The following is a 243793-nucleotide window of genomic DNA, read 5'->3' on the forward strand; positions in this document are numbered from 1 at the left end:
CTCATCTCTTATTAACAGTCAAAAATAATTTTCTGGCCCTACCGATATCCTCTGCCACTGTGTCAGTTTTATAGAAAAAGGCTTAACACCCTCTCATACTCAATTAGATTTAGAAGCTCTATTGAACCTCTCCAGATAAACAGATAGGCAGCTCTTCTTATTCTTTCTATCTCTGACACCCATAACCACATGGAACCGCTATACTGCTAAGGAGATGCCAAATATTAACAGTGTCCTGGACTATGCAAGGCCTGTGCAAGACCCAGTTAATTTCAGGTGCCATGGAGATTGCTGTCCTAATTGGAATTATTTGCCAATCCAGTAAGTTTCAGTGCATCATCTTGTCTTTGGCATCTGATAATAAACTGCCTTGTTCCACCCTTCCCTGTTTGTCAGCATGGAGGTATAGGATGTGTGATCCAGAAAGAAAGCTGCTTGAACGCTGTCTTCTTATGTTTAAATAAAGGAGACTGATGGAACAATTAGGTTTTCCACACAGTCTTCCACACTGAGAAACTAAAATCAAGAACTTGGAGAGCACAAGACCCAGTTTATTCAGTATAGTTCCAAGGTTCACTAGCAAAGTAGGACTTCAGTACTATTATTGCCATTATTTATAAATTCACACATTCATTGAGGGAGATAAGCTGGTGCTTGAACAGTTTTAGGACTTCTGGGTTTACTTTCTCTTCCAATCTGAAGGATCATAAATAATTAGATTGCACATTCCAAAAACTGTATTGCACGTTCACAGTATGAACTATTGGATCAGGGTGAGATGCTATGGAAGCAGAATCCATTTGCAATTTCCCATGTAACCTGTAGAAAAGATGCATACACATACATATACAGTATATGTTTGGCTAACTATAGAACATATGTTTTCAATTTTACTTTCCACCATACATGAAAATTTCTTAAGCAGTCTATAATAAATGGATACATGCTTTGGAGTGTTCCTTTGTCTTCATATTAGGGGGCACCTTAAGCAGTAAATTTGATGCTGGCATATTCATGTCAGCAACACTCACTGTCGATAATCTTTCTGGTGACTTCTGCAGAATGCCTCACAAATTAGATAAATGGTCTGTAAGGAGGACAATGATGCTCTAAACTTACCATGACCTCTTTCCCTTGCAGTTTATTATCAAATGCAAAGGACTGTAAATTTGATCATTTACCCCATCCTTGATTTTGACTGTTTCTTAATGAGAATATATTGTGGAATCACAGTGTTTCATTTACTCAGATTTTATAGGCCAGTCATTTATTAATGGCCAGTTTGTAACAAAAACACTCTTCACAGAAAAATAGGGAAGAGAGAAGAATAACAGTAACTCTACATTTGTATTTCTTGCTTTTTAAGAATTTTCTTTTTGATTTGTGCAGTTATATATTAGATAGGAGAAGCTATCATAAGTATCATAACTAAATGGATGGATGAGTACACTATTTATTGTCTGCTTTTATAATTGATATTTTAAATAATTCCATAATTCTTAACAAAAACCCTTCAGGCATCATGAAAGTAGTATAGTCTCAAGTATCTCCTTTTAAATCACAAATTACTCCTCCTGAGCCCCTGGAGAATTTGTGATAGTTATCAGACATTGTTGAATCAGATTAATCAAGTGTCTGTCTTGATAGAAGGCAGCTGTCAAGCTCCCTGGATCAAGAACCAGAAGAAAATCTCAGCCTTCTAACTTTGCATGCTTTAATTTGCCTCTTAGGTTTAGATGAGTTTGGTCACGTGAGATAGTATTGCTAGATAAAAACCTATCTTGCAAACTAGAAACTAGAACAAAGTCCTATTGAATAGTTAGTTGTCCTCTGCCAGTGTGAAGGTGCTGGCCAAGAAAGTTTAAATCCATCCCTTTTCTAGCTTTTCTCCCATTTCAATGGACTCTGCCCTTAGTTTCAAGACCTTGAAATCAAGCAGTTATTAGTTGCTGACATAACTGACATTTTGCCTTGCAAATTGCTGGTTTTCTATCTGCTTACAGCAGCATCCTGGATTCTACATGAAACAAAACAATAATTATAAATTATTCTAAATCATGTATTTTCTGTAACCTCAGGGGTGCCTAAATCTGTCAGTGTGACACTAAAAATGAATTAAGTAGCAATTAGTTTATATCCTGCTGTTCAATTGATTAAAAAAGAGATAAAGAATATAATTATTAGTTTTTGTATTTTGGTAATGTTATGTTTAATTTTTATTTGATTAATAGCAAAACTTTATTGTTAATTTTGTCACACACAATAGCAGAATTATCATGAGGCATACTTTTAAAAAAGAGGAATCTTGGTTGATTCAAGAAAAATAAATATACTGAAAGAAATATATTTATGTTATACAGCATATTAAATATAAAAATAAAATGCATCCAACCCCTATTTCCGGAAGATAAATAAGATTTAACAAGAATAAAACAAAATATTTTATCCTACCTTTCCCCCAAAATATTTAAAAGAACTTTCTCTAACCACCTCACTCTGAGTCCTACCACACCTTTGTGGAATCAACTGACTCCATGGGTGTTCTTATTGGCCTTTAATGTACAGAACATTTAGGTCAAGTTGATGAGGAATTCTGGGAACTGAAGTCCATACATCTTAATGTTGTTGAGGTTCAGAAATCGTATTTATAATTGATGGCCCACCTGATTTCCTGATTTCTCTTATCTTAGCTCAGGATCCAACCACCTTTTGTCAGTTGTGGTTGTTATGGCAGCAGTGAGAAATAAGAATTCAACAAAAGGTCAGTAGAGAATATAATTGGGTTTGTGAGGTAGCGTATGAGACAGACACAGAGAGAAATATTTCTGTTAGCTAAGTGACCAATATCAATATGTATTAGTTCTTCTCCATGCTATATGGCTGTGGTTATAAGAATAAAATGAGAAGAGACCCTTGATTTATCAGAAAAAAAATACAATATAAACAAATTACAATCTCTGCATTAGGCAATGCACAACTTGCTACATTGGAACTGGCTCTCTTAAGTATCCTGTTTTTAGAAAATGAAGATACAGTGACTCTGTTTCTATATGAACCATTATTCGTATTTTATTTTGGAAGATATTTCTACCTCTTGAAAGAAAGAGAGAACAACGAATCAACGAACACCTAGAGGCAAACAAAGTCATTACTAAAAGCCAACATGGGTTTGTCAAAAATAGATCATGCCAGACAAATCTTATTGCATTCTTTGACCAAGTGACAAAATTAGTGGATCAGAGGAATGCTGTGGACATAATTTACTTGGACTTCAGTAAGGCATTTGATAAAGTAGATCACAACCTACTACTTGACAAGATAGAAAAATGTGGGGTAGACAGAACCACCACCAGATGGATCCGTAGCTGGCTGACCGGCCGTACTCAGCGAGTGGTCCTCAATGGAACTGCATCTATATGGAGGGAAGTGTGTAGTGGGGTGCCCCAGGGCTCTGTTCTGGGCCCAGTACTCTTCAACATCTTCATCAACGATTTGGATGAAGGGATAGATGGGGAACTCATCAAATTTGCAGACGACACCAAGCTGGCAGGAATAGCCAACACTCCAGAAGACAGGCTTCAGATACAGAAGGATCTGGACAGACTTGAACACTGGGCACTAACTAACAAAATGAAATTCAATGGTGAAAAAAGCAAGGTTCTACATTTAGGCAAGAAAAACCAAATGCACAAGTACAGCATAGTGGCACCATGCTCAATAGTAGTAACTGTGAGAGGGACCTCGGAGTCCTAGTAGACAATCACTTAAATATGAGCCAGCAGTGTGCTGCAGCTGCCAAAAAGGCCAACACAGTGCTAGGCTGCATTAACAGAGGGATAGAATCAAGATCACGTGAAGTATTAATACCACTCTTCAATGCCTTGGTAAGGCCACACTTGGAATACTGCATCCAGTTTTGGTCACCACGATGTAAAAAAGATGTTGAGACTCTAGAAAGAGTACAGAGAAGAGCAACAAAGATGATTAGGGGACTGGAGGCTAAAACATATAAGGAACGGTTGCGAGAATTGGGTATGTCTAGTTTAACGAAGAGAAGGACAAGGGGGGACATGATAGCAGTATTCCAATATCTCAGGGGCTGCCATAAAGAAGAGGGAATTAAGCTATTTTCCAAAGCACCTGAAGGCAGGACAAGAAGCAACGGGTGGAAACTCATCAAGGAGAGAAGCAACCTAGAACTAAGGAGAAACTTCCTGACAGTGAGAACAATTAATCAGTGGAACAGCTTGCCTCCAGAAGCAGTAAATGCTCCAACACTGGAAGTTTTTAAGAAGAGACTGGACAGCCATTTGTCCGAAATGGTGTAGGGTTTCCTGCCCGAGCAGGGGGTTGGACTAGATGACCTCCAAGGTCCCTTCCAACTTTACTACTATTATTATTATTATTATTATTGGCAACTTGTGTTCTCGATCCTCTGAAACCGCTTGTTTTATCTTTTTAATGCTTTTGCAACAATGATAGAAAAACCAGAAAAAACACAAAAATAAAAATACATACATTGTCAAACAAAAAAAAACATACACATAAAAAGTCTTTTTTTAAAGTAAAATTTAATTTTCATCATCTATCAATTAGTCCAAAATCAATAGCCTCATTCCATCTATTTTTTTCATATCATCTTTTTATCAATTTTTAAAGTTGGGTTTCTCCATTAAGATGATGGGAAAAACATGATGTTCTTAAATGTCTGTGTGAATTAAATCTTGATGTGCAATTCTACTCAGAAGTAAGTCTCATTCAATTCAAATAGTATTTACTTTCTATTGGGCCAGAATATAATTGCAAACTTACTTTTCCTTCCCTCTATACCAATAGTTCTCAACCTTTTTAATGCCGCGACCCCCAACTGGTCGTAAGTCGAGGACTACTCAACCGGTCGTAAGTCGAGGACTACTCAACTGGTGCAGCAACATTTGCAGAATGGGGCTTTTGGCGGGCTCAGCAGGGCAGAGACAGCCTGGACAATTCCTATTGGCTTTTGAAAGCCAATAGAGTTAGACTCTATTCAAGAGAGTCTATTCTATTGGCTTTCAAAAGCCAATAGAATAAAAGGGAGTAGCACAGCTAAGGAAAAGGGGGGGGAAATGGCGGACTGCGTTGTTTGGTGACCCCCGTGAAATGGTCGTTCGACCCCAAATGGGGTCCCGATCCACAGGTTGAGAACCACTGCTCTATACTGAAACTAATTGGGCAGGTCAGAACTTATAGATCATACTCTTGACATCAAAAGGTCCTGGGTTCAGTTTGTGACATTGAAGTAGTATGACTGGGGGGGGGGGATTCTATTTAAAATCCTGGAGCACTACTGCCCATTACTGGCCAGAACCAAGCTCTGTAATGTACTGGTTAGATTTCCTATAATAATACTCACGTGTTGGACAATGTATCTGAATACAGATTACAGCTCATGAAATCTTGTGCCAAAATGTATTGCCTAAGTCTCATAATTTCATAAGTTTTTCATTACTGTGCATGGGTACTTATTCCTCTACACCAGACGTTGTCTTACAGATTTTCTTGGCATGGTAAAAAATATGTCAAGGATTGTTTTTAATTGACTGCCTGGATAATTTTGTCTCAATGAGGAATAGTCATGTAGCCATCTCTGTTCCTGCAGAAGTTCTTTTATATAAGCCCACTTCCAAGAAACTCAATTTTTAAATATTGCTAAAGAGAGTGCTTTTTAAAAAAAAAAAAAAAAAAACCCTTCAGATGTTTTTGAAGTTCATCCATCAGTCGTCTTATCTCAGGCATGTCACCAAAAGACTCTTTGCCACTGAAACTTAATCTGTACCACATGTGATAGTACATAGGTGTCTACAGGGCATGTCTGCAATAATCTAAGCAACTGTGTTAAGTCTATCCCACTCTAATTTCATTCAGTCAAGGTGACCTGCTTGTTCTTTTGCCATTTTGGTGACAGGTTCTGAATATATGATGAATATATGACTTGCAAGGTGATTACAAAATCCACAAAGTCTCCTATCAGGCTAATATAATTGTACAGTAGCCTAGTTAGTTTCATTGATTAGGTATCCACAGTAATAAGCTAGTAGGTAACAGTGTGCAATTCTTGTCACACTTATATATAACTTCTGTGAAGATCATTGGAAGGCACTCCTGTATACTTTTTACCATTTTTTTTCTTTATTCCCCCCCCCCATTTTTTGCCCTTTTTGCTCTTTTCATTGTTTGCTCTTCTTTTCTTTTTCCTTTCTTACTAACTAATTAGTATGTGTTAGATTTTACCTTCTTCTTTAAAAGTTTCAATAAAAATTATACTGAAGGAGATACGGATAATAGGAATTTACAACAAGGACCTCTCAGCAAAGGAACTAATTGAAGCCACAACCATAAGTATTTTAAAACTATTTTTAATAGTGAACTACATTCACTCATTACTGCATAAACCTGGACAGTAAAACTGGTCTCTGCTTGATTTTTCACTCTCTTAAGGCCTATCCAAGCAAATACTATCATTATTCAGTGACTTCATTATCTTTTTTCCTGGAAGCAGTATTCCAAACTGGCAGGAGTAGCCAACACCCCAGAAAACAAACTCAGGATCCAAAAAGATCTTGACAAACTTGAACAATGGGTCCTATCCAACAAAATGAGTTTCAATGTGGAGAAAAGCAAAGTTTTACATTTAGGCAGGAAAAAAAATCAAAGGTGCAAGTACAGCTTAGGCAAGACCTGGCTTAAAAACAGTAAGTGTGAGACGGACCTTGGAGTCCTAGTGCACGATCAGTTGACTATCAGCCAGCAGTGTGCAGCAGCCGCCAAAAAAGCTAATACAATCCTGGATTGTATAAACAGAGGCATAGAATCAAGGTACATGAAGTATTAGTGCAGCTTTATAAAACCCTAGTAATACTGCAGCCAATTTTGGTCACCATATTACAAAAAAGATGTTAAGAGTTTGGAAAAAATTCAGAGAAGAGCAACTAAGATGATTAAAGATCTGGAGACTAAAACATATGAGGAACAGCTGCAGCACTTGGGTTTGGCTAGTCTAAAGAAAAGAAGAAATAGGGGTAACATGATATCAGTATTCCAGTATTTGAGGGGCTGCCACCAAGAAGAGAGGGTCAAGTTATTCATCAAAGCACCAGAGGGCAGGACAAGAAACAATGGTTGGAAACTGATCAGAGAGAGAAGCAACTGGAATTAAGGAGAAACTTCCTGACAGTAAGGACAATTAACCAATGGAGCAGCTTGCCTCCAGAAATCATGGGAGCTCCATCACTGGCAATTTTTAAGAAGAGGCTAGACATTCACTTGTCTGAGAATGTATAGGTTTTCCTGCTTGAGCAGGGCTGGACTAGAAGACCTCCAAGGTCCCTTCTGGCTTCTATTCTATTCTATTCTATTCTATTCTATTCTATTCTATTCTATTCTATTCTGTAAATGATAGCATGCACTTTATACACTTTCAAATACAGTCATGCACAAAACATCTGCAGAGAGTCATTGAGAACCTTCCTAATACTGACACCCAGACGTTTTCTCATTTTGAAATAGATTTGTCACACAAACAAGACAGAAATTGCTTCCACCTCCCAAAGAGATACCATTGGGCAAAGACATTGCATGCATACATTGTGCTTCAAAGCCCTACAGCAATGACTTATCAAAATTGCTTAAGAAAGAAAAATGTTAATGCTAAAAAGCAGAAAAATATTAAATACATTGAAAACAATCATATTTATTGTCTCATTTTTTTATTTTATTTAAATTTAAATTCAATTTTAGATTATTTTTACCAAAAAAGCAGAATATTTGTAGCTCAGGGTTGAAATCAGGCATCCTTGGTGCTCTCTGAGCTTGCTTGTTTTATTACTGAAACTAATAGGGTTGGGAAGGTTTTGAAGAAATCAGAAAATAGACAAGAAGCTTTAAGGTAAGAGAAAAAGCTCTCCAGGACTATGTACTTTCCATCTCCACTATCATGTCAGGTGCCAATGAAACAAGAAAGCAAAAGAGTCATTTCAGCTACTGAGTTCAACCCTCAGTGCTACATTCCACCAGCTGCTGCTTAAACTGTAAGTTTTGGGAGAATCCACCAGGAAAGTAGCAAGGCCCTGATTGGATCTCCATTATATTTATAGGGTATTATACTCTATTTAAACCCCATTCCAACTCTGATCGGGTTGCTGGAACGTGCTACATTCCACCAGCTGCTGCTTAAACTGTAAGTTTTGGGAGAATCCACCAGGAAAGTAGCAAGGCCCTGATTGGATCTCCATTATATTTATAGGGTATTATACTCTATTTAAACCCCATTCCAACTCTGATCGGGTTGCTGGAACGTGCTACATTCCACCAGCTGCTGCTTAAACTGTAAGTTTTGGGAGAATCCACCAGGAAAGTAGCAAGGCCCTGATTGGATCTCCATTATATTTATAGTGTATTATACTCTATTTAAACCCCATTCCAACTCGGTCGGGCTGCTGGAACGTGCTACATTCCACCAGCTGCTGCTTAAACTGTAAGTTTTGGGAGAATCCACCAGGAAAGTAGCGGCCCGCGCGCCTAACGGCGCGCGAATTATATAATTATATAACTAAAAATCACAAACAGTAGCAGTACATTCAGGGCAAGTGTGTCTGACATCCCCTGTATCTAAGATGTCCGGCTTAGTTCAGTGCAACACCTGCTTTGCAGCCGTCCTTCGCAGTACCCTTTTCAAACTTGGAAACTGTCCTATCTGTAAACAAATCACTAGCCTACAAGGACAGATCATTTACCTAGGGTCTGTAATCCGTGCTCTTCGGGCAGAAATTAGGTGTCCAGTTCAGCCCCTCTACTCTAGTAAGCCTCCCTGCTATCAGCCCCCTTTACCACAAAGATCCTGCAGGAAAAGGGCAGTGTGGACAACCGTGGGATCTGGCAGGGTGAGAGCTGTGAACCATAAACACAAAGCTTTCGCTGTGTCCCTGCACAACAGCTACAGTGCTCTTGCTGACCTTAATAGGGACATTAAGGAGACTGGTAAAGGTATTTGTGAAGATAACTCAAATAAGCAGGGGATTGTGGTCCGAGATGAAGAACTAGATTTTGACAGGGAGAAGTGTGAATCAGGTATTGCACATCAGTCATGCAAGAATAGAAAGGCTCCCAAAAAGAGAAGCTACCTTCTGGTAGGTGATTCAATTATAAGGGATGTAAATTTAGGAAAGGACACAGAGGCTTTGAAAGAGGTCAGGTGTCTTCCAGGTGCTACTGCCAGTAGGGACAAGAAGCGTATTTCTAAAATAATCAAGAATGGCAGCAAGGACTGTGATGTGGAGGCTATTGTACACCTTGGCACTAATGATCTGTCCCAAAAAGATGTACTCTCTGTGCAGAATGATTTCCAGAGCTTGGGGAAGGAACTTAGCAGAATAGGCTGTAGGCTTACTTTCTCAGAGGTTTTACCAGTGTATAAGGAGCAAAACGGAAAAGGCCAGCGCATAGCACAATTCAATATGTGGCTAAAGGAATGGTGTAAAGGGGAAGGCTTTGGATATATTAGTCACGATGTCAGTAGCTGGTCCAATCAAAAGATGTACAAAAGAGATGGTTTGCATCCATCAAAAAAAGGGACTGAGTTACTCGGCTATAAATTCACAGATTTTCTGGAGGGAAATTTAAACTAAACAGCGGGGACAGGGAGTTAATTGATACGGAACAACCCTGTCCCCGGCAATTTAAAAACTATAGGGCTATCAGTGCATGTAGCACAGATGTGTGTGTGGACAAGAATACCAACCTTGCTACCAATCAAAATGAAGCCTCTAATAGCGAGTGCCATATAAAGTGCACTAACCAAATAGGTGGTAAGACAATAGGGGAACTCAGGCACCACACAGGTTATGTAGAAAGGAAACACAGGGCCACCCACAAAGGACTCAAATGTTTATACACCAATGCACAAAGTATGAACAGCAAACAGGGTGAACTAGAAATTCAGGTTAATGAGGGCAGATACGATATTGTTGCCATTACGGAAACATGGTGGGATGAAACTCACACATGGAACACACAGCTAGAGGGATTTAAATTATTTAAAAGAAACAGACCAAATAAAAGAGGAGGTGGAGTTGCTCTCTATATAAGAAATAACTACATCTTCACAGAAATAGAGTACAACAATGATAAAAACTGTCTTGAATGCATTTGGGTCAATATAAAAGGGGGGGGGAATGACATTGCCATAGGTGTATACTACAGGCCACCCAACCAAACAGAGGAAATAGATGAACTTTTTGCTAGTCAGCTAACTAAGGTATGTAGGAAGCACATCACAATAGTAATGGGGGACTTTAACTACCCTGACATCAACTGGGAGACAAACTCCGCACCAAGTGGAAGATCAAACAGGTTCCTGGCAAACCTAGCAGACAACTTTGTCTCCCAAAAAGTAGAGAAGGGAACTAGGGGATTAGCCATTTTGGATCTAATTCTCACTAACAGAGATGAAATGATAGACGGTGTTGGAGCCATAGGAACCCTGGGAGGAAGTGATCATGCAATATTAGAATTCAACATTATAGAAGCACAACAATAGAACACAGTCAAACTAGAGTCTTGGACTTCAAGAGAGCTAATTTCAATAAACTTAGAGAGGGCTTGGGAAGGATTCCATGGATGAGAATCCTCAAGGGGAAAACAACTCAAGAAGCTTGGGAAATTTTGAAAAATGAGATAATAAAAGCACAGTCTAGCACAATACCAACAAAGAGGAAAAAAACAGCTCTCAAAAGAAACCAGCATGGCTGCATAAAGAACTCTCTGACAAATTGAAAGATAAAAAGGACAAGTATAGAAAGTGGAAAGAGGGGAACATAACTAAGTCAGAATATCAGCAAATAGCCCGAGCCTGCAAAGATGAAGTGAAGAAAGCCAAGGCTCAAAATGAACTAAGGCTTGCGACCAAAGTCAAAAATAACAAAAAAGCTTCTTTCAACATGTAAAAAACAAGAAAAAAGTGAAGGAAATGATTGGTCCATTAGTGGGTGGAAGTGGCAAGAAGGTGACAAGCAACAGGGAGAAAGCAGAACTATTTAACTCATTTTTTGCATCTGTCTTTACACAAAGGGAAAAAACAGACCAACCTATCAAAAATAGTGCCACAAAAAACAAAACAGAAACACAAGTTAAGATAGGCAAGAAAATCGTTAGTGAGCACCTGTCCAGCCTAGATGAGTTCAAATCGCCAGGACCAGACGGATTACACCCCAGAGTTCTCAAGGAACTGGCAGATGTGATATCGGAGCCACTGAACTATATTTTTCAAAGATCCTGGAACACAGGGGAACTACCAGAGGACTGGAAAAGAGCTGATGTAGTTCCCATCCTCAAAAAAGGAAAAAAAATGGATCCAGGAAATTACAGACCTATCAGCCTGACCTCAATACCTGGGAAGATCCTGGAAAAGATAATCAAACAACGAATCAACGAACACCTAGAGGCAAACAAAGTCATTACTAAAAGCCAACATGGGTTTGTCAAAAATAGATCATGCCAGACAAATCTTATTGCATTCTTTGACCAAGTGACAAAATTAGTGGATCAGAGGAATGCTGTGGACATAATTTACTTGGACTTCAGTAAGGCATTTGATAAAGTAGATCACAACCTACTACTTGACAAGATAGAAAAATGTGGGGTAGACAGAACCACCACCAGATGGATCCGTAGCTGGCTGACCGGCCGTACTCAGCGAGTGGTCCTCAATGGAACTGCATCTATATGGAGGGAAGTGTGTAGTGGGGTGCCCCAGGGCTCTGTTCTGGGCCCAGTACTCTTCAACATCTTCATCAACGATTTGGATGAAGGGATAGATGGGGAACTCATCAAATTTGCAGACGACACCAAGCTGGCAGGAATAGCCAACACTCCAGAAGACAGGCTTAGATACAGAAGGATCTGGACAGACTTGAACACTGGGCACTAACTAACAAAATGAAATTCAATGGTGAAAAAAAGCAAGGTTCTACATTTAGGCAAGAAAAACCAAATGCACAAGTACAGCATAGGTGGCACCATGCTCAATAGTAGTAACTGTGAGAGGGACCTCGGAGTCCTAGTAGACAATCACTTAAATATGAGCCAGCAGTGTGCTGCAGCTGCCAAAAAGGCCAACACAGTGCTAGGCTGCATTAACAGAGGGATAGAATCAAGATCACGTGAAGTATTAATACCACTCTTCAATGCCTTGGTAAGGCCACACTTGGAATACTGCATCCAGTTTTGGTCACCACGATGTAAAAAAGATGTTGAGACTCTAGAAAGAGTACAGAGAAGAGCAACAAAGATGATTAGGGGACTGGAGGCTAAAACATATAAGGAACGGTTGCGAGAATTGGGTATGTCTAGTTTAACGAAGAGAAGGACAAGGGGGGACATGATAGCAGTATTCCAATATCTCAGGGGCTGCCATAAAGAAGAGGGAATTAAGCTATTTTCCAAAGCACCTGAAGGCAGGACAAGAAGCAACGGGTGGAAACTAATCAAGGAGAGAAGCAACCTAGAACTAAGGAGAAACTTCCTGACAGTGAGAACAATTAATCAGTGGAACAGCTTGCCTCCAGAAGCAGTAAATGCTCCAACACTGGAAGTTTTTAAGAAGAGACTGGACAGCCATTTGTCCGAAATGGTGTAGGGTTTCCTGCCCGAGCAGGGGGTTGGACTAGATGACCTCCAAGGTCCCTTCCAACTTTACTACTATTACTATTACTATTACTATTACTCATGTTTGGGATAAGAATTCCCAAATAATGTTGAGGCCCAGGTTATAAGTTACTACAGACTACATGGCTGAAAGTTTGTCTTGATCATGATGCTTGGAAAATGACAGTTTATTGCATTCATATGCCAACTTAATTTAACACCTACATGAATATTCTGTTTTTAATTCAAGAAGCTACTGTGGATTCTTTCCAATACCTTTGATCTTTAGAACAGTGTTTCTCAACCTTGACAATTTTAAGGCATGTGGACTTCAACTCCCAGAATTCCACAGCCAGCATTGCTGGCTGTGGAATTCTGGGAGTTGAAGTCCACATGCCTTAAAATTGTCAAGGTTGAGAAACACTGCTTTAGAACAATCATATAAGTTGAAATTCAGTGATTAGGACAAGGTAACTCAGTCAGTTCCCAGAAGTCTTGGGATCTGAACAATGGACTTCCAGTTTATTTCTCAATACACAATGAGGTGATGCGTCTGCTGAACAACATAAATACATTTTGAAAAATGTAAATCTTAAACGGTGATATACAGAAATTGCACGTATTATTTTATGCATATTTAAACCAATGTGGCACGCTTGCTTTGCTCTGTTTTAGTACTTATACTTATGATTCATATAAGGCTATGCTCATGATCACTCTTGATTTTTGAATAGCGTGAGGCCAGAATAAAAGGAATGTTCTTGGTGCTCTCTGAGCTTGTTTGTTTTCTTGCAGATGTTCATTACCTAAACTAGGTAACATCATCAGTGCTAGTCTGATGCTAGCACACATAGTAGGGGAGATGGAAAGTACATAGTCCTGGAGAGCTTTTTCTCTTGCCTTCAAGCTTCTTGTCTGTTTTCTGATAAGGCATTTCCTCAAAACCTTCTCAACCCTGAAGCAGCAGGTCTGCATTTTTTCAGAGGTCAACAACCCAAAGAATTTAAATTTAAATGACCCCGGCAACTGATGCTTTATTCGTTGCAGAGGGCCATCCATAAGAGGTATGGTTCAGAATCCACTTGGTTGCTGCATTAAGGATGGATTATACTTAAAACCACAACCTGATATAAGAAATGCAACAGATAATGGATTTGGTTTCTGAAATGTTCAAATCACCTCATGGAATTATTTTTTAGTTGAACACACACATATCTCTTCTTCAAGCAGATTTTGTAACTCTGATGAAATTCAGCCTAGCATTAGAGGAATGTATTTTTTTTTTCTGCCTCAGAACTACTTGTACTAAGAGTTTTCAGTCATATGATTGAGAGTATTTGTGACATTAATGGCTTTGCTGAGGTGCATAGCAATTCAATTTATGTTAGGGCAAATTGTCTCAACTGCAAAGGCAATAATACCGCCTGCTGTCTTATTCAGAGCAAAGACCTTACAATAGTAATTGGATCAGCTTGTAGTCAGCACTTATAACTTCATTCTGCAGCAGTACCCCAATATCTCCTTTCAGGGCATACCTCACCCATATGTACGATGGGATGGGCCCAAAAATTTTGAAGGGATAGGAATTCAATTTAAGTGTTCCAGCCCTGATTGGTCAAGCACATAATCAGCTGCCCATTCCTGAGAATAGCTCTGTAGTGAGTTACAGTTGGATGTAGACGTGTCTTGGTATTTTGTGCCTACTTCAATGAAGTCCTCTTTAAACTTGTATTTTGTTTAATGTATAAGTAACAATTGTTTTTAGATCGTGTGAAAGTTTAACTTCCTTGAACAAAATGTTCCCTGCCTGCCATTCCATTGCTGACAATCAGCAATCAGAGCAAAGAAACAGAGAGTGAAAAAAACAAACAAACAGAAAGACTGGGGAACAATCTCTGCTCTTCATCTTTTCATCCAGAGACCACTTAGTTCTAGGTGATAAGGACTGTTGTATGGTCAAAGTAATTTGCTCTTGTTTCTTTTCTTTATTTTTTATTACCTACTTTCAAAGTGTATTTCCCACTTCAAAGCAACTATCATCCCAGATCATAAAAATACAAAATTAAACCCAATTTGCATTAGAGAAAGTAAAAATATTAAATCCACAAAATGCTAATAAAGACGGAGAAAGCATACCTCCTTAATAGTAAATATTATTGCTTTTTATCATTTTAAAATATTTTAGTATTTTTGATTATATTTTTTAATTGTAAATCACTGACTGACTCTGGGTGACCTACAACTGAATATAGAAATTGAATAAACAAATAATAAAGTTAGAGTCCTCAATGAAATAAATATTAGATTCAAGTGATTTAAATTACTTTATTAAAGACACTCCTTAATAAAGAATCTACATCTGGTAATAGTTAGTATCAGGACAAAGTAAGGAAATAACATTCCACTTCCAGATAATGTTGGCCCATATCTCAGATGAACCCTGGAATTTGATAACATCTGCAGAGCCACACACTGCTCCTACATGCTATAAAGTAAGCATTTCCAGCAAAAATGATCTGCCAAAATTCAGGGAGGCCATCCGCCCCCCCCCAAATTAAAATAATGAATAGAAAGACACTTGGGAGAAATCATAACTCAGGTATATTGGCTTCAAAGTACAGAGTTTAGCATTCATACTGGTTTTAACGTTAAAAATAGTTTACTTAGACAAACTCTATTTGTTAGGGAGTCCATAGGGATCTGGTGGCAGTGATATCATGTGTTTCGTGTCTCAGTTGCACAAATGATGCAAAGTATGGTTCAGGTGTACAATAATGTCATGCGCATGTTATATCAATTACCCTTCTTCTCATGCTTATGAATGAGGGCCAAGTAACTTGTGGCTTGACTATATTCAAGCACTACAACTTTGCTCCAGAAATAAGAACAAAACACTTCATTAATCTAGCACAGACATGAAAAACGGACCAGGTTCTCTAAGATTTAGGACTTCCTGAATATTTTGAGTCTCTAAAATCAATGCTACAACCAAAAATACAGACTTAATTCTACACTGTGGCAAACTGCAAAATTTCCAAATCAAGATGACTTGTACCTTGTACATAAAGGTACCTGAATTTTGAAACACCTCCTTCTATTGAAATCCTCCATGTAGAATGAGGAGAATATTGAACATTCAGAACTGACTGCCCACTTTGCAGAAGGGCATGGAAGACTGAAGTAATTGGTGAAATCTGCTCAAACTCTGTGCCTTGACATGTCGGTGAAAGTCTTTTCCACTAAGCGAAGGCCAGCAATGGAGTCATTTCAGTCTTTCACACAGCAGCAAATGATAAATATTCTGCACATTCTTCAGTTTAGATCAGTGTTTCTCAAATGCGGCAACTTTAAGATGTATGAGCTTCAACTTCCAGAATTCTTCAGCCAGTCATGGCGGTCAGGGAAATTCTGGAAACTGAAATCCACATATCTTAAAGTTGCCAAGTTTGAGAAACACTGGTTTAAACTTATCAGATATTTTTTTAAGGACTCCTGATATTTTCAAATATTGTCATCACTTGAGTTGTTGTGCGATGATAACTATATAATGGATTCTTCGTAATGCTAAAACTGAGCATAGACTTAGATTTTTATTTTTTACTTTTAATGTACCAACATAAACTAATTTGGCAATCTTATCAATGGCATAAATTATTAACACTTTTATTATATAATTAAAATCATCTTTATTTTAATGTATATTTTAAACAGCTGACAGTAGTGATGTGAATTCTGAATTTTTCTGTTATTTGCTTTTATTACGTACCATCTATGAAACTTTTAGCATAATATCTGAACAAGATGAAAGTGTGTAATTCATATGACAAAATTGATTTTGGGATTACAACAGCAAGTATGGTAAATTATATTTCTATTTCTACAAATACATTTGTAAATAACGATATTAGTATAAAATGAGAAAATATATTTTCATATGTTATTTAGTTAGTTGGAGACATAATAGAATGGATTAGGGACAAAGATTTTATGAGAAATGAAGATCATCTATTAACTCCACTCCAATTTGCAGGTAAAATAGAAAGAAGATTCTCCTGTCAATAACGTTTTAAGAACTTCTTGGTTAAAGACATAAGAGGAAGAGATCTATAGAAGTGCCATTTGGGGAAATAGGGATAATTAATAAAGGAAATGATAAGCCATAAAACTAGTATTTTAATAGATGATACTTGGATTGCAATCAAATTTAAAAAAACACTGTTAAACAAAAGCATATAAAATATGGTTCAGATTCCGATCTCTGAAAAAAAATTGATTTTCTTATTACAAATGATATTCTGCTTCAAAGATATTCAGGTTTTAGTGCATAGAACAAGGAACGTGGAATTGGAATGATTCCATATAGCACTGGAATTATGTATATAATTCCAAATCCCTAATTTGCCTCCTGCTAGTCCCAGGTAGTGGCAGATTTTTTCCTAAAGTGCAAAGAAAAAATATTTGCTGTGAATATTTGCACCAGGATGGGCATTCAGCCAGTAAATGCTCAGTTCCATCCAGTCACCCTAACTGAGCTGCATTCTCTGTAATGTTATCCTAGCTAAGTAGTAGCAATAGAAAAAACTTATTATTAACCCTAACTCTAACCCTAATCTCTAGTTTGTCTTGTGCATTACAGCACTGCTAATAGAAAGGCTTTTACTGTCTGAAATGGAGACTATACTAGGATTGGAGACTATACTTGAATCTAGCAATACGGATCCTGTTGGGGGAATTAAAGCTACAACAACAGCAACAAACATTTTCAGTAAACAAGTGTTATTCAATAACTGCCTGGTCATATTACAATTATCACAATTCTGTTGGGTTGAGAAGTCCTTCTCATTAATGAAGTTATTTCTTAGCTTTTGGGATTCAAGCAAAACCTGCCTATCTCCAATTAGAGAACTCATACAAATCCTTTTTGTTTTGTTTTTTTATTAATTTGACTATAAGACGCAGTACAAGTTTTGACTTTGTAGTAATCAAATAAGTTTTGAGCCATGGAACTCTTGGATATAGTTATCAAAATAGTTGACCTCATGTAATATGGGAATACACATGACAATCAAATGGTATTTTTTCTTCTGATTTCACAGACCTCTTGAAATTTAAAAACTAGAGTATTTAATTCTGCTATTTTCAATTGACACAAAATGGGAAATATGTAGGTCTTTGCATGAACTTACCAAGCATCAAACTGAGATATGACTTCTCAATTTGAGCAACAAGTTTGCTCAGTTTCTTATACTTCCTTATATGCTCAGTGTTTGCTTCGTCCTGGATTAGGAGTGACTTAGTGCCAACCACCCAGATTTTTGGACCTTAAACTGTCCAGCCAGCATGACAAATGGCAAGGGAGGATATATATAGTAGTCAAAAAGGTGTAATAAGTACCAGGTAGGTTGGAGCAGCTCTAAAGTGTCATTTTTATTTAAGAGCTAAGACAGGAAGATCAGACAAATATGAGAAAACTGGTGTGCAGCAAGAATAGAAACAAAGGGAAATGAAAACAGTAACTAGTGCTACAAATATCAGCTAACATGCATGAATTCACATTTGCTTGGGCAACTCAATATCTAGAAGCTATGCAATCAGGAGATAAGAAGAAGGAAGCTGGGGTTAAACCACAGAGAAGTGAGAACTGTGGGGTTATCAGCCACACGTCTCTTAAATTCCAGCTACATGAAAACAAAAGGCTACTATGAAAGTTATTAATATAAGATCATGTTATAAAACCAGTCTTTCACACAAACAATCAGCAGCTAAGCAACTTAATTCCCACTGCAGAGAAATGTAAACTGAGGCAAACAACAGTTGGTTCCTAAATACAGAGAAGGGTGATTCATACATGTAAAGATCAATCCTTTGTATACAGCTTTTCTGATCAAACACACAAAGTGCATTATACCAACAAAACAAAACAAAGGCAAACAACTTTACATTCCCACTATTATTTGTGATGTTGACAGTGCAATTATTCTGAATATGTGAAATAGATCTAACTGAACCAGGAAGCTGTCTTTAAACAGCCAAAGTGTACAACTGGAGTATAATATTTCTGTACAATGGCTTAGCTGATTTGGCATCCCACTTCCAATCTAAGAAGTACAATGGTATGTGTACAAATAAAGAAAGCATTAAAATTCTACAAGGATAACTGATGTATTTAAACAAGCAATTTTCAGTCTTTACCCATTTTGGCTGTTAAACCTTTCAGTCTCTGAGAATAATTATGTGTAATCTTTTAGAAATTCAAATATAGTTTTATATACACTTTATGTCTATCATATCAGGGCTGCTAGATGGTAGCAAAGTGATGCATAGAAACCTCTTTTCTCCCATCTAGAGGTCATCCAGTTGTTTTCCATTTATTATTACGAATTCACTCTGTTCGTATGTTTAATTTAAACACTTCCAAAACCATATGATTCATGGCAATTTATAACCCCCCCCAAAAAAGAGAAGCCATTAAGAAAATCAAAAGCAAGGCTTGAAAAACATGAACTCAATATTTCTCTATGATGATTTTGTTTTTAAGAAAGGCACTTACAATCTCAATCTGACTCAATTAACTATTTACAAGATAGAAAGGATGCACTATGTTACCATAGAGCTGTTGCTGGAAGTCATGATTTATGACAATAAAAACAACAGCTGGGGTTGTTCAACAAATCAGAGTATATATCTTGATTTAGTATAATACATGAGGACCCAGATTGTTGGGGGCAATGTAAATATATATATATACATTGCTTACTGGTGTACACCGCTTAGAGAGTGCTTGCACTTAAAGCGGTATATAAGTCTCATAAATAAATAAATAAACTCAGCTGTAATCAGCTCTATTTGCATAGAGCACTAGCAGCACAATAAAACTATGAGCTGCAAAAATCTAAATGACTACCAGAAAAGAACAAAGAGAGTTTTCTAAATTCCTGCCATCCACACCCCTAAGCACCAGATAAAGTCTTACATCTGTAAAGGATATTTCCCACTTCATTCTTTGTTCTCATTTGGCACAGGTGCTTTAGAACTGGATATTAGGTGGAATATACACTTGTAAGCAGCAGCTAATGTAGAGTCATACTGATAAATAAAGACTGACATAATGTCTTCAAATGTTCAATTTAATGTTTCAATTTAACATTCAACATTCAATTTAGAGTTTCAGAATTAAAGCAGGATACAGTAATCTGGTCCATTGTTAAGATGAGATTGTGTAAGGAATAACTTCTACATTGTTGTGTGAGAAAAGAACAGTGAAGACTATTAAACGTGGATAAGAAAAATTGCATTTGCTAGAATAGTGGCCCTCATGGTTTCACTCTGCCCTTCCATGCAAACCCATAAAATTATTTCCACAATTGAAATTCTCATCCTATCTTTATTGTGATTCTTGCCAAAGGATATCTACTGTTTTCCCCAACTTCTTTTTTTAAAAAATGTGTTATTTGTTCTTTGGCTATTGAATCCAGCTAGTCTTCCTCACAACCTGTACTATCAAGCCAATATTCCAAAAGCAAAATATGATTCCTCCAATATCTGGACCTTTCTGTTTTAGTTACATAATAATCCAGTAGAACTGCATCTATCTTTAGCAAAAAGATGCACTGACTCATCACCCGGGCATTCTGATCATGAACCATCTGGGAGTGTTTTAGTAAGTTTGTTCTTCCGCATGATACACGATCCTGCTCTGTTTGTGGCACAAAGGAACTAACCAGTTAAGGGAGATTCAGAACAATAGAATCATTAGCTGTCTGGTATCAATGGAAACTGATCATACAAACCTGGATTCCAACCACTGGCAATAACATGCTCAGCTTTCAGATATCGAAGAGGTGCTGAATTAAATCTGAAACATTACAGAGACATCTTTGTCATTGGCATTTCAATTAAGATTATCTCCAGCATAATTATAACATGGATAAATAGCATTTCTACTAATTCAATTTTCTGGTTACTTTAACTAAAATTCTAGCAAGACCATTTGGGTTTAATGTTATAAAGATTCGTGTTGTAGTCTTACACTCAATGGTAAATGCTATGCTTTGTGCTATCTTCATTCTGCAAATCCCACACTCCTCCCCATGCAAATACTGAATGAGTAGAATGTGCAATTTAATAGGAAGTATAATTGCTGGGCCATATAGCCCATTGGAAAGTATGAACTGCAAAAGTCTGATCCTTAGACAGAAACATTTTAAAAATCTATTACTTTCTGTATAGTGGAAATACTATATTACCTTCCTAACCAAGGGGAAATTGGAATGAGATTGTTTTTATATTACTATTGATAATGGAGCAAACTCAGTTCTCAATGTTACTATAACCAGTCTTGATTGTGGTAGTGCTTCTATGTGATTATCAGTTGTATTTTACTGGAACTTCAGCACACGAAGGTTTTTTTTTCTTTAAATGTAAAACAGGAGTTATACTACAAAACAGTCAGCAATATTGTCACTATTAAAGCAAAAATAGAGAAAGTGTGGCCCTTCAGATGTTGCTAAATCGCAATCCAACCATCACCGCCATTGATGTATGAGAGAGAGAGAGAGAGAGAGAGAGAGAGAGAGAGCGCCATGGGATAACCACCACCATCCCGCATTTGAAATGTTCAAAAGTTAGGATCTGGGAACAAAGACACTGCAAACACATTTGTAATAGGTAAATTGCAGAGGAAAAACAAAGGTCTTGCTCTTTTGATAGGCAAAGAAGCTTCTACTGCTGAACAATGTGCATGACAAGATGCACTTGCCAGAAGGCTTTTTTTATATATACACAACTATTAAAGTCTTTCCAAAACAATCTTGTCCTGCTTTACAAAAAGTTGTCCTAATTTAAACTGGTTTAATTGTACTCCCCAAAGTCTTTGTAAGAACTGCACTTTAGTAAATGCACGGAGATTTTTTGGGAGATCCAACAGAGAAATCAATACTCTATCTTGCTTGGAGGAAATCCAGCAGTTTTTATTGGATTTTCTCCTATTTATGTTACTGAAGATTATTAAAAGTAGAAAATCTAACCGCAAGATTACCAAAGCATATACTATGGAAATTTGGTTTAATGAAGTCTATTTCATCAGATGCCTATAAATCCTGGAAGATTATAAGACTATTCGCATTAATGTTGATAAGAGACGAAAGAAGAGAAATAGATTACTTCCACAGAGTTATCACGTCTGCTCCCAAACTTTCAAATATACTTTGAAGATGATCAGAGATGTCCTCACTTCTGTCAATTCAGAAATGCTAAGAACAGCTCAAGCAAGCCTGTTTCAATCTTCCACGGATTCTGCATCAAGACCAGAAGAAAAGCCTGAACCCCTCCTCCACATGCATGGAAAGCTTGTCATTTGTTTTTTTTTTTTAATCAATTAATTTTTATTGAAGATTTTTTTTTCAAACTAAAAACAATACAAATTTAAAGAAAAGGGAAAATAAAGAGAAAAAAGAAAAATATATAAAGAAATAGCTTCTGATCTTCTTTACAACAATTATAAAGGCATTTATATATTTTATCTTCTATCTCTTGGATATTGGATCTTGCAATTTCTCTTTTCTTGGATCTTGCAAATCCAGCAATCTTTATTGGATTTTAGCTTGTTCTCGAGTTTAGGTTGAAGATTATTAAAAATAGATATTTTTTTTGCATCATGACTCCCTTCTTTCCATATTCTACCTCTTCTAATTATCAAACCTATAAATCATAAGTTCAGTTTTCCCATTTTCAGGGTTACCAGTCATTAAACCAGTCAGAGTTTCTTCTTCTCTCTGAAACTCTGCAACACTCACTGCAGTTATCATGTATAGTAACAATTTTTCCATAAGTGATTTGTCTGTCTATTAGTCCCAGCAACAAAAACTTTCACTTGAATATTAACCTTTAAGATTCTTAATATCCTTACATGCAGTGGTGGGATTCAGATATGTGAACAACCGGTTCTCTGTGTGGATGCCGCTTCCGGAAGTCCATTCTGGGCCTGGACAACAAAAAATTAGCTACCGGTTCTGCCGAAGTGGTGCAAACTGGCTGAATCCCATCACTGCTTACATGTATTTGAACCCCAAATTTTCTACTTTTAAAGCACAATACCGTATATGCTGGCGTATTAGGCGACCCGGCGTATAAGATGACCCCCGTCTCCATAGCCGGGCCGCATTCCTAGAATGTCATCTTATACGCCGGAAACTACCAGTATTTCCGGCGTATAAGACGACTCGGCGTATAAGACGACCCCCGTCTTTGGCGCCGATTTCAGCGCTCGCGGAAGTCGTCTTATATGCCGGCATTTACGGTATATATTATATAACAATAGCACTTAGACTTGTATACTGCAATACTGCATTTTAACCACTGCACTGCACCACTGCTCTATTACTATATTACTTATAGTATATAAGTAGAGTAGTTACCAGTGTTACCTGTCCCAACTCTCACATTCTTACTCATCTACGCATATGCAAAAATCAATTGATTAATAAAAAAAATCCCCACAGCTCATATATCTGGAATTGAAAAACTATTAAGCCACCTTTCCCCTTACAGCACCACTAGCTGCTGCAGTCAAACAGCTCAGAGAAAGGTGAAGTTTGCAAATGAGGACCTGCCCTTGTATTTGACAAAACAAATATGCTTCACAGTACTTCCAAATACATTGCAGCTGAACACAAAAGAAACCAATTTGCCTGCTGAACACTGAGGACATTTTAGGATCACAAGGGCAGCTGATCCCCAAATATCTTTTTTTTGTATTTAATAGTTGCTTGACATATTTTGTATGGACCGTGAAAAAACCTGAGTTTTGCTCACTCTGTAAAGTAGCCTTAAATCGTCTAATGAGTATATTGGAATCCTAGAGAAATTGATCTTCGCCATTGCATTTTTCCAAGGTGGGCCACTTTGAGATGAAGTAGGGCTCCAGCAATGGGCTCTACAAAGTAGATATGGCACTATGGCAAATAGTGTATTATTCCCATGCTTGTTTTTAATCAAATCCATTTTCAGGATGAAGACACATTGGAGAAAAGCGAGTATTAGGATTGTTTGAACACTATGATTGTGTACAATCACCATCCACAGGAAAAGGACCAATTCTTCCAATTTTTACATTGAGATTGGGGTATCTTTTAGGATGGCTAGTCGCTACTATACTGCATCTGTCCCAATGACAAAAGGAACACAAAAAATAGTATAATCTACAGACCTTGCCAGAATGAAATATCCAACAGTCAATGTGTGTATTGCTTATATAAATGATATGGATCACAGTACCAGAATGAAAAGGTCAAGGCTGTGAGTTCCCACATACAATTTCTCTCCAATGTTTTAAAAGAACATTTAGTGGCTTTGGTAGGCAAGAGATATTGGAAATGAGTGACTAATATGAAAACAAGTCGGTGAATCTGTGGCAAAGCATGTGAAAAAAATGCAAAGCAGATAACCCAACAAAAATGAGGCCAGACATTGTACCATGCAGGAAATCCGTGAAACAGAACTAATGCAATATAGGAAACACGAGCCTCTGAGTCATTTTGATGTTCCAAGTGTACTTCCAAAGAATAAAGAGTCTTTAAAAATGTTGCTCCCCCTCTCATTAGCGTACACACACTGACAGATGTTCATGTACATGATGTGTGAGTTCAGGTATTTTTCTTCTAAACCGTGGTGAGTTCACTTAGTGTCTACAAACTGAGCTTGCTTTAAAATGATGCCAATGGGATTATTTGTTTTTAGTTTTTTAAATGTGACATTTTACTTTTTATTTTTATTTACTATGTTTACTGTACAAATTGGCTATAAACGTGATTAAATCAATATAAATTATAGTATGTTGAGTCTAACATAAATAATAAATTGTTAAGGAGTCTAGATATATGCTGCCAGTTGTGAGGCAAACATAGTGAGGTGAGTAGTCCTTGAAACCAATCTAGTTGGTGGTTACTCCATGGACAGGAGTCTCAACAATGCCCCTGGATCCAGATGGAACCCAATGGGAAGTTGGTAAGAGATCAACAGATTAAATGTGGAGGAACGTCAATTCAGGACTAACATCCTGCTGCTATTTTTATTCCTGTTTTCCTGGAATGGGCAATACAGTAGAGAAGACAGTACCTTGTGCCATGTTTTTTCTTGATTGGACTACTCTGACTCATTTTATTTGACTGGAAGGCTATTTTTGACCTGATTTGAAAACTACCCATTTTTTACCTGACTTGAAGACTACCCACAAATTAAACTGTTCCAAAATGCAACTGCCATTTGATAATACCCCAGATCCATTATTGTGATAGTACATCATTATTACATAAGCTATCTGGCTACCAGTATGTTTTCAGATTCAATGCAAAGTGCTTTATCATCTAGCATATGTACATTATTTGAGGCCTGGATCTTCAAGACCTCCTGTTTCATTCTGAATAACCAATCATTCAAACAGGAGATTTTCTATTGATGTAGCTAGTGGATGGGGATACCAAAGCAAGCATATTCTCCTACAGAGTTTGCCTAAGCCTTAAGGTGTCAAATAAGTTACCCCAAGAATTGTGAATGTCCTTTTCCTTCATAATCTTCAGGAAAGGTGATGTAATCTGAAGGATGGCATCTTCTGTACTTGCTTGTTTATTTTACTAGCACATGTATAGTGTTACTATGGGTATTTATTCTTTTGTATGCAGGGAATCCTTGACTTACAACTGTTCGTTTAGTGACCGTTCAAAGTTACAATGGCACTGAAAAAAGTGACATGACCATTTTTCAGACTAATGACCATTGCATCATCCCTGTGGTCATGTGATCAAAATTCAGTCGCTTGGCAACTGACTCACATTTATGATAGTTGCAGTGACCTAGAGTCATGTTATCACCTTTTGCGACCTGACAAGCAAAGTCAGTGGGGAAGCCAGATTCATTTAATAAATGTGTTACTAATTCAACAACTGCAGTGATTCAATTAACAACTGTGGCAAGAAAGACCATAAGATGGGACAAAACTCACTTAACAAATGTCTCACTTAGCAACAGAAATTGTGGGCTCAATTGTGGCCGTAAGTCGAGGACTACCTGTACTATTTAGAATCAGTTGTGATTGAAGTGGTGCAGAAATTTCATAAACAAATAATATTGTGGTTTTGCCATTGATTCATGGCTAAATAAATCATCCCATTCACGCTATCCTTTCATCCATCCCAAACCAGTTTTCATCAACTTCCTAAACCTCTAATATATATGGTATCTTGCCTGCAGCAGGGGAAGTTCAGCTCTTTATTCAGTTGCTGACATTCAAAAATGGCAGATTTAAAACAAGGACTAACTGTGCAATAATTCTCTGAAAAAGGAAGGTTGCAGAGATCCAAAACAGATTATATCCAACTTCTATTGCTCCTCAGGAATGCTAACACCTGAACAGATCCCATAGCAATGATGTTGTCTACAATAACATTAAAATAATCAGAAAAACAAATCCTTAGCAGGTGTATCATGAAGTATAATTGCAATTCTGATGATATTAGGTCAGCAATTTGCTCTTATTTTGCAAACAGAAGTGATTTGAGAGATGATAAAATTTGTTCTTTCTTTCTTTCTTTCTTTTTTTTTTTTTTTTGGAGTATTATATGAACTGGCTCAGTCAACAATTCCTTTCTTGTTTTATGGAAGGACTTTAAATGCTGAAATAAGGGCCAGTCGCCCTAGGCAGCCTTTCCAGGCAAATAGAACACACAACCAGATGAGCTTATACTACTTTATTGCAAGACTACATTCACAGAATTTTGCAAGTCTGAAAGTACAAATAATCCATCATCTCTTCTACAGTCTGAGAAGTTAGGGAGTGTCCTTTCTGACTCTTTCTTTGCCCATTATGCAACTGCCCATTATGTAGCTGCTCTAACCCTAAGCCTAACTGTAACCCTAAACAGCTCTTTCTTTGCCCATTATGCAGTTGCTCTCTCATCTGACCTTTCCCTAGGGAACATCTATTTCCCCCCCCCACCTCATCTCATTATATCATGTGCACTCATTTACTTTGGCATTGCTCATGTTTATTTAATGCAGTAAAGCAGCAATCCCCAACTTTTCCACCTTGGAAGCCCAGCCTGGGGGGAGATTGTGAGCGGCAGGGCATGTGCGCGCAGCTCCATTGGTGTGAGCAGCAGGTGCTCGCGCTCCCCAGTCATGCAAATGGAGCGGAGGGCATTTGTGCTCACACACAAAGCTCTATTCCTGCAAGTAAAGCATGCTCATGCGTGAAGTTCCATTCACGTGAAGCACTCTCTGCTTAAGCATCCTCCATTTACGTGAGTGAAGTTTCACACATGAGCCCAAGGGTCCATTGCTTGCACAAGTGGTTTCAAACAGGCCGCAGCCCAGTAATGAGCCACAGCCCGGGGCTTGGGGACCCATGCACTAAGGTAATTTTTACCCATCCTAGTGTCTTTCAAATAGCATGGCCATGCTGGCAGGTTTTGTAGGTTTTGTGCTCCAATAAATCTAAAAAACATTTCATGCAGCATATAATCAACTTATGGAAATACAAGGTGATGGGGGATGCTTGGAGGGAACTAGGAATGTTGAGCATGATGCTTATATTTGGCTAAATAGATTTATTTGATTGGTTGGTTGGTTGACTGATAGTCTACTGAACTCCCAAATGATTTTGGAAACTTACAACTAAAAACGAAGTTATTAAAATAAATATTGTATAGGACAACCACAAGAACAAAATGCAAAACTAATACCAATATAAAATTAAAACCGAAACAAAGCAGAATTGTGGGTCCACAATCATTCTGTTCCCCAAGTGTTTATTTATTTATGTATTTATTTATCCAATTTGTATAGACATCCATCGCAGTCAAATATTTTGTCTTTTTATCATTGTGCTGAACTTAAAATTTGGTTAGAAAAGTACAATCTCTCAACACTCCTTTTAAAGCTAAGCTGAATATTGAAACAAGGAGCCTCTTTTCTCTAGTGCCACACAATGGAGAATTTGTGAAGAAAGGTTAAAGTTAGATTTTCCAGAAGTAATGGTCATGCAATGATAATAAAAAAAATTACCCTTCTTTCTTGAAGAACAAAGTGAGAAGTTCTATTTGTTTTTTTTTAATTAGTTTTAATTAAACATCTTGCCATTTTTGAACAAAGCCCGGGGAAGTCAGAACTGAACTGGATTATTGGGGATTATCATTGCTATTGATGGTTTTCAGACTGTCTCCAGAGATATCTCTGTAAAAGTTAATTCATGCATGGAAATGATCTGGAGCTTTGATATTTATTCATAATTCAACACTGACTTTTTTTTTCAGAAAAGTGCATCTTGGCAGCAGCCTGTGTCCTTGCAAAACATACCTGTCAGCCATCTCAAGGTATGATAAACTATTGAGCAGAAGTGTCTGATTAATAAAAATAGCTCAAATTTTGGCAGAGCATTAGCTTTCCTAAGATTATCTTTACCAATTCAAAATATCTATTGATCTTACAGCTTGTTTTCAGCTAGGTAATATAATAATAATGTTTAATAACTTGGGCTTCTTTTATTTGGAGAGTAGCAGAAGTATTTATTGATTTGATGGCTGGCTATTTGGCTCTTGCCCATTCTGACAGGCACACGGAACAGGCATCAGATAGGGCCTGCAAAACTCAGAGCTCCTGCTTCATTACTGTGCACTTTTTATACCTATTTAAATATAAAGTGAATAGTGAATTTCTGTCTCCATTTCCAGTCAATTACACATGTAAGAAAACAAGAAATGATTCATAAATGATTCTCATTATTTGTAAACTTTTTTTAGGGGAGAAATCCACAATATTTTTTGAGAGGAGAGATGAAGGTCATAAAAGAGATAGTAGTGAAACAAAGAGATGGGGTTAGATCACTGTGGAGGGGGTTCTGTATTTAAGAGCAAGGGTTTTTATTTTATTTTAATGGTGTTAAATCCCTAAATAGGGCCTAAAATTGTATGTTTTATGTTCCCTACCTCATAAAATTGGAAACAGTGTTGCCAGTTTTGTTTTAATCAGAGCTGAAATTCAACTATGCCAGTGATGGCGAACCTTTTAGAGACCGAGTGCCCAAACTGCAACCCAAAACCCATTTATGCATCGTCGGGTGCTGGGTGGGTGTGGCCTATTGGGTGGGCGTGGCTGCAGTGGTAACAGCAGACTGGGTGGGACTAAAAAGTTTAATCAATCAATTCCAACTTTGCAAGATTTTTTTTTCCCGTGAGAAGTTGAAATTGACTGATTGATTGAACCTTTTTTTTTTGTACATGGCGGCAGAGGCCTAAAGCGAAAATGTTTTATAAAACCCAGCTGAAGGCCTAGGACTGGGGCAACGGCATGCGTGCCCTCAGAAAGGGCTCTGAGTGCCGCCTCTGGCACCCGTGCCATAGGTTTTCCACCACTGAACTATGCAATCAGCGCAGAGCTCAAAGCAGCAGGTCGCCCACTCATGGCCTTCAGAAGATACTGGAGGTGGAACCTAGAATTTTCTGCTTGCAAAGCAAAAGCTCTCCAAGAAATGAACTAGATTTACCATTGGTCAAGGTACCAGCAGCATATTGTGATGACGATTATAAGAGAGGCCTACAACAAAATCTTTAAGTCAGTTACTTTGTCCCATTTTTCTTTGTTTCTGGGCCTCTCAGCTATGCATGAGTTGATTGGATAAGGGGCCGATTTTTGATTTATTTTTGCAAACTTAAAATTCTAAACATTAGTAACTTCTATTTGTTTCTCAGTGGCACTCATTTTGGCAATATTTATCACTTGTGCCCCCCCCCCCCGTTTAGAATTACACATAGATAAAGGGGTTTAAAAGCACTTGAACAAAATCACAGTTGTGTAAACATTCTTCTTGATCTGCTTTGTGCTTATAAAAAAGGAAATGTTTCATGGGTGTGAGATTCCTTGGTTATAATGCCTTTAACTAAATGTTTTTAGTCCTTTCAATGACAGCCTCTGTCACCATTTCTCATTCTTGGCAAGTTGGGAATTGAAGTCCGCACATCTTCAAGTTGCCATCGTGTTGGTGGGAGAGTGCATAGAAATGCCTGTCAGACTTGAAAACCTGTAGTGATAACCTTTTCTCCTCGTTAAGTGGGCAAGGGAATGATCTGTGGCTGTACTGATTGCACTTAATAGCAATTAATTTCTGATTTCTTTGGGGTTTAGCCATTCAGGAGAATAGTAACAAATAGTAATTATATATCCTAAGAACAAAGTTTTAGAACACAAATCACGAGTTATTAATAAAGAATTCCCATCCTCTTTTCAGTCAAATTTCCCAGCAATTTTGGAAGGCAAATAACATGACAGTTAAATGGCGACCAAATTGTTATAGATTTATTGTGTAGGTAGGGCTTTATTCAAAGGCCCACAGGGAGGTCAAAATCTACAGGACAGTGATTGCAAAGAAAAAAAGCCTCACCCCATCACATCCTCCTACAAAAATGGCAGGGCTCCTTTTGTGACATTTCACTTACCATCTTGCAAATTTGATCCCCCAACCCTTACAGATGCCAATGGCTTTATTTCAATACTTTATTTCAATACTTTTGAATGTGAGCTGTCTTGAATAAACACACACAGCAGATGCCAGTTCTCCAAACCCAGCAGCTGGTTTGCTAATTAATGGATGGAAATAATATACTATTTTGAAAACAGTACATTGATTACCTGTATTTTCTGGACTTGGCTCAAAGCAAGTCCAAAATAGCTCATGCATACCTATCTGACAAACATAAACTTGCCTGTATAGTAAAGTCTGTAAGAGAAATCTTCTAAATAAACCCATGCTTGCAGCCTTTCATGTATCAAAAGTGCTTTTGATTGCTTTCAAACTTTGGAATATATTCTTTTTGGTGTAGCAGTTGGTTTCTTTCTCTTTTTCAAAAGGGGTAAAATAGATTGTTTATTGCAGAGTGTACATTTGTATCATATTTATTGGTGAACTAATATCTGGGAATATCATGCAAGCCGATGAGTGTGTGTTGATGTTTTGCTAGCCACACTATGGCGCTGTAACATAGGTTGATTTCTGAATGTCTGGGATGTTCTAGATACGCTTCTGAATCTTATCCATGGCATCAACAACATCTTCAGGAGTAGATGCAAGAAGATTTATTCTGGTACTTTCTAGTTAAATTTTATAATGCCATTAAAAAAAATAAAGGAGATAGGTAAATGTATTGAAGACCAGAACTTATAAGAAGGTGGGTTTCTGTCTCCATGTGGATGGAAATGGGAAATGCGTGTTTTGTTTGGCTTTACTCTTGAAATCCATGAAGCCATCAGAACATGCTTGGAAACTCAGTCAGTAAAGACTCTAGAAAGAGTGCAGAAAAGAGCAACAAAGATGATTAGGGGACTAGAAGCTAAAACGTATAAAGAATTGTTGCTAGAATTGGGTGTGTCTAGTTTAATGAAAAGAAGGACTAGGGGTGACATGATAGCAGTGTTCCAATATCTAAGGGGCTGCCATAAAGAAGAGGGAGTCAACCTATTCTCCCAAGCACCTGAAGGCAGGACAAGAAGCAATGAATGGAAACTAATCAAGGAGCTATAGCTGCAACTTGGAACTAAAGAGAAATTTTCTGACAGAACAATTCATCCGTAGAATGACTTGTCTCCAGAAGTTGTGGGTGCTCCAACACTAGAGGTTTTAAAGAAGAAATTGGACATGGTATAGGGTTTCCTGCCTGAGCAGGGGGTTGGACTAGAAGACCTCCAAGGTCTCTTCCAACTCTGTTGTTCTGTTATTAACTTTCCTTTCTTTGTTTAAGAGGTATAGGAAAAAGATCTATTCTGCAACATGCTTGGCATTCACAGTTGGAGAGAAACAGTTCTGAGAAATAACATATGTAAAAAAATAAATCAAGGAAATTGATATATATTCAAAAAAATCTTTCTGCCACACAAATTATCTGAACTGCAATGTCTCTTGCTCCCCTGCAAACCTCTTTCTCCCTCCCTGTGGGAACCTGGACAATACTCCATCACAACTGTAAAGTAAATCTAGAAGAAATTTTAGAGAAGTTTTGTTATTCTGTTCAGACTTCAAGGAAGTATGTTTTATCTGTTTTTATGGATTTTCCTGTTTTGTCAGCTGTCCAGTGTCAATTGGAGTTAGGCAGCTAATAAATTTGAATAATGGAATCCTTGGTGCTCTTGGACCATGCTCGATTGCTTGCAGACCTTTATTACCCATCCAGGTGACATCTTCTGTGCCAGAATGCAGTGAAGTTTGCTTTCTTACTTATTGAGTAAGTAAATTCAAATAAATAAATAAATTCTCATTTTAAATGTTATCTTAAGAAGATCACAAATCATCATTTGTAAAACAGGTCAAATGTGTGGTTTTATAATATCGCATATTCAGTGCCATCCATTCTCTCTGAAAAAAATGAGACTTGATCCTCTGAGAGATGAAATATAAACAATATCAGGCACCTACATAAAAAAAAAGAAATTTTAATTTTCACAGCCTGCCAAGGCAATCCATCTTTACCAGATACATGGAATATGGCTTAGAAAGAGAAAGATTTGAGGAAAAAAAAACATTGCGAGCCTCATAGGAATGGAATTGTTTATTCCCAGTTTGTTCTTAAAATGCAATTGTGGCACTGCTCTATTTGTTCCTGCCTTATTAACATATTCATCAACCATCACTCTGGAAGGCTTCAAGTACTCTAGGAAAAAGAGCTTTTGTATAATCTGGCTTCGTGCAGAACTGTAGTATTTGCCAATACAGGAAATTAAGATATAAAATTAGTCTCAAAATTTCTACTGTGAGTACCGTAGTTATCTCAATTTATTATTGCCTACTTCCTGCTTTTGCTCAACCCCCCCATTCTCATCCCTGCCACAAGGTGGTAAGATTTGGGAAGCTATAGCTGCAGTCTTAGAAACAGAAATGCTATGTCTACTGCTTTTGACAGCACACCTTGGAATAGATATCTCTAGTGAAGTGTCTGCATCTTGTTTGCTAAGTCAAAAAGTCAACTATCTTGCAGCTTTGTTACAAATAAAACTACTAGAGAGAGTCATCTGCACATTTGTTCATATTTATTATTTGAAACCCAAGATATACATAATATACAGCTACTTTTAGAAGGGAGCAAAGAATCTTCATTTATACATGAATATCTACAAAAAATGAACCAAGCCATCCTTTTATATATATGTTTGAATCAAGCCATCCTGTCTTTTATATATATAACATATACATATAAACACTGTATATACTGTATATATATATATGCATTACTGTGTGTGTAGGTACACACACACACACACACACACACACACACACACACACACACATATATATATATATATATATATATATATATATATAGAGAGAGAGAGAGAGAGAGAGAGAGAGAGAGAGAGAGAGAGAGAGAGAGAGAGAATTATAGAGTAATGCAAATGGATTTAGACATAGTTGCACTATCAGCACACCAACTTGATAAGTAAAATCCTTCCATTGGGAAAAAAGCAGATAGTCAGATATGGCAAAAGTGTTCCATCCTTTTTTCTTTTTCTTTTTTTTGTAACACGATATACGGGGTTTTTTAGCACCCCCTACTGTTGTTCATAATAGGCTAGGTTTCATTCAAAGGATTAGGACTAAAATACAGCATAAGCAACAGAGAATTATGTGTATTATTAAACAGAACTGCATCAAATAAAGAGAAATCTCTTTATCTTTGTTTTTAAAACTAATAGATGTATTGTTAGTATATATTATCAGCAGGGTGTGACTTCTGATTCAGAAGATAGTTTTGATGCTCGTCATTGAACACCAACCTAATAGTATTTGCATACATTTTTGACTCAAGTCAATGAATTTGCAAACAAGTTGTTTTTACGGAAAAGGGAGCATTTTTTTCCAAGCAAGCCATTGTCATTCTGAAGACAAAAGAAAGCAATTTAGAGGATTGTCATTTGTCTGTTTTTTGGGCATCTTGTTGCTAAGAGGAACAATTACTATCATGACTTGTAGCAACATCAAGTGATTAGTTGCAGGAATGTTTTAATCGCAGTGGTATTTAACACCAAAGTCATCATCCTACATTACTTTCCGGTAGTATCAGTTAAACTTGCCATTAAGTGCAAATGTGAAACTAAATGCTGTGTCATCATGTGAATCAGATTTGTGCATTCTTCAGAACCCTCATGCTCCTTACCAACAGATATACAAGCCTGCATTCTCAGGTTAAGGAGCACTTATTGCATTATTGAACACTTTGGAAGGCAACATCCTCAGATGTCAATCACCATGTCTCTAAGAAAGCAACCAGCTACAGAGATCCGTGTGTTTTGCCAATAACTTGCTGTTGAGAATTGAGAATTTATGACAACTGTGTGCAATCCAGTGCTGACTTAAACAACCAAGATAGGTTCAGACATATTCTACATTTGGTCCTGCTTCTCTCCTCTTCATGCAAGTAGCAATTTTTTTAAAAAAAAAAAGCCACAACAATGCAGTTAATGGCAACATCTTGTAGCATGCAAGCCAGGAATTACAGAAATTGAGTTTTGAAAGTCTTTTATGGCCAATTGTAGCCTTCAGGCTTTGACATTCAAGATCAGAGAAGAATAGAATGAAAGCAAAACATTCAAATGTGAGTTCACTTTTAACGAACAAGATGGGATTATCTAGCTCACGGGTGTCAAACTCCCCGCATCACGTGATGTGTCGTGACATATCACAACTTTTTTTTTGCATTGCTGGGGTGGGCATGGCCTCTGCAGTTTGACACCCCTGATCTAGATGGTAAAGAAAATGTGAGTGAAATTAAAAACATACAAGGAGTAAGACATTTAATCCAAATTTGTGAGGAGACTTCCTTTTCAAAACATGTTTTATCAGCTAATAGATTTGGCTTCCAAGCTGATTTATATCTGTATGTTGGTTTACATTTGAAGATGAACATGGCTGCTTGTTTTACTTTACCATATTTCATTCTATCTTCCATTAACAGAACAAAATAGCATCTCTCAAAGCCAGATAAGTAATAAAATATTTTTTTTTCCTTTCAGGTTCACCACTGATTGCTCCCTCAATTAGGACAGCCCAGCAATTTTGCAAAATAATAAACAAATTATCCTATTCTTTGTGGCTCAAGTAGGACCCCCTTTTTTGAATAGCAAAAAACTCTGTAACACCCATCAATTTGGTAATGACAGTTTAGAACAGTGTTTCTCAACACTGCCATTTTAAAACATAGGGACTTCAACTCCCAGAATTCCCAAGCCAACTGGGAGAATTCTAGGAGTTGAAGTCCACATATCTTACAGTTGCTAATGTTAAGAAATACACTAGTTTTGTAGATGATCATTTTATAATCAGAAAATATGCATTTAGAATCATATTACCAAAGATTTGGGGTCTGGGAATGAAATAATATTGTTAGTTTCTATTTATGAAAATTATATGTTTTATTTGAACCAAGCAAAACAATGACAATGTGCTCATTCATGCTGGCTGAATCCATAAAGTGAGATAATAAAATAAAATAATAAAATAATAAAGAATGAGATAATAAAAGCCCAGTCCAGCACAATACCAACAAAGAGGAAAAATAACAGCTCTCAAAAGAAACCAGCATGGCTGCATAAAGAACTTTCTGATAAATTGATAGATAAAAAAGACAAGTATAGAAAGTGGAAAGAGGGGCACATAACTAAGTCAGAATATCAACAAATAGCCGAGCCTGCAAAGATGAAGTGAGGAACGCTAAGCTTAAAATGAATTAAGGCTTGCGACCAAAGTCAAAAATAACAAAAAAAGCTTCTTTCAACATGTAAAAAACAAGAAAAAAGTGAAGGAAATGATTGGTCCATTAGTGGGGGAAAGTGGCAAGAAGGTGACAAGCAAAAGGGAGAAAGCAGAACTATTTAACTCGTTTTTTGCATCTGTCTTTACACAAAGGGAAAAAACAGACCAACCTACCAAAAATAGTGCCATAAAAAACAGAATAGAAATGCAAGTTAAGATAGGCAAGAAAATGGTAAGTGATGACTTTGATGAGTCTTTGATGACTCGCTTCTTCAAGCCTCTTGGAATGATTCCAAGTAACTATACACAGTACAGGCAGCTGGTGTTTCTCACGCTACCACATGTGCAATTAGGCAAGATCTTCTAGGGTCGTATCTGCACAGCGCCAGTTCATCCTGCAAAGTAGCAACAGTAGCTGCTCCCGCAGGTATCCACATTCTTCAGCATGTAGATACTATCGAGTTGTAGTTGAGGTCTCCTAGCAGCAGCTTTAGGATCTTACATCTGCTGGGGTGAGGTATGGCCTATTGACCTGCAAAGGAGTAATGTAGTTATCACGCATGTTGCAGCAATTGGATATTCTATTGGTTCTACAGCTGCATTCCCGCCAGGATTCCATCTTTCGCAGTGGGTAGGCACCAGCCACTCATATAGGGCTCTCTCGCTTGAAGTCTAGACACAGAAATGCCAAAGCACCTGTCCAGCCTAGACGAATTCAAATCACCAGGACCAGATGGATTATACCCCAGGGTTCTCGAGGAACTGGCAGATGTGATCTCAGAACCATTGAACTATATTTTTCAAAGATCCTGGAGCACTGGGGAACTACGGAGGACTGGAAAAGAGCTGATGTAGTTCCCATCTTCAAAAAAGGAAAAAAAATGGACCCAGGAAATTACAGACCTATCAGCCTGATCTCAATACTTGGGAAGATTCTGGAAAAGATAATCAAACAACGAATCAGCGAACACCTAGAGGCAAACAAAGTCATTACTAAAAGCCAGCATGGCTTTGTCAAAAACAGATCATGCCAGACAAATCTTATTGCATTCTTTGACCAAGTGACAAAATTAGTGGATCAGAGGAATGCTGTGGATATAATTTACTTGGACTTAAGTAAGGCATTTGATAAAGTAGATCACAACCTACTACTTGATAAGATAGAAAAATATGGGTTAGACAGAATCACTATCAGATGGATCCGTAGCTGACTGACCGGCCATACTCAGCGTGTGGTCTTCAATGGAACCGCATATACATGGAGGGAAGTGTGTACTGGGGTGCCCCAGGCTCTGTTCTGGGCCCAGAATAACTTCATCAACGATTTGGATGAGGGGATAGATGGAGAAATCATCAAATTTGCAGACTACACCAAGATGGCAGGAATAGCCAACACTCCAGAAGACAGGCTTAGGATACAGGAGGATCTGGACAGACTTGAACACTGGGCACTATCTAACAAAATGAAATTCAATGGTGAAAAAAGTAAGGTTCTACATTTAGGCAAGAAAAACCAAATGTATAGGTATAGTATAAGGGGTACCTTGCTCAATAGTAGTAACTATGAGAGGGACCTCGGAGTCCTAGTGGACAATCACTTAAATATAAGCCAGCAGTGTGCTGCAGCTGCCAAAAAGGCCAACACAGTGCTGGGCTGCATTAACAGAGGGATAGAATCAAGATCACGTGAAGTATTAATACCACTTTACAATGCCTTGGTAAGGCCACACTTGGAATACTGCATCCAGTTTTGGTCACCACAATGTAAAAAAGATGTTGAGACTTTAGAAAGAGTACAGAGAAGAGCAACAAAGATGATTAGGGGACTGGAGGCTAAAGCATATAAGGAAAGGCTGCTGGAATTGGGTATGTCTAGTTTAATGAAGAGAAGGACGAGGGAGGACATGATAGCAGTATTCCAATATCTCAGGGCTGCCACAAAGAGGGAGTCAAGCTATTTTCCAAGGCTCCTGAAAGCAGGATAAGAAGCAACGGATGGAAACTAATCAAGAAGAGAAGCAACCTAGAACTAAAGAGAAACTTCCTGACAGTTAGAACAATTAACCAGTGGAATAACCTGCCTCCAGAAGCGGTGAATGCTCCAACACTGGAAGTTCTTAAGAAGAGATTGGACAGCCATTTGTATGAAATGGTATAGGGCTTCCTACCTGAGCAGGGGGTTGGACTAAATGACCTCCAAGGTCCCTTCCAACTTTATTATTATTATTACTATTATTATTATTATTATTAAAACTGGCCAAGCTTAGAATAGCCAAAGATTGCCTGAGTAATTTCCAAACTTTCTTTTTTCCCATTGCTATCTAGTTTTCATACTGCTTGTTTATTTTTCTCATTCCGTGAGCTAAAATAGTTAAAAATAAACATTAGTAAAAAGCAGATCATTAGATATTAATAATTAAACTCTCTTCAACTTAGTTATTGTTGTTTCAAAGGTTTGCTGCATCGATCCATGAGTGTCTAATCATCCTGAATATAAAGAATATAAAGAAAGTCACTTTAGTTTACTTATTTAATACTGCTAATAGCATTAACAAATTGTTTGTCCTAGCCATGAGCCGAGGTGGCACAGCAGTTAGAGTGCAGTACTGCAGGCCACTTTAGTTGACTGTGTTCAGCAGGTCAGCAGGTTCAAATCTCACCGGCTCAAGGTTGACTCAGCCTTCCATCCTTCCGGGGTAGGTAAAATGAGGACCCAGATTATTGGGGGCAATGTAAATACATATATACATTGCTTATTGGTGTACACCGTTTAGAGAGTGCTTGCACTTAAAGCGGTATATAAGTCTCATAAATAAATAAATAAATAAATAAATATGAGCAGTTTTTTTTAATTTCTACTGCAATGAATAATCTAAAAACTAAATATCAGTGGCATTGTTCTTGGATGGGAGACAATGAGAAAATACTAATTTAGAATGGAAAATTAATACATTTTTAAAATCCCAGAAAGAAGTAATAGCAAATTCATATTATTGCCAATAAAACAGACATGTCCATAGAAATTACCAAAAATTGAGCTTCATTCAAGGGGAATTTGGCTTTAATATACTAGCCTGGAAGATCAATTCAAACTTGACACTTGTTCACGATTCAAAGCAAATACAGTCATAAAAAAACCCTGTCATTGTAGCAGATTCAACATCCAGAGAAAACTTTGTTTTCATTAAACCTCCCTAATTAAGTCCTTTGATCTTAATCTAGCAAAAATATGTTTGAAGAAAGAGGATTATTTCTGAAGATGAAATCAACCAGGCTTCTAAAGCATAAGATTGATTAGATTTCATGATCCTATAAACGTCTTCAAAATAAACCCTCAAGAACATAGTTATCAATATTTTTTACCATTGTGATAAAACCTGGAAACTGAATGACAGCAAGTTTCTGGGAGAAAAGAGATGGGAAAGAAAGCCAAAGGAAATTTTGAAAAGAAAAGGTAAAGAAAAGATGGCATTAGGTTTAAGGAAAAAAATTTCCCTGCTTTCAGCTTGCTTGCGTATTCTTTGGCTTAGGTGCTAACCAAAAAGGTATTTGATACACATTTTGAAATGGGTTAGGTGAGTGTATAAATACAAGGCTTACTAAGCCAAGACAAAGGTGATCTGATGCAACGTGTATATTAAGATACATTTCTAACATTTAGAAGATAACCATGCTCATGCTGAGGATATGTCAGGCTTATTTCTAACTGCGTTTTTAGAAAAGCTAATTTATTTGGATTGACCGTTACTGCAGTACATTTTGCATTTCACAAAGTAATCCTTTTCATACTCAAACAAGGTTTATCTTCAAACATCTATATTATTCAAGAATAATATAGTTTGAATGCAATTTAAACATTCATCAGTATAATTACAAACATGGTCCTAGTTCATAGGCTAAAGTTTTGAAGGTCAGCAATATACTGGTCTGAAAATGAATATAGTTCTGTCATACACATGTGAGAAACTCTGCTTTTGCAAATACTTTGACATGCAATTTCAGTCCTTAAACTCAGTATTTTGTGATTAACTAGGCCAGTGGTTCTCAACCTGTGGGTCGGGACTCCATTTGGGGTCGAACGACCATTTCACGGGGGTCGCCAAACAACACAAGTGTGCCATTTTTTTCCCCTTTTCCTTAGCTGTGCTACTCCCTTTTATTCTATTGGCTTTTGAAAGCCAATAGAATAGACTCTCTTGAATAGAGTCTAATTCTATTGGCTTTCAAAAGCCAATAGGAATTGTCCAGGCTGTTTCTGCTCTGCTGAGCCCGCCAAAAGTCCCATTCTGCAAACGGTGCTGCACCAGTTGAGTAGTCCTCGACTTACGACCGGTTGAGTAGTCCTCGACTTACGACCGGTTGGGGGTCGCGGCATTAAAAAGGTTGAGGGCATTTTCTTTTATTATTTTAGTCCTAATTTGTTAAACATGAAGTAAAAACAGTATGCAGAAAAATACCCAGCAATAAGTTCAGTTGTATTGAACAGATGTTATTTCCTCAGCAAGAAAACACAGGATTGTAATCTAAAAATTATTCTGTACAGCAATATCCACAACCCTAGATATAATGTACAATTAAACATTAAGAATCAGAAGACAAGCATCTTTGCTTGTTGTAATGTTGCAGCTATACATGTGTTGTATTTTTGGAAAAATATGAAAAGCCCAACTTTTAGAAAAATACAAACTCTAGAACTATGTACACGTTTATACAAGAAATTTGTTTAACCTTGGATACTGGTTGTTATTGTTTTCCCCAAAGCATGTCTTAAAATCTCTGTACTTGAGAAAAGGAATAGAGTCATCACATGCAACTATGTAAACAGTGCTAAAAGAGTTTTGTACTTTGGAATAAACAATCACAAGGAATACTGCAACTCAAAACGGTTGCTATCTCCCTCTCATATATAGGCAAGAGGAAATAAAATAGAACGGATCACAGGAAAGATTATTTTATTGATAAAATGAAAAACTTTTGATTAACTTTCTGATTATCTTATTTTAAATGTAATCACACGAGATTCAAGTGTTTGGTAATAGTACATTTTTGGACAGAAACTAGTTTTAACCAAGCAAAAGGGGAAAAAATGTTCGAACAATGGATTAATTTAAAGTGCTGTCTTCCTAAAAGCGCAGCAGGGATAAAAAGAGGAAGGCTAGGTATTTGCTTAATATACCTAAAAATCTATTGCTTCCCTTTGGCCATTGAGAAAGAACAAAAGAGTGTTTGAGCTTCAACCTGTCGCACCTTGGAAGCATAGATACACACATGCTAGTGCTTGTCAAAGCAATAAAGCTTGTATCAGCTCACTTTCTCTTCTGCAAGGTTAATGCAGACGTCATTCACTACAACTCATCTTATTCTTAGCCAACTGCACGAACGGTCCCAAGTTGTGGGAGAAGAATGGAAGATGTTTTTATCATCATAATATCCTTGATTTTCTCTACCAACATTATTCATAGCCTTAATTATATTTAATGCTTTACACTTAGTACTGCAATAATTGCTCTCATCTCCAGTTTTAAGCCATGATACTTTATTCATTCTCCCATTATTCTTCCATTGCATCCCACTGGCAATCTTCTCTCAAGTGTGCCAGGATGAGCTGCCTTTGGGTGCTATGCAAAACTGGGTAAACAGGCAGAATATAAATATAACCTTTAAAAAAAGCCTCACAGAATAACCAACCAACATGGGCATTATGAATTCTGTAGTTGTTATTCCAACCAAAGCTATATAGATGAAGATAAAGAACAATTGTCATTATTTGTACAATTAGACTAATATTATTAAATAGTTATGTAGGTGATCTCAGTATCTTCAGTATCTGGGTATATTCTCCTTTCTTTCCTATCAATATGGTATGTTATCAGCCACTTGCACAGATATATGTAACATCACTTGTGCTTATGTGCAATAATTACCATGTCTATTATTTCCATTTTAATGAACACAGTCAATCCTCAAGATGTGAAGGCTTTATGATTCTATATTTTATTTTCCCATATATACAAAATCGGTTTTAACCTCTTATGTCTATACACTACAGAGTTTTCCAATGTTCTTTTTTTTAAAAAGGTGGTTTTTTTAAAAAACAAAAAAGACACTATTCACATTTGAGGACTCGAGGGATTTTAAAAAATGTTTTTGGTCAAGTTGCTAAAATACCTGACATATTTTTCAACTGTATATTGAAAGAATGTGTACTATGAAGCCCTTTCCCAATGCATGTTATAAATAACAAATCTAAATATATCCAAGAACGCATGTATATTTGAAGAAAAAAGTGTATGCCTTAGAAGGCACTGGGGTTAATATACATGCAACAGCCATTCTTTTTTCTCATCTACCTTCTGCAAAAAAACATCAACAACAAATGCACCAGTCTTATACAGCAGTCCATTTTTAAAAGTTGCTTCTTTAATTGCACAAAGCAGAGTGGTTGCATTCTCTCTAACAGAAGAAGCTGTAAGTGTTGATATGACTAATTTCAGTGATGGATAGAAGTAGGTTCAGAAAAGTTCAAAGTCTCCATTCCATTTAAACAAACCAGACACTTGGATCTGGTCAAAGTTATTCCCAATCAACTTTGTTTTGTTAAAACTTTGTTGGACTGACAACACATAGCTGGCCATCCAATTTTATATAATCATCAAAGTTGGAACATCTACTTTTCTGATCTTGGTCTCAGTTATGTCTGTGTAAGCCTCTGCTCTAATTCATGTTGCTGCTTAATTAACCGTTCTATTTCAGTTCCAAGAGTTTGCAGATTTTCCTTTGAAGAAAAAAAGAGACAAAATAATTGTTAGCAGAACATCCAATATTTAAATTCACATAGAGCTACCTACACATTCAGAATTTATTCAAACATATTATCTGAACCAGCACATATTCATAAGATACAAGATGCATTCATTTAGTTATGTATTTTTAATCAATGCAAAACTGCCTTATTTTGGAAATTGCAAATTCAGCCAGTACATTATTTATTTTTATGATGAATTACAGTTATATTTCAGCATTGCAAAAAAAAAATTGTGGAAAAAATCTGAAATGTTCCACAAGCTTCACAGTGATATTAAAGTGTTCAATCAAATTTGTTTAATTTATAAAACTGAGTCACAATAGGACATTGTTATTGTTTTTTAAACAAAGCCTGTAAATATTCCAAGACTTTAAACAAATCCAAATTCAACACCCAGTTAAAGCACATTTGAATTTGGAACAAGCTGATCAAGAACAATTAAAAAATAGATGAGAAATTTGTTCCATATTTCTGATTCAAGAATTCAATCTTTATTATTTAAACATTCCTTTTTTAAAAAGATGCACTCTCCTATTTAAATGTTTTTTTCATCATCACCAACAAAATAAAATTGTTCAGTCACCTTAACAGTACTATAAAATATACTCTAAAAAGCAAATTTAAAATGGCAACATCAAGCAAAAGAAAAACTGGTTAAAACTGATTTAATTTATTTGAGTTTTGTAGTCAAATCAAGGTTCTTACTTAATTCATATAAAGACTTATATGAAAAGGTTCAGCATCAATCGGAAATACCTTTTCATATGTTCCTTTGGAATTAATGAGTGGGATTCTGATACATATTTCAATTAGTTATAAACCAATTTCAATTAGTTATAAAGTAAGAAATATAATAGCTGGGGCCATAACCTTTTAAGCTAAAGCACTCATCTCCTCAGTACTGACATTTTTTTATTATTATTATTATTAGTCTTCTATATCACCACCTTGCCAAGGAAACCCTAGAAGGCTTACAGTTATACAATTAAAATACCACATAAATCATTAAAATAATAAATAAGAACTGGGCTCTGAAAACTTTAAAAATATATCGAGAAATTTTCATTTTCGAGCCAGGCTTTGAAATAGACATGAAAAGATTCATTTAAGTGCAGATTAGTCCTAAAAGGGATAGAGGTGATGAAATCTAATTTGTACTATCTGAATGGCTGATTAAGGAAATAGCCTAGTTTTGTCCTTGCTCTCTTTATGCTTTTAAAAACTTTCTCTTAGTTCTAACAGGAGTACAATTGCCCAAGCTTGCTGACATTGCTATGGGCATTACACATGAACAGAGAAGTTTTTGGCCAGTGGTTCAAGGGCAACATTGCCTTAGAATACCTGTTATCAGCAGGAATAATGGGCAAATTACAAATGCAGCGTTTTTCACATTTACAGTTAAAGTCTCCACAACAGAAAATCCTCTTTCTCCGATAAGAGTCCTTCTGTTCCTGAAGGCCAATTCCCATCTTACCTGTGCCCGCCCCCCCCCCCAAAGACACATCTGGGTTTAATGATGACTGGTTCTTTTGTTAAACATGTCATACAATAATTTAATTATATATTTATTTTATTTTGCTTAAAACAAGATTATACCCAAATTTAAAAACACTCCCCTAACTGTTCTGAAAACTACTCCCCAGTGTATTTAGAGTAGAAAGCCTAATTATAATCAGATTTCTTTTACTGTAGCTTTAGTCTTTTTTCTTAATGGAAATTGCTGTTCAAATGCACAGTTCATTTTGCTGCTCAGTCGCTATAGTATTCTTCACTACTCTGCAATTTTTAAAGCTGCCCTGAAATGGTTTACAATATTTTATAAAATGTATTGTGGGGTGTTATTTTAATGATCACCTTTAGGGTAATATTTTTCAATAAGGTATCTTCCAGGACTGCCTGAAGTTTCCTATTTATCTCCAGAGAGAGTTCCAATGTGAGTCCACTGTCTGCCGGGTGTGATGTATAGAGAGAGGCCATGATTCCACCACGCCGACTTAAATGTACTTTATTGAAATCTGATGCTTCAGATGAAAGTGTACCAGCTTCTTCCCGCAAAATGTAACTCTGGATTATTCTGCAAAAAAAAAAAAAAAAAGTAGAATAAGACAGTGTCATAGAAAAGTTTGGCCTGACTGGGCCTAGTGGGAAAGTTCTGATTCATTTGCATCAGTCTTACACCTTAACTAAGAAAATCCATTTATTAACACTTGACCCAGAGCGTGACTCTCGAAAATGTCAAGAATGGGGAGTCCTGTATTGTAATTCTGGAAGAATGGGCCAGGCTGCTTTTTATTTCTGTGCATCCACTGCTGATTAAAGACAAGGAGCTGCTCCTCTGGAATTCCATATACATACTTATGGAATTGCAACTCTCTAGCCTAAATGAGAAACAAGGATATGTTTAACAGGTCACAATGGCATACTTCGTGATGTATGGCTTACAAACCACACAGAATGGGTTTGCGGATAGTGCTAAGCCAAATCAAAGGAAACTACAGTAAGGTGGCTCAGGGCAATGCAAGAACCTAGTCACTGAACCTTACAGTCAAGTTCTGCACCACATGGAAGTGACTTTTGGACAGGCTGCACAATCCAATATGCCAAATGATTATCAGAAAGCTTTCTGGATATAGGATATATGTTAAAGTGTAATATGTGAACTGCCATAATATCATTCATTTCCCTTTTCTTTGTACAGCAATGTTGTATATTCAAATTACCCCTGCTCAACTATTTCTTGGGTCATTTCTTCTTTCCGAACTTGGACTAGACCATCATTATGCAATTGAAGAAAATCTGCAATTCTTTGGATCTTCACACTTGATATACAGTAGATGTAAATTCCAATAACTAAAAATAACTTTTTATGTATATCCTAGTTAGTAAATGGCAAGAAAAGAACTCCTTTTACGCGAAACTCTAAAAAAATGGTATCTTTTCCATCAAAAAAGTAAAAAAATAAGGAATAAGTTCATGCCTAAGTTATACTCCCAGGGTTACCATTTATGATATGTGATCAAATGTCTTATGTGATCAAATCTACAAAAAATCATTTAGTTGCTCCAGATGACAAGAGCTAGTTCATTGTTCTATTTGAAAATGACAAAATATCACCATGGAGCTAATTTTGTAAATTCTTAGAAACTTTACATTGGATATTGTTTTAAGGATCAGATCTTTGTACCATATAGGTTTCAATTAGCAGTTACAAAGCTGGAGAACTGTAATTATATATTCTGCCAGAGTGTACATTAAACATTTCATTGCAATTATGGGCAGCCACATAATTACTTCAGAGTATTGAATGGCAGTAGTTAACACAAATATTTTTATACAAACCTGAAGAGTTTCATCTCTAAAATAAGCCAGTGAAAGAACAGTGCAGGAATACATTTAAGCTAATGACTTTCTAGCAAGTAATTACTTTTGATTCAGTTTATGGTGGAGTATTTTCGGAATCAACTACTCACCTTTTTATACTGACTATATTGTATACATCAAAACATAAATATTATATTTCTATGGGGTAATCATCATTGCTATCTTCATGTAATTTCAGAGCAAGTTCTGTTTATTACTTTTTACTGAATTTGTATATAAAGTTGAGAAATGGAAATTTCCCCTTTTATTGAATACATGTCTTTTTCCTTTATTCAATAAACAGTGAAATGCCTGGGGCTATTTGGAAAAGGCTACCACTACTTGAACTTTTACTTTACAAATGTGCTATGGACAATTCTACAGTTTTACTATGTTTTTTTCTTTTCCTAGCTAATGAGAGGACATACTTGGTTTTTTTCCGGATTTCTTCCACTAGCTGTTTGATATGATCTTCCATGAACTCCATCTTCTCGTTTTTTCGAGCATGTGCTTTCTGCAGTCTTACTATCCGCTCAATCAAGATAGTTTTGTCCACCTCAGGAAAATGATCGACAACTACTGAAGAGCCAGTGTTTTCTGGTGAACGATCTTCATTGCTGCTCCGAGCATTAAGAGACCCTGCCAAACCAAGTACATCTTAATTGGATTGTCCAGTTCTAAGAAAAATCTCTCTCTTTCCCCCATCCCTTTGATTCTTTCTCCCAAGTGTGTATCTTCAGAATTAGGTCCAGGAAAAGTTTTGTCTCTGTTCAGAAACTAATAACATTCATGAAAGTCACATTTCTTTAAATGGAATTAATTTTTTGGTAAGAAAAAATAAACAAAAGAGTTGGAAAGTGGCAGCCATAAACACTTTGAACTTCGTGATTAATGTTTGATACTGTTAAGATCACATAGATTCTTGGAAAGTTCTACACCAAGAACTAATATATTATCTTCAGCTTGAAAGTACTATAGAAATAATAAATTTTAAAGCAACAGAATCAACAGGTAATCTATAAATTGAGTCTTCATTTGTGTATCTCCAGCTTTTCAGACAGCACTTTTAAATCACCAAAAACCCATTCAGAGGCATCTCTAAAGATTAAAAAAAAAACAATTAGAGATGGTAGGTCAAAATCTTCAAGGATTACTTAGGCATTCCACCATAGAACTACAACTGCAGTTCATGCAGAATTCACAAACCAAGCCATTTTTCAAAGACCTCCCTGACTCCATTTGTTCTGTTTGTGTGTTCATTTCGCAATAAAGAACATACGGCTCTCATTTTTTTTGTGGGACTCTTAGGCAGAACGACAAAAAGAAACAAAAGAAATTAAATGTCAGCAAAAAAAGAAAAAAGAAAAGAATCTTATGACATCCAGAAATTGCTTGGGCATGAAATTGCCTAAAGATAAATGAAGATGGTATTCTTAAAGGACTGCAAATATAGCAGAGTCAGTTTGTGCTACCCTTAAAATATCAGCAATGCTGTATCAGCAATTGCATATAAAGTAATAGGTGATCTTAGGAATGAAAGAACAGGGAAGCTGGCATAATACAGCTTTTGTTAGCTGAAAATTAGCTACGCTTAGAAAATTAATCACAACAATATATAGGTGAGTCAAGTATAGAAACAAACTTACTATGAACTTCATACATGTTATATACACAAGCAATTTTGAAATTATTTGCACTTATTTCCTTGACCTTGAACAAAGTATAGGCATTTGTGAATACATTCTTATAGCTATATGGTACACTATTTTTGTAAGTTTATCCCATGAGAGGTTAATGTGAAATTGTTCTGGACCTGGAAGACCACAGAATCGTTATGCTTTCAGAGAAAAGCCTCATAAGAAAATTCAACATGTACATACTCAAGTCCGACATAATCTGTAGGAAATTTTTAGCAACTGCTGGGGAAGAATGTATTCTCATGGCAGATTTTACAGCTGTAGCATATGTTATTAGCATCGCTTTGTTTCTTCACAAACCCAGCAAAGTAACTCACCTGATGAGCTGGAACGACTCCCCATGCTGCTGATTTCTTTATCACAATTGCCATTTTCAAGGTTATCCAATTTTCTTCGTGCTAATGAAACAAAACATAAGATCTTTGATGCAAAGCTGATGTTTTAATTCCTAGGTCAAATACACACCACAGAAGCCAATGTGTGAGAAATGTTAACCTTGCTGAAGTTGTTTGGTGAGGTCTTTAAGATTTGCAGCATGCTTTCGCTTCTGCGTCATGAGTTCATCTTTTAATTCCTCTGCCTTGGTGTTCAAATCTGCAAATGATTTCTGTTGAGATGCCAGTTCCATCTCCAGCATCTGGACCTTATTTCTGTGGAGCTCTTCTTCCTTCTTCAATTTATTCGCCTGCAAAATGACATATAATCAGCATTTCCTTTCCACAGTATTTCATATAATTTAAAATACTATTTTGTTTTGTTTTAAAATAAAAGAGTTTATTTTTGGTCTGCTGAATGATTTGTCTGGTTCATCCTATTCAATTTGTTTCAGGCCAATAGACTGTTCCTTTTTTTTAGCAACATGGATTTATCATGGAAAGCAGAAAATAAGCACAATTGTTATGTAGAAATGTAACCCTTATAGGGTGGTTCAGGAATGGTCTATAGAACAGAAAACATTAAAACTAAATTAAGCGACAGAACAGAATAAAATAAAACTCTTTTAAACCAATGTTGGTCAAAATCGATAAATACTACATAGTATAAAAATATATTTGCTGCTTGCTTGAGGTCATGTAAAGGGATAATCTGCCATGGGAAGAGATTCAAACCAAGGGTTACCCTGCCCTACCATATGCAAGTCATAAAGCATATCCTAAACCCTACAAGCAAAAGTTGCATTTTGCAGGATAGCTATTTATTCTCCATTGGCAGTTCATGGTTCCCTACATGCCCAAAGGAATTAAAGTTTATTGTTATGTTATTGCTTTACGTGAACAAACGGAAATGAAATGCAAGCAAGACATGATTCCTATTGGTAAAGAGAAAACTGAACTCTAGGATTAATGTGAAAACCATTTAAAATGGAACAAATTTGCCCAGGAGAAACCAAACGCAATTTTGGGAGAGCTCCTTGACCCACAGCAATCACAGGATTGCAGGTAGTGGTAACAGAGGAAAAATGAAATATTTCACTAGCACTTTGATTTACCAGTTCATCTCTTGCTTGATTAACAAGTTCCAGCTGATTCTGAGACTCTCTTTCCGTGAAGGTTAGCTTGTCAAGCTGCAACTGTAAGGAGTTGGTTTCTGACTGGAGTTGGGCATTCTTCGTGGTTAGCTTTTCGGTGAACATCAACAGCTCAGATTCTCTTTTCCGGCTGCCATCTATGTCCTTCTGGAAGTCATTAAGCAGCGTGTTCAGACTATCCACTTCTTCCTTCCAAGAGTTCATTTCTTGTTCATCTCTAAATCAAATGTATATTTTAAAGAGTAAAACATGGAGAGTAAACCAAGCAAGCAAAGCTCTCTTTCTGCTTTAGCTCAATTGGGCAAATACAAAATGTACAGCTGAAAACAAGTCACCAATACAGAGTACATGCAGCCTGACATTCCTTAGTACCCTTATCCCACCCTAATTTCTTTTGGTTAAAACAGACAATAAAAACAAACAAAAAATGTTTCAAACAATAGTAGACCAGTTAAACTGGTCTGGACCAAATCTTGGTATGTGAAGGCCTGTTCCAAATATAAGATATTTATTACCTACTTAAGGAAGTGGTTATAGAAAATTAGGACATGAGGTGATTCATAGCAATTAAATAGTTTTAACTTCTAAAGCAAAATGTGTTTAATGACAGGAGTCACTTCTAATATGAAGCAATTACACACCAGCCTCAAACTGCAAGCACCCCACCAATATATTTTGTGGAAATGGGTTTCAGTGTTAATTGGCAAGAAATGCTTATGTTACATATTGCAAATCCAAAAGGAAATTAGTGACACTGAAACATTACAGATAATTATCATTTATAAAACCTGTGAGTTATATGGTGGTTCTCCAATTAAACAATAGTTGCCTTTATTTGTTATGAAATACACAGAAAAGTTATGGTAAATTATCAATTTTATTAAAATATATACTATAAGAGAGAATAAAATTTATCTTTGCAAATGTTACTCAAAAGATCTCTTCTGATTTTAACTTTTTAAGAATGATTCATCATAAACTGATAAACACACACACAAAAACGAGAATGTTTATCATTCTTATTTCAAAATGAGATCATATCATTTCAAATAGCTGAACCAGCCAGAGTTCTTAGCCATAAATAAAGGCATATGTGTTTATAGAAATATAATAACAAAATCCTAAATAATTAAAGATATAATCATTTTTATATTTAGTATTAGCCTAACTGTAACATCTTTCTTCATTTTGAAATAACCATTACAAGAATTTAAACACAAACCTACAATGCATTGCAACAAACTTTTAGAAGTATTAAACAATAGCATTCTGACTTTAAAATACCCTGGTCTGAGTTCAAAACAATTCTTTCATATTCAAAACATAAATTGCTTCAAATATCATGCAGAATGGTTGAATCAGACCATTTTAAACATTAAAAAAGGTACTCAAAATTTGAAATATCTGGAGCACCTGTCTTAAACAGCAACAAAGTATTGCTTGGTATTTTGATGTACATAATTAAGTTAATTTTATTTTTAAAAACCACTATTTAAATTATATGGAGATTATTTTGTTGCACCAAACAGAATGTTTCAAATAAAAGGCTCCACATGTAAAATTATTTCATTGTTTAAAATAAAATAAAACGAAGAATTACAAATTTAACTTTTATACCTTTGATGTTGCTCCTGCAGCTGGTCTACAGTTTTCACTTTCTCTAGCAAATTATGAATCTCAGCCTTCTGTCGATTAATAAGTTCTCTGTATTTTGATAATTCATCTTCTGTTCTCAACCGTTCATCTTCTAAACACTTGACCTAATAAACAAAGCTAATTCGTAAATTTAAATAGCATTTTATATAATATGTTTCATTAGTTTTTCAGGGCATTAAAATATCTTGTTAGAACAGGCATGCTAGATAATATTCAGCCTACTTTCTCTTTCAGAATCATTTGTTGCTTTCTCTTCCAAGAGATCCCAGAACTATTTTGGAAATTTTCACTTTCATCTCACAAAATAAGTTACCTTGATAAATCTCAATTTGTCAAAATAAGCCAAATGTGAATTGTCAATTATAAGGTCCCTTATTTTAATTAACTATTAAAATACAGACATAAATTGCAATTAATCTAAATTAATTGTAGCTTTGAATCTTCTCATTTTTACAAGAGGAAAAATAGACTGCTATATGAGACCTGATCATTCTAGAAATGGAAAACTGAATTTTTGTGTGGTTTTAGCCTCCAAATTGGAGAAAATATTATTGGGTATTTTGAAGTATTTTGCATTTACATCTTTACAGCATAAACTTTTATTTAAAAATTTCATTTTTAGAAAGGGCTACTGAGTCTTCCACCCTTACCTCCTCACTCCTTGATTTTACAGAATTAACAAAATGAACAAAAATGAAGTGATAAAAGTTCAAATAGCAACAATTAGATCTAAATTAGCAGTTGGCGATTCTGTCAAGCTTTTGAACACTGAAATATTTCACAAAGCTATCCAACTTCTATTAAGATTTTGAAGACTCTGCTGTTCAGGAGAATCACATTTTTAACAGAAGAGCAGGAAATGAAGGTTGCCACAATAGGTTTAGACTTCAGCAATAAATGATAATTACGTATATGGAATGCATAAAATTAAATAGCTCATAAAACAGAATACCTTTTCAATAGCCTAGCACACAGGTCGGCAACCTGCGGCTCTGGAGCCGCATGCGGCTCTTTGAGCCTTCCCCTGTGGCTCCCAGCCTCCTCTACCTTTGCAGAGAGAGACAGAGACAGAGAGAGGCACTTGCGCTTCCCTGCTTCTCTCTCTCTCTCTCTCTCTCTCTCTCTCTCTCTCTCTCTCTCTCTGTGTGTGTGTGTGTGTGTGTGTGTGTAAAAGAGAATGCACTCACAGTGTTCTCCGAGGAGCTGAAAAGCCTACTGGGCGGAGCTCCTCCCTTTGCTGCATCTCTGCAGGAAGCAGGAAGCAGGAAGGGCAGGAGGGAGCTAGTAGCCCAGCTAGGCTGACTCAGGAATTCTGGGAGTTGAAGTCCATGAGTCATAAAAGAGACAAGGTTGACTACCCCTAGCTTGTTGGACAACAGCTTGAAGCTTGCCAGGTGAGCAGCAGATAGGAGGGGGGGGGAGAAAGAGAGAGAGAGAAAGGGAGAGAGAGAGGGAGGAAGAAAGAGAGGAAACAGAGAGAGAGAAAGAAAGAGAGCGGGGGAAGAGGAGTGGCAGACCAAGGGCAGATAGAGAGGGAGGGAGAGAGAGACAGAGAGAGAGAGAGACCCTTTTGACATCTAAAATGAAGATAACACTGCATATATCTTTTTTTACCTGTGTGTGTATGTGTATGTGTATGTATATACATACATACATACACACACACACACACACACACACAAACACAAACACACACACACCTATAATAAAGGTAAAAAAGGATATATGCAGTGTTATCTTCATTTTAGATATCAAAAGGGTTTTGCGGCTCCCAGTGTTTTGTTTTTGGTGGGAAATGGGGCCAAGTGGCTCTTTAAGTGTTTTGGGTTGCTATAATACTGACTTTGTAGGTGGACTTTGACTCACATTTATGATAATTCTTAAATTTAAGCTCAAAAAAGCTAAGCATTGACCTGAACTTATGGCTGTAGTGTAATTTCAGAAATAGCTTAATTTGCATAGAAAAATTAACTCTTCCTTCTTTTAGAGTTTCTTCTTTTAGAGTTCATAGTTTCATAAATGCTTTCAAGTCCTAATTTGCAGAAGCAAACACACTTAAAGGTTTAACTATTCAACATGTACATCTGCATTAGGCCCTTGCCTTGTGGGTTGCCTTTCAATTTGCTACTCTCCTAATTTTTATTTAATATCCAAATGATGATGCTGAGTTAGGTCATCTCTTGGCACACAGTTAAGTAACATCAATTCACTGAGGCCACTCAACAGTACATCTCTGCCCTGGGTTATCCAATTGATAGCATCAAGGCTCCTTCACAGTAATTTTAGGGCTCTTGACTCTGGAGCCTTTCCATCTCTGACTTTGGATGGGGTTGCTCTCCCACAGATCATCTGCAATTTAGGGCACTAAAAACCTTGGCTACACTGAAGTGTTTTGCTTTTCATGATTGTCTGTCTGTCTGTCTGTCTGTCTGTCTGTCTGTCTATCTGTCTGTCTGTCTATCTATCTATCTATCTATCTATCTATCTATCTATCTATCTATCTATCTATCTATCTATCACAAAACAGGCCATCATGCATAGATGCATACATGTATAATTTCAATAAATAAATAAATAAACTATATGTACACATTTTCTAGAAAAGTTAAAGAATCCTTGACATAACCATTCTTCTTGCAGCTAAAGGCAATTCCCTTTTCTTACCTTTGTCCTTAACGTTCGCAATTCATCCATGCCTTCCTTAAATGTTCGCTTCACATCTTCAAGCTCTTTTATCTTGGCATGATGGACCTTTGGAAGGGAAAAAAAAATCCCAAGAAATATCTCTGTTTAATTTGGAGGAATGACTTTCAGCTTTCTTCCTGTTAGATGTCATTTTTATCAGATCTCTTTTTGTCATAATCTAGCAGCTATATTTAATTTTCACAAAAAAGTAAAAACTGATGCAAGTAATACGTTTTACCTCTAGGTGATCAGATTTCTCTTGCAATTGTTTCTCCAGTTCTCCTTTGGTAAGTCGAAGTTTTAGGTCCAATTCATTGGATTTAATTTCTTCAGATTCCTAACAGCATTACAGTTTAAAGTTGAAAAAACATAGAAGATGAGCTTATGAAGCAGATTTAAATGCCTCTCCAGAACCCTACACCTATATAAATATTATCTCAACTATCTTGATGGTGTAATTTATACATTAAAATATCTATCATTGAGACCTATTCATTGCACAATTTATTTATCTCTCTTTCATTTACAGTAAACCTAAAAGTTGTTTGTTTTAGTAAGTCAGCTTTGGAAACAAATAGCTGCTTTCCATACCTGCAAGAAATAAGCAAGTAGTGAGACTGAAACACTCCCTCACATTCTAAACATGTGGGACTTTGTGGAATGGCTGAACTTGTTTTGCACATTGCACTGAAAGTGGGACAAATAGATGCAAATACATGACAGATATCTTGATCTATTAAATGTAAAGCTGCCTTGAACAATCAGTATTTCCAACAATAAATGAGCAAGTTTAGAGACAACTTCAGATGGTCAATCAAGAACATGTGTTTATTCTCTGTGTGAAGATGTCTGCCCTCCTGGAAATGTTAGCATGATTTTCATGTAAATTATATTAGCTCCTCTCAAGATCAGTTTGAATATTAATATTGATTAATACTGACTAATATTAAATCTAATAATACAAATAAGATAATGAAGGGTTTTTTTAAAGAATGCAATACTTTCTACAACTGAGTAACTACAGAAACTGGGCTTCTCTTAGGTCAGTGATGGCGAACCTTTTAGAGACCGAGTGCCGAAAAACTGGCCCTGCCCCCGCTTCACCCCCTGCCCCGCCCCTGCTCTGCCCCCATCCCCCACCCCATCTGCCCACAGGGCCACTCACCACCTCCAGGGCCTGCCGCAGATTGCTCAGGCAGCCCAGCAGCGCCATGGCAGTCATGCCCTCTGCCCGAGCCCTGCAGCATCAACTGTGCATGATTGGGTGTGAGGGCAGAGTCTTGTCTACGCTGCCTGGCTGCCATGTCCTTGGCTGCACTGTTCCGTGTGGGCCACGCTCAGGGGTGACTCTCCTTCAGGGGGGCTGCTGGAGAGGAGAGGGTCGCGGGGGGAGGTGAGGCTGGGGCAACGGCACGTGTGCCACAGAGAGGGCTCCGAGTGCCGCCTCTGGCACCCGTGCCATAGGTTCGCCACCACTGTCTTAGATGGTATATAAAATTGCCTATTTTAAGAAAATAATTTGATATTGAGAAAAGATGAACTAGTGATGCCACATGACATTGTTATAACTATTTGGCACAGGGATCAAGTCTATATTAGATTAAAATAACATGATATTTTGTATCATCCCATATAAACCGTGATATGTGTGTATCATAGGTCATTACTTTTTGTTTTAGACAGAAAATTACCTTTCTATATTGCAAGAAAACATTTATATGAAAGTAAAATTAGGTCATACCTGATACGTTTTTATTATTTCTTGGCAATTCTTTCGTATCTGCTCAGCTTCCTCCTTGGCTTGAGTTAACTTTGTTGTTGCGTCTTTAAGGCGATCTTTGGTTTCCTAGAAAATGATTTAATAATTACTTACTAGTAATTTAAATAAGAACATTGGTAGATTAAAATCCTCACAAAAATGATAGCATTCTATTTCAATTCATGGTGGAACAGAGAGCCCCAATGAGAAGCTCCCACCTATGGTAAATCCAAAGCCATGCATGTAGAATCTTTTTTATTTTCATTGTTATTATCTATCTCCCTGCCCAGAATGTTTAAAGTGACAAAGATAAAAAAATAACAATAAATGCATGGAAAGGATTAAATGAGTTAAAATTATTTTATTTTCAAGTATCTATATCTTATTTTAAAAGGGCCAAATAAAGACCTGAGAGCCTTCCAAAAAGTTGTGTCTCCATTCAATAACCTACAAATTAAAAATTTTAAATTTTATTTACAAATTAAATAAAGAATCTAGATAAGAAATTCCTAGACAAGCAAATGATCTTAAAACCCTTATAGGTCTCTTATAAAATTAGACATACTGACCTTGTGTAAATCCACTTCAGCCTTTAATTTGTTTTGAGCCCATTTTACTTTGATCACATAAGAATTGACTTCTTCTTTTAATTTTTCTATATCTCGTGACATTCTGGTGGTTTCATTTTCCTTTATAAAGGATAATTTTAGAATACTGATGTTAATTGAGTCTATATGGACTAATAAAAAGTTTAATTTATCATTTTGCAAACAAAAAATATAATCATAACGGATTAGAGCAGAGCATAAAATACCTAGATTTTCTTGATTTTTAAGAAATCTACTTGCCTGCATCTATTGAGCTAGTGACAATGGAATATTAATTCCTTAAAAGACCTGAATGTACAATGTGATATGACTGATATTGTAATATTAATCAAAGAATTGTAGAATTAGAAGTGACTAATTACTGCAGGAATGTCAATTAAAGCATTTTTGCAGATGACCATTTAGGCTTTGCTTGAACATAGTTAATAAAAACAATTTTGTTACCTCTTTCAAAACAGATAATATTGTCAAAGCTACAGATGTTAACATAAAATCTAATGGTATCACATCTGAATTTATTAAAGCACTTGTTATTTTTTCCCCTCACCTTGATTTTAGCTCCAGTGTGGTAACTCCTTTTTTTTCTATTTTAAGAAAAATAAATCTTACATTGAAAAAATATTGCAAAGGCAGAAGGGGGTCTTTATTTATGTAAATCAGCCTTTTGACCAATTAGGTTTTTATTTCTGTCATGAAGCACAACACTTTTAACCTCACATGTAAACATTCCTTTAAACATAATTTAGATTGCACATAATTCAAATTTCACCATTTGGGGGCAGCAAATTCTTTACTATGCTGAAAAACATGAAGTAAGTCCTTTTTCAACTTATCACTTTACAATACCATAGCATTCCTTGTTTCTTTGTTTTATAGTGAAATAGTGCTAATTCTGTAAAATATTAGTTACCTTAATAAAATTAGATGTTTATATGACATGACATATAAATAACAATAGAGTCTTACTGCCACAAGAATTGTGCAGGTAACTAGACTTAGCTCCGCCTTCCATAAATTAAGAAAAATTAAAATACTCGAGAAAGTAACACAGATAGAAATTCAGATTTTCGAATATTATTTATTTGCATAAATCAGGGGTTCTCAGCCTTGGCAACTTTAAGACTTGTGGACTTCAACTCCCAGAATTCCTCAGCCAGCTTTGCTGGCTGAGGAATTCTGGGAGTTGAAGTCCACAAGTCTTAAAGTTGCCAAGGTTGAGAACCCCTGGCATAAATGAAGATAAGCAATATAATATAATGAATGTATGCTTGAAGATTGTGGGTATCTCTTTTTATATCCGGCTGGCAGGTTCCTGTAATGAACTTTTCTGCTCTTCTACCGAGATTGTTTTAATGGCAGGCAGGCAGGCAGGCAGGTAGGTAGGTAGGTACTCTACGGCAAATAGGTGGGTAGGTAAGTAGGTAGGTAGGTGGGTGGTAAGTACTCTAGATGGACAGGTAGGTAAAGAACAGACATAAAGCCAGCATCTTGCAAGTTTAGGAAGGCTCAAATGGTGATAGCTTAATCCCATAGATTGCTTTAAAAATATCCCCATGGCTTGAATTCTGGATAATCAATAGTTCTGTGGGACCATATCAATCACAGGAATGAGTCTGTGTTTAGGCAAGGTCCTCCATTCATGGTAATTGTTTTCTTTAAGAGTCCCCCAAATAATCCAGTTCATCACAGATATATATAAAATAAATATGCTGAAACTTTTCTCCTCTGCTTCATTTTAATGTAACCCCTTTCTCCACTTTACTAAATGGTTATTATCATGTTTGCCTATTTTTGGTATTCGAGGTGACTACCAAAAAAATGTCAGTGCAAATAGCATACCTTGCTTTCAAATAGTTGGTGCAATCTTGCTTTTTCCTGGGAAAGCTGCTTGATTTTGTTAGTATGCTTTTCAATATCTTTGTTTGCGTCTCTCAGTTTTCTTTCAAGGATCTCCTTTTCCTTTCTGAGGTCCAAAGACTCTTTTTCTCCTCTAACATACTTCATGACCATAGTTTCCTTTTCTTGACGGGCTTCTTCACATTTCTTGTTTGCCTTAGAATACCAAATATTACAAAATTTACTTTAGACATGAGAGCAAATTTTTGTTTTCTTCTCCAAGGAAAGTAAAATAAAAATGAATTGAAGGACTATGAAATACATACCGTAGTTTCCTACAGAAAATTGAGAGGAACTTGTTCCTATTAACTTGGCTCCCAGTAAGTTAGAATAGATAACATAAACATGTGACTGGAATAAAACAGCTTATATTCTAAGCTAGGAAATTATAACCTGATTAATCACCTGATCTGTACGAAAGGCCATCTCTTTGTGCAGTTGCTGTATAGCGTTTTTTGCAGCAGCATCCTGAGATACAAGTTTATCTTTAATTGTTTTAGCTTCTTTCTGGAGATCTTCTATTCTGACTTCCAGCTATAAAGTGAAAACAAATGTCAGTAGGTATATGTACATGTAAATTACATAATATGTAAAACTTGAAGAAAAAGCTTTAAAAAACAGATACTTTAGAAGTCATAATTTCTGCAATTATATACCGTAAATGCCGGCGTATAAGACGACTTCTGCGAGCGCTGAAATCGGCGCCAAAGACGGGGGTCGTCTTATATGCCGAGTCGTCTTATACGCCGGAAATACTAGTAGTTTCTGGCGTATAAGACAACGTTCTAGGAATGCGGCCCGGCTATAAAGACGGGGGTCGTCTTATACGCCGGGTCGCCTTGTACGCCGGCATTTACGGTACCTTAGAAAAAAATTAAACATAAGAATAAGAACCCAACATGCCAATATGTATATAACAAATTCTGCAGTGATAACCTATTGTGTAATACATTATTTTTTTCAAAAAAATTAGTTGTGGAACAGTTTGCATATCCATTAGGAACTAGCCTGGAGTGGGTTCAGAAATTTCAGAACCATCAATTGGAAAGCAAAGAAAAATTAACAGGCAATATGGGAAGACAAAAATAAAGCATATAAATATTGTTTTAAATGTGGTCCAGCAAGGCTTGAAAATGAATTGTCACTTCCTTTCCTTTCTGAAAACCCTGCTCTGCAATTGAAAAAAGAAATTATTACAATTTAGTCCACCAGGAAAAAAAAAATATTGGTCTTAGACTGTGGAAAGAATAATCTGAAATCTAATTTCCTGAAGATCAATTTAAGGCTACATATAGAAATACACATTTCCTGAGGGACACTAAACTTGGATCGGCATAACACTCTTACCTGTCTAATTATATTTAGATATTGCTTTTCAGTTTCTGTTCTCTTCTTCAGCTCATCCTTTAAGTTGTCCTTTTCTGAACAAATGTCCAAAATTAGTTCCTGATGCTTCTTGTTTTCTTTAATCAATCTATCCATTAAAACAATTAAAATAATTGATGAGGCAATGTAAACAGTTGTAAACACGGCCCTTTTATCCTATTTGAAACTGCAACACAGACCAAGAGATTTATTTAACAATAAAATACAATGAAACTCCCTCAAGTTGAAACGGCCTAATAAAAGGACTGGTAAAGAAGACCTGGCCTCTACAAACAGAAACCATAGAGCCAACTGTAATCTTCAAGGAAGCATTCTGGTTGGTTGCATGAATAGGCATTTTTAAAAATGAAATTGCAGGGTATCCGTTTAATTGGAACATGTTGTATAGGTAATCTATTTCTCCTTCCTGGAGTTCTGGATTACCACAATTATTTTTGGTAATCTGAATAGGGTTGTTATGAACTTTTCTGTGCTGTAGGTGGTTGAGTACTCGATTAAAATGGGGTTGCTTTATGATGTACTTACAATTACCATTATTTTCTCTTTTATGAGTATGTCTAAGAAGGGTAGTATGTCACTGTTTCCTTCCTCTCTTGTGAATTCAATTCCATGCAAGAGAATTCTTAGAAGCTTGGCACTCTGACAAATTCACAATTAATAAGCATATAGAAATGAACTCCACTTATTTTTCAAAACAACAAAAGTTCAAAAGAAGGGCCAGATGGCCCAGAGCACATCCTCATTAACCAACTCCCAAGATAAGTAGGAATTAGCATCTAATCACCGCAACAAGGAGCAGACAATAGCTTGCCACCAATCAAAGAAAAAAAAAAATGTCACAGATCCTGCCCAAACACACACAGGGCTGATAGGATACCCTGTATCCCACTTTCCTATGCCAGAGTGCTGATGATGTTACCTAGTCTGATAACAAAACATCATGTAAGAAGAAAGCCATATTCAAAGAACATTAAGAACCCAGATGTTTCACTTGAATTGCTATCTTCACACCAAAGTTGCCTTTTAGATTCAACCATTTTTAAGGAAACAAACCAAAAAACATCCCCACTTCATACAAAATCTGGATGAACCAGTATATGCAGGGTTCTTCAAATTTGAACAATGTGCCACAGCTGTTACAAATATGTTTTATCCATGCATTACCTATATACTACTAAAATTCCTGTGCCTGTAACTTTCGAATGGGTGAAATGGTGCATCATAAGGCAACAAGTTTGAATCTGGATTCAAAATGGGTTAACTTATAGAATGTTTCCAATACTCCAGTGGGATTGAAATTTGGCAAATTTATGACCTCTTTATCACCATTGTGCCTTGGAATTACACTTTCCAGAATCCTGTAGGCTGTGTTGCACATAGGAAGATGGGAAGGCTATATCCTTGCTCTCTTTCCAGCCCCCTCTGGCCCCTGTGTCCAATCAACTGGCAACAAAGCCCAATAGATGAGCTGTAGTTGGTTGCTTTGAAACCAAGGCTGAAACATAACCTCTCTTTAACAGCAGCGGGTACCACAGGAAGGGCAAGGAAGTGACTTGGTTGCTTGCTGGTGAGATAGGGCTGGCTGAGGATGCCAGTGGCTAACAGATGAGTCCTCTTCCTCCTGGATGGATGAGGCCCTGGGGGCATACTAGATTAGGACCGGGGGGGGGAGGAGGGTGTGTGTAGTTTTCTTCATGGTCCATAGCTTCCTTTGTCCCCTCTCTGCCCAGCAAAGTGGCAGTTACCCAGGTCATCTCAGAAATGACAACAGTGATTTCTTACTCTCTGCCAGTTTCCCAAAGGTAATATCAATGGGGGAGCTAGTAGGAAGTCAAAAGTTCCTCACACTCCTACTATTTTTTGCCCACCAGTGGTCATTCTGTGTCTCTGTTTAAGTAAGGGAATATCTCTTGAGAGGATCATCCAACAGAGCTTGGGTTGTCTAGTAAACATATAAATTATGACAAACAAGTTAGCCTATGATTTAAAATATGCAGAAATTATTCCCACTGCTAAATTAGCTCCATCTCAAACAGTCTTGGCATTGCATTTCTCATTTGAAAATACTTTAGTTGTACTCATGCCACTTCCAAGATCAAATGTAAAATCAGGGTCAACAGCTCTGCCAAGTGCCAATACAGAAACACTGCGACAGAAAACACACCTCTCCTCCTTACAAGAATTCTGCATCTTTGAAAACTTGGAACATGAACTAAGTTGAGGTAAAATCTGATGCAAACTGAACAGGTCAGCAACAGGGATAAGAAGTCAAATGATGGGAAGAAAGTTTCACTATAATGTTCTACTTTTTTTCAAAAGACTTCTGTTTGGTATTAAATGCTAGAATAGGGGCAAATAATTATTCGGCTATTACACACTCTTATCTTGATTACTAGTCTCAGGCCTAGAAGTATTCTCTGTATCTTCTCTTGAGCAAGAGGCTTAAGTCTAAACCCATCTTTAATAGACTGATATCTTCTCTTCTTTGGTTAATACTAAAGTTTGTTTTCTTTTCCTATCTTCTTATAACTTTCAAGATCTATCTGCCCAATAAAAGTGCCACTAAAATGATGTGGCCACAATGTGGTTCATCTTCATAGAACTTCATCACTAGAAATGTCCACAGGAGATGTTAGGTTTCTCCACATACCTTTGTTTTTAGAATTACAGGTTGTTCTTGAAACAGCTAATATTAAAAGGCTATAAAATTATTAGGAGGAAGAAGGAAAATCAACAAGAGAAGATACAAAATAAAATAAAAAAAACAAGATGAAAATCTCAAATCTCAAAGAAACCAACCGAAAAATATTTCTCATGTTGTTACTACTCAGATTCATTGAACTGGGCACACAAAACAGGGCCATGCATAATAAGGATTAGGAAAGAATGCTGCCTAAATGTAAATTTTGCTTAATTTTAAAACATTCTAAATGAGCTTCATACACTGAATATATAGGTAGTCCTCTACTTACAACAGTTCATTTAGTAACCGTTCAAAGTTATAACAGCACTGGAAAAAGTGATTTATGACCATTTTTCACAGTTAAGACCTTTGCAGCATCCCTATAATCATGTGATCAAAATTCAGATGCTTGGCAACTGGTTCATATTTATGACCGCTGCTGTGACCCAAGGTAATATGATCAAGCTTTGTGACAGGCAAAGTCAACAGGGACACCAGATTCACTTAACAACCAGGTTACTAACATATCAAGTGCAGTGACTCACTTAACAACTGTGGCAAGAAAGATCATAAAATGGGGAAAAATTCATTTAACAAATGTCTCACTTAACAACAGAAATGTTGGGCTCCATTATGGTCATAAGTCGAGGACTACCTGTATTATGTAATGACCAGAAACTGTGGAATAAGTTAAATTCCAAAATTTATCTTTTATTAATATTCAGAAATAGAACTGTCCTTTGTGAATTTGTATTAACTTTTTAAAAGGCATTAGGGTAATACATCCTGTGTAGTGCTTTTCATTTACTGGCAGAGCTGGGACTCCATAACTGGACATATCCATACATGGTTAGTTAGAGTCAGATTTAAAAAAACGCACCTTCTGGTTTTCTTACATTTGGTTAACAAGCATATTACCAAGTCTCCTATGATAAACTGATTGGTTGAATTTTAAATTAAATAGCATATCAAAGCAAATGACACTTTGAAAGAGTTTCACTACTGCAAAGGGAACAAATTAAGCACTTTCCTTAATTTTCCTGGGTTATGTGCCTTCAAAACCAATAATCAGATCAAAACTTCAAAACATTTTACATTTAGGCAAGAAAAACCAAATGTACAGGTATAGTATAGAACAGCGGTTCTCAACCTTTTTATACGGCGACCCCCGGTCACACGGACATGCAGCCCCATGCGCAGCGCGCATGCGCGGCACCGCCCCGAGGGGGAAAAATGGCGGATCGCGTTGTTTGGCGACCCCCGTAAAATGGTCGTTCGACCCCAAATGGGGTCGCGACCCATAGATTGAGAACCGCTGGTATAGAAGGTACCTTGCTCAATAGTAGGAAAGGGATCTCGGAGTCCTAGTGGACAATCACCTAAATATGAGCCAGCAGTGTGCTGCAGCTGCCAAAAAGGCCAACACAGTGCTAGGCTGCATTAACAGAGGGATAGAATCAAGATCACGTGAAGTATTAATACCACTTTACAATGCCTTGGTAAGGCCACACTTGGAATACTGCATCCAATTTTGGTCACCACGATGTAAAAAAGATGTTGAGACTCTAGAAAGAGTACAGAGAAGAGTAACAAAGATGATTAGGGGACTGGAAGCTAAAACATATAAGGAACGGTTGCTGGAATTGGGTATGTCTAGTTTAATGAAGAGAAGGACGAGGGGGGACATGATAGCAGTATTCCAATATCTCAGGGGCTGCCACAAAGAAGAGGGAGTGAAGCTATTTTCCAAAGTGCCTGAAAGCAACGGATGGAAATAATCAAGGAGAGAAGCAATCTATAACTAAGGAGAAACTTCCGGACAGTTAGAACTATTAACCAGTGGAACAACCTGCCTCCAGAAGTGGTGAATGCTCCAACACTGGAAGTTTTTAAGAGGAGACTGGACAGCCATTTTCTGAAATGGTATAGGGTTTCCTGCCTGAGCAGGGGGTTGGACTAGATGGCCTCCAAGGTACCTTCTAACTTTATTATTATTATTATCATCATCATCATCATCATCATCATCACTATTATTATTATCTCAAACAGTAAAGTTGTACTCGGTTGGCTTTCAGGAAAAAAAAAACAACAACAGCCCACACTATTTTCCTGGAACTACTGGACAGCTTTTAGATGAAAATTGCGGAGTTACAGGTAATCCTTGACTTACAACAGTTTTACTTAGTGACAGTTTGAAATTCCAATGGCGCTGAAAAAAGTGACTTATGACTATTTTTTACATGACTGTTGCAGCAATCCCATGGTCACATGTTCAAAATTCGGATGCTTGGCAACTGGTTCATATTTATGACAGCTGCAGTGGGGGGCAGTCATGTGATCAGCTTTTGTGACCTTCTGACAAGCAAAGTCAATGGGGAACCCAGATTCACTTAACAATCATGTTACCAACTTAACAAATGCAATGGTTCACTTAACAACTGTGGCAAGAAAAGCCATAAAATGGGGCAAAACTCACTTAACGAATGTTTCACTTAGCACATAAATTTTGAGCTCCATTGTGGTCTTAACTAGAGGACTATTTATTTATTTATTTATTTATGAGACTTATATACCGCTTTAAGTGCAAGCACTCTCTAAGCGGTGTACACCAGTAAGCAATGTATATATATATTTACATTGCCCCCAACAATCTGGGTCCTCATTTTACCTACCCCGGAAGGATGGAAGGCTGAGTCAACCTTGAGCCGGTGAGATTTGAACCCCTGACCTGCTGAACACAGTCAGCTAAAGTGGCCTGCAGTACTGCACTCTAACTGTCTGGGTAGAAAAAGCTTGAAAGTCATACAACAAAACAGCACAACCTGGGCACCTAGAACAGCTACATTCATGGCAAAAATAACATGTTTGTAAATATATCCAAACTATTAGGCTAGAAGACAAAAAAAAAAAAAAAAAAGGGGAAGCAGGATCCTGTATAGCTTCTCAAAGGTTCACTATCCAGGTTGACTTTGGATTCTGCTAATTATATAAGTTTTTTGTTATAGAATGGCTAGTACATATTAAGTACATAAAAGTAAAAAGTTGAAGCTATAACGTTATTATGTTACTCTACTGGACTAAAAAGAATCCGTTTTTTCTTTTCTTCACCTTTACCCTATATCTCTTTTGTTCCCCTTTTGCCTTCCCCATTTTTGCACTATTTTTATTTATATTGTATACTTAGATAAATCTAATAAAAAACAATTTAAAAAGTTCATTCTCTGGCCTCTGCAGAGTGCTTCGGGTGAAAGTAGCAATATATTGATTAGTCCAAGAGCATTTATATTTAATCTATTTATATATCTACCACTCAGTATATGATTCAAGATAGCTACTCAAATCAAACCTATAAAAATAACTAAATCTTCTTGGATCCAATTACCTTGAAAAATTCATGAAGTATACATTACTAATCACAGGGGGATCGCAATACCCATTCAACCATGTCTAAAAAATGTACAACCAATAGATTATAGTTGACTTTGTACATGTTACTATGCAACAACAAATGCTCCATCAACTGACAAAAATTCTGATAGGCGGACTATATATTATGTTTGGTTGCTATGCTTTAGCAACTGTTGTGTTTACTGCTAGGTTTTTACAGTATCATTTCAACCTTTGGATAATGGTAATTTCATAGTTAAGAATTAGCTATGAAGCTAATTAAGCAACTCTCCTCTAACATAAAACAGAAGATACGACAATGATTTTGCAAAGGGCTTCAATTCATGTTAGACTAAATTCTTTCCAGTTACCCCTTTTATTGTAAGTTCATCTTCTATAGGTAATTATCCCTATCTAACTTTAATTCAAGGTTAATGTAAACATATATCCAATATCTATTTTTATGTATATGTTACACTAATTGTCATATCTGATGACAATGCATCTTAGCAGGGATGCTGCATAATTCTATGTTGTTTTAGACTACAATTTATTTCTTAACCAATTACTCAGCATCCCATTACAGCAAAAGAAATGCTTGACAATGGAAGGTTTTTCATTCTACTTTTAATGCAAAGTATCTCCTCACCCGCAAAAAGTACACTGAAAAATATGACTAACATAGACACTGGGCTGACATTGCCCAATTTTTGCAGATTAATAAGCATCTTGGCCCTCACATTCCCAAAGAGTTACCTTAAGGGACTCCTAAAACTCAAAGTTTCAAAAATATTTGTCCAACTATCAGTTGCAGTATGATCATATCATTATGGTTATCCAGACAAAACTTTAAATCTATTACAGACCACAAAAAGGTTTAAGCGGCAGTATGCAGCTATTCACACAGTACTCACTTCTTTATTATATGCTCTTGCTGTAAATATTTATCTTGAATGCATTTTTCAAATAGAGCCAATGTAGTCTTCGTATTGCACATTCCGTTTGAAAGTGTAGGATTTCTCAACAAATCTGTTGACAGGAGCTCAGATTCAATTTCTTCTAGCAAAGCATCCTGAGAGGAAGCATTCTCTAGATTTGAGATTAGGTTCTTAGTGTAATCTGTGTCATATGGGCTCTCTGAACAGACCCCGTAAGGTCTTTTCACATGATCCTGAAATAGGTCTGTCAAGGATTGATTTTTGTCCTCAGTTTTCAAAACCTGTTGTTCGCCTTGTCCACTGGGAAAGCAATCTGCTTCCTTGGATTCTTTTGTTTTTAACTCACAGCAATCTCCATTAAAATCTGGAGCAGGTTGTGCTTCAATTACATTTGCATCCTCATTTAAATCAATAGATGGTAAGGTGGGATCCAGTATTAACTCTTCACTTTCTATGCTTTTTTCACATCTTGTGTCTGCAATATGTACATCATCCTGAATATATAACTTTTTGTCAGCTTCTTCAACACTTGGTAAATTGGAAGATTCATTACTAGTCTCTGATAGGTTGACCATCCTTGGAGTATTGTGCTGTTCTGGTAAGTGCTCATCCATCTTTCCACCAAGGATCTAGAAATAAAATCATTCATACTGTCATATAGACAAACAAGAGGTATTATATACTATATTCTAGGAACATCATTTTGTTGGTTTTTAAATATTATGTCAGTACTTGAAAATTAGTTCCATTAATTGAAAAACGTGAAGATATTTTTCAATTTTTTAATCTTTTCATATCCCATAATCACACATCACTGACACAATCTAACCAGAAGAATGAAAAACAAATTATGTAAATCATTGGCCAGTTAAATAAATAACCCATATTACCTAGTCCTAGGCCAATCATAGTTGTTACCTTTTAATTTAAATATGATGCAAACCAGGAAGTAATCCTGAAAGCAATGGTGTTGAAAGCAGCATGACTATTTAGATACATGTCCAATTTACCTGACTGTTAATAAAACAATTTATTCTTGTCCAAAAGCCTGTTCAGCCTCTTCCTATCAACCTGTCCACTTCTGGTTAAGAATACATACATGGTTAGAGAAAATAATGAAAAAACCTATAGATTTTAAGCCAGAATTATTTTTGTTAGCCATAATTATAGGTAATTATAAAAAGAGTGTATATATTTAATTTTACATATATTAACTGCAGCAAGAATTGTATTTGCTCAATATTGGAAAAATGAAGATCTACCAGCGGAGGAAGTATTATTAAAAAAACCTTAGAGTGTGCAGAAATGGATAGATTGACATTTAAAATGAAAGAGAAAGAAGATTCAGTTTATTTTAAAACATGGGATACTTTTTATAATTGGCTACAAAAACGAGGTAGACAGAAAGGAACTTAATATGTATTAGCAGTGCTTTTTTTCTAAAAAAAAAAAAAAAAAAAAAAAAAAGGTGCCGGAACTCACACACATCATACAACCCGCCTTGTCTACCCTACAAGGTTCCATCCAAAAAAGGTGCCTGAACTCTGTTCTGGGCGTTCTATGAGAAAAAAAGCCTTGTGTATTATGTCTTTGATAATTTTGATTATCAAAATTTTGAATATATACCTATCCACTTCCTTTGCAATGTGGGATATGTGGATTTAGAATTGCTGCTTCAATTTCAGCAAAGGGATTTTGGTGAAGCTCTAGATAGGTCTGTTCAAAAAAGAGTTTCAAGGAAAACCCCAAAAGAATATGTTCTTCAACTTGTTCAGAACATTCAAACCTGCCGATGATCAAAATCAAGAGAAAGCTTTAACTCTATTCCAATATCAGATTTAACCAAGAAGAGTTTTGATTTGACTTTTACCTGGCACAATACAATATAAAGTAAGCCGAAGAGATAGTTATATCACAGAATAATATATAGTTCTTCCAATAATTAGTAGTATGAAACTTAGGTTTCTTTTTATCATTCCTTGGTTTGTATTGCACACGGTAACATTTCAAAGGATAAAAAAAATATTAGACTTATTCACTCTGAAAACTCAGAAAACCTTGTATGCATAATCTACATTTTGATGAGAAACACTATATTTTTATTATTAACAGTGAATGTGTAAAACAATACAAAGTGCTAGCATCCTATTATTTTATATGATTGTCTCCCAGAGCACATAAAATATATACAGTAAATATGAAATCTCTTTGAATACTCCACATCTGAGTACCAAGCACAGAAGGACTTCTTCCTCCCTTCCTATTTCACAATGTGTTGAAAAGTCTAAAGAAAAGTAAACAGGATCAATTACAGCCAGCTCATTAATGCTATGAACAAAACAGCATTGGCTGACAACACAAATTGCCTTGCCTTAGCTATAAGCATACAGGTAGAAGATTTATATTTCCCATTAGCATGAACACAAAATTGAACACAATATCTTCAGTAAAAAAAACTTATTTCCCAAGCCCAATGAAAAATCAAGTTATTCTGCTTTCATAATATATCACTGATAATCATCTTTTACAAACTGTTCCTGCTCTTAAAATAAAATGTAATGATTCCTAATAAAATGAGGAATCTTATAGTAGAAACATTCAATAAATTCACTGCAAAGTGACTATACCAAAAGTGTTGGACTCCAGTAAACATTATACATTATATTAATACATCTGGACAGCTCTCAGCTCTAGCTAGGGAAAGTTCCTGTAGGTTTAAACTCCTTTAAATTTTGTTCCATTTATTTACCTTAGATAGCACCATCAAAAGGTATTGGAAAAATACACAGAACTAACATTAAATGGCATCATCATCCCAAAATGTAGATTTGAAAAAAGTATATTTCTCAAATTTTACAGAAACATATTTAGTGCTACTCATTTTTTTTACACATGGAATAACTGAATTGGAAATATTTGAAAAATGAATAAATCTTAAAATACTGTAATCCAGATCTAAAAAAATTAAGAGATTTTATAGAAAAAGCTGAAAAAATGCATTTATTTGTAACAAAAATAATAAAATAAAACTAAACAAGCTGAGGCCATACTATATTATATTGTTAAACTGTCTGGGTTCATACAATTTAAAGTAAGTTGCTGAATGGTTCTACCATATAAAAATATATACATAATGAAGACTTCTTAACCAAGGAGTTTAAATTGGTCCAAAGGATTTGGAAAAGAGCTGTATAGTTCCAATCATGCAATAATTTCAAGTCTTTGATAATCTAGCTTCCTTCACAGGCTTGGAGGTGTGTAGGTTGTCCAGCCTCTGATAATTTTCTTCTGGTGTCTTGGGTTTCATTAATAGTACTATTAATAGTACTATGTACTATTTCTTTTTTTTTTCTTTTACCATTCCTACTTTTAAAGTTTATGGCACCCAGAGCTTCTAGAAGTCAAACAGCCTCTATATCAGTGGTTCTCAACCTGTGGGTCGGGACCCCATTTGGGGTCGAACAACCATTTCATGGGGGTCGCCAAACAAGGCTGTCCGCCATTTTTTCCCCCTTTTCTTTGGCCATGTCCCTGGCACCCAGTGATGTATAAGTGGTTGGGGGTCACCACAACATGAGGAACTGTATTGTGGGGTCGCGGCATTAGAAAGGTTGAGAACCACTGCTCTATATGCAGTAAAATAAGTGTCTGTATTCCGCAACAAGTTTGTTGCAAGGACTTACTCTTAGTTTATTGCACAAATACACACAATAAAAAGTCAGCTATACACAGTACAGGACTCTTTTCCAAACTGTAAGATTGCAATCTATTTATCTTTTGCCCTGGGTATTCTTACAGGAATTCTTTTATAACGAACAGAGTTATGTACTTTGACCAAGACTTAGTTACAGACCTTCAGTTACAATTACAGTAAATTGCTTACGTGTACTGGATTTTGACCATCCTTAAGATAATGAATAACAAAATGGATTAACACCTGGAACAACTATTACCTAGAGCAAGTAAATATTATATTTTATCTTTATGCAGAAATGACTATAATAAATAGATTCTTATTAATGGGGCAAGGAAGGACTTTGAATGTATGTAAAACTGAAATAATAAATATGAACTGTAGTATCACATATATTTAAAAAGTTGTAAACAATGACAATGAAAGGAAGATAAAATTATTCTATACAGCATGTAGTTTTTGGTGATAAGTGGCAAATAATTCCTTTACTGCATCATAAGAAGCTCAAAGCTATATCCATATACAACTCTGTGGTAGTTGTGAAAAATACCCCATCATTCCTCTTCGAGAATGGCAGATAGGCTTTTATGTGCAGAGTAGAGCATGGAAGTATTAGTGTGTAAAAACTTGACAAAAGTTTTTGCAACTACAGCAAATAAAAAACCACAAACCATTCTGAGTGATCCATGCTTTTATTCATGTTAGATCACATGGTTCTAACATATTCCAGTTGTGAGACTGAAAAGATCAGTCCTAACTTTGTGGGTACCTACAAAACTATATTTCCCTTATCCTTAGACTGAAAAGATCAGTCCCAACTTTGTGGGTACCTACAAAGCTATATTTCCCTTATCCTTAGAAGTTGGCATCGTAAGAGTATGCTAAGAAAGGTGTTCTGACCTGGATTTCATAATGAAGATTCTTCAAAATACATATAAAGATTTATTTTCCAATAACACTGAATAGCTATTTTGTGTCTGAGGAACAAGGCAGATGGAATCACTTCTCTTTGTATATATCACAGGGTTATATATTTATTTGACAGCATATTTTAAGCAGGAAAAGTTGATTCATTCATTTCCATCTCTGAAGTTAATTTCAAGGTCACCGAAAGATGATGACAGTCACTCCATCCACTCTGAAAAACTACAAAAGGGTAGCAAAAGCTGCAATCCAACTAAAGAGTATGTCAGAATCCTATCTGCTTCATATTTTAGAGTACTGCCACCCCTCTGTTCTCAAAGGTCTTTCATGCCAACTTCTATGAGAGCAGGTTTCCTTTTCGCTAAAGAATTCAGTCCATTTAACCAGTGGCCAATCAAGAAGGAGCATGATTCCATTCAGAAAAGCCAACATGAAGAGATGAAGCTCTTTGTACCCTCTGAAAGAGCATATTTTAAACAGGTACTCCTCACTAAAATTGCCAGCCTAACTGCTTGGCTATACAGTTGCCGGTCTTCATTTTTTAAAACCTCTTTCTACATCGATTGCAGTGATTAACATCAAACCTCTGTTAGATCAGATACATGAAAATAAAGCAAACATCTGCCATATCATGTCAGCTGTAAACAAGCATATTAATCTCTGATAAACTTCCTAAATAGAAACCAGCAACTATATCAGTGGTGCCGAACCTCTGGCACTCAGAGCCCTCTCTGTGGGCACGCGCGCTGTCACCCAGTCTTAGGCCTTCAGCTGGGTTTTATAAAACGTTTTCGCTTTAGACCTCAGCCACCGTGTGCAAAAAAAAAAAAAAAGGTAATTGAGTAATATGTGATTCTAATACAAATAAAATTATTTTCAGAAGCTTCTTACAGGTTTTCTAGAAACTTCTGGATTTCCAATCAAAGAATAATATAGCAAGTATGTGAGTGCACGCTGGGATTTAATTTCTATTTTTTTTTATTAAAATTTTTTTTTAAAGTTTTACAAAAAACAAAAAAAAAACAACAAAAAATAAAACAACCCTCGCCCAAACCCTCCCAAACCACCCCCCTCCACCCCCCCGAGCTTCCCAGAGCTGAATATAGGCTTAATTAAAATTTTAAAAATTCTAAAAAAAATTAATCAACTTATAAGATAATTAACAATAAAATATATATAACAATAAAAACATATACATTAAAAAGAATACTTAAAAAAGAAAGATTTTTTAAAATAGCCTGAGAAGACATAGGAATGCTTATCTAATTCAAAACAATAGTTACATGGCCACTGTACTTTGATACAGTTAAGATTTCACAACACATTATTATCGCAGTAGTTGTGACTTACAACCACAATTAGGACCAGTATTTCCATTGCTTGTTGGTTGTTAAGTTGTACCCAATTGTATGTTCTTTTTTGCCATGGTTGTTTACTGAATCACACAGTAGTTAAGCAAACCTGATTTCCCTTCTGCTGGGAAGTTGCAAATGGCAATTACATGACCTCGGGATGCTGAAACTATAGTAAATACATGCTGGTTGCAAAGCACCCAAATTTTGATAACATGTCCATGGGGATGATACAACAGACGTAAGTGCAATGACGGTTGCAAGTCAATTTTTTTCAATGCCATTAGAACTTTGAATGGTCATTAAACAAATGGATGTAAGCCAAGGACCACTTTCATGCATTTTATGTTATGTTACCCTTTATGATGGTTTAGAAGTACAAGTTTGGATGGGGAATGGGAATATATTCCATCAAGTCTCCGGTAGGTCACCATTAAAATAAATACACAAGCCTTCCCAACTATTCTAGTCAAAGGATTAAGTCTTTTAAAATTTTCACTTGGTGCCAAAACTCAAAAGTACACCCAACACTTCAACCATCACTCTCCTTCTCAAGGACCAGAAACTTAACCTGGGTTCAAAAGAAGTTGGTTGCACAGGAAAAGGTAATTCTAGATGATGCAAAATGCTTTTTTTCAATCAACCTACTGGGATATTAAGATCAGAATGCTCCTAAGGAAAATTATTTTTTGTACATTCTTTCATAGGAAAAGAAACTCTACTATTTATGGTGGTTTTTTTCCCTCTCATCTCTAGGTTGTTTCTGGGATTCGGGCAAGGCTATGAGGGGTCCTTGGTGCTTTCTGAGCTTGGTTGTTTTCTTGCAGATTTTTCATTACCCAAACTAGACAGCATCATCAGTAAGAGTAAGGAGTGGGGCTTGCTCTCAGTTTATATTTTAGTTGCTTGCTCTGTCAGTGTTGGTGGGAGTGGTCTTGGAGGTTCTTTGGCTGGGCTCTTCTTGATTGTTGATCTGATATTAATCTTGGAGTTAATCTATGCTATTCTGGATGTTGATTAGGAGAGGGAGCTATTTTGGTTTTTTTATTTCTTTTCTGGCTTGTTGATCGTCTCTTTTCCACAGTATGTAGATATTACTTATAACTATTTGTCTATTGATGGCTAATTTGTCAGAGTGCCAGGCTTTTAGAAATTCCCTAGTGTTTTTACACTTGGCTTGGTTTAGGATGGCTACAGTTTCCCAACTGAAAGTATGGTTAAGTCTGTCCATATGTTGTGAAATTAAAGAGTTTTGATTATGTCTTCTGACTGCTATGGGCAAGGCTACGGAGACAGCTTCTATATCTCTATAAAGGGATCACAATTCTGATTATAGTATCAGAGGAGTGTTCCTACCTTGTTCATGTTTAAACACGGTATTTATCTATACTCTTATTCAAATGCTTGTTATTTGAATAATAAATAAATGTACAGTCATTCCAGTTGGTTACCATCACCAAAATATTTAGTATACAGTGAGCGCTAATCAAATGGTGACCTTTTCACGTAGAGTATTATTTACATTGTTAGATATTACTGAGATCTGTCTCTTAAGAACATTAGATAGTGAGTGAATGAGCATGATGGGAGAAAGACAGAAATTTCAAAAATAAAATATTCTACCTACATCTGGGCAAAACACAAGAAAAAATCTTCTTGATCATAGATCTAGATTTTGCAACATCCCAAAAAGGGAATATGAATTAGAATGTCCATAGAAAATTCAACAAATGGCCAAATGTTCCATTTAAACCAGAAGCACTCAAACTATTAACAATTTAAAGTGTGTATCAAATTATTATGGGGTTTATCATGATAAGGTGGATCAATGTCCAATTTGCATGAACAAGCTAATAGCAGGAACAAGATATTCTGGTAGAGCTCCTACTTTGTTTGCAAGTAAACATGCAACGTTGCAGCCCTGCAGAATCTACTCCCATTCTCCTGGGAAACCAAGTTACTGGCTTGTCATGCAAAGAGAGGAAAACCCAAAACAAACTGTGCTAGGGCTCTGGCTTTTGTCTGGCTCTGAGCCTTATGTCTTCCATACCTCAGCTGGATGGTGGTCAAAACTGAACTACCGTATTGCAGGCAATAACAAAATCAGGATCTTCTGCAGCAGAAATTATGAAAATTCTGCAAGCACGTCCACCTATTCAAAATATTGTTTTAAAGTTCACTTACTGTAAATGTTCAAAGAAAATGTGTTAATATTATAAGATTACATCATTGTTGTATTTGAAATATGTATCAATAATTATTATTAGTGGTATATTTACATCTTGTCCATCCCTAATGGAAAGAAATCATTAGATGGGGGGGGGGGAGCGAATAGGAAAGGGAAACCACACAAATTCATTTATCACTTTATGGGTCAAGAAAATGCAACATTTGAAAACTCTAAGGACATCTCAGATAAACTTATTGTTTTTAAATTTTCTTTTGCACTTTAACATGTATTTTATGTTTTTCTAGTAATCTACATTTTATATCCTATTACTTTTTATGATTTAATATCACATCTTGTGCTATTTTAACCCAATTGTGAACTGTATTGTTTTTTAATAGAGAAGGCTATATATATAATTAAATCTTATAACATTGAAAATGTCTTTTCCTGTCTGTACCTTTCAGTCAAGAGATTTATAGCTCAAAATGGAAGTCTCCTTTGTTGCACATATTACATTACCATGTGAGAAGACAAGTGACCAATAAATCAAGATACAAATAAATAGGCAGAAAAACAGAGCTTATTGACAAAATAATTTGATACATCCAGTATATTTCTACTGTTATTCCTACACTGTTTCTTAACATTGAATTTTACTTTATCTGTCATTGCTTGGTGTTCTGCTGCTAAGGCAAAAATTGAAATAAACATTTAACCTGTCAAACTGATCTTATTCTCAGTCATGTAATATTGTAAAATTACTAAGCAGCAAAGTGAAAAAAAAAAAAAGGCCCTGAGCGGTTTAAAATTAAATCAATTCAGGACTTTCAGACTGCTAAGATCTGCAACCAGTATAATGACCTCCGTCATTAGCTAATTGTCACAACATTGCTTTACTGTTTCTTATACTGAATTCTCTGCAAATAGAATTCAATATACCTTATGTATAAAGGTAAAAGAGTTCCTCGCAACAATACCTCAAAATTTATGAATGGCAAATTGTGTTCTATTATGTGTCAAATAACTTGTAACTTGATTGGATCCATAATATACATAATAAAACAGAAAATATAGAGACATCAGCTTGGAATGGTAGCATAGAATAACTGATTCAGAACATCATGTATCCTTATACATTAAAAAAATACAACTTCTGTATATATAAACACATGCTGATTCTATCTATGAGGCTTTTTTTAAATGAATTGGTTATTGGGCTATGCTATTATTATGGATTAAATTGTGTGTGTGTGTATGTGTGTGTGTTTGTGTGTGTTTGTGCATGCGAAACACATAATTATGAGCTGTCCTAAGTATCTTTTCTGTCCAAATAATTAGGAAATGTCATTTAAGACAAATATTACATTTGCTCTGAGCAGTTTGTATAAACTAGCTTTAAAAATCATCAAAGCAAGCCTACTGAATAATACTCTTTGTTCACATAGATAATAAGTATCAACTGCACAGATCAAAGAAAGGCAAGTCAATTTTACCAAGAAGCATTAACTCATTTATCTAAATTATATGGCTGTCATATATAATTACCAACCATATTGGTTCACAAAAAAAAAAAAAAAACACCATTCCCTGGTTCACAAAATGTGGGAAGAAAGTGCAAGAATGAAGAATCTGGTGCTGTATTATTCCTTAGCTATTAATTTTTAAAAGATTACTCAACTATGCTAAATTATATTTATTTAACTTTCAGCCTGTAACAAAAGCTGTTCAGAAAGATCACTGTAGCAAAACAGGCAGGAATTATGGATAAATTGTGTAGAATGGCTTTGTGAGCAAATTGATCTTTGGAATCTTTCCAAGTGACTTTGAATCTTATATCATCTGCTTTTATAAGCATCTGGCTACCTGGTTTTTAAATAAGGAAGCCACAAAATGCCTTGGTCATAGCTCAACATTCAAAACAATAACAAAGGCTTATGTTTATCTGTCACTAAGTCTCACTGAACCTAGGGGATTTTCTCTTAAATAAATATAATGAAGCTCACAAATCTTCTGAAAAAGATACCAAAAGCACTTTTATGCAGTAATCCAACTACTATTGATAATAAAGAATGAAGATAGAAATAACATAGGGAAACGGCTTTTCTTATCTATGCTTTTGGCCATGCAACCAAGATTGAATATTTAATACAGAAAATATTTTAATTGCAAACCAATAAAGTAAAATATACAGCGAAGCCAAAAGCTTTTCAGTAGGACGTTTGCCTTAACTAGAGAAAGCTCTTTTATCCGATGTATTCCTGTATTGCATTTTCCAAAACTTAATGCTAAATCTAAATTTCACAGGCATCCTACAGTAACAAAGAAATCAAGTCGCACAATCCTTTTTCAGCCTTCATGTCGGTTTGATTTAAAATGGTTATATTCAAACATTATGGCTCGCCTCTGAAGTCTGAAACATCAGAGACTCCAAATGATTTTATACCTGACACCTTTCAGATGTGTAATAGTAAGGAGGCAGCACCAATAGGTACAAAGGTATCCTTGAAGGATCAGTCACTTAAGGAATTAAAAGAAATTCCTCGCACCTTACATATCTGACCTTGAGGCCAACACCTTGGAGAACCTTTCTATCATTTACTTCCTGGTATCCAATGTTAACAGGACCGTCCACCGATATTGAACAAAAATGACAAAACCAACGAATACTTTCATACGAGGAGAGGGCTAAGAAATAATGTCCCTATGGAACCGCATTTAATAATCTACGCGGGGTTCCGCGGGAGAAGCAGAGAGGAAGCCTCGTGAAGGTTCGGTGTTTGACGTCAAAATCCCAATTAAAAACAAAACCACCTCGAGTAGATAGGTAAAGAAGTCGTGGGAATTCACCCCTGTAAGCAAGAGCAGGTTTTCCTGCCTACTACCCGAGCCCACATTCCTCTCGCTTAGCCTACCTAGCTTGATCTACATTCTTTGTGACTGAAACCTCATCAGATCGCAATATGTTCCAAAGCCCAGTCGGCAAGCGCTTACCCGTTTGCTAGGAGACTGGGCACCGGAGCATCTGTTGCTTTAGTAGCCGCTCTCCCATTGCTAATTAGAACCGAAGACCCAGAATGCGTAAGGGGGTGGGTGTGCGTGTAGCGGGAGGTACAGAGTCATTCTCGCTCCTCTCGTTCCTGCTGCAGCCCCTAACAGGAACTGAAAGCTGACACATCAACAAAGATGGCTGCCCCGGGGATCCAGACCAGCTTCATTGGAGAGGCGGAGTGAAGGCGGAGCGAGATCCGATTATCAGCCTGCAAGGGGGAGGAGAAAATATTCCGAATAGGTCTGGGTTAATTCCTCACTCAGCAGCCCGAAAGCTGCATCTCGTCATTCATCGGGGCGTTGCGATTCATGCCTAGTAAAATATCAGGCTTCGCTTCCCCCTCCCACTGGGACTAATCTGGTTGGGAGTAACGGCCCTGCCTTTTAAAGATCGCACGGGTTTCGAGGATTAGAGCCGTTTGCTAAATGAAACTACTGATTTTTAACGTCGCCATGGAGAGAAACTGCGGTTCAGCTTATTGAGATTGGAGATTGGAGTAGAATCGCAGAGCTTTCTTACTACAACGTAGTCCACGAACAATAATGCTGGAGTGGAAGTAGCCTGTCATTCGTAGAGTCCGGGGAATCTGCTTTTATACAGACCCCGAACTCGTAGAACCCATCTTTCTAGATTAGCTCACATGCAGAACCTTTCCAATCATGATTGAAAAGAAATCGATGTGCCCAACACCCATATTGTATATTTAGCACGGAGCTGAATCTGCTTTCTTTGATGACTCGCTTCTTCAAGCCTCTTGGAATGATTCCAAGTAACTATACACAGTACAGGCAGCTGGTGTTTCTCACGCTACCACATGTGCAATTAGACAAGATCTTCTAGGGTCGTATCTGCACAGCGCCAGTTCATCCTGCAAAGTAGCAACAGTAGCTGCTCCCGCAGGTATCCACATTCTTCAGCATGTAGATACTATCGAGTTGTAGTTGAGGTCTCCTAGCAGCAGCTTTAGGATCTTACATCTGCTGGGGTGAGGTATGGCCTATTGACCTGCAAAGGAGTAATGTAGTTATCACGCATGTTGCAGCAATTGGATATTCTATTGGTTCTACAGCTGCATTCCCGCCAGGATTCCATCTTTTGCAGGGGGTAGGCACCAGCCACTCATATAGGGCTCTCTTGCTTGAAGTCTAGACACAGAAATGCCAAAGCACCTGTCCAGCCTAGACGAATTCAAATCACCAGGACCAGATGGATTATACCCCAGGGTTCTCGAGGAACTGGCAGATGTGATCTCAGAACCATTGAACTATATTTTTCAAAGATCCTGGAGCACTGGGGAACTACCGGAGGACTGGAAAAGAGCTGATGTAGTTCCCATGTTCAAAAAAGGAAAAAAAATGGACCCAGGAAATTACAGACCTATCAGCCTGACCTCAATACCTGGGAAGATTCTGGAAAAGATAATCAAACAACGAATCAGCGAACACCTAGAGGCAAACAAAGTCATTACTAAAAGCCAGCATGGCTTTGTCAAAAACAGATCATGCCAGACAAATCTTATTGCATTCTTTGACCAAGTGACAAAATTAGTGGATCAGAGGAATGCTGTGGATATAATTTACTTGGACTTCAGTAAGGCATTTGATAAAGTAGATCACAACCTACTACTTAATAAGATACAAAGAAATGTGGGTTAGGCAGCATCACCACCAGATGGATCCGTAGCTGGCTTCCTCAGTGGAACCGCATCTACATGGAGGGAAGTGTATAGTTCCTTAGGAAGGCCAAGCTGACTCCCAGCTGCTGGCAGGGAGCTGGGCTGACTCCCAGCTGATTCCCAGAAGCTGGGCCGATACGCGGAGGCTGGGCCGGCTCCCAGTTGATCTTTGGGAGTTGGGTGGTGCACGGCACTTCCACCGACCCCCAGCTGATGTGTGCACACTGACCCAACTCTCAGCTGGCTCCCTTCGGCTCTATGTGGACTTCCGCGGGATTAACGTGGTTTGTGTGAAGCACCTGTACCCACTCCTGTTGATGAAAGACCTGATCCACTTGGGTACAGGGCGTGTGTTCACAAAGTTGGATCTGAGGGAGGCCTACTCTCCCAGTGATGGCGAACCTTTTAGAGACTGAGTGCCCAAACTGCAACCCAAAACTCACTTATGTATCATCAGGTGCCAGGTGGGCATGGCCCATTGGTGATAATGGTAGACTGGGTGGGACTAAGAAGTTCAATTAATTCCAACTTTGCGATATTTTCTTTTCCCTGCAAGAAGTTGAAATTTATTCTTTTTTTTTTTTTTGCACATGGTGGAGGCCTAAAGCAAAAAAGTTTTATAAAACCCAGCTGAAGGCCTAGGGCTGGGGCGAGGATGCACGTGCCTTCAGAGGGCTCTGGGTGCCAACTGTGGCACGCGTGCCATATGTTCGCCACCACAGGTCTATTCTATCAAATGATTTATACTTCTTAATTTGTCTAAGTATAACCAGTTTCTTTCTCTCATGTTTACATTTGTGATAAAACCACAAGATTCTGGTTTCAGCCATTTTCTTTGCCCTGGTGTATATATCAGAGATTTAAAATTGCCTTTATCTTTCATCCAGCTCTGGGCTGTGTTACCTCTTGTCTCGCCCACACACACCCCTCCCCTTTGCAATGTACTCTCTCCTTCCTGAGAAACTGCTGCTTCATTGTAATTCATTACAGTAGCCTAGACTAGCTTCTGGCCACCATTCTCTGCACATAGCCTGATCTAAAAACCAGTTGGACTTTGTTTTTGTTAGGCTACCAGCATGCTCCAGTCTGATAAGCCATCTGTGCTTGAGCAATAGAGATCCATGGGTTGAAGGGTTTTAAAAAAAATATTCTTAAAAATTAAAAAATTGAATATAAGATTAGTTTATTCAACGAGGGCTAAAATAAAAATTTATATCTGGTTACCCTAACTGGACTTTTGATGGCAAAGAACATTTGACAAAGCTTTTGGATTTTGATTTTTACCTAAGAAATGAGCTATCCCTATATCTGTGCATTTGGTTTTTCTTGCCTAAATGTAGAATCTTACTTTTCCCACTATTGAATTTCGTTAGATAGACCCATTGTTCAACTCTATCAAGATCCATCTGTATATTGAGCTTATCTTCTGCAGTATTGGCTATTCCTGCCAGCTTGGTGTCACCTGCAAATTTGACGAGTTCCCCTTCTATTCCCTTATCTAAGTCACTGATGAATATATTGAAGAGTATTGGGGCTAAAACAGAACTTTAGGGTACCCCTCTGCAATTTTCCCTCCATGTAGATGCAGTTCCATTAAGGACTACACAATGAGTCAACCAGTTACAAATCCATCTGGTAATGCATTGATTTTTGGTTCCATCGTGTGGTAATGTGGCCAAAAAATGTGGCTTCTGATATCTGGACATGAGTCTACTGTTACAGCAGTGTTTCTCAACCTTGACAATTTTAAGGCATGTGGACTTCAACTCCCAGAATTCCACAGCCAGCATTGCTGGCTGTGGAATTCTGGGAGTTGAAGTCCACATGCCTTAAAATTGTCAAGGTTGAGAAACACTGTGTTACAGCAATATATTTATACTGCATCATTGTAATCACTGATGTCAAGAAAGTTAAAGTCCATGTATATGCAAGGAATAGCATTTCAACCAATACTTTCAGATGTTGTCGAGTTTTATATAAATATTGGTAAGCAAAGAGGCAAAATGAATAACAAGGAACCCATCCTTAATAGAGTATTGAAAGCTTTCCTCATTAAGAAATTATTTAAAAATCCAAGCTTCAGACCCACATTCTTGCACAAAAGTGCTCCAAACCATAAGATCCATAATTATAATGCTTTAGTTTCTGGCAATATTTTTACATAACATTAACTGAATCATGATTACTGAATTACCATTATTTTCTAGGTTTTATGGCATATCTTTATCACACAGGATGAGATCAAACAGCACGTTAAGAGTAAAATGTAGTTAACTAGTTGGCAATTCAGTGTCCTATGGCTACCTTATAGTTTATGGTGTGAGGTAGTGTTAGTTAATTTAGCTGTTTATTTTGTGGGTTCACACAGCTCGCCAAAGCATAAACTAACTCCCCTAGCTGGGTTAGTAAAACAGTAGGTTGAAATATGTCTGACTAGTTTGTGGTTTGCTATGTTGCATGAATCTAAAACAGTTGATTATTTCAATAAATTGCAGGCTAGCAAGTTATTGAGTTTCAAATTCTGCAAGAGCATTTTCTTTCTGCAAACACAACTTTCTTAGGAAAAAAAAGTTGCTTTGGATAGTAAACGAAGGTATAGTATTTAATCTACTGGGCTCAGATATAGGACTGAGATATATATCCTAGTGTCTGAAACAGATTACTTTACACTGCAATTACTTAAGGAGGTCAAATGCACGGAACCAAACAGTTACTTCCTAAGAAAGCAAGCACTGAAATAATTACACAAGTTCAATGCCACCTATACACAATGCTCATACTTTAGCATTTGACAAATACCTAAAAATCAGTATTATTATACTATTGTGCTGTACACGGATATTTTAGGTACAGGCAGTGAAATCGGATGTCCAAATCTCGTGCAAGAAAATATGTAAAGCTAAGGCACAGGTACCGTACACCCTAGACAACGAACCGAACCAACATGAAAAGAGTTTGCATCATCGAGAAAATTTAAAGAATTAAGAATACAGCTTGCAAACACGCAGCTCGCGCAGGCAAAACACCCCCCCCCCCTTTCCCGGCATTTCCTTCAGAATCTCCGCGTCCTCCGGTTATACAGGCGGCGCATGCGCTCTGGCGATCACGCGAGGTGGAAAAAAGGAGACGAGGCTAAACGTCCGGAACGAAGCCTCGTTTCATTCGGAGTAAATAGCCGAGAAGGCTGTTGAAAAGACCCTGCGGCCCTTTATTTTTTAAGTGGGGAGAGTGGCGGGTTGTGCTTCCAAACTATCAAATGTAAGCTCCCAGGCTTTCGCTTCTACTTCAACCTTTGGGTGGTAGGTTGCAGTTAAGCTCGCCCAGGACCCCTGGAGAATACACCCGCGAATGCTTTTGCCCCAGTCTGGAGTGGGCCGGCCGAGCCACAAATTGCTAAATCTCTTCCATGCGGGTTTTAGATATTGCGTCCTTTACTTTTGGACTACATTAACACCTTGCACGAGCCCTAATGCAATGTCCGTGTTTGGAGTGTAAGCTTTGTTGTAAAAGTTGCAGTTTTTGCAACCAATTATGATTTAATGCTGGTGTGTGAATTCGCTTCCCTTCTCACTCCGCGCCATTAATAGCTTAAGAGTTAAGTAGTCTCAATCCCGGATCCTTCCAAGCTTTCTCTCATTTGCTTTTCAGACACGAGTCTTAAGCGTGTAATCTGGCGTGCGATCGTTGTTTTTCCTAGGCTGGATACCCTTGTTACTGTAAAAGACCGTAAAGTTTTGGTTTGGCCAAGGTGGAATATTAACGTTAAATTCTTGAAAAGGAAGAATAGACAAAACCATAGCCAAGAAACCTGTTCGTTGGGACTAAGTGTTTTAGTTTTACTAGTAATGAAGTATTGTAAATCATATTTCCTGTGGCCTGTGGTTTTCCAAACTCTGTGCATTGTGTAATAATGCTTTTTTATGTATGCTTATATTTTTGGTGTATTTTGCTAGTACTTACATAAATTGAACTTGTGTGACTAAGTGATTTCACTGCTGTATTACTAGCTTGTCTCTGATTCGTATGAGAATGTGTAAATAACCCTAGTATGAGAAATACAAAGGTATTACCTTTTGAATTTCTAAATTTCAGTTGAAATATATCCATGTGCCAATATTGTGAAATTACTGTATGTGTTTGAAACTTGAGGCAGATAGCATGGAACTGTTAATATTCCTGGATGTGATTCTTTAAACTTTAAAACAAAATGGCTTTAAAGAGTTTGGAATATTGGTTTTCTTTGAAGAACTGTGTGTATTGAAAACATTGTAGGAAGAGAATTTGTGAAAAAAAAATCAGAATGTCTGGTAGCAGTTTTTATAATTAATATATGAGACTAAACTATCTCTCCTATAATCTGAATGCTCAACCTATTCTTTCTTCTGCTTCCCTCCATCACAATTTAAATCCTAAATAGTCTTAACTGTTGTTCTGTGCATCTGATAAAGTGAACTGCAGCATACTACAGCTTTAACCTTTTAATAACATTTATTAGTGGAAAAGGTGCTATCAGATATCTTCTGTGTGCTGAAAGTGGTTTAAATTTGCTCAATTACTTTTTCCAGATTTTTTTCAATGAAAAGGAATATGAGAAACTAATTTTAGAAAATCTGTTTTGCTGGTCAAAGCATTTAATACAGGGGTCTTCAAACTTGGCCCTTTTATGACTTATGGACTTCAACTCCCAGAATTCCTCAGCCAGCATGCCTGGCTGAGGAATTCTGGGAGTTGAAGTCCACCAGTCATAAAAGGGCCAAGTTTGAAAACTCCTGATTTAATACATGATTCCCTTTTGAAAACATTTTTTAAAACAATTGTTCTTTTGCATTTTAAAGTATTGTTATGAATATTATGTTACGTTCTGAGGGGTTAGATCAGTGATTCTCAACCTTTCTAATGCTGTGACCCCATAATTCAGTTCCCCATGTTGTGGTGACCCCCAAGTGGGTGTGGCCACCAATAAGAGGGAGTAGGACAGCTAGGGAAAAGGGAAAAAAATGGCGGACAGCATGGTTTGGTGACCCCCGTGAAATGGTCATTTGACCCCAAATGGGGTCCCGACCCACAGGTTGAGAACCACTGGGTTAGATGATTTAGCCCATATTCTAGGCTTAACAGAAAAACATTACATGTAGAAATATCTAAATTATGTTTAGGATTGTTTATTAGTACAATTTAATTGTTAATGTATTTATTTTACTTTCCTAGCTATTAAGTTATCCATGAAATTGTAAGGAAATGATTCTAATATAGATGTGTGCAAAATGGAACAAAGGCTACAGATAAGGGATCTCAAAAGTCCAAATCAGTCTTTGAGAAGTCCCAGCACAAGCCCCAACTTCAAAAGTATTGTACTTGATGATAAAGTACCATCATTACTCAACAATTTTTCAATTTGTGAGCAGGCAAAATTATTTGTTGCAAATTGGAACGGTTCAGTTGAAAGCAACCATGATGGCTATGATCACAAAACTGTTTCATTAAATGTGGCTGGAGTGGGAATGAAAGGTGAGAAAAAACCCTTTAAATTTAATGTACTTTGTAGCGCTATATTTTTACATACTCCCTTTTGTAATTTTATCTTGTGAGATTTTGAAAACTAGGAATAATAACTTTTGGTTAATTATTTGTAAGCGTTTGGTTCTAAAAAATGTTTTCCGTTTGTAAAATTGGTTAATTTTGTTCTTTCATCAGGTAAAGCTCCTCCAGCAAATTCTCTGGAGTTTGTCAACCAACTCTCACCTTCCCAATCTCCAGAATCAAAGCTCAATGATCCAGAAGGTATGTATGTTTTGGTAAGAAAACCAGCTAATTGGAATAAAGAACAAAGTGGTATGCTATAACCTTGTAATCATTGTTTATCTGTAAATATTGGGAATAGTGCTATTATTGAATAATAGCATTGAACGTAATGTTTTGAGCATATGGATCATTTATATGCCAAAAAAATATCACAGCCCCCCTTTAACAACCAGAATTAGGACTAGGAACTTTCTCATTAAGCCAAATGGTTAATACAGGGGTGTCAAACTGCCGGCCCACAGACCGGATATGTCCTGCCAAAACCGCTCCCACCCCATCGCTGGCAATGGAGAAAAAGTCGCGATAGATCACGACACATCATGTGACGTTCCGAATTTGACACCCCTGGGTTAGTAGGTAAAACAGTAACTGTGCTAAGTTATGATCTTATTTCAATTTTGCTTTACAGACCTCTGAAGGTTGTATGCTAAATGCAAGGACTGGTCATAAAGTTACTTTTTCATCACTATTGTAACTGCAAATGGTGTTAAACAAGGTAGTCATTAAATTAAGGCTAACTGTAATGGTTTCATGCTCCCTTGAGTTGAAGTCTCAAGTTAATTATAAGAATCATATTTCCTTGATGATTAGAACTTAGAACTTCTTGTACTGTAAAACTTCATTAACTTAGAATTGAATCCATCTAAATCTACCATAGGTTATTTCTGGATAAGCATTTTATCTGATCAAAAAAAACATATAAAATTGAATAAATTATTTAAAAATATATTTAATCTGTAAAAATTATTTGATTCTAAACATTTCAATTCTATATTGTAGGGACTTTCAAAGTTATAAATAATTTGCTATCTTCTACAAAGAAAATAAATCCAGTAAGTTTCCAGTAACAATTTTTCTCTGTCGTATTGTCATCATTAATATGATTGTTAATTGAAATAAAGTATGCTATTCCCAGGTTACTGTCTGATTCACAAAGGTAAAGGTTTCCCCTGTTCAGTTGTGTCCAATTTTAGGTGGTGGTGCTCATCTCTGTTTCTGGACCAAGGGAGCCAAAGTTGTCTGAAGACATTTCCAGGTCATCTGGCCACCAAAGTGCACAAAATGCTGTTAATTTCTCACCAAAGTTGTACCTATTTATTCGCATTTGCCTGCTTTCAAACTGCTAGGTGGGCGGGATTTAGATTTATACCTAATAATAAACTGTAATTTGGTTTATGTTAAAGTATCATATATTATTCAATGTATGTAATATAATATTCAAGTATTTAAAGAAAACCTGGCCTAGTCATATGTTAACATAGCTGTTGTATATTTCTCTGAGAGACATGTACTTTTAAATTTTGTGTATTCTGTATCAGTCTCACTTTCTGAGAAATTAAGAATTTTAATATAAAATACTACAATAGTAATATCTTACAAATTTAAGATAAACATATGTTTATATTTGTAAATATGCTTTGTAGGTATCTGACTCAACATTGATACAAGCAATGCATTTATCAAGTTCTGACAAAATTTTACCTATCAGCTATAAATCCAGTCCGTTAAGTCCTTTATATCAGCCCACTTGCCATTTTTGTGGGCTGTTTGGTAAGTTTTCGTTAACTAATCTATGATAAAATAATGCAGGCTTTAAAATGTCAGTTAAAAGTGTGATCAAATAGCGCTACTTGTTAATAGTTTTTAAGTGAAATTAATGTAATGTGAATTCAGGTGTCAGCTGAAATATCTAAATCTGATCACAAATTTACTAAGTCGCCTTATGGAAATTGCAGCCTATATCTGTCAAATTGAAGCAAATATAGACACATAAGTTGAATTAAGTTTACTGAAATAATTGTTTTATTACTTGAAACTACTGTTATGAAAACAGACTTGTTTAGTACAAGCTTACAACAGTTTTCTATAAAAAGAATTGAAGTATAAAGCTAAGTATTCTTCGTAGCTGTCTGATTCAGCCTTGATATAAACAATGCAGAAAATGATTTCTTCAGCTAAAGCTTAATACCTAATGAATCTATACACTTGTACTGTAGCTTTCTTGCTAGTTACATGTTAATTGTTTGCAATTGCTTTTCTCCAAGAAGATTTTTCTCTGATGCCCCAGTAATCTTTGTATAATCTTTTTAGGATCTTTAAGATGCACCAAGTGTAAGCAGGTCTGTTACTGTTCTGCAAGTTGTCAGATGAAAGATTGGCAAATACATAATATTGTCTGTAAGCCAAGTAAATCGAAGTAAGTTAATGGATTACAGTTTGTTTCAATTTAAATGAACGGTAACTGTAAGCTTTTAGTTCACCAGTCAAATATATGTAATAATAATGTGCATTATCTTTAATAAGAGTTAATGATTATTTATAGAATTTTTTAAAATTCTTTGATTCAGAAGAAAAAAGCCACATCAATGCAGACGTCTCCTTATTTAGATAGGCATATAGTTGTATATTCAGATTATGGTGGTGTACTTTTTAAATTATTATTAAATTATGATTGACAAATACTGTCAAGTAATTGAATAACATAGATTGATGATACTGTACTTGAAAAAATAAGAAAAATATGTCCTAGAAAGTAGATAGAAACAGGTAATATACAAATTGATTTTTAACATATCTAAAGCAGGAGTCCCCAAACTCCGGTCCGTGGACCGGTACCGGTCCACAGCATGCCAGCAAGAAATCCGCACAAATAAGCAAAGCTCCATCCTCAGGATGCAGGCAGTATTCAAAACCACACACCCTCTGGTCCGCAGAAAAATCTTTCTCCATAGCACCTCTGATCCAAAAGGTTGCTGGTAGAACTGTTGCAATTAAAATAATGTAAAATCCATCTACATTTTATAGAATTGTGTTTGCTACTTCTGGTATTTTAGCAATAGCAGTAGCACTTAGACTTATATATTGCTGCATAATGCTTTTACAGCACTCTCTAAGCAGTTTGCAGAGTCAGCATATTGCCCCCAACAATCTGGGCCCTCATTTTACCAACCTTAGAATGATGGATGTCTGAGTCAATCTTGAGCCAGTTAGGATTGAACTCTTGGCAATGGACAGAGTTATCCTGCAATACTGCATTCTAGCCACTGTTCCACTACGCAGATAATTAACATTATTTTATTATTTTAACTTTATTTGGAACCTTTTCTAGAAGTTGTTAAATTATCTAAGGATTTTCAATGTTATTTTTAGGTGAATACTCTTTTCACTGCTAAGATTAAATAAATAAAAAGCTTTTAACCATTAAACGCAATAAGTAAACGCAATAACACTAACACAGGGAGATTTATTTCTTTCGTCCCTCTGGTTGGTTTTTGGGGGAGGAGTTGTATTAAGGGGAACAGGTAGTCCTTGGCTTACTGCCACAATTGGAACTGGAATCTTGGACACTAAAGATGCAGTAATTAAGCAAGTCATCACATGAGTGGACCTGATTTTATGACCATTTTTACTGTAGTTGTTAAGCAGATCATTGTGATCATTAAGCAAATCATGATTGTCAGAAGACAGGTGGGAAAGTCACACATCACAATCATGCAACCACAAAATACTGCAACTATCATAAATGTGAGCTGGTTGCCAAGCATCTAAATGATGGTGTGATGGTCAAAACTTTGAGGATGTGTTGTAAGTCATTTATTCCAAGACCGTGGTAACTTTGAATCGTAATTAAATGTCAAATATCAAGTACTACCTGTGTAGTACTTGATTACACAACCCCCATAAATTAAAACCAGAGCTTTTTGGTGACAACCTCTCCAGAGTTGTGTCAATCTGACAAGTCAAGTGCCAGCAATGAATAATTCTAGAAGAATCCATTTTTGAAATCGATCCTTTTAGTTCTTCTAGATAGTTAAGTAGTCTCAAAATTGGTGTAAGGGCTAATTAATGAAATTATAATTTCGGTATTACCCAGTAATTATTTAAATTGATACCAAAAACCATGGCAATTTGTTAGCTTTTACTGTTTTATCTGTTCTTTATTTAGGTTCCCTTTTTTCCATATGAGTCAGATCATAGTGATTGTCCAGTTCTCTAAGCACTTTCTTGCCTGTGTGTACAATATATGAAAACCTGTTTTGGAATTTCTACTGATAAATTTTGAACATTGAAGGATTTTCAGTTTGGCAGTTGTAATCCATCCTGAAATACTTTTGGCCAACTTTTCATTTTTTGGTTTAATATCTTCATTGTAGGCATAGGTTTATTGATAAACATTAATATTTTGGTAATATTGATCCCTAAATACTATAAAGATTTATATATAGTTGGAATCCTTAAATTGATTTTGAGCTTCCTTTTCAACTTTCCCTTCAAATTTCTCTTTAAGGCTTTATTGATATGGTTAGTTGAATGGGAGGTGTTCAAAAGAGTCAGAATCATATCATAAATTTCAAAGATAGCTCTTATTACCTAATTGTATGCCATAAGTCTATTCATTGGTTCTATTTTCAGAGCTTCCATAGCTACATTGAATAATAAAGATTGATACAAAACAGTAGTCAATTACTATAGAATCTTTCAGTAGAATAGAGTCATAACAGTTATCCACTATAAAACCTGTGCCCTGAAATCAACCATTTCAGAGATATTTTCATATCTAAACAGAGAAACAGAATGATTGAGGGTGTGCAAAAAAGCAGTGGCAGCAGGAGTGACTTCCAACTTTCTGCTGGCTTCCCTGTTCTGTTTCCTGGTGGGAATCTGGTAGGAGGCATCTGAAATTTCCCTTTCCTTCCCAAAAGGCAAGTAAGTGGCTGCTCTTGGGTGGGAGAGGGAGCAAGAGATTGTGAGAATGGCTGGGAAATTGTCACAGAATATTGAAAATGAAGCTCAGCAGCCAGTAGCACTGAAGCAGCCACAACGTCCTCAAATTTCATTCCCTCAGAAGTTATGGGTCTCAGATTTTGAACCTGTTCTGTAAGCTAGGACATTTGAGATACCTTGTTTCAAAAATTGCTGCCCTGTGATGACTGCTTCAGTCTCATGACAGAGTTTTAGTAGTAGAAAGATAATTGTGACCAATATCTTACAAAAGCCAGTCTTAAATTTATATTTTTGTAGTACAGATAATTTCGATTTACAACCATTCATTTAGTGACCGTTTGAAGTTACAACAGCACTGAAAAAAGTGAATTATGACTTTTTCATGCTTATGACTATTGTAGTATCCCCATGATCACTGATTAAAATTTGGATGTTTGGCAACTGGTTCATATTTATGACACTTGTAGTATCATGTGATCACCTTTTGTCATCTGACAAGAAAAGTCAATGGGAAGCCAGATTCACTTAACAACTGTGTTAGTAACTTAATAATTGCAGTGATTCAATTAACTGTGGCAAGAAAGGTCGTAAAATGGGGCAAAATTCACGTAACAATTGTTTTGCTTAGGAACGGAAATTTTGGGCTCAATTGGGCTCAAATAAGTACCAGACTACTTGTATTTATTTAAAAAAAATGTAATTCCAGAGAATCAGAAACTTCACATATATATAGGAGCATATAGCTAGTGAAGAGTTATTCATTTTGGCAATTTGTGTAATAATTCCTAGTAGGGGAAATACATGTCTTTTGGAATAAAACCAAATTGATTTTATGTGAGTAATTTTATTTATAGTCATTTTAGATCAGGGGTAGGCAACCTTGGCTCTTTTATGACTCATGGACTTCAGCTCGCAGAATTCCTGAGTCAGCTGGCTCAGGAATTCTGGGAATTGAAGTCCGCAAGTCATAAAAGAGCCAAGGTTGCCTACCTCTGTTTTAGGTGTTAGCTAATAATTTATTGTAGATTTTAAAATCTATATTAAGAAGTGAAATGATCCTCTATCAATTCCTGAAAATGTTTACCTAGTTTAAAGGTTAGAGCTACCTCAGACTCTTTCCAGGACTCTGGTAAGGGATCTTTCCAATGCAACTATTGCATAAAAATAAAAATTAAGGTATTAAGACATCTTTAAATTGATTATTAAAATACTCTGTGTATCACAACCTGAAGATTTCCCATTTTTAATAGTTTTAAAGACTTCAAAAATTTCTGAAACAGCACAAAGGCAATTCTGGGTGGCTTAAATGCTTATTTTAAATAACCTAATTTTAAAATAATTAAAAATAATGGTTTAAATAATTATTAAATAATTATTATTTAATAAATTAAAATAATTTAAAATAATAATTATTTAAGGAATATAATAGTTGAAAGAAACATTCAGATTCTTATGTCTTTGCTTTTTCTATGACTGACCATTGCTATCTTTAATTGCAATGTGCTTTTTTTTTCTTTAGGTTTTTTTCAGGTTATTTAGCATCATTCTAGGAATTCATGAAATGTTCAGAGCATTTTGCTTAGTAAAAAGATAATTTGAGAGATTATTTTGTAGCTGTTTATAGGTATTAGCTGACCCAATTTTCTATAATTCTTTAGCCATACTATTTTTTTCATCTAAATTACTCTCCCGAAAAGAGTCTTTAGATTGAGAAGTACAATCTGTATAGTTGTACTTGCTCTGCAATATATTTATTGCAACAGTGAAGTACCATGCATGTTTGAGGCCTTATTTTTTTCAAGTGTGATCTAACTACCTTGCAGACTGGTGAGAATAAAAAATAAGTATTCCATGTATTTATATGGAAAATCTTTAAACTCTGAGATGTATTTAGTTCAAAGCTGCTTTTTCCAACTTGAAACAGTCTTTTCCAAGTTAAGAATAATATTTCTGATTTTAGCAGAAATATTCTAGTAAGAACTATGTCAGACTACCAGCAGATTGAACATTTTGAATTTGAAATATTTTGCAAACTCTTTAATTAGTATTTAAACTCCTTGGCTCAGTTGTTTTGGGGCCACTATATGTGGATTTTTTTTGTTGTTGTTGTTCCAAAAATTTTACATGCTTAGGAGAATCTTCGGGCTTCCATTTCCAGTCATGTTAACCTTAACTCCTGCTTAAATTAAATGATTAATACTCTTTTTAAGAGATTCAGTTTTGGACATATTGCTGAATTCTAGTTTAAGCAAGTCCAGATTTAGACGCTAAAGCAACATATGAAATAATAGTATTTCTTGATCAACTAGAACTTTATAAAGTGGCACAAAGTTATACTGCCACAACATAATAATCTTTAAATGAAATAACCTTGCAATTGAACTGAACAATTGTGCTAATGAATTAAATTATTCCTTTTAGTACAAATAAAGCTGAATATTGTAGAAAATCATTGGATGAAAGCAATAAAAAGGTATGGTGAGAGGAGTTTTCTTCTGTGGTTGAGAAACTTCATTATACTATTCTGATTATGTCTGTATATTCATCCTTTCTCTTTGTAACACTTTTCTCATTTAAAATTATACATTTGGAAATGGCTGATTCAAACCATCTAGTTCAGAGTTCTCCAACCTTTCCGGGCTTGTGGCCCGGACGGGAGACCAGCTTCAAAATTACTGTGTGTATGCACACGTGTATGCCCGCAAACGGAGCCACACCCACTGGTGCAATACTAGTACATGCGCAAAATGTCCGTGCACTCCCGCAGCAGCTAGCACCCATTTACACATGCGCAAATGGGCTGCACACACACCCTCCTGTGCTAGTGGCCTGTATGCAAATGGGTTGCGCACATACCCTGTGCTAGCAGTCCATTTGCACATACGCAAATGGGCCATGCGCACACGCACCCCGCGCTAGTGGCCCATTCACTCATGCACAAATGGACACTTACATACTCTGCTAGTGTTCCCATTTGCGCCTGCATGCATGTGAGAACGGCTGTGGGCGCTAGTGTGAGGGGAGGGAATGCGTGCCCATATGTGGGCGCCCTGGCCAGCTATTTCTGTGGCCCACTGGCCAAGAGCCTGCAGTCCGGTACCGGGCCGCAGCCCATAGGTTGGGGACCCCTGATCTAGTCTGCCATGCCCTGGCACAACCAAGAATCAGCATAATATCCCTAATAGATAGTTATTAGACTTCTGCTTCAAGACAATAACAAATTGGTCTTACTGTTAGATTTTTTTTTCAAGTGGAACTTTCCTTCCTAGAACTTATTCCATGTTCTGGTCTCAGGAATGATAAACAACAAGCCAAACTTTCAGAATGTTACTGTTTAAAGTACTGGAAAGAGATGTATAATACCCTATCTTCTTAAGACTGAACAGCCTCTCTTCATAGAGTATAGTTTCTAGAGTTTGCTGCTCTTTAGTGAACCATTTCCAGTTTTTCGGAACCCTTAAAATGCAGTGACCCTTAAACTGAACTGAACTGAACTAACTGAACTGAAAGAATAAAGGAAAACTGATAATTTTCCTGATTGGAAAGTACACTTCTCTTTATACAGCATATCAATACATTTGCCTTTTTTGCAACAGTAAGTAACACTGCTGATTGGTTTTATTTTACATTCACCTACTATTTCTGTGGAGACCAATGGCTCGGTGGTTACAGTTACTGAGCTTGTCAGCTGGAGAACTGACAGCCTAGGTTCGAGACCTGAGCTCCCATTACTTGTGTCGGCTCCTGCCCACCTAACAGTTCAAAAGCATGAAAATGCAAGTAGATTAATAGGTACCACTTCAGTGGGAGGATAACATCATTCCATATGCCTTTGGTGTATAGTCATGCTGGCCACATGACCATGGAAATTGTCTTTGGACCACACTGGTTCCCTCAGCCAAGAAATTGAGATGAGCACCATTCCCTAGAGTTGGACATGGCCGACAGGGAAACCTTTACCTTTTCTACTATTTCAGGCATTTTTTGCCAATACATGTAATCCTTGACATATGACTGTTCATTCAGTGACTATTCTAAGTTACAACAATGCTGATCTAAGGGACATATGCCCAGTCCCAAAGTTACATTGCAGTACCCTTGCACTCATGTGATCATGATCTGGGTGCTTGGCATTAGCATTTATGACCGGTTGTCCAGCATCCCACCATTGTGTGATTGCCATTTGCAATTTCTCTGCTGAGAAAGTCAATGGTCTAGTAGGGAAGATCACAAGTTGCTGGGCTAGGTTTTCTCCACCCGCACACTGTCCTTAGACTATCTGCACTTATGCCACCCATCCACACACCCTACCTGCAATACACCACTCATGCATGCTCGCTACACCTTTCCTGATCTGCAAAGCATGTCTTGTGCACACTTGCATACGTTTTCCAACCCGTGGCACACATTGACCATGTGGTGTATCTCCTGCACCCCATGCACTCCTGCCACTTGCCTGCTGGCCTCGGACTTACAGTTTTCTCCCAGTTTTCCTGCTGACTTTGGTTGTCAGTTGCCAATTATGGTTTAAATATTAATATGATTAATATGACAAGAATTGTTGCTACTGAGTAATAATATCAGTCCAGATAGTAAAGCATTCTTTCCAATTTCTTTCTATTTTCACAGTAACCATATTACATTTTCATTTCTCTAGTGATTATTTTGGAGGACTTCTTGATATTCCCTAGAAGGTTTCTGAAGTTACTCTGGATGTTACAAGAAGAAAGGAATAAGAATTACTTATTTTGTAAATGCTAGCTTATACTCAAAAGTATAATTCCTCTTATAAATTCACCAACGATACTTATTTCTTAGATGAGTCAATCTTTTTGAGTTATTTTAAGTAGAAAAATGGGATTATTATTAATCAAATGTAAACATTTGCTTCTAACAGGAAAATATATTACCAACGAATACTAAAAATGTAGACGAACAAGGGAAGAAAATAATGGTGTCTGATCTGAGTTATTTAAGACTTCAGAAAAATATGAAAATCAAAGTAAGTTCTGATTTTACATTTCAATGCATTTTGTATAATGAGGTCCTCATAACTACAAAGACCTAGCTAAATTAATAATACAGATAGTCCCATCTTAACAACTTTTTATTGTTGTTAGAGTCAGTGATAGTGCTAAACAAATGGTAGTTATACCCATCCTTAAAAGTTATGGAAGTTGCAATGTCCCTGTGGTCACTTGATCAAATTTTGGGTGCTTGGCAATCAGCCTACATTTATGATTACAATGAGCACTTCACCTACTATCTACTTCCCCTGTCTCTACCCTTTGGGATGCACTAAACCACTGCCACCTGTCCTGCCTCCTCTCCCCCAAGTGACCTTTGTTGTATTCTTCCTTCTGCTGCTGGCCCAGGATTGCAAGGCTTTGCACAGTCCTGGCTGCCTTTGCCTGGGGAGCTGCTGCACACCACCACCACGTTTTCTCCACTAACTGCATCCCATTGCCTCCTCCCTGATCAGGCTTGTCAAGCTCCTCTTTGGCCAACAAAACTTTGATGTACTCTCTGAGCCTGTCTTCGGGCCACACCTTCACCCAGCGCCTGGATCCCAGGTCAGCAGAAGTTGGAAGGTGACAGTGAAGGTCACCTGGGAGCAGCAGGATGCAAATGGCAGAGTCTGCTGCCCAAAGGGTGGAGATGGGGAAGATAGACTGGTGGGAGGAATTGAAATGGAGGCAAGGGCATTGCAATCTCATCTACCAAAGGGAGACCACCAGACCTGGTTGGAGAAGCAGCAGTGAGAAGGAGCTTGGCAGTTCATGCAGGGCAGGGGAAGCGTGAGGCCCTTGCCTAACAACAGTGTAGTCTTTGCTTAATAAATGTAATCAGGACTATTGGAACTACTGTTGGTAAGTGCTGCAGTCACATAATGTGTTGCCTAATTATAAATTCACTTAGTGACAAATTCCAGTCCCAATTAGGGTCATTAAGCAAGGATTACCTTACTCTCTGTGAAATGATTTTAATTTAATTCTTGATAAGAATCCTTTAAATTTTTATGCTTAGAGTAACTTTGTTCATGTATTCAGTGATGATAAATATGTACTTGCTTGAGTAAAAATCATTTCTTTTCTAGGGTACAATAACAGATTTTAATAGTCCTAGTGAATTCTACATACAAGTGAATTCTCCTGAAGTTCAAAGTAATATTAGAAAACTAACAATGAAACTGAAAGATTACAAGGGAATTAATCAAGTATATATTCCTGTCAAAGGAGAAGTTGCTGTTGCAAAATATTCTCTGGATCAGGTAAATTAACTTTAGAGTATACATACTCTAGAGTATATATACACGATCAGTTAGCGTTTTACAGACTATTATGGATGTCAGTGCTTCCACTTAGGGGTGCAACAAGTTTCAGAAGAAGTACGGGCACTGCTGGGACTTCCTTAAATTAAATATGTATTTTTCTGGAATTCTGCAAAAATTATGAAGACATAAAAAGAAATTACTTCTTTAAGGAAGCACAAAATGTGGTATATGCATCCACACCTACCTTTTTGACTGAACAATTGTAGAAGCTATCCTGAAGTATAGATTACCAACAATATAGCATTTTTTTTATATCTGACTATATCAGGTCAATAGATTCATATTTATTTTTTGACTAAGTGTAATTGTGGTATTTAATAGCTAGTAACTTGTAATTTAGCCAAAACAAGAAATGCCATAGAAAATTGCTGCACAAAATTCTGGTTTCTTTTTTGCAGTAAGAGATGATTTTTATTGTTTAAAATGGGTGATGTCACCTGAAATATGTCATATTATTTAAGTGTATGTAATATTGAAGTTAATATAATCATATACTGCCTATTGAAAGGATGGTCTCTGTGTTAGGAAGAACAGATTATTTGATTTGCTTCCATTAACTAAATAATTTAAAAGTACAAAATTATATTGTAAGGTAGTGTGTAAATTGAAGACAACTTCTAGTAAAGAAGATCATAGTGAATATTTTTTCTGCAGCTAAGTAATTTGTTCACATTCAGACTTGGTGCAGGATACTCATAAAAGAGATAGATATCCTCACAAAGAGTGCTCAAGTACTGTATATTGACTATGGAAAAGAAGAAAATATACTACTACACAAAGTTAAAGGATTGAATGAAGATCTTTCACAGATCCCACCCTGCGTAAGTATAAGTTTAAATATGTAAGAAATTTTGAGGAAAATGTACCATGTCTTTGAGAATGTGTTAAGTATCCAAATTTTGACTGCAAGAGAATATAATCTGATTTTTAAAAAAATCTAATCAAATATTCTGAAAATGTTGTTCCAAGAAAAATTTAAAAAATGATCAAAAGTTCAGCTGTTTTTGTCCTGTGCGGTACTTATGACATGAGAGATTTTTGATGGAATTAAGTTTTATCCTGATTCTTGGTCAAGGATCTATAAATATTGATTTCCATTCTTGGTAATCTGTGAATGCAGAATAAGGTTGTTGCATTTGGAGAAAACATTTAAGTAGATGTATTGAACCCTGGAATAGTTGCATACTTAGATATTTTTAAAAGAAGCGTTTTTTAAAAATACAGAAATTATCATAATTTTTCCCCAAAACACCTAATTTTGATTATTTAAGCGCTTCTGTATATTGTAATAGTACTATGCTGTTTATGTTTTCTTGTAACTAACATAACCGAGTTTCTAAAGTACATTTTGCTTTGTTTTTAGGCCATTAAGTGTTGCATTGCTAATGTTCTTGATACAAAAGAATGGAATGAAAACTACAAGAATATTATTGCTCCAATTCTTATAGGAAAATATTGTTCATTAATTATCACTGATGTTTTGATGGATGATATGCCTTGTTTTATTGTAGATGCTATCTTGTCAGATGATGGTAAGTTTAGATAACAGCAATAATTTATATTTTTGTTACAATTGTTTATTAAACAAGAATTCCTACAATGAACTTTAGTGAATAAACTTTTGCATTTAACAATTCTCCTAAATTATATTCCTATTACTATGTCAGAAAACATGTTGAAAGGGTTTATGGGTTGCATAAAAAGTCTTTGTTTGCTGTGCTTTAATTGTTCCACAAGATTACTCATGGCATTATAAATAAGCAATTTTTTGCTACTTAAAAATATTTTGCAATCATTCAACATAGAAGTCAAGTATATTTATATTTTATTACAAAAATAATTCTTAATTTGCAATTCTAATATTTTGCTGTGCTGTGTAATCTTTAGAATGATTCGAAAGCAATTATTTATAACAGGCTATGCAATTTGTAATAAATTAAAAATAATTACAAAAATCTACCTGGCATGCTGTTCACCTGTTCAGTCAGTGAAGCAATATTGGAATTGGTAGTGGCAGGGAAGCTTGGAGGACTTCAGTAGCATGTAATTTGAGGGCTGAGGGTCACCACGTGTGACCTGTGGTCCAGTGCAGGCCTGGTTTAGAAACTCACATGATTGCTATCTATTGCATTAGCTCTTTTTTTTCAGATTTTCATATAAATCTGAAAAGTCTTGTCATTTAAGTTAATGTGACTCTAAAATAGACTCCCCCCCCCGAAACCTGACAAAAATTAGACTTATAGTGAGCGTCAAAGACACATTGTTTTCCCATGATCTCCAAATCACTTTTTCAAATTGTTTTTTGAAATGTGTATAACTATAGTACTCCAGGGTACTTATTGTGTCAACAGTGGCTTGTTTAAATATTACACAGGTAGCAGTGTCTACCTTACAACTATAAAGAAGGTAAGATTATTTTTTTAAAAAAAATCCTCTGATGTTATGGTCTAAATAGATATTACTTGGAAGTAAATATTAAACTAGGCAGAAATTAATTATAAATAGATTTAGATTTACTGTATTAGTTTCTTCATAGTCTTTCGATCTTTTCATGAATCAAGTTACTGGTTTTCAGACTGATTAAGTATATTAAGATTGTACATCTTAATATACTTCCTATGAAGGAAATCTCATTTAAATCTCTGGAATTACCACAGAATAAAATAACATGATTAATATTATACTTTCCATGCCATTTTTTAGTTTGCCTTATCACCAACTGTATTGGTTTCAATATTTCTTTTCTATTCTCCTTATTCAGAATATCAGAAATCTGAATTTTTTTTAAAAAAAATCCTTCCATAATTCTTGAATGTTTTTCTTCAGAATTGACTCACAGTGCCAAAATGCACTGGCCAATATATACTTCCATAACAAAATGTCTACAGATAAAAATTGAGACAAAATTTTCCAAAATAAGTAATTAAAATAAAATGTCATTTTCCCATCAGAAGTTAAAAAAATAAAATCAGAGCTTTTAAAAAACTAGTAAAAACAAAGTGCTTATAGTAAAATCAGATATAAATGTAAATCAGATCAGATAACTTTCACAAACCCAGGTTGCGTCACTGCTGATTATGGCAAACATGAAAGTAATTTAGAGTTCCAAAGTAAATGGTAAGAAAATGAAAAAAAAAGTTTATATTAAAATCCAGCAGAGGGTTATAGATAAATCGATATTCAATCAGTTGATTAACATATAGATCAAAGAGTAAGAAAAACTTTAAAAGGTATAATTAAAACGAAGATATGCCTAAAAAATAACGAACAACTGAAGAAAAAAGATGGAAAAACCAAACCTCCGATCGCTCCTACCAAGAATTGCGATCTTCAAGATCCCTCTTTTCTGAAGGTTTTGCAATCACCTGAAGGTCATCTTGGGTTGTTCCTTGTTGTTCCCATTCAAATCTGGAGAGCAAGCCACCAAATAGCCAGCTTTGGCAACATAATCAGCTGTTTGCTGGGAGGAGGAAAGGGATCACCTGCTGCTCAGCATTTAGTCTTGGGAGAAGTCCTGGCCAACATATAGTCCCAAAGTTGCTTTTTCCAAAAGGTAACTGGACTTCCTTGGTTTTTTTCTTTGAAAATGTTTTGCTTCTTATCCAAGAAGCTTATTTAGTTAGAACAGAAGAAACTTCTTAGATGAGAAACAAAACAATTTCAGAAAAAGGAATTCTAATTGCCTTTTGGAAAAAACACCTTTGGGACAGCCATGAATGATTGAGAATCTTGATAGATATTTGGTAGACTGGTAAACAAATATTCTTCTGGTAGCCATGTGTATTTATTCCTCTGTTATGTACAAGAAACTACCATTGGTGGAATAATCATGCATAAAGGCTTTCACCAACAAAAGTATGGCTTGAAGTTCCCAAATATATTGTATCTCTACTTTACTGTGGAGAAAATGTAAATGCTTTTTGATTCTTTGGGAAGACAGTTCAAGATTAGTGTTAAACAAATTGGTTTAGAATGGTTAATATTGATTAGTTCATACATATTTAGCTAACTCTGTAATGGATTTGTTTTCTTGATGTATTTGTTTTGTTTTTGTTAGGTGTATGCAAATGTCTGTTTTATAATGATATAATCACTTGCAAGATATTTCACTTGCAATATTTTTTCTATTGCTAAATTATAATATCCTTTAAAACTATATTGACTAAGGTATGATTTTTCAGAAGTCAGAATTGTGGCTTTGAAAACATTTTGCAAATATCTTTGTATAAACTGTAGGTAATATCTGTCATGTGTATTAATAGATAAACATTTGCATGAAATTATCTTGGAAAATATGCATGATTGGAATGCAAAGGAGAAGGATAGTAAGAAGGAAACTTCAGCTATGGGTAAGTTCATTGGGCTTTCTCCCCTCCCTCCCATCTAAACTATATGAATTCAGGCAAAGTTCAAGTCAAGAAACATGCACTTAATCTATAAAAGAGAACTGGAGAAGAATTGCAAATGAATGAACAGCTACACAGCATTGGGAAATGGACCAGGATCTGAATTTTTGAGACAATGAACAACTAGTAGGAAATTATACTCATCTGAAAAGAGGTATAATCAAATCATTTTCCTGACTGGTCTATTTTGTAGGATTTGTTGGTAGTTTATTAGAATCAGTGGCCTAAAAACCCATTCCATAAGACAGCAATTTATTCATTTTTACATTTTGAGGGCCTGTAGATCATGAAATACTGATATTTTTAGATTGCTTATGTGATTGTATGCCCCATACTATTCTGGCTGAGACATATAGTTCTGTAAAACGTTTAAGTTTTGTGATAGTACAAATTCCTTTTTCACTGTTGCAACCAATCTTCCATAGTCCAATTTTTTCCCTTTTCCATCCAGGTTTTGTTTTTTCTCGAATATGTTCAGTCTATATGGTGGGAAGAAATATCTTCCCTTTCACTAATGAATTTCATGTACCTTTGTAAACTCTGGATTAATTGTATTGGTGTTCATAGAATGAATACTAGAAATAGGGAGCAAATACTTAATTTTAATAGTGTTTAGTTAGAAAAGTGAGGGATCTTTCTACACAGATTCTTAAATGTGTAACTAGACCTTGCAAATCAGATTTTAAGTACTATTTTTCCCTTAGATCCTATTGTGGAAAAAAAATCTGTTCTAGAAAAGAAAATGGAATGGAAAGAATTGGATGATACTGATTGCTTAATTCCAAAGATTGTCTCAGTAGCTACAGGAGATGCATTTTTGGGCATGGTTGCCCACATACAAAACCCAGGAAATTTTTTTTGTCAACAGACAGAAAATGGCAGTAAGTCCTTCTTTTATGTTATGTATTTATGTTATAAATACTTGTGCACCCACATATTTTGTGCATTTAATAAATTATTGAGATAAGATAGAGGCATTTAGGTGTGATAATGAGCATAGGCAGAGAACAGCATTAAAATGTAAACTGCAGACTTATACAGAATTAAAATATAAAATGCCATCTCAAAATTGTTTTATATTTTATAATTTATTATGAGCTATATAAATGACTTAAGTTTTTCTGTAATCTCAAAACTGATTTCAGGTCCAAGTGAAAATCTTAGTAGGCTAAATAAAAAGGGCAATGTTACTGTAACCATGCATTTTTGAAACATATTTTGCTTTTTTTATGTAGCAATTTTCATGTAAGTATATGTGTTTTTAGGCAGCCTTTCTCAACTTCAAGTATCCCTACGTGAATATTGTGCAAATACCTCAATCACCCCAGACTTTTGCCCAGCAGTAGGAGATATGTGTTGTGCCCAGTTTACAGGTATGGTGGAGGAAAAGACTGCTTGAATATTTATTATTGTCATTAATCAATATTATGTCATTTCTATTTGTACTAATCAGAAATCCTCAGTGTGTATATTCAAAGAATAGGTCATCATGCATACTTGGAATCTCATGTTCAGCAAAGAAAACAAATAACAAGAATAATGATTAGCAGCTAATATGTACTGTATTTATTAAGGCTATATAATGCAATTTTAGTAAAAACCTGCTTGAATTTTATGTTAATGAAACAAAAGTAAACAAAAGCTAGGCTGCTTTCTTAACCTGCATTTATCATGGGAAGTTAAAAATAAATTAAAACTATTGGGTGAGAAGTTAGGATATGAATGCACTATTAAATAATGAGACATATAGCCCTTTTTGATAATCTATACCAGCCTCAGAAGTATTACATTACCACAACCAAATCCATTCTCTTTTGGGTGCTGTTTTCTAAAACCAATTTGGAAAGTGATTTTTTAAATTCCAGCCTGTCTTTAGGTTTAGCATTAGCACTGAAATGGAAATATTAGAAGAGAAACAAAAATAGGATAAGACTGTTATTGAAAACTTCATACTACTATAAAATGCAAAGCTTGACTAGGGTTGAGCAGCTTTTGGCAAACCTCTTTTCCCTTCTACTTTATTTACATATATTATTCTTTTGAATTACTAGTATTTTCATTTTAAAGCAATAAAATAGTTTGATAGGCTCAGTGTATTTTGTTTTTGAGAGGATTAGAACTGTCCCTATTGTTATTGCCTTTATTTGTGCATTGGGCACCTTATTGTTTTCTGATTTTATTTTTTACAAACTTTATTTTATGTTGTAGTTTAACATTGTAGTTTTCTTGTGTACCACTGATACACTTTTAAAGAAAAATTAGTTAAGACTAAATATGCTTCCTCCATATTTTTTCCTCAGAAGATAACCAGTGGTATCGTGCAACAGTGATATCCTTTGTTTCAGAGAAAATTGCTTTAGTGGGATACATAGATTATGGAAACTTTGAAATTCTTCAGTTAAATAGACTTCGACCAATTGTTCAGAAATTAATGGAATTACCAATGCAAGCTATAAATTGTACCCTTGCAGGTAGGAAACAAATAATTATGAATTCATTATTGAGGGAATTCATTATTGAGGGAACAATGACTTTTTGTAAAGAATTCCTTAAGGTTTCATTTTTTAAATGTTCCTATATGTAATATACAATATATACCAATAGTATTGATATGTATATCAACTTTCTAGCAAATCTTTACACTTTACACTCAGAGTGTGTGTGTGTGTGTGTGTGTGTGTGTGTTTTTGTAGATTTTCATGGGTATAGGTATACAGGTCTTGGCGTATTCAGATCTTTTCCTGTGTAAGATTGAGAGTATCTTGGCGACGTTTCGACAAGGTCCCACTCGTAATCTTCAGGCTGGGGTCTTCAGCTTCGTGCTTGTGCAAGCAAAGTGTGTTCGGACTGCCGTCTCTCTATAAATATTGGTGGGGGTGTGTGGAGTGCTGGCTTTGTTGCTGTAGGTGGGTTGGTTGGCTGTGTTGGGGTTATTGTTTGTGGATTGTTTGGCTGTTTTGTAACATCCTGAGTAGCTGAGGTACTGGCTATGTGCCCATTAGTCTTTTGTATTGTAATGACCTGGGTAATGGGCTGTGTGATGATATCCTGAGATCTAATGTAGTGATATCCTGAGTTCTGTGTTGCAACATCCTGGGTGGTTGGCTGTGTTGTAACATCCTGAGCTTTAGCATTGTAACCTCCTGAGTTCTGTGGTGTGGTGTCCAGAGCAGAAGGCTGTGATGTAACATACCAGGCTTTGGTTTGGCTCCAAGTTTGCGGTCTAGCTCTGTGTTCATGGCATGTGTCCGTTTGGCTCCGAGTTTGTGGTCTAGCTCTGTTCATGGCATGTGTCTGTTTGCTTTGTGTGCAGGTCGGAGGGAGGTGCAGCAGCTGGTGGTGTTGTGGTTTGGCTTCTGGATGGTGGTTGCATTTCATCTGAGGGATGGGTTGTGGGGGTGTTTTTCTATTTCGATGGCTTCCATAATTCTCTTGTTGTGGTGTTCAGTTTTGGAGATTAGTTTGGACATGAAATTGATTTTGAAGGAACCAAACTAATCTCCAAAACTGAACACCACAACAAGAGAATAATTACTGAAGCCATCGAAATAGAAAAACACCCCCACAACATGAATAAACGTGACGACACCTCCCGCCTACCAGACATCTGGAAACTAGCACTAATCAACAAGTGAGTCCCAGCCACGGAAACTGACACTGGACCCAGAACAACACAGGACGCCACCACCATTCACCCTCACCAGACCCAAACCCAAACCCAAGCCAAACCCATCCCTCAGACGAAATGCAATTACGTGGCCCCTGGGCAACAGTGTTGTCACCAGAAAATCCTTTCAATCCAAAAGGACCCTTCCATTGATTTTGTAAGTGTTTCTTACACGAATACTGAATACTCATCTTTAACATCTATAGTTCATATCAAAGGTGTTTTATTATATATGAAAAAATCTAAGCAGTTAAAAATGCACATGTGCCGAGTCCAGGTGAGCCAAAAGATACTTGTTCAGCAAAATCACAGGGCTCAGTATCATACTGAATATGTGAACATACTCTGGATTATGGAGCTAGCTGAAATGCAAATATGTTGAAACAAGCTGCTTCAAGTAAATAAAAAATTACATCCAGTGAGAGATTTTAACTTTGTAGCTATAAACACCTTCAGGTCTAAAGTTACGAGATCCTTTTGTTTTTTCAACTAGAACACAGTTGTCAAACTCGCCACATCACGTGATGTGTTGCAGTGTCATGGCTTTTTTTGCATTGCTGAAGCTGGGGTGGGTGCGGCCTCTGCATGATGCAACCGGCCCATGGACCAGCAGTTTGACACAACTGAACTAGAAGTTTGTTTTTGAATCACATATATTTCAATTTGCTTGCCAATTTTGTGTGTGTACTATTTTTCCTTCATTAAGTAACTTAGATAAAGAGGAAGCACCAAAAAACAGTGACATCTTGAGAAAACTGGTAGGGAAAAAATGATAGAATCATGTTGGCTAGCTAACTGGCTAACTGACATATTTGTCTATCTACACCTTGATATTGGTATATCAATGGAATTATATGTGCAAAGAAGGGAGAGAAGTTAAACTCCCCAGTATTCCTTTTAGTGGGAAAGTACCTTTAACACTTCTCTGCTAAATTAAATAGGTGTGTAATACAAGGATCAAAACCAAGCTGGCAAAAATATTTTTTCTGTTTTCTTTAATGAAACAATGAATCCCCTTCCACTCATTTGTTAGCCATGAGGGAGGTAATATTTCATTAAGGTGCAACAAAATGTTTTCAACAGTACTATTTAGGTATGAAAAAAGAGTTTCTGTTTGCATGCATACAAAGACAACACAGCAAATGTAAAGTACACCATAAAGTGGTAAGCAAGCAAATATCCTAAAGATAATAGAAATTCCTAAAAGTTAGTGCAATACTGGATTGCTCTTTACAAATTAGTGTTTGGGAGATAAAGTCCAGCTGCAGAAAAACCAGGTATTCTCTTTTAATGTATGAAATTTTTAAAAAAAGTTCCTTCTGTTTTCAGGTGTGAAACCAATATCTGGGACCTGGCTGGCAGAAGCAACTTCTGCCATGAAGCAACTGATCCAGAATAAAGTGGTTGCCATAAAAGTCACTGACAAGAAAATGAATACTTTTGTAGTAGAAATTACAGATGAATCTGTGACTCCATCAGTTAATGTATCTAAATGTCTTTTAGAGTTAGGTTATGCAATAGAAGAAGCACCTATTCTTTTGAAACAGATTGAAACAATTAAAGAAACAAATAGTAAGTATAAAAGGTTATTTACTATGAGTTCATACTAAAGCATACAAAGTACTATCATCTATAGATGATAACCTGAGTTTAAGAACAATGGTGATTGAATACAAACTACTAGTGTCAATTGTAAGAACTAGAACAAGGATAGATAATTGTTTAGGGGTCAGGAACAAATGTGGATTTTTGAGAACAAGGTGTAGTTTTTAAAAGTGGCTGCCATGGTGGGCAGAGCCTATAAAAACTATCTTCTCTGAAAATAAAATAGCTCTCCAAGATAAAATATTCCTACTTTGAACTTTATGCAACCCACCAGTATTCTGTAAAGAAATGTGATGTCAGAGGCTCATGTTTCATTTGTGGCATGGCAAATGAATGTTGTTAAAATTAGTTTGTAAAATTCAGAGAGGAAAAAAGACTAGTAAGCACAAAGTGACATATCCCGGGATCTGTTGATGGCCTTGGGCAGTGCCCATTCCTTAAATATTTAAATATTCTGTCTTTATTATACTTTAGCCAGTTACCTGTTGCCATTGATTAATGTTGAAATTAAAACTGATGCTCCTAAAAATAAATAGAATTGATAGATATTTTAGTTGGATTATATGTATGACTATCCTTTCTGGTATATGTTAATTTATTAATCTATTAAGTGGGATATTAAAACATAGTTGTAGTAGTTTTTTATATTCATTTCTCCTTTCCTATAGGTGAAAAGCAGGAGCCTATTAATTGGTCTTGGGTCACATTAACAGCTAAACAGGTGGTAAATGTCATGGTCTCTGTGTTGTACAATCCCAGCAAGTTCTATTGCCAGTTATTAAACAAAGATGGTACATCTTTTTTTCCTCCTTTGCTTTCTAATCCTCTTTGGGTATAGAAATAGTTTTGCTAGCTTCAAGAAAAGGGCATTAACATAATAAACATTCAGTTTAAATAAATATATTGTAATTTGGGGCAAAATAATTAAATGTTATATGTATGCTGTTGACACATCAGTAAAGGGACTTGGGAGGAGATGCCATAACTCAAAATAGCAAGCTAGTGTAAAGAACAAGCACATTTTGTGTTAGTAGTATTTGGAAAAGAGTGAAAATGAAACTGGAAAGAGTTTCATTAAAGAGGGAAAAGTATAAAACAAACAGGAATTGATGTGATGTGATGTGTTAGTGTGATCACCAAAGCAATATAGCTAATTAAAAACAATTCTTATCTGCTATAATGTTTATGCAGTATGCAGTTGTAAGTATTTCCTCACACAACAAATTGTGCAAGTCTATGTTACAACTTTGATGAATTACCTGAGAATTAGTTAAATAAATATGTGTACAGTCCTGGAACTGTATATATATTTATGTAGAATATGTACATTCTGCACTTATTTTTAACAATGGGCCTTTTTTCTTTCTGGAGAAATGCCCTTATTGGATTTGAGTGTCCCATGGGCATTTATTTGATCACTTTTAGGATGTTTGACTTATAGGCTTTTGCTATAAAGACTAGCAGTCTTCAGTCAGGCTCTGACTGAAAGAAAGAGTATGTATGTATGTATGTATGTATTTATGTATTTATTTATTTATTTATTTATTTATGAGACTTATATACCACTTTAAGTGCAAGCACTCTCTAAGCGGTGTACACCAGTAAGCAATGTATATATATATTTACATTGCCCCCAACAATCTGGGTCCTCATTTTACCTACCCCGGAAGGATGGAAGGCTGAGTCAACCTTGAGCCAGTGAGATTTGAACCGCTGACCTGCTGAACACAATCAGCTAAAGTGGCCTGCAGTACTGCACTCTAACTGCTGCGCCACCTCGGCTCTTATTAATCTTGAAGTAATCCTAAAACATCTCAATATCTCAACCAATTATTTTCCAGATTTGAATGCTCTTAAAGAACTCAACTTATCTTTAGCAGAGTACTGTGAGAAAACAAAACCCAATGTTTCCCAAGTAACAAAAGGGATGGTATATGGTGCTTATTTTTCTGGTAAATATTATTTTTCCCTCTCTTTCTTTTAAGAAATATCAAAGTTTGTTGTATGCATGTATCAAATTTGATAACAAAGAAATCTGTTAGGTCTGCAAATGTTCCATTTTACCATACTGTTCAATATTTATTTCATATTTCCAAAGTATATGATTAGTTTAGGCTAATGTAGTGCTGTGTTTTGTTTTGTTTTACTTTATATTATGCCTTGATTGTTGCAGCTTGATGAAGACTATTTTCTGATTGCTTTACATTTGTTGTATTTCTTCCATTGTAAAAGCTATTTCTTGCATTTATCAAGCTATAAATGACATTGGTGTAAATTAAATAAAATTGGTTAAGCTCAGGTTTCTGGAAGAAAGTAAATTATATGTTTATTCAATGTTCTTTTCTTTTAAATTAGGTGATGGTAGATGGTATCGCGCCTTTGTAAAAGATGTCATTTCACTTGAAGTAATTAAAGTTCAATTTGTAGATTATGGAAATTGTGAAGAAATTACTTTAGATAAAATTAGACATATTTCATCTACATTCTTTAAACTTCCATTTCAGGGAATCAAATGTTGGCTTTCAGGTAATTTCAGTAATAGGAAACTCTTGAATTTTGTATATTAAACTAAAATCTAAATAATACATCATAGTATTTGATAATGTTGGAAGATGTTCATTGTGTACATTATACATTTGAATAAGTTATCTTCATTTTATATTTTTGAACAAAACAAGTTAAATTTGTTTTTTTAATATTATGCTTTAAAATTCTGGGACCTTAAAATGGTACAATTAATCCAAAATATCATAATACTTACTAGTAAATGTGGCCGAGTATTTAAATCATGTCACGTTGCTTCTAACTTGAAATTAATGTAGAAATAATCTTTAGTCTTGATTATTTGAAATAAGCTCAAATTTTAAAACAATATAAAAAGACACTAGGATAAACAGTAGTTTCCAATATTGGCTAAAATTTGTAGTATTACAAGTCAAGATGCTTCCTATTATGTAGTCTATTGAGCAGTTATGTGGTTTTGTGATGTTGAATTCCATAATAGGGTATACTTCATCCCTTAATAGAGACCAGATATAGAAAAAATACTTCTTTCTTAATACAATATATTGAACAATTTGCACTTTCCTATCAAAACATTTCCAATCATTCAGCAATCCAATTTGCTGTGAGGTGCTATTTAATATTACATTAGCTTTTCTATTGCTTCAAAGAGTCAAAAGATGAAAAATCATAGCAATATCCTTAAGGCTTTGAGAAAACATAAAGCATTTTAATTCATGAATTAATTTATACTAAAATTACTAGTACTTGCTCTTTAAGAAGCGTATGGAATGTTGTGTTATTATGATTTCAAAAAGCAGCTTCTAAAGAGCAATGAAAGTTTTCTTAAGGTTTCTTTCGGTTCCCCATAGGTGTGAGACCCAAAAATAATACATGGACTACAGAAGCTATAACAACCTTTCAGATGTATGCAACTGAGAAAAAACTGCATGCCAGAGTAATTTCTGTAATGAAGAATGGTGCTGAAGTGGAGCTTATTGATAATTCTAATAGCATTCCCATGATCAGTGAAATATTAATAAGGAAACACTTGGCTTTTAAAGAAGACTCACTATTAAATCCAAATACATTACCAGGTGAGTTGATAACAAGTAATTTCCAAACTAATGTAATATTACTGTTGTTTAGAATGGTATGACAATCCCTAAGATTTGCTTGTCTGAGAAAAATTGTGTTCCAAGTTTGGAAAAAAGCAGCCTTCTATAAAACATTTTGCCCATATTTCATAACAAACATCGGAAGCAAGGCTTAAACATACTTTATGGAGTTTCCAATAAAAATACCCATAGTTTTCCACTTTGGAGTTTGAAACTTTTATTGTAGCTACAATGCACATATCCTAAGCTCACTTTTGTGTTTGGCAACCTGCGTGGGGAAAATTAAACATGTACCACTCACAACATTCAAGGAAAGTATTATATTATAACCCATGAACTTTTAACTTCCCCAAAATGTAGGATTTAAAAGCAACAATAAACTTACCTACCAGAATGGCAGCAATATTTACTTAATTAACTCTTCATTTCTACTATACCTTCATCACAATTTTCTCCAGCCATTGACAGAATATGGCATAAAATGTCTACATTTGCCCTAAATGAAGGCAAAAACTCAGAAATACAAAGTATTTCGTTCCAACCTGGTACATTTTGCTTATCCTTTTTGTTGTCTTTTAAGACTAGATTATAATTATTGTAGCATGCTATCCTGAAGATACCAGATATCCTGAAGATACCAGATACCTTAGTACAGAATATCTTGTTTTGAAGATATGATGATGTTGCATAATATTTTCATTGGATGTTGCTGCATAAAATTTGTTTTATTATTATTATTATTATTATTTGCTTTCATCTGATATTACAGTTACGTCTACCAGCATGCAGTGGACAATGCCAGCATTTTCTATTGGTGATACATTATCGGCTCTTGTGTTAGATGTGGTAGATCCTGGCTTATTTTATGTTGTACCAAAAGAAATGAAAGGTAAAGAATCAAATTATACTATGCCAACAAAAATAATATTTATTGACCCCATTCACAAATATGTATAAATAAATTATAGCAAACTTCCAGCATGTTTTCTTTCTGTCTGTCTCTACCCTTTCTGAATATAGAGTTCCTGTTAGATAGTACGAGTGGGAAGATTATGAATTTATGCTCTCTGTAACACTAAATTGCACTAAATTTGGACACAGAATAACTGGCAGCATTATTTCAGGATGATTTGGAAACGGGGTGGGGGTGGGTGGGTGATTTTTAAGAATGTTCCTGTTCCATTCTTGCCTTCCCACCTCCCAAAAATGAAAAGCCAAGACATTTAAAACTTCTCTTTTCAATGTTTCAATATCATCAGGCACTTTTTCTCTAGAAGGTCAATCTTCCTTTGATTGATATTCCTTTAACACAATTTTACATTAATAGATTGTTGTGAATCCTACACTTTGAAATAAAATGAAATCTTGTTTTAATAAATTAAGTAGTGTAATAAACTATTTATGAGGAGTCATCTGTTATTGAGGATAATCAGGTGAATCAGAGAATATAGCATCATCACATTACATAAATTACATTTTTTTTATCTATTGCATTTTTATCCATTCAATATGAAGCAGGGAAAATCTTAGCATTTTGTTTAATCATATTTTTAAATTATATCACTTCAGGAACATTGGAATATTTTAATTTCTTCTTATAGAAACAGGATTTTGAAAGTGTCAAAAAAGGTACAAAAAGATTATTGGAATCCATTGGAAAAGAGAAATATATTTCATTCTAAAAATTAATTTTGGTCCATTAAACATTTCATGCAGAGTATTGCTACATCATATGATTGTGTTTTCACATAGAACAAAATGGGGTTGTTTTGTTCCAGGTATGGAATTGTACTTCTCCGGAAGAGATTTAGGGTGAGGTATAGAGAAGGCAAAAACTTAAGATAACTGAAGGGAGGTTGGGAAAGGAAGGTGCTAAGCTATCACAGGAGAGTACAGGGAACATTTTCCCTAGTAGTGAGACCATTGTAGTAAGAAATAAAGGCCAGTACGTTGGCAGCTGTATTTGCATTAGAAGGGAAAATATTGGAGGATTGAATAACAGAATAACAGAGTTGGAAGGGACTTTGGAGATCTTCTAGTCCAACCCACGACTCAGGCAGGAAATCCTATACCATTTCAGACAAATCTCTTCTTAAAAAGGTCCAGTGTTGGAGCATTCACAACTTCTGGAAGCAGGTTATTCCACTGATTCATTGTTCTAACCGTCAGGAAATTTCTCCTTAGTTCTAGGTTGCTTCTCTCCTTGATTAGTTTCCATCCATTGCTTCTTGCTGTGCCTTCAAGTGCTTTGGAGAATAGGTTGACTCCCTCTTCTTTGTAGCAACCCCTTTACAAACTGGAACACTGTTACTATGTCAGCACTACTCCTTCTTTTCCTTAAACTAGACATACCCAATTCTAGCAACCATTCTTTATATGTTTTAGCCTTCAGAGCACTAATCTTCTTTGTTGCTCTTCTCTGCAGTCTTTCTAGAGTCTCAACATGTTTTTTACATTATGGTGACCAAAGCTATATGCAGTATTCCAAGTGTGGTTTTACCAAGGCATTATAAAGTGGCATTAACAGTTCATGTGATCTTGATTCTCTCTCATTGGAAAGTTGACAGACTGGAAGGAATGCCATACTGGAGACAGCTGAGAATAAAGAGCATAAAAGCATGGATTTTGCTCTAAATGCCTCATAAAATCAATCTAGAATTTTGTTTTGCCTGAAAATTGGACCAAATTGTTGGGTTTGCAGCTAATTTTAAATGGTTCAGCAATGGAACATAGTAGCTTTTTCCAGATAGGCAATAGATCATAATTCCTGTTCCATGCACATTTTAATAGGAAAGCAACATTTATTTATGATACCTATGAGTCTAATAATATTGTTGAAAAGAAAAGGGCTGGAAAGAAGCTTTTCAGGCAGAAGTGGTGGTCTCTAGCAATCATTTTGATTTCCCTCAATACTGCTTTGTATGAATCCAAAGTAATCCTCAGATAATAAATAAAACCACAACCCAAGGCTAATAGTCATCTTAAAACACTTCCAGTTGGCCATAGAAAGAATGAGGAACAGACAGATTTCATTGCTAGCTCAAGATGGCTGTGGGAGGAAATTGGAAGAGCGTGGATTGATGTTCGAAGTGGTGTAACTACAGAAAGGAGAAACAAGGAACTTAAACAGGAGTAGGCTTTGTAGTGGGAAATAATGATAGGGAAAAAGCAGGACAAGACTATCATCAAGAATGTTAATTAAAAAGGAATGTAGAAGCTGTAAGCTGACTTTTTATGTTTGTAAATATCAGAGAGAAGAATGAATGTTTGAAGTAGTGGGTTTATGATTTTGAAGTTGTATCCCTATACATGATTGAGCTTTTTGGTCTTAATTGATTTGCTTATCTGAAATTAGAACTGATATTGTCGTGGTGGGGCAACCAATAATTTGCCAAGTTTAACATTATGGTAACATTTCAAATGTTCAATGTCAGTAGGCAAAACTGAAGTTTTAAAGAAATGGATAGTTGATGGATAGTTATTTTTCCCTTAGGCGCATTTGATTTCCCTTAAGAAAACAGCCCCACAATTGCTGATGATACAGTGTCTTACTTATTTTTTGAACCTGAAGTATGGCAAAAAGTCAAGATTTATTCAGAATCTGGGAAATGTCAGATGAAAAAGCACTCAAACCTAAATCCTAGGCAGATGATTGTAAACTGAAAGCAGCTTCGAGTTCAAAAGCTCAGCTGATTTATTTCCATTTCAGTTGTGTTGTAGTTGAAATTGTTGAAAAGCTAAGTGTGTTTGAGATATGATCTATTTTCTCAACTATATTGTTCAGTGTATTCCTGGCTTCAGCGCTTCAGGTTCCATAATAAGTAGGCTAGCTTAAAGGATTTGTACAAGTTTTTATAGTCTTCCATTCAGTAGCCCATTGATATGAGGGGGTTAAGAAGAAGGCAAGTGAGTTGGGACCAGGCAGGATTTTGTTCCTTGTTCCTAGTATTTCAGACAGGCAGACATAAAGACAATGAAACCCTGTAAGCTGCATTTTAAGAGAATGTAGGAATGCTGTGAGAACTAGGTGTTAGTGGTGATTAGTGCAGAAGAAAAGAAAGCCTCCCAGAATCAGAGGTAATTGTGCACGTGTGTGTGTGTGTGTGTGCGCGCGCGCGCGTGCGCACTTATATACATACATAAATTTTAAATGTATATAAACTTACACAGTTGAAAGATTACTATTTTAGGACATATGTTGCTAAAACAAGTCAGGGATGATATACAAAAAATGTATTGAGCCTTAAATAACATATTTGATTATGTTATTCAAAAGCTGCCCTTTAAAATGTTTTTTTTATAACTAGTTTTTAAAGATACATTTTCTTTTCATTTCAGTGGATTCACAAAAGCTCCATAAACTAATGATTGAACTTGCAGACTATTGCTGTGCTCAAAATGATTGCACCTTCCAACCAAAGATTGGTGAGCCCTGTTGTGCCAGGTTCTCAGGTAAGGGAATGGATTTGGAAAACCAAAATGTGTATGTTTGTGAACGAATGGATAAAATAAAAAATTCTACTTAATTTGTAGAATGTTCTGCAGAGATGCAGGATTAGGTGAAAGCAGCACCATTTTAATGTGTTGCATTTAAGTTTATTTCATTTAAATTCAGTGAAATTAAATGCTATTTTTAAAGAAACCAGTATATGCATTTAGTAGTTTGACACATAACTCCAATAGCTACTAAAGATGTAATAATAAAATTCACAATTTCAATAGTTATATCAGGTGGTCAGTAAAACAGAGTATTTATTTTTTAATTCTCTGAATAAGTTAATCACACTGAATTCAGATCAGCTGGTCTCAGCAGCTTATGCCTGGGAAAAAACAAATAACGTTTTTCTGAATTGTTTAATTTGTTTCAAAAGCAAGCCAGAGTGTAGTTACTTTAGATAGAAAATTATTTAAGTTCTCTGTCCTGTTTTTATTAATGACATTGATTTTATAACCTTTTGCAATTAGTTAGACTCAGGTTTATCTTTTGATAACCAGCCAGGACATCAGGAGACATCCCACTGTCTCTTTTGTTAGTAACTTAGGCCAGAAGGGTGTTTATTGGGGTGGAACAAATCAGTAGGCCTTTAAGGATCATGTGGGAATTATTATGGATGCGAAAGCAGTTTGAGAACAAGTGTGAAGAAAGAAATTGCCCCGAGAGACTATTGGATTCACAATGGGTGTGCTTCCACTGGTGTGATAGTGTTTGATCATACTGCTCATTCTTGACTATCTCCCTCTTAAATAACCTCCCATAGTCCCATTCTTTTTTTAAAATGGCTTTTTGAATTAATTCTAAATTTAAAGGAAATTTATTCCTTCAAAAAATAAATCTCTCTTCAAATACAAGAATTTGGAAAAATTCTTCCAAATATTATTTTCTATAACACTACTTCTGGCCACGTACTGTAAGCTACACAGAAGCAGTTTACTCTTTTAAAAAGATATTTTCCTTTAAGACTTCTCCCCTTTCTTCACTTTTACTCTCCAGTTTAGAAATAGGGACATTCTCCACAGTGGATTTTCTTCTTTAGAAAAACTCATTGAACAAACAGAGAGTTCGGCAGAAGAGCAACAAGTGGGTTAATCAAGATTTAATTAGAGTGGGTGCAGTCTTCACAATATTTAAGAAAAACCTCAGCGTTTTGGAATATGCAGTTGATTGGTTTGTCTACAATGATGAGCTTCTCAGTCTTGATTTTTTTTCCCCCACCATTTTAGGTGATGATAAATGGTACCGTGCTATAATTTTGGGGATTCATGAATCAGAAATAAAAATCGTGTATGCTGATTATGGAATTGTGGAGATGTTGCCTTTCTCTAGACTTCAGCCTATAACTGCCCCCTACTTACAGTTACCGTTTCAAATACTTAAATGTTCCTTAGCAGGTAACAAACCAACCAGTTTAGTTTCTCAAACAGTAAATATTTCCTTTAGTTATATAGTTGTTTATGTCTTCATAACATTAAACTATTAATGTTAATTAATAAGTAACCATAGTGAGTTGTTTCCCTCCCCCCCCCTTTGTTGCTTCTGGATGACCACATCCAGATTTTAAATACAAAGAGAGATGTGCCAGAGGGCAAGACACGTACTCCTTTTCAGTGTTTCATAATCATGAAAAAATAGAGATTCAGATGAAATTTGTGCTATAAATGCACGTGAAATGGTATTAGTGACATTATATTAGTGTCAGCATAAAATAATTTTAAAATTGATGATTCCTTGCTTGAATAAGCCTTTTCTTTCCTTTTTCGTGTTAGTTATGCCCTTAAAGTATGCCACATATATTCTTGATGTGTCAGAAATTCAATGACATGTATTGCTGTGTAGGTGTGGCAGAGGGTATTAAAGAGACAGTTCTTCCTTTATTTAATTAATGCTGAATATACAATGAAGTACATGTAAATGGTTCTAACATTACCATTCTGTGTAGAGTTGATTGAAAGTAAATCTCTTTGAACTTCTGAACCAGCATATATTTGTAGTTTTTCTCTATTCCAGATATTATGGGACTGGATGGAAAGTGGTCCATATCAGCAATAGAGAAGCTGAAAAGTCTCTTAATGAATGCCAATGTAATGATTACAGTGAAAGAAGTTTCTCAAAATATTTATCCAGTAATTGTGCAAAAAAAGAGTGAAAATCGTGTTATGGATATAGCAGAACAGTTAATAATTGAAAATTTGGCAAAATATAGCAATAATGGGAATCGTAAGTACTTCCAAACAAATACCTGCATATTTATCTGCTATGTATAAGATAATATTGCTAAACAAATACTGGTAGCAAGTACTAGGAAGTATATTTCTATTTTCACTTGGGTTTGTCACTACTGGAATACATATTTAAATCTATTTTTCCTTTGTTTAGAATGTTCAAAGACAACAGATTGTTCCTGCATAGAGTTGAAAAAGCAAGTAAGTTTCATTTTGAAATTAATTTTCTTGATTTTTGAGTACAGATAGTTTACATAGAAATGATCTACAGAACGTTTGTCTGTTACAATATCTTCACTGAAAGATACAAATCAGGGTTTTAAAATGTATAACCTGCATAATAAAAAAACATAATAAAAACATGAATTTGTAGAGGTCATTGCATAATTGATATTATGTTCCCAAATGAAAATGTAACCAGTTCCTGAAATTTCAACTACAAATTTCAACTATCATAAAGCTCTCCGTGTATATGAGTAATTGACTGTAAAGGCAATAAAGAGATGTGTCCTTTCCCCAAGAAAAAGCTATGAATCCAAAATTAATAATCTATATTTTCAGAAATATTAATTCTTATTTTAACAAAAAAGTGGACTAGTATGAAATTAGCAAAATTAAGTGTGATAATGCTTCCAAACTAATACTTATAAAATATGTGTTCTGTTAGTGAGGCTCATTATTTGTTGAATAAGTAGAGTATATTAATTGCAATATTAAGCAAATATAATCTGAACTAGATGTTTATTGGTGCTTTCTGTTTGCAATGAATTGACTGAAAACCTAACTTGAGACAAGATAATTTCATTATAATTTCTGGTTTTCTTCTATTTTATAGGTTGCAAAACTTGAACAGGTTCTTTATTTTCTCCTGAAAGATCGCTTTGGTGAAGATAACATTCCTAACATTATGAAGGCCTTTGAAAAATAAAATTATCTATGTATCATACCTTGCAGTAATATCAAATATTGTAAAAATAATATTAAAAGTTAACGCATTTTGTTTTGTATCATATTAAAATTTAGGTTGCTGATTTTTGGATCCCCCAAAGTGCGAAACTAGTTTTTCTGCCAAAAGATGCCGTGAAATAACTGGGATAATTTAGAATCAACTATGTTTTGTGTGCCATAAGTTTTTCAGATACTTGAACTGTAATTGGGTCCTGAAGCAGAGCTGTGCAGAATCAAAATGTAAAAACACTGTATAATACTTATTAAAGCAATACTTTTATTAAGTCAGATCAAGTCTGAACAGTTCATTAGCTTTTGTGTTGCTAAGAATTTACCAGAAGAATTGACATAGACTTTAGATATTCACATTAGGAATCACATAGACTTGATTGGGATAGAAAACAAATTGGTTAAGTGTGACATACATCCAAAACTGAACACTAATATGTCCATAAGTTGTGTTTTGCAATCTTCAACTGTTCTCAGGAAGGAACCCTGAAATTTCTATAAGGCAAAGACTATATTCTGTCTTCAAATGTCTAAGGATGCCTGCAGGCCTGTCCCCTACTTCTCAAAACATTGACAGACACATTCAACTACAGATTTGATGAAAGTTGTAAACAAACATGCAAAGGCCGCGCCCACTCAGCTCCGGCAATGCAAAAAAAGTTGTGATACGTTGAAACACGTCACGTGATGCAGCGAGTTTGATACCAGTGATCTAGTCCAGTGATGGCGAATCTTTTAGAGACTGAGTACCCAAACTGCAACCCAAACCCCACTTGTTCACTGTCGAGTGCCAGGTGGGCATGGCCCATTGGCTGGGTGTGGCCCATTGGCTGGGTGTGTCTGCGGTGGTAACGGCAGACTGGGTGGGACAAAAAAGTTCAATCAATTCCAACTTTGCAAGATCTTTTTTTTTTTTCCTGCAAGAAGTTGAAATTGATTGATTGAACATTTTTTTTTTTTTTTTTTTGCACACGGTGGCGGAGGCCTAAAGCGAAAAGATTTTATAAAGCCCAGCTGAAGGCCTAGGACTGGGGCGATGGCGCGCGTGCCCACAGAGAGGGCTCTGAGTGCCGCCTCTGGTACCCGTGCCATAGGTTCACCACCTCTGATCTAGTCTATTTAAAATGCAGCTCTTCTTCAGCTGTCTAACTGAATGTGGAACCATTCCCTACTGAGATGAAGTCATTTGCAGCTTAAGCTGAACACCTAAAGCATTTGCTTAGGTATCTTACAACTATCCTGCCTTGCATGTTCCTTTCAATAAAACTCCCTGACAAAAATATCAAACATTTCATGAGATTTCCCTAGTCATCACTACATTGCCAGGTCTTTGAGAGAACAGAGGGTCAATAATTAAGTCAGCCCTAAAATACAGGTTTACTTACCATGGCTATGTCCACATTTCCCTTTCCTCCTGGACACAGGTTGCAGCAATTAAATTGATGGTGTTAAATCTCGTGAAGAACAAAAAATATTAGGCATCTTTCACTGCTGGTTAAAGCCAGCACTGGATTCAGATTATTTCAATGGTGCCGTACGGTACAGCACAAAGCCTAACTCATACTTAACAGCTTTAAATAAAAGTGCTTTCATTTTTTTTAGTTTGCTTTCTACACATGCAAAAGTTGTAAATGCAAGGATTTTCATTACCATAGTAACTGTGAAAGGTCACTAAACAAGACAATTTAGTAAACGACTATCTGTAGAGAATCTTCTGCTATTGTGAGAAAAGGTTTCCCATCAGATGGATATGAATGCTGTTAAAAAGTCCCAATCCTTGATCTCTGCACCTCCTGCAAGATAAAATATTTTAACTCTACAGCTAAAGCTTTTGAGCCATTAAAACTGATTAAGGATTTCCAGAATCCGTATTATTAAATAAACAAAACGGGGATTCATTTTTGCTTACCAAGGCAATCACCATTGATTGTAACTTTTTTTTACTATCTTATTTTAAAATTAGATAACCTGTGCACGTGTTTATCTGCATGTCATTATAGGCTGCTGCTTGTCTCATACTTTCCCGGTATATGTTCAAATATAGTTGGGATTGGTCAAGATTTCAGTTTCTGTGATGAGGTGAGAATGATCTTGGAGAAAGTGGAAGAGATTGTTGTCTAGGAAACAATCAGATGACAGGTAGGAGCCTTCTGCCTCTCATCTATGGCTTAAGGGCCAGAGAAAGAAATTTCAGGACCCCACCCTAAGGGATCAAGCAGGAGATGGGAAGTTTTGTACATTTAAACTTGAAAGACTGGAGTCAGTCCTTGCAGGTAAACAAGACAGGAAATACTACTAGATGAGCTAAATATACATTAGGTTTAGAGAATCTTGCAAGTCTGGAAGTACAAAACATCCGGCTTAACTGCTTGATCCACTAATTTCTACTCAAATGAATCACAGCTCAGGAAATTACAGCTTAGTATTATATGAATTGAGTCCACATATATGTGGGATACGTAATAGCGATCTACGTGCAGTAAAATAACTAAGCAAATGTATAAAATAAGCCACTACTTCTTGAGGTATCAGTAACAATTAAAATACATTAGATGCAGCCAGGAAAAATAAGGATGCCACAACTTCAGGTAGAAAAGAAACATCCACCTGGCTGAAAAGGAGAAACGGGAGGGGTTGTCTGTCTCTTTGACCCCAGTGTGTAATTGGTTGCTGGCATTCCTGTTCTGCATTCCTCACCTTAAAGGTACATATTTCTAGTGCCGACTCCCGAATTTCCTTGGCACTTGCCGCCTTTCCCAATAGGCGGAGGCGTATCTTCCCACCGACTCAGCCTGTCCAACGTGACCGAACGGGCCCTTGGAAGGAGAAATAGGGAAACACCCATCTTGACTCCTGCGCAAAACCCTCCCCGCTTTGGTGCAAGTTTGTGCGGAAAAGTTCTCTTTGCTGCAGCCTCCTGGTCTGGGGCTGGGGAAGAGAGTTAGAGTGCTGCGGAAGGGAATACTGTGCAGGAGCAATTCTCAACGTGCCTGGCGGGAGAGAATAACCCGCGGACTGTTTTATTGCGGCAAATAAACTTCCCGGAGCACCGCGCTCCCTTGTTCACAGAAAAGAAAGTAGAGAGGGTAGATGTAAAAAGGGAACTTCGAAACTAAGTGCGCCAGCGCTTCGCTTCCCCCCCTCCCCCCGGAAAGTTTACTTTGCACGTCTGATGCGCTCTACCTTCAGCCAATGAGTTTCGGGGAACGAAGGCGCCAGGTAAGTTTCAACCTCTTTCATCAGTTGGTCCTTGCAAACAAAAACAGCAGCGGCGGCGGCGGCTTAAGGCTCGAGAGCCGAAAAGTTGCTGCGCGCGTAATCATTCAGGTCCGAAGAAGGGAGCCTTGCGCGAAGGCTTAAAACCGCCTTCTGGACCTGGGCGACCCCCAGCTCCTCTCGGTGTAGCGCAGAGATCAGCGGATTTGAGGGATTTGGGAGAGAGAGGCATTTGTCAGATTTTACGGTCATCCGATTATGAATCACAATGCTCTCCGGGGTCTCGGTTTTGCAGTACGAGCCGCAACCCACATTTCCAAGATTTGGAAAAGCTGTCCTGAAGACAGAGGATTTGGCATAAGCAGCACTCTTATTAAACGAGTTTGGTATCTTTCCATTTTGATCCTGGAAAATGCATTGTGCAATATTTTGGAAGAACTTTGCCTGGTGCAAAGTTCCATAGTTCCACCACCTCAGAAGTATTGAATCACATATCCCATCATTCTCAGTTGAGTGTGGGAGTTGTAGTCCTGCACATCAGGTTGAAAAAGGCTAATGCTTGTTGATGGACTAAGTGAATTGTGTGCCAACAGTTTGCTAAGTTTTGAATATGAAGAATTTTAGTATTGTCTCCCCACCCTGACCCCAAACTCAATTTTGTCTCTTTTAATTCTTGGAACTAGAATGGTTATAAACTAAATATTGTTGCACAATGGTTGTCCAGATCATATGGCAAATATATTTTTTTCCATATGAACCTTGCTAAAAGAACCTAAGATAAGGGTTCAAGTTTTTAGACCAGAAGTCTTTTTCAGACTACATGTTAAATTAAAGAGAGAGAGAAATTGGGGGATTATGTTGGAACCTAAAGTTTAGCTGTGAGGCAAATTCCAACATGTTTTATTCTGCCCCTGTATATGTGTGTACATATATAAAATGTTCATATGCAGACTGTCCAGCATGGAGAGAATTTTAGAGAACTTGGCATTTTGTTTTGAGTATTAACTTTCTGCTTAAATAAGCAGACATAACTTGTCACATATCTTTTGAGTACTGTTTTGAAAGCTGTATATTGTATATACAAATGGCAATAATAACTTGCAAATGATTTCCAAGTTTCTGTTTGTGCCCAGCAGTTCAAATTTGTTCACATTCTGCTGTGACTTGAGCACTGTCCTACTTTCCTTTCTATGGAGCACACTGAGCAGATAGCTGTCTCCTTCTCTATTGCATGTTACGGGAGCTACGCCAACTACCTGAGGAAATAAAGAAATATCTACTGTGTATGCTTAATAAAATATGTGCCTTACCATACATGTCATCATTGCCTGATCTTACCACTTATGTGATCTCTTCTGCTTTGCTAAAGTTTCCTAATGCAGCTGGAAGCAACACAGCCACTTTTCTTGTTGAATCAAGCCATTAAGACAGGTCTGAAAGATTAGACAAAATAAAAAGCTTCATGCAAAAGAAAATGTTAGAATAGATGCCTGATGTGCTTATAATCTCAGGTTCATCTTAAATTACTTCACTTCAAGCAGAGAAGTGCAACTTTCTGGACTAAGTATCATAACTGACTTTTTAATGGCAGGCTAGAATGGTACATGTGGTTGGGATCAAGATGAACCACTAAAATTTTATCTCATATTTCAAACTAAGTGAAAATAATCATAATGTAATTACTGTGTAATTACTTATTTAATAATGTTAGAAGAAAAATTATAATCTGACCAATTTCTTTAGTCATAACCAGGAGCTATAGGTAGCCTCACAGCTTCAGTTGTACATTTCAGCCTCGGGGACTGTAGACAGCAGAATGAAGAAGAACTTCACATATTTTCCATAGGACTATTTGAGGAACTATAGCACAAATATACCATTCAGCTCTTCATATGCCAAACAATTAATTCCAGCACCTGTCCTTAGATCAGTGTTTCTCAACCTTGACAATTTTAAGGCATGTGGACTTCAACTCCCAGAATTCCACAGCCAGCATCTGGCTGTGGAATTCTGGGAGTTGAAGTCCACATGCCTTAAAATTGTCAAGGTTGAGAAACACTGCCTTAGATAAAGATGAAAGAGAACAGATTTATCTGTTCAATAGTCAATTCATTGTTATATTTTAATGTGGGGGATGAAACCAGAAGAGGCTTTTATTTTACAGTCATCCTGTCTTACATGTGAAATGTCAAGCTGTCTTCCATTTGTTACCCTCTAATGCAGTGTTTCCCAAACTTGACAATTTTAAGGCATGTGGACTTCAACTCCCAGAATTCCACAGCCAGCGTTGCTGACTGTGGAATTCTGGGAGTTGAAGTCCTCATGCCTTAAAATTGTCAAGTTTGGGAAACACTGCTCTAATGTTTTCCCCAGTTCTTCCCACCTTTTTCTTACCATAATTTATTAGGTAGAGAAATATAACTGCATTACTTTTAAATGTTAGCATTTCATCTTCAAGAACATTTTTCTATTTACATTTGGCCTGAACAATTTGTTAAACATTAGATAACTGAATCAAGAATAAACCATTTATAGATAACTCACGCAGGAGTAAATAGGACTATACTTTATGGTAAGTCATGATATATTTTAACAATCATTTACTGAACAACCATTCTAATCTCATTAATGCATTATACTAACCTATTAATCATTTTTACCAGCAAATTTTGATAGATTGCACAATAAGTGGTTCCATCAATCTGTTGTCAAATATGCGGATGTCTATTATTTCAAAGAGCAGTTGCATAGCAATGATTGATCATTTTGGCACTATAGACAAGCAGAACGTCCCATTTTAGTAGCAAGATCTGGATTCTTTAATGTGGGTTTGTATGAATCTAGTTTGCTAGTATGTAAACAGCTGTATAAATTCCAGAGAGAGCAAATAAAGGACATCTGTCAGCTGGTGGATGGTTACATGCATGATTATATGAATCTGTCCTTGCTTTTTATTATTCCTCAGCATTTCCATTTCTATAATGTGTGTTACTATTTCAAAAATATGTTCCTTAATTGGATTCATACAGTCAGTTTATTTTAATCATGGTTTATTAACTAGAACACAATATGATTAGACTCAGATAATAAACTATGGTAAGTCATAAATTGTGCTCTAACATGACTAATGTTATACAGTTAAATTATTTAAAACTGGATAAGATTATGTCTTAGCATGATCTACAAACTCAGATAGCATTTTAAAAGAGACATATTAAAGTGACAAAATCCAAATAAATCACTTTATCACTCTCATTCTGCCAAAAAAAATTAAGTGATGCCCCCAATCACTAAAAGAATAGCTCTTTTGATTTAATAGTAACACTTTGAAAGAGCTACAACTGCTAGCTGTCATGCTTTGATTTACTTCAAACTTCTCTTCAGTCTATCTATGGTTATAGCTATTATTACGGTATAGTAGGAATGTATGTATTTGAAACTGCACTAATTTTATCAAGAAATACCCATCCTTAAAAATTATATGCTCCATCTCAGGATGAATGAGTCAAACTTGCTAGAAAGTGCTACACCTGAAAGGAAAAAATGAAGCCCTGAATATTGATGATGGGGTATTATAAATGGCAGAGCACCCAGTTCCAAACTATTCACTGAAGTTCACCTCTGAATCATAGCAGCCTTATTTCTTGGTTACAAGATGATAGTTTCCATGCACAATTTAAATGGCAATGGAAAGTTTTTGCTAGAATAAACTTGGGTACTTGCCAGCTAGATAAAGGGTGTTTATTAGAAAATGTCACTGCTATTTAGAGCAGCACAAACGGGTTTATAAGTTACTCATATATTTAAAAAGCAATAATACGTGATCTCAGACTGATTCTCAGACTGTACAATGTGCACCAACAGGCCAACTATTACTCTTTACCTCTTGTAAAAATTCAGTATGTATGCTGTAGCATAGATGCTTTACCCACAGACTTTCTCCACTGGAGACAGATCTGCCAGCTCTATAACTGTTAATGAATTCTTCCTACTGAGTGCCTTGCTTTCATGGGATTAAAAAAATTTAGGATTTTGTTAATGATTCCCATCATTAACTCAACAGTATATCATGGGGCAGCAGCAGGAGCCAGATGTGGTCAAGGAGAACACAGCATCTGCAATTTATACAGCATGGTGTTTTGCTTTCTTCACAGACCAGTGAGCCATAGACAAAGAAACATGAATTATTTTTTAAAAATTGATTTATGTTTTCCTATTTATACCTCATCAGTTAATTTAATTGTTTTTTTTAATTAATCAGATTAGTGGCCACTGAACACTGCATGAGTAGGTGACATGTAAATCTGAGTAAATGAACAATAAGAAAATCGTGTTTTCGATTTGCCAGATATCTGTAACAGATTTAATCATGACCTATATGTATCTCTTACAAACACGTATGGAGACATCACAAAGGAGATACCATCTGATACCACGAGAATCAGGAGCAGAAATGTAAAGCCATGATATGACTACTTCATTATAATTTTACATCATAGTCTGACGCTACACCTCTATGACGTTGCTTCTCCATCAATACTTGGGTCAGGTCAATGCTTCAATACAGGCCAATGCCTCATGTGCAGATATATATATACACATAAAGGTTTCCATAGATTACCAGGATTATATTTAAACAGAAGTCTTTGTGAATGGTTCCCCACTTTAGAAAAATGTTGTGTTCTCTTGAACATCACAGCAGACTTCTTCAGAGAAGAACAGCTGCTCGCTGCTTTTTGTATGGTGAATTACGGAGCCAATGTCAGTACTTTTTCTGTGCTATTGTGGGAAGAAAAGAAAGTATATTTTAATACCTCTGCAATGAATACATGTACTGTGGGTAGATAGATTATTTATTCATTAACACGTTTATATTGTTTCTCAGTTAAACAATCCCAAAGCAAAAAGAATGCTTAATAGAAAGTTGCTATAAACTGTACATTTGATGGGAATGTAACTTCCGTCCCTAATCTGGTACCTCCTCCCCTTCCATGGGTTAGAATATAAACCTCAGTGATGCTGAACCTTTTTAGCTGCTAGGATGTAGAAAGTTTTACTCCAGTGCATCTGAGGACAAGGGCTTAACTTCAGTACCATTTGTGTATGGTAGTTGTGCAAAATTGTGGGATATAAATTCTTTCTGTCACATAACTCAAGATAAGTACCCTTATTTTCCCAGTTTACATATTGTGTTAGGGAATGAAGAACTTTGCAAGTTCCTTCTTGCATAGCTCCTTCTAAGCAAATATAAATGTGTACCCTCTGGAAACAGTACCAGCAGACACTTGTAATCTAGCAATGAGTAAGAAACTGAATTTATTTCTGCTGCATGAGGTGCAATTGGCAGTGGGAAGGTGGCTCTGCTAAGTGAAACTGGTTGGGGTCTTTTCATAGGCAAAATACTTTACCTCATGCTGGCTTTCTCTCTGGACTTGGCTGGGGGAAATGAAAGGGCGATTACGCAGGCTGTTAAACTAGCCTAGCTGGTGGAGGTGGAGGTGGGGGTGGGAGTTGGGCAGCAAGCATCTACTATGATCTTCCTAAGCCTTTCCTGAGTTGCAGAAAACAGACAGGTTTGGAAAGAGAATTTTATGTAGGAGGATGTGCCTTTTATCAGTTTAGAGGGAGTTAAATGTAGAACTGAGTTTTCTCTTTTCACTCTGAAGCTCAAAGACTGAGAAAAGTGGAATAACCTGAAGAGAAATTAATTCTTAATCATTATTGGACAAAAGAGAGTCATGAATGTTCTTACAGAAAGCTTGACCAATGACTATTTGGTCTTCTCCACTTTCTCCAATATTTTCCAGAAACTTTTCCAACAACAAGCCTAAGATTGACAAAGATTTTTTCTGTCAAGATGGTTAATGACTTCAGTTTTTCCTTGAATTATCTTCTGAACTGGAGCAGAGCGCTACATACTTCTTCTTGATTAACACAGCTGGCTCAGGAATTCTGGGAGTTGAAGTCCATGAGTCATAAAAGAGCCAAGGTTGCCTACCCCTGACCTATGTTGTAGCTTAGTTTTTTTGTTCCCTCTGTTCAAACCATAAACTATTGATCTTAGAAGAGGTTAGAAATTTTATGGCAAGCAAGTAAACAGCAAATAAATAAGGCTACCTGCTCTGGAAGGGGAAACCCAGAATTCCCCAACTACAGTACAATCTACTCATATTCAGTAGAACAATTAGTAGTTGATTTTCTTGCTGGTAGAAGATGCTGTGTGAGAGAAAAAACCCTCCCACTTTAAATTGTGTGAAGGCAGCAACTCTGAGCTTGTTCTTGACCTGTAGTAAAACCCAATTTATGCCCAGTTACCTCAAAATTAGGAGTAAAAAATACTAATGTGGTTGTGAACTCAAATCCTATGTTTTACATGTAGTTGACAGATGCAACTGGAAGTATTAAAAAAACTCAAATCTTTTCTCTGTTTACCCCTCCGTCTTACCTTCCCACCAATTGTATCCTTTCTGTATACCAGGACTCTTATCTGAACTGGCATTGGGGTTTTTTTTTCATCATCAATCCAGCATCACACTGCCCCTTTGTAATATTTTCCAATAGCTACACTTTGCTTCCTGTTATAAAATCTGTGCAAGAACTCACCCACCGAAAATACTCCATTTATTTTTAACATTCTCCTCTCCTCTCTTTTGTTGTGTTTAAATGTTTCTGCTAAAATCTCATTTTAAATTGAAGATTTAAATTTTTACCCTACCCTCTTTATACTAGTCTGTGACTGTAATACATATTTGCTTTGATATTAAAGTATGAGAAACAAAAAACAGTACTTACTGGGTTAGTACTTACAGTAACACATATCTTTTCCCTTTTCAGTATGGTCTTCACAAAGCTCATACATTTTGAGTCGTTTTGCACTTTCCTGTTTTCCCAAGGTAATATTTAAAATTTACTTATAGACAGCAGTGAATGAAATAATAGTGTGTGGTATAGCGTGCAACACCCATCTGTTTATGACAGAATATATGACTGAATCTACAGAGAATAAATCTGAATGTTTTAGTTCTTTGAAAATTAGCATCCAAGCTATGCTGCAGCATAACAAGAGAATTGGCATCTTTGTTCTAAATAACTTGGTGGCAGTTGAAAAAATTATGTCTATTACATCTGGCAAAATTCATTGCAGTATTCAGAACTTTCAGGTAGGGACTGAAATGTCATGAGGTTGATATCTCTACCTTATAAAAGTCTGGAAGATTCCCAAGTATTTAAACCTTAGGCTGTTTTGTTTGAGTGCCATTAATTTTCCACTTATGATTTAAACATATTGAGTGTAATTCAAGTTTTTATTTTAAATGAGCCATGCACTGTATGCTTTGTTGTGTGCTTAACATACTTCATTGCTTTATATTCAATGAAGATTGTATAAGGATTTGCCATTTAAAAAGCTGGCTAAAACTAGTTGTTTTGGGTGAGTCTTTATTTCAGGCCATCCTCTACTGTAGATTTATCTCTGTGGAAAAAAGGTAAAGCTAAGAGGTCTATTAGGTCTTTCAGCTCATGCTTAGCCTTGAAAAATCTTTTATAGAATCTAAAGAGTCTTCGATTTGTACCTACAAAATGACAAGCTTAAGGCCCTGAACCATCAAAATAAGAGTCCTAATTTACAGAGCCCTTTTTATCCTTAAACTTTTATTTACCATCCTATCTGTTCCTTGAAGGAGAGTCTTCACCCCAGTGAAGTTTGTTATCATCTGCGGTGTTAGAAGGAACATATGATAACACATAGTATTTATGTCATGTTTAGCCATGAAAAAGTTGCTTAGGGCCACCTCTTTCAAGTTACATCTATCCAGCCCACCAGAGCAGGAAGGCAATGTAAGTTACGGGTTCCATCTAATATGAAGGTACACGTAGTGGGACCAAGGAAATGGACCTTCTCTGGTGGTTTTCACTCTTTGGAATATCATTCTGCTGGAGATAAGATTGGCCCTATTTTGTTACTTTCCCAAAAAAGCCCTGAAGATGTAGTTTTGTCAGCAGGTTTGGCGAACCCTGGTTGATATAGAACTGATCAAGTGGTGTGAGTGTGTGATTGCTGCTGCTGGGGTGAATGTTTCATAGGTTTTTACACTGCAATATTTTAATATTGTAAGTCCCATCCCCCAACCCCTGAATCACTGTGTGTGAATTGGATGGCCATATAATTTTAATAAGTAAATGTGTTACCGGAGTATCCTTTTTCTCTAGCTCTTGTCACAAAATTCTTCATTCTAAGTGCCTGGTGTGAAGTGGAGGTAGTACTTTTTTTTTATTATCAGATCGATTCACTGATTACTCCATGAAGGTAGCTAAATTTAGTTCAGTAGCAATCCCGGTTAGAAAAAATTAATTTTGAATGAGGCTTTATGATTTTTTTAATGTGTCTCCACTTATTTGATTGCCTAGTTACCATATGTGATTTTCTTTCTTTCGTCTGTGGTTATTAATAATGCATACATTGATACTGAGTTATGTTAGGTATGAGTCAGTTGCTTGCTAATGTTCAACCAAAACACAATGTTAGGGAAGTAGACAAATTCTAATCTCAGTGTAAGCCCTGTGCCAGCAACTGTACATTTTCACAATAGTATAGATCCAGGTTATTTTTTTTCTCTCATTTTCACTAAAGAGAATAAAACCAGTTTTTCTGCTTCCTATTATATCACAGCAGGAAAAGAAGTGATAAAAACATAGACTAGAAAGTTACTTCTAGTTCGACCAATGGATCCCTAAAGCAAGAACTATTAAACAAGCATGCAAGCATTCTTTTAATTCTAAAGTATTGAACTTTTTTTGAAGATTGTCCAGAAATAAATCTAGTTTATTAAAATAGCAAATTTGTATATTTTTCCTGCTCTTTTCTTACATACTCTGTTTATCTTTCAGAGACTATGATAATGCATAATGCAAGAATATCTACTCTTGGATCTAATCAACTTTAAAATTGTTGCAAATATATAATAATTGCTGGGGAATGATTGTAGTTATACAGTGGCGTAGTGCAGATAAATTAGATCTTTCAGTTAAATTTTTATTTTTTGTTGCTGATTAATGTTCAGGCTATGTAACAGCCTGCATTCTTCTTCAGCTGTGTTCTCCTTTCTAGAATAAAATCAAAGTCTTTAGCTTTTCTGAAGTTTTGAAAAGAAGTTATTAGTGTTGTGAGTAATGGTGTTAATAACTTAAATGCTTGGCTATTCCAAAGGGAAAAAAAGCAAACTATTTTGTCCCAAAGAGGCAGTCATTTGAAAAGAATGGTATGACATGATTTTCTTGAAGTATGTTGGTAAGTGTTGACAGTTTCTACTGTTATTTAATGTTGCAGTATTCATATCATGGAGTATCCAAGAACTACAAATCAGTCAAGAAATAATTGATAAGATTTCAGCTGCTTCCCACTGTAAGTACTGTATTTCATTTGTCTACAGAAGTTATTCATAACTATCCTTTTCACTGCGAATTCATACATATTTACTTGTTTCCTATTATTGCAAGCTGTTCCTTCTCTTTTGCAACTGCTTCTTAAATTACCTATTTTGGGTTCCATCAATATACAGTAGGGCTATACAGTACTTTTAGCTTGGTTCTAAGAAAGTCCTGTGGGCCACTTGTATCAGTTCCTTAAAGCAACAGATTCAAGGTAAAAAGCAGTCACTTTAAAGAGCACCAGACATATTCCTGAACACTCTAAAATGTTGTCCAGCTCCAATACATATTGGTAAGTAGAATGTGATCAATCAGATCAATTTCTAGGACATTAAATATGTCCTTTCATGGGCAAGAGGAACTTATTTTTTACAATCCTGGAGAGATAATGATGTGTTGTCTAGAAGAGATTATTTCTGTTCATATTTTAATTTATTTATTTTATTTATCCAATTTATATGACCATCCATCTAGACAAGATGGGTGCCATACAAGTCAAATAAATAAATAAATCTAGCCAAAAAACCCTAGGCAGGAAACAAAATTAAAAAAGATATTCTTTTCTAAAATAAACCAAATAAAGCTATATTGATATTCAGTAAAACCACAAAACAACCATTCACTTTATCAATAGCAGAGTCCCCTTAAAAACATCCTGACCTTAATGTCTGGGGGATGAACTAAAATGTAACAGCCTTGTGAAAGGTCAATAAAGTAGAACTGTATTTAGAGGGGAGAAGCTGTTCCATACAGCAGGCGCCATAATAGAGAAGGAATATTTCCTGGCACCCGTTAGGCGACATTGTTTTGCCTATGGTATCCAGAACATGTCTACTCTGTAAAAATCTGGTGGGATGGGTAGGAACAGTGGAAACAGATCACCTCGTCCTATGCCATTAGGGCTTTAAAGGCCAGCATCTTGAATTAAACCCGTCAGCCTACTGGGAGTCCATGAAACTGACACAGCAACAGTATTACACAGATGTAGAATGGTGTGCCTAAAACTGCAGGTGGTGCTATATTCTGGACCAGATGAAGATTTTGTTAGAGCACAATTGTAACTTTTTTTGGTCTGAGCCTTCTAAAAACGGATAAATCCAAAAAATCAAAGATTAGAATAATGATCACTTAGTGCAGCGGTTCTCAACCTGTGGGTTGCGACCCCATTTGGGGTCGAACGACCATTTCACGGGGGTCGCCAAACAACGCAGTCGCCATTTTTTCCCCCTTTTCCTTAGCTGTGCTACTCCCTTTTATTCTATTGGCTTTTGAAAGCCAATAGAATAGACTCTCTTGAATAGAGTCTAATTCTATTGGCTTTCAAAAGCCAATAGGAATTGTCCAGGCTGTCTCTGCCCTGCTGAGCCCGCCAAAAGTCCCATTCTGCAAACGGTGCTGCAAGTTGTCTGCAGCGAAGGCGAGCTGTCTGGAAGTTTCCACCCCTCCCTGCTGAGCAACTACTAAAAATGTAAGTAAAAGAGGGCCAGAGGTGGGAGGTGGGAGGCCAGTGGGCGCAGGGAGGGTTGCTGGTGTGCGTGGGGCCCAGCGGGTGCCTTACTTCCCTTGGGCTGGGCCAGCTGGTGGCCCAGCCAGTGGTCAGCCTGCTCCGTCTCTGCCGCTTGCCAGCTACGCCTGGCTGGAGCAGGGGGCAGCACTGCGCACGCGCGGCGCTCCCAGGCAGGGAAAGTCCTCGACTTACGACTGGTTGGGTAGTCCTCAACTTATGACCGGTTGGGTAGTCCTCAACTTACGACCGGTTGGGGGTCGCGGCATTAAAAAGGTTGAGAACCACTGGCTTAGTTTAACAATGAAAGCATTATGTCAAGGAAGCCTGCCTTAGCCACTGATATTTCTATTTGCTATGCAGTTTCGTTTTATATAAAAAAAAAGATTTGAAAGAACTTTTTCTGTTAAAGGTATGAAGTCTGCAATTACAAAACCAATTTCTCCAACACATATTTGTGCTTTGCGTGTTTTCATGGGCCTTTTCCTCTAAAAAGGACAATCTTACGTTCATCTCTTTAAAAAACATGAAATTTCTATCTTGAGGCATAAGTCTTTGGAGCAGCAAATAATTAATTTGCAAGCAAGTTTGTTCTTGTTTGGGTAAAACAAGGACATTATCTCAGGAAAACCTGACGCTTGTATGAAGCTTGTATCAACCAAAGCTCATATCTAATCTGAAGATTATAAAAGGATTGTAGTATAACAAGAAAACTTCATAACTACAGATCTCTCAGACCCAGAGCTAAAAACAATCAGTAAACATCTTAAATCCAGAAAGGATTTACAACAACAATTATAAATGCCTTTTAAAAAGCTGAGAGGTGGGGTGTGTGGAGAGGCTTCCTTTGTATTAAACAATAATATGGCTTGATTTGGTTTGGAATAACTGTACTGCATAAATCTATTCCTTACAATTTGCAGCTTTTATTAATGCTTAAAGTGATATTGAAACTCAACTGGTTGTGACTTTACTTAATAAAGCATGACTTAGTGCGGTGTACATTGTGTACATGAGGAAAAACTGGTTAAGCGCCTAAAGGAATAACATCTTGTGTCTAGTTAGAAACAGCTGCTGTTTTCAGAATAACAAACTTTTCTGGCTGAATGTCTAAAATGCAGTAACATTAAACCACAAGAATTATATGTAAAATCTCCATGTCCTTTAGGCTAGGCTTTTCAGATGTTTTTGATTCCACAACTTCCATGGGATATGCTCTGGTCAGAACTCAGAAGCATCTAGGAGGTATTGGGTTCATTATCACATTTTAGAACCTCAGCCTGGAAGTTGCAGACTGTCTGGAAGACATTTTTAACTACATTGTTCAGTCTTTTCTTAACTGGTACTCTCCAGGTTAGCTAGAGGCTGGGGTGGAGTTGGGAATGGGGGAGAGGCTGGATGATACTAGAATGAGAACATTTATTAAACTCAAGCCCAAGTTAATGATACCTAACTTTTTCAGGATTTTTAATTGTGAAGATTAGGAGAGATAGGGGGAAAACTAGCTGGGATTTATTTATTCATTCAAGACATGAGTGAGGCCACCAATTCATAATTTATGAGTCTGGTTGGCATACATCAATAAAAATAAAAAACAGTCAAAATTGAACAAAAGAATAATTTATATAATCAAAATAACCAACTACAACCATACACATACAACTCAGACTAGCCATAAAAACACTCTTTCAGCAGGAGAGGCTCAATTGGCATCCTGGTCTGATGCATAGGAGAAAGACAGGTCTAGAATAGAAATAATAGAAATAGAAATAGAAATAGAAATAGGAATAGGAATAGAATAGAATAGAATAGAATAGAATAGAATAGAATAGAATAGAATAGAATAGAATAGAACCTTGGAGGTCTCCTATATAGTATCCAGCAGATACTATATCAGTGATGGCGAACCTTTTAGAGACCAAGTGCCCAAAAACCACTCTGCCGCCCGGCCCTGCCCCACTCTGTCCCCTGCCCTGCCCCACCCCAACTCTGCCCAAACCCCACCTGCCCACAGGCCATCCACCGCCTCCATGGCCCTCTGCAGCAGATCGCTCAGGTGGCCCTGCAGCACCATGGTGGCCTCGCCCTCCAGCATCTGTGCGTGATGGGGCATGAGGGCAGTCCCTGCTGCCCAGCTGCCATGTCCTGGGCTGCGCTGCTCCATGTCCATGGGTAACTCTCCTCGGGGGGGCTGCTGGTGGGTGAGGAGGGGGCCGCAGGGAAGGTGGGACTGGGCAATGGTGCATGTGCCCACAGAGAGGGCTCTGAGTGCCGCTTTTGGCACGCGTGCCATAGGTTTGCCACCACTGTACTATACTATTTCAGACAAGTGGTTGTCCAGTCTTTTCTTAAAACCTCCAGTGATGAAATACCCATAACGTCTGAAGGCAAGCTGTTCCACTGGTTAGTTGTTCTCACCATTAGGAAGTTTCTCCTTAATTGCAGGTTGCATCTCTCCTTGATTAGTTTCCATTCATTGTTTCTTGTCTTGCCTTCTGGTGCTTTGAGGGCAGGTCTAGTAAGAGTTGGTTAAGATTGCACAAACCTTGGGGCTCGGGGAAGCTTCTTCCAAAGGAGAAGCAAAGCAACAAAGAAATGTCTCCTAGATCCAATTAGTTATTATTGCTCCAGAAAGGGAGCCTGGAACCTGTCCCCTACACCACCTACTGGAACAGATGATGTAACAAGGGTCCAAAACACTAAAGATAATATTATATTGTCATTTAATAATGCTTAGCAAGCAATCTTATAAACCTATCTACTAGATTAACCTGACAGTTGAGAATGTATAATCTAGAACCATTATAATTATATTTTAGATAGTAAATGTAGCTATGACTGGATTTCCTCTTCTTTCCCTTGCTATTTATAATAAAAAAGCTATTCATAGTAATCTTTGTCTTTAGTGTGTGCATTTATTTTTCTCCGCCAATCCCATTCATGACCACAACACAACAAAACAGTTCAAATTTTTATTGTTAAAGGTTATGAGAAAATGCCTCTGTCTTTTTTCAGTAATGAATTGCTCTGCTCCAGTCGATATCTTATTTCTGTTGGATGGATCCTATAGCATTGGCAAAGGAAGCTTTGAAAGATCAAAACATCTGACAATCAAGCTTTGTGATGCATTGGACATCAGTCCAGAAAAGGTAAGTATACTCATATATTCCAAACAATACTAATAGCACTGCAATAAAAACTAACCTAGGGATCTGTGGGTAAGAAATCTTGAATTTAAAGAACAGTTCTGAAATGTTTCATTCCTTCTGTTTCTATTTTATTATATTGGGAGAGAGGTGGTATTTTCATAGTGTTCTCCATTTAGGTAGGTGGGGCATATTTTTTTTTTTAAAAAATTGTTAACTTTTATTGCATTTGTTAATGCCACCCAACTACAGAAGCTTCTGGATCACCTTAATAATATAAATGTGGGCTAGTTGGTACTCTCTGAATTTGGTTGTTTTCTTGCAGAAATTTCATTACCTAACTATGTAACATCATCAGTGCTAAAAGGGAGTAGGTTTTGCTTTCTGTTTATGTACAAGTAGCTTGCCTTGTCAGTGCTGGTGGAAGTATTCTTGGTTTCTTGATTAGGCTGCTATTTACTGTTTGATTGTTTGGTACTTTCTTGACTGAGGTATTGTTTACTGCTTGATTGCTAGTAAATTAAATTCTGGTGTCAATCTCTGCTTATTAGAGTGTTGATTTCTGACAAATTGGTGTTGTGGTCTTTTAGCTTTTAACTTTTTGCTTATCTGTTTTTAATGGTATGTAGATGTTGGTAGCTGATTTGTCTGAATGGCAGGCTTCCAGGAATTCTCTAGCATTTGGGGCTTTAACTTGATCCAGAATGCTCACAGTTTTCCAGTTGAAACTTTGATTAAATCTCCTAATTTGTTGTGCAATTAAGGAGTTTTCAACATGTCTTCTGATTGCTAGTTGGTGTTCTTGGATACACAGCTTCTATTGTGAGAGTTTGGGTTGTTTCTTTGATAATGGAACATTTAATTAGTATGAGTGGTTTTACTGTATAATAGACTTGTGTTTCTAATTTGCCATCATTGCTTCTGCTGATGAGAATATCCAGGAAGGCTAGTGTGTTGTTATTTTCTTCTTCTATTGTGAATGTTATTCCTTTGAAGGTGTTGCTGATAGTTTCATATGCCTTCTAACTAGAAGGAAAGGAAAATACCAGAAGGAGAGGAAATTCTAAAGAAGAGAAGAAATTTAAATTATTTCTAAGTTTCCATAGCTTAGCATGAACTTTATCTTACCCTTTCAGGTTAGAGTTGGAGCAATACAATTCAGCAACACTCCTCACTTGGAATTCTCACTGGATGCATATTTCACCAAGCATGAGATAAAAGACCAACTCAAGAAGATTGTGTTCAAGTAAGATAGATTTTGTATTTGGACTGTTGCTCTGGATTATCAAATCATATAATTGCATTATGTGAGCTCAAAGGTCATGTCCGAGTAATATAAGAAATCACGAATTGTAGCTGAACAGGCATCCAGCCTCTGTTTAAAGAAAGTCCTTTCAAAGCAGAATGATATTCTGTTATATCATATGGAATTCTCCCCAAGTTTACTCAACATTTCAAATTATACCAAATGATCAATAAGTCTGTAATTTCTCCTGTCAACTTAGATTAGCTATCTGTTAATGCCCAAAATCATCCTATTAGCTTCTTTGGCTGACACTGGCTATGCTTATTTCTAATACAATACTTTCACCACAATACCACATGATCTCCACAGTGCATCCTACTTCTCATTCGACATAAATATTTTCATTTTTCTGATGGACCTGTATTTCTCCAAATCCCCCAATGAGCTCATCATTTTTATATGTTTCTATAATTTCCCATGTTTTTGTTTACTGTGTTATATAAATTAAAAGGAGACATTTTAATTTGTCATGTTGCCATTTTCAACCACAGAATAAAGAATAGCAGAAATTGCATTGAAATTATGTGTTTATCTATGATATCTAATTCTATCCTGTTCTTTCTCTTTGTCTCAGCCCATTCGAACCATGTGTGTCAGTTCAGTAAGGCAATTTTCCAATGGCATGTTATATTAGTTTGTTTATGGTTATATTTAACATGTAAGTATAAAAAAAATATCCTGACAGCTGTAAATTTAAAATCCAAGAGTTTTCTAATAAATGAATCAGAAAGAGTTTTAGCTCATTTATTTATAAGCAAATCTTTTATATAATATTCTAAGATAATGTTCCAATGTGATGAACTCCAGATATGCTAGGTTGAGAACTAGAATTCTCAAACCAGGTCTTGGTGGAATAAGAATTAAAGATCTTTTCCCCATCCAAATAGATTGGGACTAAACTTCCCAGTTTCTAAGAATTATATTTCCAATATATTAGTTTGTGGAAGACTGTTGTAAGGTATGGACTTTATCACAGAATGGAACTCTAAACACAACTGTTCAGTAGGTTTAGGTTTTTGGAGATGGAAAATGATGGAAACTGACAAAATGCAGCTGGCCAGGAAAAGCATGACTGCCATCACAACTTTGTTGATGCATTCCTGACATGGAACTTGAGAATAAGGCTTTCAAAAGAGTTCAAAGACAATTTTGGCAGGAGTTTAGAGTACTAAGAATTACAAGCTGATATAGAGAGAAATGTGTAGATTAAAGCATTAGACACCATAAAGCAAGAGTATGATCAAATGCCGAATACACCAGGAAATAAAAGGTGGATGGAACTAATTTCATTTTTTTTCAAAATAAATAAACATAGGGTTCATTTCTGAGTTATGAGGAAGAACACTTTGTTATAAAAGTGATTTATATATTTTTCCGTAGACTCCAGTCAAGGCCAAAGTGCTAGATATTACTCCCAATTTTAATTGCAAACTGCACAGTCTCTGATTATACTCCTATAAGTGATATTGGTGAGCTCCCTTATCTGTTCCTTTATTGATAATCTCTTTTGTATGTGACATTATTTATTATTGTTCTTACCCATTTGTTGGCATCACTCCTGCACTTTATTCATCATACGATATGTTACTGTTCTGGAAAGGATGCATAGCTAACAGACACATGCTAAGAGGAGCAAAAAAAAGTTGATGAGACTGTCAAGATTCATGACTAGTCCACCATATCCTATTGCAGAATTAATAAAAGAATCCCCTTTGGGATTAGCAAATAGTAGGAACCTGAGATGCTTTCTGACTTTCAGATCAGCATCAAACAACTCACTAGGACAGCTTAAACTTGCCTTTCAAAAGACATAATAGAAGTTTGATTATTTTTTGATGATATTCTTAAATTAATTTTGTCACTATGATCTAGCACAGGATATAAAGTGCTTGCAAAAGATCCTAGTATTTTTTTATTATTCATATCCATATGTGTAAAAATGGATCTGCATGATGGAAATCTGGTCCCAAGAACACTGATTTTGGTTCCTCGGGAATCTAGCATTTCCAGTCTTGTCTTCTATTCTTGCCAGACTAGATCCCTTTTTGTTAAGCAGAACAATACAAAGCTTTGTGGCTGCCAAAATGTTCTAGTCAGTTGGTACAATTCAAATGGGTTTCTGAGAGCTGCACTTAATTTCTGGGACTCTAGAACTGACTTTCATCCCCTGTTGAAAAAGAAGTCTGGGGATGGATAAGAAACCCCACCTACCAGATGAGCATTGGATCTTTAACAGTTGCTGGAAAATAGCCATTCTTTCAAGGAGAGAACCGCACAATTCATAAAGTATGGATAATCCTGGTACCCTAAATATATAAATATATTTAGCTAAATATATAAATATATTTAGCTAAATATATTTATATATTTAGCTAAATATATAAATATATCATATTTAAAGGAACAAAGAAAAGTTTTCACCTACAAATCACCATCTGGGATTTTTTTCATCAGGAGTGCAGCTTCATTCATCCAGGAAGTAGCTATTTTTCTGTTATAATAGATATGAACCAAGAGTATCATTGTAAAGTAGGTGTTTTCCCTTTAAGACCAGTCATTGTTTTGGAAATCAAGACAGCTACTTTTTTTTCCTGCACATCTCTCCTTGATTCTCATACCTATCCACTCTATTTTCTCCATTATATCTTGAAAAGTCATTAAAGCTTAACATTCATTGCAATATGTCTATGGAGATTCTTAATCATCCAGGTCATGGTTGTTCCAATGGTGCTTTTTCAGAAAGTAACTGGACTTTCTTGTTTTTTCTTTGAAGTAGTTTTGCGTCTCATCCAAGAAGCTTGTTCAGTTCTGACTGGAGGGTGGGGAATGGAAGGATTTATATTTCTTGCAGATAGCTGATCATTTGCATTCTTTTAGAGAGTGGTTCTACGACTACAGGAACCATTTGTGTTTGAGTTTGAGATGCAGGCAACACAGACTTGTCCCCAACAGCCAGTGCCTGTCTTCAACAGTGAAGGGACACAAGGCAGAAAACATCCTGTAGGCCAAGAAGCTCCACAAACCTTTGCACCATTCAGGTGACCCTGAGGTCACAGACAAACCTCCAAGTGGCCCCAATGACTCTCTAAAAGAATGCAAATGACCAGCTGTTTGCAAGGAATGTAAATCCTTCTATTTACCACCATCCAGCTTTTTGGATGATAACCAAAGAAAAACAAGAAGGTCCAGTTGCCTCCTGAAAAAGCACCTTTGGTTCGTTGCAATTGAAAAGAAGAGCAGGATAAATGGCTATAAGAGACTGTCTGAAAGAAACCACTGTTTTCTCCTGTACTGAGGCCAGAGAATACGCCATTATGCTGTTGGATTTGAAAATAGCTCTTGGTGTGGGCTAAAGCAATGTCTCATTGCCACTTTTCCCACTCTAGTGCCCCCCAGGATCCTTAAACGGTCACTCCCCTTTGGAGGGAACCAGAGGGAGAAGGTTGTCCAGTTGTCTTAGTGTTCTCCCTTACATTCATATGATTACATAGTTATTTTTATCAAGATATTTAATATTTTCCATGTGATAGGAAAAAGGGAATAAATGACATCATGCAACAAATGAAGGGAATCACACAATTTGTTTCTACTGCTATTTGATAGTAGGAAAGGATGTGAAGGAATAAATGGAAACAACCTGAAATCATAGCTTATGAAACGTAATTAATAATAGCTGTAATTATATTATAGTTCCTGGTAACCAAGGTTATCAGGGCAGATAATGTCATTTAAAAACATTAAAATGACAAAAACAGTAAAAAGTGTAAAAGTATAAATAACATATAGAGGCGTATGTGTTATTTATACTGTAAATATATTGGGGAAATATAATTATGTGAATTTACTTCCATGTTCACACATTCTGATAATTATCACATTGAATTAAGCAATAATTTATACGTCTCTCTCTCTCTCTCTCTCTCTCTCTCTCTCTCTCTCTGCATTGTGGTCAAACATTTTCAGATTTAAGTAGAACTGCAAAGCTGGAGATTAAAAACTGAAAAAAGATGTTGCAGATTGTACAAACATATTTTATTCTTCAAAATAATACAAATGACCTTGACCGCTGTGAAGACAATTAAAATAAGATTTATTTGCTTTATTTATTTGCTAAAATATGGCTTTATTTTCTTAATAAGAAACCCCTTAGTTACATATACCAAAGCAGCTTCCCAGAGACAGTATTATCTAAATCCAAAATAATGTATGAGGATGTTATTGTAATAAATTCTTGCTTTCATTTTGACATATTATCCAATTAAGTGCATTCAGTTTATTGATGCACTTTGATTAATATATATTACTAGACTAATCTTTCATTCCTTTATCTTACTTGATAGTAATGTATTTTGGCTAAAGTAATAAAATATCTTTAAATGAGAGGCATCTACCATCTCTTGTGCAATAATTTACATCCATTTTTAATAGTTTATGCAAAATCCAATCTTTCCTGAAGATGAACATCCAACTTTAAATTTTTAGTTACTAAGCCCCAATACATCTGATTACCTTTAACCTAGGAAAAAATAATAAAATTCTCACAATGATTATCACCAAGAAACTGCCAGGAATTCAGGATGCTTAGTAGTAATTCTCAAGTTGAACTCCCAGTGGAAGATAATCAGTAGCATTTTTAATCCAATGAAGGTTAACAAATAAGCCAAATGATATTGTTTAGTATCAGGGAAATTAAAATACCATCATCATAAGAAATCTATGTTTTTAATAAAGAGTTTCTGAATAGTTGTTCCTTCCATAAAAAATGAACAAATAGTTTTGTCAAGCTTTTTAAAAATATTTGAGTATGCATATGAATATGCCATAGTTATAAAACATTTCATTTCCTCTTTACTTTTGAAAAAAAATATTCTGTCATGTACAGATATTAATAAGGATTTGTCAGAAGTTGAGAAAACAAAAATGGGAGCCTGCAGCTTTCCTAATGCTCACTTTTCTTGCTTTAGAGGTGGGAGAACAGAAACAGGTCTTGCTCTGAAACACATTCTTCAACAAGGATTCCGTGGAGGCAGGAACTCATCAGTTCCCCAAATCCTTATAATCTTAACAGATGGGCGATCTCAGAACAACGTGTCAACCTTAGCCCAGCAGATAAAAGAAAGGGGGATTGCAGTGTTTGCAATTGGAGTCAACTTCCCAAGGTGAGTTGACATGGTATGTTCGATTGCTGTTGCCACTTAATAGTTAAAGATTGAAGGGAAGTCCTGCAGTGGATAGAAGATTTGGCTTGCACATCCTTCAAGAACAGAAAGAGGATACATTGTTTAGGAAGTTATTGCAGTTGAGAGTTTGGAAGACCAATAGTGGGACTTGTTTTCTAGAACTCCGTCACTGATTACTTCTTTTGCATGCCAAAGATTTCAGTGCATTCCCTGGCATCTCCAGATAATTTAATCTGAAGTGTTGGAAAACTGGTAAAATTCATTCTAAATTTTAGAAGCAATTCTAGAGGAAGTTCTTGACTTAGGACCATTTGTGAAGCGACCGTTTGCAGTTACAAGCATGCTGAAAAAAGTTACTTATGATTGGTCCTCGCACTTAAACCCTTGCAGCATCCCTGCAGTCATGTGATCGTGATATAGGGACTTGGCAATTGCCAAGTATTTGCAACAGTGGCAGTGTCCTGGGATCATGTGATTGCCATTTGCAACCTCTCAGGCAAAGTCAAATCACCAGGTGATTCGCTTAATGATCTTGGGTCAAATGACCTAAAATCAGGTGCAACTCACTCAATGACTATATTGCTCAATGATGGAAGTTCCCGTTCCAATTGTGGTGGTAAGTCGAGGAATACATGTAAACCAAATAGTTTGGTTAAAACATGTTTCTAAGACACAGCAAATAATGTGCTGCATCAATGAAAAAGCCAGAAAGAACAGGAACAGGTGTTAGATGTGAAATGAAGCTTCCCACTGGGAAAAAGGTAGCCTAATGGATGCAACCAGTTTACGTATTTGTCTATTGTAAATAACAAAAATTGTGTAGTATAATGAAGAGTATTAGGCCATTCATAAAAAAAATAAGCAGGATTAATGATTCAGTTCTGTACAAGGAAGCTTTGTGGTGCAAGGATGTGTGATGTGTTGTTTTTGTTACACTAAATTTGCGTTTGTGCAGGTGGGAAGAATTGTATGCTCTAGCAAGTGAGCCAGTTGAATACTATACACTGTTTGCAGAAGACACTGATGATGCCTCCAATGGGCTTTATACCATGCTTACACTCTCTGATATCTGCAGTGCTGCATTTCCAGGTATTTTAGATATTTGTACCTTAGGATTGAAATGATGGTTCCTTGATGTTCTCTGAGCTTGGTTATTTTCTTGCAGAAGTTTCATTACCCAAATTATGTAACACCATCAGTGCTAGATACTAACACTGATAATGTTACCTAGTTTGGATAATGAAACATCTGAAAGAAAACAATAGAGCACAAAGAACTGGATCCTCAGTTTAGTTTAAGTACTCAAATTAAGTGTTATTTACTTACCTTCTGTTTTTATTATATCTTGTTTTTCATTTCTCAATTAAGAGCTATATTCTCACTGTGCCATTTTTTTTCCATAAAGTTGTTTCTCGATTTATTTTAGTCAGTTTGGTATAGCCAGATTCAAGAAGACTCTAGATGGCTATAAAATTAATTTTATGACTCTTTGATGGATAGGGGATAAGGGAGCTTTTTATTGTTTTTTATTGCCTCATTACCTGGTGTCATTCAAAGAATATTAAGAATAGATTCCATATGGTGGTGTTATATATTTTGCAACCTTCTTACAGTTTTTTGTTTGATGGAGAAAAATGTACAGCTTTTCGGGCATCTAAGAAAGATTCAAACAGCAACATAGCACAATAAAGGAGTATTCTGAGTTAAAATTGCATTCTGAGGTACAGGACATGGAATATTGGATTCAAGTTACAGGCAGGCAGATTCCAATTGAATATTAGGGGGAAAAAAATCAACAGTTACAGTAATTCAACATTGAAGTAAATTATTCAAAGTGGGTTCCAGTTGATTGGGTGTGTTTAAGTTAATGGGTAAATTTAAGTAAAATCAAGACCAATTCTTTGGATTCCTCTATTAACCAGAAGATTGAGCTCTGAAAATCCTAAATGACTCTTTCCATCTCTAAGATTTAGGTATTAAAATGAATTACAAATATTTTAGAAAGTTAATGCTATACCATAAATAACAACATGTATAGATACTGGTTGCAGTTTCTTCCTGTGTAGGCAACAGGTGAGTGTTTGCAAATGGAAATATTTTCAAAATGATTTTTCCTGCACATCTTAATAAGTACGTTGGAGATAATGAGAGAGAGAAAAAAGAGAGCCAGTAAGCTATCCTTTTCCTTTACTTAAACATGTATTAATGTTCAGTCAAAACGTTATTGCAAATCAGAGAAATAACTTGCCAAGGATCAAAGTGCTCAATCATCAAACACTAAAAATTGCTTTAGATCAGCCCAGCCTATCTGACATCTAACCCAATCTTACCTGTTTTGACTGGCAGTTACTCCCCATAAATTCAGGCAAACATGTTTTCCAAGAAGTTACCTGATGTTCTTCATTACAGAAAAAAGCTATTAAACCCGTTTTATCCATGCAAGGTTGAAGTGCTACAGTTTTGTTATGCCACCATTTTGGTATACTTAAGTTTCTCATCACACACAATATTGATTCTGAATTCTTGCCTCTTGCACCAGGTTGCAGGGCTGAATCTCATCCCTGTGAACACAAAACACTTGAGCGAGTAAAAGAACTGGTTGGAAACTATTTCTGCTGGAAAGGATCCCAAAGCAATAATGTTGTACGCATATCACTCTGCCCTTTTTACAAGTAAGTTACCTTGATCCTCCTCCTCTTCCTCCTCCTCTCCCTCCCCCCTCTTCTTCTTCTTCTTCTTCTTCTTCTTCTTCTTCTTCTTCTTCTTCTTCTTCTTCTTCTTCTTCTTCTTCTTCTTCTTCTTCGTCTTCGTCTTCGTCTTCATCTTTTTCTTCTTCCTTCCCCTTTTCAGATTTCAAGGGAGATATAAAGTTCTGGTTCTTGTACTTTTGGCAGCCTCAACCATTACAACCACAGTATGCTTCAATTTCCATGTGCGCCTATCTTCCCTTCTTATCTCTGCCCTTTTGCCACATACCCCTACTGTCCTTTGACCCAGCCTTCCTCCTGCAAACCTTACACATAGCCAGCAGCTTCCAATGTGAACTGCAGAAGATGCATTGGAAGTACTCCTGAAAAACTGACCTGTGGTCTTTCACAAGGGTTTGCAGGAAGAAAGCTGGCAAATACAATACGTGTGTGTATGATGGACATAAGGTGCAGATTAGAATGGGGTTTGGAAGACTATGAAGATTTAAATGCGTGCACTTCTTAAAAACGCTTTGTTCCACTTTTCCAGTTTTTCCCCAGAAACTATGCAGATGTAAAAGTTGGGGAATTTTATTGTTTTTAAAAAATCTAAATAGTGATATAGAATTATATTGTTAATCATTTAATTAAATATCATTGCTTCACTGTTTTCAAATACAAACTCATCCAAATTTCATTTTGTTTAATATTGACTTCTTTAATTAAGCTGGAGGAACATTTTCATCAAATTTCCATCTACATGCTATCGAACCATATGCTCAGGTAAGACCCAGATCTCTATAAACTAACATATGGGTGCTTCAAAATAAAAATAATAGAGTGAAAAAAGTAGCACATCTGTTAACAGACATTGGGTTAGATCCAAGGTATTTTTCCATTAGCAACATTTAAATGTTTCCTTCAAAGAAGAGATTATTTTCACAAATTTCTTTCTCCTTCTGGTTTGGCATTCTATGGTTATAGAGCATATTTCTCAATTGTGGTAACTTGAAGATGTATGAACTTTCAACTCCCAGAATTCTCCCACAAGTAAGGGGAATTCTGGTATTGAAATCTACACATTTTCAAGTTGCTACAGTTAAGAAACACTGTTCTAGAGAATCCCCAAACTACAAAGACACAAGGATAAATATTGAAGGGCACCTGGAGGAGCAATCATCAGTAAAAGTAGACTCTTCTTCCAGTCTGCCACTGGTGTTCCTCTACTAGAGCCAAAATGTTCTATGGAGAGAAGGAACCAATTTATCAACTATATTTCACATGTCTCCCATGTAGATAAATTTAAACATTTATAACTAGATTTCCTCATGGTTATTTTTTCATTTTTGCTTTCTTTTGATTATAAAAAATATCAATCAGTATCAGTTGAATTGTATATTAGGTTCTTAATTGCTCTATAAATTATGTTCTTTCAACTCAGGACTGAAGATACATATTTTTACTGTTATAATGATAAAAATTACACCTCCTCCTTTGAGCTTTTCTAATCATCCAATGAAATATTAATACTGAAGAAATTAATAATTCAAATTTTTATTTTGAAAAGTCATCCACCCTCAGTCATTACCCTTTTATTAACCAAACTAAATTATGCTTAGAATAAAAATAACTGCATGAATCAAAACATGTATCCATTTATTACCTCTTTATGATATCTTGATTCCACTGAGACAAACACAGCTTACAAAGTTCCATAATTCTAAGGGTTTTAATTCTTGAATTTATTTGGACTACCTTAATTATAAGAGATGCCTGGGTAGACCCAAAATGGGGGTGATGGACTAATAGATTTTAATTAGATATACTATGAAATGCATTGCTTTTTTTAAGAGGTCAGTTCTGCTTGCAATTGAAAGAGGAAAAATATAATAAGCTTTCATTTATCGCTATTTCCTGAATTTAGATCCTTGTGATTCCCATCCTTGCCAGAATGGAGGCGCTTGCATTCAACAGGGATTAGAAGGCTACCACTGTGTTTGCCCAATGGAATTTGTAGGGGATTCCAACTGTGGTATGTTGTTTTATTTTAGGGACTGGAATCTTGTTTTTAATGTGTTGGTAACATCAGCCAGTTTTCTACAAAACCTCTGATAATCATTATTATATTTGTTCTTTAATAAGGAAAAGAAGGGGATAAGAATTATACAGTTTGATTTAAATCAAATTAAGAATTAGCATATGTGATATCCAGATCTGAATGTTCCCCAAAATAAAATATCATATATTTCATATATTGTATCATATCATCTCCAGCATCCTTCAGATCAAGACATCAGGATATGTTGACTTAATTTCCCACCGAACAAGCAAAACTGACTATTCCTCTTTCAGAACTTGTATAGGATAGAACCATTTATCCAGATCCTCCGTAATCAATAAGAATGGTGTTTTGTCTGGGTGAAGTGTTTAATTTATACATTATTATAAAAGAGGAATTCTGAAAGTGGCAGTTATTAATATGAAATATCCAAATTACATTTTTCAAATCTCTCTTGTGTAGGAAATTTATACAGAAACTGAAGGGGTTCTTTTAGATGGTTTCTAATTATATCTCTGCTTACCTATTCTAATGCTTTTATTTATACCGAATTTTGAAAGATGTTTGTATCATCTGTGCTTCATGATCTGGTAACCTAAATAAACAGCTGAACAAAGAAATCCCATGCCTTACACACACACACACACACACACACACACACCAATTTATTACATTTTTGCCAATGAACTAAGACTTAATTCATTCTGGCACCTACTTAGATTACATTTTGTGATTAAATATTTCTGTAACTAAAAGATGACTGGCCTGAAATCATACTTTAATTATAGCTATAGATTGTACAATATCCTACTTTATTCTGCATTCTTTTTGGGTTTCTAATAGTTTTTGCTTATTTTGTTAAACAGCACCAAATATAAATCTGGAATGCAGTGTGGACATTCTTTTGTTGGTGGATAGTTCATCCAGCACTACTCTTGAAGGCTTCTTGCACTACAAAACTTTCCTGAAAAGGTTTCTCCATGTAGTGTGGAATACAGAAACTCTAGGGAATGTGGCCGTGGCCCAATATAGCAATGATGTCAAGATGGTTGCCCAAATAGGAGATTACAGAGATATATTCAGTCTAGTGAAGATCATTGATTCCATGGAGTTCAATGGAGGGAACACTTTGACCGGCAAAGCTTTACGATTTATTGCACAACGTGGCTTTAAGAGTGCACCAGTCTTTGCTGATGTTCCTGATGATCTTCCACGTGTGGTCATATTGCTCACAGATTCAAAAGCTGAAGATTCAGTGCTAGAAGCAGCTAGGTTCAGTAGGAAACAAGGTATTTCCATCATTGGAGTTGGCAGTGAATTTTTAAGAAGAGAACTGGATGAGATTACAGGGAATCCAAAGCGGACAATTATCTATTCCACCACTCAAGATCTATTCAATAAAATTACTGAATTACAGAGAAAAATCTGCAGCATCGATAGACAAGGTAAGAATTCAAACTAAAGATACCATATCAATTGTTGTTTCAATATCAATATTGGTTCAGTGTCACCTAGGCTTCTGCTGGGTGTTGTACATATTTCATTAGAGATAATATGGGAACAAAGCTACTACACATATACCTTGTATTAATAAATGAAAAAGAGGTTGCCATTTCTTAAAGCATTTGAAAAAATGTATGTGATGTCAATTGATGTCAAAAGGTGTGTGGGTTGTCAATTTCAACTTCTGTTGTTAATCAGAGGTCATATAGACCAGAGTTTCCCAGTCTTTCCAGATTGGCACCCCGGTGCGTGAGGGGTGGGGGGAAGAGAGGATGGTTTTGTGTGAGGGGCTGGCGCACACATAGGCGCAAGCACATAACTTTATTTGTGTGAATGGTAGACGCACGCATACATGGCTCATGCAAGTGGGTCTGTGAGCGCTGGTGCCCATGGCTCATATGAATGGGTCTGCGAGTACTGGTGTCTGCCGGCACTCACAGCCCCAGTGGGCTCGACTGTGCACGCCTGTGCCCACTGCTTGCTCTGGTGCCCATGGCTCATGTGAATGGGTCTGTGAATGACGGTGCTGCCAGCGCTCACAGCCCCAGTGGGTTCGACTGCTTGCGCTGGTGCCCATGGCTCATGTGAATGGGTCTGCGAGTGCCAGTGCCTGCCAGCGCTTGCAGCCCCAGTGGGTTCGGCTATGCACGCCTGTGCCCACTGCTTACATGAGTTGGGATGTGCATGCTCGCCAGCCCACCATTCTCATGGCCCAGTTGTGAATAGGCCATGGCCCAGAAGTGGGCCACAGCCCACAGGTTGGGGACCCCTGATATAGACCAATTTAGATTTGTCTCTATATCACTTATTGATTAGTGATATATTTAAACAGTTTTAGCTGTTTTTGATTTAAAAAATGAAGTAAAATATTAGTTAATTCTCTTTATTACTATATATTTGTCCTATTGTTCCAAAGATTTGGAAAGGTATACGATGTCCTTCCTTTCCCCTTTTATTCCAGCTGCACTCTGATATAAGTTGGTGATGATAGCAGAGACTTTTTGAATAAGCTTTGTAATTCACTGAGGCTTTAGTTCTCACTTATGCAACACATGAGATATGGATTTCATTTTGTTTTATTGCTAACTCACCTTCCTCTGTTATCACTAAATCTCTAGATTCATAACCTCTAGTCCTAAATATTGATGAAATCCAAGTTACGTATGAGCAAAACCTTATTTGTATCCCAATTCTGCTATAGAAAGTCTTGTCATTGTTGTGCATGTTTGCAGTTACAGAACAAAGTGAAATCACCTTTTCTATGTTTTGCTGATGGAAACAATCTTTTAATGAGAAACTGCAGAGGATGATTTCCCCTGCCACTATAACATTACTTTAATGTAATTCCCTTTACTGAGTATCCACACGAATGAGCCACATTCTTCAAAGGCTGCTAACTACTTCTTCCTTTTCAGGCTGCCTATCTCAGTCCCTGGATTTGGTCTTTGCCCTGGATTCTTCAACGTCAGCTGGAAGGGTTAACTTTGCCCAGATGAAAAACTTTGTCAGCAGTCTCTCTTCCCAATTTGGCATCAATAGGGATATGACACAAATCAGCCTTGTTACCTTTGGTAAAAGGCCCCAAACAGTATTTGGACTGGATGCACATGTTACTAGTTCAGCTCTTCAAGAAGCCATCAAACAAGCTCCCTTTATGGGTGGCTCTGCCTCAGTTGGAAGTGCCTTGCTTCATATTCATGATGATGTCACAGTTATCCAAAAAGGAGCAAGGCCTGGTGTGAAAAAACTTGTGGTAGTCTTCACAAGTGGATCTGGAGTGGAGGATGCCATAGTCCCTGCCCAGCAACTACGTAGTAATGATGTATCACTTTTTATCATTGGGATGGAAAGTGTACAAATGGACTTACTGTTGAGGATTGCAGGTTCTTCTAATAATCTGGTGAGGATTTCTTCTTATGAAGATCTCAGACAAAATGAAGACTTTATCATGGAAAAATTATGTGATGGTAAGGTATATTTTGATTTTCTGTTTTACAGCCACATTTTTTTTTCTTAACTGACCTTATTTTTCAGTCAAATTGATCAAATCAGCTTCAAACTTCCAGTAGAGGCAATAAAATACAAAAGTGTAACAGCACATAAATATAAGATACATCAAATTCAATATAAGACCATTTCTCCTGAAAACATTGACTTTATTTTTACTTTACTATGCTTTATGAGAAGACCCAGCTTTAACTTTCTTCACGTCCAACAAAAAAATACTTTGAAATAGCTATTAAATATACCTCAAATAAAAATAATGGTAAACCTTCTGTACTTCATTCAAGTAAATTAGGATTGTGCTGAAATATAAAACAGTGAATAACTATGGAAATAGATAAAATTTATTCTGTTAAAGATGAATATGTTTTGTTTCTGAAGTGATGTCCTTGATAGGATTGAACTTGTAGATGGTGAGACAGCTAGTCCTTGCTTAATAATGATATTTGGGCTCAGGATTTCCACCATTAAGAGATGAGGTTGTAAAGCATGGCTTCATGCGACTGCACTGCTTAACAATGACAGTTCTGCCAGTCCTTGATTACCATCATTAAGTGAATCACCACAGGTACTTAAGTGAGGACCTCATATAATTTATGACTTTGTGTCAGCTTTCTCATTGACTTTGCTTGTGGGAAGTTGGCAGGAAAGGTTGCAAATTGCTATCATAGGACCATGGAATGCTGCAATGGTTGGAAATCCAAGCCACTGAATAGCTCCAGGTTTGTGATCATGTGACTGACTACAAGAACACTGCAACAGCCAGAACTTCTAGGATTAGTCATAATTACCACCCATTTAGCACTGTTGAAAGTTTGAACAGTCGCTGAATCATTAAACAAGGACCACCTATAATAGATCCTACATGGGAAAGAAGGTAATATAATGATTCATGAAGAGAGAGGTATTAAACAAGGATTCTAAATTGAAAAATGTGCCATAAATAAAGGATAACACTAAACTTTATTTAGCAAGAAAGCATTGCTTTCGGCTCTGACTTTGGGCTGGATTAAGCCAACATAGTGGTACCTTGGTACTCATTGTTAATTGATTCCGGGAAGCATGATGAGTACCAAAAATGATGAGTACCAAACAAAGTTTTTCCCATAAGGAATAGTGTGGTGAGTCCCAAGGCAGCCGACACAAGTTCTAGCTTATGTGTTGAGTACCGAACAAATAGTACCAGGACAAAATTTCCATGTCAAATTGAGTACCAAATTCAATGAGTTTCAAAGCAGATGAGTACCAAGGTACCACCAAGAAATAGTCTTCAAGGTAAACCTCTTGATTTGTTATAGAATCTACACTTTTCTTCTTTGAGGCCCTTTAAGGCATTTTTAATTCCCATAGCCTCCAAATGTATCTGTTTTTCTTAAAATCTGTAAATTGCAGATCCTGGCTAGTTATTTTGCCAGCTCTGATTTCAGTACCCAATTTCCCACCGGGGAGCTCCTTCAAACACAAAAAGACATGTTCACTGATTTCCATTTGCCACACATGCAACAAAAGCCAGGTATGCAGCTTTGACAGATGACAGTTATTTGCACCCAAATAGTCAGCATGGTTTTCTGTTTTTTTTCTGCTACAGAAGCCACAATGCCAGTAAATATCTGCAAACCTAACCCCTGCATGAATTATGGAATTTGTATTCCTGAAAATGGCAACTATTGGTGTCAGTGCCAAGGCTGGGAAGGACCTCATTGTGAAAACAGTATGTATTGCTTGGATCAGCAGGCATTTTTCTTAGATACTTTATGTTTGCTTAATTATTTGTTTGACCTCATTCTTGGCCCAGTAACACTGAAAATGAAGGAAACTATCTATGAAAATAGGAAATGGGTTTTTATTTCTAAACGTTTCTAATGTTTTTAATTTCTAAAAGGGATTTGTGGGTTTGAGGTAAAAATGTAATACTGTATTTAATGTTGCATAATAAAATGGTACAATTAATAATGTCCCTTAAAGCCTACATGACTTGATTTTAATTGTATTTGTTTTGCTCAGATCTTGCTGGTTTTATTCCAAAAGAGTAGGTGTGCTAACTTAATAACAATATAAAATACCAACAATTGGCTGATTGTCATTTAGTTTTGCTGAGCAGCAGAATTTCTGCAAATGCATCTGGCAAGCAAGTTTGTTCTGTCTGTGAAGAATGCACTAGCTCTGAAGAGCCTTGGAAACTCAAGGGCATCTCTTAGGTGACTGATGATTGAAAGCTGATGACTCTGAATATCTGTTTCATACTAGCTATGCCTTATTATTCTAGTAAAGATGGTTCTTAATACTTTAAAGACTTGATCCCAAAAGAGCTCAGTTTTGCATACCTGAAGTCATGTGGGGACCTTAGTGCTCTCTGAGCTTTCTGAGCTTAGATGTTTTCTTGCAGATTCATTACCCAACAAGGTAACATCATCTGTGTGCTCAGAGATCACCAAGTATCACAGAGCTATAAATATTCTCTTCTGTTAGAATTCATGTCTCTCTAAAGCACTCTTAAGGCTCCTAATAGATCTTGTAACCTATATTTTGCTTATAAATTAATTAGTTGTGAATGCATAAAAGAATAGGTACTCAGTACTTTGCTGGGAGAACTAATAATTGACTTTACTTTTCCTTTTTTTAAAATATAGGAATGCAAAGCAGTGACACTTCACAATCATGGAAACATTCTGCCATGATCCATAGTCATCTAAATTGAGATGGTTGGGGTTGCTATACAGAATTCACCAGTATTAAAAAAAAGAAGACCCATGGACTAAATGCACTAAAACAGACAAAAGAACTTTTGCCTTTAGTTACTGAAATCATACTTATTGGGGAAGTGAAATGTATATTTGCGAGTAATATGCTGTTTCTAAGAACAAAAGTTTTGCACAAAAGTATCTTATTTAATCGGAACTAAGGTGACTAATATCTAGCATATTTTTATATTGCATATTTATGTTTGATATACTATTTTTTAACAGAAGTAGCATTATCTCTATATAATGCTGCCATAAATCCGAGGTTTAAGAGTGGTACAACTTGACAAGCTCTAATATGACTTACAAAATATATACTTATGTTGTTAATATGACTATAAGGGATGAGAAGCTTTCATACACAATACTTACCCAGATTTGATTTTGTGAAACCTAATTTTGTTTCCAAATATATAGAATGAATATGATTAAGGCACATTTTACCCTTAAATGACTTCCAGATCTACTGGTTTATATAAGATTTTAGAGATTGGAAAACCCACCATCATTCACCAAAGATAATAGTTTGTATCCATGTTTTTACATGGCTGTTCCATTCTTTCGTCCTGATTTCTTTAGTTTTCTTCTTTAATTAGGAAATTCTATCCCTTTGATCAAAGCAGGAATATTTTGGACTCCCATTTCCAACCATTTCTTGCGATTTTGGAGCCATGCCAAGTTTACCATTAACTGCAAAAGGATGTATCCGTGGCTACCTCCTGTTCTTATGGTTTCATTAAGTCCTATGCTTTTATTGAAAATATTATCTATCATCTAATCAATCAGTTAGAGAAGAAGGGTTGTATTGCCCCAAAGCAATACATATAGCAATCCAAAACTGATTAGAAGTAACTTTCAAGCATAAAAATATGGATATAATACTCTTCCATTGTTCCTTTCTAGCAATTGATACGCACTGTCTGCAACATCAAAGATGGTAGATTATTGTGAAATTGTAGTAATATTGATACATTCTCCATGAATTTGTCTATTCCCATTTTTAAAATCATCTACGTTGGCTTCCACCCTCATCCAAAATTATAGTAAACCAATCTATGTTTACTTATTGTGGCTAGCAAATAAAGCTGAAATAAAAAAAGAGAGTCAAAATAAATAAGCCTATACAAGAATCTCTCTAAAATCTTACTGTGGACCCCCTGCCAAAGCCTTGATGCTAGATTACAAAGCTTTCCAACATTGTAGGTTATATAAAAACCTGATCAGTGAGTGGGAAATAAACATGATAACTGGCTGATTGCTTTTCCAGGTATTGTTGCTAGAAGGGGGAAAACTAAAATCCTAATACAATGTTGCATTAAACTGCAGTATAAAAGAACATACATTATTGATTCTCCTTGCATGCTACAAGGGCATATATGAAGAGCCACAGGGAGTCTGTAATATCTTTCCTTAACAGTGCTGAAAGAAGAGCTTTGATAGTTGGAATAAGTCAGGGAGAAAATGTAGACAGCCATGCCTCTTTGATTCATTCTTTTTGGTCCTTAGAAAAAAAATGGGCAAAGTATCACTAGGAAACAGAATGCAGCTCAGTGGGCAGATAGATAATTTTAAACCAATAATTAAATATTGCTAGCCAGTTTCTTAACTCTGATGTGCTCTCCTTCAAGCCCAAGAGGTGCATTTGAGATGCATTTGAAGTATCAAGCTTCAAAAAGTTATTTCTAGAATCTTGACTGAACAGATCCCAAGAGATTAAAGCTAGAATATAGTCCCATAGCTGCCCCAGATAAAAGCGCTAAAGCTTTTGCCTGATACAATGTAGTGGCTACAGTACTGAATTCCCTAATTTCACTGAAGAATATTCAGAAAGTGGTCAAATTAAGAAAGACTGATTTAGTGCAAAACATATAAGTACGGGTGATTTAGAATTGGAGCAGTGATGGGAAGGGATTGAGAGAAATACTGTATTATGAACATTATTTGGCAAGAAAATCCTCCGAGAATTATCTGGAAGGGAAGTCATTTTGCTGTTGCTGCCAATCTATTTAGAGCTCCCTGGATAGTTTGCTATGTAGCCCTGCAATCCTATTTGTGTCTGCTCTAAAGTAAATCCCATCAGCGTAGGTTTACTCACCACTAAAAGGTTTTATGATTTCAGCCTAAGTTAGCTGAGCAGTGTATCCATCTGGCAGGCTTTCTTTTATTATAGAACTGGCATTATTCATAAAATTCTGCCTCTTGTTCTACAAGCAACCCAATGAAGATTTTATGTGGTTCAAAAATGCAACTGCTAAGCTTTCAGTGTTCTTTTCTGCTGATTCTGAAGGTGTTTCTCTTCTCCACTTATTGAATTTCCTTTATGTGGGAATAAAAATAGAGTTATTTTTGCTTGATCGACCCTTTTGCAGATCAAAAGCGTCAGCAATTCATGTTGGTATGTTTAATAAATATTTAACATGCTGCAGTCATTTGATATGTGGGTCCACTGTGTGGTAAGACAACCTTAATTGTTTTTTTTTAAAAAAATATGTTGATGCGGGATAATAACATTAGGAGTGAATACAAAATGGCTGGAGCTGAGAGAAAGCAAGTTGGGTTTCAAGCTGGCAAAAAGTTATTTCTTGTACTCATTTCATACCAAGTCCCTCTCTGTCTCACTGGAGCAGGGCCGTGGTTCCGTCCAATATTGCACTTCATGTACTCTTATTCATGAAGAGTACATGCATATTCATGTACTCTTCATGTACACATTTTCTAATCAAGGTTTGAATTACCCAACTGGGTTACTCATACCTTGATTAGAAAATGTGTACATTAATGAATTGAAGCAGGTTCACACTGAGATCATTTGTTACCTGAAATGAAGAGATGACACATTTTTCTCTGTTGTGTGCTGGAGTGGCAAACAAAGCTTTCTTTTCACAGGAGTGAGGGCCAGCTACTTTAGAATAGGACAGGTTAGCACAGGTTTTGTAGCTTCCATGGAGCCAACAAAAGGAAGCAGTCGTGAATCAACTCTGGAGTCTTGCAGGATTTGAAATATGAGGTGAAGATGGCACTCTCCGTGATGACTGGAAATGGCTCTGAACGTGGCCATGAAAATATTGTGCCATGAAGTGCACTCCAAACTGTGGTCATAATACTATGGTTACAGGTAGTCCTTGCTTAACAAACATTGGATTATGATGAACCCTCCCAGAAACTTTGGGAGTTTATTTCTTTATTTGACATGGCAATGACAATTTGGCTTTTGGAGTGTTAAGTTTCCCATAAGAAAGTTTTGCATGTCAGAACTGCAGATTACAACCCCCTCCCCGCCAGTTTATCTATGATATGGGCTGATTATTAACAATGGAACTAGTACTGTAGCTATTAAACAATAACAAGTATGGAGCACTTTATAGTTGCCATCTTGTGAATAGGGAAACTATGTATCAGCCTATGCCTGTTAAAATCACTGTCTTGAAGTATGAATTTTTAGTGTAAAGTTTCTCAGGCTACTCTGAATTAGCATTTTTCTTTTCTATATAATTCATGTATCTCAAGAATCCTTGAATCTTTTTATATTCAGTAAAAGTTCATTATTAATGCATCCTATCAAAAAATACTACAAGGGTGTCCCCTGCAGGACAAGAACACATCATACCATATGAATGCAGATAAAAGAATGTGAGGATTTTGGAATAGATTAATAACTGTTCCTTGTAGAAAGTTGAAAAGTTCAACTTTGTAGGCTTAGATAAAACCAGACATTCAGTGGACACTGTTAGCTACTTCCCTGTCTCGACAATGTAATGATCAGAAAAACAAACAACACATTTAAAATACAGCCAACACTTTTATTTAGAAATGATTCATCTGATATGGCAATTGACTAAAAAGACACTTGTACAATAAAGTTGTTTTTTTAAAAAAGCTAGGAACATAATAACAGTTCTATGGTTATTTAAAGGAAGGCTTTGGATCTGATGTTGAATTCCTATGTTTTGGCTGATACCATCAGCCATAGTACTTTGGTTGAAACACACAACTTTATTTGAACTGAGTAAATGAGTCAGTTGCTACTCCTCTAGTACCTTTTCTATTGATGCTTCTGGTTATCAGGACTTCAAAGGTTGCCAGCTTTTAAACTCATTCTCACTCTAACACATCAACATTTGCCCACACTGACATGGTGTATAGACATCATTTACTGGCACTGAAGGCCGATATACAGTAGAGGAGCAGGCTTAGATTTCATTAATGAATTGCTTGCCTCTCTTCAGCCAGTTGTACACAAGGTCCTTTTTTCAAACAGTCCTGCAATCCTTTAAGTCTATAAAATGCCACTCTCATATATTAATACACAGCCTTAGATAGCCTTAGATAATCTTTGGCCTGCAAACCTAAGAGATGTTCTTACTTGAATATGACAAAGTCCTTAAACAACTGCAGCATTTACATTTGTGTGCATTGAGGGTATCAAAGAACAACACAGGGTTTTACACAGTTGAAGATTTCTAGAGATTTATTTCTGCTGCTAATCCTGACTGATCACCCACTTTTTCAGTCTATTTCCTGATGTAATCCAACAAGAGGCATTTGAGTTCTAGATGCCAAAAAATAAATACTATATATGATAAGCTAGATTTATTCTTAGAACTGAAGTTGCATACCCATATGAGAAAAGGGCTTCTGATGGGTGGAGCAGCCTATATATGTGGTTCAGAAGAGAGAGAGCTCTGACTAAGATGCTGTAAAATAAGCCAGGCACAGGTAGAGCAATAAGGTTGTCACTGACTTCATGAATGCTAGCCAATCAGTATTGAAACATCTATCAATATAAGTATTATCTAAAGCAATGGTGTCCAACCTTGACAACTTTAAGTTCTGTGGCTGTCTGGGGAATTCTGGGAGTTGAAGTCCACAATGTTGCCAAGTTGCCTGGATATTTTCTTTGTGGTAAAGATGCGTTTGTTGCCAAGGCAACGGTTTTGGCCCATCATAATGGGAACCCATAATGGGTTCCTGCAATAAGCAAATAATTAAGATGCATACCTATTGCACAGTATCATGATTGTCTGGAATGGTGCTCAGATACCAAGCCCACTAAACAGTTTCAGTACTTTCTTGACAATAGCTACTTAACAGTGATGTTTTCTGTTCATATATATCTAATCATGAAAAATTACTTCTATTCAAGAATACAATATAGAAGCTGGTATGTTTGGTGAAGAATCCATGCTAACTTTATGAGAATTTCTGTTGTATTTCCTGAGCTTAATACATCAACTCCTGCATTGTGAGTCCAGCTTCCGTATTGTACAGTGAAACAGCAGACCCTGGAGGTATATAGTGGAAGGAGTAGAAGAGATAATGCTGTATGTCTCCACATATGCTCACTATATGCCTCCTAAGCTAATTTACTGCCATCAGAGTTATTTAGCAACATGTCAGCATTTGGTTTTTCTGCAGGGTGGAAAGGCTCCTTGTAGTTCTTCCCTTCAGGCAGCAATATAGTTACAAGACTCTTGCTACTTTGCTCTAATTGAACTTTGTTTATTAAAAAGAGTAATAAAATGCCTTTCAAGGGTGGGTGAAATTCCTTTCTCTCCCAAATCATGTCTATGTGTTTAGATTAATTCCTGCAGTGAAACTGACTCAGAGAATACAAAGAGATGCTTAGTTCCTATCCTGAAGTATCAATGTCCCTGAAGTGCAGTGGAATCATCCCTTGCCTTAGACACATTTTACATATTACATTGTGAATCATCTTTAAATGTGTGCAACTACAGGTGTTTAAAGAATGAACTCATCTGTGTTATACCATTGCTTCCTTCCTAGGGCTGTGAGAGAGTGACTGGCCCAAGGTTACCCAGCTGGACTTATGCCTAAGGCAAGGTTAGGACTCACAGTCCTCTAATTTCTAGCCTGATGCCTTAACCATTACACCATACTGGCTCCCTTAATAAAATAAATGGCATGTTTAAATCCATGGATTATATAATATCACTATGCTGAGCAATAGCTCACTATATCTGAAATTAGGGCATCTGAATAAGCCTGGTGTGCCAGCTGAATGTTCAAACTTGAGCACCTAAACCTTTCTCAGGTGGATGTTGCATTGGGCAGAACAGCTGCATTTAATTGCAATTCCACAGAAGTGTCATTCAAATTTGCATCATTGGTTAGGAAAACATCTCTCCTAAAGAAATGACTGGTGTGAGGCTCAACTTTCCCTCCTCTGTCTCCTGCCATGCCTTGGTATGCTACAGAAATATTAAACATGTCCAACTAAAAGTCATTTAACAACAAATCCTAGACTGTGCAGCGATAAAACACCATACTAAAAGTAGACAAAAGCTTCCTTATGTACAGCAACAGTTTCAGGATACCAGTAAGGTTAGAAGTACTGTTTCCATTTGGGTTATCTGTCCTATCTACACAGTGCAAGTTTGCTAAAAGGAGCAACAGCCTTAGTCTAAGGGAGGCCACACTGGCATCTGGCCAAGGTCCATTGTTTCTTCCAGACAGTATGTTACAGTTCCCCACTTGCCATGCTCTGTTCTTCTGGACATTTTTGCTACTGGCAGTAGGCTTCTGTAGTCCACAAAGAGCCAGTTTGAATCTTCAGTCTGTTCTTGAGGCTAGGATTTCCTAACTAGCACCTTTCTTTTCCCATTCCTGAAAAGAAAAGGAACAAAAAAGTGCTCATTATATTGTGTAGTTGCAATTACTTTCTACAGTGTTTTTGTTTATTTCTTTATTTAATCTACAGACCTGATATTTCCTGATGATCTCCCATCCAGGTGCTATTACCAACTGCAATGACCAACCAAACCCCAAATGCTAATTTGGTGGGTTTTGTTTTTTGTTTTGCTACATAATTCCAGTGATTATGCTTCCTAGATGCCTTACCTTTGCTTTCTGCAAAACTGTTCCTTTCCCTGTGACCATGACAGATAAAGGGCGGTTTTTTAATGCCACTGCTGAATTGACAGGTGAATTTTCTGGATTATTCGTAGGATTAGCAACTTTCATCTATATTTAAGGGGGAAAGAGAATAGTGACAATAGGAACTTTACTATTTTAATTGTACATTTTATCAGTTGCATATCAGAGTTCATGGAATCTTCTGATTGTGGATATGTGGGAGGCGAATATAAATTAATGTTGCCTTTGATCTTGGCAATTTATTGAAACTTATTCTGGTGTTTTGCTTTCATGTAGCAAGAATGAAGCCAGAATTCTTTCCAAGTTTGGCCAAAGTACTATTGAGCCACATGGATATTGCATGTTTTACAATATCAGTGAAGCAAGAGCTCAGGCTTTGTCCTCAGGGTCTTCTGGTGAATTGAAGGCCTATACTGTTAACTATTACATTTTTTAAAGTATGAGAAAAGATTCAATCACAAAACTCTTGCCCCACATATATATGAACAAGTTGTTGACAAGCATCCTACCACTTCTCAAAGTGACATGCTACATACTTTGGGACTTGCATTTTCCATGTGAGTGGTATCCACTGTGGTGCCAAGTGTAACTGGACCAGACTCTGCTTTCCTGAGATTCTCTTTTGCTTCAACAAGTCTCAGCTCCAAGTCAACCCGCTGATCTTCTTTCCTCTTACACTCTTCTTCTATCTCTTTTAGCTTCTGTTCCATTGTAGACAATTTATTCTTATCTGCCAAGGAAAGAGTAGAGATATAGAAAATGCTATCATTTATCCATGTCATCTTTCTCTCTCTCTCTCTCTCTCTCTCTCTCTCTCTCTCTCTCTCTCTCTCTCTCTCTCTCTCTCTCTCTCTCTCTCATATATATATATGGCCACTCTTTGGACCATTACATTCTTCCAAGAGAGAAAGTTTAGGGACAATTGTGGAGAAAAGAAGAGCTACTTATCAAATGAATCCAAATAGTGGATCTGTTGTTCTCCAGAAGATTATATGAAGCTTCTGAAGAAGAAGCAACATCAAATAGGGCAAGAACCTGCTGGTAACTCGGCCATCATCCAGCAGTCTCATAAAACACAATCACATCACTTAATGCTTAAAAATGATTGCCTGCTCTATGCCAGGCACCAGGGAGTGAAAATAAGATGGGTAATGGAAGTTTACCTGAGCAATTCATCAGAATCTCTTTCAACTCCCTTTTCTCTTTTCGAAGCTTTGCCAGCTGAGAGCGGATTTCTTCTTTATCTTTCTCCAAACGGTCTCTCTCCTCTGAATATCTCTTTACTTCAGCCTCTGTCCTGTTCTTGCCTAGTTTTGTTTCTACAGGGGCTGTGAATTTAGTTTACACTCTCTTAGTGAAGGATCTTTTCCAGTGACAAAAAATACAAACACTGATACAAATGTCAAATACAATTGAAAAAAGAGTAACAGCAGATCTACATTTATCTACTCAGCTACTTGAAGTGCTCAGACCCAAAAAACTGACCTGACTACAAAAGCCTTCTGTAACCATTAGGCACTACTCTGTCCTGGCCTGTTGTCATGCAAGAGGGAGAAAGTTTAGTACATTAAGAAGGTATCAGAGAAATAATAAAAGATGCCCCAAATTAGCCTACTGTTCACTAAATTCTTGCTAACAATTAGCCTATAGGTATACCGCAGATATACAGTATGACTTAACACAGTGTGGCCATAAATAGAGATAATCCACCTGCATCATAAAAACCTGAACTAAGGAGCTAGTATTGCGGTCACCATACCTACCTGTATTCACCACTTTGAGCTTTTCTGTTTTTTCCTTTGGTGCAGCCATTACCACAGTGGGGTCACTCTGAGGAAATATAATTTGCTGCTGTTGTGTCTGGATTTTTATTGTACCTGTCCATGGAGATGGCAGTTCATCTATGTCTGAAGGCCTCTGTTTGAGAAAAAAGATGAGAAGAGCCACTTTGGTCTAGTGGTTAAAGGTCAGTCTAGAAACCAGGAGACTGTAAGTTCTAGTCCTGCCTTAAGCATTAAAGCCAGCTGGATGAGACAGTCACTCTCTCTCAGCCCAAGCCACCTCACAGAGTTATTATTATAGGGAAACTGGAAAGGGAAACTAGTATTAGATTGATCTCTCTCTGACAATGGCTATCCAAAGCTTTAAGCAGATGCATTTCCCATTACCTTTGTATAACATTTTATTACTTTTGTATTTCAATTTCTATCATTCCAGATGTCCATACTATTAAAAATATTGGGAACTGCCGATGCAGTGTGTGTGGAATGTGTCAGTCAAGGGAAGAGCATTGTAAGAATAAAACTTTGTTGTAGTGTAGTACCTGTTCTGGAATTTCCATTGCACTTCTGTTTAGTTCTGGTTCTTTTTGCACCATGGCTGAGTCTTTTTCAAAGTCCACTGAGCTCTTGCTCATAGATCTTTGTAAAGGAGGAGACACTGAAGGAGTAGCCTGACCCTGCTTTGAGCCAGCTCCGTGCAGCAAGGATTTCATTGGAGTGAGGTCTAGATAGACTCTGTCCTGTTCCCCTTCACATTTACTTCCATTTGGAGGCACAGGATCCTATAAAAGAAGGCATGTTCCAAATAATAATTCCATTTAAGGAAACAAATTCTGTTTCCTTAAATGCAAATTTCTACTTGACAGCCTGAATTCAACACTGTTACACATAATTATACAGTCATGAATGAATGGATTTACATTCATTCATGACTGTATAATAGCAATCCAGCACAATTCTCTTTAAATATTACTGACAAAAAAAATCACTTAGCAACCCCCCTCCCAAATTTCAATATTACTGCTTAGAATGATAAACAAACTGGCCAATTCTGCAAAAACCTCACCATGGTGGCCTCTGGAATGTCCACATCATCATAGAGTTCTTCTTGGTTCCCCATTCTCTTTGGCAGGTTGTCAATGTAAGTGTTGGGTTCAGAGTGCTTTCTTTGCATTAAGCTGAAAAACATGAAAGCAAACATGCTATCATAGGGTTTCAAAACATCACCAGCAGTAACAGCTCTTAGATCCTGACAGTTACTGTCTATCTTTGGGTGTGGCAACTGCTCCTGACTTCATCTTCTACCAGACACCCAAGTCCAATGAAGCAGTTCCCATGTAAGAGTCCAATGAAGCAATGTACAACAAAGCGCAAAACACTGATTCCTATCAGCAAGAGACCAAGTATGTCACACACCTGTGTAATCATGCAACAAGGGGTCCACTACAATTTCCCAAGAATTTTAATTTTGATTCCAAATGTTTCAGTCTCAAAATATTTGGTGGGCTTCAGGTTGGAAAGTTAAAGAAATGGGTGGCTACAGAAATCAAATAAGTAAATGAGATAAATACAATTGTTGTATTTATTTGAAATACAATAATTTCTATTTTCATTCATTTGTTTTCCCCACATACTTTCCTTAAAACAGTGGGAAATTAGGATTTTCCTCCTGTCCACTCACTCTTTTCAGGGATGAAATCTTCACTCAAAGGTTGCCTTTTGGGAACATAATATGGAAACTAATCATTCAGATATTTTCTTTCTTTTAGTATGCCAATTTTGTTTGAATGCATCATATATGGGCTATATTTACATAGTACTGTTTATTTTCAAGTAAAAAAACAAAAAAATCCCAAATACTTGTTTAGCAGAGTCAACAGATATACTAGGAAACCACCAAAAGAAAACAGATTCTGAATGGCAAACATGCTAGTATAGTAACTTACAATAATGAGTTTTTTGCTGCAGAGACAATACAGGAAATTCGGTCAGCATCAACGTAATCGTAAGTAAGCTCCTCAGGATCTGTTTTAGATCCAGATTCTGACAAAAGGACACCAAGCCAGTGACCCATTTCTTCAGAAGATTTTGTCTATTAAATAAATGAAAACAAAGCCAACAATTATACTTATGGTACAAATCTCTTCTAATCAGTGGTTTAGTGAATCTCTAATCAATGGACTGTTCTAATCTAACGGCTTGGATCTAAAAAAACATTAGAAGTAAGCAGAACCAAAAACAAATTTTGTACCTTTATCCACTCATCAATGCCCCAAAAATATTTTCTGAAGTGTTGAACTATTTGGCTGAATAGGGTGAACACACAAATTTGCTCATTGTTCAAAGAGTCCTTACTTAAGAGAAGACAGAATTAGGGTGAAAGTGAGGAAATTATGTTCTGCCCAGATCCCATGGAAAGGAAATCATGTGCTTGAAATTCAATAATTCACACACCCATATAAGCATTTAATTATTTAAATATTTGTGAAAATTTTATATTCAAGGTAGGATTTGTCCTGAATAATAAATGAGAGTTTAGTTGCCCAGGCGGAATAAATATGCCAGAATTTCAAAAAAGCATTTCATCTAAAGATCTTTCTCTTTTCCTCCCAGAAGGTGGCACCAATTTGATGTTCTAAATATTTCTGTACTAGATGGGTCCTAAAATAAATACTGAAATTTGGTGGTGAAACATGAAGGAAAGCACCACATGCGTTCTCTACAATCGAGGGGAAAAAAATGCTGCAACATGGAACATGTTACAGACTCCAGGTTTTTGTATTTGTATTCTGATGTCAGATAACACCCATAAGTAAAAAGGTTTTGCGTGAGCCTATGGATGCCTATATTCAGTAAGCAGCATGAAAAATGAAAAACAATTTTATAATTTCTAGTTCCCTTGAACTAAACTGCTGAATCTGTATGGCACATTAACTTGGTGAATGAATCTAGTTTGAAATGACTGTTGAAGTCATCCTTATTCTGGTTCCATCACATTCAGCAATTTGTCTGCTAAAAACAAAACAATACTCAGAGTCTCTGGCAATCCTACCCTTAGCTGAAAATATTCCTCCCACTACAAAATGCAGGAAATTTGTCACATTTTCCTCCTCCTACTCAAATGTTGCTGATGTCAGAAAATCTAAGATTAGCAAAACAAAAAAAAAACAAAAAAAAAACACCTCTTGAGTGAAAGTAATAGAGGTAAGCAACTTGTTTTTGAAATCAACTTTTCCTCCAGGAGAAATTAAACTCCTATAAACTCCCTTGAGTTATATTTAAAATTGCATTTATTACTTGTGCATTCAAAAAAAAGGAAGTTACAAGATTAGAATTAAAAGATAAAATTTGAATTTATACTATACATCACCATATATAATGTAGATAGTATAATACTTTGGGCAGAACTCTAGAAGTGGGGAGGGGGGGAGTAAATATTGCTGACAGTATTCAATGTCACAAATTGTTTTTATGTGTGCATAAGGTAAAACTGCACCAGCTAACGACACATTATATTGCAGGGTGGAGCACTTGCAATCTGTGAACAGCCTGCAAACCTTGGCCTAATTTTAGATACTCCCACAGTTTTTTTTACTTTCTTGTTCCTTTTTTCCCCTTGCCTCCAGTATTCTTGACCTCACAATATCATTCCTATGTTATAAATTTAAAGTACTTTCTTTCCTATGTGTGTTTGTAGGCATGAGTAAGAGAGAGAATATGCCATTTGGAAGTGGAACTAGGGTGGAAACAGTCAATACGAAGAAAAGAAATTGGGCCCTTAGCCTGAACTTTTTTAAAAAATAAAAAAACACTAAAAAGTGATAGTGGGAGGTAGAACAAAAGGTCCTGGGCAAAGAATCATTTGAAGCGCTTCAAAATTTTTTATTTTTGAATGCACCGTTGACTTATTGAACTATAAAACTGCTGATGTAGTGCTCAACATATTTTTTTGTTACAGTTCTAACAACATGCCTATTATTTTAAGCATTGCCAAATATAGAGTGGAAACATACAGGGTCAATCAATGAAAAAAGCTTAAGATTTCTGTAGACTTTAAAAGCAGGGTCATCTAGGAAGCCAATGAACCCAGCAAAGAAGGAAGTAAGGGGAGAATAAGGAAAAAAGGACATTAAGAGTCCCGCTTATTGTAAATTTTGACCCTGTTGTTATACCAGTATCGTAATCCAAAGATTATTTTCTCCAAAGGAATAGTCCTTAAGGAGAAAAATGGTTCTATACTGTTGTGCCCAGCATCTCTTTCTGGGAAGTCAAATGTTGGAGACTTATTGCTAGCGTTATCTTCCTGCTGTTTAAAATTACATTATAGCTACTATTTTAATTACAGGTATTATTTTCTCACCATAAGTTTACCTTTTGGATTAATTTGGCTGAAATGTAAGGAAAACAAATTAAAAGTTCATTTTGCTCTCTCTTGTGCTTTCTGTATTATGTTTTTATGCAATTCAATGAAATAAGCTTTGGATAGGTAACATAAGTCATTTAAAGGAAGCTCAATGGCTACTAAGCTGTGTTTACCAGCTTCTGGAGAGAATGACATCCATACCTCTAACGTGGCCAATTCTTCACCATTGTGCAGGATACGAAATGAGTAGATGTGGTCAGGGCTTGGGTCTGGGATGATTTCACAGCCCACCAAATTCAAAGGCTGTTGAGCTGTTTTGTTTCTGTTTTTGTCCTGGTAGAAGTGGAGCTGGCCATCCTTCACATGGCACCAGTAGGATTTCCATTGGCTGTTCACTAGTACGTTTAAATATGCTGTGAAGAAAGAAATGTTGTTTTAATCATATTTTCCTTCTTAATGGAGCCCAGAATACTCTTTCAATCCCCTCCAGAGATGATATGTTATCAGTGGATAAGAACATGCTGACATAAATAACTTTCTTGCCCAGTGCAAGGTGCTAAAAACTAAAAGGCCTCTAAGACTACTTCCAACCCTACAACATAATGAACATGTTAATGAAACAATCATGCAAACTGAGATACAAATTCTGATATTAAAAAGCATATACTGTAACTAATTAATTAATTGATAGCAGAACAGCCCTCATCACCCATCTTTCATCCCCCAATCAAATACAACCTATGCTATGTAAATAACTTATGGCTCAGTGGTCAAAATTTGATTTTGGATTACATTTTGAGCAAAAACAAGAAGAAGAATCTGGATATTTTGTTACAACAAAGTTTAGAGTGACTCGGAGAATTCTCCCAAATGTATTACTGTACATTCTATGGATTTTTACAAGACCTAAAAGAGCACTTTCTATTATTTCCCGTGCCTTCTATTATTTTCCAGTCACAATGGATATATTAAAGTTCTCTTTTGCATCATTCTCTGGGATTGTCTTCCCTGAAGGTGGCAGCAATTCAAATAAACATATAAAAGTATGTGCATTTCATAAAAGTTACTTACTGCAAGTATCCAGAGATCTTTCTGGACTGTCCATGGAGGCAGACTTCTTTCTCCCAAGATTCATCAGGTTGCTAAATTTTAACCCAGGTGTGCATTTCTTCTTAGCTAAATAATTAAAAAGCTATATATTAAAGCTGAAGAAAATGATCATTATAAAATGATAACCTACTTATGTGCCTGAAGATATTTAGCTGATCTCGACTGAGTGATATTACCTTGATAATTATGAAATATGTACTTGTAGAGACAAATATTCAAAAAGGGAGGAATGAAAAGTATACTTGTGTAGTTGGAAAAAATGCCTCCTATTTTAAGTCAGCCTGGAACAAAACAGAGCTTGTTTTTCATATCATTTTTTTCCTGTTTTCACTTGAGCTATTGTAAGGTAGGTTAGATAGAATGTAACCAACAGCACTGTACACCAAATGTGTAGATTGTCCCTATTAACCTACTAAAAATATGCTGATGTGATTGTTGATAAAACCTTGTAATTTTCTGCTGGGATTGAAGTATCTGTATCTTTTAAGTAATTTGTGAAACCACTATGTCAGGGGTGTCAAACTCGCAACGTCACATGATGTGTTGCGACGTATCACGACTTTTTTTCTGTTGCCGGCAATGGGGTGGGTGCAGTTTTGGTAGGATGCATACTGCCTGCGGGCCGGCAGTTTGACCCCCCTGCACTATGTCCATAAATTTAGATTTTGATTGGGCTAAAATAGGCCCACCTGTTTCATGTCTACACAGCTCTCCCTCAAAGTTGTATGAAAGCATCATCCAACATCCCTTGAGCTGGCAGAAAAGTATGCTAGAATAAACTGTGCTGCCCCCATTGCTGATTCTCATTCTGCTGCAGTAATGAGGCCATTAATTGATGAAGTCCTTAATTATTGTGGCCAAAGAAGGGAACAGAAATGGTAGATCCTGCAAATTCATCTCACGCCCACCAAGTATGTAACCGTCTCTCTCACCCATCCTGATCCCCAATATGGGACAAGTTTAGAACAGTGGGATTAGCAATTAGTGGGAGGGTTCCTCCAGAGAGTGTCCCCATAACCTTTTCTGCCTGTTAGCTATCCTAAAGCTAACAGCTTTAGGATCTACAGCTAATTTCTGTGTATGGCTAAAGCTGGGTTCTAAAAGATTGAATGGTAACAGCACAGAGGAGAAGCAGAGGGGTGAAATATTTGATAGTATATAGCAGGCTGTTTTGTGGGCAGAAATGATGCTCTTTTGAAACAGCATTAATCCTTTAAAAAAAAAAAACAGCAAATCATAGATAAAAGCACAGATGGGCATATGGGATGAAATGGGAGGCCCTGATCCCATAACTAGTGCTGCAAGAGAATGGTAGTATATTCTAGCCTCAGAATTAGCAATACCAGAAAGTAGCTGGGGGATGATCATGCAGAATCTATGTGCCGGAGTAGACTTCTGAAATTTTGTCATTTTGCTTCCCATAGTATTTAGTGTCACCAAACAGTTACCATAGCATTTAGTGTCACCAAAATCAGAATGAACTATACAAAAGATATTGTCCCTCCCAAAGGCAACATAAGTAACTGGAGTTACATATGAAGGAATTACTACTATATAACTTTGGCCCTGGGAACATTCACCTGTCAGGAGGAAGTTGAATTGTTCCTCAAAAATAATGATGAAAATAAAGAGTAAAAAATACAGCTATATAAAATCCTTATCCAGTGTAGCAGAAGAACACCTTCAGAGCCCCTACTGGCAGGACACACCCAACTGTCTGTTTACTCTTTCAAAAGAATTGTAATCTTGTTTAAAAATCAGGTCTACAGCTCTTTTAGAAGCATGCTAGGTGCATGTTTTTAAGATCAGCTCTTCAGAAACTCCAGTTAAATATTCCAAGGGAAGATGACTGCAGAAGGCAGGCATATGCCACCCATTCCAAAATGGCCGTGGAGAGCAACTCACAATAACTAGAGAAAAGAGATATGCCTGCAGGAGCCTAAAGCAGCAAACTGAGCAGATCCTAGCTCCAAACCACATCATCAGCTAAATGATTGGTAAAGTGTGCCAGATCATGTCTACAGCAAAAATGCTTAATGTGGTTGTCCTTTTATGTTTCTATTTACACTAAATCTTTTATTACAATCTTGATGTAACTTTAATTCTTGGGATAAATACACACAGTACTTCATATAAGCAAGCACATAACTGCAGTATATATTCTTGGCATGTAAGCTCTTGATCAATTAGGTTAGGTTTATTGCAGTTGACCATCAAATTAATAGAGCTGCTACAAACTTTAGGTTTAGGTTTATTGTAGTTGACCAACAATTTAATAAAGCTGCTACAAGTTTCTGACCTACTGATATTGTTTCTAATGTTTCAGTTCCAGAAAAAAAAAGATTATCCAGTTAATAATCAAATGCAAAACATGTTTTTTTCAAATTCCAACAAGTTAAATGAAATTTAGTTTCAGATAAAAATGCCCCTCTTTATGATATTATTCTGAGTGACAACATTTTCTCTCTGTATTGAGAGAAGGAATCATGATATAATGCCTTTTTAAATATTCCTTCCTTTGGGAAGAGTTCATAGCTTAGCAGAAGAGCATAAGCATTTTACACAGAGAGTCCTACATTTGATTTCTGGTTTTTAATTAAAATTTCAGATAGCAGGATCTGAAGGATCTCTTTTAGCTCAAAACCCTGGACAACCATTGCCAGTCAAAATAGATACCAGTAGTAGTAGATTGGACCAATAAACAGGTATATGGAAGTTTTCTATATTTTACAAGGTCCTCTTTCATTATTCCTGGTAGAAGCTACATAGTTTAATAAGTGTGGACAACAAATTAATTGGGCAGAGAAGCTCCTCTATCCAATTCTATTTCAACCAGGAAATCTGCAAATTCAACATACAGCAGAGAAAGCTGCTTTAATTTATCTCTTCCGCCTAATTCAAATTCCTCCTTCCCAGAATCTTCCAGTTGTCATGGGATTACAATTCCCAACATCTATGAAAGATACTAGATTGGGGAAACTTTCTGAATTCAAAGTCACGTTACCATCTTTTGTTTCCATCAGCTCCATGTGACCATCAGTGTTGCTTCCACTCTCTGATGGCTCCACCTGCAAAGAACAAAGGATAATCTCCATGACTAAAGTTGAGAAAATTATAACATACTGGACTGAAGAACTCTTCTGCCTGTTGGAAACTTATATTTTATGTTTAGAGCAATGTGAGAAAATGATGGATAGTACAATATAAAAGCATGAATATCGATGTATCTATTGCTCTTGGCAAGTTATCAGATTTACAAATCTTCACTAAAAAAACCAGCTGCTTCTTTTTTATTTGACTTCGGGCAAATAGCAACACAACTTGATTGGAACACCAGGCACATGAATGGAGAAACTTGATCTTTCCCTCAAGCTTCCTCTTTCATAACATTAATTGTCCAATGGTTGATTGATTGGCTTAAAAAACATGTTCATTTAATTATAATACTGATATTATAATATAAACAAATAACAGTACGTTGTATGAAATGTACTTTTACTGTCAGTTTAATTCACCCAAGCATTCTTTTTAATGAACCAGCAAGAAATCTATTGAGGAAAGAAATGTTTACTATATTCAGGAAAATAGAGCTCCTTTGGGACACATAAACATCACAGAATTCTGAATGTAAAATCATTCTGAACTTTGAAGAATTAATTAAAGTAAGAGGAAAAAGTCTTTTCATGGTAGCCAAGCCACGTGGAAAAGTAACTTCAAAAAGCTCCTTGGCATCAATGGTCAAAAAAGTGTGTTAGATATCACCCAAATAATAATCAGATCACTCCCTAAAACTCCACAAGAGCTAGCAGCTTCTTGTGGATATTTAAAAGCATATAGAACCCTGCAGGGCTGAATTAAGTGGCATAATGTAGTGGAACAGCCTAGTAGTACTATCTTGGCCTCTTCTGCTGGATGCAGATATATATCTAGGATTGCAGAGTTAATGATTTGCCTCCCAAAGTCATTTAGTTCCCATTCCTACCCTTAAAAAAATTGTTGGGTCCATAAATGAATGAGTTAAGTCACATCCATGGAAACTGAACACCATTAATCACTTTCATAGAACAAGAAGTCCAAGTTAGAATAGAGGTAAGCAATATAATCAGCAAATTGTTTTGCAAATGTATCACAGCAGGTTATTGAGAACACTCCCTTCTCTTCAGCAGCTCAGAACAGAGTAGCTCTAACTGAAACAACATCAACAACTCCATAAGGCAATTTTGTGCTGACACAGTGGTAGGAAAGAAGGCCTTACTATCATTAGAATAGCCTTTATATGAGCTCTAGGTTATGTTTGACTAAATTTGTTCCATGTTTCCCATCCCAGATGCTTTCCTTAAGTATCTGGAGGAGTGCATGTGGGGGTCCAAGAAAGTTCTTAGCACACCAAATTCAACAGAAACAAACAAATAACATTCTACTGATTATGGTAGAAAATAAGACAAAAATAGAAAATAAACAATTAAAAAATCCCAACTGTCCCAAAGAGATACCAAAAGAAAAAGAAAAATATGCATATGTATGGGTATGTGTGTGTGTATCTCTATATAGAGAACAATAGCACTAGCATTTAGATTATATACCGCTTCATAGTGCTTTAAAACACTCTCTAAGAGGTTTACAGATTCTGCATATTGCCCCCAACAATCTAGATCCTCATTTTACCGACCCAGGAAGGATAGAAGACTGAGTCAACCTTGAGCCAGTGAGGATCGAACTCCTGGCAGTGAGCTGAATTAGACTGCAATACTGCATTCTAACCATTGCACCACCATGGCTCTTTATATTTATATATAGAGATTTTATAAAGACCAGTAAATGCTCAGCTCCATTCAGTCACCCCAACTCCACCCTGAAACAAGGGATTAAAGCAGTGGTGGGATTCAAATATGTGAACAACCAGTTCTCTGTGTGGATGCTGCTTCCATTCTGGGCCTGGGCAACAAAAAGTCCATTCTGGGCCTGGGCAACAAAAAATTAGCTACTAGTTCTGCTGAACTGGTGCGAACTGGCTAAATCCACTGGATTAAAGGAAAAAAACAATGCTTCTTTATACAATGTTTTCACTTGGGTTTGAACAGAACTAAATCTATTAAGCTCTGTTTAAAATCAATTTGAAACAAGCTTATTGGGAAGATAAATGGATACAAAGAAGTGTTGTTGTGAAGGGATGGAACGATGCTTGAAGCTGTTCTAATTGCAGCATACAACAAAAGTTGGAGTTTTCACATTTGCAAGTTTCAGCCATTTTCCTGTTTTGATGGTGGGAGTAACCTCCCTTATATAATTAAGTAGTTTTAAAATATTATGCAACAGAAAATTTAAGAGCTACTTTTTAAGCATCCCTTTCAAAAGATAAGACATACTTTTGGATTATTGAACCGCTGAAAATCTGGAACATACTGATTTCCTTCACACGGCCCATCTGGATAGAGACCACTTGTTTCTTGGATTACCTGTGAAGGGAAGGAAAAGCATGACGTAAGCAAGTTCTTGTCTTATGGCCAGCTACATCTTTTATTTTCTTCTGTGCCAAAAAACATTCAGCTAATTTTAACTGAAACATAACTCAGTTTAAACAAAGCAATTTTGAAATTAGAGGTATAGAAGTTGAGCTGTTTCAGAAAGCTCTGCTTGAAAGTGAAGCCTAGAACATATATATAAACAGCACACCAAATCAGAGGATGTGCTGGGCAATCCCCACCATTGTTCTACGCTAATTAGGAATCATTTCTTACGCAACAGTCTCTGGGCAGTCAGTAGAGATATCAAGATGCAAAACACTACATGTGCCAACATTTTTTTTTAAAAAAAACAACTCCTCTTCCACCTATTAGAAGATGAAAATGATTTTAGTTTCTGTGCTATACTGACCACTCTAGATTAAACCAATCATGAGAGGCGCAGAAGATTATCCCAATTTGGGCTGACAAAGTAACCCTGTGTTATACCAAGATGAGTGCATCCATGTATTTTTTGCTGTGGTTAGTTTAATTTAGAAACAGAGGCTTGGTACTTTGCCAGCCAGTGTTCTTGTGCTTTTAAAAGATTTACCAAACAGCATGTACTTGCTTTGTATTTGGACCTTTTTACTTGACTATAAATTATTAAGAATTTCCTTGTGTTTTCATAGCTAACGTCAATTCAGAGGTCTTTGGCATGGAAAATCAAGATGCAGAAAAATCAAAATAATAAGTACAGGAATATCAAATAGCAAGGGCATGGCCACATAACATTGAATATTTATCCCCTGAAAAGCTTAGAAGCACAGTAAGATGTAAGTAAATCTAGAACATAGAGGACCAATTGTAAGCACCATTCACTCAGTGTCATCATAACTTTAAATGATTGCTGAGTGAGTGGTCATAACCCGAGGACTATCTGTATAAAATTTAAATTAACGTTATTGAAAATTCTCTAAAAATATTTTAATTTAAAATTACTTTAACAAGGAGCTTTGCTCTTCTAATTCATACATTTGCCCTTGGGCTCCAATGAAGTATATTTCATAAATGTATGGTTTCTTTTCCTAAAGGCATTGTGTGTTTAAGGGGGAGCCTTAAATCACATGACTGGTAAAGCACAAGAATGCAGGCTGCCAAGTTCAGTATTGACATTTGCAATTGTGGCTTCAACAAATCCCCACAACCTGGAGTAACAGAAATTTCAAAGAAAAAAGGCTCAACTCACTCTGAGCCATTGTTCTGCCTGGTCTTTACTTTGCAAACCCAAGACGATCACATCTGCATTCATGGGGATGATCTTCAACTTATGTTCCTGCTTTCTTAGATTCTTCTCCTTGTGAATGACACTGCAACCTACCAAATTAACATCCAGCTGAGGATTATGGTCTTTGGAAGTCTTGTAGCACTGGGAACAAAAGCAATGTAGTAAGATTATTGTTTTCTTTAAAATCATTTAAAACATTTATTCAGCTGCTTATCTGAAAACCAACTCTTGGGTGGCTTACAACCAATCAAACAAGAAATAATCATAAAACAAAAAATGATGAAACTAAAAGAAAAAAAGAAAAAACTGGGCCTACAACTGCACTTCCCAGAGGGCACTCACAATAGTCTCATCCCACTCTGAACTCACCCTGTTGCAACCCTTGAAAGAAGAGCAGGTCTTAATTGCTCTCCTGAAGGTTAAAAGGAGGAGAGCTGTTGGATCTCAAGACAGAGGTTACAACAGAAAAGGCATGCTTCTAAAGACTCACAAATAGAAATGTTTAAGAGAAAGGACCTGGAATACACCTTCCCTATCTATTCTGGTGGATGGGCAGATACCTCAGATAGAAGAATTTGTACAGTAACATAGTCTCAAGCCATGTTTAAGGGGGACTAAACCTACCTAAAGAGGTAGGCTTGTTATTTACAGTGTGTCCCAGGTAATAAGTAATATTTATTTTTTAAAGTAAAGCCAACTGCCATGTGTTTCAGGTGAAATTATGAAATGAATGATTCATGAAATAATGAATGAAAACAGAATTGCTGGAGGCTAGAAAGCAAAAATTAAAGCTATCCAATAAAGATTAGAAGGAAAGCCTCTACCAATCTTCACATTTAATACAAATTTGTATTCACATTTAATACAAATTTTACATGTGCCATGTAACTAATTTAGATATATTCAAGTATGCATTCTCATCACTAATGTTGAAATGATACTTGGAGGAGGGGGATGGGGAAGCAGCTTGTTATTTACCTCAAGCATTAAAACCTCTTGATTACAGTATTCCTTTGTCTAACCCTATACTATACTTCTCCAACAAGAGTATATATAATTCATGCATGCTTCTTTCTCAACAAATATATTGGAATATGGAATAAAGTAAGAGATGACAAGGGTTACCTTGGCTCTATATTTCTGGTTGCTTCCCTGCCTCATACTATGAACCATACTTGTTAAAATTCCTTCAAGTTCCTCCCTCCTTATCTGCCCAAATAGCTCTTCTGCAAACACTTCTAGTCTTGAGAACCATTTGCTCTTATTTCAAGAACGGAAAACCAAGGACCTCTCTTAAATGACTGTCTGAGGTAGGATAGTAAAATTTGTAGTCCAAAACATCTGAAAATTACATATCCTTAAAGTAAAGTTGCCTTCACATCCTATTTACAGGCTACCCAAAAATATTTGTTTGCTTACCAGGAGGAAGGAATTTCGTAGATGAAATAGCCCCTTTGGATTTATTTGCTACTTCTATTTTCTGAATTCTTCATTTTTAAAATTTTAACAGAAAAACTTCAAGAATAATTTAGATTTTAAACATATTTTCTGGCTAAATACTTACCAACAATCTGTTTTCTTTAATCATGCAAAGCTGCTTAGCCCACTGGCCTAACCATTTCTTTCGCCAGAGAAAAGCACAGATCCGGGCATCTTTCATAAGTTCAATAGATGCTTCAGGTGATGGCCACTGGTGAGGGGCTGATCTGCCTTTACTGCTCTCTTCCTCATCATAGGATTCATAGGAGCTGCTGACTGCTTCATCATCTGCTCCAAGGGAAAAAAGACCATTTACACTTACATCCAGGTTAAAAAGGGATTAGTTTTTTTTCTATCGTTCACTAGGTAAGTGCCAAAGCATCCCAATATGCATAACTAAGATAACCAGAAATAAAGATGACTTGAGAAATTGTAAAATTTAAACCATTACATGTTCAAGAATATATGACAACTTTACCCCATTCTATTTTGATCAGCATGCAGAAGTTCACTATCCAATCCAATTTTTAAATTTGATAACAACAGCCATCTCGTGTAGGCTGCAATCATCTAATATAATATACTTGGAAAAGTGAATGGCATGAATTACATTCATATGAAATAATTGTTAATGTGCCATCAGGTTGTTTTTGACCCCTAGAAAACCCTTGCATTAATTTTGATAGAATTATTACACTAATAATTTGAGTATCTGTATAGTCAACAGTCCTATTTAATTAATCCAATCAAGCTGTAGTGGTATGAAATAAATATTACAGTGACATGTTTTAATAATATGTATATTACACATGGTTTTTATTCAGTTTGAAGTTACATAATATATCACTTTTATAAATTCTATGTTCTGCTACATCATGCAAACTGATAACCTTCAAAAGTCTTAAGATTTCAATATCCATACTCTTAGAATAGCTAGTAACAAAGAACTGTAACTTATCTTACTGTCAGGGCCCACCTCAACACCTCATCCCAAGAAAGCAGAACTCATGGAAGCAAGCTCTTCCAAAAGGAACTTTTATTAGGAGAAACTGATGGCAGGCATACTAGATAGAATCTGAGGAACTCCTATACAGATCAATGGACTAAGTATCCCCAAGCAAACCCCACCCCATAGTTCATCCGGATGGTTCAAACCGGCCAATCCCCAGGTGTTAAATCCATTGTGGGAAAGGGGAGATAACATCGGTCGGCTCTGGTCGTAGCGGCAATGTTTAAGCGGCTCTTTGTATATTCTCTTGAGAGTGGAGAAATAAGCCAGGCTCCAGAGGTTGTATTTCTTTCTCCCTCCTCCCTTTTTGCTAGCTGACAGGTTAGGGAGAAGAAAGTTCAGAGAGAGATACAGTGCAGGAATGCGAAGTGTTACATTGTGGCAATAAATGAAGCTAAGGTGAAGTGTTACATTGTAGAAATAGGGAAAGGAGGCAGGAAAGCAAAGCACTACATTGTATCAATAGAGAAAGCTAATGCAATAAACCTGTGCTCCGTCCCCCTTCCCCTCTAGGAGTATGGCAGAACCCAGGGAGAGAAGAGAATGGAATCGAGAAACAAGAGAAAGAGAGGCAGGGATTTATGAAATATGATAGATATGGGTTCTGACACATTAAAATAATGACTTTCTTTTTCAAGTATCTGTGAATATTATAAACTACAGGAAATAGAAGAAAACAAAAGTCTGAAGATACCATACCAAAAGTACATCCACACACTTGCTTGGACTAGCTAACACTGAAAATGGTGCAATGAACAAATTCAACAGTTTAATCTTATTCCATGTCACCCTATTTTTCTTTCCTGAAGTTTGCTCTGATCACTGATTTCTTCATGTGGAAGCCAGTATTTAATTTTAGTGGGGAGGGGCTAATATTTATTTCATGAGACTTATACACAAGTGGAAAAAAGTATTACAGCAAAGGTGACAAACAAGTACTGGAGCACATAATACCAGATGTCATTAAAAGGTGAAACTGTGTCTCACTTACTTTGGCCATGCCATGTGGGGGAATTCCATGGAGAAAGCAATTATATTTGGAAGAGTTAGCGGTAAAAGGAAACCAGGCTGTCAAAGAACACGATGGCTGGACACCATCAAAGCTGACACCAGCCAGAGCATAGAAAAAGACAAGGAAATAGTGCAAGATCGAAAGATCTATGGAGATTCTTAGTCACCCAAGTCATGGTTGTCCCAAAGGTGCTTTTTCCAAGAGGCAATTGGACTGTTTTGTTTTTCTTTGATGACATTTTGTCTCTTATCCAAGAGCTGTAGAAGCTTCTTAGATGAGAGCAAAACATCTTCAAAGAAATACGAGAAAGTCCAGTTGCCTCTTGGAAAAAGCACCTTTGGGACAAGATCAGAAGATATGGAGAGACCTGGCCCACAGAATTGCCAAGAATTCAGACTGACTGGATAAATAACATCATCATTATCATCACTCTTTATTTTGCTATTGTCATAGAAGTCCTCATTGTTGTTGAAGATTTGTATGATGAAATGATACAAATGATGAAAATTGCATTGCAAATTATTTATATTATTTATACTAATTTACATTACAAATAATTCTCAGGGTGATGTGAGGTTTCAAATTGAGTTCCCTGTATACCCAAAGCTCCCTTCTGCAATTGAGTTGAAAGCACTACGCAACCCTACTTTCTGATTTGTACAATCTAAATTTGTACAATGCTAAAAAGCCTATGCACAGGAATGTGCTTGACTAATGGTTAGCACCTTCCTGGAATCAGATAATAGTCAACAGAATTTGGGATGGGGAGATTGGATTTAGTCCACTTGTGGCTACATAGGGATCCCTCTTTTAACTCTGCCATTCTTTCTCCCACACTGGTTCTAAATTCTGCCATAGTCATTGACTCCATTTCAGTTTGCCATTTTTTCCCAGGAAGTCCTCTTGAGTCTCATATTTAAACATACAACTTGGTTCCTCTTTTTGGAGTAGAAGACAACTGAGGCAGCAATGTAAATCTCACATTTGCAATTTTATATTTTGAGCGTTTCTTCCCCAATGGAATTGAACTGATTGTTTTTAGAAATAACTTTTTTCTTTCTAGCACGCAACTGAACAAAACAACAACAAAACTCTAGAAATATCAATTAGGTACCATTCATAGAAACACTGTAAGGCTCAGCTTCTTCATAGTACCCTTCTGGAGATTCGTTTTTGAGGCTCGAATGTAGTTTTGTTTCTGGAATCTGTGCAATATAAATAAAATATAGGAAATAAGCAGATAAAAAAGTTTTGAAGCAGGTTCTAAATGTTCTATCATCAAAATTGAAAGCAACTTTCTCTTATGAAAGCAAGATCTATTCCATTCACAGAATGCACAGTTATAACAAATTTCACATTAAACCAAGAACAAAAGACAAGCATTGTAGCATTACAGAACAATGCTACAGTTATAACTTTGTATATTTTTCCTTGAATACGAGTCAATGGAATTTTCTGAAAAATCCTCATCAATGTGACATTTGATAAGTGAGACAATTGTTCTGATTCTGTTTATCAGAAATAAGTCAAATTATATTTTCCTATCATGTATATGCAGTGATAAACAGACTTACTCTTGAATTTAATCACAGTTAAATATATAGGACCCAAAAAGATACAGTAAATGACATTCGTTAGGTCCACTATTTTTCACTGTGGCAAAGAAGTAACAGATTACAAGGAATTAAATAAAGGCTTATAGAGTTTTGTTGCAGAACACGATTTAATTATCATGAAAATCCCAATTTTCTTGAAACTTTAACAACAAGAATGCAGGATAAATTAGTTTTAAGAAATCAAGAAGATTCAAATTGAGCATGTATGTAACATGAAAACAAAATATTAAACATTTCATTGTAAATTATTAATAATAGAAAACTGTAATTGGAAGGAGGTAATCAGAAGTCTAAGTACAGAATCCATGAATGCTTATTTTATAACTGCATAACTGCATTTGAGTTTTCTCAGTAACTGGAAGGGTTGATATATAAAATAATTTCAAAGTGAACATCAGCAAAAACAAAGAGGTATATAATTCAATACCTTCCCCCCAAAAAATCCAAGCATTGTCAAATGATTGGATAGTACCAACTTCAACTAATCCATTGGCCAACATATAATGCTCACACTTTTTCTGTTTTAATTTTCACATTTCTAATATATCTACTTTGATGATACATTATCATCTTTAATACTTTTTTTTCACCCTGTGATTCTCCTTTGTCCATAAAAAATTTACCTTCCTTCTCTGACACCTGACCTGAACTTGTTGGGCAAAAAAACTCTTCCTTAAATGATTTAATCCATATTCAATAAGAATTAAATCTACATAGTTCTACAAGAATCAAATCTATATGTCTGAACTTAAATAGATGACTTTCAGGGAGAATCCTTTTCTTAGAAATCATCATCATCATCATCATCACAAAAAAGTCTGGATAGCGGATGTTACCTGGAGACAGCACAATACAAGAAAAAACTGGAGAAAAATACAAAATACAAAGGCCTGCAAAGTGAAGTAGAAAGACTATGGCAAAAGAAAGCAAAGGTACTACCTGTAATAACAGGCACCTTGCCTGCAATTTCAAAACATCTGGAGCACCACTTGAACACCATCAGCATTGACAAAATCACCATCAGTCAATTGCAAAAGGCAGCTTCACTTGGAACAGCTTACATCCTGCGATAATATCTTTAAGAATTAAACAGCAACATGTGCCTATCCCAGGTCCTTGGGAAGGATTCAATAAGTTGACAAAAATGCCAACCCCAATCTAAACTGACTGTGCAACCATAATTTATTAAACTTATATCCTGTCCAACTCTGACTGACTGGAAAAACTGGTCCATAAGAACTGGGTATTTTGGAGAATTTAAACCATTCCCATCATTTCAATGGTGGGAATTTTTTTAATGCATTTTGAACTCTCAGTGTGGAAGGACAGATTGGAATATTTGATTCATCAGAAGGTTTACTTGACAATGAGAATTCTTGGGAGGAGTAGATAATATTTGCGTGCGAGACCTCCTTCAATAGTTCCTTCCGCAACATTTTCATATGTGCAAGTTAATTGTCTGGATAAATAATCAACCTTCAGTACCAATCAGAAATTCAGATAACTTGGGGATGAACCTGTTTGGGTAAAGGGTGGCAGACATTTGAGTGACAAACAAAATAGAAATAGAGACTGACCAACTCAATTTGCTTTGGAATGGAAGATGTTCTGAAGCCTATTTGGAACCCTCTATCTTGAAACCTGTTTATGCTTATTAGTAAACAAATCAGACCACTTGATACCATTACCATTAGTACAGCTTTAAAAATTGAAAACCTTAAAATGACTTAGAAATTTTAAAATTAATCTCAGCCAATTAATTTTAGACTGAATTTATACACGTCATTTAAAGATAAGCCAGATCAATATTCTATTTGCAAAAGATTTTAAGCAACAATTCCTAACTTTCAAATACCAATAAATGAGCAAGGATATGCCAAGTAATTAGAACATTAAGTAGCAACCTTAATTTAAAATAATGACAAAAGTAATTGCTTTTGATTGTTCCCTTGGTAAAATATTTCCTCTCTTTGCAAAATGGCTAAATGGAAAACAATAAACGCTAATGTAAAAAAGTGGTAGATCCAGTTTTTATAGCGGTTATGGACAATCTTTAGAAACATACTTAAATATTTTAAGTGCTTAAAAACCATAGTTGGATCTACACAGGAAACCTCACTGCAATATACATTTATTGTTAGCCAGCACTGGGACTAGGCACTATCACAAAGTCCAGAAAGATTAAAATAGTTATCTTGCCCTACAGTCTTAAAACAAAATTGTTTGTTCTTTATTAAATTACTTTCAGACGGATCAAAAAGAAAGTAACCCCTTTGCATTGTTTCCATTAACAATGGGAATCAGATGATGGTAAGAGAAAGAATCATTTCATCTTTCAATGAGTTCAAAGCTCAATTAATTACTTTTTGCCAGGAATATATCACTATTTTTTGATTATTCTGGAAAAGAGAACAGGAAGATTAATCTTTTCTGCCCCATTCTAAAATTAAACAATTACTGGCATTGAAAAATAAACACTACTGTTAATTTAAATACCTTTGTTTCTGACTCAAATTCCACACTTATTGTTGCTTTTCAATATTCCTATGCTAGTAGCTATAAAGAAAGACATACATTTAGACATGTGAAACAAAAACAAACTCAAAAAACAAACCTGGGGAAATTTGGGAAGAGCATGGACAAGACAAGATAGCTTCCCCCCCTTACTTTTCTAAGCCTTGTTTTCTAAATGTATTATTGATTCTTTAATCCCCCCACAAATCAAAGTCTCAGTGTTTTTCCGTCATGGTTGTCATTTTAATACCACTGAGATCTTATTAGTCAAAAGGAAAAGAAGTTGATTTTTTTTAAAAAATGCAATCAAATGCAGGAGGAAAACATTTCCTAACAGCAAGACCAATTAGCTACAGTACAAAGGTTGTGGATGTCATGGGATATTGAAACAGGGGCTAGACAATAGCATGGGAGAGGCTGTAACTTAGAACGTCCTATTGAGCAAGAATCTGGATTTGATGTTCTAAATTCAGCTCAGCAGATAAGAATCTACATATGCTGGAATAAAGTATTTTTTGAAAGAAGTCTAAATAGCAAGGATGGCCTACTAATAAATCAGCCTGGATACGCCGCCATAAGAAATTCTGTTCACCCATCATAAAATTGGAAAGCAACTAATTCATTGTGCAGGAGATATTCTTTGATAACAGGAAAGAATGTCACTCATTCTTGTGTCTAATCAAAATGAACCACATCATTTCTATTTCACTACTTTAACACCCATCTATCAGTGAGGAACCTTGTGATTGCTTGAAAGTTTGTACAACCTTCTCATCTTCAAGACATTTTATTATTAATATGAATGTTTTTCTTTTTTGTCTCTCTCAGTAAAGGGTATTGCAATCAACATAAATCAATATTCATTTGGGGATAAGATGGCTCTCATTTGGTTTGCAATAGTGACAGAATTATTTGCTTTTCTTCTGCAAGAAAAATATGAAAAGCACCTAGTGGCACATTATTCTTTCAATTTCATTCATGTTTTTTTAAAGCAAAATTTATTTTGTTCAAGTAAAAGCTTTTTTTTTTAGACACAAAAAAGCAAAAACAAAAAAAAGCACTCCAATTCTTTCCATGATAATTAAATAACCACTCTTTCTGGTCTTGGTGTTTATTATAAAAATTTCATAAAAACCTCTGTTAATCTTATCACTTCACTTGGTCAATGATAACAACTTTGCATCAACCAACAGCTTCTGGCTTACATGACACATACAATTAACCAGGCTAGCAAAGGACAGATCTTTCTCAGATAAACAAAATTATCAGATATTGGTGAGTCTGAGGCATTACTGGAATTACTGCACATATTGCTCCTATCTACTTTCAGTAGATAATCTACATAGTTACAAACTTCAAATGCTCATAAATTAGTCCCTATTTCTGCTAGAGTCCTTTTGATTGATTTGACTAAAAAGCAAAATATCAGCTTCTTTGATTCTTCTTCAAATTAGAGTAAAAAAGATTCAGCTGTGACTGCTAATTGATTTTGTTTGTTATCTTTTTGAACCTTAATATTGTTTGCATCATGGTTGCCCTTCCCTCTCCTTCTCTTCCCTTCCCTTCCCTTCCCTTCCCTCTTAAGTCTCTGCATAAGGTGTCAAAGAAACGCATATGATTAACTTTCTAATGAACACCAATCTTCTAAATTCCACTGTAATCCACTTTTACCATTAGCTGAAGTCAAGCAAAACTGGAGGTTAAGGCATCAGGCTAGAAAGGAAGAAGCTGTGAGCTGAAGTCCTCCCTTAGCCTTGAAAGCCAGCTAGGTGATCTTGGGCCAGTCACACTCTCTTAGACCACCTTACCTTTCAGGTTTGTTGTGGTGGGAAAAAATAAGTGAAAAAAGGTGTGTTGGGATATGTTTGCCACTTTGAGTTATTTGTAAAAATAATAAAGATGGGATATAAATAAATAATAAAAAATAAAAAATACACAATGCTACAAATTAATTCAAATGGACCTATATGTTTACAATGCAGTGATACAGAGTATACTGAATATACCTCTCAACTCACCCTGATGTAAACAATATGAAGAGATATATTACTGTATATTCTATGTCAAATTCCTGATCACATATCACGTTTCTAAGCAGTTACTTCTATTTCTACTATATATTAGGCTGTTCCATTTTAAGCATAACCCCTCCTCTCCCCCCCCCCCAGTTTCTCTTTTTCTAACTAATCTGGGCATTCCTAGAAACATTTAGCATTCCAACCTTGCTAGTAAAACTGGCTTGTTAATATATCTGTGTTAAGCCACTGCATTAAAATGCTATTAAGCTGTTTATTAACATTTTGTAAGAGGTGGGATGCTGGGGACTTGCTAGTAAAACTGACTTGTTAATTAGGTTCCTCTTTCTGTGATTGCCCTTTAAAAAGCTGAGGAAAACATATTGAGTATATAGCCTGCTTGGAAATGAATGGTTAATAATTTAATTTCTGCGAAGACTTAGTCATCACAAAAGTGTCTCAAACACTGTGATAGTGGGCAACCCTGTCTAGTACCTTTCTCTATTGTAAAAACCTCTGACAAGCCACCATTAACGATAAGTTGTGCCGTTTGTTTTTGATATATTACCATAAGAGCTTGCAATATCTTTTCACCAAAATTCATCTCTTCCATTACTCTTAACATAAAATGCCAATTCAATTGATCAAAGGCTTTTTCAGCATCTAAAAATATCAGCCCTGCAGGAACTTGGTTGTTTTTATCTAAATATTCTAATAAATTAATAATTTGTCTGACATTATTTTTCATGTACCTTCCAGTTATGAACCCAGATTGATCTTTATGCACAAGGTGGTGCACAACCCTCATAAGCCTATTTACTAAGATTTTTACAAATATCTTATAATCCACATTTAAAAGAGATATAGGCCTATAATTCTTTGGTAAAGTAAGATCTTGATCTTCCTTTGGAATCAATGATATAAAAGCAGTACGCCATGAGGGAGGAATCTCTTGACCCTGTAAAATGCCATTAAAAAGATCACCTAATGGTTGAGTCATCTCCTCCAATATGGCTTTATAATAAACAGCTGTTAACCCATCCGTACCCGGTGCTTTCCCTGGTTTCAATTGTTGAATTGCTAGCGAAATTTCCTCCTTAGTAATTAAACCATTAACTTCATGTTTCTGACCCTCTGTCAATTTAGGGAAACTAACCTCGCTTAGGTATTTATTTATCTCTAAAATTTGCACATTAGTAGATTTATATAATTTTTGATAGTAATCCAAAAAAGATTTCTTAATCAGTTCCTTCTGAGAAACTAATTTACCCTTGTAATTTATTTTATCTATTGTTCTCTGTCTCTGTTTCTTTCTCAATTGATAAGCCAACCATCTCCCTGGCTTGTTAGCATTACAGAATGTGTTTTGTTTCATAAACAATAAATTGGTTGCAGCTTGATCTGCTAACAACATATTAAATTGTGTTCTTAACAACTTTAAGGATTCTTTAATACTTTCATCAGAAGGATTTAAAATCAAAGACTTTTCTTTTAATTTAATTTCATCTTCCAATTCTTTACGTTTCTGAATCTGTTTTTGCTTATGACAGTTATTCATTTTTATCAAAATCCCACGCATAAATGCTTTCCCTGCATCCCATACCATTGACATTGAAGTCCCCTTATACATATTCAAAGCAAAATAATCCTTTAAACACTCCTTTAGTTTCTGAACATTTTTTTCTTGTCTAAATAAATTCTCATTCACCCTCCAGGATCTTCTCTCCTCTTTTTCTTGAGTCAACTCCATCCAGACTGGACTATGATCCGTCAAAGACCTTGGAAAATTTTGACATTCTTTACTCTATTATATAAGTCCGTTGTAATCAAGAAGAAGTCAATTCTTGAAAAGGATTGGTGTCTATCTGAAAAGAAGGTAAAGTCTTTCTCCTCTTGATTACATTTCCGCCAATAGTCCCGTAATTCCCAGTCCTCTTTCATATCAAAAAAGGCTTTAGGTAATTTTGCCTGCTTAAGAAGAGGAGAGGAACCTTTTTTGTCCCTTTGTACATCTAAGACACCGTTCCAATCCCCCATTAGTACCACGGATCTGTAGTCCAGCAGATTTATTTTTTCATGTAAGAGTCTGTAAAATTGTTCCTGTTGCTGATTTGGTGCATATAGTCCCACTATAAGTACTTTCTTACCATATAAGCCCAATTCAACCATCACATATCTCCCTTGGGGGTCAGACTCCACCAGACAAACTGGTAGATTTTGCTTAACATAGATAACAACTCCCCCCTTCTTCCCGGGAGCAGAAGATACGAAGTGAGATCCCAAACGGGCATTAACTAAATATTTCTGATCCTTAAGTAAAATATGAGTTTCCTGTAAGCAAATAACATCATTATTACGTTGCTTCAAATAATAAAAGATTTTTTTCCTTTTCTGAGGAGAATTCAATCCATTAACATTCCAGGTCAAAAACTTTGCCATCTCCCTTGGCCCGCAGCCTGGAGAAGACACCTTGGAGATCTGAAATTGCAACATGTGTTGCATGACTCTTGGGTCTTGCTCCTCCCACCGGCGGTGATACATTTCCAGGAGAAATCTCTTTGGCCTCTTTCTTACGTTGCTCCTTCTCTTTACGTTTATAAGCTGCACGAGTCATTCTCTGCTCTTTAACCTCCGTCTGGCGTTGCCATTCAGCTTGCAGCATCCCAGCAGAAACCAAACCTAATGCCTCAGACTGCTGCTCCGCCTCTTTGCCACTCAGGGATTTCTGAACAGGTAAAGTTGAGCCTGCACCTAGGACTGAAGTATAGAATTCTCTAGCTTTATCAACCATATTCAATCTATAACGTGTCCCCGCATGGCTCAAAACAATACCCATCGGGATTTCCCATCTAAATGGCATCGATCTAGCTTTAAGCTCATTAGCTAAGAAAGCAAAATCTTTCCTGCTTCTTAAAATTTTTGATGGGATTTCCTTTAGTATGATAACATCTTGGGCAGCTATCTGAAATCTTTTATTATAAAAGGCTTGTATGATCTCATTACGCAGAGACTTCTTCGTAAAATAAATCACCACATCTCTAGGCAAATTCTTCTGCTTAGCAATCCAAGAGTTAAGCCTATACACTTTTTCAACTTCTCTGCGTAATTCTCCTTTGTCCATATCCAAAACCACAACCAAATCAGTAAGGACCACCTCCATCAGATCTTGATTCATATCTTCCTTGAGGCCTCTAATCCTCAAGGCATATTCCATCTGCCTATACTGAAACATCAGAATATCTTCTTGTGAAGTCTCCACCTTCCTTTCCACATCTTGAATTTTATCATCAAAGGAGTCAACTTTATCTTCAACTTCCTCGAGTCTTGCATCCAGCTTAACCACCACTGTAGCCAAACCTGAGACTGCTGCAAGTATATCTTGTCGCAAAATATTATTGTTATTTTCCAATTGATCCTTTATCCCACTTATCTCTTCTTTGAAGTCAGATTTAATTTCTGATTTAAGCTGTGTAGTAAATTGCTTCATTTCCTCTCTCATTTGAGCTACAGCCTCTCCCATTATACCTCTAGCCTCTTGTGCTGAAAGTCCAGGCAAAGGAGGGGAGGGTGGTGGCTGTGCCGGTGGTGCGTGTTTAAGTTGTTGTTGTGGTTGTGCAGTAGAAGTTATAGGGGAGGAAATCACCTTGGATGTTGTAGAAGGCGGCTGTCTCTTTGAAGCCATTTTAAATAACACAGTTCTCACTTCCCTTTCCCCCCCAAAAAAAAGAGATGAGGGGGAAAGAGAGAAAATTTTACTTTTAAAAGAGGCAGCAAAAACACTATAATCCTTAAAAATCCAGAGAAAAAAGACCAAGAAAAAAAAAATCAAAAAAGAGGATTCAATACCAAAAGCAAAAGTAAAGTCCAGTCCTTAAAAGGAGAAAGTGAAACAAAAGACAAGGGCAAAAAAACTCCGTCACTTTCAAAACGCCATCTTAATTCCTTCTCCACAGTAATAAAAAAAAAGGAGAAATAATCAGAACTAAATAAAAAAAATAAACACCTAAATTATATAAGAAAAAATCCTTTAAACTGCTCTGTCCGTTTTTTAAGAATTACTCACCAACTCTCTATAAGCACGGAGATAGAAGCGGCAGTTTCTTTTGCTTCCTAGGAAGCAAAAACAGCTGGGAGGCGGAGACAGCAAGAGCTCCAAGGGAACACTCCTTTCACCCCCTCTAGAATTAAATCCAGAGAGGGTTCAGGGGTTCTACCTCTACTCTTGCACTCTCTGTCCCTTCCCTTTGCCCGGGAAGGGAATTCCGAGCCGCGGGCCAGCTGGTGCGCGCTGCGCTCCGCGGCTCTGACACTTTCCCAGCTGGACGGCTAGAGGATAGCCGCCATCGCTGTCGCTCCGTACCGGAAGCCCCCCCTTGGTGTTTGTTTTAACACTGGAAATACTGTTGATCAAAATTCGAGAGTCGCAGGAAATTAAAGGAATAGAAGTTAATAAAAAAGAGTATAAGTTAAGAGCTTTTGCGGATGACTTGGTCATCACTTTGTCGCAACCTACTTATTCTGTAGTAAAATTATTACAGTTGATTCATAATTATGGTTTGGTTTCGGGTTTTAAGATTAATGTTAATAAGACTAAAATTCTACCTAAAAATATGACTAGTCGGGAGAAGCAGACTTTGGTTAATTTGACGGGCTTTGAAATTGTTAATAAGGTAAAATATTTGGGGGTGATGTTATCTGTTTCTAATGCAAAATTATTTAAAAATAATTATGAAAGGTTGTGGGTTAGGGTACAGAGAGACTTGAAGAATTGGGAAAAGTTGCAATTATCCCTCATGGGAAGAATTGCAGTGATAAAAATGAATATTCTACCCAAGTTTCTCTTTTTGTTCCAAATGATACCGATTTTGAAGAATGAGATCAATTTAACTGAGTGGCAGAAAGGCCTTAATAAATTTATTTGGGCAGGGAAAAAGCCAAGGGTTAAGTTTAAAATTATGCAAGATTTCCGTGAGAGGGGAGGACTCAAGGTGCCGAATTTGAAATTATATTATGATGCGGTGGTTTTAACATTAGTTAGTGACTGGGTAAATTTGACAAATTCTGATATACTCCACTTAGAGGGATGGAATCTACTTTTTGGGTGGCATGCCTATTTAATATTTAATAAAAAAATGGATTGGGCTTTTAAATCTCATATCTTAAGAACTTCTTTACTTAGGGTTTGGAGAAAATATTATAAAAGTGATTTCAAAGTACCATTATGGGCTATACCTTGGCATGCAATAGAAGGAATAAAAAGAGGGGTTAAAATGGATATGGTGTCTTATAGACAGTTACTTAAATGGGATGGACAAAACTGGCAGTTAAAATCACGGGAAGAGTTAGCACAAGAAAATATTATTTATTCTTGGTTCCAATATAGGCAATTATTAGATAGATGGAAGATGGACTGTAAGGTGGGTTTTCTCAGAGAAGATGAAAATCTTATTAAGCAAGTGAAGGATCAAAGACAAACCCACATTAAGAGGATTTATGGGGTTTTAGTTGAATTGGATTCAGAAACGGAACTAATTAAAGATTGTATGATTAGATGGGCGCAGAATTTTGGTGAGCCAGTTCCATTGGACACCTGGGAAACTATTTGGGTGAGAAATGTCAAATTTACACAAGCACAGAACTTAAGGGAGAATTTTTATAAAATGTTTTATAGATGGCACCTTGATCCACAAAAAATGTCTTTTATGTACCCTGACTTACAACCTAAATGTTGGAGATGTGGTTGTATGGACGCTACTTATTATCATATTTGGTGGTCGTGCAGAGAGATAAAAGCATTCTGGATTAAGATATGGTGGAATATCCAGAGAATTTTTAAAAGGAGGGTAAAATTTACTCCACAATTATTTTTGTTAGGTATAGTTATTGATTGTGATACAAAGGAGGTTATATTGATGTTAAATTTGATTACAGCTGCGAGGCTGTTAGTAGGACAATATTGGAAGAAGGAATCTTTGCCTACATTGCAGGAATGGTTTCTTAAAGTGTCTCATTTGGCGGAAATGGCAAAGATTTCGGCTTTCTTAAAGGGACAAACGCAAGAGAAATTTCTTGCTGTTTGGGATAAATGGATAAAATTCATACAATTTAAATTTGATATAAAAAAATACTATATAGTTTTTTCATAATTTTTAACTCTATATTTATATATATTTTCTATTTTATATTCTTTTTTTTTATAAATATAAATTTTTTTAACTTTTTTTTAATTAAGCCTATATTCTGCTCTGGGAGGCCCTGGGGGGGGGAAGGGGGGGTTGGGTAGGGGTGGGGGAAGGGGGGGTTTGTTGGGTAATGTTTGTTTTTTATTTGTATATGTTGTTTTTTGTTTTTGTATTGTCTTTTATTTTCTGTAAAATTTATAAAACTTTTTAATAAAAAAAAAAAAGTGTCTCAAACACTCATGACAGACTTGAAGGAAGTAAGCTAAGTATACACTCTCAAGGGACCTTCCAAATGTATATGTGACATACAATCTACAAATGCCTATGACCTCATGTTAAAGAAATAAGACAAATATAAATAAATTAATGAAAGATAGATAAAGCAATTATAAAAGGGTGGGGGGTGTTTGAGCTTTATTATTCAAAGTTAAGCTTAACAACTCTCTCAAGTTGACTTATTTTTCCATTGTGGAAAGAAACAACCTGTACAGTCAGTGGTGGGATTCAGCCAGTTTGCACCAGTTCAGCAGAACCGGTAGCTAATTTTTTGTTGCCCAGGTCCAGAATGGACTTTCAGAAGCGGCATCCCCACAGAGAAACATTTGCTCACATATTTGAATCCCATCACTATGTAGGGTGCTTCAGATCCAATTCTAAAAATGATGCTTTTGTATGTATGCACAGAAATAGCCTATGTGCAATTCTTTAAAACAGTCACAACATAATCTTGATAATAACCAAGAGGTTTGCAGATAAAATTCTCTTCTGATTATTTATGAACATCTAGAGCTTGCTTTGAAATCTTCACTGATGAATTGCTTTGAAACAGATTCAATCTTAGCTCTTGGGATTTCTTTTCTGAAAATAACAGGAATGGCTAGAGTTGCTGCTTACAATCAAGTACCATGCACAGGATTCATTTCATGCTTTTATCCTCTTGGTTAGATACAAGAATCATAAATTATTCCCAGAATGGTTAGTGACATCTATTGTGATTGACCAGCTACAATTTTAAGAAAATCTTAATTAGAAATAAGCTTGCTAAGAAAGGGCATAAAAGAGAGGCAAGAATAAATCTCATATTCTAAGGTGTGAGGTTCTCCCCAACTATAACCCTAACAGGGTAGAGTTTTTGTTTTCTTTGTTTTCTAAACAAAGCCCTCTGGCAACAATCTTATAGTCTTTTCAATATCAAGTATCATGTGGTGATCTTTTGATTGCTTATTAGGTTCTTCTAAATCAATGCCAGTTTTAGTCTCTGCTCCTTTGGTTTATCCTTGTTTTGTACTGTTTTTACATTAATTTTTAATCCACACATTTACTGCATATTTCCCTGGCAGCTTTTGCCGTAGAGTGCGTAATAAATTTAGAAATAATAAAAAGTGAATTAAGAATTAAGTGAAATAATCTTCCTTCTCAACCTGACATCTACCAAAAGCATTTCTTTATTTGCTCTTTACAAGTCAAGGCAATATTTACAAATCAAGGCAATATTTCCCACCAAATAAGTGCTAGTATGTATATATAGGTCAATCCAGCTATTGCTGTTGTGGTATAACATGACTATGAAAAGCCAGCATTTATTTACCAAAAGTCAGAAAAGTTGTCTACCTTATTTATTGCTGCCCACCCAGCATTAAATGGAATAGCTTGAACTGTTTAATCTTTATGCATTCCAGTATGAATCGACAGAGCCTAGATCTGATCTTCTAGACCAGTGCTAAGCAACTTCTGACATGCTAAAGGTTGCTGAACTAGGACTTCCAGCATGCTGGGTGCTGCATTTCAGCAACACATCTAGAAAAGGAGGAAGAGAAGAGGTTATCTACCTCTAGCTTGAATGAAAATGCCAACTAGATGTTAAGTCTAACATCTAACATCTTATCCTTTACATGTCATGGATATAAGAATACAGCTGTGTCTCCAAAAGTGTTAAGGCATAGAATTTCAAAGAAATTGTATTGAGCTAACTTGCTGAGAAAAAAGCCTTTAAATATACATTTGAGCATCTGTAGATTTTTAAAAATTACAGAATAGTATGGGGAAAAGAATGGATTGCGCATTTGGAAGTTGCTGTCTATAAAAACAGCTTCTCATTCTACACAAAAAACCCAAAACATAACTATCTAACTAAATTGACTAAAAACACTAAATACTAAAAACACTTGGACAATGAAGTTGTACATCTTAAATTCTCTGTTTTTCTCAGGCTTCCTTTCCCCAGATACCTTGATGGGATCACTCACTCTAAATCCTTGCAGCAGGATTTCACAGTAATAATCCATCTGATCACCCTTTGGCTGCAGTTTACACAGTTATTTCCTCAGCAGACCACCCACAGGTTTTCACTTCCTCCCACACTAGGTCCAAGCTGTATATATATTTTATTGCAGGTTTTCTCTTTTTTAATGCAAAAAGTACATCAAGTACGTCATTCCTGAGCTTCTGTCCATGACCTCAGTAATACAACGTCATTTCATAGTCCCCCAAAAAAAGAAGGAACTGATTTGCTCAGCAGTCTCCTAAAAGATAAATCTTACAAATGAAACCAAGATTAAACAAGTTATATATCTGTATGATATTTTTTACATCAGGGACTTACTATTTTTGACGGTGGAAGATCTGGCAAACTTTTCTGTGGAGGATATAAATACTGCTCCATTTCTCCATTAGTCAAGGAATCTTGGTAACCTAATGTCATAATCCAAAGAGAAATCACAACAAATAAATAATTACGTATATTATACTCAACCATAATCTCAGATGTTCCACTTTTGTTTTTGAAAAATATGATTAATTAGCCTATTTAGTCTAAACCACCAAATGGCAATTGATTTCACTCCAAAAATATGGTGAAAAAGTAATATAACTCAAGACCCACATTTTTGGTGGTTGTGAAATTACTGGTACAGTAATACTTCCGTTAACGTTGAAAACTACAATATCTATGGTGTCTTATAAATAATCAGTCTACTTGGAAGGTCGAGTTGATGCCTAAATCATTTTTTTTAAGTATTCACCCTTTCCTTACTGTTGCTAAGGATACTTTAAACTACCAAAGGAAAAAAAAACTGACTGAGAAAAAAATTAATTGTAGTTAGACAGTAAATACTGCCCAACCTGATTTTCAGCTAATTTACAAATGCAGCATGGTAAGGAATAAACTATTTCATTCTTTGGGGTTTGACAATATTTGGAAAGAAATAGATACAACACCTGTTTAAAATCCCTGAAAAGTGTATTTCATAATGGCTATAACCAGATAAAACATCAGATGTTGTCCCCAGAATTTAGCAAGCCCTTGGTTTTTTTAATAGATTCAAGGAGACTTTAAAATTATAAATAAACATAAAGATGATGTAAGTAAACAGTATAACAACAACCACAATTATCTCCCATTTGGCCATGTTTTCTGGGACTGATGGAAGTTGAAATCCAAAGCACTGAGAATATCTCCAAATTGCTTATTCCTGGAACATATAACTCTAACTCTCTTGAAGTTTTCCTATCAGGGTGCTGAAGGTTGTCTAAAAATCATGAAGGACATTATCCAAAATATGAGGAGGATAATATACTGCAAAAGACTGAAAGAATCAGACCTGTCATTTTATGGTATGGTGACATAAGAGAGATCAACATGTTTTTTATACTTGGAAAATATCTTTATATACAAAGAGGTTATATTTGAAATCACTTCAAACATCCCTATAAATACACTAAGCAAAACTTTCACTGAAAAAGAGTATTCTAAAGTTGGATGATCTGATAGCTACCCGAATGGTAAGCAGTGGTTACCAAGAATCTGGCATGAACTTTGTTACATTCTTGTACAATTTAAAAATAAAGCTAGAACCACAGTTCTTTTGGGACTGAGCCTGAGGAGCCACAATAACAGCTCTGCATCTGAAACTTTTAATAGTTTTCTGGCATAAGAAGGGAAGCAGCAAAACAAACTATGCATAGTATAGTAATGTTATTAGCCAAACAAATCAGACATCTGCTGTTCTTCCCACGTCTTTTCAGATTTTCTGCTTCTATACAACTTAGAGACAGATACCAAGGGCTACATTTTTCCATCTATAAATCCCAAAATGGAATGAGTTATAGGCTCAAGCCAGACAAGGCAGCTGCAGAAAGCAAAACAGATTAAGTAGTAAGCGTTTATCAGACCAACTCTCTGTTAGAGATGGACACATGTACTGTTTTAAGGAATCATTCTACATAAGGTGATTTTAATATTCATGGTATTTAATATCCATGTACGTAGCTTTTTAGTATTCATAGAGAGAGAATCTATGTATACAGAAAGCTTTTGAAGGCAAAATATCCTTCTACCTAGATGCTACAAACAGTTATTATTTATTCTAATGTCACAGAATAGAAGATACTATATGTGGCAGTTTCTCATGCTTTGATATGAATGTATGCTATACAATTAAAATGTGCTATTCAGAGATGCTGTACGAACACAGAAGAACACTGTAATATGTTTCCAACAATTCATATTATTCATTCATTGTATTAAGCCAAACAAGAAAATTACTTGATATGTATTTATTTTTCACTATACGGCAGTAAATGTATCAAAGACCACAAACCTGATGACTTCAACACAGTACGATATCTCTTTCTTCCCATGTGAATAGTAATGCTCGTGCTTCTGGAACAGTTTATTTTTAAGCTTGGTGCCATCTAGATACATTTGAATGATAATACCATTTGATGCCTACCTTTGTTGGCTTTCTCTGGTTCCCCATGTAGTTTACTTATGGTTACTCTGTTCATATAAATGTATTCTTCATCACCACCTACAGTATAAAAATAAACACTTTACTGCTTTGTATTTGTTGTGTGTGTACATGTACAGCAGTATCTCCAATGATGTGTGGAACCATCATTTCCATTGTCATCATCCAACATGGCTCTTGCACGTACCAAGATGTGATAAGCTAATTTATGTGCTTTACTTTATGGTACATATTTTAAAACAAGTTATAAAAACATTTTGCTCTTCCCTTCCCAGATATGCTCTGTTCTCATGATGTATAGCTGAGAAACACTTTACTGGACTTTGTTCCTGCACAATTTATCTTGAATAAAACAGAGAAACGAGAACTTTACAAAGGACAAAAAGGAAGGTGATTCATCCTTTGCAAATTAATCTTATTAGCAAATAGTAAACTTCAATGAATAAAAATAATTTAAGTTGCTTACAATAAAAGGGAATACATTTTATTGCACAATCTTACAGACTTTGCTGTCATCTTGAATATTGTTAATTTATAAAGCAAATTAGGAGAAACACAACTGAACAAAAATGTCATAATCCATTTTTAGTCCCTACCATCATCTGTAAATAGTGTAGTCTTTGTAGACCTATTCTGAGCAACTAACTGATAACAAAGTTTGCATCTAATTAAACAGATCCCAGTCCTCAAACACATATACCCCAATAAATAAGTTTGTTTTAGTGTTGATAAAGGATATTTGTTTTCCTTTTACATCTCACTTGGGAATAAGATTCAAACAAAAAGGAGAAATAGATAGGTTGGAGTACCAGCAAGAAAGATAAATCTTCCAAAGTCAATAGTTGTTCACGTGATTTTGCTTACCACTTGATTTTGTGCACAGTCGAAGAAGGTCAGCCAGAAAGCTTTTTTTGACTACAGCTGTGCTGCTGAGGTTCTCTTTATCTAGTATCTTCAGAAAATCTTCAAGTTCTGTCAGCAGTTGTTCCAGAGCTAAAAGAGATATGAAATAAACTACATTATTTATTGCGTCCAATGCCAAATCAAATAATATATTCATGCTGGCGTTTATGTAATCCAGGATTTTTTAAAACAATTTTTTATCTTTGTATAATGAGGGTTGCAATCGTTCAGTTTATATGTCTGTGTATCAAGTTTTTTTTCTAGTTTTGGATTAGCTTAAAGTGGAAACTAATGGAAACTAATCAAAGAAAGAAGCAACCTAGAACAGTGATGGTGAACCTTTTAGAGACCGAGTGCCCAAAAACTGGCCCCACCCCTGCCCTGCCCCCACTCCGCCCCATCCTGCTTGCCCGCAGAGCCACTAACCGCCTCCAGGACCCGCTGCAAATTGCCCAGGCAGCCTAGCAGCGCCATGGTGGCCACGCCCTCTGCCCACGCCCTGCAGCATCAACTGTGTACATTGGGGCATGAGGGCAGAGTCTTGTCTACAATGCCTGGCTGCCATGTCCGTGGCTGCGCTGCTCTGCATGGTCCACACTCAGGGGCGACTCTTCTCCAGGGAGGCTGCTGGTGAGGAGGTGGTCAAGGGCAGAAACAAGGCTGGGGCAATGGCATGTATGCCCACAGAGAGGGCTCCGAGTGCCGCCTCTGGCACCCGTGCCATAGGTTCGTCACCACTGACCTAGAACTAAGGTGAAATTTCCTGACAGTTAGAACAATTAATCAACAGAACAGCTTGACTTGAGAAGTTATGAGTGCTCCAACACTGGAGGTTTTTAAGGAAAGATTGGACAACCATTTGTATGCAATGGTACAGGGTTTCCTTCTTGGACAGAGGGTTGGACCTCCAGGGTTCCTTTCAACTCTGTTATTCTGTAATTTCCTATCTGTTGTTATTGTCTGCGAGTAGATGGAAGGCAACAATCTGTATAGTTATAAGCAAGTTTCACGATGGAGCAAAGAAATGATTCTACATTTCCTTAGTAACAATATTTTTTTCTTTAATATAAAAAGTAGATTGAATGATTAAACACTATGAGGCTAAGAATGTAAACTATTAACTCAAATAAATACAACTTTGAAAAGCAGTAAAAGAGACAATTCTATTTTCCTGAACATATCTATCCACACTACTGAATAAATATATTTTTCCTCTTCCTCTACCTTTATCCTCTTTAGAATAGTCTAGTATCTACCCAAGTTGGTGTCCTCTAGACCTTTCAATCTTTTCACCCATTGTACCACTTTTAGGATATGGCAACATCCAAGTACCACCAGTCACCTAGCAAGTTGTCAAAAATTGATGACCTCCCCCCAAAAAGGAAAAAAGTGATGAAGTACAGGTAATCCTCAACTTACAACAGTTCACTTAGTGACTGTTCGAAGTTACAATGCACTGAAAAAAGTGCCCCCCAAGCCACAGCTGAGCAAGACACCTGCCTGCCCACCCAGCGGCACGCTTCCTCCTGTCTGAGGTTTTCATTGTTGTGAGCATTTCTGTTGAGGATTAGCAACGGGGGTGCGGTGGGGGGTGTTTGGTTTTTGTTCCCCCCATCTGCTGGTGGTTACAGCAGGTGGTTGTTTTGGTCACTTCACATGACCCTGGAACACTGTGACCATCATAAATATGAATCAGTTGCCAAGCATCTGAATGTAAATCACAAGACCCTGGAGAGGCTGCAACATTCCAGCTGATTGGCGCTTCTTCTGGGCTCAGCAGAAGCGCCAGGATCAGCGCCGAGCTCCAGCTGGAGTCTGGGGCTGATCCTAGTGCTTCCGCTGAGCCCTGACAGCCCTGCAGCTCCAGCCATCTCTTGCTCAGGCTTGTGCGGTGCTACCACCGGGTCAGCTCATTCCCCTCCCCCACTACCACTTTTCTAGGATGGTCGCGTGCCACCTGCCAGGTGCCAATGTACCATAGGTGGTACCCGTACCACTGGTTGAAAAGCCCTGCTCTAGACTTGTTGGATAAAACAATCCAAAACAAGCATGACCTAAAACTTTCCAAGCTGGCACAATTTCTTTTCTGAAGAGAATGTCTTGGCAAAAGGCAGTTTCCTTCTCACTGTGGCTTTATTCTTTGTTGCAGAAAAGTGCCAGACCAGATGATCCTTTCGGTGAAACAAGAATTCAAGTGGCAGAATGGCAAAAGTGGTTGATTTACAATGGATTTCCCAGACTATTCCACAAAGTACAGTCCAAGGTTAACAAAGGTCAGCAGCTCTAGGGAAAGAGAAAGTAAACTGCAACAACAGCAAAAGAATGCGATTTTCCCTAACAGCAAAAAGAAACAGATGTGCTGACAGTGGTGGATAAAAACAGCTGGATCACTTTGAATATAAACTGACCCTCCTAAAGGAGCAAATTGCAGGTATATTTGACAAGGGAACCCCCCATGCTGCTCACTTGCCTGAGACTTCAAGGAAAATTGTGCTAAAGCAATGAGTAATCATAAAAGGAATACGAGAAATACTTGTTTTAGCTGAACTGTTCAGGTTATTACTTCTAAATCCAGCATAAATAAAATAAGAATGAATGCTGATCACCCCATCCCATTTTTGGGAAGAGGAACAGGTTCTGGAAAAGGCTAAACTGATTTAGGAATGAGAAAAAACAATTTGTTATTTGATTTCTCAACTTTGCACCATGTGACTATTAAATTGGTATGGTCTGGCAAATTAGCAACGTTTTACTCTTATCAACATATCATTAGTTAACCTTACTATACTAAAACTAGACATATACAGGAAGAAATGGGTACTATACTAAAATAGTACCCATTTCTTCCTGTATATGTCTGGTTTTATTGTAATTGTATTGCATAATTATACTGTAGTATATTTCCTTGTTTTAAATATTGATTTAGAGTGTATGACTTCATCGGTATTTCAGAGATAAAATAATTCAGGTTTTAGTTTTGATAAAATTGAGGCAATGTAACTTTAGAGCAGGTTCGCTAACCCTTGAATTCAATTAACAAATTTGGAATTATAAGAGTATTCTATGAGCACTCTTATTAAATGGCCAATTTTAAAAATGCATTCCCTCATTTGAGGATGAAAAAAGATACAAATAGAACACAGAAAGTGAATGCATAATACCAGTTATACATAACCATTTTACAGAATGTAAATTGAGGAAGCTCAGAGACATATATCTACTGTAAGTATAAGAATAAACCTAAATTCTAAATAAGAATTTCGCTTCTCCAAAAAAGAAATTCTCATATTGCAAAAAGTAAATAAATATTCAGACAAATATGCACAGAGACGTATCTATTCAGCTGATACATCCCTAGTCAACAAATTACATGCATTGTATAATCCACATTTAAATAAAGAATATCCCTAACTCTACTAGACAAATAAATATAAATAAAATATTCTATACCGTAGATGAGGTTTCTTCCCTCCCTCCCTCCCATCCTGCTCTCTCTCACACACATAGGACAGATACATCAAAGTGTATGCAACTGACACATAGATAGTCCTCATATAGCAACCACAATTGCAACTGGCAACTTGGTCTTAAGTGAAGTGGTTGCTAAGTAAAACTGTATTTGTGCTTATGATCTTACTTTAGATTTCCTTTTCTTTACAGAGCTGTAAAGATCATAAATGTGAGGACTAGTCACAAAGCTACATTTTCATTACCTTGTAACTGCAAATGGTCACTAAACAAGGCAATTGATAAACAAGGACTATTTGTACAACACGTTGCTCCTGTGCAACATTGGAATTACCAATGAATTTAACCAGTTATGGTGGCCAATGTATCCAATTAGTCTTTGAATTTGCCATGTTTATAGGAGTAAGCCAGTTCTGAAGCACCTCAAAACATATGGCTGCTAAGCTACATTTCTGACACAAAAAGCAAAATCTCAGCAAGCTAAAATTAATTGGAAGAAACTGGAAGATAATACCAATTGTTCATAGGAGATTTGCACAAAATTATATCAAAAGTATTTTTTCCTCCCTGAATAGTTTGCTCCAAGAAGCATTTTAACTTAGTCAGAAATTTGTGGGAAATATTGCGGGCTCGGTACTTGAGAAAATGTGAATCACAACAATCTGACAAAAAAAAAAACATATTTCTCAATGTTAAAACAGTTCAATAACAAATAAAATATGAATGTGGAGTCACTGTACAAATATTATAATCACTGCAATGCCAGTAAACCAAAATAATATTTCAGTTATATTTTAATGTGGAAATTCAGAAAACTATTTGAAAAGACTATTCATATATTTCTATAAGTTACAAGCCAGAATAATCAAGAGACTAAGACTTGTTGTTTGTAGGCTGAGAACTTAACTGTGGAACTGGATCAGTACAATATGGGCTATTCTGGAAATCTGGACAATCATTTTATTGAATGAACTGTCATTGCTGAACCAGGAACTCTGAACTGTCAGTAAGAGGCACACAAGGCTTTCAAGTTTGCTGAACAAATAACAGAGTAGCTTCTCTCGTCTGCACTGGGAAGAAGGCAGTGGGAGGATTGGGGTGGGAGTGGGCAAAGAGAGGCAGAGAAAGTTCTTGAAAGACATTCAGAAACCTTAATCAAGAAAGCGCTGTTTCTTTCCTTCCCTACAATTACTACATGCATCTTGGTACTTTATTACAGTCTTCAGAACTAAGATCCTGTCATAAATAAAGGTGCTTTCAGCCTTGCCATGATGAACCTTGGTTTAAAACATTGTTCTGAATTTTATCATTGCACAGGATGGAAATCCTCATCTTGAGGATTTTGAATTCACCACTGTAACCACACTTCCTCTTTTTCTTAACAAGGCTGCATATGCCTTATTGCTTTAGAGCAGGACTGGGGAATGACAGCCCCCTTATGAATTGTGGACAGAATAGAAGTTCACAAGTCATAAAAGGGCCAGCATTCCCCACCCATGCTTTAGAAGCTTTTATGACAAAGGGGCCTTCAAATCTTCAAAAATGCAAGATGCAGAGACCTTCTGCTTGCATGGCTACAGATTTCATCATTTTCACTGGCTTACAGAGAAAATAAATGCTTCAGATGAAAAATATTCTACTTCAAATTTGAATAAACTGTGATTTTAGGAATGCTAGGTTTTTTTTCTAATTCCCTATGATCTTTGGCACGGTCTATTGTTTGACTTTTAGCAGCTCTTCAGAGAAGGATTTTTCTAGCACTTTTCTTGAGACAGCATGGATTTAATCTGAGATTCTTTGTCTACCTGACCTAAAAATATGATCATTCCATTAGTTATATAACGAAGGATCTATGAGCCTTTCAACTTTTCAGTTTTAAAATGAAATAATACAATTCTTTTTTCTTTAACAGTGGTTTCTGTCTGTGACTCTAATTTAGAGACTCTTACATAATATGGCAAGTTAACTGGATAATAATCCTCACAAATGTAGGATTATGAGTAGAGTAGAAAGAGACAGAATCTATAAAATGTGTAAAATGAGCTACATCACAAAAAAGTTTGGACTTTTAGTAATCACGTAATCATTCTTCTATTATATACAGTATAATTATGACTTGAAGCATTGGATCAAACAACAAACTAATTGATTTTTATTCAGGATTGTAACTGAACAGCATTTTGCTGTGGTTCAAATGCTATTGCAGAATGATAGAGAATTATATTTATGGCACTGGCCAGCACATGCTACCTTTTTCATTTCTGTGGATATAAATTTTAAGAAAGAACGCTCAGTCCTTAAGATTATCTTTTTCATAGCTCAATGACAAAACATGTAATTTACAGGCAGAAGAATCCAGTTGATTATCCAGCATCACCACTTCAAAGAATCTCCAGTAATTAAAACCTTAGATTTCTCATACACAGTGGTTATATCTGCACTAGAGAAGTAAAGATTGACTCATCCTGCCAGTGTGAGTAGCTAAATGTGAGGTGCACACTCCACCAATGGTTTGCTTAGCTTAACATTCAAACCAGAATTTTTGACGTTTCTGCTAAACAAGTCAGAAACTGGAAACAAAAATAAATCATGGTTTTCAGCTCCAACTTGATAGGAGAGAGTCCTTTTTTGTAGTCCACATTATAGTAGTAAACAATGAAACACATTTCCATGGCTTACTTTCTCATTCCTTCTGGACAAATGGACCAATATATCAGCCAGCTGCTTGTTAATTCTTAGTCTAAAATCATCATAATTCCAAGATACTATTACAGGAGAATCAATTTGTGTTATTGTTTACAAAGTGCCCTTTTTGTTGCAGATCATTCTTAGTTTGCTTATAATAGATATACTATATAAATTGTATATACTTTTATTATTCATATAAGGCCATTCAGAGGTGGTGATGAATCATGGAAATAAATATATCAAGAAAGAAAGAAGCAAGTAGCTAAGCCTTGGTCAGGTTTCCATGCAAATCTGAGAGAAAAATTGACCTACTAACATGAATTTAATTCCTAAAGCAGTGTAAATGCTAGATCCTTGCATCTGTCTGCAATATCTGAAGTAAATGCAATGTTTGCTTCATGATATCATGATGCACTCTTCTCATCTGGCCTCTCTTTCCCTCCTATTTACCCCTGCTCATTCTCCTATTCCTGTTTTATGATCACATGTCACTACAGTAACAGGTACCGAGGTGCAATGGAGGATATAAAATATCCCATTCATGCTGATGTGATTCAAGAGTTAAATCTTCAGTAATTTCCTTGAGTGTATTAAGCATTGCTTTTCACATCAGTCTTAACCACAGGTGGAACCTTACTCATATAGCAATTTGTCTTCTGTATAAGGTGCTGGAAAATAATATTTGGAGGAGAAGGTTCAAGATTTGTCAGAAACATGCAGTTAGTAAAATGCCAGCTCCTTTAAAAAAAAATAACACCAAAGGTGGGCTCATAATTCCTCAGAAATCCCAGATTTAAAAAACAGCCATTTATCAGATAAAAGAGATTTTGTTATTTTGTCTAGACTAGACAATCTTTTAACAGGGAGCCTATTATCTATAGAAAGAATTATAAATTGAATTATATCTCTAAAAACTCATAAAATAAAATATTCTGAAAACATCTCTAATCCTACCCATGTCTGAAGAGCTAGTTTGCCATTTTCATTTAATGTTTCAGCATAAAATTAGTAACAAAATCTGCTGATGAAGGAATTTGTGGCCTTCCTGTATCTTTTGTCTTCTTAGAACATTTGGTGTTAATGTTTTGCTCTTTAATCTCTCTTTCTGCACCAACAAGCCTCCAAGATATAATTGAAAGTCAATTGTAATTTAGTGATTTTTTTTTCTTTTCTCAGCATTACCACTTGATTGTTACTTATGTCATCTGATGTAATTTAAGATGTTTTGACAGACATTTTTTTCATATGCGTTTCATGTTCTAAATTCATAATTGTTTTGGATGGCATAATTTTGTGCTTAACAAATGAACTTCATCAAAGGTCATTGGTACAGAAATCTGAAATTCACCTCCTCAGACATAGCTATATACTACTAAAACTCTTGTGTCTATAACCTTTAACTGAATGGAATAGTGCATCATAGGGGGGAAACTTCAACCAAATTACCTCAAATTGGCCAGCTTACAGAATGCTGGGACCCATTACTTCTGAGGGCATGATTTGGGGAAAGTTGTGATTGCTTCAGCGCAGCCAGGGTGTTGCTGCTTCAGTGCCGCTGCTGTGCTGCTCTGGTTGTGTGATCCTCATTTTCAATTTTCCCTGACAGCTTTCTGACCATTTGTACAATCCCTCATTTCCTTCCCCATCCAGCAGCAGCAGACACATATCTGGCTACTGAGAAGGGAAGGGAAGGGAAGGGAAGGGAGGAAGGAAGGAAGGCAGGCAGGCAGGCAGGAAGGAAGGAAGGAAGGAAGGAAGGAAGGAAGGAAGGAAGGAAGGAAGGAAGGAAGGAAGGAAGGAAAATTCCCAATGCTCTCGGCCAATTTGCCACAAAGAAATTGAATGGGGAAGCCGACAAGAAGGTGGAGATTGCTCCTGCTCCCATTGATTTTTTTGCCTGCCCAGGGTCATTCTGACTCTTTGGTTAGTAAGGAAATATCTCTGAAATGATGACCTAGCAGGTCATGGGTTGGTTAGTCTTAGTTTAAATAAATGAAACCACTATTTTACACTGGTTTAGTGTCTTACAGAAACAGCTTGGAGTACCTGACTATTAAAGTAAGAGGAATTTAAATGGTCTATATTCTCTTAGGCTAAGATTCCACTTCATACCATCTTTCAAATGTCTAAAATATGTTTCTCCATTGCTAAAGGAGAGTCATTTTATGGTGATGTTAAGGAGTATTTTTCCTTGTTATTCAAGGTACTTCAGAGTTCCACGAGTCCCTGCCTATTGTTTCTATCCTCAGCTGAACTTTGAATCATATTCTTCTAACCCTGTACAGAGTTCATCTATAAATTTCTGCACATGGTATATACAAGTTTGAAATCCATGTGTTCACAACTCAATCATACTTTCTTTACCCAATTGCATGAAAGGTTTGCATTTGTATTTTCTGCACTTTCATGATCATTCAACCGTCCAGCTAAATGTACTGTATTTATAATAGACAAATAGGGTTTAATGAAGATAGATTAAGGAATAGAAAGAAAACTGCCAGCATCTTTTTAACGTGTTTCTGTGGGGGGATGGAAAATGGATACACATTCACATATTTGGTGATGATGATGATGATGATGAAGATAATAATAATAATAATAATAATAATAATAATAATAATAATAAGAAGAAGAAGAAGAAGAAGAAGAAGAAGAAGAAGAAGAAGAAGAAGAAGAAGAAGAAGAAGAAGAAGAAGAAGAAGAAGAAGAAGGGACCTTGGAGACCATCTAGTCCAACCCCTTTCTCAGGCAGGAGACCTATACCATTTCAGACAAATGGCTGTTCAGTCTCTTCTTAAAAATTTCCAATATTGGAGTATTCACAGCTTCTGGAAGCAGGTTGTTCCACTAGTTAATTGTTCTAACTGTCAGGAAATTTCTTCTTAGTTCTAGATTGCGTCTCTCTATGATCAGTTTCCATCCATTGCTTCTTGTCCTGCATTCAGGTGCTTTGGAGAATAGCTTCTCTCGCTCTTCTTTGTGGCAACCCCTGAGATACTGGAACACTGCTATCATGTCACCCCTCGGCCTTCTCTTCATTAAACTAGACACACCCAATTTCAGCAACTGTTTTTTATGTTTTAGCCTCCAGTACCCTAATCATCTTTGTTGCTCTTCTCTGGACTCTTTCTAGAGTCTCAACATCTTTTTTACATAGTGGTGACCAAAACTGGATGCAGTATTCCAAATGTGTCCTTACCAAGGCATTGTAAAGTGGTATTAACACTTCACGTGATTTTGATTCTATCACATATATGCAGCCTAGCACTGTGTTGGCTTTTTTGGCAGCTGCAGCACTCTGCTGGCTCATATTTAAGTGATTGTCCACTAGGAATCCGAGATCCCTCTCACAGTTACTACTATTGAGCAAGGTACTCCCTATACTATACCTGTACATTTGGTTTTTCTTGCCTAAATGTAGAATCTTACTTTTTTCACCACTGAATTTCATTTTGTTAGACAGCGCCCAATGTTCAAGTCTGTCCAGATCCTCCTGTATCTTAAGCCTGTCTTCTGGAGTGTTGGCTATTCCTGCCAGCTTGGTCTCGTCTGCAAATTTGAGGAGTTCCCCATCTATCCCCTTATCCAAATCATTGATGAAGATGTTGAAGAGCCCTGGGCCCAGAACAGAGCCCTGGGCACTCCACTACATACTTCCCTCCATGTAGATGCAGTTCCTTTGAGGACCACACGCTGAGCACGGCCGGTTAGTCAGCTATGAATTCATCTTGTGGTGATGCTGTCTAACCCATATTTTTCTATCTTATCAAGTAGTAGGTTGTGGTCTACTTTATCAAATGCCTTACTGAAGTCCAAGTAAATTATATCCACGGCATTCCTCTGGTCCACTAATTTTGTCATCTGTTCAAAGAATGCAATAAGATTTGTCTGGCATGATCTGTTTTTTTGACAAACCCATGTTGGCTTTTGGTAATGACTTTGTTTGCCTCTAGGCATTTGCTGATTCGTTGTTTGATTACCTTTTCCAGAATCTTCCCAGGTATTGATGTCAGGATGATAAATCTGTAGTTTCCTGGATCCATTTTTTTCCTTTTTTGAAGATGGGAACTACATCAGCTCATTTCCAGTCCTCTGGTAGTTCCCAGTGCTCCAGGATCTTTGAAAGATATAGTTCAGTTGAGGTTGTTTTCTCCAACCCTTCGTGGTCTTGTCTTCTGATATAAGTATTGGGGTTTCCACTACACAGTGGTTCTGAGATCACATCTGCCAGTTCAATAAATGAGTATACTTGGATATACTCATGCAGGGAAGGATAATAATTCATCAACTTAATGGACAAGGAGCAAATATCTCCGTTTTAGACCACTGAAGGATATTTTAAATGTGGAGACACTTTTATGAGCATTCTCATAAAATGTATACCATGACAGAAATACCTTTGCAAAACATGTTTGACAGCAAAATATTTTCCACCCTGAATTTGAAGGGATTTGACTAAACGTGGGTAGAGTCACCCCGATGTTAATCCAATTGTGCAGTGTACTGCAGTAGTAAACCTTGGGCACTAGTACAATTTATTTATTAGAAACATTCATAAAAATGTGCTCCTAAACTTTAGCAGTTGAACAGTTGGACTAGGATAGATTTCTACATATTTTATGGGGAAAAAAACAATAATTGAACCTATGAACTCATGCATGTCTTATTAGCCAAAAAATATTTCTAGCTAAATGGGTGTATAAGAAATGTAAAATTGATAACTCCAAGGAGTTATTTTTTTTTTTTAAGTCTCAGCTGCAGGGCAGGGAACACAAATCATCTGAGATCAGTTTTGCTTACTTTCTTAATAATAAACTGATCTAACTCCTTTCACCCTCTTAGTTAATTCAATCTAGGATGTGATTATTATCTTACAAAACAGGAAACACCCTTAAATAATTATGATTTATTGGTGAACTCAAATAAATTGTTTCATCTGTCTTCAAAGCTCTTGGAACCCAATAAAATCAAAACCTGGAAGCAGGATTACATCACTATCCTATTAGATAGGGTTTTCAGCAGCTTGTGTTTATTTTATAGTTTCTTCAGAATCATGAAAAAAAATGAAAGTAGACCAGATATCTGAATTTTTTACAGTCTTGTGATCTTGGCTCATCTAATTGGTGTCAGTGTCAGTGCCTTAAATTTTTTATATAAACCTTTCATGACTATTGGACACAGAAATCTTTATAGATTTGTTTTTACATTACAACTTCCTGTGCTAAGTACATATAATAACCTTTCCTAACCTGGTGGTCTCCAGATGTCTTATGGCTATAATTCTCCATATTCTCAGGCAATGTGGCCATTGGCTGGGATTTCAGATGTCATGGTGAATAATGAATTAGGGAAAGGTGATTAAATTGCAGACCACAGACATGTTTTCTTTCAATAATCATTCTCTATATACCAGGAGATTCTGGCTGAATATTAAAGGGGTGTGTGTGTGCGCATAAACAATTTATATGAAAGAAATAAATCTTTCTAAAGAATTTAAATGACACAGAACATATATTAGCCATGAAAACCGAGGGATTTCCTCAGCATAGAACCAGTGAGATTCAGTATCTAGAATACTGGACTGGATGAGGGAAATACAGGATTGTTGGGAAATGTTTCAAATTTTTGTATACAGCTTTAAAGACTGCTTGCTGCTTTGTAAGACTCTCTACAGTTCATTCCTCACAAGATCAATCACTACTTTCCATCTGGAGTTCCTTATTGCAATCTTAAAAGCTTCCCTCTCTTCTGGGAAGGTGAAGAGGAGAGCTACTAGCAGTCATGAATTTGATTAATTTGCCCATTAGAGTAATAGATATGGACTAATTTGAAGTGGGGAAAGGATCAAAACAATCTCTTTTTTTTCACAATTTCTTACTCAATTTTTCCAGCTATGGATAGTGAAAAAGCAAGCATGTGCTTTTACCTGTAGTTATGCAGGTAAAATGTTAATAGTACCATATAATCATTGCTAAATAATCAGCCTGTCTTTGCCATATATATTGGCAATTTACAAGTACCAATACCATAGGTTATTAAATACTCAATATTCAATTTATTAGTTAGTAATCCTCTGGCAGGATAAGTTAATATTGTTTCAAATTATTTCAAAATAATTGTATTATATTCATATATGATGATTTTACTGCATGCCAGCATATATACACCCAATATCCCACTTATAAAATCACTGTTAAATATATATATGATACAAGCATGATCGAGGATATACTGATTAATTATAGTGAAGGAATAACACCATCCTCTGAATTTCACATTCTATAACTGGAAAGTGCTCAGTCTCATAGTTTACCTATGTGAGTTTATTTGTGCATTCAGACATAAATAGGTTGAGTCAGTAATTCATGTACAGATAGTCCTCAACTTACAACAGTTTGTTTAGTGACTGTTCGAAGTTACAACGGCACTGGAAAAAGGAAATTATGATCATTTTTCACACTTACAAACATTACAGCACTCCCAGAGTCATGTGATCAAAATTCAGATGCTCAGCAACTGACTCATATTTATGATGGTTGCAGTGTCTCAGGATCTTCTGACAAGCAAAGTCAACAGAGAAGCCAGATTCACTTAACCGTGTAGCTAACCTAACAACTGCTGTGATTCACTTAACAACCGTGACAAGAAAAGTCATAAAATGGGGCAAAACTCACTTAACAACAGAAATTTTGGGCTCAGTTGTGGTCAAGGACTACCTGTACTGTTACATTGTCCATGTATCACCACTATGTCTGGCACGTATTCATATGATATCAAAATCTTATTTGGCTCTTTGATCAAGAGGTCAGAGACCTTTTCCAACAAGACCAAATAAAGACAATTGTTTTAAAGATTAGTAAGTTCTTACTATTAACTATGGCTTCTAGAAGCCAGTATCCTCTTTTTACTACTAATTATTTCAGGCCTAGCTTACATGTAATTTTGTATTGGTTTGTGTTTGTATTGGACTGGATAAAATACTTAGTGTATTTTCAACATGCATGCATACATAAATACCATAGTATAATATTCACTAATGTGAATATTAAAAATATTAGAACCTATGTTGTCACAAAGAATGATGATTAATAATTCCTTTCTCTTAGCAGAATGATTCTTAGGGGATGTATTGATATAATAGGGGAAATGGTCACCTAGTTAAGATCTAGCACATTTCTGGCCTTTATTTGCATGAAATAGAATACGGGCAGTCCCCGACTTATGACCTAAACTGAGCCAAAAATTTATGATGCCAAGTGAGACATTTGTTAAGTGAATTTTGCCCCATTTTACAACCTTTTTGTCACAGCTGTTAAGTGAATCACTGCAGTTATTAAGTTAGTAACACAGTTGTTAAGTGAATCAGGCTTCCCCATTGACTTTGCTTGTCAGAAGATTGCAAAAGATGATCACATGACCCCGGGACACTGCAACCGTCATAAATATGAGTCAGCTGCCAAAAGTCTGAATTTTTATCTCATGACCATTGGGTTGCTGCAATGGTCATAAGTGTGGAAAATAGTCATAAGTCACTTTTTTCAGTACTGTTGTTACTATGAATAGTCACTGAACTGTTGTAAGTCAAAGACTACCTGTAGTAGCATAATAAAATAAATCCTATGAGCCTAGAAAAATATGCTTGATGAAGGAACCTATTGATAGGATTGATCCTTCAAAAAGTCACCATCTTGCAAGCAAACTAAAAATGAAAAAAAGGCAAATGTTTCAGTATTTTATAATGGAATATGGAAATGATTAGAACTTAATGTGCATAAACTTCAAAATTCTTGTACATTCCCAAAGAGCTACTTTCAAGCCAAACTGAAAGTATCCTCAGAAATCAGATCTGTAAGCAGCATGTTAATTAGAGTGAATTAATTCTCATTCTATCCTTCTTGTTTCTTTTTAAATATTTTTGACTGAAGAAAATGACACGTCTGCCACATTCACTATTATGTTTATCTCAGTGGTTCTCAACCTGTGGGTCGGGACCCCATTTGGGGTCGAACGACCATTTCATGGGGGTCGCCAAACAATGCAGTCCGCCATTTTTTCCCCCATTTTCTTAGCAGTGCTACTCCCTTTTATTCTATTGGCTTTTGAAAGCCAATAGAATAGACTCTCTTGAATAGAGTCTAATTCTATTGGCTTTCAAAAGCCAATAGGAATTGTCCAGGCTGCCCTGCTGACCCCGTCAAAAGTCCCATTCTGCAAACGGTGCTGCACCAGTTGAGTAGTCCTCAACTTAACAACCGGTTGAGTAGTCCTCGACTTATGACCGGTTGGGGGTCGCGGCATTAAAAAGGTTGAGAACCACTGGTTTATCTAATATTAGATAATACTCAACATTTGCAAAAATGGCTTAGATGATTATGATAATAGAAGAGCCTTAAAATGTTTGGTCTTGTGGGTAAGGCACCAGGCTAGAACATGGCAGATTGTGAGTTCTAGTCCCACTTAGGTGTGAAAAGCCATCTGGATGACCTAGAGCCAGTCATTCTCTTAGAGACCAACTTACCTCAAAGGGTTGTTGTTGTTGTTGTTGTTGTTGTGGGGGAAATAGGAGAAGGAATGAGTATTAGATATATTTTCCTCCTTGAGTTATTTCTAATAATAATGGATGCAGGATAGAAATAAATAAAATAAAATAGGATTTCAAGCTAAAGATCAATGCTACAAACTGTAGACAGATGCATAGACAATTCTCAATGCTGCTTTTCTATCCTGCTAAAGATTTCAGAAAACATCTTTCATTATAGTCAACATCATCTCAGTGGGTGCTGTTTAACAACATGTAAGCTAACATATGTTAGTGAACCCCCAAAAGGCAAAGCTAAATATTTTCTATAGAATCTTGTCATGCTAAACATCACTCAGTCAGAACATTGAAAAAAATAATTCAACTAGTATAATCTTCTATGAGAGATAAAAACATAGTTTATAGGAAAAGTCCCTAACCCTGTCTGTGGCCCGGTACTTTGCCGCATCCTGTTGGGAAAACCAGGCTGCGCAAGCGGTGGGCGAGCATGTGATGTTCCATTTGCACAAGTGGCAGGCACTTTCCCCCTCCCCTCTGCCACCGCTGCCAATGCCAATCCTCAGAACCAGAAAGGTTGAAGATTGCTGGTTTATAAGATCTATTTCGGATTCTTTCCTTTCTATGAGAAGGAATGCCCCTGGGAATTGTCTGCTTCTATCAGGAAATACAATTGAATCTGCCTTTAAAACATATTTCTTTATGTGAGCTCTGGAGTTAAGTTCAGCCCTGCAAATTTTAAAATGAAGATGTGCTGCTACTAAGCCATTAAATAAAACCAGCATTTATACGAAGAAGATTTGGGGAGGCAGACATGGATCTAAGTAGAAAGGAGGGGGAAGCAACTTTTTGTACACACAAGTATTCAACAAATGTATTTATGGCTGGGAAGGCAGGAACCCATTTATTTTAGGTTAAATCATTTAAATCAAAACAACAATAATAAGGATTTGACAGGCATCCAAGTTCTTTCCATAACCTAAGCACATTAGACAAAGGCAAGAAATCAAAACATAGCAAGCTCAAGGGACATGGAAACACCCAGTTATTCCCAGAATAGGAATAGATCAGATAATCACAGCTGGAACATGCATGGGATCATATTCCCTTGCATACTGTGGCTTAACAATGCCGAGCTCTCACAAGCAGAACTACAAACAACTGGGTCAGGAAGTCCATTTCTCCACTAAAAATACTATGAGAAAAAACTGAACACAGACATAGCTCATGACATTTGCTAGCTGTTTTCCAATGACAAAGGTTTAAGCAACTGGGGGAAAGGGCAGCTTGTTGGGAAAAGAAAACACTCAATCAAAAGTGGTATGCACACTAGGTGTTCCCATGGGAAGGAGGCCCAGCTTTTAAAATGGGAGAGTGATTATGGTAATCAACCACGGATGATTCCCTAGTGTTATGATAGGAACCGCTAGCCTTGTGGATATTTTTGTACTCCAACCATCATCAAACCCAACCAGGTATGTATTTTATTTATTCATTTATGTTTATCACACCTTTATTGTTTTGACAAATAAGTCAAGGCAATGAACATATCCAACACGCCTTCCTCTTCCTATTTTTTCCCACAGCAACAACCCTATAACAAGGACTTGGCTGAGAGAGAATGACTGGCCCAAGATCACTAAGCTGGGTTTCATGGCTTAGGCAGGATTTTAATTCACTGTCTCCTATTTTGTAGCCTGGTGTCTTAACCACTAGATCAAACTGGTTCATGACGTTTCAAAATGGTTAATTCAACATGGGTGATGTGGGGTTGAAAAAAGAAAAGAAAAAAGGTAGTGTAATGGTTGGACACCTTGACAAATGTTTTTGCTACTGTATCTGCAGGTCTAGAGAAGGTTTATATTGTACATACTATTGTAAACAATTTTGGGTATGTCAGCATGCATTGTATAAATTATTCATTCTCAGTTTGTTACACGGAGAAATGAAAAACAGGATTCTACATCTATCCAAAAGAGATTAATATTTATAGATAAAGGCCTGTAAAAATGTAGACATCAAAGAAGGGTCCCTTTGTTCCCTGAGATTTCCAAAAGATAATAAAAACTCATGGATAGGAATATTTTTTTTAACCATTAAGGATTGAAAACATGCGCTTTAGGAAAAAGAAAGCAAAGTTGTATGGAATGTGCAGAGTCAGCAGTGTTCACAGGACAGGAGTGAAAACGTCAAGTCAAGATGGATGATTAAACCAATTGATCAAATCCACCTTTTCACTCATGACACATATGCACAAAAGATTGGGCTTTGGTCAGGTGGTTGTGGCTGCCATCTTGACTTTGCCAATCCCAGCTCTGTCAACATTCATGATCTGAGCTGTGATCAATCTTTCGCTTTTTTCTCTCTCTCTCACTCCTCCCTTCTATCATAATGGTAAGTATATGAGATTTTAAGTCTGGATATAAAGTTAATACCACAGTTTCTTCTTCATCTTAAGAATTCCCTCTTCACATAGCACAAATTGGCATCCTACACTAAACAACACATAAAGCAAATTATTTTAATCTGTTCCACTCTCTCTTTCTTGCCAATTCTTGGGTGGTTTGATCCCTGTAGAAGAAAACATTTTTTTTTTTAAAAAAAAAGGATTATTAAACAAAGGAGTGTTAAAAGGAACTTTATTATTTGATCCTGCTTCTCCTAATATTCTTGCTGATCAAGGTGGGAAAGCAGGCCAACTCATGCAGGTTTTTGAAGTATGGGTTTAGAAGGATATTTCTTTTTTTCTGAATTGCTTAGCATTTAATAAATGCTTCTGATTTATCAATGCTTCTCTTGAGCAATAGGAAGGGACACTACAGCTACTGTTCCAGCTTCCTACATTATTATGTGCAGTTTCCTTTTTCCTCCATGGGCCTTTTTGAAGGCTTTCCAACTTTCCTGTTGAGTGAATAGTGAAAGCTGGAAAGTTTCTCTCTGGATTGACTCACCCTATTATTTCCATTTAAAGCTAAGATGTCAGCTGTGGGGTAACAGGTTAAGATACATTTGTTTGGTTGGTATTATTCTGCTGTCCAGTTTCCTTTTGTGAAATGCAAAAGGAAAGACTGAGTCACCAATAACCAATTGTACAAACAACAAAGTCCATTCCAAGATGCCATTCTCTTGGAGATGAAAAAGATCATGCTGTTCACTGTTCTCCACCCAGCTTTTTAAAATCAGCTGATGATACTGAGGACTTTGAGCACCTGCCTACTACAATGCTGTATAGAGTACATCAATTTCATTGTGTTCTTGCTTGACTAATCTGGAAAACATTTTCCTCTAGTCTAACATCTGAGATACTCTGTCTTTGGCCTAACCTCTTTTTGCTGCAGGAATTGATATGACACTCAAACAGTAATTGATGCTCCAGTGTTCTATTTGGCCATCTGACTTTGTTTGTATTATTTGCATTATATCTTCCAGCATCTGGGTGGAAGACTTCAATAAATTTCCAAAGAAGAGGAAAATCAATGAACATGCATACCAAGAAAGTATATAAAATCTTTCTAAAATTTTTGCCCAGATGAACTTTGTTTAACATTAATCCACCATAACAATTGCTAATTAAATCTATATTCTTAAGGATAATAGCTCCCTGTGAATTACATTTATTATTTACTATTTTTGCCACAAAACCATTCTTATAGCTAAGAAAATACAAAAAAAATAAAAAAAACATGGGATACCTTTGAAAATTATCACAAGATATAGGCAAGTTTAGCAGTAGCAGATTTACAGCAGATTTATACTCATCTCCTGGTTATAATCATGATACAGTAGATAATCTCCTGTACTGTACAGAGAGGCATGTTGTTAAATATTCGGTATAATTAGGATTACTTAAGCAACCACCTTATTACATATATCTACAAGAAATATAGTATAAGAACATATGTTTTGGTCCAGCAAACCATGGGTTAGTTACATTGGATTTATTTTGAAAATGACACATAGCCACTGTTTGATATTCAAATTGAAAGTGAAAAGATGTTACATGTTTCTTGGCTTCTAGCTTAAGAACAGTTGTAATCTGGTGTTACTGTATATTTTAACCATTAGATTAAAAGTTGGCATATATTTGCAAACAGCTGTGTTGGAGCAAGGTTTTGTAGAATGGAAGGAAAACTAAAGAATTTTAAAACTTCCCTTTTAGATTTCCCAGCAGCTGCTTCTATGTGATGTCTTCCAGCAGGCCTACAAATATTCTTGACTTGTGCAAAAGAAAAAAGTCCCCCTGTGATATTTCATACCTAAGGAGAGATTTGATGTTTAAATCTGGAATTAATAAGCCCAGATACAAACAATTCTTTTTATCTAGAATGTAACCCTTCATTCTTCCCTTTGAGGTGGGAGCTAGCAAAGCAGGAAATCTTCAGTAAGTTTCTTGTTTTATTTGAAACATTCCTCTGAACAAAGCAGGATATAGCATGAAGCTGGCTGATTCCTGCTAAACAATATTTCCTAGTTCAGACAAAATGTGAAATTAGAGTTAAGGGATGGGAAAGCTTTAACTTGTGCATCACTGATGCCAAGAAGCATCATCACTGCCTTACTAAGGAAAACCACATAAAAACCGCAGTGTATGTCCAAGCATAGTTTAAAGAAGAAAAACAAAAACAGACCCCAATCTTGGCCACCTAGGAAGTAGAGCCCCATTCACATATGTGATATAATCCTGAGCACTTTGCATGCTTACCTCAATCACTGCAGCCCCCAAACCCTCAGAAAAAAGTCAAGCGAGACCTGCAACCAGCAAAAAACACAATCCCTGTACTTAAATATGATTATATTGCAGTAAAAGGAACTGTTTCTTTAGTCAAAAGGTTCATTTGTACTTCAGTTTATTTAGTTTAATTATTTATACTATCTTTTTATGATTTTCATATATGGAAATAATATCAAGGAAAATACCAGTTTGCCATCATATATGTGTCATCAAGAGTCTCAAAAGAAGCTGATCCAAATCAGTGTCATTTACTCTCCTGGAAAGTCAGTGACTCAATCATTGTGTCAATGGCATGACATTGCAAATGGTCATCCGAATCACAGACTGATCATGCATCAGATACTTGATCTGTTTGCGGGACACACTGCACCAAAAATGAACCAGCCACATCTGAGGCTAGCATATTGTGCAAACTTACCCTGCCCAAAGGTAACTGAAGAAACACTTCTCAGTAAAAGCAAATATGAAATATAATCAGAGACTAGAACCCACTCAAAAAAGGTTGATGTCTCAGCAGTTATACCATCATAAGTCTATAAGAAACAATGACCAAAGAAACTAAATAGTTTGGGGTCCATAAAAAGAGAGCAAGCAAATTCTTTCTTACAGCCATCTTTGGCTGATATAGACATCTATAATCTTTGATTTTCAGATGAAAGAAATATAAAATTAACTCCAAGGTGGCCCTTTGTTGCTGAGACGACAAGCCTATGTCTTATATTTTGTGAGGCAAACTTCTAAAATTTCAGAACATGCCAACAAAACAGATAATTCAAATCCTTAAGAACTAGATTTTGACAGAAATAATGGAGAGACTGTGAATTTATTATTCATCTTATATATTCTAATTTTTTTGTGTATGTGATCTGCCTTCTTCATTTGACTGCCACTAACCAACCCACTCATATATTCCACTTTGAAATGTGACCATTCTTTCGAATTATGTTTAAAGGCTGGCATTTTGTATGCTACGTTTTCAGAATCAATAGCATCCTTTCTTACTAGCAAACTGACAGGCACCATTGTCATATTATGAAGGCTTCTCAGAAGAATCATTGTTTCCTTGCATGAGGAATTCTTTATTCAGCTTCCACACAGCGGATTGCTAGTTCTCTTTGTTTAAAGCACCAGTGAATCCCATACATAGCAACCCATTTGTTCTCAGACTATTCAAGGGTAAAGATTTAAGCTTCAATTAAATTACTTGTTCATTTCTTTTGTCACTCTAATTAAACATATCTATTGTTTTAGATCCTAATTACCAATAGACAATTAGAGCAAATATTCAGGACTAGACATACATTTTACACTCCTAGCATATGCTTTTTGACAAATTTCTTACATTCTTCATTCCTGAATTTGACCTTATCCTTAATACATTAGTGCCTTTTTGCTAATTTTAAGAATTTAGCCATAACTTATTTCTATCAGTGAAAAATCCTTAGGTCAACCTCTATTTTCTTGATGCTCTCCAGATATATTAGACAAATCTCCAAGTACTACGAAGTCCAACATATCTGAAAATGAGGTGAAAATTAGCTTAGGCACTTCTTGTAAGAGCAACTTTCAGTAGTTTGTGGCAGAATAATAACAGAATTAAATTTTCTGTTAACCTGCCACTCTTTCTGCATCTTGTTTCAGTATGATATGCAATGTCATTGTCTAAATTATTCCACTATCTTCAGAGAAATAGTCTGCTATCCTCATTTTGTACTATCATAAAAACGATAGCAGCAATGACATACTGTAGCATATTATAAATTCTTAAAAGTGTTTGCATATAGTCATCATGTCATTAACGCTGACACATGTATTCTAGGTAATCCTTGAGTTACAAAGGTATTAAGAACGGATTTCCATTGTTAAGTGATGAAGTTGTAAAGTGTAAAGTCTTGTGACCAAATTGCTTAGCAATGGCAAGCCCAACAATTCCTGTTGCTCTTGTTAACTGAAACCCACTGGCAGGCCTGCCCCAATCCAAGTCATTCCCAACTCTCTCCCAGTTCTAAGCCGTGATAAGGTAAGGGACTGCCTCCTCTGCAATTCCCTTCACACACACACCCAAATGTGCCCTTTTGGCTGCCCTAAACTTTGCTGCTTTGGCTGGCCTTACCCTGTACTCATTCTGCACTTGTCCTAAACTCCATTTACCCTGCCTTCTGCTTGTCCTGCCACACTGCAGTCTGCTACCTGCAGATGATTTTTGCCATATTTTTCCTCCTGCTAGTGACAAGGCACAGCTAGCCTGGCCTTTCACAAGGAAGTTACTGCCCACTCCATGCCTTCTTCCCAAGGCCACATGAGGTCTTATCCAACTCACATGATACTTTCTTCTGAGACTACAGAAGGCTTTGAAACCTTGCAAGAAGGCTGCACAGAATTATGCTTTGCCCAAATTGTATACAGTCTTCAAAATGTTCCAAAGCCTTGTGAGAAAACACACAAGATTTGGACAAGGCTGCATATGGTCTCAGGAGAAGAAGGCCTAGGCTGGCCAGAACCTGCCTGACAAAAGGACAGGTAGTGCACACATCATTAGTAGTGGGAGGAAAGAGATTGAGAAGATGGCAGGGGGCTAGGATGGCAGGATAAGCAGAAGACAAGGTGACACAACCAGCAGAATGCAGGGCAGTGAAAAGGACAGAGGTATGGAGGAGAGACAGACAACTGAGGAGAATGATTGTAAGTGTAGCCAGGCTGCCAAGTGTCCAGTTTTGATCTTGTGACTGCAGGCTTGCTGCAATGGCTGTAGCTTCAGGGATCAGGCATAACTACCATTTATTCAATGCTGCCATAACATTGAACAGTTACTGAATGAATGGTCATTGAGTGAAGACTATTATTACAGTTGCAAAGTCACCATGGTTGACAATAGTAACAGAGCATACTGCATTGACACTTAAACATCATTTTTTCCTTTCTGTGTTAGAATATAAAACTCAGATATGAATGTACTCTAATCATACAAATACTAAATTGTTCCATGTGATTAGCATGGGTCTCATTAACCAACCACACCAAGGAAGATAACTATGTTTTTCAACCGAAAATGTTGCTGAAATCTCATGCCAGGTGCTCATCATTCATTAAGCTTGGAGAAGATGGGACTTGTTTTGAAATGAAAATGAACTTTTAACCCTTGCTAAAAATATTATTTATACTTATGTACTTGTGCTCTGCCAAGACTTTGAAAGGGAGTGTTTTTAAAGGAAATTACATTTACAAGTCACAAACAGTAGCTACCAAATAGGACTCCTAGTTATGATCTAAATATGGGAAGTCTTTGAAAACACGTGAAAGATAAACAGGATACCAAAGTACTTTCTTTTTAAAAAACGTTACAGTTCATTTATGATTGGAATATTTAGCATTGAGCCAAAAACACAAGTAAATTTTAGGAATAAACTAGTCCAAATAATGCAGATAAACTTCAAGAACATGAGGTTTATTTTACTGAATTCATCTTTCTAACTTTCATTTTTTGCATGAAGCAAATAAAGATATAGTACTCCAGAAGTCTGAAATCTGTTTAAATGCTTGATATCCTGGCTCAGATTATAATATTTTGTGAGATTTCAGCAATCTCAATCTTGAGGTTTTCATGAGAATGGTGAAATCATGACTATCTGGCATTCTCTCAAAGCATCTCATGAGGCTTCAGAGTTCTAATGTAAGATGTCAAGCAAGAACACAAACATCTTTTCAAATTTGTTTCATATTATCAATATGTTGATGATATTGAATTATTCTCTCAGCCTTGGGCTTTCCAAGTGATACTGTTACAGTTCTGTATGTGGTTTATAAGAGTCTGGCTGATGGAGAAAAATCTCAAATTCAGCAATTGTAGTACTAAGTATTAGTGAATTGTGGGACAAGGACTTTGCATTTTGGCACTAGATAGAACTGTAATGCTCCAAATAGATCTACTATTCATTTTCATGGGTCCTGCTGGACTTGTGGCTCCTGCTCAAAGAGCAGTGGCAACCATGGCAGATCTTTGTAGAGCTTCATCTTGTATGTCATTTTATTTTCACTAATGGATTGGAGAGTGTTTTCATATTTTAGTCACCTCTTGTTTGGACAGTACAAAGTACTCTACACAGAGCTGCCCTTGGTGACCATTCAGAAGTTTTAGCTGTTCCAGAATGGATCAGTGAAGATGGTTATGGACGTACTTTTTTTTGCCTATGTAACACATCTATAGTGTGAGCATTGATTACCAGTGCATTTCCAGGTGTAATTCAAAGTGTTAGGTCTTAACCACAAAGCTCTTTAGGTGTCAAACTCCCCATGTCACGTGTTGTGTCACAACATATTGCAACTTTTTTTGCATTGCTGGAGCTGGGGTGGGCGCTTTTCTGGAACCGTGAACTGAGATGCATTATAGTTCTGATCCAGATAGCATAAATGGTTTTAAAAGATATTTATTGTCCAGTAAGCAGAGACTTACTTTGCAGTAGATACATCCAGTCATAGTCATATTTGTCCATTCTCGTAGGTAAAAAGAGATAATTCCCCATCTCAGTAGGCATGGTTACGGATGCCAATCGATGCGTGCATGATGCTTGATTAAAACAAAGGCTTTTGCAACCCTGGTACGTAGCCAGGATATCCTGTAATAAATTTTGAAGCCCTTCCCACTGACAGATAAGATATAAGACTCACTAACAACTAGACTACATTTCCCAGAGGCCATCTCTTAAGGAGACAGTGTTTAACCCTTTAAATGCTAAATGTTCTAACACAGTTCTTAATTCCTAAGCTAAACATATGCTTTGGCCAGAGTTACATACTGGTCCAGCACAGGCATGGCATCCATATGATACAACCAGTTTGACACCCCTGGCATAGGGTTACTTTCAGGAACATCTATCTCCAATTAAATTTAAATTAGTTGGGACTCAGGAAACATGCCTTCTCTGTTCCTGCTCCTGTCCTATGAAACAGCATCTGCCCTGAGATTCAGTTAGCTCCAGTGCCGCCTGCCTTTGAGAAGATATTAAAGACCTGCTTTTATTTTTCCTGAGACATTGGGTCTGGGAATGGTGTGACTCATTGAATGAGGGTCTTTTTTGCAACACCTGTGGGTTTGTGTTGCTTTTGTTTTCTGTATTTGTTTTGTGGTTTCTATTGTTTTATTACTGGTACTGATTATATAAACTGCCCTGAGTCACACACTGTATAGGATGACTATATAATTAAAATACAGAAGACCAAGAGACATACTTGTTGACATTGGTAAAAATTAGATTCTACTATATCCCTTTTTCTTCTTTTGATCTCATGCATTTAACTTTTTTTAGCTTTCTATTTCTATAGTATTGCTCACTCTGAAAATGAGCAACATGATGGGTATGGATGAATGGATGTACAAGAAATATATTATTAGTTTGTCTCTTATGCAAATGCAATATGCACGACTCATGCAGAGTAGTAGACTAATTGGCTTTGATTTAGGTTTAGAATCTCCCAGAAATGTCAGCCATTGAACGGCCTGAAATATTCTTTTGTTAGAACTGTGTAAATGAAAAAAAAAACTGAACTATTTACAAGATATTTGTATTTTACATTTTGCCCAATTAAAAAAAAATCGCTTTGAGTAGTCCCTTTGAGTAGTACCATACTTAATCAAATTTGTCCCTGTGGTCTTAAAGAAAGAGAGGAAGAAAAGCTTTATTATTTTCTAACCTGGGCAAGCTGTGACAAACATGTCTTAAATATTTTTGTTGTACAATAAATAACTCCCTTAATCTATCATTAAATGTGCCTATTACATGGGTACTGGGCCAATTTTCTTTTCCTATTTTATTTTTATTTCATGGTTTGTTTGTTTTTTAAAAAAGGTTAGGACAAGTATATATTTGAACTGAGAACTGCACATCACATTTCCATGGTATACTGGGGCAATACAGTGGTTCTAGAATAAAAAAATGTTTAGAACAGAAACTGCATTTGACTCAATAAACATTGATTTAGTTTATATATAAGACATGGTCTATTAAGCAATCTTTAGTTATTTATTTATTTAGTGTATGGCATCTATATAGAGGTTCTGAGCAACCTTTAAAGGCTACAGGAGTGGTTTAGAAATCTTCATGTTTCATACATCATACTAATCCATAAAGAATTTTTTTAAAACAATTTTTATTAGTTTTCCATTTTACACCAACACATCTTAACACATCACCAGGAAACATGGTGATCAATTTTTTAAAAAACAAACAATAACATAGTAAATATATAGACATTTTTCTTAAAAATTTCCCTCTCTGTCTTTATAGAATATTATAATCAAATTGATACATTTTCAGATGAATTCATTCTTTACTATGTCTAACCATCAACTATGTTAATCAATAGAAAAATTTTTAATCTATAAAAACCTATATTTCTGGTTCGCAGCGGTGCGGTCGAGTAAAGGGAGTCGTCCCTTTGCCAATTGAGTTTCCCCTGCCGGTAGACCCCTTACAGGGTCGAAAAGACGCACTGGAGGAGCGTCTACCGTTGAGGAGACTTCTCGGACAGTTGCAGAGGAGCAGCAGTGTCCTCTTGTGCACCAAGTATCTCCTTTGGGCCGATGGGGTAAAGATCGGCCAGTAAAATGGCCGATCATTTAGCTGTACCAACCGCAAGCCACAAGATCAGCTAAGCAAATGGACCCACCGTGGAGAACTCGGTGAGACTTTCCTTTCACCTCTATTTTCTTTATGCCTGTAAAAAGTTTTTTTTTTTCTAGAATTATTCCCTTTTCTGGTAAAGTGGCTTTTTAAATGGGGGAAGAGAAGCACAAAGGATTAAATTTATTTTTGTTTTAATGGTTGATTTTATTTTTGGATATTGGGAGCCTCAATAAAGTTTTTTATAATATTTGGAGAATATTGTTTGCTTTTACTTTTATGGTGTCTGGAAGGATTGAACATCTGATTATTTTCTGGGGGACACTCGCTGACAAATTTATTTATTGTACTTGCTATCTTTTCTTCACTGGAAAGGCTTTCATTTTTTACAAAGGAAAAAGATGAGGAAACTGGGAGGAGATGGATATTGTGATCATTTTTTTAAATATAGTCTCCTTCAAAAGGATAAGGATTTGAAATATAATAAAGATAAAGGAAATTGGTGTAGATCTTACTTATAAGTATATTTTGGATAAAATTTTGGAAAATACGGAGAAGATAATTGCTTGCTCAAAGGAGATTTCTTGTTTCGACAAGGCAAAAGACAAGGACTAAGTGAAACATCAGTTTATACTCAAGAGGCTTGTGCTCCGCTTACTGAGGTAGAAGAAGTAAATTGATTATCACAGTTGGATAATCAATTGATTTTGGAAAAAAGACTTGATATCAATGGACAAAGGACTTATGATAAAGAATTGGACGATCTTCCTTCAGAAGGACAAGTTGGTTTGCAGACGCCATTTGACTTTGAGATAGAGAAAAAAACATGGGAAGAAGAGAAAAACGTGATTAAAGAGGACGATATAAAGGAAAGGATTTTAATTGAAATATATTCAACGTTAAAAGAAAGGGGAAATGATGTTCAGCTTTCTTTTTGGAATGTATAATGTGGCAGGTGGAGGCCCGACTATGGAAACCTGTTTGGACTAGAAAGAAACCCAGAATAAGATATAAATATTAAATCTGATTATAGTAATGTGATAAAGGTTTTATAGCGATCTGGATTGATTTGGATTTGGACTTTGTTAAAAGGGCTTTATATGTTTTGAATATAAGAGACAGTATAATGAGAAAAGAACTGAAATATGGAAATGATGGAATTAATTATTGGAGATTTGGAGAAACAGTGAAAAACAATAGAATATTGGTGAGAAAGAGAAGAATTTATTTTTGGGAGTTAATAATGTTTAAATAAAAAAAACACTTGGGGCACCTGAATAGTAAATGAATATGTTAGTTTAAGATTAAATATTTGCAAAATTAAAAAAGCATGATACAGGATTTTTGGGGTGGATAATGAGTTTGTAAACTTTTATTGATTAATGAAATTTATATAGAGTGATATATCCAATGAAAATTTGTTTTAGAAATGTCTTAATGAGCTTATAACAATATAAATAGATAGAGAATGTTAGTTTATTTTTAATTATATAACTTGGATGAAATGTTATATTAGTGAATGAATTGGTTTTAGAAAGATATTGACTTGATTATAATGTTTTTAAATAAATGGACAGTTCATTAAGCTTAAGTTTAAATATGTGAAGAATTTTTTTAAAGTATGGTTTGTACTTTGGCATTATGTGTGAATCTGGTCAGTATGATTTGTTCAACGGACAATAAAATCATAACTTCATACAATGTAATCTTCTAAAAAATAGATAAAAGATTTCAGATTTAATCAGTTCTAATTCCAATTCTGAGAGAATTATGTTTTAATATTCAACTAGCTGCTATATTAACTACAGTATGTCTGCATTTTTGTTTTATTCTGCAGGGAGAAATAAATCACAGATACCGTAGCTGCTATAATTGGAGTCCTTCCTTCCAAGGCCATTACTGCCAATTGCCATGTGTAAAATTTTTCTGAAGCAAAAAAAGTTGCAGGCAGGCCTCATTTGCCTGCAGCTCAGCCAGAATCTTTTCTCCTGTTGGGAGGATCCTTGATATTTATTGATTATTAATTTCTAATTGGTTGCAGAAGTTTAAATTGAATTTCTATCCATCTATATTTTATGTTGCTAAGTGAGAAATTTGTTAAGTAAGTTTTGCCCGATTTTACGACTTTTTTTGCCATGTTTGTTAAGTGAATCTCTGCAGTTCTCAAATTAGTAACATGGTTGTTAAGTGAACCTGGTTTCCCCATTGACATAATAATAATAATAATAATAATAATAGTAATAATAATAATATAAAGTTGGAAGGGACCTTGGAGGTCATCAAGTCCAACCCCCTGCTCAGGCAGGTAACCTTATACCATTTTGGACAAATGGCTGTCCATTTTCTTCTTAAAAACTTCCAGTGTTGGAGCATTCACTGCTTCTGGAGGCAGGTTGTTCCACTGGTTAATTGTTCTAACTGTCAGGAAGTTTCTCCTTAGTTCTAGGTTGCTTCTCTCCTTGATTAGTTTCCACCCGTTGCTTCTTGTCCTGCCTTTAGGCACTTTGGAAAACAGCTTGACTTTGGAAAACAGCTTGACTTTGCTTGTCAGAAGGTCGCAAAAGGGAATCACATGATTCCGGGACACTGCAAATGTGAGTCGGGTGTCAAGCATGTGAATGTAAATCATGTGACCATAGGGATGCTGCAATAGTCATAAATGAAAAACGGTCATAATTCACTTTGCTCAGTGCCACTGTAACTTCGAACGGTCACTAAATGAAAGGTGGTAAGTCGAGGACTACCTGTGAAGCTGCTTTTATTTGTAGGTCTTTTTGTGATTTTCTCTAGTTTTTTCTCTTCTATTTTACCATTTCCAAGTACTGCAATGTCCACTCTCCAGTCATTTTTGTTTTTATCACTGTTACTATTATTATGCTTAAAAGCTGTTTTGAAAGCATAGTTACTTTGAAATGGGTGCAATTAATAACTGTACTAATTAAATAAATAATTCAGGTTCTGCTTGCTAGGAAGATCATCTAGAAACTCAATGTATTGTGCTTTGAGTTCTATGAATAACCACACCCGATATGTATAAATACACTATTTACGTATATTTACTCCACTTTTCTCACTCATTGAACTGTAATGATATGTGGGAATGAGAGAAGGGAGAGCAACAGATGGGAAACCAGCATGCCAAGGATGTCTCAGCCTGCAGAAGAGAGGAATGGCATGGAAAATGTTTCAAAAAGGATGCTCCTTAATTTTCCAGAAAATAATATTGGCTACTCATAGTTAACATAACTATAAAGCTTCTGGATGATAGCAGTCTTGAAATTGTAATGCTGTTTCTTTCTAAAGAGCTATGAGGACTTTGCTGGCATTCATTCTAGATCATCTTTTCCCATTCTGTTATTTTCAGATCTGTTGGACCTCATAACCCTCAGAATTCCCAGCCAGAAAAGTCAAAGACCTACCAGCTAGAAATTCTACAAAGAGCTATTCCAAAACAGCTGGAGGGTACCGGACTGGGAGAATCTATCTTAGATTCTGGCCAATAAATTAGTTACATTTTTTGAGGGAAACAAAAACATATGTTTCAAAGAGTGAGAGGCCAACAAAAACTCAGGCAAGCATGGGAATATAATTTAATGGCAAAATCCATGCATTTGGCCAAAGATCTGCATGGAAGTCTCCCCTAGCTCTTAAAGGTGTATTTGCCATGATGAATTTTTAAACAAAGGACCAGTGATTTGCAAAAACAAAAAAAGACTTCATAACCCTAAGGAAATTAGTTTGCATTAAAGAACTTGTATGAAATGAACAATTAATTGGGGGGATGTTGGATCAAAGATAGTATTCTAGTTAAGCAGCTTTTCAAATTTTGCATATTTTGTTTCGTTAACATGAACAATATGGTAATGAAAGGAGAAAATATTATCTTAAAGCAAATTATTAATCATTTCTCATTACCCACCTCATAGTGAGGTCAGAAAAAGCATATTATTTGTTCTTTGATTTATACAATCAACAGAGCATGTCAGCCATAAAAGGTAAAAGAGAACACTGGAGGGAAAAGAACATCTGGAACAACAGTGTAACTTAACACAACATCAAAGAAGGAAAAGAAAAAAATGAATTGGTGTAAAAATACAGAAATTGAAATTACTATCCTATGCTCCTTTATAATGAGCATTCACATTAGAATTCCATGAGCCTTAATACAGGTTTATTGTAAATGACATTTTGTTTAAAAAGCCCTGTGCATTAATAATTTTATTATGTGTCTGTGAATTACATAGCAATGGCTTTTTTATGAACAAGCTTGATCTATTTTAGCAAACTAATTGCAACTGTCATCCTGTACGAAGCTTAAGCACTACCAGTGGGAGTATGATCTGAAAGTTTTCACCTGAAGGACATTTACATTTTTTATAAAAGTTTTATTTTTAAAAAAATTACAGTCTTTAGAACTTAGTAAATAACATATTGTCTGAGTTCAAATATTTAACATTAACTTTTTCAATATAAATCTGTTCAATACTACACAATCCAGTATTTTTCTCTGATCCTCTTTTCTTCTCCATATTTTTTCCATTTTCCCTTCATTACACCATTACAATTTTTGGTACTTTTAATGTATACAAAGGTAGATATAAGCATCTTCATCATATTTTACTAATATCATACAAATAACAAAAATATCAATTCATAAGTCAATAGTGTCAATTCTTAATCAATATACTCTTTTCCATACTCTTGTTAAAGTTTGATTTCCCATCAGTATTTGAAATATCTTTATCAATTATGATTTCTTCAATATTAATTACATTTATATAGCTGAAAGTTTTATTCAAATCAATCCTCCTCTTATCTTCATATTTTCCCATATTAAAAAAAATGCTCTTAATTCTAAATCATACATTTCATTGTAAAAGTCTAATTATATCTAAAAGTCATCCATTCTTTTAATCTTATTCAAAAAAGTATTTAAACATATAATGCCCCCTCTAAAAGGCCAAGTCTTCTGTTTTTTAAATCTGACCCTTGCTTTCTTTCTTTGCCAAGTTGCTTTCCAAGCCAGGGCAATTAGATCACCCAGGAATTTTCTTTGTATTTTTGTGAAAATTGGTTGGCAGAAGAAAAACAATTTGGATAGGGTATTAGGAGGGGAATTCTGGCCATTTATATTCCTTAAACAACTCCCAGTTTCTTTCTCCCCCCCCCCCATTTCTCTTTTCATTTCCTGTCTCTCAAGTTGTGACATTTCCCTAAACAGCTTTATATTCCCTTTTTTAAAAATTAGATATATTTTGCAGATCTAAGTCTTGCAGCTAAGTCTTGTAGTTCTTTTATCTCTTCCATCTCTAAGTCCATTTCCTCTGTTTCGTCTTCTGATTTCTGGATTATTTGTTCATACTCTGTGGTTATTATCTGGGAGCTTTCTAGTTGTAGATTTAATTTGGAGATTTGGTCATTTATATTGTCTAAATTGTTTTTAATCTCATTATGATTTATTTTTATATCCTCTTTGTATTCAACAATTGTTTGGTGGATTAGTTATAGCATAGAATATATTTCTTTCTGGAAGATGTTTGTTTTTTCTTGAGACATCATTCCTGGAGATTAGTTTTCTGGTCTTTATATGTATCCTTTATAATCCAATATATTCCAAGGTATAGATTCAGTTCTGAAGGCAATATTTTATAATAATTCCTTGTTTCAAGTATCCCAAAAATTGTCAATCAGGCAAGGTTCTAATCCACAATATTCGAAGTGTTCAAAATGTTCAACCTCTCTGAAAATAGCTCAAATGTCTCTCCCAGCCAGGCATAGTCCAAGGTCAATTTTTTTCTCTCCCACTAGCTCTTCAAGTTAAAAGTCCAAGCTCAGTAGGTATTTATAATCCAAGAAGGTCAGGATGATAAGTATGCCAAAATATTTTCCTTTATTGCCAGCTATTCTCCCAGGATAGGAATCACCAAGCAAAGCAATTATAGTGCTATACACAAATCCACCACTAGATGTCATTCAAAGTCCATTTTCCACTCTTAAAATATAAGATTGATTTCTTATATTTCACCTCAATGTTTTTTTCTTTTTTCAAAGAGAAAATCTTAACAATTATCTCAGTTCTCAAATTTATTAAAACTGTAGCTTTATGTTACTTCCACTTCAATTTTGTATGTTTCTGTCCCCCATAAAATTAAAAGGCCACTTTCATTTACATTTGGAGGTTTTTCATTTCTTGGGAGCCTTTCCCAGGAAATTCACTTGTAAAATAGTAAAGAAAGGATCAATATTCTCACCGAGTTCCCCCAGTTACTGTTTACGATGTATTAAGTAGTGTTTTTCCCCTCTTTGGTTGTCAGCAGCTAAAGGCCGGCCACAGGAATGTAGCCAGTCTTTCCCCTGCTGGTTTGGAGGGCTTTTCTTGGATCGAACAGAAAGACTGCCATCTTTCCATGATCGACAAGGCACTCCTCCTTTTCATTGCCTATTCAGGGCGATTTTAGGACCCCCAGCAAGGTAAAATAGGGTGCGGAAGGCAGAGCCCTGCCTTACTGCATCCTGTTCAGCTGCAACGCAAACACATTTACATTTTTTAAAAAAGCATACACAAACCTCTTATTTAAAAGTGCACGTTCTTTCAACTAGAATAGCATAAAAGATATGCAGTATAATCAAAATTTATACATTACTGCAAATATGGAATTGAACCTTCATATTATATTTATTAAAAATCAAATATTATGTTTACTTTGAAAATACTGCAGTTGTTTAAATTTGATGGAACTTTGGCCTGATTATGAAGGATTTATTTTACTTTAAAGTGTTTGGATACTGAATTCATTCTCTATTAAAACATTTCCTAGAACTTATGGAATTTATATTTGGGGAAGTATGTTTGAGCTAACATAGTGTACCTGATTCTCATAGTAGAGATATCGACAGCATACAAATTTATTGGCTGACTTGATTGATTGATACTGCAGTTATCTGACAGGCATATTTGCAATGTTGAGACAGTATTGTAAGTGTATCATAAAGTAATTTTGTGGCAGTTAACAAAGCAGCTGTTACAAAGAAAAACAAACTAGCTTAGATTACTTTTTTCCTCATGAAAGAATCCCAGTGCTCAAAGATAAGGGAGAAATAAAGAACAGAACCTCATTCCTATGAACATATTTATCCCCTTTCTGGACTACATCATCCCCAATATTCTCATTCCAATCCCTGAATTTTTAAAGATAGAGAAAAAGAAGAGATTGATATCGGTGTTAAGTGATGTGATATGATGATGTAAATAGGTGTAAGATTACTTAAATTTTACAATCTTCGCTAAATATAGCATTAATAAACAACTGAAAATTACATTAAAACATTTATTGTACAATAAATGTTTGTCTTAAACTGAATATTTATTAATAAAGTCTCATGTCAAGTGCAAAAGATCAGGTCGACACAATAAATTAAACTGATTTATTGCTACTAGTGCCTGTGCACAGGAATATTCTCAAATAACAGCACCTGCCAGGATTTAAATAAGGGTAAAAGGAATTCAAGGGAACTTGGAGTTAGTTTGCTTGTGGCTACATGTTGATCTAGGCCAGTGGTTCTCAACCTTTTTAATGCCGCGACCCCCAACCGGTCGTAAGTCGAGGACTACTCAACCGGTCGTAAGTCGAGGACTACTCAACTGGTGTAGTACCGTTTGCAGAATGGGACTTTTGGCAGGCTCAGCAGCGCAGAGACAGCCTGGACAATTCAAGAGAGTCTATTCTATTGGCTTTCAAAAGCCAATAGAATAAAAGGGAGTAGCACAGCTAAGGAAAAGGGGGAAAAAATGGCGGACTGCGTTGTTTGGCGACCCCCGTGAAATGGTCGTTCGACCCCAAATGGGGTCCCGACCCACAGGTTGAGAACCACCAATCTAGGCTGATGCCTCTTTTAATTCCACCTCCAGGTTTTGCCACTCCTCCTATATCTCCACTGTTGTTATTTATTATTATTTGTGCTCATTAAAGAAAAAAAACAACTAGACAAAACAAAACAAAGTCTACATAGGGCTGCCTTGAAGAGCCTCTGGAAGCACCGCATGGACAGGGATGCGTGCCCCCAGAATAGCACATGTTACATCTCTGTTCCATGAGCTGTATTTTGCTTGCCCTTTTACTTTTTGGTGCAATTCAAAGGTTTTGACCTTCAAAGCCTTACATGGTAAGAGACCAGCTTACCTAAGAGATCACCTCTTCTTGCTCACATCTAGGAGGAAGTATATGCTTTGGGTCCTGGCTTCTTAGAAGCTCCATCTTGCAGGACCAATGCATTTTTGACTGTAGTCTCACTCTTTGGAATATCATTTCCCTGAGGTAAGATTATGCCCATTCTTGCAGGTCTTCCAGAAAGGCTTTAAAATGTGGTTCTTCCATCAACTTTTGGGATCCCATGGTGACCCTCACCCTCACATATATAGGCATGTTTTGGGGGATAAATGTACAGTGTTCTGGCACAGGAGATATATTACCACGGTTACATATTTTAGCACAGGATATACATTACTATGGTTACATAGAGCCCTGATGGTGCAGTGGTTAGAATGCAGTATTGCAGTCTAACTCTGCCCACAACCAGGAGTTCGATCTTGACTAGCTCAAGGTTGACTCAGCCTTCCATTCTTCTGAAGTTGGTAAATGAGGATCCAGAGTGTTGGGGTCAAAATGATGACACCATAAACTGCTCAGAGAGTGATGTGAAGCATTATAGAGAAATATGTAAGCCTTTACCAACAAATATGGTGGAGAGAAGTACACTTCGTATCAATATAGCAAAAGCTCATTGTCTGGGTTATGCATAACTAAAATGGGAACTTTAATTTCCAATATAGAAGGAAATTAATTTTAGTGGAAATCCAACCTTTGAAGCTCACCTTCTGCATATTAAAAATGTCTACAAGTTAATAATTATCTATAAAATATAAGAATAACCAGAAATATCCTAGAAAAAAGTTATGGTAAATTGTCTACACATTATTGTCTAAAAACTACAAGAATTTATGGAGTCATCCAAAGGCAATGTAAAACAGCAAATGCTATAGGGAAGGAAGATACAGCTAGTTCTTGGCTGATTGAAATACCTATACCTCACAGCCTGTTACCAGGTGTCCTAAACTACCTGCAGTCCTCAGGAAGAGGATGCAGATCAAAATATTGTGAGAAGAACAGGCTGATGACTCTAAGCTGACTAGATTCTTATGCATAGGTTTGAATAAATCTTTTATGCTGAGTTCAATAGATGGTCCTGATCTTTTGCACCTGACATTAGCTTTTGTATGCCAATGGCTCTGACAATAAAACTTAAACCAGAAAATGTATGGATTGATGGGGATATTTTCTATTGCACCAAATCTCTTTATCTGAAGAGAGTGAATGTAATTTACTTCTTTCTGGTGCTACTACATAATATTTTAGTTCATATAAACCAGAAAGTCTCCTATCCTTGGCATGGAGGGCTGCTTCCCAGTTCTTTTTTCAGTCTGATAAAATAAGATTATTGGAGAATTCCTCATTTTAAAAAGAAGGACATTTTGGAGGGGATAATGCTAGCAATATCCTCAAACTTCTAGGACTTTTCAAACACTGCAAAATCCTATTTTATAACTGGAAAGGGAAACTAAGATTTTAAAAAATATAGCCCTTAAAACTGAGTAGAAAAAAAATGGCATATCAGAAAAATACCAACTATGTGGAAACATTTCATTTCAAAATGACTTCCTGAATGCACTGTTTTGTAATCCAGTCAGGGAGGAAATTATGAAAGTGGGCTGTACACGATACATAGTTGAACTGACTTCACTTGTGATTGCATTTTGGACTATTGTATAAAAATGTCTACTTGACAAACTAGGTTTTCTTTTATTTACCAGCTGCAGATAGTAAGATATCCTGACATTCATGGCTCACATACCTATACAATACACATACCCACACCTATATAATATTTCAACAAGCCCTTTTCATCTGCAATTTGCAATATCAGACTGAACCAACACAATAATAGAAAACAGAACAGAGCAGACTTATCAGAAAGTCATTTTACTCAACTGAGGTAAAATGCTTTAAGTCCACTTAAATGTTCCTGTTGTGATTGAGTAATGGATTTGTGAATCATTGCCCAAAGAAAAAATACTTTTACCAAATTTTGAATAAATTATCCTGGTTTGGGTAGTACATCTTTATCCCATTTGGGGGGTTCTTTCCTTCCTTTTTCTTTTTACTCATCAGGCTGCTAAAGAAAAAGTATATCCATTTTATGGCAACAGAAAATGAGTCTAATAGTCTTTTGGCTTATATCAGTTCTTCATTTCCATTTGAGTGGACTGGCCATCATCTGATAGCATGGCGGAAGACAGAATAAGCTATTTCCCACTGTATGCCTAATGTGTTATAAATATAATACCTATGAATAATAAACACCAAAACAACTAGACCCAAGGACAGTTTTTCCCCATGCCATCACTCTGCTAAATAACTAATTCCCACAACACTGCCTATGCCCTAGGATGTCAAATCACATAGTAGGACTATATTACTATTATTCTTCGCATCTTTTGTATTACTTATTACTTTAGCATCCTATGACTATACCTTTGTTGTTTGTATCTTATGGTTATATTGATTGCTTTTATTTAATATCCTATTATGACTTATGTTGATTGCTTTCATTTAGTATCCAATGGCTATCACTGAGTGTTGTATCTTATGATTTATGATGATTGTATTTTATCATTACAATCATGTTTATGACTTGTTGCTTGCATGTACACTCAGAGCTTATTCACTGGAGTAAAATTCCTTGGTCAATAAAGAATTCTATTCTATTCTATTCTATTCTATTCTATTCTATTCTATTCTATTCTATTCTTGCAGTAAGATTAGCACAGGAAATAAACACATCAACTTCACAGGCAATAGCAAACCAGCAAGGTCTTGTTTTTGCAGTTATTTCAACACAATAAAAACAGGTGCTATTTGAGCTCTATATTCCCATACACACACTTCAAAAATCTATTTAATGACTTACTGCTGCTAATGATGTACTTTTTGCTCACCAAAAGAGCAAAAGTACACTTGTTTAATAGAAATAAACCTTTTGAAAAGGAAACATTACACCAAACATTCACAGTTTTCCAGACTTCCTTGAGATTCTTCACAATGTATTTACTGACAGAGAGCCAACATGACTTCAAAAATAAGGAGATGTAGATTTCAATCTACCTTCAGTTAGAGATGTTCACTGGGTGATTTGCAACAGTCTCCTACTTCTCCTACAATGAAGTGCTTTCCCATAACTTAGATCTCTGAGTTTTTAAAGCAACAGCTGTTCTGAAAGAGGATTGCATGATGTAGACTATACAACTTATAGAACACAATTAAACAGTAACAAGGAATTAAAGTTTATTATAACAATTGGCAGTCATTGAGGGATTCTTCAGTTTTTTCCAGCCTAGATTTTGTAGCCTATCAAAAGGCTACCACATCTGACAATTGAGGGTCCCAGAAACTGTACTTACTACTTTCATGGAAAAACAGAAAGGATGCAAATTAGATTTCTTTAATTGTTAGATCAAACTCTGAAACTGTTTTCAAAGTAGGCTTAGCCTCTTGAAGCCAGGATTACTAAGGTGTTATGTATTTAAAAATGATATTTTGTAAAAATAGAAAATCAAAATCCCTGGCATAAGTATCCATCTTATTAGAAATTGTACATTCAGCTGTATTAGAAAGCCATTTGAATCAGTTGTTATCTTCCACTCTTAATAATCTAAATGTCCCTATTCCATCATATCCAATAATATAGTGTCAAATAAAGTAATTTTTTCTTGCATGCAACCAAAATCACTTAAGTGTGTGTACTTATACCCTACATTTCCTGAGAAAACATGTGGTAAATCCTGGTTTATGCTCCTATGAAAAGATATAAATCTGCACTCTTAAAGTAGTTTAGATAAGAGCTTAATTTTCCATTCATGTGCTGGGAAAGAGCACATTTACCTAGTTTTAACAATATGATTGTAACAAGTGTCTTAATTCTCCTTGTGTTAGGTATGCACATTTAAAGTTCTCTACTTTGCAATATCCTCAAAGGGGCTTACAATTCAATAACAGTTCACACAGAGAAAAATACATTGTAATTTATAAACATGCTCAGTCATTAGAAACCATTAAGAGAGAGTCAGACAATTGATGCCTTTAACTTGGTGCTTTCTACAATATAGAAAGTGGTAGCAGCTCTTCTGAGTGTAAAATAAGACTTTTCTAGCTTTACCCTGGAGATATCAGGTTTGAGCCTGAAGTTCCCTTTGTACTGAACAGGGGTCTTCCATGGTCTGTTGAGCTTCCTTGGCGATTATGGATCAGTCATTTTCTTTCAGCCCAACCTATTTCATGGGGCTAGGGTGATGATAAAATGAGAAGGGATTCCCATATACATTGAAATTTCAAAGAAAAAAACAAAACATGAACAAGTAAGACAAATAAAAGGAAATTGATTGGACATCTAGAATAGGACTCGAAGAACAGGAGAAAAGCATGCTCTCCACACAAAATATTATGTCGCTTCATTATAAGGTAATGTTTCTCAATTTCAACAACTTTAAGCATGCTGGATGGGGAATTCTGGATGTTGATGCCCATACACCTTAAACTGCCAAGATTGGGAAACACTATTGCATGATTTATGTTGCTTAAAGATAATATCAAAGCAGACTGTGAGATGCCTGGTTGTATTTGAACCAAGTTTTCCTACAAAGAGTGGAGGAAAAAAAAGGAGAAACAGATGAGAACAGCATAATCTTGCCTTGAAATAGATATCACCATTTCTGTGGCCCACAACTGAAGATGGCAATGCCATTTATATTGCCATGTTTCTACTTATTACTGAACTTTATTTTGATTGGAATGACGAAGGACCATTATTTACAGATGCAAATTTAGTATTTACAGTTCAATTCAGTTCATTAGTCCTACAGTTTTTCTGTGGGTTATGATCATTCCAAATGAAGTGCATAAAAGGTCAGTTTGCATAACTTATTCTGGATAGTTGAAATTAATCATCTGGCTTCCTCCTAAAGTAAGAGCACACTGTTTCTTCCTTTCTTGTCCCACATGCTTTCGAGATTCCAGGCATTCCTACTGTCTCCCTTTTTCCACCAGAGCATGTTTCGGTTTTTCAACATGCTGTACTTGCATGGCTAGAATTTACATATCCCCAAAAGTGCTTATTCCATTGAAAATATTGCTCTTTTCCACCAACTGGTTGACAGTGGTCCAGGAAGAATTGGTTTAACTCTCTCTACTTTCCTTCTTCCCCTTTCCCCTTAACTCACATGTACTTATTTTCAACCCACAAAATAATCAAGGACGCATCTAAAATTTTGAAGTCCTGCAATTCACCCATAGCATTATATTGATATATAATCAATATATATCAAGTAATATTCTACAGTGAAATCAGAGAATTCTAATAAGAAGGATATGTAAGCAATATAAAATGTAAAACAATATGGAGATTTAAATAAGATGCAACAACATCCAGTTTCTAGGAACAGAATTATACCCACAATGGCTGATTTAGAAGCAAACTGATGCTCAAGTTCTTAGATTTTCTAGTCTTGATATCCTGAAAAGATAATACTTTAAAACATGAATGGGGAATCTGTGGCCTTCCGAATGTTTGAATTACATGTTTCATTATCTCTCTCATGCTGGTTAAGGCAATTGGAAAGTGTGGTCCAGTAACATCTAGGAAGGACACACATCCCACCTACGGTTTGCCTAGTCAATAACAATCCTTTTGTTTGTATCACAAAATTGGCTACAAGCTACTTCATTTATTTATTATATACACAGAATTCAACACTGTATAGCAAGCAATAATTTTCCTGGACAAATGCTCACAAAGCATCTATATGCTGTGATTAATTGTTCATTCATTTCAATCTGAACATTTCTATGTAGCAAGTAAAACCTGCAATACTTCTCCATACAGAAAAGGTGTTGTCTGCAGTTAATAATTTTGTATTCAGCACTTGCAGCTGTATACAGCAACTACGTTGGTTTCGGTTTGGCAGATGTATCTCTTAATAGATAGCACTGTCAGCTTTGATAATAACCATCTGCAGTTTAGCCAGTCCATTCTATCCTTTGCCCTGGAAAAAGGTAATGAGTGCCATTAATTTTAATTGTTCTAATTATATATTTAGGATACAAGTTTCTACATGAATTCCTTGCATGCAGCTTCTTATGTTCAGCCCATTTCTTTACAAAAGGACTGGGACCTATCAAATCAAGTCAATACTTTTCCTATTTTCATATGTTTAGCCAAATATTGAACAGTTGTTTTGAATGATGGTAGAATCAATATAAAGTTGCAATAATTTCTCCTTTTTTCTTGTGTCATTCTTTCTGAAAAATACATTTTTAACTGACAAAATAATTATGATTTCCAAATTCAGGTGGCATACTAAAAAGGCCCTATGTCATTATTTAAAATATTGGGGTTGCACATTAACAGTATTAAGAACAAGAAGCATTTGTACATTCAAATGTGAGACTTGTCAGTGGCACATCAATGACAATATCTCAGTACACAACCAAGAAGCAGATAGCTTATCCAGCAATCTTCAAGTGTATTCCTATCCAGCAGGTATTCCTATTTTCAGCTATTGAATAAACTCAGGGCACCTCTCAGATTGCCCCAGGAATATTCTGAAAAGCAGCACGTTTTGGTAGATGTGTATAGAAAGGGACCAACCAGAAACATGTGAGAATTCAGCCTCAAAGCACAGGTTATTCTGAGAAAATTGCAGGAAGAATTCTAATGCATCCATGGGAATAATTCTAAGGCTACTCGGTGCAGCCGGAGAATTACATCAGCCTCCAAACAGCTTGATATTATGTCCTAATTTGAGTTCACAGCATGCTCCATCTCGATAGCGGCAAGGCTGCATAATAATACATTAAAACACAAACATTTTGAAAAATTCATCACAATCTAATTAAAATAGCTACACACCAAAATAGCAGCTAAAATGTCCAGCCATCCCTGCAAGATTACCTCCCTGCAAACAAGTCCAACAAGGTTTGCTCGCAACAGTGTTGAAAATTATCAGGCAATTATGTATTAATTACTATATTTTAAAAAATTAAATTCATAAATATTTATTAAGGTAAACATGACAGATCAGAAATTAATATTGCAATCTTATGTACTCACAAGATAGAGTTTGCATATTTATGAATGAATGAATGAATGAATGAATGAATGAATCAATCAATCAATCAATAAGTCTCAGAAACTGGTAAGATTTCTCAGCAAAAGAATGTGAACCTTTTGAACAATGCCAGAAAACAGAATTTTAAAAAGGCTGCAGCATGATTCTCATAAGTTCTCTTTCATAAAATATTAAAATAATAAGCAACTTATTAAACAGAAAAAAGGCTAAGAACCAAATTCCAGCTTTTAGGTTGAGGACCCAATTCCAGCCTTTAAAGGATGCTGAAAGCTACTAGGAAGAAAACAAAGCCCGAGTAGTGGATTATTAAATTAATAAATAAAACACACTATTTTGTGTTGGCATAGTCGACAGTACGCTTCCCAGAAAATCCATAAACTAGCCAGGAAGTGATCACACTTCAGATGAAGAAAGTTCTGTTCCTGCGGAACTTATACAAATGAGAAGAAAAAAGTGTTTCTATTTTGTCAGGGGCTGCGAAAGCAAAAGTTCTGTTTCAAAGCAGAATGTCAGTGCCATCCTTAAGATATTCGGCTGCACTAGTCTTATAACTTCAAGGCAAAAGGATTTTCACACGCACCCCACTTTGACATTTGAGATTTGCCTCTCTCTCAAGCACTGCTATGAATCCCTACCAGTGCTTGCCTCTTTCTGTGCATGCCTTCTCTGGCATGCCTTTTACAGAAGAAGCCAACACAACTTCTCACCTACAGCTGGCAACCTATCTTCTGAGGGATGCACAATGCAATGCATTGCTAACATGGCTACAGTGGCTACTCTTAATATGTCCTTTGGGAGACAGCCTTAAACCTGGGGAACTGCAGTCTACTCAGGAGAGTATATGTATGAATGAAGCAGAAATTCCAGACCAAGAGAGTGACAGCTGGACCACAATTTCTTTTAACCCACAGCTTGTCAGGGCAGCTTCCTTTCGCAGCATGATGGATCTTTCCCATCGTGTTAATGCTCCACTGGTAATGTTTTGCAGCATTGGAGATTACAGATAGTCCTTGACTTACAACCATTTGTTTGGCAACAGTAAAGTTTCAATGACATTGAAAAAGGGACTCACACTCACAGTATGTAAATGAGGTAAATAAGAGATAAATGAGAAATGAATTGCACCATACATCCCACAGTACTTGCAGGAACTAGTTTCAGAATGTGGGAGATTTTCTTGAATTATACGTTCAGGTTCCACCTAAATTACTCCTTGGATGGGCTGACTGATTATCTGTCTTGGAAGAAGAAACACAGGAAAGCAAGCTAAGATTAGAGCGCTGAAGGTTTTCAAGTAACTTTCTTCTCATGCTATAAATGCAGAAAGCGAGATTTTCAGGTCCTGATGTGTACTGGCATTGCCAGATCATTCTGAAATCTGGTCCTACAACCTGCTAGTGGGCAGATATGTAGGCAGGTGTGTTTGTATGTGTATGTGTTTGTATCTATATTCAAGCACAACAATGAATGCTGAAAAAGTGCATTTTTAGCATATTTCCAGTGATATAAAAATAATCTTACAAAGTTTTTCTTTCCAGAGAAGAAAGTTTCACTGGGAACAGCTCCCCATCTCCCAATTTTTTTTTTGTCTTTTTGCAAAATGTCAAAGATAGTCTGCATTTTCTTAAGTTTAATTTCAGAAAAAATAGTGTGCAAAATAGAGGTAGAGAATCTACTTAGGTCAAATGACTTCAGTCAATGCTGGGGGCAGGGTGCCAATAATGGGTGTGGCTGCCATAGAGGGGCAAGGATAGCCCACTGGGCTAGACAGCTCAGATGCCTTTTTACTGGTACACATTCACTTTCATTCATGGTCATACACCATACACAGACACAGACACAAATTGGGGAGTCCAATACCAGGATTTGCTTTATTACACTCCAGCACTTGTTTATTTAATAAAGGTCTACGGCCTTTGTGACCCAGGTGGCTAACAAGTAAAACAAAATAAAACAACCCAAATTGCAAATAACATACTGTATTAGCATAAAATGACATAGCAGTTCCCTGTTTACAGCATCACTATTATCATTATTTGATTAGCAATGATAGCAAACATCGACTCCTGAGAATGTTCAGAATGCATTTATCCTCACCACCGGGAGTTCAGGCGGATCTCCTTTTAGAAACTAAGCTCCAAATATCGCTGCCTTCCACCCCCAACTGCTCAGCATAGTCGCGCGAAACGCAGAAAGTTCCCAACTTCTTTTTCGGTTGCTTTCTCAGGTCATGAAGTAGCTGTAACGGAGTCTTTGATTCTCTCTCTCTCTCTCTCTCTCTCTCTCTCTCTCTCTCTCTCTCTCTCTCTCTCTCTCTCTCATTCTCTCTCTCTCTCTCTCTCTCCCCTCCCTCGCTCTGTTGGGACGCACGGTCATGAAGTAGCTGTAGCGGAGTCTTTGATCTCTCTCTCTCTCTCTCTCTCTCTCTCTCTCTCTCTCTCTTCCCCTCCCCCTCCCTCCCCCTCCCTCGCTCTGTTGGGACGCACGGTTTGAAAGTCTCGCCCGCTTCCTGCCCGGCCCGGGTTCAGCTTTCAGGTGCTCTTGGTGGACCAGGTGAGTCACCGCCAAGAGCAGATGCGAGCACCCGCGCAGCCACATCTCTGCCTTCCTTCCAAGGTGTATAGTTTCAAGCACTTTATTGCTTCTTAGTCCCATTATTGTCCCCCCCCCCGGCGTCTAAATACAGATTCCTCCCTTCCTCGGACCAATTCTGGAATAGAGACCGCGAATAATCTCGCTTGCCAGCCGGCCGTGCACAACGCGACACCCTGCACTCCGATCATTTCTTTCGCCACTCTCCACGCACAAACCCACCGGCGTCGCCTCTTGTCCAATCGCAGCTCCCAAGAAACCTTCACTTGCTCTCCGAAACCGCTTCAAAGCAGCCGCTCAAGGGAGGATTAGATTGGGTCCGGGCCAGAAGCGGCGCTCCGAGGGGTTCCCAGAAAGCATTTCATCGAAGGCAGAACACCCACGGTGGGAAAACGAGCAGCCTCCCAGGGAAGCGCCGAGCCTTCCAGCTCTTTCCCACGCTCAGGAGAAAAGCAAAAGAGACGCACTTCCCTTACCTTTATATCTATCCATCCTGGGTCTCTCGTCTGTTATTGCCGCGAGGCGGAATAGAAGAATCTTTTCTAGAGTGGAGGGCCCGGATTTCTCCCACGCTCTCCAAACTCCGGACCGATTTCTCCCAGCGGGACGCGCCTCCTCTTTCGCCCAGCTTGCGGATTCTTTTCCTTAACTCTCTCTCGGGTAAAACCTCTCGGGCTGCCTTGCCGCTTCCTAGCTCCGCCCTTCCGATGAGGTCAGAACTGTCGGACCTACAGGGACCGACGAGCGGCTGGCTGGCTGGATGGCGGCGTGGGAAGGGAGCGGTGGCAGAAGGGTGCGTTTGCGTCGTCGTCCCCCCCCAACCAGCTTCCATGTCTTGCGAGCCCCTGCAAATGAATGCAAGCTTGTCAGCCGGGCGGACAAGTTAAAAAAAAAAGTAGTTGGAAGACAAGGTGACTTGATTTTCTTCCTCGCAATGCCCCCTGAGAAACTCCTAAGAAAATCAGCTCAATCCTCTGGGTATCTCAGGTGCTTCCCGAACACGTTTTTGAGTGGGTGGACCTTGGCTTTCAGGACGCAGGGCATTGATCAGGGGACGTGATTTGTCTATTGTCTTTCGCTTGTTCTTTCTTTCAACTTTCCCCCCCACACCAGTAAGACATTTTTGGAATAACTAGGTCAGTGGTGTGAACAGGGTGGCAGAGGCAGCACTCAGAGCCCTGTCTGTGGGCACATGCACCGTTGCCGCAGTCCTAGGCCTTCAGCTGGGTTTTATAAAACCTTTTCGTTTTAGGCCTCCACTGCCTGTACAAAAAAAAAGATTCAATCAATCAGTCAATTTCAACTTCTCGAGGGAAAAAAAAAAGATCTTGGAAAGTTGGAATTGATTGATTGAACTTTTTAGTCCCACTCAGTCTGCTGTTACCACTGCAACCACGCCCATCCAATGGGCCACACCCACCCGGCACCCAACAGTACATAAGTGGGTTTTGGGTTGCAGTTTGGGCACTTGGTCTCTAAAAGGTTCGCCATCACTGAACTAGGTAGTCAACCTTGGCTCTTTTATGACTTGTGGACTTCAAGTCCCAGAATTCCTGAGCCAGCTTAGCTGGCTCAGGAATTCTGGGAGTTGAAGTTCATGACTCATAAAAGAGCCAAGGTTGTCTACCCCTGAGAGCCACCACATTTGGATAATCACGTTCAGAAGATCACTGGAGGGCAATAAAAATTTAAGGCTTTCTGCTATATCTGCTGCCATTTTGTGCCATCTGGATTTTTGTAGTCTACTATACGGCAGTACAACATTTTTTGATCAGTGGCAAAATCCTTGGATTAATAATGGTTGCGCTATTCTGGAAAAATGGAAAATTAATAGGGAAATCTGTCAAGGTTGGAGAGTTGGCAGACAGTTGCACTTTTTCATTTCCACAATGACAGGGGGCTGATCTGCTCCTTCAGTGTGAAGACAGCCGAATATCCATTTCTCATGGAAGAAAACACAGACTTGTCCTGAACCTCACCTATTGGGAGTTCAGCTTCCACCTGTCTTAATCCAGTGAAAAGAAGCGTCTTGTCATTTCTTCCACAGCTTCTTGATGACCTTTAAGGATATATCCACTCAGAGCATCTCAGAGTAGTTCAAACATGAGGCCTCCCACTTTAGAAAAAGATGCAATAGAATTTGAACTTGAATCCTGGCTACAGCCCTGGCAGTTGTTCCAGTTGCAGCCATTTACACCAGGATAATCCTAGTTTCTACGCTGTCTCCTTAGTAGGAGTGCAAGGCTTTCCACAGCCAAGGACAGAAGTAGCCAGGAGCAAGAGGGCTTCTGAACAAACAGCAAGCTAAAATTTGGCCTTTTGTCATGTACAGTCCCTCCAGGCACCGGGTCCTATCTCCTGCTTGGCCTGAGGTAGAGATACAGAACTGGGTATCATTACCATGCTGATGCTAACGATACTCAAAACTGATAGATTATCTCCCAGCAGTGTATTTATTGTAGGTGTTTAAAAAGAATGGGGGAGGGCACCAAGGCTGGAGTCACCTCACTATGGAATGTCTAAGAGATCTTGTTCTCCTGCTCCTCCTCCCACTGAGTGAACCTGAAGGAAGTAGGGAAACCTCTGCCAAACTAGGCCTCTGGCCTCTAATTCTGATAAACACTCCAGAAGGATACCATAGATACTATGCCACTAAGAGATTAGGTAGAACCATAGGAGTAGGCACCATTTTATCAGATATATCCAGTATTAAGTGAGGTTGAAAACCATCTTCAAACACATTGCATCAAAGGAAGTTGACTCAGACAGTCATCAGGTCACTGTAATTTGGCTGTCCTTCAGTTATTCCTTGCTCCAACCACTTTGGTGTTTGAGCCCCTATCCCCAATTTTCATTTCCTAGAATGAACCTACACTCTTTAGCCTCACTTAGAGTCCAAGAGCCAATATGGACCTTCATTTATTAATTCTCAGTCAGATCATTATTACCTAGTCAAGAAGATGATTTCAGTATCCGTCCAGCCTCACCATTATTACCTAATGCAGAGAAACTGACTGGATATCATCAATATATTTCAGATCTTCAGCTGCTGTCACCAAACAGATATCAAGGAACATCTGGAATTAGTATTTTAAAGAAGGAAAATCAAACTTTTGTACACATTTATTGACTTGATGCCTGCCTCTTTTTACTGGACCATTTAGCATTGCTCTCTTCTACCAGCGCCATCTGAGCATGTACAGAGTAATGTAAAATATTGTGAAGTGGGTCCAGCTAGTCACTCATCCCGTGGGGCAACTCTCGGAAAATTTAGCTCACAGAAAAAGTAGAATACAAATGTAACCGTTGTAATAGGAATCACCACACAAAATGAGAAAGACAATCATACTGGTTTTGCTCCTTATGTGATATTTAGAGTCTGGAAGATCAAGTTTTTCAATCATGTGGTGATAGTTCAAGAATATGAAATATAAGCAAATATTTTTCAGACAAAGTGGAGTATCTTGAAAATGTACTATACAGTATTAATCTTTATTAACTTAACAGTAAATTTGCTAAGGATGATAATTTTCATATTAACCTCTTTAGTTTGAAATGCAAATTAAGCCTTTGCTCTTTCAGTGAAACTTTCAATTACTACAAAAAGAATTGGCAGACGGTTATCCAGTGGGATGATCTACAGGTTAAAGCTAACAAAGAGAATATTCCCACTGGCTGAATTTTTTTAACTGAAATTTAAATTGCAAGAAATTAGAAGCACATATTATGACTAAAATAGTGGCTTTTTGGAAGCCCCAGGGAAGGGCAATGGTTTCTTTACATGTAATACATAAAACATTATTATATTAGTAAGAAAAATAAATGACAGTGTTACTGCTTAAATTGATATGAGAATATGAGATCATAGGCAATTTTTTAAAATCAAAATTTGTTAGTATTCTGAACTATCTAGGTTTAGATAGTTTTATAGTAGTAGATTTATACTGTAGTATATTTAGTAGATTTATAATAGTAGATTTATAGTAGTAAATTTATACTGATTTCAGCTATGAGCTGTTAGTATTTAGGTGATAGTGGCTATCACTATTAGAGAAAAGCTAAACTATTGTTATTCTTGACATAAAGATTCAACTTAGAGTAAATCAAATTGAGAGTCAGTATACTAAGTGATTTAGAACATTTTCTCCACAGTTAATGACTTCCAGAACAGAAGTGTTAGTATTTGGTTCTTAATATATTGAGCATACCTTGTCTCCATTTTATATGGAAATATATAATAAGAACATGATTTAAGGGAAATTATTTTTTGAAAATCTTATTTCTTGAATCTCTGATGAAACAGAGATCATTCAAACAAATATGAAGAGCACATATTAAAAATGCCATGTTACAGATCAGGTGAATATCCTTCCAATATTTTATAACTATTGTATTCTCATGGCTGCGACTGAGCCCGCACCAGTAAGATAGTTTTTAAAACAACTTATAGAGTTTGAGATCATATTCCATAAAATCTAAAATGAATTTAACTTTCCATTTAGAAAGTCTCAAAATACTCTGTGTTATTTTTCCACACAGACTCATGTTTGCTTATCCCATCTCTCATATTTAAGGATTTCGCAAAGCATTTTTTTAATCCCTTAATATTATTTGAAACTCATCATGTCAGATGACTTAACTTTCCTCATTGGCATATTGTTCTCCAAAATTTTACATCAAGGTAAGGCTACCCTGGTAAGATATAAGATCTTCTCTTAGTTTCCCATGGGATAAGTGGTGCTTAGTTTGAAAACAATAAAAAGAAGTGAGGTATGAAGAACGTCAATGGACACATGAAGAAAACAAGATCCCATATTGAATTGGTGATAGAATTTGTTCCTTGCCATGTTGAGCCATTTGGATAATATCTCTCTATGGACTGAACTGGTTGGAAGAGATGGGCCTTTACTTTTTATAATGGACTTTTTATCACTGACACTTCTAGTGATAGGTTTCACTGTCACTGTTATGGGTTTAAGACCATAACTCACAATATTACATAAATTACTATTAGATCATACAGAATAATGATTTCACAGAAGCATGAGTCTTTTTCTGAAATAATCTAAAATGTTAATGTTTAGGTCTTGTTTTTCCCTAGTTCCAAAGTCAAAAATTCCCTAACTCTTTCAAATCATAGCTGCATATGAAGGGAAAATAACATTTTCTGAATGTTTGATATACAAATATGCAGGCAAAGTGAATATGTGTACCATACCATCAATTAATAGGTAGAATCAAAGGTCTTCTATCACAAATGCAACATTCAACAGTACTGTATGTGTGTGGAAATAATTAATTGTTGGAAATAGATTATATTCTGTCCCTCTTATGGTAATATATTTCCATTTTCTTCTTTCAGAGAAATTAAACTGAGGCCATCTCGTCAAAATATGCAACAACTAAAAACATACACTGTATTCCATATTGGGTTCGAAAGTACCTAATCTATCTTTATGAACCCTGCCATGAGGAATGAAAGAATATAAATGGATGCTCCAAAGAAGAGGGAATTTCCAATGGGGAAGAAGAAACTGAAATTTATTGTGAAATGATAAGGTAGATGACTGGAAAAACACAATTATAACTTTATGTAGGATTTTTACAAGCATTATTGAAAAATAATTGTTTGACCAAACACCTCCTGGAATATTTTAATTTTGTGATTCAAATCAACCAGGACTATCATGAGTGTCTCTGTGTGTCTGTATGTGAGTGAAAACTGTCACAACTGTGTGATTGAAGTCATTGTCTTTTTTTTAATTCGCTCTCCCAATACAATATTGGTTTCAGCATGTTTAATTGTTTTAGAGAGGGGTGTCAAACTGCCGGCCCATACCAAAGCCACTCCCAACCCCATTGCCGGCAATGCAAAAAGAGTTGTGATACGTCGTGACACATCACATGATGTGGCGAGTTTGACACCCGTGTTTTAGAGACTTGACAATCAGCCGAGGAAGAGTTATAATTTAATCTGAAATTCCAGATAGGGCTAGTAACAAAAGGAAAAAGGAAGAACTGTACTGAAGAAGCTTCTTGGATGAGAAGCAAAACGTTTTCAAAGAAAAAAAATTAGTTGCCTTTTGGAAAAAGCACCTTTGGTACAAGGAAAAAGAGAATCCTCTCATGGCCTCCTTCTTTAGGGGGTTATGCTTCTTTTCATTTATATATTGGACGTGCTAAAACTAAGTAATCCAGTTCAGAGGCCTAATGGAGAGAACTGATTTGATCTAGTTGTTATGAAAA

At 36.3% G+C, this 243793-nt stretch overlaps 4 protein-coding genes across 9 annotated transcripts; 2 read left to right on the forward strand and 2 right to left on the reverse strand.

Moving 5' to 3' along the window:
• Positions 1 to 40396: 40396 nt before the first annotated feature.
• Positions 40397 to 77193, reverse strand: CCDC186 (coiled-coil domain containing 186). The gene is made up of 16 exons (XM_039352720.1): positions 76981 to 77193; positions 65826 to 66478; positions 58803 to 58929; positions 57861 to 57989; positions 57399 to 57611; positions 55521 to 55640; positions 54934 to 55038; positions 53431 to 53529; positions 53172 to 53258; positions 50469 to 50611; positions 48813 to 49068; positions 47819 to 48008; positions 47641 to 47721; positions 46055 to 46265; positions 44121 to 44340; positions 40397 to 42236 (listed from the first exon to the last, which is right to left on the reverse strand). Exons 2-16 carry the CDS (start codon positions 66461 to 66463, stop codon positions 42153 to 42155), a joined length of 2703 nt encoding a protein of 900 aa, XP_039208654.1. The 5' UTR covers positions 66464 to 66478; positions 76981 to 77193; the 3' UTR covers positions 40397 to 42152.
• Positions 77194 to 81816: 4623 nt separating this feature from the next.
• TDRD1 (tudor domain containing 1) lies at positions 81817 to 116828 on the forward strand. 6 transcript variants are annotated; one of them, XM_039352723.1, is made up of 27 exons: positions 81817 to 81971; positions 83922 to 84221; positions 84408 to 84494; positions 85296 to 85348; positions 85940 to 86066; positions 86607 to 86712; positions 91662 to 91713; positions 94138 to 94242; positions 95338 to 95511; positions 96252 to 96395; positions 96938 to 97106; positions 99837 to 99923; positions 100685 to 100861; positions 101246 to 101353; positions 102281 to 102451; positions 104977 to 105219; positions 105921 to 106043; positions 107094 to 107204; positions 107608 to 107657; positions 107757 to 107778; positions 108627 to 108851; positions 109642 to 109761; positions 113211 to 113324; positions 114594 to 114761; positions 115378 to 115587; positions 115747 to 115793; positions 116428 to 116828. In XM_039352723.1, the coding sequence occupies exons 2-27, from the start codon at positions 83978 to 83980 to the stop codon at positions 116518 to 116520; spliced, it is 3330 nt and encodes a 1109-aa protein (XP_039208657.1). In that variant the 5' UTR covers positions 81817 to 81971; positions 83922 to 83977; the 3' UTR covers positions 116521 to 116828. The 6 variants fall into 6 exon arrangements, with proteins under 6 accessions (XP_039208657.1, XP_039208656.1, XP_039208658.1 ...); XM_039352722.1 differs by having other exon boundaries at positions 107608 to 107778; XM_039352724.1 differs by having other exon boundaries at positions 84119 to 84221; positions 107608 to 107778.
• A 1923-nt stretch (positions 116829 to 118751) lies between these two features.
• Positions 118752 to 153750, forward strand: VWA2 (von Willebrand factor A domain containing 2). Its single transcript, XM_039352729.1, has 14 exons — positions 118752 to 119768; positions 126600 to 126658; positions 129091 to 129165; positions 133711 to 133844; positions 134978 to 135087; positions 140112 to 140306; positions 141283 to 141416; positions 142867 to 142999; positions 143742 to 143797; positions 144939 to 145046; positions 145940 to 146518; positions 147992 to 148543; positions 150169 to 150291; positions 151211 to 153750. Exons 2-14 carry the CDS (start codon positions 126601 to 126603, stop codon positions 151276 to 151278), a joined length of 2325 nt encoding a protein of 774 aa, XP_039208663.1. The 5' UTR covers positions 118752 to 119768; position 126600; the 3' UTR covers positions 151279 to 153750.
• Positions 153751 to 155107: 1357 nt separating this feature from the next.
• Positions 155108 to 238189, reverse strand: AFAP1L2 (actin filament associated protein 1 like 2). Its single transcript, XM_039352728.1, has 19 exons — positions 238024 to 238189; positions 193638 to 193766; positions 192756 to 192833; positions 190628 to 190716; positions 176813 to 176903; positions 173763 to 173965; positions 172160 to 172339; positions 170836 to 170925; positions 168474 to 168537; positions 165431 to 165535; positions 164561 to 164772; positions 161943 to 162088; positions 161063 to 161174; positions 160539 to 160778; positions 159979 to 160132; positions 159379 to 159543; positions 158752 to 158945; positions 158180 to 158302; positions 155108 to 157945 (listed from the first exon to the last, which is right to left on the reverse strand). Exons 1-19 carry the CDS (start codon positions 238037 to 238039, stop codon positions 157919 to 157921), a joined length of 2418 nt encoding a protein of 805 aa, XP_039208662.1. The 5' UTR covers positions 238040 to 238189; the 3' UTR covers positions 155108 to 157918.
• Positions 238190 to 243793: the final 5604 nt, after the last annotated feature.

This window comes from Crotalus tigris, unplaced genomic scaffold (assembly GCF_016545835.1).
Source record: "Crotalus tigris isolate CLP2741 ecotype Arizona unplaced genomic scaffold, ASM1654583v1 scf7180000018468.2839379, whole genome shotgun sequence".
NCBI lineage: Eukaryota > Metazoa > Chordata > Lepidosauria > Squamata > Viperidae > Crotalus > Crotalus tigris.

Excerpts from the sequence above, each read along its gene's own strand:
- CCDC186 (XM_039352720.1), bottom strand. The coding sequence starts at position 66,463 with ATGGATGAGCACTTACCAGAACAGCACAATACTCCAAGGATGGTCAAC. Across the intron at positions 57,990-58,802 it reads ATCTAAATATAATTAGACAG|CTGGAAGTCAGAATAGAAGA; the intron begins GTAAGAGTGTTA and ends TTCACTTTATAG. Across the intron at positions 53,530-54,933 it reads AAATAATAAAAACGTATCAG|GAATCTGAAGAAATTAAATC; the intron begins GTATGACCTAAT and ends TAATGCTGTTAG.
- TDRD1 (XM_039352722.1), top strand. The coding sequence starts at position 83,978 with ATGGAACAAAGGCTACAGATAAGGGATCTCAAAAGTCCAAATCAGTCT. Across the intron at positions 91,714-94,137 it reads TGGATGAAAGCAATAAAAAG|GAAAATATATTACCAACGAA; the intron begins GTATGGTGAGAG and ends TGCTTCTAACAG. Across the intron at positions 105,220-105,920 it reads AACAATTAAAGAAACAAATA|GTGAAAAGCAGGAGCCTATT; the intron begins GTAAGTATAAAA and ends CCTTTCCTATAG.
- VWA2 (XM_039352729.1), top strand. The coding sequence starts at position 126,601 with ATGGTCTTCACAAAGCTCATACATTTTGAGTCGTTTTGCACTTTCCTG. Across the intron at positions 145,047-145,939 it reads TGTAGGGGATTCCAACTGTG|CACCAAATATAAATCTGGAA; the intron begins GTATGTTGTTTT and ends TTTGTTAAACAG. Across the intron at positions 150,292-151,210 it reads AGGACCTCATTGTGAAAACA|GAATGCAAAGCAGTGACACT; the intron begins GTATGTATTGCT and ends TTTAAAATATAG.
- AFAP1L2 (XM_039352728.1), bottom strand. Across the intron at positions 176,904-190,627 it reads ATCTTCCACCGTCAAAAATA|ATTCCAGAAACAAAACTACA; the intron begins GTAAGTCCCTGA and ends TATATTGCACAG. Across the intron at positions 158,946-159,378 it reads GATTCTGATGAATTGCTCAG|ATAAGAATAAATTGTCTACA; the intron begins GTAAACTTCCAT and ends TTTCCTTGGCAG.